We start from the raw sequence: 261,867 nt of genomic DNA, 5'->3' as shown, positions 1-261,867 counted from the left end.
TGATGATCATTCTATTTCTATAACAACGTCATGCTGTCGGGTGCTGCCGGGACCTTATTTACAGGTGAGCAGAGATGAAGTGTATGGGAGGAATATATGAGTGAGGAGACAACTTAATAATGGACTGTCTGTGGTGACTTTATGAGATAATGAACACAAAATGAACTTGTTATAACAAGCCCACCTCGATGTTAGGTCTATGAATTGGGAGGCCATCTTCAGCCTTACACATGCAAGCATGCACAGGTGCACACACACACTACTACCTCTGACTTGTTTTACTGCAACCTGACTCTTGGGATAAATCGCTCTCATAATTAATCTGTCCCAATTCCTGCATTTCACTCACGTAAATTATGCACCATATGGAAACCATCAAATCCCAGTACAGTGCAGTGAGAGATGTAAATCTTGTTTTCCGGCGTAGCCGCTCAGTGCTGGGGTGTGTCCCAAATAGCACCCAATTCCCTATAGTGCACTACCCTATGGGCCAGGGTCAAAAGTAGTGCACTATCTAGGGAATAGGGTGTCATTTGGACACAGATCAAGTGGTGTGAGATCATGGAAGGGGCACCACTCTGTTCCAGGCCAGCGCCTTCCTGCTTCCCTAAATACATTACTGACTGGGTTTATAAGACACATATTTAATGACTTCCATAAGAGCGCAGTGAGTGACACACCATCAAGCCCTACTGTACCTGCTACCTCTCGGCTGAAAGATGAAACTATAGGCCAGATAAAGTGCACTTTTAATCACTCTTCACTCCACAAAAGGAGTGATTTTATTTCACATTATGACTTTGCAATAATGAAATTATGTATCAGCTCTGAAACAATTTCATTAGAGTTGCCATTTGTCGTTCTCCTGTAGAATAAAACAATGCAATGATGCATGATGAGAAACTATTCCCTGACTCCAGGCTATTCACCTCTATCTGCTCTCCTTCTATCTGTTCCTCTCCTCTACCTCGCTGGGGAGACTGAGGCAGTATCTACTCGTTTCCCATGAAAGCTCAGCAGCCCTGTTTCCTGTGCTGGAGCTCAGGGGAAGGCAGGGGGAGGTGAGGGGATGGGGAGAACCCTGGGTCAAAGCCCTCCCTGGCTCAATGCTCAGAGGTTGTGGCTGGAGAGAGAGAGGGATGAAACGGTCCAGGGATGACAACACAGTGACAACACATCAAACTCATCTCTCTCTCTCTCTTTCCATCTCTTCTCCATCTCTCTATTTCCATATTTTCTCCATCTCCCTTGCTCTCTCTCTCCATCTATTCTCCATCCCTCTCTCTCTCTCTTGCTCTCTCTCTTTCTCTCTGTCAGAAACCTCTGTTTTCTCTGTCCTCACCGGTTTGCGGTACGCACCGACCACCGTCACAGAGAGAACACACTGGAACAAAATCTCTCATCACCACAAGCGACCCCTTCGGACCCTTTGGAGGAGATGGCTGATCTGTTCCGTCCTCATCCTCTGGCTTTATGAGTAGAAGAGCCACATGTTAGAAGAATTAGCTAGGAAGCATATCAAGACCGGACAAAATGTGTTTAACCAGTGTCCCAGCTGGTTCCATGGTTGCTTTTGTCCCATGTCCAATGCAAACTAACTTGCCTCAGATAAGATTTACCAGGCTGCAACAGACCCTAATTGATTATCTTGTGGTTTATCATTGGTAGACGTGTGAACGGGCCAGACCATGGGCGTTAGAAGTGTGAAACATGAAGTTTGGGTAGATGTATAGAGACAGGTTCTGTGCTGCTGCTGTTCTGCTTGTTGCCCAGGCTCAGCGTGTTTAATGTTCCCCCTGGAGAGATGACCTCTACTTCCCCTGCTGATGGCTGGCTTCAACGAAGCTTCGCTGAGCCTGTTTGCTGGGCCTCGGGGTGACTGAATGATTGCTCCATGTTTATTTTCCTCTGAGAGGTGGAAAAACCCCACCAACCCACTGGAATGGGTTGGAGCGGAGAGCTGTGGAGCGATGTAGAGCTGGCAGCCCTTCCACCATTTCTGGCGTCAGTGAGTTGTAACACCTTATAACCACAGTGTGGTTTTTATGAGGGGAACATTGAAGTTCACGGAAAACACACAATATAACTTTGAAAGTGTACGTCATTTGAAATAACCATTAGAAAAAATATTGGAATTTTGTTTTGTGATATAAGCTTTATAATTTCATTGGATAATAGTACAACTGAGAGAGTTTGGTTTTTATTTGTAGTAACGTTCCTAAATGAATTTGCTCAAACTGTGTGCAGCAGTCACAAACAAGACTGAAAAAGGTTGGTTCACACAATGAAAAAGTGTCAGGCTAAGTAACGTACACGGGGGGTCCCGTGTGGCCCCTATCCTATCTGTTTATGTGTTACACATAGTGGTTAGTTATACCCAGGAGCCCTCTATTAAAGTTAATGGCTTTTCTCCATCAAGTGCCTGACTTACATTCTCAATTAGAGCGCCTATAAAGTTACCCACAGGCTGTAACTTCACACTGGATTCCACTGAGGAAGAATAGAATAGCATTTTCAATCTTCATGTATTGCTTCCATCCCTCTCCTTGTCTCAAACCAGGGACCCTCTGAACACATCAACAATAGTCACCCACGAAGCATCGTTACCTATCTGTTCACAAAAGCCATGGCCTTTGCAGAGCAAAGGAAACAGCCACATTAAGGTCTCAGAGCGAGTGGCATCAGCGATTGAACGCTACATATCGCTAACTAGCTAGGCATTTCACACCGGCTACATTGAGAACAAAACAAGGACTTATTTATTTTATTTCACCTTTATTTAACCAGGTAGGCTAGTTGAGAACAAGTTCTCATTTACAACTGCGACCTGGCCAAGATAAAGCAAAGCAGTGCGACACAAACAACAGAGTTACACATGGAATAAACAAACATACAGTCAATAACACAATATAAAAAGTCTATATACAGTGTGAGAAAATGAGGTAAGATAAGGGAGGTAAGGCAATAAATAGTCCATAATGGCGAAATAATTACAATTTAGCAATTAAACACTGGAGTTATAGATGTGCAGAAGATGAATGTGCAAGTAGAGATACTGGGGTGCACAGGAGCAAAGAAAATAACAGTATGGGGATGAGGTAGTTGGATGGGCTATTTACAGATGGGCTATGTACAGGTGCAGTGATCTGTGAGCTGCTCTAACAGCCGGTGCTTAAAGTTAGTGAAGGAGATATGAGTCTCCAGCTTCAGTGATTTTTTCAATTCGTTCCAGTCATTGGCAGCAGAGAACTGGAAGGAAAGGCGGCCAAAGCAGGAATTGGCTTTGGGGTGACCAGTGAACTATACCTGCTGGAGCGCGTGCTACGGGTGAGTGCTGCTATGGTGACCAGTGAGCTGAGATATGGCGGGGCTTTACGTAGCCAAGACTTATAGATGACCTGGAGCCAGTGGGTTTGGCGACGAATATGAAGCGAGGGCCAGCCAATGAGAGCATACAGTTCGCAGTGGTGGGTAGTATATGGGGCTTTGGTGACAAAACGGGTGGCACTGTGATAGACTGCATCCAATTTGCTGAGTAGTGTTGGAGGCTATCGCCAAAGTTAAGTATTGGCAGGATCGTCAGTTTTACGAGGGAATGTTTGGCAGCATGAGTGAAGGATGCTTTGTTGTGAAATAGGAAGCCGGTTCTAGATTTAATTTTAGATTGGAGATGCTTAATGTGAGTCTGGAAGGAGAGTTTACAGTCTAACCAGACACCTAGGTATTTGTAGTTGTCCACATATTCTAAGTCAGAACCGTGCAGAGTAGTGATGCTAGACGGGCGGGCAGATGTGGGCAGCGATTGGTTGAAGAGCATGCATTTAGTTTTAATTGCATTTAAGAGCAGTTGGAGGCCACGGAAGGAGAGTTGTATTGAGGTTAGTTAACACAGTGTCCAAAGAAGGGCCAGAATTATACAGAATTCGTGTCGTCTGCGTAGAGGCGGATCGAGGAAAAATCACCAGCAGCAAGAGCAACATCATTGATGGATACAGAGAAAAGAGTCAGCCCGAGAAATGAACCCTGTAGCACCCCCATAGAGACTGCCAGAGGTCCGGACAAAAGGCCCTCCGATTTGACACACTGAACTCTGTCGGAGAAGTAGTTGGTGAACCAGGCGAGGCAGTCATTTGAGAAACCAAGGCTGTTGAGTTTGCCGATATGAATATGGTGATTGACAGAGTCGAAAGCTTTGGCCAGGTCGATGAATACAGCTGCACAGTATTGTCTCTTATCGATGACGGTTATGATATCGTTTAGGACCTTGAGCGTTACTGAGGTGCACCTATGACCAGCTCGGAAATCAGATTGCATAATGGAGAAGGTACGCTGGGATTCGAAATGGTCGGTGATCTGTTTGTTAACTTCGCTTTTGAAAACCTTAGAAAGGCAGGGTAGGATAGATATAGGTCTGTAGCAGTTTGGGTCTAGAGTGTCTCCCCTTTGAAGAGGGGGATGACTGCGGCAGCTTCCCAATCTTTGGGGATCTCAGACAATTCGAAAGAGAGGTTGAACAGGCTAGTAATAGTGGTTGCAAAACAATTTGTGGATAATTATAGAAAGAGAGGGTCCAGATTGTCTAGCCTGGCTGATTTGTAGGGGTCCAGATTTTGCAGCTCTTTCAGAACGTCAGCTATCTGGATTTGGGTGAAGAAGAAATGGGGGAGGCTTGGGCAAGTTGCTGTGGGGGGTGCAAGGCTGTTGACAGGGGTTGGGGTAGCCAGGTGGAAAGCATGGCCAGCTGTAGAAAAATGCTTATTGAAATTCTCAATTATCGCAGATTTAACGGTGGTGACAGTGTTTCCTAGCCTCAGTGCAGTGGACAGCTGGGAGGAGGTGCTCTTATTCTCCATGGACTTTACAGTGTCCCAGAACTTTTTGGAGTTTGTGCTACAGGATGCAAATTTCTGTTTGAAAAAGCTAGCCTTTGCTTTCCTAACTGCCTGTATATATTGGTTCCTACCTTCCCTGAAAAGTTGCATATCGCGTGGGCTTTTCGATGCTAGTGCAGTACGCCACAGGATGATTTTGTGCTGGTCAAGGGCAGTCAGGTCTGGAGTGAACCAAGAGCTATATCTGTTCCTGGTTCAACATTTTTTGAATGGGGCATGCTTATTTATGATGGCGAGGAAAGCACTTTTAAAGAATAACCAGGCATCCTCTGACGGAATGAGGTCAATATCCTTCCAGGGTACCCAGGCCAGGTCGATTAGAAAGGCCTGCTCGCTTGTAACGATTGTCGTGTGTGGAGGACCAAGACGCAACAGGGAAGTGTATACTCATCTTCTCTTTTTAATATATAAGAAGGCAAAACAAAATAAACACGTATACAATTAACAGAAACGACACTAACAGTTCTGTCAGGTGACAAGCACAAAACAGAATACAACTACCCACAATCCACAATACAAACACACCCCTAATTATAGGACCTTCAATCAGAGGGAACGATAGACAGCTGCCTCCAACTGAAGGCCCCAACACCAATTAACTAAACATAGAAATACAAATGACTAGACAGAACATAGAAATAAACTAACAGAATAACCAAAACCCTGGACTAATAAATCAAATACCCCTCTCTACATGGACACACACACAACCACCCTGAACCACAAAACAAATACCCCCTGCCACGTCCTGACGAAGCTAAACACTAACAAATAACACCTTTACAGGTCAGAAGGTGACAGTACCCCCCCCCCCCCAAAGGTGCAAACCCCGGATGCACCTAACAAAAAGAAAATACAAAAATAAACCCCAAAACCCAAAAATTCCCAGCTTATATGGGAGGGAAGGGAGGGCGGCCACCGTCACCGACGATGCCTCTGCAACGCTCCCCCCTTCCCGCATACTAGTCCCTACAGAGGTGGCTCTGGAGCGGGACGTATCCCTCGCTATGCCACTTGTTCACCCCTCTTCTTTGCAGTCTCTGGGGCGAGGTCCCTCTTTGTCGACCTCGGACTTGGGATCCTCGCTACGGGCAACTCTGGCTGCGTCGGACTGGAGGTCGACTCTGGCTGCGTCGGACTGTGGGACACTTCTCTCTCAGGCATAGGTGCCGGACACTCGAGCTGAGGCACTGTCGTCGGGCACTCTGGGTTAGGCGCTGTCGCTGGGCACTCTGGGCGAGACGCTGTCGCTGTGCCATCTGGACGAGGCGCGTGCACTGAAGGCCTGGTACGTGGGGCTGGCGTAAGGGATGCCGGACTAGGCCCACGTACCTCAGGGCTAGTGCTAGGGGCAAGAGTAGGAAGAGTTGGGCTGGGCTGCCGCACTGGGAGCCTGGTGCGTGGTGTTGGCTTCAGGGGAGTCAGACTAGAGACACGCACCTGTAGGCTTGTGCGGGGAGCAGGGATAGGTCCAGCTGGACTAGGCTGCCGCTCGGGAAGCCTGGTGCACGGTGCTGGCTTCAGAGGAGCCAGACTGGATACACGCACCTGTAGGCTTGTGCGTGGCGCAGGAATAGGTCGAGCTGGACTGAGCTGCTGCTCGGGAAGCCTGGTGCGCGGTGCTGGCTTCGGAGGAGACAGACTGGAGACACGCACCTGTGTGCTTCTATGAGGAGCAGGAGTAGGATACACTGGGCCTTGGGTGAGTACTGGAAGTCTCGAGCTCACCTCCTGCACAACCCGTCCTGGCTGGATGGCAGTAGTAGCCCTGTACGTTCGGGGTGCTGGTACAGGGCAGACTGGGCTATGCAGGGGCCTGATGGTCGCCGTGCGTAGAGGAGGTGTTCTGTAGCCTGGACTTCGGAGGCTTACCGGTGGGCTGGCATCCTCCTTCCAGACTGGATGCCCACTCTAGCACGGCCTTTGCTTGGGGCTGAGATCACACGCACCGGACTGTGCGTGCGCATGGGCGAGATCTTGTGTACCTCTTCGTACTTCGGCGCTCTCCACTCCATGTGCTCCCCATAATAAGCACGAGGTGTTGGTTTCAGAGGCATCCTTTGCCCAGCCACCCACCCCGTGTGCCCTTGGGGCTGCCTCTCAGGCTTCCTTGCTAGCCTCGTCCCAACGTACTTCTCCCGGTCCTCACCGTTCCTTCGCCATGGACCTTCTCCCGCCAGGATTTCCTCCCATGACCACGATTCCCTGTATTTCTCCTGCTTCCTTGGCTGCTCCCTCTTCTGTTGCTTGGTCCGGTTGTGGTGGGCAGTTCTGTAACGAGTGTCGTGTGTGTGGAGGACCAAGACGCAACAGGGAAGTGTATACTCATCTTCTCTTTTTAATATATAATAAGGAGTAACATATTAACCATGTATACCATTAACAGAAACGACACCAACAGTTCTGTCAGGTAACAAGCACAAAAGAGAATACAACTATCCACAATACAAACACACCCCTAATTATAGGACCTTCAATCAGAGGCAACGATAGACAGCTGCCTCCAACTGAAGGCCCCAACACCAATTAACTAAACATAGAAATACAAATGACTAGACAGAACATAGAAATAAACTAACAGAACAATAACCAAAACCCTGGACTAATAAATCAAATACCCCTCTCACATGGACACATACACACAACCACCCTGAACCACAAAACAAATACCCCTTGCCACGTCCTGACCAAACAAAACACTAACAAATAACACCTTTACAGGTTATAAGGTGACATCGCTGAAGTGTTTTAGGGAGTGTTTGACAGTGATGAGGGGTGGTCGTTTGACCGCAGACCCATTACGGATGCAGGCAATGAGGCAGTGATCGCTGAGATCCTGGTTGAAGACAGCAGAGGTGTATTTGGAGGGCAGGATGGTTAGGATGATATCTATGAGGGTGCCCGTGTTTACGGATTTGGGGTTGTACCTGGTGGGTTCATTGATAGTTTGTGTGAGATTGAGGGCATCAAGCTTAGATTGTGGTCAGTTTAGGTCACCTAACAGCATGAGCTCTGAAGATAGATGGGGGGCAATCAATTCACATATGGTGTCCAGGGCACAGCGGGGGGCAGAAGGTGGTCTATAGCAAGCGGCAACGGTGAGAGACTTGTTTCTGGAAAGGTGGAGTTTTAAAAGTAGAAGCTCAAATTGTTTGGGCACAGACCTGGATAGTAAAACAGAACTCTGCAGGCTATCTCTGCAGTAGATTGCAACTCTGCCCCCTTTGGCAGTTCTATCTTGTCGGAAAATTTTATAGTTAGGGATGGAAATGTCAGGGTTTTTGGTGGCCTTCCTAAGCTAGGATTCAGACAGGCTAGGACATCCGGGTTAGCAGAGTGTGCTAAAGCAGTGAATAAAACAAACTTAGGGAGGAGGCTTCTAATGTTAACATGCATGAAACCAAGGCTTTTACAGTTACAGAAGTCAACAAATGAGAGCGCCTGGGGAATGGGAGTGGCTAGGCACTGCAGGGCCTGGATTAACCTCTACATCACCAGAGGAACAGAGGAGTAGGATAAGGGTATGGCTAAAGGCTATAAAAACTGGTCATCTAGTATGTCCGAAACAGAGAGTAAGAGGAGCAGGTTTCTGGGCGCATAATGTACAGACAAAGGTATGGCAGGATGTCAATACAGTGTTGGTAAACAATAGGCATTGAGTGATGATGAGAGAGGTATTGTCTCTAGATACACCATTTAAACCAGGTGTCACCGCGTGTGTGGGAGGTGGAACAAAAGGGTTAGCTAAGGCAAATTGAGCAGGGCTGGAGGCTCTACAGTAAAATAAGACAATAATCACTAACCAAAACAGCAATGGACAAGGCATATTGACATTAGGGAGAGGAATGCGTAGCCGAGTGATCATAGGGTCCAGTGAGTAGCTAGGCGGGTTGGAGACACGGCGATTCAGACAACTAGCGGGCCGGGGCTAGCAGGCTAGCAGAAGGGCCTTAGAGGGACGTCGCGACGGAAGAAGTCTGTTGTAGCCCCCCTCGTGCGGTTACGTCTGCAGACCAGTCGTGATGGATCAGCAGGGTCCGTGTAGTAAAAGGGTCCAGGCCAATTGGCAAAATAGGTATAATAGCCCAAGAAATTGGCTGATGGACCTCTTCAGCTAACAGTCCGATATGCTCTAGACAGCTAGCGGGCCACGGCTAGCAGATGGGCATTCAGGGGACGTTGCGACGGAGGAGCCTGTTGAAAACCCCCCTCGGGCGGATTACGTCGGTAGTCCAGTCGTGATGAATCGGCGAGTCTCCGTATCGGCAGTAAAAGGGGTCCAGTCCAATTGGCAAAATAGGTATTGTAGCCCAAGGAGTGGCTGATGGACCTCTTCAGCTAGCCGGGAGATGGGCCTAGCATAGGCTAGTTCCTAGCTAACTGGTGCTTGCTTCGGGACAGAAACGTTAGCCAGGAGTAGCCACTCGTATAGCAGCTAGCTAGCTGCAATGATCCAGATGCTTGCGGTAGGAATCCAAAGATATGGAGAAGAATAAGTCCGATATGCTCTGTGTTGAATCATGCTGTGCAGACTGGCAGGAGTTGTCCGGGCTAAAGGTTAGCTGATGACCGCTAGCAGTGGCTAGCTGACTACTAGCTAATAGCTAGTTAGCTGGCTAGCCTCTGTCAGGGGTTCCGGTTCTAAAGTAAAGTAAATAGCAGATCCATACCACATTGGGTGAGGGGGGTTGCAGGAGAGTATGATGAAGTTGAGTTTAAGAAAAATATTTTAAAAATGTATGCGAAGAAAATGGATATGAACATATACAGGTGAAAGTACAGATGAAACCTAAGTGATGTAAAGTAATCCAGCTGTGAGGGGACCTTGTTGAGAGAGATACATGTCATTATTATCTATTAGCCTTTTCTCTAGCCCCCCAGGATACCACACACCACACCACCCCACCCCACCCCACACCACACCACACACCAAACCACCCCACACCACACCCCACCCCAAACCACCCCACCCCACCCCACACCACACACACACCGTGCCTGAGTCAGCCCTGTGTAAACAGCTGTGTTCCTGCTGTGTGCTAAAGGTCTAAGGCCTGGGGCTGGGTTTCTACTAAGCTAACATATATAATTGTTTTAAGATAGTCATACTAAGGATCATTTAGCTATTTTCAGTTTTAGGACTCCTATAAGTATAAAATGTTTAGAAGTGTCTGTCCTAAATCTGAGAGACCCATATTTAATCCCTTTTTTTGGCACTGAAGTACTTCCATATATACTTCGATAATTCTTTAAAACTGGTACCGGGCTACCTTCAGGCTAGTCTTGTGAGGCTTGTGGACATGTACTTGTTCGTGAGAGGCTCACCTTTCGATGGTGGAGTCATATAAGTGTGTAGCCCAAACTGTTCGGACGCTACAGTCAGAAGTTGGCAGATCAGCGGTACTGACTTCAGATGACTGCCGTGACGCTTGTGTTTCCGTGAGAAGACTGAGTCAAACACAGCTTTAGCTCTGCCATGCAAAAAAAACTGATATATCTAGCTTAAACAGGCAGATCTAATGTATTTCCGCCAGGGCGAGGATATTGACTCTAAGGAGTTAATTGGTGTTGTTACTCAACTGTGTTGAGTTAATTTCCGTTAACTCTCTCAGGGCTCCATTCAATCCGCATTGCGTCAATTCAGCTTTACAGCGTGATTGAAATTTAAAGGCAATGTTCCCGCTTTAGTTGAGCGGAAACTGTATTCACAGTAAATGTTACTTATGTCAACTCAGTTGGAAAGTACCTTAAAATGTATGTTGCAAAATCTGTAACGCTTCAGTTTTACAGATTGAATTGAGCCCTCAGAGTGAAAAATATATTGGAGGGGCCTCATTATCATATTTCCCAGAATGCTTTGCAGCAGGTTGCTTTTTAGAACGCTTTAATATTTACAGTATGTTTTTGCATGCACATTGACTGATTCATTTAGCTTATAATACACAAAGATAAATAGCATACATTTAATTATATTCTTTTGTAATATTATTATTGTACTTTTTTGTAGATTTTTAGTTTTTTACAATAGTTGTTTCCAATAGTTTCTTTTTTGTCTAATAAATTGTCAGTTGGATAGGCTCTCTGCAAACCTTTTTATATATTACCTATCACATCAATATATCTTTCTGGCAGAAAGGATTCCCTCAACATTGCTCTGATGTCCAAAAGCATTCAGTTCGAAATTTCGTGGTACAAAACTTTTAACCTGCATATATTTGAAAATGTCTACATTAATCAGTCCAAAATTGCATTTTAATTCTGTCATGAAAATACATGTATTTCCTATTACCAAGTCATTTATGGTTTTTATGCCTTTAGTTTTCCATGTGGGCCAATTTATCTGTGAATTCTGAAAAGCTATCCAAGGATTGTTCCACATGGGTGTGTTTTTAGGGAGTGATATTGGTTCTTGTAGAATCCGTTTCATTTTCTTCCATATTGTTATAGTGTTCTAAATGTAATAAAGTAATTAAAAATGTAATAAAATGTATGCACTCTACTGTAAGTTGCTCTGGATAAGAGCATCTGCTAAATGACTAAAATGTAAATGTAACTATGAAGTGTAAAGATTCTGGGGATGAGCATGCACATCTTCAATTGTACCCATTGTTCCTCTTTAGTGCATTTAACAACATGTCGCAAGTAAAAGCCTTGGGTGGTGAGTTGATACAATTCCAAGTCTGGAAGGTTAAAACCACCCTCTGATTACATTTTTCTAAACTAATCCAATCTGTAAATGTTCGGACTTATTTCATCCGTTATTGAGATGGTTGTTCCAGTTTAGATGGTTTAGGTAGTCTCATATATCAGTCTTCCCTACCTTGACAGTCATTCTAACTGCAGATTGCGGGTGATCAAAAGTTCCAATCATTAGATATCCTAATTCTGTCTGGATTCCAATAGGAATGATATAACGCTTTGAAAGCCAGCAAAATACAACTGCCGATATGTGCTGCAAACCATGAGTTTCACAGTGGAAACCTAGTCAGTTGTCCAACTGAATGTATTCAACTGAAATGTGTCTTCCGCATTTACAGTTGAAGTCGGAAGTTTACATACACCTTAGCCAAATACATTTAAACTCAGTTTTTCACAATTCCTGAGTAAAAATGCCCTGTCTTAGGTCAGTTAGGATCACCACTTTACTTTAAGAATGTGAAATGTCAGAATAATAGTAGAGATAATGATTTATTTCAGCTTATATTTCTTTCATCACATTCCCAGTGGGTCAGATGTTTACATACACTCAATTAGTATTTCGTAGCACTGCCTTCAAATTGTTTAACTTGGGTCAAACGTTTCAGGTAGCCTTCCACAAGCTTCCCACAATAAGTTGGGTGAATTTTGGCCCATTCCTCCTGACAGAGCTGGTATAACTGAGTCCGGTTTGTTGGCCTCCTTGCTCGCACATACTTTTTCAGTTCTGCCCAAAAAATATCTATGGGATTGAGGTCAGGGCTTTGTGATGGCCACTACAATACCTTGACTTTGTTGTCCTTAAGCCATTTTGCCACAACTTTGGAAGTATGCTTGGGGTCATTGTCCATTTGGAAGACCCATTTGCGACCAAGCTTTAACTTCCTGAATGATGTCTTGAGATGTTGCTTCAATATATCCACATAATTTTCCTGCCTCATGATGCCATCTATTTTGTGAAGTGCACCAGTCCCTCCTGCAGCAAAGCACCCCCACAACATGATGCTGCCACCTCCGTGCTTCACGGGTTGGGATGGTGTTCTTCCACTGCAAGTCTCCCCCTTTTTCCTCCAAACATAACGATGGTCATTATGGCCAAACAGTTCTATTTTTGTTTCATCAGACCAGAGGACATTTTTCCAAAAAGTACGATCTTTGTCCCCATGTGCAGTTGCAAATCGTAGTCTGGCTTTTTTATGGCGGCTTTGGAGCAGTGGCTTCTTCCTTGCTGAGCGGCCTTTCAGGTTATGTTGATATAGGACTCGTTTTACTGTGGATATAGATACTTTTGTACCTGTTTCCTCCAGCATCTTCACAAGGTCCTTTGCTGTTGTTCTGGGATTGATGTGCACTTTTCGCACCAAAGTACATTCATCTCTAGGAGACAGAATGCGTCTCCTTCCTGAGCGGTATGACGGCTGCGTGGTTCCATGGTGTTTATACTTGCGTACTATTGTTTGTACAGATGAACGTGGTACCTTCAGGCGTTTGGAAATTGCTCCCAAGGATGAACCAGACTTTTTTTTCTGAGGTCTTTCCCATGATGTCAAGCAAAGAGGCACTGAGTTTGAAGGTAGGCCTTGAAATACATCCACAGGTACACCTCCAATTGACTCAAATTATGTCAATTAGCCTATCAGAAGCTTCTAAAGCCATGATAACTGGCTTTCTGGGATTTTCCAAGCTGTTTAAAGGCACAGTCAACTTAGTGTATGTAAACTTCTGACCCACTGGAATTGTGATACAGTGAATTATAAGTGAAATAATATCTCTGTAAATATTTGTTGGAAATGTTACTTGTGTCATGCACAAAGTAGATGTCCTAACTGACTTACCAAAACTATAGTTTGTTAACAAGAATGTGGTTGAAAAACTAGTTGGTTGAGTGGTTGTGGTTGAAAAACTAGTGTGGTTGAAAAACTAGTTTTAATGACTCCAAATTAAGTGTACGTAAACTTCCAACTTCAACTGTAACCCAACCCTTCTGAATCAGAGAGGTGCGGGGAGCTGCCTTAATCAACATCCACATCTTCAGCACCCGGGAGAACAGTGGGTTAACTGCCTTGCTCAGGGGAAGAATGACTGATTTTTGACTGGTCAGCTCAGGGATTTGATCCAGCAACCTTCCGGTTACTGGCCCAGTCAGGTGAAAACTAGGCTGTCGAAGTATAGTATTGTCCAAAAAAGTAATGCATTGTATAACCTAAGCCTACAAGTTAGGGTTATGGCTGGCCGAATAGACACTTGGACGGGAGGTGGCCTGAATGGTAGCCTTGTCCAGCCAAGTTGTTCAAGGTCCACTGCGAAATTTGACATCTGTCCTGGTAAGCAGGACATCGGGATATGACTTCAAAACTGGCCACTAGGGGCAATGGTGAGCGCTATTACCATTAAATAGGCTTGGGGTTTGCTAGGCCATTGTGGACGGGGATGGTGAATGGGCATAAGCTGTGAGCTCTGGCTCTGAGTGTCACATGTTCAATTTGTTTTAACCCTATTCCAAACCTTAATCCTTACGTCAACCATTAAAGAATTAATGCTTAAACTTAACCTTCGAAATTTGACGTTTATGGACAAAAGTCGGATTCTGCAGTGAGACTGAGAGCTTGTTGGCATAGTCTCCCATGACTCTCCTAAGTCTTCAATCAATCATACTTCCTCAGCTCTTGAACATGACACATTACAGAGGTACTGACATGTAGCTACACCAGCTGACACCTGACAGACCACAGCAACCACTCCCCCCAACCCCACCGTACTAATGCCCAAGACAGCTAGTCAGGGCATACGTGCTCCAGCCTCTCTTAGTGCAATTATGGATATGAATGCCCTTACACATAGTAGGGTAGGCTACTCAGGAAAAGTCCACTTGGTTTTCACCTCATTAAAAGGGTATGTTGTTATTCTGTGGCAGACTGGGGGACTGGGCCATTACAGCAGGTACAGCTGTTTTAACACTCTGGCCTGGCAGCCTGTCAGAGTGAATACAGTACACATCTGTGAGATATTTCAGGTGGATTTGGAGCTCAACACACAAACACACACACACACACACCCCTCCTATTCTCAAGAGAGTGCACCTGCAGGGCCAGACAAGGAGGCAGACATGAGTTCTTCTCTCCCAGAACCCAGATCACGACTGCAATGGGCTCATCAGGGTTGAATTGACTGAATTGAAATGGAATTGACAGAAACCCTGGTTGAATCAAACACATATTTTCTCTACAGCCTACAGGTAACTGCAAAAATAAAGAAAACACCAACATAACGTGTATCCCTCATTTACTCAAGTGTTTCCTTTATTTTGTCAGTTACATGTATATTGTAAGTATTTTCAAAAGTGTGTGGAGATGATTTGTACACTACATTCAAAGGGATTTCTTTTGATGCTTGGTTTCTTTTGAGTCTCAGGGTTTGCCTAGTCTGCATTTTCCTTTTGTTCTTGTTGATGTCATGCTACAAGCCCTTGATGTTTAGTTCAAACTCTCACAATATGTCCATTGTGACCAGGGATAATCCTCCTGTCCAGCCCACTGGTACTGTAGGCGTGCATGTAGGCGTAATGCATGTCCAGGGACAGGGCATGCATTACGTCATACAGCTAGCACAGCTCTGGGCACATGTGAAAGTGCTTACAATTAGTTATCTGCTGTGGCATGGTGGAGTGAAGGTTTATGGTACTTTAAATCAAACCCTCCCACATCACCCACATGAGCTGTGGCTCTCTAGATCAGATCGAAGGGGGATTGCTTTGGTAGTGTGTGTGTGTGTGTGTGTGTGTGTGTGTGTGTGTGTGTGTGTGTGTGTGTGGCGCGTGTGCGCGCGCATGCATGTGGAGCATTACATTAGTCTCACAGAGGAAAAGGCCCTAACAAAATGGAGGAGAGGGGCCTGGATCTACCTCGGCAGTAGCACTGAAAACATTACACTCATGGCAGTGAACAATCAGCACCTGAGAAAACATTCACATGAAATTGTAGGAGAAATTAGCAAGCAAAATTGTCTACTGCTGGAATCACAGAAACGAAGGCCAGCCGTGGACTGAAAGCCAGATTAAATAACTACTGTAGCAGCCAGGGATGAAACATTGGTGGAGGAGCGATCTGAAGTTTTAAAAACGACATTGTGTTTAACAAAGACATTTCCTTATCGTGCAAATAATAGAGCTGAACAGTAATGATGTTTATGCTAACTCCTGTGTAACAGTTGCCATGTTGGAAACAGGGAGAGTTTTAACTCGCTGCAGCAAAAGGTTACTCTGCTTACTCATATGGGACTCTTGGCTTTACTTTGACTTTAAATAGCCTTTTGCGTGCTAACTTTAATTAACGTTTCTTGGAATATGTATACACCGATTAAGACAAGTTGAGAAACAGATTACCCATGTATCAAGGACAAAAACGTCTGTGTGTCTGCCAGAAAGGTAAAATAATGACTTTATGAAATTAGAACTGTGTTGAGTAAAGAGTTACAGGGAAATTCAAATTGACATCCTAAATTTACAAACAACAGCCTTATAATAATTAGGGCTGGATTCAATCTATTTCTGCGAAGTATTGCAGAAGATCCGCGTTAAAATGTAAAGGTAATTTCCGATTGAGTTGACCTATGCAGCATTCAGTGTTAATGCAGTGTTAACCACGGGAACATAGCTTCCAATTGTCAATCACACTATAAAGCGGATCTTCAGATGTATAGATTGAATAGTGCCCTAAGAGGGGATTTCCGCATAACACGATCATTTGGATAGCTATGGTAGCTTCACCCTCATGTGGGTGCTAGCAAGCAATGTAGGTAGTGCTAGGTATCAATAGGGGCTGGAAGCTGTAGTGAGCTTCAATTGGTCAATAGCATCACAATATCACAGAGTATTTGCATAAGGTTCAGCTTTCCCCAACTTTGGTCCTGCCCTGTTCACATGTCATGCTCACATCGCCCAACGATCCCCGCCCACTTCACTCCATTGAAAATGAATGGGACTCCGTTGTTTCGTCGCCCGGATGGTGTTATGTGGAAATGCACTGTTAGGCCTAGATTCAATCAGATCAAGCGTTAACAAGTGACAGCAGATGTTTTGGGGTGATGCATTGGAGCCCTCAAATCGGTCAGCAGTTGTTCTTGCGATCATTGTCAGAAAGCCACACCTGCCCCACTTGCATTAGAAGTTCAGAAGGAGAAAGTGTAGGCTGTATAGAAATAATTACATAATAGAAAATCATTAAAGGAAATAATGAGGGTTTCTATCATCCTAATGGGGGTGTAAATTACATCTCATGTTCCAGTGTTCCAACATGTAAATAAGGCTGCATGGGATTTCTGTTAACACTAATCAGTGTAACTTTTGGGTGATTTTGCGTAATGTATTGTGTGCTAACAAAGGCACACCTGAAACAATACCACCATGTACATTAGCCATCGATTTGTGCATCCCCCTACAGTAAAACTACAATTTCAATCATATTATATTTGAGTGTTGAAGGTTTTAGGACATGTGTTTCTGATAAGGGCCCATGATGTTCATGAAAGCCTACCCTACGGTGTCACAGGAAATGAAGAAGGGAAAAGAGACCCAGGAGGACAGTTTTTCTTGTCAGCAGTTCCTTAGCGTGTGAAATACTGGAGGTCAGTTATTCTTTCATGCACTTTCTCACCACTGTCTGGCAGAGAGAGGACTGTAGATGGAGCACAGACAGTCAGAGTCAGGGTTCTGGGAGCAGGCAACCTTTTGTTAGCAGAGATTTGATAACACTGCACAGATGACAGGCCACCTTCATTTGTCATCCAAGAGGAATAGAGAGAAGGATAGAGAGAGGGTGGGAGAAGAAGATCTCCTGGAAGCAACAGGACCATGGAGTGTGTAACGCAAACGTGAACGGACATGACACTGGTAACATTGTACTGTAATTCTGGCTTCTCTTCTATCAAAAGTGATACAATAACAGTCTATAATTTAAGCACAAAGTAATCTCCCCTGGAAGGGAAACTGGGTGTATTTAGATAAAAATATATATATTAACTCAACAGAAGATCATTTTGAGAGCCGATCTGATTGGTCAAAAGACCAATTACTGAAAAAAGATGATAATTGGGCTGCCTGTCTAAACTCAGCCCATGTGCCCTCTGAACCTGGAAATACCAACTTCTTGTTTCAAAACCAACTCAGTCAAAACATGGCTAGAATAAACTGCTCAAAGACATTATGGATGAATTCCTCATTTTGTAGCTAGTACTTTGACTTACACAGAAGTACAGTCAGCTTAAAATAGTTGGGATCCTATTTTTGAAATAGCTCAAATAGACAACATACAGAACATGTGTATCCCAAAGTACAAATGTATTCTCAAACTTTGTACCAACCACGGCTTGCAGAATCCTCTTACAATAAGCAAAAGATTGTTGGCATAAATAAGAACATATTCCTAATTATCCCAGTAATTGCATTGAAAGTAAAGGGGATACCTAGTCAGTTGTACAACAATGCATTCAACTGAAATGTGGCTTGGGCATTTAACCCAACCCCTCTGAATCAGAGATGGAATTAGCAAAAGACAGTCAGCAACTGTAGAAACATTTTATTAGACATCTTTTTTTTATTAAGCAAGTTTTTCTTACATTTTAACTCTGCATTGTTTGGAAATTGCTCATAAGTAAGCATTTCACGGTAAAGTCTACACAGGTTGTATTCGGTGCAAGTGACAAATAAAATAAAATAAAATGTAATCTGAGCTAAGCATGAGAAGACCAATACATTGTTTTGTTGCCATCTAGTGGATACTTTTGGAACTGATAAAGTTAAATGGCATTTAAATATGCAGTGCATTTGGAAAGTATTCAGACCCCCTCCCTTTTTCAGCATTTTGTTACATTACAGCATTATTCTAAAAACAGATTAAATACATTTTTTTCCTCATAAATCTACACACAATACCCCATAATGACAAATCAAAAACAGGTTGACATTTTTGCAAATGTATTAAAAATTAAAAACAGAAATACCTTATGTAAATAAGCATTCAGACCATTTGCTATGAGACTCGAAATTGAGCTCAGGTGCATCCTGTTTACATTGATCATCCTTGAGATGTTTCTACAACTTGATTGGAGTCCACCTGTGGTCAATTGAATTGATTGGACATGATTTGGGAAGGCACACACCTGTCTATATGAAAAGGTCCCACAGTTGACAGTGTGTGTCAGAGCAAAAACCAAGACATGAGGTCGAAGGAATTGTCCGTAGAGCTCCGAGACAAGCTTGTGCCGAGGCACAGATCTGGGGAAGGGTACCAAAACATTTCTGCAGCATTGAAGGTCCCCAAGAACACGGTGGCCTCATCATTCTTAAAATGGATGAAGTTTGGAACCACCAAGACTCTTCCTAGAGCTGGCCGCCCGGCCAAACTAAGCAATCGGAGGGGAAGGGCCTTGGTCAAGAACCTGATGGTCACTCTGACAGAGCTCCAGAGTCCCTCTGTGAAGATGGGAGAACTTAACAGAAGGACAACCATCTCTGCAGCATTCCACCAATCAGTTATTTAATGGTAGAGTGGCCAGACAGAAGCCACTCCTCAATAATAGGCACGACAGCTCACTTGGGAGTTTGCCAAAAGGCACCTAAAAGACTCTCAGACCATGAGAAACAAGATTCTCTGGTCTGATGAAACCAAGATCGAACTCTTTGGCCTGAATGCCAAGCGTCTGGAGGAAACTTGGCACCATCCCTACAGTGAAGCATGGTGGTGGCAGAATCATGCTGTGGAGATGTTTTTAGCAGCAGGGACTGGGAGACTAGTCAGGATCGAGGGAAAGATGAATGAAGCAAAGTACAGAGAGCTCCTTGATGAAAACCTGCTCCAGAGCGCTCAGGACCTCACACTGGGGTGAAGGTCCACCTTCCAACAGGACAACGACCCTAAGCACATGGCCAAGACAATGCAGGAGTGGCTTAGGGACAAGTCTCTGAATGTCCTTGAGTTGTCCAGCCAGAGCCCCGACTTTAACCCGATCGAACATCTCTGGAGAGACCTGAAAATAGCTGTGCAGCAATGCTCCCCATCCAACCTGACAGAGCTTGAGAGGATCTGCAGAGAAGAATGGAAGAAACTCCCCAAATACAGGTGTGCCAAACTTGTAGCGTCATACCCAAGAAGAAAAGGTTGTAAACGCTGCCAAAGTTGCTTCAACAAAGTACTGAGCAAAGGGTCTGAATACTTATGTAAATGTGATATTTCTAAAAACTTGTTTTTGCTGTCATTATGTGGCATTTTGTGTAGATTGACGAGGGGGGAAAAAATTATTTAATCAATTTTAGAATAAGGCTGTAACAACAAAATTTAGAAAAAGGGGTCTGAATACTTCCCAAATGCACTAATATATATATATATATATATATATATATATATATATTTTTTTTTTTTACGTGATATTTACTTAATACAAGAGTCCGTGCAAAACAACTTGAAAGGAAAAGAAGGATACCCCTTTGGAGTGTCTTAAAAAGGGACACTATTCAGCATTGTAGTTTTTCAATTTAAGACTACAAGTTCCCACATAAGTTACTATCAAACATCATCCAAAGATAGTATTGTATTTTGAGTTGAAAATACCAGATTACAAAGACATTATATAAAACCGTGCTAGATTTCCCACATTTCTGGTATGACAGAACTTTTGCAAGACTGCATCATCCCACAACTAATCAAACAATTTCCATTCACATTTCAGTGATGGCAAACAGTAACATATTCATGAATGATTTGGAGTGAATTGGTAATATATGTCCTGTTAATTGTTTTCAGTGTACAGGATGCCTTTTCTAAAGTGTGCTTGTTTGTGTTTTACTGTATACAGAGGTTGCATACTGAACCCTTAGGCTACTATCAGCAGATAAATAGATTGGTATCATCATAATAATACAACCAACACAGCCAGTACAGTGTGGTCACTTCACGGAATGAATAAAACACTGTTCGCTACACTCAAATGGTTCAAGTTGAATCAACACGAAGCATTGACATTGGCAGGCCCATTATCAACTGATAAACTGCCATTTTGTATCATAAATATAGGCATAAAATATCTTGTCCCCAACCTACATCAGACAGTACATTCAGATATCAGGCAGGTCGACACCTACCATATGGACACACTCCATCTATAGAACTAGTAAAACCTAAGACAGCGAGTCAGAGTCTTCCCTTATCGTTGAATCAGTTGAGAAACAGGTTTGTTTTGACAGTACGACAATACTGAGGTAACCTTTCAATAACGTCTTCTTTCCTTGGCAGTAATCCTCCTTGCAGAAACAAATCTCTTCTCAGAGTCTTTTTGTTTGTTAAAGTGTGTGTGTGTGTGTGTGTGTGTGTGTGTGTGTGTGTTTGACCATCCTTTATGTTACCATAAGGAAAACCATCTCAGTGGAATCGACCCCCTTGAACTCACAATTCATCCTGCAGAAAGAGAGAGAAAAACAAAAAGAGAGAGAGAATGTGATTGTGGTTTGATACACTGAGACAACACAATCCAAAGTCACTTCAACTACCTATTAGCAGTTGAGAAAGATATGGCACATGGAAATCATAAGAGAGCTGTTTATGGAGACAGGTGGGATGGACAGAGTAGCTGAGGGGTGGGTTTAAAAGTTAATATTCTATAATAGTTGTGAGTGAAAACATGTATAATGTGTAAGTACTATTTCGATGTAACGTATATCAAAATACTTTATTATTGCTATGTAACTACTGTAAAAAAAAATTAAAAGCCACATATGTAAAATGTGTGTAGAATGTAGAGTGCACTCGGAAAGTATTCAGACCCCTTCACTTTCTCCAAATTTTGTTACGTTATAGCCTTATTCTAAAATGAATGAAATATGGGTTTTTTTTCTCATCAATCTACACACAATGCCCCATAATGACAAAGAGGTAAAACAGGTATTTAGAAATACCTTATTTACATAAGTATTCAGACCCTTTGCTATGAGACTAGAAATTGAGCTCAGGTGCATCCTGTTTCCATTGATCATCCTTGAGATGTTTCTACAACTTGATTGGAGTCCACCTGTGGTAAATTCAATTGATTGGACATGATTTGAAAAGGCACACACCTGTCTATATAAGGTCCCACAGTTGACAGTGCATGTCAGAGCAAGAGCTCCGAAACAGGTTTGTGTCAAGGAACAGATCTGGGGAAGGGTACCAAAAATCTTTTGCAGCATTGAAGGTCTCCAAGAACAGTGGTCTCCATCATTCTTAAATGGAAAAAGTTTGGAACCACCAAGACTCTTCCTAGAGCTGGCCGCCCGGCCAAGATGAGCAATAGTGGGTAAAGGGTCTGAATACTTATTTTTTTTTATTTTGGTAAAAACCTGTTTTAGCTTTGTCATTATGGGGTATTGTGTGTAAATTGACGAGGGGGAAAAAACGATTTAATCAATTTTACAATAAGGCTGTAACATAACAAAATGTGGAAAAAGTCAAGGGCTCTGAATACGTAACAAAAAAGAAAGAAGTAAAAACATTTATTTTTGTCCTCCGAAGAGGGTCGTGGAAGTGGTGGATGGGCCTAATTTTTTAAAAATAATAATAATAATAATAATAATACATTGAAATAAAAACTGTTAGCAGTCATCTTGCCTGAATTAGGTAAGCCAAAGCCCAAAACACAAACTCTCACCTAAAAGTCTGTGCCAGAAAATAATATATTTCCGCTTGACTGCAAAGGTAAGCGATAGCTACTAAGATTAAAAAGCAAAACGGTGATTGCAGAGTTGCTGAATTGAGTAAGAAGCTTACCTTGAAGTTGTCCGCCTTGCCCTGTAACCATGGAGATAACTGCTGGAGCCTCTGGCGGAGGACGTCTGCGATGTTATTAGCATCCCGGCTGTTGACATGCTCCCCTCCCTGGTCGCGCTGGGGACAGAGGGATGAAAGGAGGAAGGGGTGGAAGGATGGATGGATGGAGGGACATGGAGTGGTAAAGGGATGGATGGAGGGACTAGTTAGGGCACAGTGCTCTGGGGGACTGACTCAATCTCTCTAATAATTTAAATGGTAAACAACTTTAGGCAAGAGGTCCTCAAAGAAAAATACTAAATCAAATATACAGTTAAACAAGTTTCAATAAGAATATCTAACTACTGGAACTTCTGATACATAGTATTCAAATGTATTTAACTTACAACTTGTAGCTTGTCCTCTAACAAGGACAGGAATAAGCAAGATAACGATAAGCTGCTATGATGAAAACAAACTATCATTGCCCCCTCTTTGTCAGGTCGTTAATATGAAAGATAATGTGTTGTCTTCTAAAAACCGTACCTGGATAAATAACTAACCCATTAAAAAAAGTTACCAATCAGCAGTCTCTTACCTTCTTAGTGCCCAGGTGTGGGTAGAATCGGACGCTGGGATAGGCTGTGATGCCAGCTGACTGACAGGTCTGGTAGTGGGCCTGACAGTCTACTTTCCCTGCCCTCACACTCCCTTTCACCATCTAGAAAAAGAAAGATTGCGTCAGAAAAAGTACCCTTTTCCCTATGTAGCGCACTCCTTTTGACCAGGGCCCATAGGGAGACCCATAGCACTCTGGTCAAAATCAGTGCACTACATAGTGAATAGGGTGCCATTCGGGAAGCAACCAAAGACATGGCCGCCCAGTGAATCAACACTTTAGAACCACTACATTATCCATAGGGCTCTGGTCAAAAGTAATGCACTACTGAATAGCGCACAACTAAGGGCTGTTCTTAGCTGCGAAGCGGAGTATTATTCATGATAAATCACTGGATCCAGTGCCGTATCTATTTTATGAAACGGTTCCCAACATATTACACAAAGATGAAGGACATGTTTTCAGTAAAAAGTTATTTTAAATGAGTAAATTTTATTTAATTTAATCCTTTCACGAGAGGTTATAGTCTGGACAAAAGCCAGTCGGTAGTTCCATTTCTGAGGTTGCTATAGGGCTGGACGGTATACCACATTTGATGATATACCGGTATTGATGCACGGACCGGTTTGGGTTTTTACTTTACCTTCTATAACGGTATTTGAATGTTTAGTTTGTTAAATGGGATACGCCGTGTTTAAAGTCAATTTTTATAGTTGACTTCACTACTTGAGTCATTTCTCTCTCCGCTCTCTCTCGCCATGCACTTTCCACACAGACCTAGCCCCAACCCGTGACTCAAGGAGCACCTTTGTTGTTCTTCAACCACCACGGGAAACTGGCGTTCAGTCTGCACGGTCAATGTAGGACATGCAACAATGTTCAAATCAAATGTTATTGGTCACATACACGTGTTCAGCAGATGTTATTGCAGGTGTAGCGAAGTGCTTGTGTTTCTAGCTACAACAGTGCAGTAATATCTAACAATTTCACAACAATACACACAAATCTAAATAAAGGAATGGAATTAAGAATATAGAAATACTTGTATGAGCAATGTCACAGCGGCATAGACTAAGATACAGTAGAATAGAATATATACATATGAGATGAGTAATGCAAAATATGTAAACATTATTAAAGTGACTAGTGTTCCATTATTAAAGCCAGTGACTTCAAGTCTATGTATATAGGGCAGCAGCCTCTAATGTGCTAGTGATGCTATTTAACAGTCTGATGGCCTTGAGATAGAAGTTGTTTTTCAGTCTCTCGGTCCCAGCTTTGATGCACCTTTATTGACCTCGCCTTCTGGATGATAGCGGGGTGAACAGGCTGTGGCTCGGGTGGTTGTTGTCCTTGATGATCTTTTTGGCCTTCGTGTGATATCGGGTGCTGCAGGTGTCCTGGAGGGCAGGTAGTTTGCCCCCGGTGGCGCATTGTGCAGACAGCACCAGCCTCTGGAGAGCCTTGCGGTTGTGGGCAGTGCAGTTGCCGTACCAGGCGGTGATACAGCCTGACAGAATGCTATCAAGTTTGTGAGGGTTTTAGGTGCCAAGACAAATTTCTACAGCCTCCTGAGGTTGAAGAGGCACTGTTGCGCCTTCTTCACCACACTGTCTGTGTGGGTGGACCATTTCAGTTTGTCAGTGATGTGTACGCCGAGGAACTTGAAGCTTTCCACCTTCTACACTGCGGCCCCATCTATGTGGATAGGGGGGGTTTCTGCTGTACTGTTGTGTCGTCTGCAAACTTGATGATTGAGTTGGAGGCGTGCGGGCCACGCAGTCATGGGTGAACAGGGAGGCCAGGAGGGGGCTGAGAACACACCCTTGTGGGGCCCCAGTGTTGAGGATCAGCGAAGTGTAGGTATTGTTTCCTACCTTCACCACCTGGGGGCTGCCATAAGGAAGTCTAGGACCCAGTTGCACAGGGCGGGGTTCAGACCCAGGGCCTCGAGCTTAATGATGAGCTTGGAGGGTACTATGGTGTTGAATGCTGAGCTATAGTCAATGAACAGCATTCTTACATACAGTGAGGGAAAAAAGTATTTGATCCCCTGCTGATTTTGTACGTTTGCCCACTGACAAAGAAATGATAGGTCTATAATTTTAATGGTAGATTTATTTGAACAGTGAGAGACAGAATAACAACAACAAAAATCCAGAAAAACACATGTCAAAATGTTATAAATTGATTTGCATTTTAATGAGGGATAATACCACCTAAATCAGTATATTGTTTGTGCAACAGTATCTTCTAAATCAACGAGGAAAAATGTAAAGCACTATTATGTTAGCTACATGAAGTACAGTTGAAGTCGGAAGTTTTCATACAGTTAGATTGGAGTCATTAAAACTTGTTTTTCAACCACTCCACAAATGTCTTGTTAACAAACTATAGTTTTGGCAAGTCGGTTAGGATATCTACTTTGTGCATGACACAAGTAATTTTCCCAACAATTGTTTACAGACAGATTATTTCACTGTATCACAATTCCAGTGGGTCAGAAGTTTACATACACTAAGTTGACTGTGCCTTTAAACAGCTTGAAAAATTCCAGAAAATTATGTCATGGCTTTAGAAGCTTCTGACAGGCTAATTGACATAATTAGAGTCATTTGGAGGTGTAACTGTGGATGTATTTCAAGGCCTACCTTCAAACTCAGTGCCTCTTTGCTTGACATCATGGGAAAATCTAAATAAATCAGCCAAGACCTCAGAAAAAAAAAAAAATGGTGACCTCCACAAGTCTGGTTCATCCTTGGGAGCAATTTCCAAATGCCTCAAGGTACCGATTTCACCTGTACAAACAATAGTACGCAAGTATAAACACCATGGGAACATGCAGCCGTCATACCGCTCAGGAAGGAGGCGCGTTCTGTCTCCTAGAGAAGAACGTACTTTGGTGCGAAAAGTGCAACTCAATCCCAGAACAGCAGCAAAAGACCTTGTGAAGATGCTGGAGGAAACAGGTACAAAAGTATCTATATCCACAGTAAAACGAGTCCTATATCGACATAACCTGAAAGGCCGCTCAGCAAGGAAGAAGCCACTGCTCCAAAACCGCCATAAAAAAGCCAGACTACGGTTTGCAACTGCACATGGGGACAAAGATCGTACTTTTTGGAGAAATGTCCTCTGGTCTGATGAAACAAAAATAGAACTGTTTGGCCATAATGACCCTCATTATGTTTGGAGGAAAAAGGGGGAGACTTGCAAGCCCGTAGAACACCATCCCAACCGTGAAGCACGGGGGTGGCAGCATCATGTTGTGGGGGTGCTTTGCTGCATCATGAGGAAGGGAAAATGATGTGGATATAATGAAGCAACATCTCCAGACATCAGTCAGGAAGTTAAAGCTTGGTCGCAAATGGGTCTTCCACATGGACAATGACCCCAGGCATACTTCCAAAGTTGTGGCAAAATGGCTTAAGGACAACAAAGTCAAGGTATTGGAGTGGCCGTCACAAAGCCCTGACCTCAATCCAATAGAAACTGAAAAAGCTTGTGCGAGCAAGGAGGCCAACAAACCTGACTCAGTTACACCAGCTCTGTCAGGAGGAATGGGCCAAAATTCATCCAACTTATTGTGGGAAGCTTGTGGAAGGCTACCTGAAATGTTTGACCCAAGTTAAACAATTTAAAGGCAATGCTACCAAATACTAATTCAGTGTATGTAAACTTCTGACCCACTGGGAATGTGATGAAAGAAATAAAAGCTGAAATAAATCATTCTCTCTACTATTATTCTGACATTTCGCATTCTTAAAATAAAGTCGTGATCCTAACTGACCTAAAACAGGGAAGATTTACTGGGATTAAATGTCAGGAATTGTGAAAAACTGAGTTTAATGTACTTGGCTAAAGCGTATGTAAACTTCCGACTTCAACTGTTGCTTAGAGAAAACATTAAATGTAGCCTAAGATTATAGGGTCCCCTAGGAAACAGTGTCGAAATTATCCAAAATTTGTGCAGAAAGCTGATGAAAATGCTGAAAATTATTTTGTGTTGAATTGAACAGTATAATACAATCAGAATGGAGAAAGACCTATTGAAATCACTAAGCATGTATGTGTTGCCACCCTTGGGTCACGCACTACTCATAAAACAAATGTAGAACTTTTATTATAAAAAAACACAAAATACCGACAAATCGTCTTTAACATTTTATACCGTGATATGATATTTTGGTCATAAGGCCCAGCTGTAGGTTGCTAGACAAAAGTGCAGGCTGACTAACGTTCTAATTTGGCAAAGGCTTTGCTTGCTAGTCAACTAAAGCTAACACAATCACATCAAACTCAACCAATCAGCAATCAAACGATGAATTTTATAATAGTAAATAGGGTGCCATTTGGGCACAGACAAAGAGGTGGCTGCCCAGTGGCTCAGACACTTCAGAACCATTACATTATTCAGAGCAGAGACACACAAGGCCCTCCATTGTTACTGTGATAATGTTACCAGCCTAGTGATCAAAGCACAGCACGTGTGTGGCGAGGGAGATACTTAAGTGATAATGCCCTCGAAGCCGGTGTTTGGAGGATATATTGGCACGGCTCGTCGAGGGCCAGTAAACCGTGCCAATATATCCTCCAAACAAAGGCTACGAGGGCATTATCACTTTTATACAACGGGTTATCAACATATTGAAATAACGATTTAACGTAACATATTTTCATAAATGTATTCCTACTATTACCACAAGATATATCCCGACACAAATCTAGGTTTGCTACCCAATGCGGCCTGTCGTTCCTTCTATCCGTTCGGTTGCCAGAGACGCGACCCAGTTGTTCGGTCTTTTTGATCTGTCTCTATGGACGTTTGTTCTAAATGTTCCATTGCCATACTGGCTGGCAAATTTCTTATCCCTTGCTTGCTAGTCAACTACGGTTAACTTAGTCACTTCAAACAGTGCAGCCCGAATAACAACAGTAGCAGCATTTGTTTAGACATCCATAACAATGAGTTGATGAGGCGCGATTTTGCCAGGCATAGAAAATATGCTCTCCGCTGTTGAAAACTAAATGTTAGTCTAAAAGAAATGTGAGAAGGTCTAGATGCTTTTTATAGTGGAGATCAAGTTTATAAATTGCCTGGATGGGTTGACAAGACAGTGGATTGCGCAGTCAGATGGAACAAGGTAAATAGGCATTTTAACTTCATAGATTCAGCCAGTGGTAACTTGTGGAATAGACAGAGGCTGGAATGCGGTTTTAACCAATCAGCATTCAGGATTAGATCCACCCGTTGTATAAAGTACAATAACTTCGCTCTAGTATGAAAATAACAATGTATTCATATTATAACCATGAATAGAGGCCATATTCATGAAGTGTCTCGGAGTAGATCAGTTGAGCCATTTATATCATAATAAATAAGATCAGCCTACATGGACAGGGGGTGCCTGATCCTAGAGCAGCGCTCCTACTCTGATGCTTTATGAAAACGGGTCAAGAAACATGGAGGAGTGGAGAAGATATCTTACCCGAGCGAGGACCTCGAACTCTGGGGCAAAGTGCTGGCATGGTCCACACCACGGAGCATAGAAGTCCACCACCCAGTGATCCGTCCCTCCTATTACCTTGTTCCTGAAGTCATCTGGAGTCAGATCCACTGATGCTCTTGGGAGAGTACTAAGACACAGACGGACAATGTATGAATTCCTTTCTGTTGACTACAAATCAGATACAAATGTTCCAATAATGGTGACTGTTAAAAGGCTAGGACAGAAACACAGGCGAGAACTTACCCCACAGCCCAGACTTTGAGAGAGTGAGCATCTCTGTGCCAGCCGTTGTAACTCCTGGTGAAAGAAATAAAAACAGCACTCTTATTTACAGACTTTACAACATAACTTAATGTAAACGTTACAATATAATTTAGTGTACATTTTACAACATAACTTACTGTAAACTTTACAAAATGTAAGCCATATGTACACTTTAAAACATGTAAACTTAGTGTAACCTGTAGAACACGTAAACAGTAACTATAGTAAGACTGAAAGAACAGTAAGGTACATACTGGTATATGTCTCGTCGGTTGGCGTTCTGAGGGTAGAGGCGTATCTCAGGGTAGGCTCTGACACCCTCTCCTTGGCAAAAGGAGTGGTGTTTCTGACAGTCTATCGTGCCCACCTTTATCATACCATTTACCGCCTGAGAAGAGACATCAGCAGACAGAAAACCAGGGAGAAAACTAAATTTTCGCTAGAGTGGATTAACATTTAGAAAATCTTCTTGACAAATGCATTAAGTTGGATTTGTTGATTACACCCACCCACCCTAGAATAAAATGAGATAATGCTAATATTTTATCTTGATAGATATCATGCATCTCTCTCCCTCTATGCTAGATTCAAGCCCCCCATATCCAGAGAACACGTCAGTGTTAGCTCTGTTGCTGTACCTACTGCCCTACCCGTGCCATCCTCCTCCACTCCGGCAGCAGGGCCGGGCAGGGCCCACACCACGGGGCAAAGAAGTCTACCATCCTACTGCCTATTACCTAGTAGGTATTCTATACAGCCTATAGCCTACCACCCTACAATCCACTACCTACCCGTGCCATCCTCCTCCACTCAGGCAGCAGGGCCTGACAGGGCCCACACCACGGGGCATAGAAGTCCACCATCCAGGTCTCGCTGTGTTTTCTCCTCTTCACCAGCTCTGCAAAGCTGTCTGGGTCCATGGTCACCACAGTGGGGTCAACCAAGTCCTGGAAGAGTGGGGAGAAAGAAGAGTCACTACAGTAGGGATGTACTGTATAACAGTAACAGACAATTCAGACTATTGGCAATGGGAGAGTGCTACATTTCCTCCACAAGGTACAGGAAGTAACTATGTTGAGTCTCTTAGTTTTAAACCTTTGTGGCACTATAAGCACTGGCTCGAAAGGAGATGGCCCGATACTGTGAACTAGGCCAATGGTAAGCTTCTCACCTGTATGAACTCCAGGATTCCGTCAGCAGAGTGATGTCCCTCGTACTCATGGATGGAGGACTTGTTAAAGATTACCGTGGTCGGGTAAGCATGGATATTATACTGAAAACACAAACACAACATTACTGGTAGCTAGTACTACTTTTGATTAAATATCACAGTGGTTGCGTAGGCGTGGACTGAAAACAGCCACATAGGACATACAGTACGTTACATAACTGTGGTAGCCACTGCCACTTTCAGTTAACCATCAAAACCACAAACACATTTCATTTGGTTCATCGTCAGGGATGTGATCAGGATATAAAATAGAACATCTTTATTTTGGCCAGGAAAAGTGGATACTGAGCTCACCACACAATCACAGGTGACAGGGCTGGAATGACGGCCCTACACCTAGCCTTGCTACAACACAGCCAGAGGAATGACGGCCCTACACCTAGCCTTGCTACAACACAGCCAGAGGAATGACGGCCCTACACCTAGCCTTGCTACAACACAGCCAGAGGAATGACGGCCCTACACCTAGCCTTGCTACAACACAGCCAGAGGAATGACGGCCCTACACCTAGCCTTGCTACAACACAGCCAGAGGAATGACGGCCCTACACCTAGCCTTGCTACAACACAGCCAGAGGAATGACGGCCCTACACCTAGCCTTGCTACAACACAGCCAGAGGAATGACGGCCCTACACCTAGCCTTGCTACAACACAGCCAGAGGAATGACGGCCCTACACCTAGCCTTGCTACAACACAGCCAGAGGAATGACGGCCCTACACCTAGCCTTGCTACAACACAGCCAGAGGAATGACGGCCCTACACCTAGCCTTGCTACAACACAGCCAGAGGAATGACGGCCCTACACCTAGCCTTGCTACAACACAGCCAGAGGAATGACGGCCCTACACCTAGCCTTGCTACAACACAGCCAGAGGAATGGCGGCCCTACACCTAGCCTTGCTACAACACAGCCAGAGGAATGACGGCCCTACACCTAGCCTTGCTACAACACAGCCAGAGGAATGACGGCCCTACACCTAGCCTTGCTACAACACAGCCAGAGGAATGACGGCCCTACACCTAGCCTTGCTACAACACAGCCAGAGGAATGACGGCCCTACACCTAGCCTTGCTACAACACAGCCAGAGGAATGACGGCCCTACACCTAGCCTTGCTACAACACAGCCAGAGGAATGACGGCCCTACACCTAGCCTTGCTACAACACAGCCAGAGGAATGACGGCCCTACACCTAGCCTTGCTACAACACAGCCAGAGGAATGACGGCCCTACACCTAGCCTTGCTACAACACAGCCAGAGGAATGACGGCCCTACACCTAGCCTTGCTACAACACAGCCAGAGGAATGACGGCCCTACACCTAGCCTTGCTACAACACAGCCAGAGGAATGACGGCCCTACACCTAGCCTTGCTACAACACAGCCAGAGGAATGACGGCCCTACACCTAGCCTTGCTACAACACAGCCAGAGGAATGACGGCCCTACACCTAGCCTTGCTACAACACAGCCAGAGGAATGACGGCCCTACACCTAGCCTTGCTACAACACAGCCAGAGGAATGACGGCCCTACACCTAGCCTTGCTACAACACAGCCAGAGGAATGACGGCCCTACACCTAGCCTTGCTACAACACAGCCAGAGGAATGACGGCCCTACACCTAGCCTTGCTACAACACAGCCAGAGGAATGACGGCCCTACACCTAGCCTTGCTACAACACAGCCAGAGGAATGACGGCCCTACACCTAGCCTTGCTACAACACAGCCAGAGGAATGACGGCCCTACACCTAGCCTTGCTACAACACAGCCAGAGGAATGACGGCCCTACACCTAGCCTTGCTACAACACAGCCAGAGGAATGACGGCCCTACACCTAGCCTTGCTACAACACAGCCAGAGGAATGACGGCCCTACACCTAGCCTTGCTACAACACAGCCAGAGGAATGACGGCCCTACACCTAGCCTTGCTACAACACAGCCAGAGGAATGACGGCCCTACACCTAGCCTTGCTACAACACAGCCAGAGGAATGACGGCCCTACACCTAGCCTTGCTACAACACAGCCAGAGGAATGACGGCCCTACACCTAGCCTTGCTACAACACAGCCAGAGGAATGACGGCCCTACACCTAGCCTTGCTACAACACAGCCAGAGGAATGACGGCCCTACACCTAGCCTTGCTACAACACAGCCAGAGGAATGACGGCCCTACACCTAGCCTTGCTACAACACAGCCAGAGGAATGACGGCCCTACACCTAGCCTTGCTACAACACAGCCAGAGGAATGACGGCCCTACACCTAGCCTTGCTACAACACAGCCAGAGGAATGACGGCCCTACACCTAGCCTTGCTACAACACAGCCAGAGGAATGACGGCCCTACACCTAGCCTTGCTACAACACAGCCAGAGGAATGACGGCCCTACACCTAGCCTTGCTACAACACAGCCAGAGGAATGACGGCCCTACACCTAGCCTTGCTACAACACAGCCAGAGGAATGACGGCCCTACACCTAGCCTTGCTACAACACAGCCAGAGGAATGACGGCCCTACACCTAGCCTTGCTACAACACAGCCAGAGGAATGACGGCCCTACACCTAGCCTTGCTACAACACAGCCAGAGGAATGACGGCCCTACACCTAGCCTTGCTACAACACAGCCAGAGGAATGACGGCCCTACACCTAGCCTTGCTACAACACAGCCAGAGGAATGACGGCCCTACACCTAGCCTTGCTACAACACAGCCAGAGGAATGACGGCCCTACACCTAGCCTTGCTACAACACAGCCAGAGGAATGACGGCCCTACACCTAGCCTTGCTACAACACAGCCAGAGGAATGACGGCCCTACACCTAGCCTTGCTACAACACAGCCAGAGGAATGACGGCCCTACACCTAGCCTTGCTACAACACAGCCAGAGGAATGACGGCCCTACACCTAGCCTTGCTACAACACAGCCAGAGGAATGACGGCCCTACACCTAGCCTTGCTACAACACAGCCAGAGGAATGACGGCCCTACACCTAGCCTTGCTACAACACAGCCAGAGGAATGACGGCCCTACACCTAGCCTTGCTACAACACAGCCAGAGGAATGACGGCCCTACACCTAGCCTTGCTACAACACAGCCAGAGGAATGACGGCCCTACACCTAGCCTTGCTACAACACAGCCAGAGGAATGACGGCCCTACACCTAGCCTTGCTACAACACAGCCAGAGGAATGACGGCCCTACACCTAGCCTTGCTACAACACAGCCAGAGGAATGACGGCCCTACACCTAGCCTTGCTACAACACAGCCAGAGGAATGACGGCCCTACACCTAGCCTTGCTACAACACAGCCAGAGGAATGACGGCCCTACACCTAGCCTTGCTACAACACAGCCAGAGGAATGACGGCCCTACACCTAGCCTTGCTACAACACAGCCAGAGGAATGACGGCCCTACACCTAGCCTTGCTACAACACAGCCAGAGGAATGACGGCCCTACACCTAGCCTTGCTACAACACAGCCAGAGGAATGACGGCCCTACACCTAGCCTTGCTACAACACAGCCAGAGGAATGACGGCCCTACACCTAGCCTTGCTACAACACAGCCAGAGGAATGACGGCCCTACACCTAGCCTTGCTACAACACAGCCAGAGGAATGACGGCCCTACACCTAGCCTTGCTACAACACAGCCAGAGGAATGACGGCCCTACACCTAGCCTTGCTACAACACAGCCAGAGGAATGACGGCCCTACACCTAGCCTTGCTACAACACAGCCAGAGGAATGACGGCCCTACACCTAGCCTTGCTACAACACAGCCAGAGGAATGACGGCCCTACACCTAGCCTTGCTACAACACAGCCAGAGGAATGACGGCCCTACACCTAGCCTTGCTACAACACAGCCAGAGGAATGACGGCCCTACACCTAGCCTTGCTACAACACAGCCAGAGGAATGACGGCCCTACACCTAGCCTTGCTACAACACAGCCAGAGGAATGACGGCCCTACACCTAGCCTTGCTACAACACAGCCAGAGGAATGACGGCCCTACACCTAGCCTTGCTACAACACAGCCAGAGGAATGACGGCCCTACACCTAGCCTTGCTACAACACAGCCAGAGGAATGACGGCCCTACACCTAGCCTTGCTACAACACAGCCAGAGGAATGATGGCCCTACACCTAGCCTTGCTACAACACAGCCAGAGGAATGATGGCTGTACTATGCCTGTATGCCATACAGCCCAGAGGAATGACAGCTCTACTATGCCTGTATGCCATACAGCCCAGAGGAATGACGGCTGTACTATGCCTGTATGCCATACAGCCCAGAAGAATGACAGCTCTACTATGCCTGTATGCCATACAGCCAGAGGAATGACAGCTCTACTATGCCTGTATGCCATACAGACCAGAGGAATGACGGCTCTACTATGCCTGTATGCCATACAGCCCAGAGGAATGACGGCTGTACTATGCCTGTATGCCATACAGCCCAGAGGAATGACGGCTGTACTATGCCTGTATGCCATACAGCCCAGAGGAATGACGGCTGTACTATGCCTGTATGCCATACAGCCCAGAGGAATGACGGCTGTACTATGCCTGTATGCCATACAGCCCAGAGGAATGACAGCTCTACTATGCCTGTATGCCATACAGCCCAGAGGAATGACAGCTCTACTATGCCTGTATGCCATACAGCCCAGAGGAATGACAGCTCTACTATGCCTGTATGCCATACAGCCCAGAGGAAAGCAGTGCTACCGGAATAAATAAAAACGGCTTTGTTGATATGTGTGAGTCATACTAAGTCCATTGGATGAAACGCATATTATTTACTTAAATCATAAATACCTTCATTATAGTGAGAAATGATGTCATACAAGCAGGGCCATGATTTGGGGACATAGTTAAACTCTGTCTTGCATGGCTGGCTCCTCAATACTAGCCTAGTTGGCAGTCTTCTTAGCTAACATTCCACTCATATTACACCGCATCATATGTACACGACATGGAATACAAGAAGTGGAATGCTAGCTAAACAGACTGGCAACCAGGCTCCCTCAATACATCTAGGCAGATATTGTGGAATACATAGAAGAATAGCACATCTAGGGGGTTTGGATTTACGTTTGGTATGTTCTCCCGACACTCACCATGCTGCAGAGTCTCTCGTGCACGGTGCAGTCCAGCGTTCCGAACTTCATCTGACCAAACAGCTGGATCGAGGCTTTCCTCAGCTCAGGGAGGAGAGCACGACAGGGCGGACACCACTACAAGGAAACAGTATATTAGTATTTGTTCATGGACCTCACCCAATGTCTCAGCCAGCTCAACAGGATCTAGTCCACTTTACACAACAATAATGTCTGTTTACTTTCAGGGATTAATGTTAGTCACCAACAGATTATTATTTTAATAGCCACACCTACCTTATGACTACCGACCCGTAGCACTCACATCTGTAGCCATGAAGTGCTTTGAAAGGCTGGTCATGGCTCACATCAAAATCATTATCCCAGACCCACTCCAATTTGCATATCGCCCCAACAGATCCACAGATGATGCAATCTCTATTGCACTCCACACGGCCCTTTCCCACCAGGACAAAAGGAACACCTATGTGAGAATTCTATTCATTGACTAGAGCTCAGCGTTCAACACCATAGTGCCCTCAAAGCTCATCAATAAGCTAAGGACCCTGGGACTGAACACCTCCCTCTGCATCTGGATCCTGGACTTCCTGACGGGCCGCCCCCAGGTGGTAAGGAATAACACATCCGTCACGCTGATACTCAACACGGGGGCCACTCAGGGGTGAGTGCTCCTGTAGTCCCCTCCTGTACTCTCTGTTCATTCATGACTGCATGGCCAGGCACGACTCAAACACCATCATCAAGTTTGCCGATGACACAACAGTGGTAGGCCTGATCACCGACAACGACGAGAGCCTATAGGGAGGAAGTCAGAGACCTGGTAGAGTGGTGCCAGGACAACAACCTCTCCCTCAACATGATCAAGACAAAGGAGATGATTGTGGACTACAGGAAATGTAGTGAAGCAGGTTGAGAGCTTCAAGTTCCTTGATGTCCACATCACCAACAAACTAACATGGTCCAAGCACACCAAGACAGTCGTGAAGAGGGCTCGACAAAATCTATTCCCCTCAGGAGACTGAAAAGATTTGGCATGGGTCCTCAGATCCTCAAAAGGTTCTACAGCTGCACCATCGAGAGCATCCTGACTGGTTGCATCACTGCTCGGCCTCCGACCGCAAGGCACTACAGATAGCCCAGTACATCACTGGGGCCAAGCTTCCTGCCATCCAGGACCTCTATACCAGGTGGTATCAGAGAAAGGGACAAAAAATTGTGAAAGACTCCAGGCACCCGAGTCATAGACTGTTCTCTCTGCTACCGCACGGCAAGCGGTACCGGAGTGCCACGTCTAGGTCAAAAAGGCTTCGTAGCAGCTTCTACCCCCAAGCCATAAGACTCCTGAACAGCTAATGAAATGGCTACCCAGACCCCTCTATTATGCTGCTGCTACTCTGTTTATTATCTATGCAAAGTCACTTTAACTCTACCTACATGTACATATTACCTCAATTACCTTGACTAACCGGTGCCCCTGCACATCGACTCTGTAACGGCACCCCCTGTATATAGCCTCGCTATTGTTATTTTACTGTTGCTTTTTAATTATTTGTTACTTTTATATTTTTTACTTAATACTTATTTTTTCATTGTTGGTTAAGGGCTTGTAAGCATTGTTGGTTAAGGACTTGTAAGTAAGCATTTCACTGTAAGGTCTACACCTGTTGTATTCGGCGCATGTGACAAACGCGTAGTCAACACGTAGTCAACTGTGAACATCGATAAGCAAGTAGAGTATTAGTCACTAACATTAGGCTGATACTTACAGGAGCAAAGAAGTCAACTAGCCAGGGCTCCTTTCCATCACTGGGGAAGTTCTCTGGTCTCAGAGTGGTGACATGGGCGCTGACACTCTCCTTAGCAAACGCTATGATGTTATACAGCACATCCTTCCCTGCGAGAACAGAAATAGTTTCCCATTTATAAGAAATATATTGGAAATCTTACTCACTCAAGCTCTCATGAAAAACAAAACAAGAATAACAAAATACATTTTATTTAACCTTTATTAAACTAGGAAAGTCAGTTACGAACAAATTCTTATTTGTAATGACAGCCTACCCCGGCCAAACCCGGACGACACTGGGCCAATTGTGCGTCGCCCTATGGGACTCCCAATCATGGCCGGATGTGATGCAGCCTGGATTCGAACCAGGTACCACTGAGATGCAGTGTCTTAGACCACTGCGCCACTCGGGAGCCCCCCCCCCCGAGTAAATATACAAAATGTGCATATGTATACAACAACCAGTGAAAAGGAATGCCAAGTGAAATACAGAGATAAAATACCAAAATCGATTGAGTTCGAATAAGACGTTGACTTACCATGGTGTATCTCAAAGTCATGAATCCCAAGGCCTTTGAAGACAGCGATGCAGGGCTTTTGAATGTAGAAGGAGGCGCATAGTTCTGAGTCAGTAAGGCAGTCCACCTTTCCCACCTGAGAAAAAGCACAGAGTACTGGCAGTATTAAACATCCAGACTGAATCAGTGACGTGAATGAACAGTGAATCAGAGCGATATTCATTGTGGATTTCAGACCTTACCAGTATGTTGGCTGCCTTCAGAAGAGCCTTGAGCTTCTTATACTCATGAGATGCCATGGTCTTCTGTCCGAAAGAAAAACTGACCAGCCACCGATGATGGGCCAGTTTACTCTACAGAGACCGATGGAGAATAGAATAGAACACAATAGAATAGGACAGAATAACTGTACTTTTCCTAAATATTTCAGCATCACCACTAAAGGTGTTTTCCTCAACTGAAATCATGTCAGACAACAGATTATTTCATGTCAACTATATGTGGTTATTTTTAGTAGGTAGGTATATTATTACTAGGAAGAGGAAAGAACATCCACAACATTCGAGCCAGCCTCCAACTGTGACAACTGAGTCTGCCTCTCACAGATTGGACAGCACAGAGGACGCTGCACTAAGACATAACCCCCAATGAGGCACAATAAACATATGGTTGTACGAGATGGCAATACAGATGATTTTTACTGTACCTTAGATTTGATTATTGGGTTATTATTACTGTACCTGGAAGGTTTCCTTAGTAAGAGGCTCTAGGTCAGGCAGATGCTGCATCACCTCTCCATAGATCTCTCTGGTATCCAAACTCTGCAGGAACTGTTGTTGTGATGAAACCAATGTTTGTTGTAAAACTGGGATTTCAGAACAGTCACGATTCTATCATCTCATGTCAATAAAATATAAAAGTGTTCTCTTAGCCATGTATGGTGCGGCTTCTTCATAAACCCATCCTGGGTTTCTCCTTCTCACTTACAAATACATTTCATGTTATCCTTTGGGCCTCTCTTACCAGCACGCTGCCCTTGTTCTTCAGTGAACTGCCAGGGGGGAAGAAGGCTGTGGTGCTGGTGGTCACCTCAAAGCTGTCACACAACTCAGCCTGTGTTGAGCAGTCCATCCAGCCCACGTTCACTAGACCTTCCTGAAGAGGACACAAGAGAAGAGACATATTTCAGTCACAGTAATAATGTATGCTCATGGGAAGGTAAACATACAGCATGGGATCAATGAGGACTTACCAACATTCCTGCTAATTTTTGCCTCGTCTGTGACTCTAGACAGTCTATGAAGAGATCAAACACAGAGCATATTTTAACTGTATAGAAAATAAAATTCATACCATATTGGTTTCACTAATTCTGACTAAAAGTCTCTATTTGTAAACATGACAAAGCATCTCAACATAACCCTTAACAGCCTGTCTTACCTCCTGAGTCAGCACAGAAGGTGATCAGCCATCCAACTCCAGATGAAAATGCTGCCTCAATCTCGGTGAAGACATTGCCTTGCCACAGCTCTGTAACTCTGCTCTTCACAAACTGCATGCCAAACTTAGTCAAACTCTTCTTGGCCCTATCTCCAAAGTATTTCTCTGGATTCTATTGGGACGACAGAAAGGGATGCGTTTTAGAGGGTTGTTCCTAACACCGTGATCAGTGAGTGATACGTAGCCTGTTTAAAACAGATTGAATGATGTGCTAAAACAAGGCTACGTGATGCATGACAGAGCTATCCTAAAAGACAGCTGTGACGTTTCTCCTACCATTCCAGCTTTGTAAATGTAGAGGCTGGGGTAGCTGTTGATGCCGTTGCTGCGACACAGTCTGTTGTTGTCTCCGCAGTTCACTGCTCCTATCCTGATCACTCCATCCATCTCCTTAGCAAACTCCCTCCACTGCAGACACACAGAGTAACATAGATAACAATTATCAAAAGATAAATAAAGACGACTTAAAAAAAAGGTACCATCTGCAATATCTACCACTGTTCAATGGACATTTTAATGAAGTATATGAAACAACCAATGAATAGCAGTAAATATTGCAGAATGCACTTTTACAGTGAGTGAGGAAAGTATTACCGTGGGAGCCAGCTCGTGACAGTGATGACAACGAGGGAAGTAGAAGTTGACAAACCAGAGTTCCCCAGAGTTCACTGCTGCATCTATGGTAGTAGAGCCAGTATCATAACAACAAACATACCCCAACAAGAAAAGATGGCTCTGAAGGTTCGGAATAGTGTGACATCACTTACCGAAGTCTCCCCTATCTAAAGTGACAATCTCTAGGTCATCATCGTAGATACCTGCAGAAAGAGTAAGATGACAAGTCACATCAACATCCTGAGGAAATGACTGAAATTGTTGCATGTTAGCAGTGGCTCATCAATCCACTTCATATTTCTTGTCAATGTTTACATTTCACATTCTTAGACTACCCTAAAAAAATGATTTACCAAATTCATTTCTATAGTAGTTCCAGCTCTCATATCGTCCTCCTCCCTGCTGCTCGTCCTGCAGACCCTTCTCTCCATACTTGTCATACTTCTTCCTCAGATCGTCATCCTTCAAAACTTCATAGGCTCGGGTTACCTTCAGGAACTTGTCGTGGGCAGTTTCATCATGCTGGACAATGAGAGCAACAAATCAAGTACTGGACTTTGTGGAAAATACCTAGCCTGCTACCAGACGTGGTTGTGCTATTTTGTTGTGACAATGACCATAGAATTAAGAAAAACAGCAAAAACAGAACTGGGACCAGACTAGGAAATCACCAGTATGTTGTGATAGGCTATAACATATGATAAAAATTACATTTTAACATGTTAAACACAGTCAAAAAGTTTGGACACACCTACTCATTCAAGGGTTTTTCTTTATTTTTTACCATTTTCTACATTGTAGAATTATAGTGAAGACATCAAAACTATGAAATAACCCCAAAAAAGTGTTAAACAATTCTTCAAAGTAACCACCCTTTGCCTTGATGACAGCTTTGCACACTCTTGGCATTCTTTCAACCAGCTTCATGGAGGTAGTCACCTGGGATGCAATTCAATTAACAGGTGTGCCTTGTTAAACAGTTAATTTGTGGAATTTCTTTCCTTCTTAATGCATTTGAGCCAATCAGTTGTGTTTTGACAAGGCAGGGTTGGTATGAGGAAGTAAGCTCTATTTGGTAAAAGACCAAGTCCATATTATGGCAAGAACAGCTCAAATAAGCAAAGAGAAACGACAGTCCATCTTTACTTTAAGACATGAAGGTTAGTCAATCTGGAAAATGTCAAGAACTTTGAAAGTTTCTTCAAGTGCAGTCGCAAAAACCATCAAGCGCTAGGAGGAAACTGGCTCTCATGAGGATCGCCACAGGAAAGGAAGACCCAGAGTTACCTCTGCTGCAGAGGATACGTCCATTAGAGTTACCAGCCTCGGAAATCTGCAATTAACTGCACCCAAGATTGCAGCCCAAATAAATGCTTCAGAGTTCAAGTAACAGATACATCTCAACATGAGGTCGACCAATTATGATTTTTCAATGCAGATACCTAGTTTTGGAGGACCAAAAAAAGCAGATACCGATGAAATCGGCATATATATATATGGCAAAGAAGGGGGTCGAGTGATAAATGGCAGATATGTGAGAACAGAACTAATAAATGGGATCTGCCCTATCACTAAAATGGCCACCCCGATCAGAACTACAGATCACAAAACGGCCGACTCACAAAACTACAATTCCCAGAAACAAGGGGAACCCTCAGAAGGTGGGGCCGATCCACAGATAAGGGGTCAAGACAAACCAGGAAGAGAGAGAGAGAGAGAAAGGGCTGGAAGGATCTGTGAACCATGGAGAAAAAGACGATATGTATCGGCTGGATTTACCGTGTAGGAGCTGGACTGTTTGGACTTACCTGTTGGCGTTTGGACCTGGACCTACCGAAATCCCGATTTGTGTACCGAACCCTGCTATCCTTGACCTTGCCTGTGGCCTGGGTAGACCAGGACGGAGAAACAAACACAGGTACTGTCCTGTTCGAAAGAATTCTCATTCTGGGGTGATTTTGGTGACAGTTTCCCACTTAATGTGTGACAAACGCTCCTAATCTTGAAGAGATTTGCCACGTGGTGCAGAAAGCGGGCAGATGGACTAACCATACCGCTGGTTAGGTAGAGAGAAAAAAAATGTTCACTTAGCACTCCAAATGGGAGTAAGGTTTTTTTGTGTGGATTTGTTTGGTTAGGACAGTTTTCCGGGGAAAATTAGTATGGAGGGAGCCATACAGGCCCTGTTACAAGCGGCGGCCGCCCAACAAGAGGCAATTAGAGCTCAACAAATAGCTCATCAGGACGCAATGCGAATGTATCAGGACACGTTACAGGTCCAGCACCGCACCAACAAGATGCTCAGAGAGGAGCAAGTGAGAAACACCCGGGAGTTAAGAGAAGGCCTGCAGGAGCTAGCAACCCAAATTGGGGCTCAGTTACCAGCTGCAAATACACAGAGGCGGGCCAATCATTTTCTTCAAGAAATGACAAAGCAGGATGATGTGGAAGCATATCTCACCAACTTCGAAAGTACGGCAGAGAGGGAGAAGTGGCCGAAAGAAGAATGGGCAGGGCTTCTGGCACCATACCTGGCAGGGGACGCTCAAAAAGCGTATTTCGACCTGGAGTTGAAAGATGCACAGGATTACGATAAACTAAAGCGAGAGATTCTGACTAGACTGGGAATGACCGATACCGTGAGGGCACACCGCTTCCACCAGTGGTCCTACCGACCTGGACAACCCCCCTGAATACAGATATTCGACTTGATTCACCTGGCACGGAAATGGTTGCGACCGGAGACCCGTTCATCCGCCGAGATCGTCGAGACCATCGTACTCGACCAGTTTCAGTGAGGTCTACCTCAAGAAGTTCGACGATGGGTTGGCCAGAACGAGGTACTTTCGGCCGACCATCTCGTGGGCCTGGTTGAACGGTATTGTACGGCAGGAACAGGAGGAAAGATCCCCATTCCCCAGGCGAACAGGGTAAGACTGTCCCAACATTTGGAGGGGAAAGAGAGCAGCTGTATGCTAACCCTGGTCGTTGCAAACCTAGTCCCGACTCAAACTGGATACAAGTCAGAATATCAGTGTTACGTGCATTCATGGGGATACCCGTCTGTACCCCACAGCTTTAGTGAGCATACAAACCCGAGGACGGTCTGCTGGATGAGGTCGGCGTGGTCCCAAAGATGCCATATGATGTAATACTGGGTAAATACTTTCCTAACGTTGCGAAGTTAGGCCAAAAGAACGGCATATTTGAGAAGCCAACAACCCTGACCAAGCAGGAAGTAGCATGTAGCCATCAACCAAAGCCAAGAAAAGAGGTCTCCCAGGGGCCAACCTCACAGGTGCTAGTAAGGGAGGATGCGGAAGAAGTGGCAGACCTAGTCGATAACAAGCAGCCCGGTACTAGTGGGGCTGGGGTTGATCTGAATCCAGAGGACGACTATCTAGAACCAGCAGACCTGGCAGGGTCCCTGACTAATTTCGTAATGACCCAAAACCAGGATCCAACCCTGCAGCAAGCCAGAGCAAATGTGCAGGTCGTAGATGGTACTCCCATAAATGATGGCATGATGCCTAATAGTTTTCCCCACTTAATCATGAAAAAGGTTTTGGTGTACAGTCTCTCAAAAATAGGGGTTGATGTGGTGGAACAGTTGTTGGTCCCCACCCGGTACCGGAGGACAGTACTGGATCTAGCTCATTGGCACATTCTGGGTGGACACCTTGGTATCGATAAAACCCAAGACCGGATTGTAAGGAGGTTTTACTGGCCAGGAATTCAGGCTGAAGTGGCTCGGCATTGGGGAGAGTGCCCAGAGTGCCAGTTAACAGCTCCCCGACCAGCTATTAGAAGCGCGTTAGTGCCACTCCCCATAATCGAAACGCCATTTGAGAGGATAGCAATGGATATAGTGGGCCCACTACCCAAATCAGCCAGAGGGCACCAATACATTCTGGTCATTCTAGATTATGCCACTCGCTACCCAAAAGTCAATCCCCTTGTGACGATGGCTTCCAAAAATATCGCCAAGGAATTAGTGCTCCTGTTCACCAGGATAGGGGTTCCGAAGGAGATCCTTACTGACCAGGGGTCCCCCTTTATGTCCCGCCTTATGGCAGACCTTTGTAAATTGTGGCAGGTGAAACAGTTGAGGACATCGGTTTACCATCCTCAGACAGATGGGCTGGTTGAGAGATTCAACCTTACCCTGAAGTCAATGCTCAGGAAGGTAATCGATAAGGATGAGAAAAACTGGGATTACATGTTGCCGTATCTGATGTTTGCCATTAGCGAGGTTCCTCATGCCTCGCTGGGGTTTTTCCCCTTTGAGCTGGTATATGGGAGGCACCCCCGGGGAGTCTTAGACATCGCCTGGGAAACCTAGGAGCACCAATCCACCCCGTATAAGAGTGTCATAGAGCACGTCACGGCAATGCAAGACAGGATAACCACAGTCATGCCAATCGTCAGAGAACACATGAGACAAGCACAAGAGCACCAGCGGCACACTTATAACCGGCAGGCTACCCCGAGGGAATTTCAACCGGGAGATAAGGTGTTAGTGCTGATCCCCACGGTAGAGTGCAAACTACCAGCCACATGGAAAGGACCATATGACATACTGGAGAGAATAGGAGAAGTTAATTATTGGATCCGACAGCCAGGTCGACGGCCCCAGGAACAGATCTATCACATAAACCTGTTAAAAGCATGGAAAGAGAGAGAAACACTAATGGTCACGTACCCCACACACACTCAGGAGACAGCCGAAGTAAATATTTCACCTACTCTGTCCCCAGTACAAGTACAGGAAGTAAAGACCCTGATCCAGAAAAACAGACTTGTGTTTGAGGTACCCGGCCGAACTGAGTTTACGGCTCATGATATCGTTTCCCTACCAGGGAGAAAAGTGAGCATGAGGCCATATCGGTTACCTGAGGCTCGACAGGCCACGATTAGAGCAGAGACGGAGAAAATGTTGGCAGCTGGAGTGATCGAAGAGTCAAATAGTGAGTGGTCTAGCCCAATTGTGATGGTCTCCAAGCCCGATGGGTCTTTGCGGTTCTGTAACGACTTTCAGAAGGTAAATTAAATCTCCAAGTTTGATGCCTACCCCATGCCCGAGTAGATGAACTACTGGAGAAAATTTGGTAAAGCTCGGTACATTACGACCCTGGACCTAGCCAAAGGGTACTGGCAAATTCCTCTGACCCCCAGAGCCAAAGAAAAGACAGCCTTTGCAACCCCTGACGGTTTGTTTCAATACACCGTCATGCCATTCGGCCTACACGGGGCCCCAGCCACCTTTCAACGGCTAATGGACAAGGTCCTAAAACCGCACCAGGCGTACGCCGCAGCTTAATTAGATGACATGGGGATCTACAGCCCAGATTGGGAATCCCACTTACCCCGGGTACAGGCAGTGTTAGTCGCCCTTAGAAAGGCAGGGCTCACGGCGAACCCTGCCAAGTGTTACGTGGGGTTAGAGGAAACAGAGTATCTGGGATACACCGTGGGAAGAGGGTTAATCAAACCACAACGTAAGGTGGAGGCAATTAGAGAATGGCCGAAACCAGTAAATAAGAAGCAGGTTCGAGCCTTCCTAGGGCTGACCGGTTACTACCAGAAATTCATCCCAAGTTATGCCACAGTGGGTTGCACTCACCAACATGACTAGAGCCAGAGGGCCAAACATGGTGAAATGGGATGAAAGGGCCACCAAAGCCTTTAGGACATTACAGGAGGCTCTCTGCTATAATCCAGTGCTGGTAGTACCAGACTTTGAGAGCGAGTTCGTGGTTCAGACGGATGCCTCAGAGGTGGGCTTGGGAGCAGTGCTATCCCAAGAGGTAGAAGGGGTGGAACACCCCATCCTGTTTTTAAGCAGGAAGCTGGAACCACGGGAGACAAACTACTCAGTTGTTGAGAAAGAGGCGCTGGCAGTAAAGTGGGCTCTAGAAAGCCTGAAATACTACCTGCTGGGGCGCCACTTCACCCTCATTAGTGACCATGCCCCACTCACCTGGATGCACTGGGCTAAAGAGAAGAATGCTGTTTCACTTTGACTTAAAACACAGAGCAGGGAAGGAAATGGGAAATGTGGATGGGTTATCCTGCATGCACGCATATTTTGCTGCGGTAGACCGACCTAGGGGGTCGGATCTAGAGGGGGAGATGTTTGGCAAAGAAGGTGGTCGAGTGATAAATGGCAGATATGTGAGAGCAGAACTAATAAATGGCCTCTGCCCTATCACTAAAATGGCCACCTCGATCAGAACTACAGATCACAAAATGGCCGACAGCCAAAACAATTCCCAGAAGCAAGGGGAACCCTCAGAAGGTGGGGCCGATCCACAGATAAGGGGTCAAGACAAACCAGGAAGAGAGAGAAAGAGCTGGAAGGATCTGTGAACCATAGAGAAAGAGACGAGATGTGTATGTATGGATGTATGTATGTATGTATGTATGTACATACATACATATACACTGCTCAAAAAAATAAAGGGAACACTTAAACAACACAATGTAACTCCAAGTCAATCACACTTCTGTGAAATCAAACTGTCCACTTAGGAAGCAACACTGATTGACAAATTTCACATGCTGTTGTGCAAATGGAATAGACAACAGGTGGAAATTATAGGCAATTAGCAAGACACCCCAATAAAGGAGTGGTTCTGCAGGTGGTGACCACAGACCACTTCTCAGTTCCTATGCTTCCTGGGTGATGTTTTGGTCACTTTTGAATGCTGGTGGTGCTTTCACTCTAGTGGTAGCATGAGACGAAGTCTACAACCCACACACTTGGCTCAGGTAGTGCAGCTCATCCAGGATGGCACATCAATGCGAGCTGTGGCAAGAAGGTTTGCTGTGTCTGTCAGCGTAGTGTCCAGAGCATGGAGGCGCTACCAGGAGACAGGCCAGTACATCAGGAGACGTGGAGGAGGCCGTAGGAGGGCAACAACCCAGCAGCAGGGCCTCTACCTCCGCCTTTGTGCAAGGAGGAGCAGGAGAAGCACTGCCAGAGCCCTGCAAAATGACCTCCAGCAGGCCACAAATGTGCATGTGTCTGCTCAAACGGTCAGAAACAGACTATGAGGGTGGTATGAGGGCCCGACGTCCACAGGTGGGGGTTGTGCTTACAGCCAAACACCGTGCAGGACGTTTGGCATTTGCCAGAGAACACCAAGATTGGCAAATTCGCCACTGGCGCCCTGTGCTCTTCACAGATGAAAGCAGGTTCACACTGAGCACGTGACAGAGTCTGGAGACGCCGTGGAGAACGTTCTGCTGCCTGAAACATCCTCCAGCATGACCGGTTTGGCGGTGGGTCAGTCATGGTGTGGGGAGGCATTTCTTTGGGGGGCCGCACAGCCCTCCATGTGCTCGCCAGAGGTAGCCTGACTGCCATTAGGTACTGAGATGAGATCCTCAGACCCCTTGTGAGACCATATGCTGGTGCGGTTGGCCCTGGGTTCCTCCTAATGCAAGACAATGCTAGACCTCATGTGGCTGGAGTGTGTCAGCAGTTCCTGCAAGAGGAAGGCATTGATGCTATGGACTGGCCCGCCCGTTCCCCAGACCTGAATCCAATTGAGCACATCTGGGATATCATGTCTCGCTCCATCCACCAACGCCACGTTGCACCACAGACTGTCCAGGAATTTGGCGGATGCTTTAGTCCAGGTCTGGGAGGAGATCCCTCAGGAGACCGCCTCATCAGGAGCATGCCCAGGCGTTGTAGGGAGGTCATACAGGCACGTGGAGGCCACACACGCTACTGAGCCTCATTTTGACTTGTTTTAAGGACATTACATCAAAGTTGGATCAGCCTGTAGTGTGGTTTTCCACTTTAATTTTGAGTGTGACTCCAAATCTAGACCTCCATGGGTTGATAAATTGGATTTCCATTGATTATTTTTGTGTGATTTTGTTGTCAGCACATTCAACTATGTAAAGAAAAAAGTATTTAATAAGATTATTTCATTCATTCAGATCTAGGATGTGTTATTTTAGTGTTCCCTTTATTTTTTTTAGCAGTATATATATATATATATATATATATATATATATGCTGGATTTACCGTGTATGAGCTGAACTGTTTGGACTTACCGGTTGGCGTTTGGACCTATCGAAAACCCGATTCGTGTACCGAACCCTGCTATCCTTGACCTTGCCTGGGTGGACCAGGACGGAGAAACAAACACACAGGTACTGTCCAGTTCGAAATAACTCTCATTCTGCAGTGATTTTGGTGACAGTTTCCCACTTAATTTGTGACAAACGCTCCTAATCTTGAAGAGATTTGCCACAATATATATTTGTAATAATGACAATTACAACAATACTGAATGAACACATTTTAACTAAAATCTATTTAGTCTCAAATAAATAATGAAACAAGTTCAATTTGGTTTAAATAATGCAAAAACACAGTGTTGGAGAAGTAAAAATGCAATATGTGCCATGTAAAAAAGCTAATGTTTAAGTTCCTTGCTCAGAACATATGAAAGCTGGTGGTTCAATATTCCCAGGTTTTCAATATTCCCAGTTAAGAAGATTTAGGTTGTAGTTATTATAGGAATTATGACACGTTGACTATTTCTCTCTATACCATTTGTATTTCATATACCTTTGACTATTGGATGTTGTTATAGGCACTTTAGTATTGCCAGCCTAAGCTCGGTAGTTGATAGGCTTGAAGTCATAAACAGCGCTGTATATCATGCATTGCTAAGAGCGGCTGGCAAATGCAGTAGTGCTGTTTGAATGAATGCTTATGAGCCTGCTGCTGCCTACCACTGCTCAGTTAGACTGCTCTATGAAATCATAGACTTAATTATAATAAACACAGAAATACGAGCCTTTGGTCATTAATATGGTGAAATCCGGAAACTATAATTTAGAAAACAAAACATTTATTCTTTCAGTGAAATACGGAACTGTTCCGTATTTTATCGAACGGGTGGCAACCCCAAGTCTAAATATTGCTGTTACATTGCACAACCTTCAATGTTTGTCATAATTACATAAAATTCTAGCAAATTAATTATGGTCTTTGTTAGGAAGAAATGGTTTTCACACAGTTCGCAATGAGCCAGGCAGCCCAAACTGTTGCATATACCCTGACTCTGCTTGCACTGAACGCAAGAGAAGTGAAACAATTTCCCGTTAACATTGCCTGCTAACAATTTATTTTAACTCAAAAATATATACTTCTGTGTATTTATTTTAAGAAAGGCATTGATGTTTACGGTTAGGTACATTTGTGCAACGGTTGTGCAATTTTGTTAAATCTTTACTCGTTTGGCAAAGTTGAAGTAGGCTGTGATTCGATAAATTAACAGGCGTACGGCATTGATTATATGCAACGCAGGACAAGCTAGTCAACCTAGTAATATCATCAACCATGTGTAGTTAACTAGTGATTATGTGAAGATGGATTGTTTTTTATAAGTTAAGTTTAATGCTAGCTAGCAACTTACCTTGGCTCCTTGTAGCCACAAGGTCCTTTTGACGCTGCACTTGCGTAACAGGTGGTCAGCCTGCCACGCAGTTTCCTCATGGATTGCAACGTAATCGGCGTCCAAAAAGGCCGATTACCAATTGTTATGAAACCGTGAAATCGGCCCCAATTAAATCGGCCATGCCGATTAATTGGTAAACCTCTAATTTTAACATCAACTGTTCAGAGGAGACTGTGTGAATCAGGCCTTCATGGTCGAATTGCTGCAAAGAAACCACTACTAAAATGACACCAGTACGAAGAAGAGACTTGCTTGAGCCAAGAAACACGAACAATGGACATTACACCGTAGGAAATGTGTGCGTTGGTCTGGAGTCCAAATTTGAGATTTTTGGTTCCAACTGCGCGGTGTGGGTGAACGGATGATCTCCGCACGTGTATTTCCCACCGTAAACCATGGAGGAAGAGGTGTGATTGTGTGGGGTGCTTTGCTGGTGCCACTGTCAGTGGCACACTTAACAAGCATGGCTACCACAGCATTCTGCAGCAATATGCCATCCCATCTGGTTTGTGCTTAGTAGGACTACCATTTGTTTTTCAACAGGACAATGACCCAACACACCTCCATGCTGTGTAAGGGCTATTTGATCAAGAAAGGAGAGTGATGAGTGCTGCATCGGACGACATGGCCACCACAATCACCCCGACCTCAACCAAATTGAGATAATTTGGGTTGAGTCGGACCGCAGAGTGAAGGAAAAGCAGCCAACAAGTGCTCAGCATATGTGGGAACTCCTTCAAGACTGTTGGAAAAGCATTCCAGGTGAAGCTGGTTGAGAGAATGCCAAGAGTGTGCAAAGCGGTCAAAGGCAGAGGGTGACTACTTTGAAGAATCTAAAACATTTTGATTTGTTTAATTTGTTTAACTTTTTGTTACATGATTCCATTTGTGTTATTTCTTAGTTTTGATGTCTTCACTATTATTATACAACATATAAATAGTAAAAATAAAGAAAAACACTTGAATGAGTAGGTGTTCTAAAACCTTTGACCGGTAGTGTATATCTATAGGGCAGGCTACTCACTGGGTTTTTATCCGGGTGCATGATCAGAGCTAGCTTTTTGAAGGCTTGTCGTATCTCTCTGGTTGTGGCTTCTCTGGACACCTTCAATAACTTATAGTAATCCTCATCAGAGGACACAGAAGCAACCAGACAACTGAAGAAAATCAGTGATCCCAGCAACATTCTGCTCCAAGGCATCTGCTGATTCTGAACTTGACAAGCTTGTCGTGATTTTGCTGGTGGTAGAGATTCCATTGCCACAGGTCTCAGTAAACACAGTGTTTCAGTGCTGAATCTCTGAAGTTGTTAGTGTCACACACACACCTCACGCCAGGTAGGATAAGGAACCCCAGTATGTTTTGCAGTCTGTCTATGGAGTGAAATATCAAAATAATTCCAAAGTGATTTTTCAGAAAGTTCTCAACTAGAGACATGATTACATGGTGACAAAATGTGCCAAGTTAGCAAGCTAAAACAAATGAAGCTAGCCAACTAGCTATGAACACAGATGTAACACTTATTTAAATCAGATTATTGTTTCTTTGCAGGAACGCCAGATCATAATCATAAAATCAATTACTTCTTTAAAAGCGGTTCTGTAAAGCTAGCTGAACTAGCTAGCTCTATCAGTACAGAGCCCACACTAGCTGCCTAACAAGTAACGTTAGCTAGCTAAGTTAACGTTATTGCAGCTACCTACCTCATCATTGAGATCAGATCTTTTCAATGCGCATTATCTATTAAATGCACATACTCTGAAATCTTGCAAATTAACGTTACCTTGACCGAGTGAATTGTTGGCCCACTTCTTATCCGGGTTTGGGTCCGGGAGTCGCCGGGTGGTAAGCGTTGAGTTGGCTAAACTAACAAGAATCTTCACGGTGGTTGAGTGACGTAATCACGTCCGGAAACAGAGCCCCTGCCCATAACGGTTGTCACTAGTTACCACCAATGGTTACCACAGCCACAAAAACGATATCGTAAAAATGTATTTGCTTTTTGATCTTAATTTAAGGTTAGGCTTGGTAGTGTGGTTAACGTTACGGTTAAAGTTAGGGTTAGGTTTAAAATCAACCCATCTCTCTCTCTCCATCTCTCTCTGCATGTCTCATTGTACCCTGATAGGCCTGTATCCCTCTGATTCCCTTGATCGACTTCATAAAGCAACCTTATCATTAAGTGTTTTTGAGCTGTAGGCTATACAGTGTTCCACAACAAGAAACATACTGTATAATGAGTTGCAGTCAAATGTTTGGACACACCTACTCATTCCAGGGTTTTTCTTTATTTTATTATTTTCTACATTGTAGAATTATAGTGAAGAAATCAAAAATATGAAATAACACATATGGAAAAATGTAGTAACCAAAAAAGTGTTAAACAAATCAAAATATATTTTATATTTGAGATTCTTCAAAGTCGCCACCCTTTGCCTTGATGACAGCTTTGCACACTCTTGGCATTCTCTCAACCAGCTTCATGAGGTAGTCACCTGGAATGCATTTCAATCAACAGGTGTCCCTTGCTAAAAGTTAATTTGTGGAATTCCTTTCTTTCTTAATGCGTTGTGACAAGTTAGGGGTGGTATACAGAAGATAGCTCTATTTGGTAAGTTACCAAGTAGATATTATGTCAAGAACACCTCAAATAAACAAAGAGAAATGACAGTCCATCATTACTTTAAGACATGAAGGTCAGAACTCTTAAATTGCAGTCGCAAAAACCATCAAGTGCTATGATGAAAATGGCTCTCATGAGGGCCACCACAGGAAAGGAAGACCCAGAGTTACCTCTGCTGCAGGGGATAAGTTCATTAGATTAACTATCCTCAGAAATTGCAGCATAAATAAATGCGTCAGAGTTCAAGTGACAGACACATCTCAAAATCAACTGTTCAGAGGAGACTGTGTGAATCAGGCCTTCATAGTGGAATTGCTGCAAAGAAACCACTACTAAAGGACACAAATAAGAAGAAGAGACTTGCGTGGGCAAAGAAACATGAGAAATGAACATTAGACCGGTGGAAATCTGTCCTTTGGTCTGATGAGTCCAAATTTGAGATTTTTGGTTCCAACCGCTGTGTCTTTGTGTGACGCAGAGTAGGTGAACGGATGATCTCTGCATGTGTGGTTCCCACCATGAAGCATGGAGGAGGAGCTGTGGTGGTGTTGGTATGCTTGGCTGGTGACACTTGTGATAGAAAAATTACATATTTACCTGATTTGTTTGATATTAATAGTTAGCAATTAATACTTAACAAATAGGAGGATATTTCTGTCCTGTTAGTGTCTGTGTTTGTCTCCACTCTAGTTCCCTGCAGCTAATCTGGGCGTATGGTCACCATGAGATGGCTTCAGATGTTAAATGAGTGAAAGACTGCATTACATAGACACGATGTGGTGGATATAATCGAGATAAGAGATATTCAGGAGGAGTTTAGAACAATTCCTTGTTGTCTCTAATACATCCTTGCATCTGGGAAACTAAGCCAGGATGGGGTTAAGATAACAACCAAATCAAATTAAAAAAATATGGTCACATACAGTTGAAGTTGGAAGTTTACATACACCTTAGCCAAATACATTTAAACTCAGTTTTTCACAATTCCTGACATTTAATCAGAGTAAAAATTCCCTGTCTTAGGTCAGTTAGGATCACCACTTTATTTTAAGAATGTGAAATGTCAGAATAATATTAGAGAGAATGATTTAGTTGAGCTGTTATTTCTTTCATCACATTCCCAGTGGGTCAGAAGTTTACATACACTCAATTAGTATTTGGTAGCATTGCCTTTACATTTTTTTAACTTGGGTCAAACATTTCAGGTAGTCTTCCACAAGCTTCCCACAATAAGTTGAGTGAATTTTGGCCCATTCCTCCTGACAGAGCTGGTGTAACTGAGTCAGGTTTGTAGGCCTCCTTGCTCGCACACGCTTTTTCAGTTTTGCCCACATATTTTCTATGGGATTGAGGTCAGGGCTTTGTGATGGTCACTCCAATACCTTGACTTTGTTGTCCTTAAGCCATTTTGCCACAACTTTGGAAGTATGCTTGGGGTCATTGTCTGTTTGGAAGACCCATTTGCGACCAAGCTTTAACTTCCTGACTGATGTCTTGAGATGTTGCTTCAATATATCCACATAATTTTCTTACCTCATGATGCCATCTATTTTGTGAAGTGCACCAGTCCCTCCTGCAGCAAAGCACCCCCACAACATGATGCTGCCACCCCCGTGCTTCACGATTGGGATGGTGTTCTTAGGATTGCAAGCCTGCCCCTTTTTCCAGTTCTATTTTTGTTTCATCAGACCAGAGGACATTTCTCCAAAAAGTACGATCTTTGTCCCCATGTGCAGTTGCAAACCGTAGTCTGGCTTTTTAATGGCGGTTTTGGAGCAGTGGCTTCTTCCTTGCTGAGCGGCCTTATAGGTTATGTCGATATAGGACTCGTTTTACTGTGGATATAGATACTTTTGTACCTGTTTCCTTCAGCATCTTCACAAGGTCGTTTGCTGTTGTTCTGGGATTGATTTGCACTTTTCGCACCAAAGTACGTTCATCTCTAGGAGACAGAACGCATCTCCTTCCTAAGCGGTATGACGGTTGCGTGGTCCCATGGTGTTTATACTTGCGTACTATTGTTTGTACAGATGAATATGGTACCTTCAGGTGTTGGACCAGAATTGTGGAGGTCTACAATTTTTTTTCTGAGGTCTTGGCTTTTTTCTTTTGATTTTCCCATGATGTCAAGCAAAGAGGCACTGAGTTTGAAGGTAGGCCTTGAAATACATCAACAGATACACCTTAAAATGACTCAAATTGTGTCAATTAGCCTATCAGAAGCTTCTTAAGCCATGACATAATTTTCTGGAATTTTCCAAGCTGTTTTAAGGCACAGTGAACTTAGTGTATGTAAACTTCTGACCCACTGGAATTGTGATACAGTGAATTATTGTCACGTCCTGACCAGTATAAGGGGTTATTGGTTATGTTGTTTTGTTTGTTACGTGTTCTAATAAAGTTAAGATGAGCACTCAACCCGCTGCGCCTTGGTCCATGACGTACGACGACCGTTACAGAACTTCCCACCACCAACGGACCAAGCAGCGGGCCTAGGAAGAGGAAGGATCCTGGGCCAAGGAGAGAAGGGAGTGGAGGACATTTTGGACATGGGAGGAGGTAATGGCAGGGGACAAGACCCTGCCATGGAAACAGGTAGAGACAGCGAGGGAGGAACGGCGAAAGTGGAGCGAAGAGCGGGCGCACCGTAGGATGCATGAGAGGCAGCCCCAAGACATTTTTTTGGGGGGGGGCACACGGGTAGTTTGGCTGGGCCAGGGTTAAGCCCCAAGCCAACTCCCCGTGCTTATCGGAGGCAGCTTGTTACTGGTCAGGCCCCGTGCTATGGGGTGATGCGCACGGCGTTGAGGCCGAGCATTCACAGGCCGGTGTGCGCGGTGCCAGCGCCCTGCATTTGTCAGGGGAAAGCGGGCATCTAGCCAGTAAGGGTGGTGCCAGTATTGCGCTCAAGACCGCCAGTGCGCCTTCACGGCCCAGTGTATCCTGTTCCCGCTCCTCGCACTAGCCCTGAGGTGCATGTTTCCAGTCTGGCACATCCAAAGCCAGCAACACGCACCAGGCCTCCAGTGCGTCAGCCCACTCCAACTCGTCCTGTTCCTGCTCCCCACACTAGCCTTGGGGTGCGTGTATCCAGTCTGGCATCTCTAGTACCAACCCCACGCACCAGGCCTCCAGTGCGCAGCCCAGTCCAACTCGTCTTGTTCCTGCTCCCCGCACTAGCCTTGGGGTGCGTGTATCCAGTCTGGCATCTCCAGTACCAGCCCCACGCACCAGGCCTCCAGTGCGTCAGCCCAGTCCAACTCGTCCTGTTCCTGCTCTCCGCACTAGCCTTGGGGTGTGTGTATCCAGTCTGACATCTCCAGTACCAGCCCCACGCACCAGGCCTCCAGTGCATAAGCCCAGTCCAACTCGTCCTGTTCCTGCTCCTCGCACTAGCCTTGGGGTGCGTGTCTCCAGTCTGGTACCTCCACTACCAGCCCCACGCATCAGGCTTTCAGTGCGCAGTCCCCGTCCAGAGCTTCCGACGACAGTACCCCGTCCAGAGCTTCCGGCGACAGTTCCCCGTCCAGAGCTTCCGACGACAGTGCCCCGTCTAGAGATGGCCCACAGTCTGGAACCGAGTGAGACGGCCCACAGTCCGGAACCGAGTGAGACGGCCCACAGTCCGGAACCGAGTGAGACGGCCCACAGTCCGGAACCGAGTGAGACGCCCTACAGTCCGGAGCTCCCAGAGTCACCCTACAGTCCGGAGCTCCCAGAATCGTCCTTCTGCCTGAAGTCTACAGCGAAGTGCGTCAGCCCGAGGTCTACAGCGACGTGCCTCAGCCAGAGGTATTCAGCGGGGGTGGACAGGTTAGGTGGTGGACTAAGGCCAGAGCCTGAGCCACCTCCACAGTAGGAGGATTGGGGAGGGGGGGTGTAGCACGGGAACTGTCGGTGACAGCTGCCACCCTCCCTTCCCTCCCTTTAGTTTGGGGGGTTTATTTTGTGTTTATTTTTGTGTGAGGTGCATCCGGGTATGCACCTTTGGGGGGGGGGGGGGTATAAGGGGTTATTGTAGTTTGGTCAGGAAGTGGCAGGGGGTATTTGTTTTATGTGGTTCTGGGTTTATGGGATATGTATTTATGTAAGAGGGGGGTTTGATTTATGTGTTCTGGGGTTTTTGGGTAATGTTCTTGTTTTGTATTTCTATGGTTTTCTATGTTGTGTATTTCTTTGTGTTGGCCTGGTATGGCTCTCAATCAGGAACAGCTGTACATCATTGTTACTAATTGAGAGTCATACTTAAGTAGCCCTGTTTTCACCTGTCCCTTTGTGGTAAGTTGTTGTTGTACTACTGTGTGTTAGCCTGCAACACTGTTCGTTCGATCGTTTTCTTGCTTTGTTTGTTACGTGTTATAATAAAGTTAAGATGAGCACTCAACCCGCTGCGCCTTGGTCCATGACGTACGACGACCGTTACAATTATAAGTGAAATAATCTGTCTGTAAACAATTGTTGGAAAAATGACTTGTGTCATGCACAAAGTAGATGTCCTAACCAACTTGCCAAAACTATAGTTTGTTAACAAGAAATTTGTGGAGTGGTTGAAAAACTAGTTTTAATGACTCCAACCTAAGTGTATGTATAAACTTCTGACTTCAACTGTACACATGGTTAGCAGATGTTAATGCGAGTGTAGCGAAATGCTTGTGCTTCTAGTTCCGACCATGCAGTAATAACCCACGTGCAGATAATGACAGGATGAACCCAGAGTGGCTTATGATGCTCCTTGGTCTGTATGAGGGTGGTTGAACCAACCACCAAATGTCTATGACACACTGTCAGTGATTTATTTAGAATTCAAAGGCACACTTAACCAGCTTTGCTACCACAGCATTCTGCAGCGATACGCCATCCCATCTGGAAGCGCTTAGCGGGAGTATCATTTGTTTTTCATCAGGACAATGACCCAGCACACCTACAGGCTGTGTAAGGGTTATTTGACCAAGAAGAAGAGGGATGGAGTTCTGCATCAGATGACTTGGCCTCCACAATCACCTGACCTCAACCCAATTGAGATGTTTTGGGATGAGTTGGACAGCAGAGTGAAGGAAAAGCAGCCAACAAGTGCTCAGCATATGTGGGAACTCTTTCAAAACTTTTGGAAAAGCATTCCAGGTGAAGCTGGTTGAGTTAATGCCAAGAGTGTGCAAAGCTGTCATCAAGGCAAAGGGTGGCTACTTTGAAGAATCTCAAATATATAATATTTTGATTTGTTTAATACTTTTTTTGTTACTACATGATTCCATATGTGTTATTTCATAGTTTTGATGTCGTCATTATTATTCTACAATGTAGAAAATGGTACAAATAAAGAAAAACCCTTGAATTAGTAGGTGTGTCCATACTTTTGACTGGTACTGTATGTGTATATATATATATATCGATCATACTCATTATGTTGATTGATGATCTTCTGTAGCAGCGGTTATCACTCATAATTAGTCTACCTGGCATCTGTATTGCTGACTGTTTCGATTGACAGGCATTTACCCCAGCCAGTTTATTCTGTGGCTTTCATATCTCCAGGACATCAGATAAGTCAAATTCACTCTGGAAATGTATATTTCCAACACACACACACACGGAATTGTTTTAAGATGGTCATGCCAGGAATCATTTAGATATTTGATTTTGAATTTTGGTACCGCTGTAGGCATATAAAAATGTTTTGATAAAAAATTGAATTTGGCCTTTACTACTATCAAATAAACATGAATAAATGGCAAAAAATACAGTAAAGAAAAATCATAAGGAATAAGGTTTTGAAATGTCTGTCCTATATCTAGGAGATATAAGAAACCTCTGGAAATATTTTTGTTTTTATAGACAAATATTTAACCTCTTATATTTGTAAGCACAAAACTACCTCTTTACTTCCATTCATTTGTATGGGTTGCCTTCAGATGAGTCGTGACACTTGTGGGGGTCCTAGAGCAAAACAGAGTACATCATCGTGCCCGTGAGTCTCATCTTTCCATAGAGTGGTCATATTGATAAGGCCAAACTGTTCAGACTCTACAGACATTTTTGTGAGAAGACTGATTTTCGAGACATCTCATGGTCTGAATAACACCGCTGTAGCCCGGTCACTTTCTTCCACAGATGTGGAAGGCCGACATTGGCGGATTGAGACACAGCTCATGCAAAACATCTCTAGCTTAATCCTTCCTAATGGCTACCTTCATGCTACATAAAAAGCCCAAGTGTACCAACAGTTTGCAGTAACAATTACAATACTTACATGAATCCATGTATCTTCTTAGAGATGATAAACCCAAGGTCCTCCTCTTCACTTTGTTTCACACTGTGGTTTCAGGCTCGAGGAAGTGTGATTTTTAAGGAAGATTCTTCAGTTTGACAAGCCAATGCTGGAGGTTGTTTTCTTGAGGTGTGAAACAACCTCAGCTGGATTTTTAACCATTTGATTTTAGAATCCCCAGTACTCCTAACCACACTTTCTTTGAAATGGCCTATGATCACATTGGATTAAGGTAAAGCAGGTTACCAGTCACAGACAGTCCTACCTGTATGTAAGTTAGACATAACAGAAGAGCTAGCACGCAATCAACTTCTGCAAACCGCCACACCCTTTCTGGGAAGTGTCTGGGAAGTTTCAGGACTGTGCTTTAATAAATCATATAAGGTATTTGTTAATAGTCAGCTCACCATTTATAAAACATTTAATATTAAATGTCGGTAAGCTGTTCATAAATACTTTGGCCTATTAATAAATAACTGCATTCATTAATATTAGTTTAAACACTTATAGCTTCTCTCAATGGATGATTAACAAATCTGAAAAACAATTCTTTCAACAATTTCTTAAAAGTAGACAAAGACAAATCAAATACATGGTATAAAATGTACTGGACACCCTTTATTAAAGCTCTCTCACAGATGTGGTGTGTATGTACATCATGGTGGTAAATTGTGTGTATGTGTGTGTCTGCATGCGTGTGTGTTTGAGTTGCTCTGCCAATATGGTCAGAATTAATACACTCTTAATTGTGCATTTTCCATCGGCAGAACGATCAATCATCATCCCGCCAAAAATAAATCTCACCCCAGAGGATCAATCTTCCAAAGTCTGATTCAATAAATGTTCATGAAAATGTGTTGTGAGAGGCAGATACAACATTTTATACTCTCCATGGTATCAGAAGTCCTTTCATTCAACATATTTCCTCCTTATGTCTATCACTGTCCTCTCCAAAGCCCATCAATCCCAGCACAAGTTCAACAGGCTGTTCTTCTCTGGGCACCTCGTCTTTCTGCACACGGGGGTACGCCACGTACGCATCATACAGCTTCCCATTAGAGTCTGTTGCATGCAGGACAGGGACAGGTAAAACAAAATAGGTGTGTTAGTGCTTGGCTGGAGCAAATGTCTCCACTAACCTGCCTAACAGAGGAGGCTTGGTTATTTATGACACCATAGTTGCTTGTGTTTCATGGTAACATGGCCTATTCAGTGCCTCGTATGAAACTTTCTCTCTCCGTTTCCTCTGTCATGGAAAATGCTGTGCTTGTATACTGCAGGTGTGGGATGTGCTACAGTACCTTGCTACATTTGCTACTGATTTTACTTGTGGTCAGGTGGGGAGTGGGAAACAAGCAATGCAACATTCATGTGTGTGTGTGGGTTTAACCTGTTGGGGATAGGGGGCAGTATTTGCACGGCCAGATAAAAAACGTACCCGATATAATCTGGTTACTACTCCTGCCCAGTAACTAGAATATGCATATAATTAGTAGATTTGGATAGAAAACACTAACGTTTCTAAAACTGTTTGAATGGTGTCTGTGAGTATAACAGAACTCATATGGCAGTCAAAACCCTGAGACAAATCCTAACAGGAAATGGAAATCTGATGTGTGGAATCACTTCAAACCTTTGTCATTGAAACACACAGGGACTTATTAATCATTTAGCACTTCCTAAGGCTTCCACTAGATGTCAACAGTCTTTACAAAGTGGTTTGAGTCTATGGTAGAAACTGACCCAAAGAGAGGCTTGGGAAGTTGGTCACAGGGGGAGGGCCATTACTACTATGACGTGGGCGCCCATGGGAACCATTTTGTTCCGAAACGTTTAGTAAGACAATGCAATCGTCCGCTTTGAATATTATTGAAGCTCTGGTTGAAAAAGGCCCTAAAGATTTGTTATACAATGTTTGACATGTTTGAACGAACGTAAATATATATTTTTTGCACATTCGTGACGACAAGTCCCGCGCGCTTCAGTGCATTATGAGTAGACTTCGGAACGCGCTAACAAGAAGGAACTATTGGGACATAAATTATTAACTTTTTCGAACAAAACTACATTTGTTGTGGACCTGGGATTCCTGGAAGTGCCTTCTGATGAAGATAATCAAAGGTAAGGGAATATTTACAATAGTATATTTGATTTTAGATGGTTCCAAGATGGCGCTAACATGTATCGCCTAGCCTATTTTTCTGAGCATACCACATGGTTTATTGCAAAGTGTGATTTCCCAGTAAAGTTATTTTTAAATCTGGCAATGCGGTTGCATTCACGAGATGTTAATCTATAATTCTTTGAATGACAATATAACATTTTAACAATGTTTTCGAATAGTAATTTTGTAAATTGTAGCGCTGATTCACCGGAAGCATTTGAGGGAAAATATTTTCTGCTGTTTTTATATAGAAATATGAACTTTATCGAACAAAAAATGCATGTATTGTGTAACATGATGTCCTAGGAGTGTCATCTGATGAAGATTGTCAAAGGTTAGTGCTGCATTTAGCTGTGTTTTGGGTATTTGTGATGCATGCTAGTTGCTTTGAAAATGGCAGTGTGATTTTTTTGGGGTACTCTCCTAACATAATCTAATGTTTTGCTTTTGCTGTAAAGCCTTTTTGAAATCGGACAACGTGGTTCGATTCAGGAGAGGTGTATCTATAAAATGGAGTAAAATAGTCATATGTTTGAGAAATTGAAGTTATAGCATTTATGAGGTTTTGTATTTCGCGCGACTCGATTCCACTGGCTGTTGACTAGGGTCCCACGTTCCCAGACAGGTTAAATGTGGGCCTGGGTGTTTGTGGGGAGACATGCTGTATGTGCATTACTGTCTGTATCTGGTGTAGGAATGTATGTTTATGTTATTGCGAGTTTCGATTTTGTGAATGCACAGTATGCAATGAGTCTGCAGATAGTGTGTGTGTGTGCATGTCTGTGTGTGCGTGCTCAGGCATGTTTCTATTAATGCTTCCGTGAGTGTTCTTGCAAAGTATATATGCGGTAAAGCGTCTCTCATTGCGTACCTGTGTTTGTGTGGAGAAGCGGAAACATCCTCCTTAGCGACAGCATGATGTTGATCTTAAAGCGATGGTAAATAACAATACTAACAGTAAACACCAATACCAGAGTGATCAGTAGTACCCCAATAGGGAACAGGTTGTTTGGATCTGTACAGGAAAAAAAGAGATAGCATTTATAATACATAATGTCAAGCTGACTGGCTTTATTCTTCAACCATTTTTGTTCAAAAGTGGTGAGGTTGCAGATGTTATAATACGCCATCAAAACAAGGGTAAAGAGAGGATAATATGTGTGTGATCTCTTTTGAAACACCTTTATGTTATCTTCCAGACAGTATTGTCTAACCTGTAGGCTGTAGTGTGAAGGAGGCTGAAGGACTGCCTCTGTCGCTGGAAACCTTACACGTGTAATTGATGTAAAAGTCTTCCTCTTCCACCATCAAGAACTTCAAACTACGCTCCAACCATACACCCTCCTTCTCTTCAGACAAGTTCCCCCTTGTGAACACACAATCAAACCATCATGGCCACAGTTAAGATAACATATACTGTTATTAGCGCCGGAGGGGACGGCTGCCATTTTACGGCCTCCTAACCAACTGTGCTACTTGTGTTTTTTTGCTACTTATTTTGTACATTGGTCTCTTATGACCAAAAAGAGCTTCTGGATAGCAGAAGAGCGATTACTCACCTCGAACTGGACGAAGATTTTTTCTTTAATGAGACCAGGCCCAAATCCCCGTCATTCGCGTGAAGAAAAGACGGCGGTACAGGGGGTGGAGATCGGGGTGCCTTGTGAGAATTAATTGGCGAGTGAGTAACCTGCCTCTACTATCCATTCTATTGGCCAACATGCAATCACTGGAGAATAATCTGGATGAGATCGGTTTGAGACTATCCTACCAAATGGACATTAAAAACTGGAATATCTTATTTTTCACCGAGTTGTGGCTGGACGACGACAAGGATAATATTCAGTTGGCTGGGTTTTCCATACATCCGCAGGACAGAACAGCTACGTCCGGTAAGACGAGGGTGGTGGTGTGTGTCTATTTGTCAATAACAGCTGGTGTGTGATGTCTAACATTAAGGAAGTCTTAAGGTATTGCTCGCCTGAGGTAGAGTACCTCATGATAAGCTGTAGACCACACTATCTACCAAGTGAGTTTATCTATATTTTTCGTAGCCATCTATTTACCACCACAAACTCATGCTGGCACTAAGACCGCACTCAACGAGCTGTATAAGGCCATAAACAAACTAGAAAATGCTAATCCAGAAACAGCTCTCCTAGTGGCCGGGGACTTTAATGCAGGCAAACTGAAATCCGTTTTGCCTAATTTCTACCATCATTCACTAACATTTTCAACATCTCCCCGACCGAGTCTGTAATACCTACATGTTTCAAGCAGACAACCACAGTCCCTGTGCCCAAGGAAGCGAAGGTAAACTGCCTAAATGATTACCGCCCCGTAGCACTCATGTCGGTAGCCATGAAGTGCTTTGAAAGGCTGGTCATGGCTCACATCAACAACATCATCCCGGAAACCCTAGACCCATTCCAATTCGCATACCGCCATCTCAATCGGACTCCACACTGCCCTTTCCCACCTGGACAAAAGGAACACCTATGTGAGAATGCTGATAATTGACTACAGCTCAGCGTTCAACACTATAGTGCCCACAAAGCGTATTACTAAGCTAAGGACCCTGGGACTAAACACCTCCCTCTACAACTGGATCCTGGACTTCCTGACAGGCCACCCCCAGGTGGTAAGGGTAGGCAACAACACATCTGCCATGCTGATCCTCAACACTGGGGCCCCTCAGGGGTGCGTGCTTAGTCCCCTCCTGTACTCCCTGTTCACCCACGACTCCATGGCCAAACACGATTCCAACAGGTCTGGGCGTTGACAAGTAAATTACAAATGTGATGCTTTTTAACCATTTTCAAGTAAACTTGATTAAGTGTTTTGCTGCATGACCCAGCTGCGCTTCAGCTTCAGCACAGACAGAGGGCCCGACATTCTCCTGTAGAACATAATGGGACCCATGGCGTCCAAAAATTATACTTTTGACTACATAGAACATTCTTAGAAGAATCTTCATGATCATCCAGGTGCTTCCAGGTGCTTTTTGGCAAACTTGAGTCAAAACTTTGGGACGACATGGGTCCCATTATGTCTGGCGAAAAAGCAGCAGACACTGCATTACACAGTAAGAACATCATAGCTGCACCATCGAGAGCATCCTGACTGGTTGCATCACCACCTGGTATGGGAACTGCTCAGCCTCCGACTGCAAGGCATTGCAGAGGGTAGTGCGTACAGCCCAGTACATCACTGGGGCCAAGCTTCCTGCCATCCAGGACCTATATACTAGGCAGTGTCAGAGGAAGGCCCAAAAAATTGTCAAAGACTCCAGTCACCCAAGTCATAGACTGTTCTCTCTGCTACCACACAGCAACGGTACTGGAGTGCCAAGTCTAGGTCCAAAAGACTCCTTAACAGCTTCTACCCCCAAGCCATAAGACTCCTGAACAGCTAATGAAATGGCTACCCGGGCTAATTGCATTATTTTCTTATTTTTCTATTTTCTTCTTAAAACAATATACATGTTTTATTTATTTTTTACATCAGTTTATTTTAGTAAATACTTTCTTAACACTTATTTTTCTTAAAACTACATTGTTGGTTAAGGGCTTGTAAGTAAGCATTTCACTGTAAGGTCTACAGCTGTTGTATTCGGTACGTGACAAATAACATTTGACTTCATTTGATACCAACGGGCAAGCATGTGGTGGTATTTAGATGTTTGGGTATGCCTCAGGACACACAATGAAGTCTACATGAAAATTGTTGAAAAGCAACACATTTGTAGAATTCTTACAGTGTGTATTGTGATGCTTTTGTGTTGTCTCAACCTACCTTTGTGATTCCTGAAAGATGCGCTCTGAGACAATTTTGGAAATTGAGTTCTCTCGCGCTATCCAATTCAAATTTGCACAATGTTTATTCCCCACACTCGGGAGAAACACCCGACACATCTTACTGAAGGAAGAACCTAGGGGGCAAACATTGAATTCTTTATTTGCATCATGAATTAAAGAACTGTACAAACGCACACATACACACGCACGAACATATGCACACACACATACAGTACATGTTCTATAGTGGCTTACTCACCCAAATCTGCTTTGATGATCTCATTGGCAGGTTCAACCACTTTGGGCTCCAGGCAATACTCCACTGAAATTATGACAATGATTCATAAACATCATAGACAGACACAGAAAAATGCAGTCACATGACCCTATTGAAAACTGCCCTTTCTAAGCTCTCACAGAGCAAAGTTTCAAAGCAGCCTCTATGAAATCATAACCTCTGATTCAGGGTCATATACAATGCCTTCAGAAAGTATTCACACCCCTTGACTTTGTCCACTTTTTGTTGTATTACAGCTTGAATTTAAAATTGAATCCATTTAGATTTTTGTATCACAGGCTTACACACAATACCCCATCATGTCAAAGTGGAATTATGTTTTTCGAAATGGTTACAAAAAATGAAAAGTGGAAATGTCTTTAGTATAAGTATTCAATGCCTTTGTTATGGCAAGCATAACTAAGTTCAGCAGTAAACGTTTTCTGAACAAGTCACGTAATAAGTTGCATGGACTCACTCCGTGTGCAATAATAATAATAATACATTTTAATAGATGTTTGAATGACTACCTCATGTCTGTACCCCACACATACATTACAGTACAATTATATGTAAGGTCCCTCAGTCAAGTAGTGCATTTCAAACACAGATTCAACCACAAAGACCAGGGAGGTTTTCCAATGCCTCGCAAAGAAGGACAACTACTGGTAGATGGGTAAAAAAAACTGAAAATTAAGCAGACAGTGAATATCCCTTTGAGCATGGTGAAATAAGTTCAGGAGTAAAATGAATTACACTTTGGATGGTTACAGTTTGGATGGTGTTTCAATACACCCATCCACTGCAAAGATACAGGTTGTCGGAGTGGAAGGAAACCGCTTAGGGATTTCGCCATGATGCCAATGGTGACTTTAAAACAGTTACGGAGTTTAATGGATGTGATAGGAAAAAACTGAGGATGGATCAACAACATTGTAGTTACTCCACAATACTAACCTAATTGACAGGGCTAATGAAGGAAGCCTATACAGAATAAAAATATTCCAAAACATGCATCCTGTTTGCGACAAGGCACTAAAGTAATACTGCGAAACATGTGGCAAAGCAATTCACTTCTTGTTCTGAATACAAAGTGTTATGTTTGTGGAAAATCCAATGAAACACATCACTGACTACCACTCTCCCTATTTTCAAACATAGTGGTCCATCATGTTATGGGTATGCCTGTAATCGTTAAGGACTGGGGAGTTTTTCATTATAAAAAAGAAATGGAATTGAGCTAAGAACAGGCAAAATCGTGGAGGAAAACCTGTTTCCGTCTGCTTTCCAACAGGCACTAGGTGTCACGCCCTGACCGTAGAGCCTTTTTTATTCTCTATTTTGTTAGGTCAGGGGGGATATCTAGGTTTCTATTTCTTTGTTGGCCTAGTATGGTTCCCAATCAATTCCCAATTAGAGGCAGCTGTTTATCGTTGTCTCTGATTGGGGATCATACTTAGGCAGCCCTTTTTCTCACCTGTGATTGTGGGATCTTGTTTTTGTGTAGCTGCCTGTGAGCAGCCCAGAACGTCACGTTTCGTTTTCTTCTGTATTGTTTTTGGTGAGTTTCATATTTATTAAACATGTGGAACTCTAAGTACGCTGCACCTTTGTCCATTCAGACGAAAGTGACACTAGGAGATGAATTCACCATTCAGCAGGTCAATAACCTTTAACACAAGGCCAAATCTACACTGAAGTTGCTAAGAAAGAAAACTGTGAATGTTCCTGAGTGACCGATTTACAGTTTAGATTTAAATCTGCTTGAAAATCTATGGCAAGACCAGAAAATGGTTGTCTAGCAATGATCAATAACCAATTTGACAGAGCTTAAAGCATTTTGAAAAGAATAATGGGGAAATGTTGCACAATCCAGGTGTGGAAAGCTCTTAGAGACTTACAACTTTTATGAGCTGTGACAGCAATACTCACCGTCCACCAAACCGTTGATGGTCTCTGAGATCCTGCCGCTGAGCCCTTCCAAGGTAAAGGTCATGGTGCAGGTGTAGAACGCATGGTCCTCAAGGGTGACCACTTCTACTCGGAGTAACTCCATAGCATTGTGACTGACATAGCTAAACCTGTTCCACAAGGGATCATCTTCCACAATGGGTTCACAGCCCTGACAGGGTTCAAATAGAAATGCACACTGAAAGATAGTGGTAATGGAATATGGCTAGTAGTACAAAATGAATACACAATTACAGATAAGTTCTGATAATGTCTTACCTTAGAAGACCAACTCTCAGAACAATTTAATGCAGTACAATGTGTGAGAGCAATGAACAATGTAAATGGTATGTGCAGTACTGTGTCTGATGGATCACTGTCTCAAATGTAGTCACAAGTTTTCACTAGTAGTAATAACCCTGCATTCCTATAGTTTTAAACACAAATTAAGCATACATAGAGACAGACTGAATGACTGAAAAGAAAGAGTTCAAACAGACTTTCCAGCATTGTCAGGAAGGGGCAGACTGGGACCAGAAATCCGCCCAGGCGTTTCTGACACACTGGACCATTTTTCCCTTGAGGCACGACATTGGCCCATTTTCTTTCCTTGAGGCCCCCAAAAGGCCCGTTTTTGTCATTGTGGCCCCAATTATTAGCCAGATAATGATATTTTTGTACAAAAAACGAGTTAGACAATTCCATTGGGCTAAAAAGGGACCAGCCCATCCGCCATTTTCTCAAAATGCCAGATGGCTACTCCGCCCCTGCTGTCAGGCGTCCCCTCTCAACACTCTCTTACTGCACTGCACTGTCTGTTTACCCCATTGGACTCACCTTGTACCACTGGATGGAGTAATTGTCCACTTCCCTGACATGGTCACTCAATGGGCAGTTCAGGAAAGATGTGGCTGTGTTGGTCAGGACCTGTTGGGCCTTTTCTGGTCGACCGCATTCTTCTGGGTTGGTGTGGTTCACAATCAGTAAGGCCACCTTCTTGTAGCACTCGGTGGGTAGTCTTATCAAAGGTAACAGGAAAGATTTACACCACACACTCATATACACACACATATATACACACACACAGCAGACAAAAGTATAGCCCCTACCTCACAACACACACGCACATATACACACACACACACAGCAGACAAAAGTATAGCCCCTACCTCACAACACACACACACATATACACACACACAGACAAAAACCTACCTCAAACACACACACATATACACACACACACACAGCAGACAAAAGTATAGCCCCTACCTCACAACACACACGCACATATACACACACACACACGCACATATACACACACACACACAGCAGACAAAAGTATAGCCCCTACCTCACAACACACACACACACACACACACACACACACACACACGCACACACATATGCACATATACACACACATATACACATATACACACACACACACACACACACACACACACACACACACACACACACACACACACACACACACAGCAGACAAAAGTATAGCCCCTACCTCACAACACACTCATAGTCTCCAGCATCCTCCATCGTGATGTTAAAAATCCAGAGTGTCTTCCCCCGCACCAGAGTCTTTCCTTTCACCCTGGACAGCTTTGTCCCAGTCCTTGGGTCATACCATGAGATGTTATAGGGGATGCTGCGTTAGTTGAACCCATTGAGGTCCACCAGGGTGGATGTCAACATGGCAGCATCACCGGAAACTGAAAAGACCTGCTCAGTCTCTCGTCCGTTGTCCACACAGAGCTCTGCACACAAAGAGTGTATAGAGTGAAGACAAACATGCAGTACAGGGACTGTTTGAGAACCACCATCTTATTTAATGAGGCCACCTCTTAAAGAACAAAATATGTTGGGGAAATGATGCACTGCAAAAACATTATGCAATTTTTACGCGTCATGTAGTATGCATAGACAAAGTTTTTATGGAGATGGTCCCTTCAAAATATATCTAATCTAAACAAATTCTCCAGTGTTAATAAAGTGATTAACATTGATGGTTTAAATCAATACTGAAAGTGTTGAGTCTGTGGACCCGTATAGACACCAAAACAGTGTTAAATTAACACACCATTTAGTGTAAAGCCTTATTCAAATATTTCCCACAGTGTCTTGCCTTTCAAGCAAATTGAAGAGTTACCACCCATGACTGTGTTTGTTAGTGATAGAGAAATTATTATTGTATTCATTCATTTTTGTTCCTTAGGATTTCAAAAAGTGAGATCCGAAGTGAATATGTTGTCATAAAAAAATAGTGTTTCATAAGGCCTTATTTTGCAGGCATAGTTTTAACCTAATACAGGGGCCTGAAACTCATACACGTCACTTTGAACTAAAACCATGTCCATCATCATATTTTCCAGCATGCTCTATTTCAGGATTACTCTTTTATTTAATTTTTTGTTTCAATATTGTTGTGACTTGACTATCATTAATGTGATGACTGTTATTTATCGAATCAACAAACTATGTTCAATTGTTCCTCGATTTAAATTAATCATGGAACAATTAACTCATTATGAATTTGGGACACCATGGAAGAAGTTGTTTAACAAGTTAGCATCTCCTGAAATAAACTCAAAGATATATAAATGATATATGGATAACAGTCACTTAGTAATCATTACCTCACATCAGTGTCATTCTGAATGTTGCAGACTCCTTGATATCTGAAAGAACCCTAACCTCACTTACGAATCAGCAATATGCAAATTGGCTTATTTATTTCTTTACTAACTAACTAAATAATAACACAGAATACATACACACTTACATGAGTCCCTAGTGGACTGACAAGATATGACAGCTTGTTACACATATGCAGAGGGAGGGGTAGATAAAGTGAGGGAGAGACAAAGAGAGTCAAACGTATCGTACATTTGGAAACTACCTTCAAAGTAATAATAATATTTTGCTCAAGAACCACTGCTCATTTGGGTAAGGAATGCAACGTATTTATGTGTAGATGTCTTTGTTCGTCGTCTCTCTGTTGGACTTGATTGATCATTCTATGGGAAAGGGGTTCGTTGTCTTTAGTGTGCCATTCGGTCTAAGGCTCGGCTTGTCCACAAGAGGTCACAATGTCCTTCTTCTTTGTAGAGCTTCTCTGGTAGTGAAGTGTTTGTTAGGCCAGATACTTTAGATGCACCAACGATTGTATGAGATGGGATGTTTTCCTTTCCACCTGGTGTCTTTGTAAAAGTTCTAGGTACACTTTTACATGCACAGCTGCAAACTGAATGTTTATGGTCTCGTAGTGGAGGTTATCTTCTCACTTCGTGTTGGTTTTCAGAGTTTCCAACCATTTCATAACGTACAGCTCGCGCTTCCCGTCGGCTGGTCTGGTAGTTTCAACCATTTGTAACGTCCATCTCACGCCGTTCGTCTGCTGGTCTCAATGATTGATTATTCAGGGTTCAGCTCCTGACCACTTTACACGCCAGTAGTAACCCAGCAATGTACTGGTCTCACCATTTTCAGCCGTGTAGCCACCGCTCCACACTTTCTGGTCTGAATATGTTCATTCTTAGTGAGTCCTTTTAAGCACTCTGATCGGAAAGGCGGTTCCATCACACTGACACGCTCTTCTGACCTCATTAGGGACGGGGTTTAGTTAATGTGAAGACTAAAATCATATTTCTATCTGTTCAAAAATTGTTTCATTGTTCTTCATGTTGTATTAACATCCTATGGGATGGAAACTATACAGATAAAATATGTACACTTTCCAAGTTACAGTTATTTCGTTATACCATCCTTAATGAGGTCACAAAATAATAAACATTATGACAGGATTATTCTTTAGATCCCCACGGACCATTCTTAACATTCCTATCTTATGAATATTGTTACAAAGTTCATTCTTTGGCCGTTGGAATTTTTGGGGCGCAAAATGTCTCTGTAACAAAGGAATTCCAATCTTGCTACTTCAAAAATAATATATATATATATATATATATATATATATATATATATATATATATATATATATATATATATTTCACCTTTATTTAACCAGGTAGGCCAGTTGAGAACAAGTTCTCATTTACAACTGCAACCTGGCCAAGATAAAGCAAAGCAGTGCGACACAAACAACAGAGTTACACATGCGATAAACAAACGTACAGTCAATAACCCAATAGAAAAATCTATATACAGTGTGTGCAAATGTAGTAAGATTAGGGAGGTAAGGCAATAAATAGGCCATAGTGGCGGAATAATTACAATTTAGCAATTAAACACTGGAGTGACAGATGTGCAGAAGATGAATGTGCAAGTAGGGATACTGAGGTGCAAAGGAGCAAAAAAATAAATAACAGTATGGGGATGAGGTAGTTGGGTGGGCTATTTAAGAGTTTTTAAATTTAAATTATTATATAGAATTCTTATCATGACACAAGGCGAGACCCAGATACAGACACAGGAGGCAGATGGTTGGAGTCTTACAATGTTTATAAATCCAAAAGGAGTAGGCAAGAGAATGGTCATGGACAGGCAAAAGGGCAAAGCCAGATCAGAGTCCAGGAGGTACAGAGTGGCAGACAGGCTCGTGGTCAAGGCAGGCAGAATGGTCAGGCAGGCGGGTACAGAGTCCAGAAACAGGCAAGGGTCAGTAGGTCATTTATTCTGGTATTGTCCCTATGTAGCTTGTTTCTAGTCACAGGTTCAGGAATGGTAAAACAAATCACAACATGCACTTAAAATTAACCTTACAAACAGCAGTAGGGCGATCTGGAAAGCCATAGCCAGTCAATAAATAATTGAATAATACTCATAGGAAAGGTTTTCATCTTCAGCTCACAACCTGTGGATAATATCCGATTAGAAAGATTCAAACATTTTGTAAAATATTAAAGCACAATTGAAAAATATATGGAACATGGAAACCAAACAAGGGTGGTCTATGGTGATAGGTGGGATAGGCTGAGAGTGGCTGAAGGTTGGGATTAAAGTTTTTGTTTGGTAATGTATTGTTGTTATACATAAAAGTACCATGTATGTTAAATGTATAGGTAAAATGTATGTGTTTGTAGCAAAAAAGTAGTAAAAAAACTAAGATATTTGTCCTCCGAAGAGACTTCCTTAGACCTCGAGACTTCCTTAGATATCGTGCACCAGCTGTTGTTCACAAATGCACATAGACCATCACCCCTTGTCTTTTTTATTTGATGGTCTATGTGTATTTGTGAACAACAGCTGGTGCACGACATCTAAGGAAGTCTCGAGGTTTGGCTCACCTGAGGTAGAGTATCTCATGATAAGCTGTAGACCACACTATCTACCTAGAGAGTTTTCATCTGTATTTTTTGCAGCTGTCTACATACCACCACAGACCGATGCTGGCACTAAGGCTGCACTCAATGAGCTGTATACCGCCATAAGCAAACAGGAAAATGCTCATCCAGAGGCGGCGTTCCTAGTGGCCGGGCACTTTAATGTAGGGAAACTTAAATACGTTTTACCAAATTTACACCGGCATGTGCAACCAGAAGGAAAAAAACTCTACACCACCTTTACTCCACACACGGAGACCCATACAAAGCTCCCCCTCACCCTCCATTTGTCAAATCTGACCATAATTCTATCCTCCTGATTCCTGCTTACAAGCAAAAATTAAAGCAGGATGCAACAGTGACTCGGTCAACAAAAAAGTGGTCAGATGAAGCAGATGCTAAACTACAGGACTGATTCTTCCGATGGCATTGAGGAGTGCACCACATCAGTCACTGGCTGCATTAATAAGTGCATCGATGACGTCGTCCCCACAGTGACTGTACGTACATACCCCAACCAGAAGCCATGGACTACAGGCAACAACTGCGCTGAGCTAAAGGGTAGAGCTGCCGCTTTCAAGGAGTGAGACTCTAACCCGGAAGCATATAAGAAATCCCGCAATGCCCTCCGACGAACCATCAAACAGGTAAAGGGTCAATACAGGACTAAGATCAAATAATACAACAATGGCTCCGACGCTCTTCGGATGTGGCAGGGCTTGCAAACTATTACAGACTACAAAGGGAAGGACAGCCGCGAGCTGCCCAGTGGCACGAGCCTACCAGATGAGCTAAATTACTTCTATGCTCACGAGGCAAGTAACACTGAAACATGCATGAGTGCATCAGCTGTTCCGGACGACTGTCTGATAATGCTCTCCGCAGCCGATGTAAGACCTTTAAACAGGTCCACATTCACAAGTCTGCAGGGCCAGATGGATTACCAGGACGTGTACTCCAAGCATGTGCTGACCAACTAAGAAGTGTCTTCACTGACATTTTCAACCTCTCCCTGTCTGAGTCTGTAATACCAACATGTTTCAATGCAGACCACTATAGTCCCTATGCCCAAGAACACTAAGGTAACCTGCCTAAATTAATACCGACCCGTGGCACTCATGTCTGTAGCCATGAAGTGCTTTGAAAAGCTGGTCATGGCCCTAGCCCCACTCCAATTTGCATACCACCCTAACAGATCCACAGATGATGCAATCTCTATTGCACTCCACACTGCCCTTTCCCACCTGGACAAAAGGAACACCTACAGTTGAAGTCATAAGTTTACAAACACTTAGGTTGGAGTCATTAAAACTCGTTTTTCCACCACTCCACAAATGTCATGTTAACAAACTATAGTTTTGGCAGGTCAGTTAGGACATCTACTTTGTGCATGACACAAGTCATTTTTCCCAAAAATGTTTACAGACAGATTATTTCACTTATAATTCACTGTATCACAATTCCAGTGGATCAGAAGTTTACATACACTAAGTTGACTGTGCCTTTAAACAGCTTGGAAAATTCCAGAAAATAATGTCATGGCTTTAGAAGCTTCTGATAGACTAATTGACATAATTTGAGTCAATTGGAGGTGCACCTGTTGATGTATTACAAGGCCTACCTTCAAACTCAGTGCCTCTTTGCTTGACATCATGGGAAAATCAAAAGAAATCAGCCAAAACCTTAAAAAAAGAATTGTAGACCTCCACAAGTCTGGTTCATTGGAGCAATCTCCAAACGCCTGAAGGTACTAAGTTCATCTGTACAAACAATAGTATGCAAGTATAAACACCATTGGACCACGCAGCCGTCATACCGCTCAGGAAGGAGACGCGTTCTGTCTCCTAGAGTTGATCGTGTTTTGTTGCGAAAAGTACAAATCAATCCCAGAACAACAGCAAAGGACCTTGTGAAGATGCTGGAGGAAACAGGTACAAAAGTATCTATATCCACATTAAAACGAGTCCTATATCGACAGAACCTGAAAGGCTGCTCAGCAAGGAAGAAGCCACTGCTCCAAAACCGCCATAAAAAAGACAGACTATGGTTTGCAACTGCACATGGAGACAAAGATCGTACTTTTTGGAGAAATGTCCTAATGACACAAAAATAGAACTGTTTGGCCATAATGACCATCGTTATGTTTGGAGGAAAAAAGGGGATGCTTGCAAGCCGAAGAACACCATCCCAACCGTGAAGCACGGGGCTGGCAACATCATGTTGTAGGGGTGCTTTGCAGCAGGAGGGACTGGTACACTTCATAAAATAGTTGTCATCATGAGAAAGGGAAAATTATGTGGATTTATTGAAGCAACATCTCAAGACATCAGTCAGGAAGGTAAATCTTGGTCACAAATGGGTTTTCCAAATGGACAATGACCTCAAGCATACTTGGGCTTAAGGACAACAAAGTCAAGGTATTGGAGTTGTCACGCTCGTTGTACGAACTGGAAGCATACTCGGACCAACGTGCAGCGTGATGTGGGTTCCACATATTTTATTTAAGTGAACCGCACAAAACAATAAAGAGTAAACTAAACGTGACTAAGTGGTGCACATGCACAAAACACAAAATAATATCCCACAAACACAGGTGGGAAAAACAGCTACATAAATATGATCCCCAATTAGAGACAATGATTACCAGCTGCCTCTAATTGGGAATCATACAAATAACCAACATAGAAATAATAACCTAGAACCCCACATAGAAATAATAAACTAGAATACCCCCCAGTCACGCCCTGACCTACTTCACCATAGAGAAACAATGGCTCTCTATGGTCAGGGAGTGACAGTCCGGCCACAAAACCTGAAACCAAATAGGGAGGGTGGGGGTGGGGGGTGATTAGTGTCGGTGGCGGCTCTGGTGCGGGACGAAGTACCCGCTCATCCCGTGGATCCACCATCTGTGGTGGTGGCTCTGGTGGGGCCGAAGAAACCGCTCATCCCGCGGATCCAGCCATGGACCCAGGCTGAACACTGTGCCTGGACTGGATCTCGATGCCGAGGAAGGCTCCTGCCATGGAGCGGGACTGGACACCGGCCCTGACCTGGATATCGGTGCAGAGGAGAGCTCCTGCCATGGAGCTGGACTGGATGCCGTGTTTGGAAGCTCCGGACCGTTGACCCTCGCTGAAGGTTCCGGACCGTTGACCGTCGCCGGAGGTTCCGGACCGTGGACCATCGCCGGAGGTTCCGTGCTGTGGACTGTCTCAGGAGGTTCCGGGCTGTGAACCGTCGTTGGAGGTTCCGGGCTGTGGACCGTCGTTGGAGGTTCCGGACTGTGGACCGTCGTTGGAGGTTCCGGACTGTGGACCGTCGTTGGAGGTTCCGGACTGTGGAACGTTGCCAGAAGCTCTGGACTGGGAACTGTCACCGGAAGCTCTGGACTGGGTACCATCTCTGGAAGCTCTGGACTGGGAACTGTCGCCAGGAGCTCTGAACTGGGAACTGTCGCCGGAAGCTCTGGACTGTGAAGGCGCACTGGAGGCCTGATGCGTGGGGCCGGGCACAGGACGTACCGGACTGAGGAGGCGCACTGGAGGCCTGGTGCGTGGAGCTGGCACAGGACGTAGTGGGTTGTGGAAGAGCACTCGAGACCTGGTGCTTAGAACCGGCACACATGGCTCCGGACAAATGACACACTCCTCAAGGCGAGTGTGGAGAGCTAGCACAGGTCGTACAGGGCTGGGAAGGTGTACTGGAGACCTGGTGCATGGAGCCGGTACAACTTTCACCAGACTGATAGCACGCTCTTCAGGACGAGTACGGAGAGCTGACTCAGGTGGCATTAAACCGATAACACGCTCCTTAGGGCAAATGTCGTGCATCCTCCACCAATTCAATAACTCTCATTTCTCTCTCCTCCAAATTCTCCCTCAACTCACTGACGGTCTCTGATTCTCTCCGTTCACTCTCCTCCAGTTTCTCCCTCTTCTCCCACACTGGCTCTGGTTCACTCCTCGGCTCTGCCGAGCACCCCTTGTGCCCCCCACCCCAAAAAAAAATGTGGGCTGTTTTTTGGGTTTTCTATGTAGTCGCGAACCCCGATGTCGTCGCTGACCTCCATTATAATCTTCCGTCCTCTGTGACTCCTGCCAAAGAAGGATCTCCTGTCCTTCCATTATTTCCTCCCAGGTCCAACTTATTTTCCCCATCGTAGCACGCTGCTTGGTCCTGTGTTGGTGGGATATTCTGTCATGCTCGTTGTACGAACTGGAAGCATGCTCGGACCAACGTGCAGCATGATCTGGGTTCCACATATTTTATTTAAGTGAACCGCACAAAACAATAAAGAATAAACGGAACGTGACTAAGTGGTGCACATGCACAAAACACAAAATACAAAATAATATCCCACAAACACAGGTGGGAAAAACAGCTACATAAATATGACCCCAATTAGAGACAATGATTACCAGCTGCCTCTAATTGGGAATCATAGAAATAATAACCTAGAACCCCACATAGAAATAATAAACTAGAATACCCCCCAGTCACGCCCTGACCTACTTCACCATAGAGAAACAATGGCTCTCTATGGTCAGGGTGTGACAGGAGTGGCCATCACAAAGCCCTGACCTCAATCCTATAGAAAACCTGTGGGCAGAACTGAAAAAGCGTGTGAGAGCAAGGAGGCCTACAAACCTGACTCAGTTACACCAGTTCTGGCAGGAGGAATGGGACAAAATCCACCCAACTTATTGTGGGAAGCTTGTGGAAGGCTACCTGAAACGTTTGACCCAAGTTAAACAATTTGAAGGCAATGCTACCAAATACTAATTGAGTGTATGTAAACTTCTGACCCACTGGGAATGAGATGAAAGAAATAAAAGCTGAAATAAATCATTCTCTCTACTATTATTCTGACATTTCACATTCTTAAAGTAAAGTGGTGATCCTAACTGACCTAAGACAGGGAAACTGAGTTGTATTTGGCTAAGGTGTATGTAAACTTCCGACTTCAAATGAATGTGAGAATGCTATTCATTGACTACAGCTCAGTGTTCAACACCATAGTTCCCTCATAGCTCATCACTAAGCTAAAGACCATGGGACTAAACACCTCCACCTGCAACTGGATCCTGGACTTACTGACGGGCCACCCCCAGGTGATAAGGGTAGGTAACAATACATCTGACATACTGATCTTCAACACGGGGGCCCCTCGGGGGTGCCTGCTCAGTCCCCTCCTGTACTCCCTGTTCACTCATGACTGCACGGCCAGGCACGACTACAACGCCATCATTAAGTCCGGCTAAGGTGGATGTAAACTTCTGACTTCAACTGTATATATACAGTGGGGGAAAAGAGGTATTTGATCCCCTGCTGAATTTGTACGTTTGCCCACTTACAAAGAAATGATCAGTCTATAATTTGAATAGTAGGTTTATTTGAACAGTGAGAGACAGAATAACAACAAAAAAATCCAGAAAAACGCATGTCAGAAATGTTATAAAATGATTTACATTTTAATGAGGGAAATAAGTATTTGACCCCTCTGCAAAACATGACTTAGTACTTGGTGGCAAAACCCTTGTTGGCAATCACAGAGGCCAGACGTTTCTTGTAGTTGCCCACCAGGTTTGCACACATCTCAGGAGGGATTTTATCCCACTCCTCTTTGCAGATCTTCTCCAAGTCATTAAGGTTTCGAGGCTGACGTTTGGCAACTCGAACCTTCAGCTCCCTCCACAGATTTTCTATGGGATTAAGGTCTGGAGACTGGCTAGGCCACTCCAGGACCTTAATGTGCTTCTTCTTGAGCCACTCCTTTGTTGCCTTGGCCGTGTGTTTTGGGTCATTGTCATGCTGAAATACCCATCCACGACCCATTTTCAATGCCCTGGCTGAGGGAAGGAGGTTCTCACCCAAGATTTGACGCTACATGGCCCCATCCATCGTCCCTTTGATGCGGTGAAGTTGTCCTGTCCCCTTAGCAGAAAAACACCCCCAAAGCATAAAGTTTCCACCTCCATGTTTGACGGTGGAGATGGTGTTCTTGGGGTTATAGGCAGCATTCCTCCTCCTCCAAACACGGCGAGTTGATGTCAAAGAGCTCCATTTTGGTCTCATCTGACCACAACACTTTCACCAGTTGTCCTCTGAGTCATTCAGATATTCATTGGCAAACTTCAGATGGGCATGTATATGCATTCTTGAGCAGGGGGACCTTGCGGGCGCTGCAGGATTTCAGTCCTTCACGGCGTAGTGTGTTACCAATTGTTTTCTTGGTGACTATGGTCCCAGCTGCCTTGAGATCATTGACAAGATCCTCCCGTGTAGTTCTGGGCTGATTCCTCACCGTTCTCATGATCATTGCAACTCCACGAGGTGAGATCTTGCATGGAACCCCAGGCCGAGGGAGATTGATAGTTATTTTGTGTTTCTTCCATCTGCGAATAATCGCACCAAATGTTGTGACCTTCTCACCAAGCTGATTGGTGATGGTCTTGTAGCCCATTCCAGCCTTGTGTAGGTCTACAATCTTGTCCCTGACATTCTTGGAGAGCTCTTTGGTCTTGGCCATGGTGGAGAGTTTGGAATGTGATTGATTGCTTCTGTGGACAGGTGACCTTTTTACAGGTAACAAGCTGCGGTTGTGAGCACTCCCTTTAAGAGTGTGCTCCTAACCTCAGCTCGTTACCTGTATAAAAGACACCTGGGAGCCAGAAATCTTTCTGATTGAGAGGGGGTCAAATACTTATTTCCCTCATTAAAATGCAAATCAATTTATAACATTTCTGACATGCGTTTTTCTGGATTTTTTTGTTGTTATTCTGTGTCTCACTGTTCAAATAAACCTACCATTAAAATTATAGACTGATCATTTCTTTGTCAGTGGGAAACGTACAAAATCAGCAGGGGATCAAATACTTTTCCCCCCCACTGTATATATATTTAAATGATATCATTGATGCAATTTCAGTGGTGTTTGAGTTGCTTTTTGTGTCACCAAATTTGCTTGAGAGGATTTTACTGTATCACTTTTCACTTCCTCCAAGTTACTTGACATAGGTGTTTCAAAGAGCTATCAGTCAAGGCGAATTAATTAATATAATCTCACCGCCCACTCAGCCTGTCTTTTTAAACTTCCTGTTAGTTAGCCATGAGATAAAAAGTACTTTTCAGAATGACTGTTCAGGAACTTTAAAACTGTGTTTTTTTAACACAGGAGAATTTGCTGTGTGCTATACCTTTGAGAACACAAGAAACAGTTACTCAAATATTTTCAGGGTTGCTGTATCAAAGGATATAATTCCATCAACACCCACCAGAGGGGAAGTCCCACCAGATGTTTGTCCTACTTACCTCCCACTGCCTTGGAGCTGCCAGTGAGACAGAGGAGTGAGAAGAGCAAGAGCTGCAACCTCTGACTCCAATCCATAGCTGAAACAAAGAGACACACAGAATCACTTGTGAGTTTTAGTCACGGATTGCCATAATAGACTCAAATAAACTATTAGAACCAAGGGTCACATCACACTGTCCAAAATCTTCAGCAAGCAAAATGATCAGACACACAAAAGTACCATGCTTCTTTCTGACCATCCACTTAATCCCTTACTTGTCAACTGAATGTCTGTCTCCCACACAAACACACCCCAGAGCTACATAGCAAATTATCCAGTGTTAAATTAACACTGAAAGTGTGGACCCCTATAGACATTGGAAAGTCTTAAATTAACACACTGCTTAGTGTAAAGAATATATATATATTTTAATTTAATTTCCCAAAGTGCCTATCGTGTCAAGTGAATTGTAGAGTTACAGCACTATCCATGACTGTATCTGTTAGTGACAAAGACATAGTTGTTGCATTCATCCATTTTCAGTCCTATAGCCTTCACCAAGTGAGATCCTTAGTGAATATGCCATCAAAAATGTTTTTTTTTACCTTTATTTAACTAGGCAAGTCAGTGAAGAACAAATTCTTATTTCAACTACAGCCTAGGAACAGTGGGTTAACTACCTTGTTCAGGGGTAGAACAACAGATTTTTACCTTGTCAGCTCTGGGATTCGATCTTTCAACCTTTGCGTTTATTAGTCCAACGTTCTAACCACTAGGCTACCTGCCGCCCATTTAATGTTAAAGGCCTACACTCTGAACATAACAATTAAATGTTGAATTAACACTCGTTGTTGTAAAACAACCCCAGTGTTGGTGTTAATAACCAGAGTTGAACCAAAACCACGCCCATCATAATCATATTTCACAGCATGCTCTATTTCAGGTTGATTTTAAGATTTTATTTCTCAAGATCTATGTTTTTTTAACGTACATTGATTCATTGATGTTATGCTTCTCAAATACAAATGTCATACACTTTCTAAACTAATCCGATATGTTACTGAAATGGTTGTTCCAATTTAGATGCTTTAGGTAGTCTCATATTTCAGTTTTCCCAACCCTGGCAGTCATTATGAATGCAGGTTGTGGGTGATATAAAATTCAGAAGGTTGGATATCCCCATTCCGGCTGGATTTTTACCAGAATTAGACATCATTTTGCAAGCCAGCATAATGTGACAGGTTGTGTGATTATCCAAACATGGGTTCATTTAATCATCAGATCGGTTTTTATTCACTTTCTTTCTTGGTTGACCAAGCAGCCTGGTCTTTTTATTGAAATCCATAGGTTATTTTCAGGAGGTGTGGCTTTTAGATAGTTATTTTTGGCTATCTGTGAGATTAAATGTAATTCCGCTTAGTCATGTTAATTCTGTACACAGCAATTTTACATTTTCATTTAATATTATTTCACATCACATATTCAAACACAAAAATATGAACATTATTATTTACATATTGCACTAAAGTGGTGACAAACCCATTGGGGATATAGCATTATGATTTGCATAGGCTTTTAAATAATTCATTAACTTCTGCAGGCATAATTAAAGCTACAGAAATGTCAGCATTCAGCTGTAACATGTCGCAACAATTCAACAGAACAGATGAACAGGAATTAGATTTACTCTCACGAGTGGCCCAAAATAACTTCCTTAAAGCCACGCCCCTACAACTCCAAGCCTCCATACTTCTGATTTGACCCTCTGGGTCATATCTCAACAACCCATCATCACCAAACCAACCTTGATCTTTTTAAAAAACAACCAAACTAAGTGACCCATTGCCTGCAACCCAGCAGTTGGGTCATCCAAACAACCCTGAGTGTAAGGGGAGCTTAAATTCATTGCTCAGTCTAAAGAGGATTTTCTTGGGAGGGGCTGTAAGAGGTGTGTGACTGGCTGCAGGGAAGTCAGGCGCAGGAGAGCAGAACTGGGTAATAACCGGAGCAGTTTAATATGCAAAACCAATGGCACCCAGAACAACAAAATATGGGTACAAAATAACCCATCGCGAACCAGTCAGAGTGCACAAATACTTTACAACAAACAATTCCACACACAGACATGGGGGTAACAGAGGGTTATATACACGACAAGTAATGAGGGAATGTAAACCAGGTGTGTGGGAAAACAAGACAAAACAAATGGAAAATGAAAGGTGGATCGGCGATGGCTAGAAGACCGGTTACGTCGACCGCCGAACGCCGCCCAAACAAGGAGAGGATCCGACTTTGGCGGAATTCGTGACAGGGGCTTTAATTCATAACAATAGAAAAGGTGGTTCTATGACGCCTGATCATGTCTGTGATCACGGGGGCGGGCCAATGACTTAGTTATGTGTGTCTCCTGTCCTTCGTGAGCTCACCAAATGAAACACACTCAACATAACTGTCCCTTAAGTGTCCACGGACATTTCCCACATTCTCACAAGTGGACAATTAGTTTAATTTTCCCATTTTTGGAGCTTTAGGAGTTCGGCCATGTGAAATCCCTTGTTCACTGTGTGGTCTCTCTCTCTGCATGAAAAGGGGGAATGGGTCTCCGCCAGGAATTTACAACCTGGGATAACAGAACCTGGGTGTAGGAGAGAGTGAGAAGCCATGATCTATACTCAGAAAGGGCCACATCATGACATAACTAAGTTATCAACTGTGTGGTGTCACACTACTTATGTCCACTTGTAATGAGAGTGATATCAAATGTACATTGTGCTTCTACATGGAGTTTGTCTGAAGTTTTGTATGATATATTTGCTTTATATCGTGTAACAACATAGTGTCTATTCTGGATAATGTGCCATTGGCAATATGCATTTACATTTTTGTTGTTTTTCAGATGCTCTTATCCAGAGCGACTTACAGGAGCAATTAGGGTTTAGTGCCTTGCTCAAGGGAACACACAGATTTTTCACCTAGTAAGCTTGGGGATTCAAACCAGCGATCTTTCAGTTACTGGCCCAGCGCTGTTAACTGCTAGGCTACAGTGATAAGGCTGTGCCTTGACAGAAGTACTACAAGATGTGGAGACAACGGTGCTAGTAGGCGTCAGAATCAAATCTACATCTGTGCTCCCATTTGCCCATGTTTCTTGGAGATCATTTGAATGGTAACATTTTGTGATACTCAACTCATCCGGTGGTTTAAGCACATTCATACAGTAACTGTTTCATAACACCTCAAATGAATGCCACTATACTGAAGGTGTCTGTGCACACACTATGAAGCCATATGACAAGGTTATGACGTCCGTCATTCCATTCAATTTAATAATGTGACACAGAGGTTGGTCAATTACATAACATGTTATAACATCTGGTATGTAGACTCTTAGGTAGCATGTAATAACATATAACATAAGTTGTTATGCAGACTGTGTAATAGCAGTTGTTACTAACAGTTGACATTAGAGAATATGACAACAGGATGAACAGTCATCTATAAAACCCATTATTAACTAGTTTTATAACATGTTATGCCGTTACTCATTACTATTTAAAAATACTTATGACAGCTTATGACATTTGGTATAATGTGTAATATAGCTGTTATAAAGGCTTCATCAATAAAGACACAGTAAAGACTACTGTAAAGTGTTGAGCGAAATGTCTGATTAACGGCTTTAGTCAACCAGCTACAGTAAGAATTTCTACCCATGCAAATGGATGGTGGAAAAGCTTTCTGGTGAGAGAAGAACAGTATTATGATGGTTATAGTAAGTCATTTCATTACTGGACGATCGCCAAAACCGGCATAGGGGAACATTTATGAAAATTACTTTCACACACGGTGTCAATGTAATTACTCATATCTGACATGATTGACCTCTCACAATGAATCTGATTACTGATGTTAGAGACTTTAATAACCAGAGCCAAAACAAAGAGAAGATTTGGAGTGAAAAACTCAGCAGAGTGTAAAACAAAATAATGCAACTCACAAAAGAACGCAACAGAGAAGAACATCAAGGAAGTACAAAATATACAATAATAAAAAATAAAAAAGTCAACTAACTGACTGAACCCAAGCCAACCACACACACCACTAAGACATACTCTTTAGCAGGCTACTCTTTAGTCCTCATGCAAGGCCACAGCTCTGCACGCTATCTCTGTAACACGTGCACGGTCCATGCTTTTTACTCCATCATCATACAGAGTACTAACCAGCAACAACTAACACGTTCCTAGCACTATAGCAACGCACATGGTAAGACAGATAAGGTTCATCTTTCTGTCACTTGAACACATAGCACAACTTCCTGACTGAGGAAAGGAGGAATTCAAGCCTTCAACACAATTATCTCCGAGCATATAAATGACATCATGAAGCGTGCCGTTTGTGATAAGAGTTATAAAACCAGGAGAGGGAGTTCCTCAAAATCCTGAAACTTCAAAAGGATGGATCTTACAAGAAACTAATGGTTAAAGCTGGAATCCTTAGACGCTACATCCATTTTTGGACATATAAATGAATGATATACTGTATACCCATTGACTCTTAAATGATATAACTTATTAATCCCTCATGAGCTTAGTTCAACTGTCGTACACCATCAGAACCAAAATACAAGCTTGTTTTACTCCAATGTTTGGAAACAATGTAAATGTAAACATCGTGGATGGTCAGTGCTTGCATCCATAGCTGTGTCTATGAATTTGAGCGTTTACATTTCTCCAGGCCCACCCCTCAGGTGGGGGGTCCACTTTGTTATTAACTAGTTATCACTGGTTAAAGGTGCTACACATAGGATTTCTTAGGATTTTTGGATTGTAATTTGAGAAAATGTCCATAATATATCTGCAGTAATAGTGGAACGATAGTGTTTCACAGTATTACTTACCCACCAGTGTTGTGATTGGCTGTGATATTTGCTTATTGTTTTCTCCCGCCGGAGTGACATCTGTTGTCAAAATGGGAAAGCTGTTCTGACTTGGTGGCTGTGTTATCTAGTAGAAATCCCTCTGTCAATTCCTGGTTGTAAAGATTCTACACTGCTTGCTCAATTTTTATTCATGTGAGAAAACAAACACGAAATAGTGTAGGGGATCTATAGATATCTACTAGCACAATAGCAGATACCCATAGACTTCCAGTAATTGCCTTAACGCAAGTTAGCATTGGCTTGTGAAACTACCTCTAACTTCCTTCATACTGGACACATAAAAATGGTATCCACGAGTTCATCTGACTCTGGGGAAGTAGATAAAGGACCTCATTGCCAAAATACTAAAGTATCCTTTTAAGGCCTGCAGTGTGAACAAGACTTTAGAGGGCCTCCAGGCAGAGCTGCATAGTGGGGACTAGCTAATGAGCCATTGCAATTGGGACACAACATGAGCCCCATGGTGGAGTTGCTTCTCCGTGAGGACCACAAACCTTACTGAAGACACTGTGTTGTGGTAGCCAGGTGGACCTCATGACATAGCTGCAGGACCATTCAAAAATCTATAAAGTTGTACTATTTTTATCAGAACTAACTTTAAACCAGCTGTAAATCCTTCCTAATGGCTACCTTCATGCTACATAATAAGCCCAAGTGTACCAACAGTTTGCAGTAACAATTACAATACTTACATGGATTCATGAATCTTCTTAGAGATGATAAACCCAAGGTCCTCTTTACTTTGTTTCACACTGAGTGGTTTCAGGCTTGCGGAAGTGTGATTTTAAGGAAGATTCTTCAGTTTGACAAGCCAATGCTGGAGAACGTTTTCTTGAGGTGTGAAACAACCTCAGCTGGATTTTCACCCATTGGATTTTAGAATCCCCAGTCCTCCTAACCACACTTTCTTTGAAATGGCCTATGATCACATTGGATTACAGTAAAGCAGGTTACCAGTCACAGCCAGTCCTACCTGTATGTAAGATAGACATAACAGAAGAGCTAACATGCAACCAAATTGTGCAAATCGCCACACCCTTTCTGGGAAGTGTCTGGGAAATTCCAGGACTGTCCTTCAATAAATCATATAAGGTATCTGTTAATAGTCAGCTCACCATTTAGGAAACATTTAATAGTAAATGTCAGTAAGCTGTTCATAAATACTTTGGCCTCATAACAAATAACTGCATCCATAAATATTAGCTTAAACACTTATAGCTTATCTCAATGGAGGATTAACAAATCTGAAAAAATTATTATTATAACAATCCTAAATAAATAAAGGAACATTTTGGTGGGAACATTTTTTAAGTAGACAAACAAAGACATCAAATACATTGTATAGAATGTACTGGGCTCTCTTTATTAAAGCTCTTAATGTGCATTTTACAACATTAATCAAATAAATCTCACCCCAGAGGATCAGTCCTGCAAAGTCTGATTCAAGAATATTTCATAAAAATGTGTTGTGAGAGTCAGGATCAACATTTTATACTCTCCATGGTATCAGAAGTCCTTTCATTCAACATATTTCCTCCTTATGTCTATCACTGTCCTCTCCAAAGCCCATCAATCCCATCACAAGTTCAACAGGCTGTTCTTCTCTGGGCACCTCGTCCTCATGCCCCTCACTGGCATATAATACCTCAGCTCCTTCCAGAAGCGTGAGGACAAGAAAAGAGAGGGTGAGGAGAGAGGGGGCGAAGCCAGCTCCCCTCTCTTCTCCTCCACCTCCTCTTTTCTCCACCTCCCACACCTCAACCCTTTGGTCCTCCTTGTCCTGCTACTCTTCCACCAGCAGACGGCGCCCTGGCGCTCCCGGAGGCGGCGCACCGACTCAGGGAAGAGGGCCAGCTGTGTAGGGGTGACCTCCTCCAGCTCCACCAGGACCACCTTAAGGGAGCCCTCCAGCAGGGCACGGTGCATGGCCGTCTGACTCTCGAAGCTCTGCCAGGCCTCCAGGACACCGCTGCTGCTGTCACTGTGGCCTCCACTGCAGAACGTAGAGCCAGAGTAGACCAGGAGGAGACGCCGGCTGGCCAGCATGCTCTTCTCCACAGCATCTACTACGGCTAGAGAGGGAGGAGGGAGGAGAAGAAGGCGATGGGGGGCAGGAAGGAGGGAGGAGAAGAGGGAGAGGGGGGCAGGGAGGAGGGAGGAGGGAGGAGAAGAGGGAGGGGGTAAAGGAAGAGGGAGGAGACAAGGGAGTGGGAGGATAAGAAGGAAATGGGGGCAGGAAGGTGGGAGGAGAAGAGGGAAAGGGGGAAGGGAGGACGGAGGAGAAGAGGGAGAGAGGGATAGGGAGGACGGAGGAGAAGAGAGAAATGGAGGAGAAGAAGGCGATGGGGGCAGGAAGGAGGGAGGAGAAGAGGGAGAGGGGGCCAGGGAGGACGGAGGAGAAGAGGGAGAGGGGGGAAGGGAGGAGGGAGGAGGGAGGAGAAGAGGGAGAGGGGGGTCAGGGAGGAGGGACAAGAAGAGGGAGAGGGGGGCAGGGAGAAGAACAGGGGAAGGGGGAAAGAGAGGAGGGAGGAGAAGAGGGAGAGGGGGAAAGGGAGCATGGAAAATGGTTATTAAAACATTGATTTACAATTAAGATGGTTTCAGAAGGTCTTTATGACTTCAGAAAGATTCCACATATTTCATCATCATGTTACATGTGTGCTAATGCCAATGTTAAGATAATCTTGTGGAACCTGGAGCCCCAGGGTCGAACCGAGATGTCTTACCTTCCCCTGGTAGGCTGTCCCGGCCCAGTATGAAGAGCCTGTAGCCACACTTCCCCTCCAGAACCTGGGGCAACGTGTGGAGGGCAAACATCTCTGCCTCCCCACAGGCCCTGCCCCCATCCCCATCCCCAAACAGACGGGGGTACGCCACGTACGCATCATATAGCTTCCCATCAGAGTCTGTTGCATGCAGGACAAGGACATGTAAAACAAAATAGGTGTGTTAGTGCTGGGCTGGAACAAAAGTCTCCACAAACCTGCCTAACAGAGGAGGCTTGGTTATTTATGACACCATAGTTGATTGTGTTTCATGGTAACATGGCCTATTCAGTGCCTCTTATGAAACTCTCTCTGTTTCCTCTGTCATGGAAATGCCGTGCTTACATACTGCAGCTGTGGGATGTGCTACAGTACCTTGCTACATTTGCTACTGATTTTACTTGTGGTCAGGTGGGGAGTGGGAAACAAGCAAAGCAACATTCGTGTGTGGGTTTAAATGTGGGCCTGGGGGTTTGTGGGGAGACATGCTGTATGTGCATTACTGTCTGTATCTGGTGTAGGAATGTATGTTTATGTTAGTGCAAGTTTCCATTCTGTAAATGCACACCATGCAATGAGTCTGCAGATAGTGTGTATGTGTGCGTGTGTGTGTGTGTGTGTGTGTGTGTGTGTGTGTGTGTGTGTGTGTGTGTGTGTGTGCATGTCTGCGTGTGCGAGCTCAGGTATGTTTCTATTCATGTTTCCTTGAGTGTGCTTGGGCAACATTTGTGTGGTAAAGTGTCTCTCATTGTGTACCTGTGTTTGTGTAGAGAAGCAGGAACACCCTCCTTAGCGACAGCACAATGTCAATCTTAAAGTGATGGTAAATAACAACACTAACAGTAAACACCAATACCAGACTAGTCAGTAGTACCCCAATAGGGAGCAGGTTGTTTGGATCTGTGCAGAAAAAGAGAGAAGATAGCATTTATAACAGCATTTATAACAGTTTTTACCCAAGGTCAAGCTGACTGGCTTCAATTCTTCAACCTGTTTTTTCAAAAGTGGTGAGGTGACAGATGTTATAATACACTATCAAAACAAGTAAATGGCCAGGATAATTGTGTGTGATCTCTTCTGAAACATAAAAATGTTATCTTCCAGGAAGTGTTGTCTAACCTGTAGGCTGTAGTGTGAAGGAGGCTGAAGGACTGCCTCTATCGCTGGAAACCTTACACGTGTAATTGATGTAAAAGTCTTCCTCTTCCACCATCAAGAAAGTCAAATTAAGCTCCAACCATACACCCTTCTCTTCTCTCCACTCCCTGGTTTAGGGGGAGGGGAAGAAGACAGACAAGTTCCCCCTTGTGAACGCACAATCAAACCATCATGGCCACAGTTCACAAAATAGCATTGTATGTTATGTTAAGTTCCATTCAAAGCAAACACTACTGTATGTATTCAGGTATATGGATCCAATTGTAATCTTAGCGCTATACCTGATATGGTTCCAACAGTTTAGATACTATACAGTAGAACATCTACCTGGATGACACAGAATACACGTAAAGACCAACGCCGGAGTAGAGAAGCAGGTACGGGGAGTAAACATTGAATAAGGAACAGACATGGACCAGCGGCAACACACAGGTAACATGGTGACATATGACAATTAATGCAGCAGAGGGGAAAAGAGCTGGGGAACTGACAGATATAGGGGAGGTAATACCACAGGTGATTGAATCCAGGTGAGTCCAATAATTTGCTGATGCGCGCGATGAGGTAAGCAGGTGTGCGTAATGATGGTGGCAGGAGTGCACAGTGCTGGGCAGCCTGGCGCGAGAGAGTGGTAGCAGGCGTGACAAGACAGGCATATTCAGTGCTATGAAAAAGTATTTCTGATTTTCTCTGCATATTTTTTATACTGAATATTATCAGATCTTCAAACAAAACCTAATATTAGATAAAGAGAACCTGAGTGTACAAAAATAATATATATATACTTATTTCATTTATTTAATTAAAGTTATGCAAGTGTGAAAAGTAATTGCTCCCTTACAGTCTACAACTCATTGTGCAAACTTTAGCTGCAATGACTGCAACCAAATGCTTCCTGTAGTTGTTGATCAGTCTCTCACATCGCTGTGGAGGAATTTTGGCCCACTCTTGCATGCAGAATTGCTTTAACTCAGCGACATTTGTGAGTTTTCAAGCATGAACTGCTCATTTCAAGTCCTGCCACAACATCTCAACTGGGATTAGGTTTGGACTTTGACTTGGCCATTACAAAACTTCACATTTGTTGTTTTTTAACCATTTTCATGTAGACTTGACTGTGTGTTTTGGATCATTGTCTTGCTGCATGACCAAGCTGCGCTTCAGCTTCAACTCACAGACAGATGGACAGAAAGTTGTTCAGGTTCTGAGGCACAGGGGAATTGGGTGGTGCATAACTTTGATACTTTTATTTGTAAACTCAGGTTCCCTTTATCTAATATTAGGTTTTGGTTGAAGATCTGATAACATTTAGTATCAAAAATATACAAAAAAAGAGCAAATCAGAAAGGGGGCAAATACTTCTTCACAGAACTGTAGAATTCTTCCATTGTGTATTGTGATGCTGTTGTGTTGTCTCAACCTACCTTTGTGATTCCTGAAAGACGCCGCGCTCTGAGACAATTTTGGAAATTGAGTTCTCTCGCGCTATCCAATTCAAATTTGCACAATGTTTATTCCCCACACTCGGGAGAAACACCCGACACATCTTACTGAAGGAAGAACCTAGGGGGCAAACATTGAATTCTTTATTTGCATCATGAATTAAAGAACTGTACAAACTCACGCACACACACACACACGCACACGCACACGCACACGCACACACATATACAGTACATGTTTTATAGTGGCTTACTCACCCAAATCTGCTTTGATGATCTCATTGGCAGGTTCAACCACTTTGGGCTCCAGGCAATACTCCACTGAAATTATGACAATGATTCATAAACATCATAGACAGACACAGAAAAATGCAGTCACATGACCCTATTGAACACAAGCATTTCTAAGCTCTCACAGAGCAAAGTTTCAAAGCAGCCTCTATGAAATCATAACCTCTGATTCAGGGGCATGTACTGTACACTGTCATCAGAAAGTATTCACACCCCTTTACCTTTTCCACATTTTGTTGTGTTACAGCTTGAATTTAAAATGTATTACATTTAAATATTTGTATCACTGGCCAACACACAGTATCCCATAATGTGAAAGTGGAATTATGTTTTTCAAAGTGTTTACAAATTAATAAAATATTTAAAGCTGAAATGTCTTGAGTCAATAAGTATTCAAGCCGTTTGTTATTGCAATCCTAAATACGTTCAGCAGTAAAAATGTGCCTAAAAAGTCCCATAATAAGTTGCATGGACTCACTCTGTGTGCAACAATAGTGTTTAACATGATGTTTTAATGACTACCTGATCTCTGTACCCCACACATACAGCACAACTACATGTAAGGTCCCTCAGTACAGCAGTGAATTTCAAACACAGTTTCTACCACAAAGACCAGAGAGGTTTTCCAATGCCTTGCAAAGAAGGGCAACTATTATTAGATGGGTCAAATAAAAATAAAGCAGACAGTGAATATCCCTTTGAGCATGGTGAAATAAGTTCAGGAGTAAAATTAATTACACTTTGGATGGTTACAGTTTGGATGGTGTTTCAATACACCCATCCACTGCAAAGATACAGGTGTCCTACTTAACTCTGTTGTCAGAGGAAGGAAACTGCTTAGGGATTTCACGATGAGGCCAATGGTGACTTTAAAACAGTTATGGACTTTAATGGATGTGATAGGAAAAAACAGAGGATAGATCAACAACACTGTAGTTACTCCACAATACTAACCTAATTGACAGAGTGAAAAGATGGAAGCCTATACAGAATATAAATATTCTACAACATGCATCCTGTTTGCGACAAGGCACTAAAATAAAACTAAAAAAAAAGTGGCAGAGCAATTCACTTTTTGTCCTGAATACAAAGTCTTATGTTTGTGGAAAATCCAATGCAACACACTACTGACTACCACTCTCTCTATTTTCAAGCATAGTGGTGGCTGCATCGCATTATGGGTATGCTTGTAATTGTTAAGGACTGGGGAGTTTTTCATTATAAAAAATACATGGAATTCAGCTAAACACAGGCAAAATCGTGGAGGAAAACCTAGTTCCGTCTGCTTTCCAACAGGTACTAGGAGATGAATTCACTGTTCAGCAAGTCAATAACATTAAACACAAGGCCAAATCTACACTGAAGTTGTTTACAAAGAAGACAGTGAATGTTCCTGAGGGGCCGATTTACAGTTTAGACTTAAATGTGCTTGAAAATCTATGGCAAGACCTGAAAATGGTTGTCTAGCAATGATCAGTAACCAGTTTGACTGAGCTTGAAGAATTTTAAAACAATAATGGGGAAATGTTGCACAATCCAGGTGTGGAAAGCTCTTAGAGACTTACCCAGAAAGACTCACAGCTATAATCACTACAAAGGTGATACTAACATATATTGACTCAGGGAGTTGAATACTTATGTAATCAGATATATTAGTCTCCTATTTTTTATATATTTTAAAAACATTTTAGAATTTCTGTTACACTTTGACATTACAAAGTATTTTGTGTAAATCGTTAACAAAAAAGGACAATTAAATAAATGTTAATCCCACTTTGAAACACAACAAGATGTGTGAAAACTTTCTGAAGGCACTGTATCTCTGTAATGGCTGTGGTAAGGATTGGGGGTATATGGTAATAATTTGATCTTAGATCTGTGGTTAGGGACAACTTTTATGAGCTGTACCAGCAATACTCACCGTCCACCAAACCGTTGATGGTCTCTGAGATCCTGCCGCTGAGCCCTTCCAAGGTAAAGGTCATGGTGCAGGTGTAGAACGCATGGTCCTCAAGGGTGACCACTTCTACTCGGAGTAACTCCATAGCATTGTGACTGACATAGCTAAACCTCTTCCACAAGGGATCATCTTCCACAATGGGTTCACAGCCCTGACAGGGTTCAAATAGAAATGCACACTGAAAGATAGTGGTAATGGAATATGGCTAGTAGTACTAAATGAATACACAATTACAGATAAGTTCTGATAATGTCTTACCCTAGAAGACCAACTCTCAGAACAATTCAATGCAGTACAATGTGTGAGAGCAACGAACAATGAAAGTGTATATACTGTGTCTGAAGTAACACTGTCTCAAATGTAGTCACTACATTTACATTTAAGTCATTTAGCAGACGCTCTTATCCAGAGCGACTTACAAAATGGTGCATTCACCTTATGATATCCAGTGGAACAACCACTTTACAATAGTGCATCTAAATCTTTTAGGGGGAGGGGGGGGGGGTTAGAAGGATTACTTTATCCTATCCTAGGTATTCCTTAAAGAGGTGGGGTTTCAGGTGTCTCCGGAAGGTGGTGATTGACTCCGCTGTCCTGGCGTCGTGAGGGAGCGAACAGTTTTGACTGGGCTGAGCGGGAACTGTGCTTCCTCAGAGGTAGGGGGGCCAGCAGGCCAGTGGTGGATGAACGCAGTGCCCTTGTTTGGGTGTAGGGCCTGATCAGAGCCTGAAGGTATGGAGGTGCCGTTCCCTTCACAGCTCCGTAGGCAATCACCATGGTCTTGTAGCGGATGCGAGCTTCAACTGGAAGCCAGTGGAGAGAGCGGAGGAGCGGGGTGACGTGAGAGAACTTGGGAAGGTTGAACACCAGACGGGCTGCGGCGTTCTGGATGAGTTGTAGGGGTTTAATGGCACAGGCAGGGAGCCCAGCCAACAGCGAGTTGCAGTAATCCAGACGGGAGATGACAAGTGCCTGGATTAGGACCTGCGCCGCTTCCTGTGTGAGGCAGGGTCGTACTCTGCGAATGTTGTAGAGCATGAACCTACAGGATCGGGTCACTGCCTTGATGTTAGTGGAGAACGACAGGGTGTTGTCCAGGATCACGCCAAGGTTCTTAGCACTCTGGGAGGAGGACACAAGGGAGTTGTCAACCGTGATGGCGAGATCATGGAACGGGCAGTCCTTCCCCGGGAGGAAGAGCAGCTCCGTCTTGCCGAGGTTCAGCTTGAGCTGGTGATCCGTCATCCACACTGATATGTCTGACAGACATGCAGAGATGCGATTCGCCGCCTGGTTATCAGAAGGGGGAAAGGAGAAGATTAATTGTGTGTCGTCTGCATAGCAATGATAGGAGAGACCATGTGAGGATATGACAGAGCCAAGTGACTTGGTGTATAGCGAGAATAGGAGAGGGCCTAGAACAGAGCCCTGGGGGACACCAGTGGTGAGAGCGCATGGTGCGGAGACAGATTCTCGCCACGCCACCTGGTAGGAGCGACCTGTCAGGTAGGACGCAATCCAAGCGTGGGCCGCGCCGGAGATGCCCAACTCGGAGAGGGTGGAGAGGAAGATCTGATGGTTCACAGTATCAAAGGCAGCAGATAGGTCTAGAAGGATGAGAGCAGTGGAGAGAGAGTTAGCTTTAGCAGTGCGGAGAGCCTCCATGACACAGAGAAGAGCAGTCTCAGTTGAATGCCCAGTCTTGAAACCTGACTAGTCACTAGTAGTAATAACCCTACATTCATATAGTTTTAAACACAAATTAAGCAGACATAGAAATGGACTGAATGACTGAAAATAAAGATTTCAAACAGGCTTTCCAGCAGTGTCAGGCATGGGACCAGAAATCCGCCTGGGCAATTCTGACACACCAGACCCTTTTTCCATTGAGGCCCTGACATTGGCCGATTTTCTTTCCTTGAAGCCCCCAAAAGGCCAGTTTTTGTCTCTGTGGCCCCCATTCTCAGCCAGATAATGATAATTCTGTACAAAAAAAAAAGTTAGACGTTCCCATTGGACCAGCCCATTCGGTATTTTCCCGAAATGCCATTTGGCCAGTCCGCCCCTGCTGTCAGGCGTCCCCTCTCAACACTCTCTTATTGCACTGCACTGTCTGTTTACCCCATTGGACTCACCTTGTACCACTGGATGGAGTAATTGTCCACTTCCCTGATATGGTCACTCAATGGGCAGTTCAGGAAAGATGTGGCTGTGTTGGTCAGGACCTGTTGGGCCTTTTCTGGTCGACCGCATTCTTCTGGGTTGGTGTGGTTCACAATCAGTAAGGCCACCTTCTTGTAGCACTCGGTGGGTAGTCTTATCAAAGGTAACAGGAAAGATTTACACCACACACTCATATACACACACATATATACACACACACAGCAGACAAAAGTATAGCCCCTACCTCACAACACACACGCACATATACACACACACACACAGCAGACAAAAGTATAGCCCCTACCTCACAACACACTCATAGTCTCCAGCATCCTCCATCGTGATGTTAAAAATCCAGAGTGTCTTCCCCCGCACCAGAGTCTTTCCTTTTTCCCTGGACAGCTCTATCCCAGTCCTTGGGTCATACCATGAGATGTTATAGGGGATGCTGCGGTTGTCAGACACGTTGAGGTCCACCAGGGTGGATGTCAACATGGCAGCATCACCAGAAACTGAAAAGACCCGCTCAGTCTCTCGTCCGTTGTCCACACAGAGCTCTGCACACAAAGAGTATATAGAGTAAAGACAAACATGCAGTACAGGGACTGTTTGAGAACCACCATCTTATTTAATGAGGCCACCTCTTAAAGAACAAAATATGTTGGGGAAATGATGCACACCAAAAAATAATGCAACTTTTACACGTGTCATGTAGTATGCATAGACAAAGTTTTTACAGAGATGGTCCCTTCAAAATATATCTCTTCACAACAAATTCTCCAGTGTTCATTTTTTTATTAACACTGATGGTGTTAAATCAATACTGAAAGTGTTGAGTCTGTGGACCCATAGACACCAGAACAGTGTTAAATGAACACACTGATTAGTGTAAAGCCTTATTCAAATATTTCCCACAGTGCCTTGCCTTTCGAGGAAATTGTAGAGTTACCACCCGTGAATGTTTTTTTTTTGTGACAGAGACATAATTGTTGCATTAATCCATTTTTTGTCACGTAGACTTAAAAAAGTAAGATCCTAAATGAATATGTTGTCATAAAAAAGTTATATTTAACACAATGCCAAATGTGTTTCATAAGGCCTTATTTTGCAGGCATAGTTTTAACCAAATACAGGGGTTCAAAGTGAATTGTTTGTTTCAATATCTGTTTGTGCAGGTACATTGGTACATTGATTGATTAAGTGTTTGTAGCCCATTAGCAACAAATGTAAACCTTTTTTTCTGAGAGTGTAATACAAGGGCCTGAAATCCATGTTTTACAAGCCACATCAGGCCTGCAAATCACATTATGCTGGCTTACAAGGTGATGTGTAATTCCTATTGAAATCCAATCAGTGGGTGGCGATCCAACAGTTTGAAAATGAATTCATCTGCAACCTGCATTCAGAATGACTGCCAGGGTTAGGAACATTCGGAACTAACTAATTTGAACTAAGTGATTGGATTAGTTTAGAAAAATATATGTAGTTTATCTTTGTGTAGTATACGATAAATCAGTCAATCAATGTACGTGCACAAACATAGATATTGAAACAAACAATTCTAAAATATTAACCTGCAAAACAGCATACGCCGGCCGTAGATTAGATTCAAAGTGATGTGTATGAGTTTCAGGCCCCTGTATTAGGGTAAAACTAGGCCCTCAAAATAAGGCCTTATGAAAGACATATGGTATTGTGTTAAATATATATATTTTATGATAACATTCACTGATGATCTCACATAATACTGGGTGAAGTCCATACGACTGAAAATGGATGAATGCAACAACCATGTCTCTGTTAATAACAAATATTGTCATGGGTGGTAACTCTACAATTTACTCAGAAGGCAAGACAATCTGGGAAATATTTGAATAAGGCTTTACACTAAGCAGAAAGTTAATTTAACACCGTTACGGTTTTTATATGGGGTCCATAGACAACACTTTCAGTGTTGATTTAAAGGTCATGAATAGTTAAAATTATGTTTTTCATGAAATTGGATGATATTTGAAGGAAACCAGATCAAATGATGATGATCAAGGTATGAAAAATGACTGTAGATTCTACATTGATAAAGTTATATCATAATGTTACTGGTGACAATGTGACGTCACGTTAACTCTTCTTTTAATACACCAATGGTACTGTACCATGATATTCTCTTACCTAATTTAAATAACTATCATCTTTTAACCAACATTGGAGAAGACATGTTTGCAGAGGGGCATGGTTTATATAGCTAGATAGCTACTCTACTGGTGCCAAAATGTGACTGAATGATGTCAGCAAATATAATTACAAGTTTACCCTATTAATCTATGGCAAATATTCTTATATGTTTCCCCTTTCATGTCTGTCTGGTGTTAGCTAGTTACTGGCTAGCCAGGTCTTCAGCCAGCGTGGAACAAAAGGGGGGGAAGGGTAGTTTAAAACTGCATGCAGATATTTGCAGCGTTGCTTTATAAAATTATATTATTCCATCAACACCCCCCAGAGGTCAGACTTAAGTCATGACAAAGTGAAGGACCATGTTTCTGGATATAGAGCTGTTAACTTGATCCAGTTTAATTCAATCAGTACTTCTAGCTGTCCTCGTAACATGGTTGATTGATTTGTTGATTGATTGATTGATGGCTGATGAATTCTGTGGGTAAAGTTCATCCTACTTACCTCCCACTGCCTTGGAGCTGCCAGTGAGACAGAGGAGTGAGAAGAGCAAGAGCTGCAACCTCTGACTCCAATCCATAGCTGAAACAAAGAGACACACAGAATCACTCGTGAGTTTTAGTCACGGATTGCCATAATAGACTCAAACAAACTATCAGAATCAAGGGTCACATCACACTGTCCAAAATCTTCAGCAAGCAAGATGATCTCACATACAATATTATCATGCCTCTTTCTAATCATCCACTGGATCCCTTACTTGTCAGCTGAATGTCTGTCTCCCACACAAACACACTCCACAGCTACACAAATTATCCAGTGTTAAATCAACACCGAGAGTGTTAAAATAACACTGAAAGTGTGTACCCCTATAGACACTGGAACATTTTAAATAAACACACTGCTTGGTGTAAAGCCTTATTTTTTATTTATTTGTACTTTTTCCTAGAGTGCATTGCCTTTCAAGTGAATTGTGGAGATACAGTACTATCCAAGACTGTATGTGTTAGTAACAGAGACAGTGTTGTTGCATTCAATAGCTGTCCGAGCAGCTAGCCGATCGCTGCAGCTGTACATAGCCCATCTGTAAATAGCCCATCCAATCTACCTACCTCATCCCCATATTGTTTTTATTTACTTTTCTGCTCTTTTGCACACCAGTATTTCTACTTGCACATCATCATCTGCACATCTATCACTCCAGTGTTAATTTTCTAAATTGTAATTACTAGCTACTGTGGCCTATTTATTGCCTTACCTCCTCACACCATTTTCACACACTGTATATAGACTTTCTTTTTTTTCTATTGTGTTATTGACTGTACGCTTGTTTATTCCATGTGTAACTCTGTGTTGTTGTTTGTGTTGTACTGTTTTGCTTTATCTTGGCCAGGTCACAGTTGTAAATGAGAACTTGTTCTCAACTTGCCTACCTGGTTAATTAAAGGTGAAATAAAATAAAAATATATATTTTCAGTCCAAGGTCCATAAATGGTTTATTATTTAACACAATACAATACATTTTTCATATGGCATAATGTTAAGGGCCTACTCTGAACATAACAATTAAATGTTGAATTAACACTCATTGTTGTAAAATAACCCCAGTGTTGGTGTTAATAACCAGAGTTGAACCAAAACCACACCCATCATAATCATATTTCACAGCGTGCTCTATTTCAGGTTGATTTAAAATTGCAAGTACAATGATTAATTAATGTTATGCATCTCAAATATAAATGTCATACGTTTTCCAAACTAAGCCGACGTGTTACTTGGATTTATTGCGCCAGTTACTGAAATGGTTGTTCCAGTTTAGATGTGTCACGTCCTGACCATGGTAAGCTGTTATTTTCTATGGTAGAGTAGGTCAGAGCATGACAGGTGGGTTTATTCTATGTTTTCTATGTCTATGTTGTTAGGTTCTAGTTTTGGTATTTCTATGTTGGTTTGTTTGGGATGATCTCCAATTAGAGGCAGTTGGTCCTCGTTGTCTCTAATTGGAGATCATAATTAAGTAGGGTTTTTTTCCACCTGGTTTTGTGGGATCTTGTTTTTGTATTGCTCTGTGAAGCCTACAGAACGTGACATTCGTTTTTCCTTTGTTTATTGTTTTGTCTAGTGTTCTGAGTTAAAATAAATATTTATTATGAGCACTCAACACGCTGCACCTTGGTCTACTCCTTACGACGAGCGTCACAAGATGCTTTAGGTCAGGTATTCCCAAACTGGGGTATGTACAATGCCGTCGGGGGTACGCCAAATATAAATGTGATTCACATTTTCAAACAGTCCATTTATATTTTCCAACGGGGCTATAGACTTGGGTGAGGTTTTTCGTTCTCACCTTAGTAGCCTCGTTTCACTGCCAAAAATAAAATTAAACCATCTAGTGTTCAGCGAAATAACAACACGATGTCAAATACAGGTAGCCTAGTCAAATAATTAACATCCAATCACATTAACCGTTACTCTCTCGCAGGAATTCCAATACCAGTCCGTATGTAGTCAAACGTAGCTGCTGCTCATTCCGTTTGCTCGAAAATGGATAAATGGTTAAAAAAAGTAAGGTCCGCATCCATAGAGACACATAGCAGCAGTACTACACCTGCACCTGTCGACAACACAAGCTGTTCTGCTTCCACAAGCACATCCAATGCTAGCATCAGAAATTCTACATTTGTTGTTAGCCCAGCTAGCATGGACACTGACAGTTGTGAATCTGATGCAGCCGAAGAGTTACTCCCCCCTTACCCGGGAAAGCACAGAACAACAGACAGGGACGTTGGACCATCCAAGAGGCGCAAATATGATGAACTACATTGATTTGGTGTTCACTTATATTGGGAGTAGTGCATTTCCTCAGCCACAGTGTGTTATATGTGCAAAAGTACTATCTCACAACTCGATGAAACCTTCACTCTTGCGCAGACATTTAGAAACAAAACATGCCAAACTTAAAAATAAGCCACGGGAGGTTTTGAGCGAGAATTAAGATGACTTTCGAGTAGTAAGACATGTATAAAACAATAGATACAATTAATAAGAATTTGTTCTAAACTGACATACCTAGTTAAATAAAGATAAAATAAAAAAAGAAGGAGCTAGAAGCATCTTATATGGTGAGCTACCAAGTGGCTAGGACAGGCAAGCCCCATACTATTGTGGAGGACTTAATTCTTCCTGCTGCCGCGGATATGGCTGGGACTATGCTGGGGGAAAAGGCCCCAAAAACTATACAGACAGTGTCTGCATCAAACAACACTGTTTCACAACGCATCAGTGACATGGCAGGAGATGTTTTGAAACAATTACTGCTTTGCATACCAGACAGTGAATTCTATGCGTTACAGCTGGATGAGTCAACAGATGTGGCGGGCCTGGCACAGCTCCTGGTATTTGTCCGTTACGTTTATGGGGGGTCAATTAAGGAAGACATCCTCTTCTGCAAACCACTGGAAACCAGGACAATAGGAGAGGATCTTTTTTAAGTACTGGACAGCTTTGTGACATCAAATGGACTTTGGTGGTCAAGAAGTGTTGGTATCTGTACTGATGGAGCAAAAGCCATGACAGGGAGACATAGTGGAGTGGAAACGGGAGAACAAGCAGTTTCTCCCGATGCCACTTGGGTACACTGCAGCATCCACCGAGAGGCTCTAGCTGCCAAGGGAATACCTGGCAGCTTGAAAGATGTTTTGGACACTACAGTGAAAATGGTTGACTTTGTTATAGCAAGGCCCCTGAACTCTTGTGTAGTTTCTGCATTATGCAGTGATATGGGAGGCGACCATTTAACGCTTTTACAACATACAGAATAGTGCTGCTTATCAAGGGCCAAAGTATTGACATGTTTTCTTGAATTGAGAGATGAGAATAAAGTGTTCTTTACTGATCATAATTTCCCCTTGTCTGACCGCTTGCATGATGACGAGTTTCTCACACAACTGGCCTATCTGGGTGATGTTTTTTCTCGCCTGAATGATCTGAATCTAGAATTACAGGGACTCTCTGCAACTATATTCAATGTGCAGGACAAAATTGAGGCTATGATTAGGAAGTTGGAGCTCTTTTCTGTCTGCATTAACAAGGACAACACACAGGTCTTTCCATCATTGTATGTTTTTTTGTGTGCAAATCAACTCAAGCTTACGGACAATGTCAAATGTGATATAGGAAAGCACCTGAGTGAGTTGGGTGTGAAATTACGCAGGTACTTTCCAAAACGGACAACACAGACAACTGGATTCATTATGCCTTTCATGCCCTGCCTCCAGTCCACTTACCAATATCTAAACAATAGAGTCTCATCGAAATTGCAACAAGCGGTTCTGTGAAAATTGAATTTAATCAGAAGCCACTACCAGATTTCTGGATTGGACTGCGTTCAGAGTATCCTGCCTTGGCAAATAGCACTGTTAAGACACTAATGCCCTTTGCAACCACGTACTTATGTGAGAGTAGATTCTCGGCCCTCACTAGCATGAAAACTAAATACAGGCACAGACTGTGTGTGGAAAATGATTTAACACTGAGACTCTCTCCAATACAACACAACATTGCAGAGTTATGTGCATCCTTTCAAGCACACCCTTCTCATTAACCTGTGGTGAGTTATTCACAATTTTCAATGAACAAATAAGGTTTTATATGTAAGATGGCTAAATAAAGAGCAAAATCATTGATTATTATATTATTATTTGTGCCCTGGTCCTATAAGAGCTCGTTGTCACTTCCCACGAGCCGGGTTGTGAGAAACTCTCACTCATTCTTGTGTTTCATAAATGTATCATATAGTGTGCATATGGCAGGCTTACAATGATGGCAAAAAACAACATTTGAGAGTGCGCTGACCCTGGTGCTAGAGGGGGTACGCAGCTGGAGGTTGAATGTTTTAAGGGGTACGGGACTATAAAAAGGTTGGGAACCACTGCTTTAGGTAGTCTCATATTGGACTGGGACCGCAGACCGCTGCCGGAAGCTCTGGACCGCAGGCCGTCGCCAAAGACTCTGGACTGCAGGCCATCGCCAAAGACTCTGGATCGCAGGCCATCGCCAAAGACTCTGGACCGCGGAACGTCGCTGGAGGGTCCTGACCGCGGACCGTCTCAGGAAGTTCCGGACCGTGGGCCGTCTCAGGAGGTTCCGGACTGGGAACTGTCGCCGGAAGCTCCGGACTGGGAACAGTCGCTGGAAGCTCCGGACTGGGAACTGTCGCCAGAAGCTCTGGACTGGGAACTGTCGCCGGAAGCTCTGGACTGGGAACTGTTGCCGGAAGCTCTGGACTGGGAACTGTTGCCGGAAGCTCTGGACTGGGAACTGTCGCCGGAAGCTCTGGACTGGGAATGCGCACTGGAGGCCTGATGCGTGGGGCCGACACATGTGGCGCCAGACTAGTAACACGCACCTCAGGGCAAATGCGGGGAGCAGAAACAGGACACCCCGGACTGGGCAGGCGTGCTGAAGGCCTGATGCGTGGGGCTGGCACAGGTGGCGCCAGACTGGTGACACGCACCTCAGGACAAGTGCGGGGAGCAGGAACAGGACACACCGGACTGGGAATGCGCACTGGAGGCCTGATGCGTGGGGCTGGCACAGGTGGTGCCAGACTGGTAACACACACCTCAGGGCGAGTGCAGGAAGCAGGAACAGGACTCCCCGGACTGGGCAGGCGCACTGGAGGCCTGATGCGTGGGGCTGGCACAGGTGGCGCCAGACTGGTAACATGCACTTCAGGGCAAGTGCGAGGAGCAGGCACTGGGTGTACCAGGCTGGATAGACTCACTGGAGGCCGGGTACGTGGAGCAGGCACAGGATATACTGGGCCTTGGAGGCGCACTGGAGGTCTCAAGCGTAGAGCTGGCACAACCCGTCCTGGCTGGATGCTTACTTTCGCCCGGCAAACGTGGAGCGCTGGCACAGGACGCACTGGGCTGTGAATGCGCACTGTGTCGCCAGTGCGCATTCACAGCCCAAGCACCGCATAACACGGTGCTTGCTTCGTCACTCGCTCCCCACGGTAAGCACGGGGAGTTGGCTCAGGTCTCCACCCTGACTCTGCCAATATCCCCGTGTGCCTCCCCCAATTTTTTTGGGGGGGGGCTGCCTCTCGCACTTGCCTCGTGGTTGGTATAATGCCTCGTAATATCTCCGCTCCGCTTTCGCTGCCTCAATCTCCTCTTTAGGATGTCGATACTCCCCAGCCTGCCTCCAGGGTCCTTTCCCGTCCATTACACGCTGCTTGGTCCTTTGGTGGTGGGAGATTCTGTCACAGCCGTCGTAGGAAGGAGAGGACCAAAGTGCAGTGTGTGTGTCGTTCCACATTTTATTTTCACTCTGAAACTATGCATGCATATAAATAAACTGAATAACAAAACAACAAACCGTGATGCAGAGGTGAAACATACACTAACTCAAAGACAATCTCCCACAAAGCCAGCTGGAAAAAACCCCTACTTAAGTATGATCTCCAATTAGAGACAACGAGGACCAGCTGCCTCTAATTGGAGATCATCCCAAACAAAACCCAACATATAAATACAAAACTAGAACCTGACAACATAGAAAAACTACACTAGAACACCCCCCTGTCACGCCCTGACCTACTCTATCATAGAAAATAACAGCTTTCTATGGTCAGGACGTGACAATTTGGTGAAAGACCAAGTCCATATTATGGCAAGAACAGCTCAAATAAGCAAAGAGAAATGACAGTCCATCATTACTTTAAGACATGAATGTCAGTCAATCTGGATCATTTCAAGAACTTTGAAAGTTTCTTAAAGTGCAGTCGCAAAAACCATCAAGCGGTATGATGAAACTGGCTCTCATGAGGACCGCCACAGGAAAGGAAGCCTCAGAGTTATCTCAGCTGCAGAGGATAAGTTCATTAGATTTACCAGACTACCAAATCAATGCTTCACAGAGTTCAAGTAACAGACACATCTCAACATCAACTGTTCAGAGGACACTGCGTGAATCAGGCATTCATGGTTGAATTGCTGCAAAGAAACCACTACTAAAGGACACCAATAATAAGAAGAGACTTGCTTGGGCAAAGAAACATGGGCAATGGACATTTGACCATTGGAAATCTGTCCTTTGGTCTGATGAGTCCAACTGTGAGATTTTTGGTCCCAACAGCCATGTCTTTGTGAGATGCAGAGTAGGTGTACGGATGATCTCTGCATGTGTGGTTCCCACCGTGATTCATGGAGGAGGTGTGATGATGTGGGGGTGCTTTGCTGGTGACACTGTCTGTGATTTATTTATTATTCAAGGCACACTTAACCAGCATGGCTACCACAGCATTCTGCAACTATACACCATCCCATCTGATTTCTGCTTAGTGGGACTATCATTTGTTTTTAAACAGGACAATAACCCAACACACCTCCAGGCTGTGTAAGGGCTATTTGACCAAAAAGAGAGTGATGGAGTGTTGCATCAGATCAACCGACCTCAACCCAATTACATTTTACATATTTTAGTCATTTAGCAGACGCTCTTTTCCAGAGCGACTTACAGTAGAGAATGCATACACTTCATGCATTTAAAAAAAAAAATTGTACTGGCCCCCCGTGGGAATTGAACCCACAACCCTGGCATTGCAAACACCATGCTCTACCAACTGAGCCACAGGGAAGCTATTGAGATAGTTTAGGATGAGATGGACCGCAGAGTGAAGGAAAAGCAGCCAAAAGTGCTCAGCATATGTGGGAACTCCTTCAAGATGGTTGGAAAAGCATTCCAGGTGAAGCTGGTTGAGAGAATGCCAAGAGTGTGCAAAGATGTCGAAAAAGGCAGAAGGGTGGCTTCACTACTTTAAATAATCTAAAGTCCTAAATATATTTTGATTTGTTTAACACTTTTTTGGATACTACATGATTCTATATGTGTTATTTCATAGTTTTGATGTCTTCACTATTATTATACAATGTAGAAAATAGTGAAAATAAAGAAAAACCCTTGAATGAGTAGGTGTGTCCAGACTTGACTGGTACTGTGTGTATATATATATATATATATATATATATATATAGTATATAAAAATGTAATCTATTGGCCAAATTCAGCTAGTGAGCCTCCAGTTTGGGAACCATGATATACACACACATTCACACGCATTACATACTCATACATAAATAACACACACACGCATACCGACAACACAAACACAGCTATACCGACACAACACAAACACACACACTTTTACACTCATCATAGCTTAATCGTAGGGACCACAAACCTTACTATAGTCAGTCTGTTGTGGTAGCAAGGTGGGCCTCATGACATAGCTGCTGGACCATTCTGGATAACACTTTACTCTATTATCAGAACTAATTTGAAACCTGCTGTTAATCCTTCCTAATGGCCACATACATAATAAGCCCAAGTCTACCAATAGTTTGTAGTAACAATTGCAGTATGTATATGAATACATTTACCTTCTTAGAGATGATAAACCCAAGGTGCTCCTCTTCACTTCGTTTCACACGGAGGGGTTTCAGGTTCGCCGAAGTGTGATTTTAAGTTAAACTCTTTAGGTTGACAAAACAATGCTGTGGGTTGTTTTCTTGAGGTGTGAAACCTCAGCTGGATTTTCCCCCATTGGATTTGAGAATCCCCAGTCCTAACCAATCAGAGGTACAGGAGTGAGACAGAAGATGTTTGATACCCACACCTTTTAGGGGCCCTGCCTTCTCTCTTAGAGCTAGGAAGTGACTTCTACCTCAGAGATTCACAGCAACATCATGTAGATGCACTTCTTGGAACCTATTGTGCAGTCACACAACCACGGGTGCACATGGACTCTCGCTCAAACACAGGTGTGGGGAAACTATGCAACCACCAACTTTCTCTTATCTTCGTCTCTCGTTTTGGTTTCATTTTAGTCTTGCTGATCTCAATGGAAGTAGGTCAACTTAAATGTATGAATCCAGCAATAGATAAAACACTACCCAAATAATGTTTGTATATGGGGCCTCCCGAGTGGTGCAGCAGTTTAAGGCACTGCATCGCTGTGCTACAGGCATCACTACAGATCCGGGTTTGATCCTGGGCTGTGTCGCAGCCGGCTGAGACCAGGAGACCCATGAGGCGCCACACAATTGCGCCAGAATCATCCGGGGTAAGGGAGGGTTTGGCTGGCTGGGATGTCCTTGTCCCATCGCGCTCTAGCGACGTCTCCGGGCGCATGCACGCTGACTTCAGTCGCCAGCTGTACAGTGTTTCCTCCAACACATTGGTGTGGCTGGCTTCCTGGTTAAGCAAGCAGTGTGTCAAGAAGCAGTGTGGCTTGGCGGGGTCGTGTTTCGGAGGATGCATTGCTTTCAACCCCTGCCTCTCCCGAGTTCGTAAAGGAGTTGCATATGGATACCATATGGATATCAAATCAAATTGTATTTGTCACATGCGCTGAATACAAACGGTGAAATGCTTACTTACAAGCCCTTAACCAACAATCCAGTTTTAAGAATAATACCTAGAAACAAATAAAAGTAACAAATAATTAAACAGCAGCAGTAAACAGCAGCAGTAAAATAACAATAGCAAGGCTATATACAGGGGGGTACCGGTACAGAGTCAATGTGCGGGGACACTGGTTACTCGAGGTAATGCAGGTAATATGGACATGTAGGGAGAGTTATTAAAGTGACTATGCATAGATAATAAACACAGTAGCAACAACATAAAAGAGGGTGGGGCAATGCAAATACTGTAGTCTGGGTAGCCATTTGATTTAATGTTCAGGAGTCTTATGGCTTGGGGGTAGAAGCTGTTTAGAAGCCTCTTGGATCTAGACTTTGTGCTCCGGTACACCTTGCCGTGCGGTAGCAGAGAAAACAGTCTATGACTATGGTGGCTGGAGTCTGACCATTTTTAGGGCCTTCCTCTGACACCACCTGGTATAGAGGTCCTCCTTTTCCTGTAGTCCACAATCATCTCCTTAATATTGTTCATGTTGAGGGAGAGGTTGTTGTCCTGGCACCACATGACCAGGTCTCTGACCTCCTCCTTGTAGGCTGTCTAGTCATTGTCGGTGATCAGGCCTACCACTGTTTTGTCATCGACAAACTTAATGATAGTGTTGGAGTCGTGCCTGGCCGTGCAGTCATGAGTGAACAGGGAGTATAGGAGGGGACTGAGCACGCACCCCTGAGGGGCCCCTGTGTTGAGGATCAACGTGGCGGATGTGTTGTTACCTACCCTTACCACCTGGGGGCAGCCCATCAGGAGGTCCAGGAACCAGTTGCAGAGGGAGGTATTTAGTCCCAGGGTCCTTAGCTTAGTGATGAGCTTTGAGGGCACTATGGTGTTGAATGCTGATCTGTAGTCAATGAATAGCATTCTCACATAGGTGTTCCTTTTGTCCAGGTGTGAAACGGCTGTGTGGAGTGCAATCAAGATTGCATCATCTGTGGATCTGTTGGGGCGGTATGCAAATTGAAGTGAGTCTAGGGTTTCTGGGATAATGGTTTTGATGTGAACCATGACAAGACTTTCAAAGCACTTCATGGCTACAGACGTGAGTGCTATGGGTCGGTTGTCATTTATGCAGGTAAAGGAAGACCCCCATGAAATGGACAAAAATGAATGGCAACTTATTGCAACTGGGTCAAACATATACACAATCGCAAATACCACTCAAATGGATGGCAGTTCATCCAAACCTTATGGCAAGTGACATATGGCAAATGCCAAATGTCATACAACAAAAATCCCAAAGATGGTGAGCGTGCTCCACCGTAGATTTTCATATTGCAAATGGACACAAAGTCAAGACCAAGGGTCAAATTGTGAACATTTTAAACAAAAATACAACCCCCTCTAAAAAGTGCTTTCTGGACCGTTTTTCGAAGAAAAAAAAAGATTATGTCAATTATACATATATAACAACCATATGAACATACCTATGTCTTATATTATTGAGTTTGTCCATAAGGCCTATGTTTTGTCCATTTGCAATATATGATCATAGGAAGTCAAAAGTCAGTGAACCATGGCCAAATGGCATAAGAAATGTCCAAATGCCATACATAAGTATTGAAAGTACCAAATCAGGATGTTATGTCCATTTGCCATATATGATCATAGGAAGTCGGCTTCCAAACCCAAAAGTCAGTGAACCATGTCCAAATGGCATAAGAAATGTCCAAATGGCCTTTATACTGACCAAATGATAAAAATCACTACGTTAAGCCCTGAATCAACCTAGAAGGACTATTTGTCATTTTTGATCATAGGAAGTGATAGGAAGTAATAATTTGGTGCAATGAGAGGGAAGTGGGACTCTGTCGTTGGCCATAGCCCACTCCAATGCCGGTCTGGTCAGCAGGGAAATAACCGTAGAAACCTTGGACCTCAAGGTGGTGGGAGCTCCATCTGATGGGCAAAATAGAGGAAGCACCGGAGTAAGAAGCCACAGCATTTAGACCGAGTCCCGTCATATTTGTCCGACAATCAGGCATCGCTGACCTGGCGGACTGCTGGATGGGCTGGGGTGCTAGCTCGTTGGGTCGACTCGTAGAGAATCCTTCACTAGTTTGAGGTGATGCCCCTTGGGTAATGTCGAGGCGTTGAAGAACGCTGAGGACCTCATCCATAGCTGTCCCCGGTTGGCCAGCTGGTCGTGGTGTTGGCGAAGTAGGTGTCCCTGTTCACCGACCATCAGGGAGATGTCTTGATTACCTGCTGCTTCCATTTGTAGAGGCAGTATTCTGTAACGGAAACACAGGGAGTTAGAAAGCAGGTGCAGTAGGTGAGTTTAATAATAACGAACATGGCGAGACACTAAACAAGCAACACATATAGACAAGAAAACAGAACCAATACTGCCTGATGAGTGAGGCTACAGAGTGCTCGATAAAGAGGGAATAATCAAGGTAGTGATGAAGTCCAGGTGTGCGTAATGATAGATTGCCAGGACCGGTGATTAGTAAACCTGTGACGTCGAGCGCCAGAGCGAGAAAGGGGGAGTAGGTGTGTCAATATTAACTCAGTTTTCTTCAGATGTCATTACCATCTCATCATAAAACATTACATTTTAGTTTAAAGCTGAATGAGAAACACAATGGTTTTTTTGACTATTTGTATATAGGATTTGGGACTACAACATTAAGAAATAATAATTGTAATTGCTTAATCCATAAATATATGCCTGTGCTGGCTGTGCTTGTATACATTCATGAAGGCTACCACCAACAATGCAATTTCTTGTTCAAATGCTTATCTATAAAAAAAATCTAATTTTATATTGGGAACAAGCGTTTAACTCTTGAAGTAGACAGAAGAGTGATATTTCATATGTAAATATATTTATAAAAATGGTTACTTTCTGATGGTAATAACCTGGAAATCATCATTACAAACACATTTTGTGGTTGTGATGACAGTGTCGGTAATAACAATTTGCACAATCTTGGGATTTAACTGCCAGGCCATAAGATTTACTTAGTTAACATGATCAGTTATCATTTCATGAATTCCAACCACAACATAATGAGACATATTAAAATAGTTATAGCCATTGCGGTAATGACACAGAATATTCTCTTATCTTGACATATTCAAAGTGACTTTTCTTGAAGGTGGTGATAAATCCAGCCTGGTCACCCGTCATACAAGTCAGTATTTGACGTCCATCCATGTCTGAGGACACCAGGAGATGACTTGGAAACCGGCCAATAGAGGCAACAGTGAGCGCTGTTACATTCAAGCAGGTTTTGGTTTTGCTACAGCATTGTGGACAGGGATGTTGGAAAGGTGTAAGCATCTGCCTCTGTTCCAAAGGTTGCAAGTTTGAATCCAGAAAAAGAAAGTTGTTTTTAATATTTTTGTTTTAAGCATATCCCAAAATGTATACCTTTCCTTAACATTTCAGAGTTATGCCTAAACCTAACCTTAAACACTTTGACATTTGATGTTTGGAACAACTTCAAAATGTGATGTTTGAGAAACATGGATGAACATCTAATTATGATGTGAGACTGTGAGAGCTGGTAGGATATATCATACACAAAATACACAATATCATACTTCAAATTAGTGTATTAGTGTATAAAATCGAACGTACAGGCATGCAATCTCCATAGACAAACATTGGCAGCAGAGTGCCCTTACTGAAGAGCTCAGTGACTTTCAATGTGGCACTGTCATAGAATGCCAGCTTTCCAGCAAGTCAGTTCGTCAAATACATTTCTGCCCTGCTAGAGCTGCCCCGGTCAACTGTCAGTGCTGTTACTGTGAAGTGGAAATGTCTAGGATCAACAATGGCTCAGCGGCAACGTGGTAGGCCACACAAGTTCACAGAACGAAACAGCCGAGTGCTGAAGCACATAGCGCGTAAAATAATCTGTTCGGTTGAAACACTCATTACCAAGTTCTAAACTTCCTCTGGAAGTAACGGCAGCACAAGAACTGTTAGTCAGAAGCTTCATGAAATGGGTTTCCATGGCTGAGCATGCTCACCATGCGCACCATGCGCAATGCCAACAGTCGGCTGGAGTGGTGTAAAGTTCGCCGCCATTGGATTCTGGAGCAGTGGAAACGTGTTCTCTGGAGGGATGAATCACGCTTCCCCATCTTGCAGTCCGATGGATGAACACTACCTAACCCAATGCATAGTGCCAACTGTAGAGTTTGGTGGAGGAGGAATAATGGTCTGGGACTGTTTTTTATGATTCGGGTAGGACCCTTAGTTCCAGTGAAGAGAAATCTTAACGCTACAGCATACAATGACATTCTTGACAATTCTGTCCTTTCAACTTTGTGGCAACAGTTTGGGGAAGACCCTTTTCTGTTTGATCATGACAATGCCCCCGTGCACAAAGCGAGGTCCATACAGAAATGGTTTGTCGAGATCGGTGTGGAAGAACTTGACTAGCCTGCACAGAGCCCTGACCTCAACCCCATCGAACAACTTTGGGATGAAATGGAACGCTGACTGTGAGCCAGGCCTTCTCTTGTGGCTGAATGGAATCAAGTCCTTGCAGCAATGTTCCAACATCTAGCGGAAAGCCTTCCCAGAAAAGTGTAGGCTGTTATAGCAGCAAAAGAGGGACCAACTCCTCATTAATGCCCAGGATTTTGGAATGAGATGTTCGACAAGCAGGTGTCCACATACTTTTGGTTATGTAGTGTATGTGTGTGAAACATTGTTGCATTTAAACTTAAAATCCCAGGTTACTTTGTGTGCTAAATGAGAAAGGTTTTTGCAATGGGAAGAAATAGTTGGACATTCAGATTGGAAAATGCCTAGCCTAATGGTTGTGTTTTTGTATTGTTATGATTGGGACCTACTGGCTTATTATGTCCAAGTGAATTGACTGCTGTCTTTCCATCGGCCCTATTCAGTGGTGTAGTTTTTCACTCTCAAGATCACACTTTAAAAAAATAAAAAGTCCACAACAATGCTTAAACCACATCAGGACACCATTATTGAGGTCTGGGGAAAAATCTAAAAAATATATACTTGTGTGGGTGTAGTTGCCCTTTAATTCACTTGAGAAAAACAAATGACCTCCCCATTGACACAACTCAGCATTATATAATTCTGTCAGGTAGGCCTACATTGCAGTCAACATTTAATTGGAAAGTTTTTGGGGGAAACCCTTTAGAAATGTTCATGCAAACAGTGCATGGTGAATGGATTGCACATCGCAAATAGCCTACTAACCAAGACTAAGGCCAAAACTTGTTCAATACCTGATTTGCATACCCATTGTTGCCATAGTTAGCATTTACTGGTAGATATCATACGTAGAAACGTATTTCCTACCTACCGGATACCGATGTCATTCTTCTGTGAGCTGCTCCATGCTACAACTAGTTAAGAGCTGAGCGCTCTTGCTGCCTGCAGATGATATTCCACTGAAACTAGTTTATCAACTATATTTCACATGCTTTGTGATTGTGTAGGCTACTTTGTGCATGATCCACTACACTACTTTCATACGCAACAGAAGGGATTATAACGTGAAATGCAAAACAAGATAATGTGACTCACAAAAGAACGTAACGGGGAAGAACATCAAGGCAGTACAAAATACAATTAAAAAAAACTCTAAATGTCACTACCTGACTGAACCCTAGTCAACACTTTACTCAGAAGTCAACCACACACACCACTAAACACCCTCGAATATTCCACTCCTGGGGTTGACACAGTTGACTTTAGCAGGTTACTCATGCAGAGCCACAACTCTGCACACTCTTTAATACGTGCATGGCCCATGCTTTTTACTCCATGATCATACAGAGTACTAACTGGCAGCAACAACTAACACATTCTTAGCATACATTCATGATATAGTCATAAATTAATGATATACTGTATACCCATTGACTCTTAAAGGATATAACTTATAAATCCCTCATGAGCTTAGTTCAACTGTCGTACACCATCAGAACCAAAATACAAGCTCGTTTTACTCCAATGTTTGTAACCAATGTAAATGTAAACAAACACTGTATAGCCTCAAAACACGGCTAAAACTCAAATGTTGATATCATGGATGGTCAGTGCTTGCATCGAAAGCTGTGTCCATGAATTTGAGCGCTTACATTTCTCCAGGCCCACCCCTCATTTCAATTAAGAATTCTAGCTTTAAAGTTACTTCTCTAGTTATCACTGGTTAAAGGTGCTACACATGGGATTTTTTTTGTATCGTAATTTCAGAAAATGTCCATAATATATCTGAAGTAATAGTGTATTGATACACCATCCAAAGTGTAATGAATAACTTCACCATGCTCAAAGGGATGTTCAGTGTCTGCTCTGCGGTCCCGTTCTGTGAGCTGGTGTGGCCTACTGTACCACTTCGCGGCTGAGACGTTGTTGCTTCTAGAATCTAGACGTTTCCACTTCACAATAACATAACTTACAGTTCAACGGGGCAACTCTAGCAGAGCAAAAATTATACAAACTGACTTTTTGGAAAGGTGGCATCCTATGACAGTGCCACATTGAAAGTCACTGCCAATGTTTGTCTATGGAGATTGCATGACTGTGTGCTCGATTTTATTATACCCGTCAGCAATGGGTGTGGCTGAAATAGCCAAATCCACTAATTTGAAGGGCTGCCCATATACTTTTGTATATAATGTATTTGTTGTAGAAAATATTTCTTACCATCAGGGACATACTATCGGATAATGCATGATGACATTCTCAATCTCTCCACTTCAAGAATTCAGTCAGTCAGAGAGGGGACAAGACAAAAGACTACAGTAAATCTTTAAATTACTTTAGAGTTTATTCAAAGAGAAAAGACCTTCAGGAAAATACAAGACTTCCTGTCATACACAGAGAGCACATAAGTTAGAGTAGCATGGCAGAAACACTGGAGAAAAACACCCAAGCCTGACTGACGTCCAAGCCTGCAAGGAACGGACTTTATGTCTCTACAATGTCCCCACAATGCTGGGAACGACGTTATGGGATCATCTGGAAAATCAAATGTTGCATGTGTATTCTTTATTGTGTTTTGAGTTGTTTGAGAAAAACAAAAACAAAAAAATGGCATAATTTAGGATTATTGACGAAAATAATGTTCAATATAAAACAAGCTAAAAAAACTAATATCATGATACACATTAGTGTAACAAAACATTGCCTCTGTAAACATTGCCATTTTCTCAACCTAACATGAGCGTTATAATATTCAACCACTGCAGAGTACATAAACTATTGTTAAGCTTCTTAACTAAGTCTAAAACTTAACGCTTCAAGTGAGATCTTAAAAAAGTATATATATCAACATAGTGGTTTCGTCATTCCTTTTACACTTTTAATGTTGCCATCTTGGCACTTTTATAAAACATAAAATCAGCAAGCGACTGCTTTTCAGATTGCGAAGAAATTGTTGTCCATTTTTCCATTAATAGAATATCAATAACCATAACCTTAATAAACTCACTTATGCCACTCATGAAGGCCTTGATGTAACCAGAAAGACATTGTGGAACAGTGCTGGGGGGGGGCTATTCAACAAACACACATACAGCATTGGGGTTCACTTTTCAAACTGGTTTCTTTTTCCATATATAAAAAAGGTTGGCTTGTGAAACAATTCTGTGATGTAGAATTTTCAGTGCCTTTCCCACAGCCCTACACACAATGAATGGCATGACAGTTAGTAGGAGAAAGACCCAACTCAGAGAGTGATTGACCCACCATGGAGTCTGACACACAGTTAGAGTAGAGAATCTGTCCCCTTGGGTGAAATAGCTTTGATCCATCATCACCATTAAAACACATTTGTGTTCCTTGGGAAAAGTCGGGTAATCCACCTCAGGAAAATAATATTATTAATGTTGTTTGTCACCATGGTTTAGGCAGGTGGGATACCCTGTCGTGAGAGAGCCGTGGCAGGGAATATTGCAGTGTTTTGAATAGTCTTCAGATGTACAGAATTACAGACTATACCCTTTAACAGTGAACAACAACAAAAAAGATTCTTCCCAAAGTGGGTTTCTGTGGTGAACACCTTCAGAGAGCTGTAGAATCACCCATCACCCATGTTCTGGCTCCTGATGACCAGTCTGCTCTCCTCTGATTTCAAACAGCGGTTTTGTTTTGCCTTCCATTAACAAGCTGACACATCACACGAGAAGGACAAGAAGTAGAGCTCAAGACTTCTTTATTGAGCCTGGCAATGTTGTTTACAGTTAAACACTGAGGTCTAAGCCCTGTTAGCGCATCAGGTTGATTAAGCTACTGTGAGCATACTTTCCCCACAGGAAACTACTGTAGCCTAGCAACTTCTCAACTCAGAGCTGTTAACGCTCAAGCCCCGATTCACTTTAAAACATTGAGTTTGTGAAAGGAGTCACAACCTAGTCTCAGAAACGATTCAGAATTGCCCCAAAAACCGACATCTTCCTTAGAGCCTCCATTGCTTAATATTCACTTGTGTCAACTTGAAATTGATCACTTGTGACAAGGAACAAAAATAAAATGATCATGCCTTTGACCACCAAACAGTATATTTCTTTCTACATTCTTGACACTTAGTGCATTGCATTCATAAAAAGATATTAATGAAAAACAAGAAAACACCACCGTTTTTTCCATCCACCGACTATGAGTCCATTGAGTTTTGCTGACCATGTGTAACTTTTCTGCTACAAAAACTTACATTGACACCCCTCCTCTCTCATCTATTGGCCCCTTTACAACCACACACATACTGTATATGACCTGAACCTTCTCCTCCACTCTCTTTTATTATATCTGTCTATTCACATCAGGACAATGTCCTCCATCCTGGACTCTGATGGTCCAAGCCGGATCACAGCGTCATGTTGGACTGAGGATTCCACTAACATGACCATTGAAACTATGAATGATATTAAATTAATATTTATTATACATAGATACTATTTCAATGTTTTACCCACCCACTCTCTGACTCCTAAAGCATTTGAATGTGTTGTGGGTTGGAATAAAAGCAAAGAAAACTGGAGGCTATGTGCATTGGGATTTTTAAAACCAAGGTAAAAGAAATATTAACTCCAAATAGTTAAACTTTTTTTTAGAGAATCATAATAAAATAAAAATCACTATTTCAAAGTCCATCTGGTTCAAATCCTTTTCCATGAACTTGCCCATTAAAATACGGTAGCTGTCCTAACTATCAACACACTCCAGCTGAGTCCTCTCAGATAACAGACTTACGGTAAAATGCATAGGCCCTTCCCACACACTGTGTCATGACAGCACTGAGCCTAGAACCAATTGGCTCCCTTGCTCAGCTTCTTTATTCCCGCCTCCTCCTTGACTGACAGCTTCAACCCCTGCCCCCCCCTGCAGTCAGCAATCATTGGACCAAACAGAAAGACATTGACACACACTACTGTAGCATTAACACTGTATGCTCCGCCCCCTGCCCCTCCTTCGCTAAGGAAAGGGGTGGAGGGGCTCCTGAAATAGGAGCAGAAGATGCACAGAGTAGTTAGTAGTAGACTTCAAGCCCATACCACAGTCAGGAACTAGGAATGACACACACACACACACACACACACACACAGCACAACAACACACACACACGCCTTCAGGGCAACGGCCCCGCACAGACGTGTGTCCACAATCTGTTGAGCACCAAAGTGGGGCAAACTGTTCACCACCTTTCTTCACATTTTTTTATTTGATTTATAATCAATTAACTTCATTTTTTACAATTCTCATATCTGGTATTCACGGCTGGGGCGACGTCATCTGGATGTTGTATATCCTCAATATAGCACGATGCTCCGGGTCGAAGGTCATGATTATGTCGGAGGTGGTTGGCTTTTGTCCGTTGGCATCGCTGAACGTCGGGTAAAACATGGTTGGTTGGTTTCCAGTGTAGAGGGGGCATAGTCTCTCTACCAGCTGAGCAGAGAGGTGCGCCCCAGGGTCATAAAGTACACCTGGCTGGCTCCTCCGGATCGCACTGAGGCAAAGAACACCTGCGGATGGGAACACATGCACACACGTCAGTCAATAATGAAACAAATCAGTGACATCAGTAATGACCTTAGTGATCACTGTTTTACAGCCTGTGTTCGTAATGGCTGCTCAGTTAAACGACCTGTCCTGATTTGTCAGATGCTTGCTAAAAAACTTTAATGAGCAAGCCTTCCTTCATGACCTGGCCTCTGTAAATTGGTATAGAATCAGCTTGATTCCCTCTGTCGAAGACGCTTGGACCTTCTTTTTTGATATTTTCAGTGGTATTGTTAACAAACACGCCCCCATAAAGAAAAAGAGAATTAAAAACAGGTTCAGACCCTGGTTAGACCGTGATCTGGCAGAGTTACTCCACCTCAAGAATTCCATTTGGCGAAAGGCTCAGCACACGCATACTCAGGCTGACTGGCTCTAGTTCAGGAAAATTAGAAATAAGTACACTCAGGCGAGCAGTTCTCTCTCTGTGGGTCTAATCCCCAAAAGTTCTGGAAAACGGTTAAAGACCTGGAGAATAAACCCTCCTCCTCACAGCTGCCCATGTCCCTTAATGTTGATGATGTGGCTGTTACTGACAAGGAGCACATGGCTGAGCTCTTTAATCACCACTTCATTAAGTCAGGATTCCTATTTGACTCAGCCATTGCCCGTCCAACATTTCCTCATCTCCCACCCCTTCCAATGCGACTAACCCCGATGCTCCTCCTTCTTTTTCCCCTGCCCCGCTACAAAGTTTCTCACTGCAAAGCTTTTGATAGAGTAGACCATTCCATTCTTGTGGGCCGACTAAGGAGTATTGGTGTCTCTGAGGGGTCTTTGGCCTGGTTTGCTAACTACCTCTATCAAAGAGTGCAGTGTATAAAGTCAGAACATCTGCTGTATCAGCCACTGCCTGTCACCAAGGGAGTACCTCAAGGCTCGATCCTAGTCCCCACGCGCTTCTCAATTTACATCAACAACATAGCTCAAGCAGTAGGAAGCTCTCTCATCCATTTATATGCAGACGATAGTCTTCTACTCAGCGGGCCCCTCCCCGGATTCTGTGTTAAACGCTCTACGACAAAGGTTTTTTAGTGTCAAACAAGCTTTCTCTGACCTTAACCATGTTCTGAACACCTCTAAAACAAAGGTCATGTGGTTTGGTAAGAAGAATGCCCCTCTCCCCACCGGTGTGATTACTACCTCTGAGGGTTTAGAGCTTGAGGTAGTCACCTCATACAAGTACTTGGGAGTATAGCCAGACGGTACACTATCCTTCTCTCAGCACATATCAAAGCTGCAGGCTAAGGTTCAATCTAGACTTGGTTTCCTCTATCGTAATCACTCCTTTCACCCCAGCTGCCAAACTAACCCTGATTCAGATGACCATCCTACCCATGCTAGATTATGGAGATATAATTTATAGATCGGCAGGTAAGGGTGCTCTCGAGCGGCTAGATTTTCTTTACCGTTTGGCCATCAGATTTCCCACATCACTTCATTCTATACTCCTCTGCAAACTGGTAATCTCTGTGTACCTGTCGCAAGACCCACTGGTTGATGCTTATGTATAAAACCCTCTTAGGCCTCACTCCCCCCTATCTGAGATACCTACTGCAGGCCTCATCCTCCACACGCAACACCAGTTCTGCCAGTCACATTCTGTTAAAGGTCCCCAAAGCACACACATCCCTGGGTCGCTCCTCTTTTCAGTTCGCTGCAGCTAGTGACTGGAACGAGCTGCAAAAAACACTCAAAATTGACAGTTTTATCTCCATCTCTTCATTCAAAAACTCAATCGCGGACACTCTTACTGACAGTGTGGCTGCTTTGCGTGATGTATTATTGTCTCTACCTTCTTGTGCTGTTGTCTGTGCCCAATAATGCTTGTACCATGTTGTGCTGCTGCAATGTTGTGTTGCTACCATGTTGTTGTCATGTGGTGTTGCTACAATGCTGTGTTGTCATGTGTTGCTGCCATACTATGTTGTTGTCTTAGGTCTCTCTTTACGTAGTGTTGTGGTGTCTTGTCCAATATTTGTATTTTTAATCCCAGCCCCCATCCCCGCAAGAGGCCTTTTGCCTTTTGGTAGGCCGTCATTGTAAATAAGAACTTAACTGACTTGCCTAGTTAAATAAAGGTTAAATAAAAATAAATAAGTAAATAAATAAAAACATAAATCGGTTAGTTACCACTGCCACAAAGTCACAACCTGTGGACCTGTCTCCATGCTGCTGTGCTGTTTGTTGCTACTTGGCTACCCACCAACCTTTTGGTTTTTACTTTTACTAACCGTTTAATCAAAATCTGCATTTAACACATTTACCAATGTCTTAGTTTTTACCTCGCTCTACTATTTTCATTCAACTTTTTCACCCCGGACGCTTTACCTGGACATGGTTCTACAGGACCTCCACCAGCCGAACCTAAGTAGTAACATTAACACTATGACATTTAATTGCAGTAGCTGTACTCATAATATACAGGAGAACTATCGCCTTATGGTGGGGATAGCTGTGTTGCAAGCACAGCTTCAGATGCAATCGTTAGGCAAGGGCAATTTAAGTGTAGGAAAGGATGAAACAACATCTGTGCCACCAGTAAGTACAGATAGTAGTATAAATATCCCCACACAGTACCCGCAGCCGGACAATTTTCTGGAAAGAAATGCTGTCGGCATACTCAACCGGTGTCGCTCATTCAGTCGACAGAAACTTTCAACCGGTTCTCCCCATTAAGCAGCAAGTCGGAGTCAGGGTCTCTCCTCCACCCGTTACGGGGTCTGAGCTGCCGAAGTCTCCCATTATTAGCTCTGACAAATTGAAAACCCTTGTCATTGGCGACTCCATTATCCGCAGTATTAGACTTAAAACGAATCATCCAGCGATCATACACTGTTTACCAGGGGGCAGGGCTACCGACGTTAAGGCTAATCTGAAGAGGGTGGCTAAAGCTAAAACTGGCAAGTGTAGAGAGTATAGAGATATTGTTATCAACGTCGGCACCAACGATGTTAGGATGAAACAGTCAGAGGTCACCAAGCGCAACATAGCTTCAGCGTGTAAATCAGCTAGAAAGATGTGTCGGCATCGAGTAATTGTCTCTGGCCCCCTCCCAGTTAGGGGGAGTGATGAGCTCTCACAACTCAATCGCTGGTTGAAAACTGTTTTCTGCCCTTCCCAAAAGATAGAATTTGTAGATAATTGCCCCCCTTTCTGGGACTCACCCACAAACAGCACCAAGCCTGGCCTGCTGACGAGTGACTGACTCCATCCTAGCTGGAGGGGTGCTCTCATCTTATCTATGAACATAGACAGGGCTCTAACTCCTCTAGCTCCACAATGAGATAGCCTGCTGCCTGGCCTGCAACCTGTTAGCCAGCCTGCCAGCTCAGTGGAGTCTGCCACTAGCACAGTCAGTGTAGTCAGCTCAGCTATCCCCATTGAGACAGTGTCTGTGCCTCGATCTAGGTTGAGGAAAACAGAAAATGGCGGTGTTCACTTTAGCAATCTCACTGGAATAAAGACCTCCTCCATTCCTGTCATTATTGAAAGAGATTGTGATATCTCGCATCTCAAAATAGGGTTACTTAATGTTAGATCCCTCACATCCAAGGTAGTCTTAGTCAATGAACTAATCACTGATCATAATCTTGATGTGTTTCAGCCTGACTGAAACATGGCTTAAGCCTGATGAATTTACTGTGTTAAATGAGGCCTCTCCTCCTGGTTACACTAGTGAGCGACCAGTTATCTATGCAGCCTAATCAATCACTTTTTATAGCTACTGTTTACAGGCCTCCTGGGCCGTATACAGCGTTCCTCATGGAGTTCCCTGAATTCCTATCGGACCTTGTAGTGATGGCAGATATTAACATTTTTGGTGACTTTAATATTCACATGGAAAAGGCTCCAAAAGGCTTTCGAAGCCATCATCGACTCAGTGGGTTTTGTCCAACATGTCTCCAGACCTACTCATTGCCACAGTCATACCCTGGATCTAGTTTCGTGCCATGAAATAAATATTGTGGATCTAAATGTTTTTCCTCATAATCCCAGACTATCGGACCACCATCTTATTACGTTTGCAATCGTTAACAAATCTGATCAGACCCCAACCGAGGATAATCTAAAGCCGTGCTATAAATTCTCGGACAACCCAGATTCCTAGATGCCCTTCCAGACTCCCTCCACCTACCCAAGGACGTCAGAGTACAAAAATTGGTTAACCACCTATCCGAGGATCTAAATTTAACAATGCGTAATACCCTAGATGCAGTCACACCCCTAAAAACAAAAACCATTTGTCACAAGAAATTAGCTCCCTGGTATACAGAAAATACCCGGGCCCTGAAGCAAGATTCCAGAAAATTGGAACGGAAATGGCGCTCCACCAAATTGGAAGTCATCCGACTAGCTTGGAAAGACAGTACTGTGCAATATCGGAAGAGTCCTCACTGCTGCTCAATCATCCAATTTGTCCAACCTAATTGCAACTTAAGTAAATTACAGACTCCTCTTTGAATCTGCGTATTTCTCCAAAGCTCAGTTGTCCTGAGTCTGCAAAGACTGTCAGAACCTTGGATCAATGGAGACAAGTTTTTTGACACATTCATGAAAATAGTCATGGCCTCTAAACCTTCAAGCTGCATGGACTCTATTCCAACTAAACTACTGAAAGAGCTACTTCCTATGCTTGACCCTCCTATGTTGAACATAATAAATGGCTCCCTATCCACTGGATGTGTACCAAACTCACTAAAAGCGGCAGTAATAAATTCTCTTGAAAAAGCTAAACCTTGACCCGGAAAATGTAAAAATCGGCCTATATCGAACCTCTTCATTATTATACGTCTTGGTGATGTCATTCGGAAACACAATGTCAACTTTCACTGCTATGAGGATGACACACAGCTGTATATTTTGATGAAACATTGTGAAGCCCCAAAATTGCCTACCTGGAAGCCTGTGTTTCAGACATAAGGAAGTGGATGGTGGCAAATGTGTTACTTTTAAACTCAGAAAAAACAGAGATGCTAGTTCTAGGTCCCAAGAAACAAAGAGATCTGCTGTTGGATCTGACAATACATCTTGAAGGTTGTACAGTCTCAAAACAGTGAAGGACCAATAATATTTCAAGGACAACTTTATTCCATCTTCGTAACATTTCAAAAATGATGTGGTAGAATTACAACATTATGTTAATCACATTACTTTTATATTAGAATGTATTCCTATATTAGTATTTTCACAATGTCTGTCCTGAGAGGAGTCGCTGAGGCTTAACGCTGACAGCTGATTTACGATGCCTTGGTGATAAAACCTAAAGACTGCATTCCATTCCATGATTTGTGTCTGTGTGCCTGTCTGCCAGTACCAGGCATACCCTCCCTCCAGTTTATTTCTCCCACATGGCAGATGAATACTGGACTTCATAAATTAAGCGAAGGACCTGGTGTTCTATGTTGTATTAGTATTTTTGTATAAACAAGTAGAAAATGACCTAGAGACAGAAACCTGGTGCAATGTAAATCTTGCTGTCTGTTGCATGAGAGCACAATCTACCTTTGTATAATTTCACAAATCTGTTGTTTGTCCCGTATTCAGGTTGATGTGTTTTAACTATAAAATGCTGTGGCTTAGTCCTGCTCGTAGAGTTCTCAGTGATTACCTTAAGGGTGGTTACCGACCAACTCCATTACTGCAGTAATTAAAAAATAAAGTTCAATTGTTTTGAAGAAATCTAAAAGTCTCTCTCCTTTGACTGGAATAATTCCACAACACCATGCTTTTGTCACATCTAGATTATTCTACCACAATGCTCTACTCGCCGGCTACCCGGATAAAGCAGTAAAAAGACATCAGTTAGTGCTAAACACGGCTGCTAGAATCTTGACTAGAACCAAAGAATTTGATCATATTACTCCTGTGATAGCCTCTCTACACTGGCTTCCTGTTAAGGCTAGGGCTGATTTCAAGGTTTTACTGCTAACCTCAAATATTACATGAGATTGCTCCTACCCATCTCTCCGATTTGGTCCTGCCGTACATACATTCATAAGGGTTTGGTCCTGCCATACATACCTTCATGGGTTATACTCAGCCTTGTCTCAGGGTAGTACATTGGGGTCTGATGATATCCCACTAGTGGTGTGGGGGGAATGCTTTGGCAAAGTGGGTGGGGGTTATATCCGGGCCTGGTTGGCCCTGTCCGGGGGTATCGTTGGATGGGGCCACAGTGTCCCCTGACACCCCCACAGTCTCAGCCTCCAGTATCTATGCTGCAATAGTCTATGTTCCGGGGGGCTAGGGACAGTCTGTTATATCTGGTGTAATTATCCTGTCTTATCTGGTGTCCTGTGTGAATTTAAGGTCTATGTCTCAGGACTACCTGGCCTGATTACTCTGATTTGACCCTGCTGATCATCTATGAACGTTTGAACATCTTGAAGAACAATCAGGCCTCAATGGCCTTGTACTGTTATAATCTCCACCCGGCACAGCCAGAAGAGGACTGGCCACCTCTGAGCCTGGTTCCTCTCTAGGTTTCTTCCTAGGTTCCTGCCTTTCTAGGCAGTTTTTGCTATGGTAAAGCTATATCAACCACCAGGAAGTCAAACCCAAGATAGACAATCCAGAGGCCAGAGAATTTCTAACAACTTCCCAGAAGTATACAGTACATTCAGAAAGTATTCAGACCCTGCAACATTTTCCACATCTTGTTGCATTACAGCCTTATTCTAAAATGGATTAAATAGTCCCCCCCTTATCTATCAACACATAATACCCCATAATTACAAAGCAAAAAGAGTTTTGGATTTTTGTGCATTTCATTTTTTTTAACTGAAATATGACATTAAGTATTCAAACCCTTTGTGTTATTTCATAGTTTTGATGTCTTCACTATTATTCTACAATGTAGAGAATAGTAAAAATGAAGAAAAACCCTTGAATGAGTATGTGTGTCCAAACCTTTGACTGGTATTATATATACTAGGCGGTGTCAGAGGAAGGTCCATATTTTTTAATTTTAAAGACTCCAGTCACCCAAGTCATAGACTGTTCTCTCTGCTACCGCAAGGCAAGTGGTACCGGAGCGCCAAGTCTTGCACCAAAAGGCTCCTTAACAGCTTCCACCCCGAAGCCATAAAACTGCTGAACAATGAATCAAATGGCCACCCGGACTATTTATATTGCCCCCCCCCCCTTTATTTTTACACTGCTGCTACTTGCTGTTTATTATCTATGCATAGTCACTTTACCCCGACCTACATGTACAAATTACCTCGACTAACCTGTACCCCCACACATTGACTTGGTACCGGTACCCCCTTTATATAGCTTATAAAATGTTTTACTTTAGTTTATTTAGTAAATATTTTCTTAACTCTATTTATTGAACTGCATTGTTGGTTAAGGGCTTGTAAGTAAGCATTTCACGGTAAGGTCTACACCTGTTGTATTCGGCGCATGTGACAAATAAAATTTGATTTTGACAGAGTTATTCATGTAAACAGACCTGGGGAGAGTACCTCCAAATGTGTGCGTACATGTCCAGGGGTCTCACCTTGTCGTTCCTCTCACACAGGAACTTGAGTCTCTGGGCTCTCTTGTGCATGAAGACTCCGTCCAGATGTCCAGTCTCCACAGATCTGATCTCTATGGCTTTCTCCCCCCAGCCCATTATCTGGTTAGAACGGATATAGGCTACAGAGAAAGACAAAGAGGGGGATAGGGCAGTGAGTCGGTGGGATGGCAACCGAGTTAACATGTTTAAATACTTCATTTAAGGACCTATTGTGTGTGAGTGTGTCTGTGTCCACTTACCCACAGAAGTGGGCATCTCGCCCCACTGCAGCACCACGTCCTTGGTGATGCGTCCGTAGGTGTTGACATAGACACCCTCGTCCTCGTAACACACCAGCAGCTCAATGCCATCTGTGTTGGGCAGGATGATGATGGCATGGGACTGGATACTGGTCTGGATCTACAGAGAGACAGACACAAAGACAGAGAGAAAGAGAGCACGAGAGGGAGAGAGAAAGAGAGAGGGGAAGAGAAGAGAAGAAGGATAAGAGAGAGAGCGAAAGAGGGGGGAGAGAGAGCAAAAGAGGGGGAGAGAGAGCAAAAGAGGGGGAGAGAGAGAAATTATTAATTCAATAATGAAGATATCCTTGAAAAAAAAGGAGGAAGAGAAGGGGATGAGAGGTTCCATAGACATGAGTGTGTTTCTTACATGGGTGGGCAGGTAGATGTCGTAGACGGCCCCTGAGTCCACGTCCACAGCATGAAATCCGTTACTGGAGCCATAGATTACCTTCAACCTCTGACCCTCCTCCACCGTCAGGTCAACCAGCAGGGGCTTGTGCACCAGGTCACCAAATGACTGCAGGGGTCAACCAGGAGGCAAAGGTTATTCACATACAGTACAGTAGTGTGTGCATGTGTGTCTGGGAGTCATTTTATCATTGTCATGACAATTCACAATAGCTGCATGACTAATTGAATAGATGGAAGTGAATATCTGTCATGCATAAGCAGGGGCATCGAAGGTTTCACCTTGAAAGCCATGAACTTGTGGTAGGGCTTCGGTGCCCATGCATAGACCTCCACCGAGTTCTTCAGCGCCAAAACCAAAAACTTGATCCTCTCGTATTTCACTGGGGAATAAACCAGTTGGGACACATGAGGATGTTGCCATAAGGAGGCACCAACTAACAGGGTCAATTCAGAGCATCCTCAAGACGTTTAATGACACAGTAGCCTTATTGTTTTTAAGTTCTCTGTCCCAGATACTATATGTAGTAGGAAATCAAATTCTACCAAAATGCTATTAGTTGACATATATTACAGTCTTATTATTTTACTCAGAGATGTGACAGTGCAGAATTGGGACATGGTGTTTGCTGGGTAGACAGAGGGTATTTCGTACGCTGCTGTAGATTTCATTACCAAACTCTGGACTTTATCCCTTCCAACATGTTCCAGTCATGACATGAAGTGCTGACTTATAAAACAGTGGTTCCTAAACATGGGTGCAGACTCATTTGACCATAACATCAATTTCTATGCAAAAACTGTCCTCAATTTTCTCCGCAAAAATGAACTTCCCATCCTTTCAACTCCATTGGCCAGATGCATGCTGGAGATGGGACATACCAACTTTGTAGTGAACAGCACCCTCCAGGTCTCCCACAGTGACCCAGCCCTGCTTCTTCTCCACCTCAGGGTCATTGTGCAGGATCTTGTTCCTCAACCAGGACAGATAGTACACACGCAACTTGTTCTTCTTGCCTTCACGGGACAGGGTCAGACAAGCGGGAGAGGTCAAGAGTCAGGGTACCTACGATATATAATCCATATGTAATGGCACAGGGGGTGAAGTTTCCCTAGGTACAGATCTAGGATCAGCTTCCCCTCCCCAATCCTAAACTTAACCATTAGTGGGGAAAATCCCAAACTGACCTAAGATCAGCATGTAGGGGCAACTTCACCCTACTCCTATGTAATGTGTGGAGGAAGCGTCTTTATTCATTGAATAAAGGTATTATTGGAGTTTTTACTATGTATTTAATTACTGGTATTATATTAGACATCATTATCAATACTAGTACAGAGGATATGCTGAGTCAATGACAGGGTCTGTATTGTTGTAGAACCTGTACTGAATATTTGACAACACATTGCAACATAACGGAATATTGTGTTTGTAAATTTAGGTCAAGGTCAAATTGAAAGACAACATTTTCTGTAAACTGACCAACAAGTCGGCACACACACAACTTTTATATTCATCTACTGAGAATGATAAAGTACAATGACTTGAAGAATAAAAAATATGTATTTCTATCTAAGCTAAAAACTGAAGAAGCAACATCAAATTGTCTCAACGTCTCTTTTGAGCATGGACCCTTTCTTCATTCATTGCAAAATGACATCAAAATGACAGATGACACTGCATCTATGTGTGTTTCTGTGCTTCCACCGTGGAAACCTTTGCGTGTGTGTCAGTGGACATGCAATACAAATATATGATGTGGTACACTCTAACTAGCCATTTACTCGATTTCCTCTGGCTGAATGTCTGTTGGGTGACACCAGAGCAACCAGCGTTGGTTGTTACAGTGAATGAATGACGTGACCACAGCACAGGAAAGAGAAGCAGGAACCTACAGTCAGACACCGCCCGACACCTTTGCACGAACGGTCTCATCAGAGAGATCACCTAGACATCTTAAAAGTGTGTGTGTGTGTGTGTGTGTGTGTGTGTGTGTGTATGTGTTGCGATAGAAAAATGATGTATTCACCTTATTTGTTGGATATGTAACAATTATTTACTTAACAAAACAGTAAGATATTTCTGTCCTTCTAATGCTGTGTTTTATGGTCTCCACTCTAGCACCTTGCAGCTAGTCTGGTTGTTGAGGACATGGGTTTTACTAGAGATAGCTTGAAGCTGACAATTGGTGATAAAAACCTAAAATCTGGCATTCCATAGACAAGATGTGGCGTGTGTGACCTGAGATAGAGATAGCCTGGAAGAGTTTAGAACAATCCCTCATTGCCTATTCTTCCTGGCATCTGGGAAACAAAGCCAGGTTGGGGGTAAAACACCATCCTGTGTAGATAACCAAGATGGCTTATGGGAGATGGAACCATTGTGACTAAGCATTTTTAGGTCCGATAAAATATTATTATTTTCATTTTCAGTTAGGCTCTCAGCCTAACAGTCAGAACAAGATTGTTGGGCTGATGGTTTCATTATTGTAATAATTAAATGATATTAAATAAAGATGATTGTTTGAATAAATGACCAAGTCTCTCTCAGTACTGAATTTCACACGACAGTGTTTGCATGTCTGTGTTTTCCCGTGTACAGTTGAAGTCGGAAGTTTACATACACCTTAGCCAAATACATTTAAACTCAGTTTTTCACAATTCCTGACATTTAATCATTGTAAAAATTCCCTGTCTTAGGTCAGTTAGGATCACCACTTTATTTTAAGAATGTGAAATGTCAGAATAATAGTAGAGAGAATGATGGATTTCAGCTTTTATTTCTTTAATCACATTCCCAGTGGGTCAGAAGTTTACATACACTCAATTAGTATTTGGTAGCATTGCCCTTAAATTGTTTAACTTGGGTCAAACGGTTCAGGTAGCCTTCCACAAGCTTCCCACAATAAGTTGGGTGAATTTTGGCCCATTCCTCCTAAAGGAGCTGGTGTAACAGAGTCAGGTTTGTAGGCCTCCTTGCACGCACATGCCTTTTCAGTTCTGCCCACAAATTTTCTACAGGTTGGGGTCAGGGCTTTGTGATGGCCACTCCAATACCTTGACTTTGTTGTCCTTAAGCTATTTTGCCACAACTTTGGAAGCATGCTTGGGGTCATTGTCCATTTGGAAGACCCATTTGCGACAAAGCTTTAACTTCCTGACTGATGTCTTGAGATGTTGCTTCAATATATCCACATAATTTTCCTCCCTCATGATGTCATCTATTTTGTGAAGTGCACCAGTCTCTCCTGCAGCAAAGCACCCCACAACATGATGCTGCCACCCACGTGCTTCACAGTTGGGATGGTGTTCTTCGGCTTGCAAGCCTCCCCCTTTTTCCTCCAAACATAACGATGGTCATTATGGCCAAACAGTTCTATTTTGTTTCATCAGACCAGAGGACATTTCTCCAAAAAGTACGATCTTTGTCCCCATGTGCATTTGCAAACCGTAGTCTGGCTTTTTTATGGCAGTTTTGGAGCAGTGGCTCCTTCCATGCTGAGCGGCCTTTCAGGTTATGTCAATATAGAACTCATTTTACAGTGGATATAGATACTTTTGTACCCGTTTCCTCCAGCATCTTCACAAGGCCATTTGCTGCTGTTCTGGGATTGAGTTGCACTTTTCGCACCAAAGTACGTTCATCTCTAGGAGACAGAATGCATCTCCTTCCTGAGCGGTATGACGGCTGCATGGTCCGTTGGTGTTTATACTTGCGTACTATTGTTTGTACAGATGAACGTGGTACCTTCAGGCGTTTGGAAATTGCTCCCAAGGATGAACCAGACTTGTGGAGGTCTACACATTTTTTTCTGAGGTCTTGGCTGATTTCTTTTGATTTTCCCATGATGCCAAGCAAAGAGGCACTGAGTTTGAAGGTAGGCCTTGAAATACATCCACAGCAGGGGCGGAAATCCCGGGGGTGACGGGGGGGACACGACCCCCCCCATCCTGGGAAAAATATGATTTGTCCCCCCCAATATATCACTGAAACATAACTATGTAATTTAAATAATATTAATAATACGCAATGAAAGCAATTGTGCTGATTATAGACACTTAATAGCGCGTTTTTAAGTTTTAAAAGATTGCGACCCCCCCACCCTTTGCCTCACAATGGTTTGATCCACTGCCAGTTCCTTAGTTGGGAAGGTAACAGAGGGGTCGTGTCTACTGTCTGAAAGGCACTCAATGAACGTAACTGACGTAAGGTTAATCCAGTCAATCGCGCACACACACTAGCTGAATATGCAGAGCTAGCGCGCAAATATTAACTATTAAGCTAGCTAGTACCTATTCCATTTATGTGGCGTCGTCAAAGATGGAATCTTTGCTATCGTCAATTTATTCCAAGATCAGCATGCAGATGATGTAAGTTAGTGCTTCAAAGTCCCTGTGATAAGGTTAGCGATAAACTGAAGTCCAAACTGAACAGAACTACACTCTCTTCTACCATTGTCTTAAATATATTTAATGGTCTCGTTGCAAAAGCTAAATTGTCGCAAGGGAACTTTTATTTATTTATTTATTTTATTTCACCTTTATTTAACCCGGGTAGCAAAGATTATAGCAAACTGAAACCACTGAAACTGAATTGTTGCTCGCTAGCTTTGCAAATTCAGCTATTGTTGGAAGCCAGCCAATATGAAACAAACTATTAAAATTACAAAAGGTTGCAGCATATGTTGTGTAAATGGTGAACTCATACAGCTGTCAACTCTTGTCATTTTAATCCGTTTCACATTTGCTAGCTACCTTTTAGATCGAAGCCCAAATAGAATGATAGAAGATGATAGAAGCCCATCTCCTACTGTAAATAACCTACACACTGTGTGTGTGTGTGGCCAGCCAGCCAGGTAGAAAAATGGCAGAAAAATAAAAGACGGACATCAGAGTATTTTTCAGTACACCAAAACGCAAAGTAAGAACCCTAGTAGCCTAATATCTCAGACTAGTTGATAAAATGTTCATAAGAAAGAAATTAAATTCTAATGGAAATGTTTCACAATGATGTCATTAGGCAGAGCAGGCAACAGATGGCACACAGACAGCAGAGTTGGGGACAGCTATGCAGGGACAGACTGGCAGAGACAGGGAGTCTCAGGTAAGTTTGTTGAGTCTTTGTTTGGCAACATTATGAAAGGTTCTCAATTTTTTTGACTTGTAAAATAGGAACATAATTGGAAAATGCCATGGATACCCCCACTCTCAACTTAAACTGGTGACTGAACTAAGATTTGTTAAAGGCAATGGTATTGCTGTTGTGATTAGTTGTGTAGTTTTGGGTACCGGTAGTTAGGAGTACGGGCAAACACCTTATTTCTTTGGTTCCTCAATATACATTTACCATATTACAATGTAGGCTATGTGTTACAGCACTACTTTTGGTGTCCCCCTCAGGAATTGCTCTTGAGAAAATGTCATGTAATTGTCCCCTCCAAAGTTGATATCAGATTTTCGCCCCTGATCCACAGGTAAACCTTCAATTCACTCAAATGATGTCAATTAGCCTATCAGAAGCTTCTAAAGCCATGACATCATTTTCTGGAATTTTCCAAGCTGTTTAAAGGCACAGTCAACTTAGTGTATGTAAACTTCTGACCTACTGGAATTGTGATACAGTAAATTATAAGTGAAATAATTGTTGGAAAAATTACTTGTGTCATGCACAATGTACATGTCCTAACCAACTTGCCAAAATTATAGTTTGTTAACAGGAAATTTGTGGAGAGGTTGAAAAACTAGTTTTAATGACGCCAACCTAAGTGTATGTAAACTTCCGACTTCAACTGTATGTGTAGTAACTGTGCATGTATAGTGTGTGTAGTAACTATATGTATAGCGTGCACAAACCTGATATAGTAACCAGGACGTTGAGTCCCTCCAGGACATCCATCTGTTGGAAGCGGCGTCGGCTGATGAGGGGATACACCTTCCCCTGACCGCTACGATCCAGCAGCATCAGACCACTCTCTGTCCCCACCAGCAGGTTCACTCCTACAAACACTTTCGCATTTAGTTTGCTGCCACCTGTGGCGAAGACTGATATGACTGAGATAACTACATAGCAGAGATAATTGTGACAACTCACCCCAGAGCGCAGCACACAGGATCTCAGAGTTGAACCTCTTCTTGTACTTGCGGATCTCTGGGGTGTCGCTCTGCGGCCGTGTGTTGACAGGGTTCACATTGACCACGGAGCCTTTACGTGACGGGTCCGCCCTCAGTGCCTCCGCCAGCCTGGCATCGTTCCCAAAAGCTACAGAGGACAAGGAAGGGATTGAGTGTAAATACAAGCAGATTATGTTTTACTATCATATAGATTCAGTTATATTTAGTATACATTTATATAACTTTTGTCAGTTATAAACAGGTGTTCTCTGGTGTTGCCTCAGAATCTAACACCAGGTTGATTGACACTGGAGGGAACCACTCGGATACTACTGAAGGGGACTTGTCATCCAATAAGGGGGCTGGGAGAATGGGTTTACCCAGGTTGTTGAGAGCGGCGCCGGATGTAGAGACCTGGAGGAGGCGTGGATCGATAAAAGGAGTGAAGGAGGAGGAGGACTTGTGTTTCTGCATTGTGTTGCTGACAGAATGACTCTAGAGGAGCAGGAGAATAGAACAACAATGAGGATACATAGAATCACATGTATTTCTACCATTATGACATTGACTTACCTGCCAACTCATAGACCAAGACAACAATGGCAGCAGTGTGTGCAATATGAAATATACAGTGCCTTCAGAAAGTACTCAGACTCCTTGACTTTTCCACATTGTGTTACATTACAGCCTTATTCTAAAATGTTTTAAATGTTTTTTTCCCCTCATCAATCTACACACAATACCCCATCATGATAAAGCAAAAACAGGTTTTTAGAAATGTTAACAAATGTATTAAAAAAAAAAACTTTGGCAGCGATTACAGCCTCGAGTCTTCTTGGGTATGACGCTACAAGCTTGGCACACCTGTATTTGGGGAGTTTCTCCCATTCTTCTCTGCAGATCCTCTCAAGCTCTCAGGTTGGATGAGGAGCATTGTTGCACAGCTATTTTCAGGTCTGTGCCTTGACACAATCCTGTCTCGGGGGCCCCATGGACAATTCCTTTGACCTTATGGCTTGGTTTTTGCTCTGACATTCACGGTCAACTGTGGGACCTTACACAGACAGGTGTGTGCCTTTCCAAATCATGTCCAATCAATTGAATTTACCACAGACAGACACGAATCAAGTTGTAGAAACATCTCAAGGATGATCAATGGAAACAGGATGCACCTGAGCTCAATTTTGCATCTCATAGCAAAGGGGCTGAATACTTATGTAAATAAATACAATTTCTAAAAACCTGTTTTCAGTTTGTCATGATTTTATTTAATACATTTTAGAATAAGGCTGTAACGTACAACAATTTGGAAAAAGTCAACGGGTCTGAATACTTTCCGAAGGCACTGTATAAGTTCAATATAAAGTTCAAAGACTACCAAAGAGAAATGTTGAAAGACGGAAGCAAGAAACTGAGGCAGATGTAAGGAGCATGCAGCTATCAGGCATAGGGAAAAATTCACAAAATCACACATTGAAGTAAAGTGAACAAGGCAAAAACAAGAGGTCTCTATGGTGGTGGGTAAATGGCTTTTTATGGTAAAGCAATTGCCAGTGCTTATTCATGAAATACGCTATGTTGTAGCCTAGTCTTGAGAGGGTTTCTGGAATGTCTTTAACGATCTGACTGATTAAAATAAACAAATAATAATCAGAGATAGAGATCTTAGGGCTAAAGGAATACCTGTAATGGGCCTCCAAGAACATGTAAGCCAGTGCAACCTAATATAGTCTCAAAAAGAAGAAATTATGTCAAATACCAGAAACTTGCTAAAAATTTTCAAAATAATATTGTTTCAGAGGGAACAACAAAAATGATCCATCACCACATCACCTTACCTACAGAGCTTGGAGGAAACTAGATTAGTCGTTGCACTCAGAAAAAGGAAACGATAAAGAGCACCACTAGGTGGCCAGAGAGAGAGAGCAGATGCAACCAGCAGAGGGTGCTCCTTGCAGACCCAGGCCTGAAGGAGGGCCAGGGGTCAGAGGGGGGCTGAGGGACATACCTCCAGGAGTATGCTGAGCTTGTCCAGTGGGCTCTGGGGGGACATGGACATGGTGGGGCTCGCCATGCTGGAGGAGGAGGGAGAGGAGGAGGCAGAGGAGGAGGGGGAGTGGTGGCTCTGCTGGATCAGGTCAGGCAGGAGGTGAATGCGGCCCACAAAGCCATTTTTCTCCTGGTTGCCTTGGAGACCAGGGTGGCCTTGAAGGCCGGGAAGGCCCTGGAGGGCAGGGTGAATCAGCCCGGGGCTGGTGTTAAACCCAGGGACAGGGCCATGACCAGGGCTGGGGGCAGGTCGCTTTTTGTTGTCACCTGTACTCTGGAAGTAAGAACAGGGGCACACTTTGGGTCTAGATGTCTTTCTCTGCGGTGGAGGGATTCTATTGGCTATTGTGTTAAGGGAAGACTAGTCTACTAAAGTAGTCTAGTAAAGTAGTCTATTGAAGCTACAGTCTACTACTGTAAGAGACTTCAGACACATTCAATTGAGGATTAAGTATAAGAAAATGGTCAACAGACACCAAAAGTGTAATAATTTAGTTTACATGTATTAATAAATAATTTCTATGACTTTAGTGGAGCCATTTTATGATGTTCAATCTGTTGCAGGACTACCATCTAGCCTTTATACTGTCATCTAATGGGGGAGCGGGTGGTTAATACTGGGAGTAGGTCAATTTCTCCAGGCTAACCGACCCCTTTCCACTCTAACCCAAACCCCTTCACCAGCAACACAAAGTAAACAATGACAGAACAAATAAGATGAGGTCCAACACAATATCAAACACAGTGGGTAAACTATAAGGGGACGAATTAGTAAATGAAATACCACAATAAAATAACTAAAAGGTTTACAGTGTGTGACTGATATGTTTTTATAAGAGAGGTGGACGGCATGGCCTGGGTGTTGGCCTTACCGGTCTGACGATCAGAGTGTCATCTTTACAGTCACTCTCGCCCTTGTCGTGAACGATCAAGATCTTCACCGATTCCATCTCTCCGTTGCTTAGTCTGGAGGAGCTGGTGGAGGAGGTCGAATAAACAGAGAACAAGGGAGATGGTTAGTGCTGGGGGAAAAAATCAATACAGTTACATATCGGGATATTATTTTTGATGATATATGGTATCGTTTTCACAATATGGCAATATTATTTTTGCAGTAGTTTTCTGTTCCTCCACCAAAACTCCAGTATTTTTCCTTCATAGCTTGTTCTCCATCTTCTTTTTAAATAGGGAGCCAATTTGTTTTCAGCACTTTTATTTCCATGACTGATCAAAGCTCGTTTTCTCAAGGCTCTCTCTCGTCTCTCTGCAGCAGACGTATGGTCTAGACCATCGAATCGCAATACATATAGAATCCTAATACACATCATATTGGCACCGAAGTATGGTGATATTATCGTATCTTGAGGTCCCTGGCAGTCCTAGTTATAATGACCGGACTTTTCCTTCATTGCAATCACAAGCTCAAATGGCATTGCAATATGATGTCATTGAGTACGTTTAAATGCACACCAATAATTGGATATTAAACAGATTATGGCACTAGGCTGAGTATGGCAATAGTCAAGTAAACACCTAACTGCTCATTTTAAATCAGTGTAAGGTCATAATCGAAGTAAGCATACAACGATTAAACACCTGGTTTTCTGAGCAGTCTTTCTAATTATTAGGACATGTAAATGCCTTAATCAGAGTTCCAGCTGTGCAGCTGATCTGTGCATGTGCTAGCACGAGCAGCGCAAGCTTCCTTCTTTTGCGCGAGTGAAGTGAGTTCGGAAAAACAAAGTATGCATCTTAGAAATAGTTTTCATATACACACTTTAATATGTCCGATCTAAGAATCAAATAGTTATCCCATAAATAACATGGTCACTAGTGTCCTCCTCTACATACACAGCATGAGAGTCCTCTGGTCCTGAGGTAGACTCCTCTCCTCCCTCCTGGTCCACCTCTTCATCATCCTCATCCTCATCCGTGGTCCCCGACTCCTCACTAGATGAGGAGTAGTCCGTCACCTTGTGGGGGCGTTGCACGTCCTCCACCACACGCAGCTCTTTGGCCAGCGCGGTCAGATCCTGGGGGAGGGGGGGGGGTCAGAGGTCAAACTATGCTTCCATCCCTTTCTCTCTCTTTCTTTCAGTCTTGATCTCCCTCTCTTTTTTTAGCTCTCTTTCCGGGTTGTGGATGTGTTGCCAGGTCACTCGCAGGGTTAAATGCAGGAGACAGGATGCAGGAAGCTGCTGGGGAAAGAAGTGAGGTCACAGGTGCGCCAGCCAATGAAGAGCCGGCCGGTGAGTAGCAAAGCCAATAGGATATGAGAAAAGAGATGAGTAAGTACATACACTGCTGCCATACTGCCAATGTGTCCACAAGGCTGGAAGAGGTTAGTGAGTCCATCAAGTGACCAGACCCGAGCACACAAGGAAGGAAGGGGCTGCAAGTATGTGAGTGATTGAATGATCCAATAAAAATAAATAACAAGTATGAGGGGAGGAGATTGAGGTTAAAAGGAACATGAGTAAAATAGCACCAATCAGGAGAGAGGCAAGCCATTAGTACAGAACCCTTCAGCCAATGAGATCGTCAGTACAAATACACACCCCATTTCATTCTAGCTTACCACTTCCCCCTACAGAATTCACAAGTACCGGTAATCCACAGCGCAGAGGGCGAAACAAACACACACACAAAGAACTATGTCAGATTATTGTAAAACCATCATTCCCACTCAAAACTTAATTCCACCGCTTTCTGAAGTGTCACAACACTTAGTGTAGTTCAACACTAGTTAGTACACTAGCTAGACCACTAGTTTCACGGGGGTAAGGTCTCACCGCCAGTCGGTTAGTTCTGACCGACTCCTTCCTCTCCTCAGGTTTTTTCCCAGCATGCTCTGGATGCTGGAGGGGAGAACCCTCAGACTTTGATGAGGCTGAGAGAGGGACAATGGGGGATACCAGTCAGTAAATTAAAGAGCTATGTGGAGAATTGTGCCAAGAATTTAATTGTAAATGTGAGTACTTTGTAAACATTAATTATGTGTGTGTGTGTGTGTGTGTGTGTGTGTGTGTGTGTGTGTGTGTGTGTCTTGAGAGTGTGCATGTAGGAAACTATGCGTGAGACTATGAATGCATGTGTGTATCAGGGGAATATCAGACTCACAGCGGGCTCTGAACCTCTCCCCTGAGCCACTGTGAGAGCTGGGCTGGGAGCTGGAGTTACTGGAGCCAGAGGAGCTGCAAGTACTACCACTGCCACTCGTTGGCCTGGGAACCAGTTTCTCCACCCGCTCCCACAGCAGACGCGGCTCCGCTGCAGCACTGTGGAGAGAAATACAGAGGGGTTGTTATTGTATAGACACACAACCTTTGCATACTGTATAGACACACAACCTTTGCATACTGTATAGACACACAACCTTTGCATACTGTATAGACACACAACCTTTACATACTGTATAGACAGACACACAACCTTTACATACTGTATAGACACATACTTTACATACACACAGTACTTTACATACACTCAGTGGTCAGTTTATTAGCTACACCATCCCGTTCACTCCTACAGACAGTGAGTCAGGTGGCCGTGGCTTGCTATATAAAGCAGGCTGAAAGGCCTCGAGGCATTCAGTTACTGTTCGATTCAATGTTAGAATGGGCAAAATGAGTGACCTAAGCGACTGAGTGTGGTATGACCGGTGACAGGCGCGCTGGTTCCAGTATCTCAGTAACCGCCGGCTTCCTGGGCTTTTCACGCACGACAGTGTCTAGGGTTTACAGAGAATGGTGTGACAAACAAAAAACATCCAGTCAGCGGCAGTCCTGTGGGTGAAACAGCTTGTTGACAGGTTGAAGGAGAATGGCAGTCGTGCAATATAACAGGCGGGCCACAAATAGGCAAATAACGGCGCAGTACAACAGTGGTGTGCAGAACATCATCTCGGAACGCACAACTCATCAGTCTTTGTCATGGATGGGCTATTGCAGATGATGACCATTCCGGGTTTCACTCCTATCAGCTAAAAACAAGAAGAAGTGGCTCCAGTGGGCACGAGATCACCAACACTGGACAATTGAGGAGTGGAAAAACATTGCCTGGTCCGACAAATCCCGGTTCCAATTGAGTCATGCTGATGATAGTCAGGAGTACATGGTCCCATCCTGACAGGTGTCAACAGTACTGGCTGGTGTCAGTGGTGTGGGCAATGTTTTCTTGGCACACGTTAGGTCCCTTGATACCAATTGAGCAATGTTGCCATGCCCCGAAGAATTCAGACTGTTCTGGGGGCAAAGGGGGGGTCCAACCCGGTACTAGATGGGTGTACCTAATAATACTTTACATACACAGATATTCTTTACATATAGACATGTATACACATACATACAGTACATATTAATAGACAGACCCATAAAGAAACACACATACATTTCCATAGACACAGACATGCACAGTCTCAAAGGAGATGAAGCTCAGCATTATAGAGACATGCTAAGAAGGGAAGAGTGTGTGTGACAGTGTGCACACACACATAGGAGACAAGGATATGTTAAGCATGGCAGAACAGTAAGTAATGTTACATAAATCCAACCCAGTATCCACACATTGAGAAGAGGGCTCTACAGAGAACAGATAGACACACAATGTAGAGGTTTTACATTAGGGAAAGGGGATACCTAGTCAGTTGCACATTGAATGCATTCAACCAAAATCTGTCTTCTGCATTTAACCCAACCTCCCTGAATAAGAGAGGTGTGGGGGGATGCCTTAATCGAGATCCACATCATCATCACCTGGGGAGCAGTTGTTGGGGGTTAACTGCCTTGCTCAAGGGCAGAACAGAAGGTTATCACACCGGGGCCCACTCAGGGTTTCCAACCAGCGACCTCTCGGTTACTGGCCTAAAGCTCTTAACCGCTAGACTACCTGCCTCCCAGTACTAACAACCCGAATAGAAGTGGAGATGGTGAACAGAGGGACAGACGGAGGGCGAGACAGACAGAGCGACAACAAAATAAAGCAAAAAGGATCGATCGAAAGAGAGAAATAAAGAAAACGAGACAGAGAAAAAGATAAATGGAGGGACGTGAAAAGGTACCTGCAGGTGTTCCTCTGGCCCGCCGGGTTGTTAGGCGTGGCATTGGAGTTGCCATGGAGAGGAGAGTCCCTGCGTGACAGTACTGGAGACCTGGACGTTGTCCTCACAGGAACCTTCCACACATACAGATGCCTGCTCACAAACACACTCTACGGGCACATACACACTCTCGGAGGGCGTATGTGTACAAGAGAGTGTGACATAGGGGTGCCAGAAGCACAAAAGCTAGACACACATTGTTAAGATGTCCTTAGAAAGTCCCCAAAACGTTTCTACAACGTCCAAACTATGTCCCTGCGTACTCACACTGCGTAAAGCCAAACCACTGAAAGTGAGATCGGTCTGACACAGCAAAAGACAGCATTGTATCCACACCAATCTTCCCTCAAATGTTTTTCATCACTGAGCAAATTTCAGGTCTGCTGAGCGCAGAAAATTCTGTGCGCGCTTTTACTGTGAACACTAAGGCTGTACCCGCTTTAAGTTAATTTTAACAGTGGTCAAGTAGGCTACTGTGGCTATTTGATCATAACGTAGGCCTACCACAGAGTGGCTTACCATTAAAAACAATGGAGAAAATGCATCCCATAACATTTTTACATGGAAATTGCTATTCTATCGTTCAGCCTACAGTAGCAGCCAATGTGTGGTGTTCAATGTAGTAGGCCTACATTCCATGAGACCTTTGAAAAAAAACATGCAGGGCTTGACATTATTGTCCTTCATTTACATTACATTACATGACATTACATTTAAGTCATTTAGCAGACGCTCTTATCCAGAGCGACTTACAAAATGGTGCATTCACCTTATGATATCCAGTGGAACAACCACTTTACAATAGTGCATCTAAATCTTTTAAGGGGGGGGGACTACACTACGTATGTGACAAGTTTTACCTGTAGGCTTACCATCACCACTTCAGTAATACTGGCAGGCTTCTCAGTTGGCTAATTAGTGTTGATTTACAGTAAGTAGCTCTACACCATTATAAAATGGGTGGGTCTAATCCTGAATGCTGATTGGTTAAAACCGCATTCCAGCCGGTGTCTATTTGTCCTCCTTCAGACAAGGAGGTGACTGAAAATGTTGTGTTGTTTGATGGAAGAAATCATTTTACTAAATAAAACGCATAATTAATCCCATACCATTATTGCAGAGAATCAGACAAATTATGCTACCCTCTGCCTATTGGCTACTTAGCTTATTCAAACCTGTCTCAAAATACAACACTGCCCCCTTTAACACAAGAAAATGCGCTTTAGCTAACTTGCTTTTCAAAGACGTCTAGAAATGCACACGTTTTGTGCTCTTGCAGGAAGTAATCACTCCCCCATTGCTGACTACAAATGATCTATAACTGGGCTAATAACTCACTAAGGATATGAACAAATGATCTATAACTGGGCTAATAACTCACTAAGGATATGAACAAATGATCTATAACTGGGCTAATAACTCACTAAGGATATGAACAAATGATCTATAACTGGGCTAATAACTCACTAAAGATATGAACAAATGATCTATAACTGGGCTAATAACTCACTAAGGATATGAACAAATGATCTATAACTGGGCTAATAACTCACTAAGGATATGAACAAATGATCTATAACTGGGCTAATAACTCACTAAGGATATGAACAAATGTATAAATGTGCACATGTCGCTACACATAGTTCTCGCTTTGATCTCAAAACAAGCACATCTACTCACAACCGCCCATGCTGTAAAAACAGTCCAGTTAAAAGTGAATGGCACAGATCCATATATGGCAATGGTATTTTTGCATATAGGTCTACTGCAGCTCTGATTGGTTATGGTGCACAGGTTTGTGTAGAGCCGTGCCTGTCAATGCAATAGAATCCTAGTCCGATGAGCTTCTCTGCGCACATGAATATTTATTCTGCGCGGCAGTTCCGGGGAGCTGCGCGCCCACACAGGGGTTGATAAGGCAAGCGTGTGGATATAACGCTGTCTTTTGCTGTGTCAGACCTAACTCTCTCTTTCAGTGGGGTGGCTTAACACAAAAACAGCTTTAAAGTTATATTATAGATTTCAGCATTTCTTGTTAGTAGTTTCCAGGGGACAGGAGGGAGAACAGCTTAAGAAGGAACAGGGGGCAGCATCCAAAGCAAAGCAGGGCGGAACAAAGCCACTCCATTCAGATGGAACGCTAACTAACACTGACATTGATATGAGACACTACCAAAGGCTTACACAGGAAGGAGGGGGCAGAACAGGAAATGGCATACTCATACCTCACCAAAGAAGAGGAAGTGATGTTTGATAGGTAGGCCCTATGTGAAGAGAGGACAACAATACCACCTCTAATTTGTGCAGATGGGGGGCAAAAAAAGGTCACGATTTCAACATGAGGAATATTTTCCTTGGAGAACGTTTCTAACAGTCTGAATCCTACCCTTTATTTGTGACAGCCTCCAGCGTCCCATTGATTTGGGAGCATCTCTAAAATGCTGAAATGCAAAAGCACTCAGCTGTCGAGTGATTGCTGCTGCAGCTTTCTTTTGTCTGGTATTTTTACATCAGTCTGCTATGGAGGTCTGGGAGGCTGAACGAGGGAGGGTTCTGAGAGGAGAGACAGAGGGGGAATAGAGAACGAGCATCTAATCCTTTCATAACGTTATGCTCTCTCTGAATCCTCTCAGCAGGCTAGGGTGAGGAGGAGGTCGCTCCGTCTTAGAAATGTTACTATGACAACTGTCACTCTGCTCACTCACTCCAATGTTGTCCTCTCCAGCATCTAGTGACTACTAGTATACCGGTCTACAGTTCAGACTTCCTAGCAAAGCCGTCTAATGACTACCAGTTTACCCGACTTTGCCAGAGGATGGGCCTATCTTACCCTGGGAGGGGTGTCGTCTGTGGGGGCCTGGTCAAGGGGCAGGGCCTTGGGCTGGGGGTTGGACTGCGGGTCAGTGCGTGCGGGTGATGATGGTGCAGGGTGATGGTGCTGCTCCTGAGAGCACAGGTGGAGGTGTGCAAAGCTAGGGACGATGGGCTCACTGAAGGAATGGGAGCATGAGACGACGGGGGAAGCGGCCAGGTGGGACCACTGGACCTTCCAGGGACAGAGACAGACGGGTGCTGTCAGAGGGGGAGGACACATTGGGAGGAGTGTGGAGGTTTGGGGGAGGTGGAGGGAGAAAAGAGAACAAGACCACAAACCCAAGCAGCAGACAGTGATTGGATACTGAAACTTCAGGAAGCATCAAAATGGGCAGAGTTGTCTTGAGACCAATGGGAAGTCTTAGGAAGCATTTGATTGTTTCACATCACAGACAGCCAATGACTGCTCCACCCGTTTTGATGCTCATGACGCTTCAGTCTCATCACCAGTTGTGAGAATGAGCATGGATCACATAAACAAGGCATACACAGATCAGCTACTGTAGCATCATGCATAGACAGTTAGACACAAACACTCACATAACGGCATGCACACATTCAAGAAAACTTTTTCTGGTACAAGTAACTAAGAGGAGTATAATCCAATAGGGACATATCCATACTAGGTTTATGACTGAATTTATTCCCTTTCCAATTGATTTCAAATATGTACTGAGAAGCGCTCAGACAGGAAACCCCAAAAAGATGAATCACTCAACAAATGAGTTTTCTGTAACAAGCCCAACACGCCTCATATCTGTCTCTAATGACGTGTCACTAACGAGAGAAAAGTGACTAATGCATTTAATGGCTCTGCTAAATCATTTAGCAATCAATTACATCATCATCATCACCCAATTCCACACTGTTACATCTAATTACCATGACATTACCCAAAAACACAATGTTTCCCTGAATGGTGCCCTGTGACATTAATGACTGTATTCACACTGGGTTGGTTGAGTCTCTGAGCAAATGATATTAGTAATATACTGAGTCACTGTGAAATCAGAAAGACAAATTATGGATGTGTTTGTGTTGTTTAGCACACAGTCAAGATGTACATGTAACAGCTCTACCTTTATAAAAGGAGTCACCAACCTGGCAATGTACACACACACTCACACAATAGAGAAAGCAGTCAGAGGTAGAGCGAGTGGGTAAAGCTGGTATTGAGCAATGAGTGGCCAGTATAGAAGCAAGCAGCTTGGACCTCCTAATAACACAGTGGTGGAGGATAGGCTGTCACCCAGGGAAGTATCAAAGACGATGGAGTTACCTATTAAGGGACTAGAAAAGGTCAACTATGTCATCAGTAAGGGACAGAGAACAACACCCACATTTCTCCACACTGTGAAAGAATTCAGCTAGAACAGAGGCTAGAAGAGAGTTAGCGAGGGGGAAGAGATAGTAAACACAAGAACAAAAATCTACTGTAGGTAGAAAGACACCACTACTGCAGATACACAACCCAGAGAGAGAGCGAGAGAGAGAGAGACCACCCTGTTAGAACTACCTGGAAGGAAGAAGGGATTGGAAAAAGTAGAGCTACGGAAAAGGGCAGAGTAACGAAAGGAGGAATAAGAAACTGGCGATCGGCCATCTTGGTTGTTGTGGTTACCTGGGGTTCCATGGGCCTTTGCATGGCAGGCTGGACAGCAATGGGGGCGTTTCCATTGGCCATGGTCTCGGCGGCGCGGGGAGGAACCGGGGGCTGAACCTTAACCTGGGCGGCCTGAGGAGAACCTTGGATGTTCTTACGGTACCTCTCATCAGCCTGGAGGGACAGAGAGAGGGGGACGGAGTCATTAACCATCATCAGGACAAAGAGGATCGAGCCACAGCAGCAGTAAGTAGTAAGACATTTCAGGTGGTCTTTTGAAATACCTGTTACACTAAAGGGGCATTATCATAATTTTCACAATTTCACAGTATTATTCCAACCTCAGTGTGGAAATATATAAAAACACAGGACAATCACGTTTTTGACTGCACTGGGCGTTTAATGTTTTATGTTCATAATAATTTAGTTTGGAGAAGAGACAAATAAATATAAAGAAGAGTTTTCATTTTTCCAAGGTGCTGTACTTCCATCTGACAACAGGGGTCTCCATTTGACAACAAAACCCAAACAGGACACTTCCATGTACACTTGATTGGACAGATTGGTGAAAAGCTAATATATTGCCATCTGAATGTAGAAAGGATATGGGTAGGTAGCTTGGACATGCATTTTCCCAGGGCTGTATCTGTAGTTTCTATAGAGGCCTCATCCTGAGCAGGAATAGTAACATGATCACTAAAGTGAAAGACCCTCACACCAGAAATCAAGCCACACACCCCACATAAAAATGCACACCTTACAGCAGTTTATGACTACAGCAGCAGCACAAGCAAAAGCAGCATTCGACAGTAGCGTCATGGCAATGAAGCTTGGGTTCACCTCTCCAATTGGCCCAGGCGTGGGGCCTTTGGGGTCAGGGGTCAGTTGCTGTGGGGACTTGGTCCTCTCCTGGATCAACAGCTGTGGGGACATGGTCCTCTCTTGGATCAATAGTTGTTATGGGGAATTTGTCCTCTCTTGGATCAATAGTTGTTGTAGGGACATGTTCCTCTCTTGGATCAATAGTTGTTGTGGGGACATGGTCCTCTCTTGGGTCAGTTGCTGTGGGGACTTGGTCCTCTCCTGGATCAACAGCTGTGGGGACTTGGTCCTCTCTTGGATCAATAGTAGTTGTGGATACTGAGACCTGTTGGTGGCTGGCTGCATGGGTTTTGGCTGCTGTTGGAGGAGCAGTAGATAGGTCTGCTCCTGCTATAGCTGCTTCAGGGCCTTACGCTGCTCCTCCAGCTCCCAACACTTGTTCTACTGGGTGCAAGGAGGTGTGGTGGTGCATCATCATCTAAACGTGGCCCCCCCACTGAAGCATGGTGTGTGCTGTTCTATTTGAAGTCGTTCTGTATAAACAAGCTGTATCCATGTAATGAGGGAAATGTTGAGTGGGTTTGTATTTTCACTGGGACCCAGTTAAGTGTTTAAATGCTTAGAAAATATTTACTATTACAATATAGGCCAAATATTGGTTTAAAATGTAAAAAGGAAAAATGACTGAGCTAAAAGCTGATGATGCGTAAGAAGACATGAGGGAGACATTAAGACATTGGTTGAGAGAGAGAAACGATGACAAGCAACGGTGGTGTGAAGTTGAAGGGATGTGGGTGATCATATCCTCACATTATCTAATGTCCTCATCAAACCCCTGGAGGAACAGAGGCCTTCAACAACATACACAGTGTTAACATGTTGCCACGCAGATCCGCTAACAACACACCATCTCAGCAGAGTTAGGAACATTGGTAGAGAAACAATGAAAACCTTCTCTTCCTGTTGGTAGGACACTCCCACATCCTGGTGACATCCTCAATTAAGGACTGTAATAAACATTCTGGCTTCCCCAACTTTGCCCAGAGAATGAATAACTCCAACCTCAATAGTTAGCTCCATTCAGATACACTGTGATATACTCTAACTGGATATTAAGAGTAGGGTGTGATAATAAATCCATTTTTCAACACCCTACTACAGAGCAAAACCCATAGACTGCAAACCACTGACTTAGAAGGCTAGAAGAACAGATGAATAATGGGGGGATATACAGTAACAGTCCAAAGTTTGGACACACCTACTCATTCAAGGGTTTTCTGCACTGTAGCATAATAGTGAAGACATCAGAACTATGAAATAACATATGGAATCATGTAGTAACCAAAAAAGTGGTAAAACAAATCTAAATATATTTTATATTTGAGATTCTTCAAAGTAGCCACCCTTTGCCTTGATGACAGCTTTGCACACTCTTGGCATTCTCTCAACCATCTTCATGAGGTAGTCACCTGGAATGCATTTCAATTAACATGTGTGCCTTGTTAATTAAAAGTTAATTTGTGGAATTTCTTTCCTTCTTGAGTCAATCAGTTGTGTTGTGACAAGGTAGGGGTGGTAAACAGAAGATAGTCTTTTACCAAATAGGGCCAAGTCCATATTATGGCAAGAACAGATCAAATAAGCAAAGAGAAACGACAGTCCATCATTACCTTAAGACATGAAGGTCAGTCAATCAGGAAAATTTCAAGAACTTTGAAAGTTTCTTCAAGTGCAGTCGCAAAATCCATCAAGCGTTATGATGAAAGTGGCTCTCATGAGGACCGCCACAGGAAAGGAAGACCAAGAGTTACCTCTGCTGCAGAGGATAAGTTCATTACAGAGTTCACGTAACAGACACATCTCAACATCAACTGTTCAGCGGAGACTGCGTGAATCAGGCCTTCATGGTTGAATTGCTGCAAAGAAACCACTCCTAAAGGACAGCAATAAGAAGAGACTTGCTTGGGCCAAGAAACACGAGCAATGGACAATAGACCGGTGGAAATCTGTCCTTTGGAGTGATCAGTCCAAATTTGAGATTTTTGGTTCCAACTGCCGTGTCTTTGTGAGATGCAGAGTAGGTGAACGGATTATCTCTGCATGTGTGGTTCCCACCGTGAAGCATGGAGGAGGAGGTGTGAGGGGGTGCTTTGCTGGTGACACTGATTTATTTAGAATTCAAGGCACACTTAACCAGCATGGCTACCACAGCATTCTACAGTGATACACCATCCCATCTGGTTTGCACTTAGTGGGACAATCATTTATTTTTCAACAGGACAATAACCCAACACACCTCCAGGCTGTGTAAGGACTATTTGACCAAGAAGGAGAGTGATGGAGTGCTGCATCAGATGACCTGGCCTCCACAATCACCCGACCTCAACCCAATTGAGATGGTTTGGGATAAGTTGGACCACAGAGTGAAGGAAAAGCAGGCAACAAGTGCTCAGCATATGTGGGAACTCCTTCAAGACTGTTGGGAAAGCATTCCAGGTGAAGCTGTTTGACAGAATGCCATGCGTGTGCAAAGCTGCCATCAAGGCAACTTTGAAGAATCTCAAATATAAATATATTTTGATTTGTTTAACACTTTTTTGGGGTTATTACATGATTCCATATGTGTTATTTCATAGTTGTGATGTGTTTACCATTATTCAACAATGTAGAAAATAGTCAAATTAAGAAAAACCCTTGAATGTGTAGGTGTATCCAAACTTTTGACTGGTACTGTATTAAAGGCTAGAAGAACAGATGGATAATGGGAGATATACAGATGGATAGAAGAAGATAGATAGGCTTACAGAGTTTGGTCTCACCAGTAGCATGGCCTGTTCATGGAGCAGCTGCTGCTGCAGGATCTCCAGGTGCCTCTGCTCCTCCTCCAGCTGGCGACGGATGTACTCCTGTCAATCAAACCACACACAAGCAAGTGTCAGGGGTAGACTACAAGTATGATGAAAGAAACTGTTGTCGATAGAGAGTTCTCCTACCTGCTCCCGGTCAGCCCTCCTTTTCTCCTCCTCAGCCCTCCTGCGCTCCTCCTCCTCTTTACGCCGGCGTTCAACCTCTTCCATGCGTCTCTTGTCATCCTGCTCCCGGCGACGCTGCTCTCGCTCCTGCTGCCTCCTCATCTCCCGCTCACGACGTTGTTGCTGTGGACGACCATAGGGGGCGACAGAGCAGGCGTCAGGAGCAGACATCACTATGCATTATCACTCTGAGCTAGCTAGCTCTCTTGTTTCTGGTCACCATATCTGGCTTTTATGAGACAAGCTAGCCATTTCTTATTGTGAGGATGTGAGATGCTAGTCTCACTTCCCAGGGTTCACGGTTGGTGGACTACACTACGTATGTGACAAGTTTTACCTGTAGGCTTACCATCACCACTTCAGTAATACTGGCAGGCTTCTCAGTTGGCTAATTAGTGTTGATTTACAGTAAGTAGCTCTACACCATTATAAAATGGGTGGGTCTAATCCTGAATGCTGATTGGTTAAAACCGCATTCCAGCCGGTGTCTATTCCACAAGTTGCCACCGGTTAAATCTATGACGTTAAAATGCCTATTTACTCTGTTCCATCTGACTGCGCAATCCACGGTCTCATCAACCCAGCCAGGCAATTTATAAACTTGATCTCCACTATAAAAAGCATCTAGACATTATCTCACATTTATTTTAGACTAACATTTAATTTTCAACTGCGGAGACTTGTATAAACCTTGCTGTCTGTCTCTCTGACATTTGCAACATTGTTTCAATATTCAAATTCGATCTCCTACTGTCCCATAGTAATTAGCTGTCGTGAGTCGGGACGAAACAGACAGGCAGGCAGCGTTTCTTAGCCAGTCAAAATTATGATTCAGCTGCCATCATTTTTATGGAAATATCCCCCAAAATGTTAATTGAGAAATGGTAAAATGAAACGCAGCTAATTTGCAGTCTTTCCAGCTTCAGTTTGAAGTGATTGTGTTACTGTAGCTATGTTGTGAGCTAGCTCCTCTGAACGACAGTGTCCTGACGAGTGAGCACATTTTCTATACCAGGCGAAGTCGCGCCTCATCAGCTTATTGTTATGGATGTATCCAAATGTCACTAGAAAACAGCTTAAACAAATGCAAATGCAGCTACTTTGCTGTTATTCTGGCTGCAATTTTTGACACGACTGTAAGTTAGCTGTCGTTGGCTAGCTAGCAAGCAAGGGATAAGAACGTTGCCAGCCAGTATGGCAATGGAACATTTGGAACGAACGACTGGGTTGCGTCCATAGATCGAGAACAAAAAGACGATGACTGGGACGCATCTCTAGCAACCCTAGATTTGTGTCGGGATTATATCTTCTGGAAGGATGAAAAAGTATGAATAAATTGATCAAACTAATGTTTTTAATGAAAATATGTCAATCATTATGTGAATTTGTTGGTAACCTGTTGTATAAAAGTGATAATGCCCTCGAAGCTGGTGTTTGGAGGATATATTGGCTCGGGCCTAACAACACCCATGCCAATATATCCTCCAAACTCCGGCTTCGAGGGCATTATCACTTAAGTAGAATAAGACCTGCACTAGATGTGGTCCCTAGTTCCATTAATTACCCTGTGGTGGTCCCTGGCTGCATCATGAAAAAGCATGTCTCCGTATTTAACCTTTAAACATGGACTATGCCATATAATTCTCATGCCCCTTGGTCAACTCGCCCAAGAGGATTCCCTGACCCTACAGTATATGATTGGTTAATGCACTTTCTCATGAATCAGAAAAAAGCCTGAAACTGTAGGAAAGTGTATGCAGAGGTTAATGCAACAACAACAAAACATGACTGAAACAAGTCGGTCACATTTTGGTTGTTGTGGGGCGAAGTTACACTCCCATTTCATGTAAAACATTCCTGACCTTCTTTTAGGGAAAGAGGATCCTTTTGTACATGTATTAAACTGTGAATTTGACCAATTAGAAATCCAACAAAAAAAATGTAACAAACAAAAAAGTTCAATAAATTATCCATATGACGGAAATCTGTCGAAGTGACGGAGAACTTTAACCCTTGTGTATGGGAAACTGTATGGAGAAACTATGGGAAAATGTGTGATTTTGAACTATTCTACACCGGAGGAGCACTCCGCTGTTATATTTTCTGACTCAATTGTACAGGTTATGTGTCTTTAAATAGGTTCCAAGCAGATAACTTAGACATGGTAATATCATGGGGACTACTGCATATAAGGCATGGGTCAGGGAATTGGCTGTGCCGTTTTCTGCAGACTAAAACACACTCCCACTCACACTCACTCACAGAGCCCTGTGGTCTTCCTCAGAGAGATAAAGGCCAATTAGGAAACACAGCCCAGAGGGCCAGAGGCTGCACACAAATACACTAATCACTACACATTACTATAAACACAACACAGAGGGGGGAGACGTCTGTGAGGAGTGTGTTGACTGCTTTAGCACACACACAAAACACACGTTATGCACACATACACAATTTATGGGTGCAGACTGCAGAGTAAAAGGAACAAACACACACCATTAGACAGGGAGAGGGAACACACACAAACAATCTTAGACACACACACTCTTTCATACCTCCTCCAGCCTCCTCCTCTGCTCCTTCTGCTGCTCGATGCGTTTCTGCCTCTCTGCCAGTAGTTGGCGCTTGTACTCCTCCTGCTCCCGGAGCTGCTGCTCCTGTAAGAGCTGCTGTCTGCGCAGGGCCTCTGAGCGCTCCTTGTTCTCTTGCTGCAGACGGATGAAATCCCTACGCAGGGTTGACTCCCCTGGTTGGTTCACTATGGAGCTACAGGAAAAAGACATACGTTAGTATGGAGCACGATGGAGCTATGGACCAAACAGACACTTTAGCTAACGCATTTGCTATTAGTATGTTGGCTAGTTTTTGCCACAGGTACATGTGGGTTAATTACCTGGGCTCCCCCTCCTGCTCCTGAGCTTCCTCCTCCTCTTCCTCACTCCCGCTGTACTCATACTCGGTCTCATCTAGAGAAGAGAGGAACGGTGAGAATGTTTAAGTAAAAAAAAGATCTTGTGAAGAAGAGGTTCTGGAGAAGTGTGTGCATTAGTATGTCTAAGACTCACCTTTCTCCCCCCTCTTCTTCTTGGTGCGGTCGATGTGGTCTTTGAGCTGGATGCGGACCTGCCTCTCGTTGGGCTGGTCCCTGATGAAGGGGTGTTTCAGCAGCTGGTCGGTGGGGGGCCGCTGGGTGTAGTTCTTCACCAGGGAGCCCTCGATGAAGCTGCAAAACTTCTTAGACCTGAGGAGAGGAGGCATTTGTTACTTTTATGAGCTTATGCTATATCTACCAGGGGATGTCAGCTTAGCTATTGTTTTTATTTAATCTTTATTTAACTAGGCAAGTCAGTTAAGAACAAATTCTTATTTTACAATGACGGCCTACCCCCTCCCCTAACCCAGACGATGCTGGGCCAATTGTGCGCCGCCCTATGGGACTCCCGACCGGTTGTGATACAGCCCAGGTTCAAACCAGGGTCTGTAGTGACGCCTCTAGCACTGAGATGCAGTGCCTTAGACTGCTCTGCTACTGGGGTATGAAGGAGTTTCACCAGTGTCATTGTTCACAGTGGGATTGTAAAATGGTGGCTTAAATGTCTGAAATCATAACGGCAGAGATTAGTCACACACCATTTCTTTGACTTGAGTCGAGGAGGAGGGTTTCTGGGAATGAGGAAGAGAGCTCTCATTGGATGCATATCGCACAGCGCTGGAAGACAAGACCAAACACAGGTCAGCCAGAGGAAAACAAACATAATTTCAACCAGGTTTGCCCTCTGGGACAAATTGTAGTGTAGAAGTCCAATAGTAAGAGTGGCTGTACTTACGAGGAGCTCCCTCAGCCATCTCTATAGCTGTGATTCCAGTGGACCACAAGTCACTCTGCAGGAGAAAACACACTATGAAAGATATGGACACAGCTACCATTGTGTGTGTGTGTGTGTGTGTGTGTGTGTGTGTGTGTGTGTGTGTGTGTGTGTGTGTGTGTGTGTGTGTGTGTGCGTAAATCTATGCATGCATACGTCTATAGGATGGTAATTACCACCCTCTCTGGTCCTGACAACATCAGCCCCAACCTGCTACTGTACTGTCCCATCAGCCTACACAGCCACATACAATGGCACAAACGCAAACAGCTATCAATCCACCAACTCGACACACCGCTGGACACTGACAGAAAGCAGCATGGTTTTATTGAGCGCATCTTACTCTGTAGTCATAGGTGGCGTCTGGGTTCTCGTCGCAGGCGATGACCTCGGGCGCCATCCAATAGGGCGTACCAATGAAGGTGTTCCTCCTACCCACTGTCCGGTCCAGCTGGGCGCTCACACCGAAGTCCACTGGAGGAGGGGGGAGTAAACCGGTCAGAACCAGTTCAAACTAGTTTAACCCCCACATATCAAACCAGCCCCATGCAGTTTAAGCCAGCTTAAACCAGTTCAAACCAGTAATAAAGCAGTCCCAGTTCCAATCAGGCCCATTTGAAACCAGTTTAAATCAGTGAACTCACCTAGTTTGACCTCTGCGTTCTCAGTCAGCAGCACGTTCTGGCCCTTGATGTCACGGTGGATCACATGGTGGGCGTGCAGGTGAGCCAACCCCTGAGGAGACACACATTCATAACAGTCATTTATTGTTTTTTAACCTTGTAGAATCTCCAAAGCTCAAAAATAGGAAGACTTGGGGCTTCTAGGGCAATTCAGGCAGCTGATTGAGTAACTTTTTACTGAAGAAAGTGTTTGTTTTATATAGTGTTTTGCTTTTCGTGTATATTGATGTGTATTATGTGTATTATGTGTATTAGTGTATTATGTATATTCATGTGTATGTCTGATAGAAGGTTCATCTGTAAAAGACCTTGGTCTCAGCATGACTCCCTTTCAAAATAAAGGCTACATAAACAAAGAAAAATAAGCTACAGATCCCAGCATGCAACAGCAGGGGAACTTGTAGGGCGTAAATGTGGACTCACCCTGAGGATCTCACGAGAGATGTAGGCGATCCAGTCCTCCTTCAGTGTGTTGCCCTTGGTGTTCTTCACAAGGTCTGTGATGGAGCCTGCACCACAGAACTCCATCACCAGCTAGAGACCCATAGAGAGAGAGAGAGAGAGAGAGAGAGAGAGAGAGAGAGAGAGAGAGAGAGAGAGAGAGAGAGAGAGAGAGAGAGAGAGAGAGAGAGAGAGAGTAACGTGCATACATACACAAGCACACACAAAACACACTATGCAGCCATTATTTTAACAGTGTAGATGTGAAAGATTAGAGTCACAGCTGTGAAAACACTAGACCGAGTACTTGAGTCTTTACTGGGAGAACCACTCACTCTCCTTCCTTCTCTCTCCCTCTCTCTTTCTAAGAAAACTATAGATGGTTGTCAATAAACCGGGCAAATTATAGCAAGATAAATCCCTCTCTCCCCTACTCCATCCCTCCTCCTCTCCCCCCTTTAGTCTCTTGATGCACCTCCACCTCTGAGAGACAAAAATCCACCGAGTTTGACAGGGGCCATCAAAGGTAGCACTTTCAGGCAAACACACAGGGACTGACTCCGAGAGAAGGGAGGTGAGGAAGGAGGAGTTCAAACTTCACCCAACCTTTAGAGGATTGGAGGAGAGAAGGAAGGGCCTTTTGTGGAGGGTATGCATCAGTGGAGGCTGCTAAGGGGAGGACAGTTCACAATAATGGCTGGAATGGAGCCTTTGGAATGGCATCAAACACATGGAAACCCTGCGTTTGATGTATTTGATACCATTCCACTTATTCCGCTCCAGCCATTGCCACGAGCCCATCCTCCCCAAATAAGGTGCCACCAACCTCCTGTGGTATACATGTACCCACTACCCACTCACTTGAGGAGGGATATGAGTGGGTTGGAGTTAGGTTGGAGGCAGCTATGGTATCCATCTTTGTCATAGTGATACTAACGTTTGTAGGTGGGGTAATTTAGGCTGTAGGGGATAAAGCAACCCAAAAAAATTCCATTACAAACTTAAGTCAATATCAGATCGGCGGGAAAGATTTATACCACAATTACGAAAGAAAGCAATACTAAAGCACACAATTACCATTAGAAATAACATTTTGATGATAAGATATTTTCATTTCATACTTTCTCATATTTTGGTTGCTAGAGACGTGACCCAGTCATTCGTTCGATTAGCTTGATATTTATGGATGCGACTCAATAGATTTTTCCACATGCTCGCTGGCAACATTCTTGTCCCTTGCTTGCAATCTAGCCAACTAGCTATGCCTAACACAGTCACAAACTCTGCAGCCAGAATAACAACAATGTAGCTGCATTTGTGTTTAAGTTTTTCTCTATTTACAATCATTTGCATACATCCATAACAATGAGCTGATGAGGCCTGCTTTTGCCTGGCATAGCTAGAAAAGTCTGCCTTCTCGTCAGGACACTCAGACACTGTTCATTACGAGGAGATCACATTGCATATCAAACACTAGGCTAGAAGCTAGCGAAATAGTTTGTTGCTAGCAAACCTGCCAATATGACAACCAAATTAAAAAAATACCAGTTGCTGAAAACAGCTGGTCAAACTAGAAACATGTAGGAGTATTTGATAGCATAGCGCCACTTGCGTCATGACTGCAACATAGGGACCAGAGAAATTCATGTTCATCAATCACCATGTTAGGTCATCAGATGGTCCAAAAAAAGATGTATCTGCAAAAACAAAGCAATGCTAGCAACACTATATATACACACAAAAGTATGTGGACAGCCCTTCAAATTAGTGGATTCGGCTATTTCAGCCACACCCGTTGCTGACAGGTGTATAAAATTAGAGCCCACAGCCATGCAATCTTCATAGACATACATTAGCAGTAGAATTGTGTTACTATAGAGCTCAGTGACTTTCAACGAGGCACCGTCATAGGATGCCACCTTTCCAACAAGTCAGTTTGTCAAATTTTTGCCCTGCTAGAGTTGCCCCGGTCAACTGTAAGTGGTGTTATTGTGAAGTGGAAATGTCTAAGAGCAACAACGGCTCAGCCGCGAAGTGGTAGGCCACACAAGCTCACAGAACGGGACTGCCGAGTGCTGAAGAGCGTAAATATTGTCTGTTCTCGGTTGCAACACTCACTATGGAGTTCCAAACTGCCTCTGGAAGCAATGTAAGCACAATAACTTGTTGGCAGGAGCTTCAGGAAATGGGTTTCCATGTCCGATCAGCCGCACACAAGCCTAAGATCACCTTGCACAATGCCAAGCGTCAGTGTAAAGCTCGCCGCCATTGGACTCTGGAGCAGTGGAAACGCGTTCTCTGTAGTGATGAATCACTCTTCACCATCTGCCAGCACGACGGACGAATCTGGGTTTGACGGATGCCAGGAGAGCGTTACCTGCCCAAATGCATAGTGCCAACTATAAAGTTTGGTGGAGGAGGAATAATGGTCTGGGGCTGTTTTTCATGGTTCGGGCTAGGCCCCGTAGTTACAGTGAAGGGAAATCTTAACGCTACAGCATACACTGACATTCTAGACAATTCTGTGCTTCCAACTTTGTGGCAACAGTTTGGGGAAGGCCCTTTCCTGCTTCAGCATGACAATGTCCCTGTGCACAAAGTGAGGTCCATACAGAAATTATTTGTTGATAATGGTGTGGAAGAACTCAACTGGCCTGCACAAAGCCCTGACCTCAACCCCATCGAACACCTCTGGGATGAATTGGAACGCCTACTGCGAGCCAGGCCTAATCACCCAACATCAGTGAACAACCTCACTAATGCTCTTGTGGTATACTTTTGGTTGTTTAGCGAGCTACCTTTTTTCCCTGTTGGACCTGCATTGATAAGATATCCAATTTCGGTTTGTGTGGTTGTTGATTTAGCATTCTGTAATTTTGTAGCAAGTACGGTCTGCATGTGTAGGCGCATATTGCGTCATGATTGCAAGTTGTCCCGATATCTTTTCCAACTGTCCCGTTATCTGGTGTTAATATCCATTCTAGAATGCCCGTCCATCCAATCAGAAATGAGTGTCAACAATGCTGTGGTAAAAACATACATTTCATTTCTAAATACTTTCTACCTAGTTTTAGTGTGGCCTGGAGTGTGTTTTTTACCTAAACCTCGAGTCATCCATATGATGTAAATCCGCCGCAGTGACGGAGAACTTTAACCCCTGGGGCTGAGGGAAAGCGGGAGGTAAACCAACTTACCCATAGCTGGTCGTCGTGTCCTGGGGGGCTCTTCTTGATGAAGGCTCCGTAGTAGGTGGCTATGTTTCTGTGGTGGGAGTACTTCTTCAGCATATTAATCTCCAGTTTAATCTCCTCCTCTTCATCCTATAAAGAGCGCAGGAGAGCGAATGAGGGAGACCATTAATTGAGTTAATGGCTCCCAGATGACCTGATAACAGTTTAATCTGGGAGCCCCCAAGACAAACAAACAACCAACCAACCAACCACAGTCATACACACACACACACACACTTCCTAACAAGCTATTTGTTTTGTTTATGATGACTTATGAGATGACATTCCATGGCTGTTTACCACTCTTGGCATTCTTCAGACCGTAAGTTTATTGTAATCATGACAACAACAATAACAGAACAGGCTGGTATTTATTCAACCACATTATGAGCCTAGTAAATACCACAATTTATTGATATTCAGTCAAACCGAGACTGTTGAAGAGCATGGCAGTGAAAACAGCACATTCTATATCGTACAAGATAATGGAGACTAATAAACCAATATCACACACACACAGTGTGTAGGATTCACTCATAAACCATGTCAGGCATCCATTCGATGAGAAAACATCAATTCAGTGTCATTTTTAACAATACTCCCTCAACATGTGGTCTTCCTGTTGGTAGAATGACGTGACATTTCCCATGCCTGGTTTTATCATTCAGAGAGGGGGGAGAGAGAGACAGAGACAGAGAGGAGCTGACAGACAGAAGCGGTTGGGTGTCTGGGTTACAGCTGCTCAGGCAAGGAAATATGACATCATCTCTCTCCTCTATCTCACCTTCACATCAGTCTGCACTCTCCATAACCTCATCTCTCATCACCCCATCTTCTCTCACTCTGTCCTTCGTATGCCCCACTTTCCTCATTGTCCTGATGCTATAATCACCATTCTAACTCATGAAATGGTGGGAGAAGGTGGAATCAGCCATCATACAGATAGTATCACACAATGGAACAAATAAGGGTGATGTGCAACCCTTTTTTTTTTACTGGGTGCAGAGAGTGATGCAACACCTCCGCCAACCATTTTCTCACCTTCTACACTGTAAAGATATTCAGCTGGGAGAGAGAGGAGAGAGAGAAAGCACGAGAAAGAGAGAGAGCACAAGAGAGAGTGGAAAGATGGAGAGACTGTGTCTGTATCAGGGCTTTTACTAAGAACTTCTGATTACCATTGAATCACAGTGAATGATAGCCACCAACATTAGCCTTTCTGCTAGGTTAGGGGAGCAGGCCTCTAGATAGTACAGCCAGCCCTCTGCTCTGCCGCAAGTAGACCTAATGTGATTAGAAGTTATACAGCGAGACACAGAGAGGCAGGGAGAGGAGTGGTAGGTAGAGAAAGAGCAAGAGAGGAAGAGAGAGAGGAGAGATGGGTAGTGATGGGAAAGAGAGCAAGACGGAGAGAGATGGAGCAAGACAGAGGGTGTGAGGGAAAGCAACCAAGAGAAAAAGGGCAGCGATAGGAAGAGAGGGAGAGAGAGAGGGACAGAAGAGCGAGACAGTGGTCAAGAGAGGTGAAGAGAGCCAAGCGGCTGTGCGCCTTAGACCCCTCCCATAATCCCACTGCACTTCAACTGAACCTTCTGAGAGGAGGAGGAAAGAAAAACAAACTCAACCTCCCTCCCCCTCTCTGTGCTGTATGTAGAACAGGATGTGGTATCTGGGTCAGGGCACATATGCTGAGATGAGCCTGTAGAGTAAAGTGAAGCTAGAACTATACTGGAGCTGTCTCTAGATCTACTGTAGTATGTTCTATACAGGAACACACGTACATGGTAGGGAGCTTGGCCAGAAGTACTAGGCTGACAATACATGTTTCCATCCTAGGCATGTTTCCATCCTAGGCATAGACCCTATAACTGGTGTGCACCACCGCTACACACCTCAATGATGCTACCTGACCCTGTTTCTTCAAGTAGTAGGCTACAACAACACAGTTCAACAAAATATACCGAAAATACCTCAAGTCATAGCTCACAAACAGATGTTTTCTGCTGACCAGGAGTTCCTGGATGGCACATATCATATGTCCTGTCGGTTCACTAGACTAGCTTATCTACCCCCCTGCAGGACAACCAGAGAATATTTTCAAAAATAAACAAGCTACTCCAACCCAACTAACTCTCGCTCCTGGCAAACACCCAAACCGCAACTGAATTGTTTATTTTACAAAACGGCTTTAAAAAACCCTCCTCTCAGAAAAGAGCTGATGTGTGTAAAATATCTCTAACATGTGTAGATCACCAGCAGGACTGTATAGCCACACGGCAATACTCTCATTCTCTGTGCTCCTACGGACTATCCATCCTTCTCCCTGTCCTAATCGCTATTCCATCTTTTCTTTAGTCTCTATTTTGCAACGTTCACATGAGAAGTGAAAGGGTTGTGCTCAGATGTCTTATCAAATCAATTATTAGAGACAGGGTAGGAAGATGCTTTGTCATGTAGACAAATACAGTCTAACATTTGCTTAGTGACAATAGCCTGGGTCTGTCTTTCTGTTCAGGCACCATAAGAGACACTGTTAAGGCAAATGGGTGGAGGCAGACACTTAGTACACACACACACCTCGAAGGCAGGCTGACTTCACAAGACATGACTGGGGGTCCATAGAGGCTGTGTGCAACCCTCCTCCAGAGCATCTGAACACCAGACCTCTCAGCACTGCCTAATGCTGCCCTGGGCTACATAAAACCACCTCCATACAGCTCCAAACACAAACTCAGCTTTGTGGCATGAAGAGGAAAAACACGGAGGTTGAAGCCCTAGATTCATATAAGCCTGATATTATGGCTATTTTAGGAGGGAAAATATTGACCAGGGGAATTGGGGAAAGGAGAGAGAGCAGGGGGTGGTGGAGGTTTATCTTGGCGACTGTTGCTATCCTGCTACAGTATTTGTGTTTTGGTTCAAATTAAAGACATACTGTATCTAGGGCCGCGGATGCAATAAAATTCAACTTGGGATATGTCCCAAATCTACATGGGCTAGAATGTGGCTATAAAGTATTTATTATTAAGCATAGCTGGATCATTGAGTCAAGTACTAAAGATCTATTCTGTGATCCAGATTTTTACTTGATTTGGTCTTGACATAACGTCTGACAAGGGATGTAATTTGTGTATCTAATGGTTTGGGTCTTAAAAAGGAAATGTCTCTCTGAGGAGTCTATTGGAGGGAATATAAAGTCTAGAATGAGTCCAAGGAAGGATTAGACCGTGATGTTATAAATCAACAGATTATTCAGGAAGTAGTCTAACAACACTGGGAACCAAAATGGAACTGTTAATGAATGGAAGTGAATGTGTGGGAGCAAATGGACAACCAAGTAAAGCTATGGCGACTACCAAGTAAATCTGTCAGTCAAACCAGCTCTCTGTTAAATCACACACAAACCTCTCCCAATCGAGCACCAGCTTACCTCTGTGACGTCCATGACCTTGATGGCCGCCAGTTGTCCTGTCTTGACATGTCGGCCCTGCAGAGAGAAAAAGGGATGAATTAATGACGTAATATCAACCCTGACATGCAAAGTATCCACGTGACGTAGTTTCAGTCAGAAAGACCTTGAATGCTTGATCCTAGACTAAGTACTGGTGATTCCTAACCATGAGTTATAACTCTACATGATGATCATGGAAACACCAGACATCAGATACCAAAGCAACAACCCAGTCCATATCATCAGCGCCATGCTTTTCTCTTTTCAGCTGAAACCAGTCTTTAGTTACCTCACAATGTGAATGACTCTAACCACTGCAGACTTCAAGGACATCATATTTTCTGTTAACAGAGGAAGCAGCAGAATAGAGGGGACCACTCTGCAGTGAAAGTGCCAGAGAGAGAGAGGGTCAGTGAAGGGTAGGGGAATAACACTGCTGCAGGATTGGGTTTCCTTTGTCTGAACCGGCGACACCTGAGCTGGACCTGACCCCCCCTGTCTAAAATGGGAGAGTCCGGGCGCTGAGTGATGAGGGATTAACCCACTTCGGCTCGGCGGGGGAGGGGGTAATGAGGGGTCACAGGCTTTGTTGGTCTGACTGGAAGCAGACTAGAAGGATGACTAGAACAAAGAAAGAAGTGGGTTCACAACCTTGCATTAAAACATTGCATTTTCTACGGCTTAAAAATCATAATCACAGTAAGCTAGTTGTAAGAGAGAGAGAGAGATGAGAAACAGAGAATCCCAGAGTCACGACAGCTCAGTTGTATGGGCCATATGTCAGTGCTGAGTTTGGGAGTCAGTCTCACAGTGCTAGTCTTTATCCCAGAATGCTTTAGTCTCCTCAGTGCCCTGCTTGGAGCAATCACCATGACAACCTGTCCTACCACAGCTTTTAACAGAGAGGGAGGAGAGAAGGCTGAAGTAGAGGAGTGACAGGTTTAGTGAGTGTGTGTGTGTGTGTGTGTGTGTGTGTCCATCCTCAGGGCTTGGCAACCCTGCCTGAGTCGCACTAGACAGGACACAGATTTAAAAGCTCTGCTGAGAGAGGACTCTAACAAAGACACCCCACCGAGGGCAGGGATCTCAGCCAGGCAGCAGCAACACAGGACCTCCCAGCACAGGACCCAACGAGGACCCTGCCAGCTACCATACAGACTGCACCACAACACCCTTGGGCTGCCCAGGGATACGCCAGACCAGAAAGGCCCTATAAATGAACCACACACTCCCTATCAAACAGAACTGGACTAACTATTTCCCTGTTTAATGACAGGCAGGGTGTAGGGCAGCTGTGGTCCTGGGGGGTCCTGTCTGGGAGAGGGGGTAATCTAATCTGGAGATCTGTCTAAGGACTGTGGGGATTAAAGAATGTCTCACCAGTCCACATTTACACAAACACACATAGGTACAACACAAAGAGCAGCCTGTTGTAAGCATAACAGAAAAAGTCCCATCACTGTTACATACCAACAACTACATAAAACTAAATTGCAGAGTTACAATTCCAAAACTGTTCATGTATTGAATTGGTCTTTCGATAATGGTGCAGAATGGTCATCTAACAGCGGTGTTATTACCCAGCGATGTTATTACCTTGACAAGACCTTTAGTATGAGAAGGCTTGGCTAAAGTCCAGTAAATGGCTTCTATCATTGAGGCCACTCCAGTCACGAGTCTCTCTAACTCCTATCGGTGTGCTGTGAGGCTTTCAGTGGACTCATTTGGCTCACGTGTGTTTGTGTGTGTGTGTGTGTGTGTGTGTGTGTGTGTGTGTGTGTGTGTGTGTGTGTGTGTGTGTGTGTGTAATGGATGACTCAGCTAAGCTGGTATAATGGCCACACATGCTTGAGGAAGATGGATGCTGCCGTTAAATGGAAGCTGATGGAAGTTGACCACTGGCGTCCTTCACTCTGAGTGACCACTATGTACACACACACACACACACACACACACACACACACACACACACACACAACAAGTCACATTTTGGACACACCTACTCATTCAAGGGTTTTCTTTATTTTTACATTTTCTACATTGTAGAATAATACAAAAAACATCAAAACTATTAAATAAAACATGTGGAATCATGTAGTAACCAGAAAAGTGTTAAACAAATCAAAATATAGTTTAGATTCTTCAAAGTAGCCACCCTTCGTCTTGATGACAGCTTGCACACTCTTGGCATTCTCTCAACCAGCTTCATGAGGTAGTCACCTGGAATGCATTTCAATTAACAGGTGTGCCTTGTTAAAAGTTAAATAGGGGAATTTCTTTCCTTCTTAATGTGTTTGAGCCAATCAGTTGTGCTGTGACAAAGTAGGGGTGGTATACAGAAGATAGATTTTGATTTGGGAAAAGACCAAGTTCATATTAAGGCAAGAACAGCTCAAATAAGCAAATAGAAATAAATGACAGTCCATTACTTTAAAGACATGAAGGTCAGTCAATCCGGAACATTTCAAGAGCTTTTAACGTTTCTTCAAGTGCAGTTGCAAAAACCATCAAGCGCTATGATGAAACTGGCTCTCCTGAGGACCGCCACAGGAAAGGAAGACCCAGAGTTACCTCTGTTGCAAAGGATAAGTTCATTAGAGTTACCAGCCTTAGAAATTTCAGCCCAAATAAATTCTTCACAGAGTTCAACAGACACATCTCAACATCAACTGTTCAGAGGACACTGTGTGAATCAGACCGTCATGGTCGATTTGCTGCAAAGAAACCACTACTAAAGGACACCAATAAGAAGAAGAGACTTGCTTGGGCCAAGAAAAACGAGCAATGGACAATAGACCGGTGGAAATCTGTCCTTTGGTCTGAGGAATCCATATTTGAGATTTTTGGTTCCAACTGCCGTGTCTTTGTGAGGCGCAGAGTAGGCGAACGGATGATCTCTGCATGTGTTGTTCCCACCGTGAAGCATGGAGGAAGAGGTATGATGGTGTTTTGCTGGTGACACTGTCAGTGATTTTTTTTAAATTCAAGGCACACTTAACCAGCACGACTACCACAGCATTCTGCAGCGATACGCCATCCCATCTGGTTTGCGCTTAGAGGGACTATTATTAGTTTTTCAACAGGACAATGACCCAACACACACTTCCAGGCTGTGTAAGGGCTATTTGACCAAGAAGGACAGTGATGGAGTGCTGCATCAGATGACCTGGCCTCTACAATCATCCGATCTCAACCCAATTGAGATGGTTTGGTATGAGTTGGACCGCAGAGTGAAGGAAAAGCAGCCAACAAGTGCTCAGCGGCATCTGGTAAGACAAGGGGTGGTGGTCTATGTGTTTTTGTAAACAACAACTGGTGCACGATATCAAAGGAAGTCTCGAGCTATTCCTTGCCTGAGGTAGAGTTTCTCATAATAAGCTGTAGACCACACTACCTACCGAGAGAGTTTTCACCTGTATTCTTTGTAGCTGTTTACATACCACCATAATCAGAGGCTGGCACTAAGAAAGCAATGAATGAGATGTATTTCGCCATTAGCAAACAAGAAAACGCTCACCCAGAGGAGGAGCTCCTAGTAGCCGGGGACTTTAATGCAGGGAAACTTAAATCAGTTTTACCAAATTTCTATCAGCATATTAAATGTTCAACCACCTATACTCCACACACAGAGATGCATACAAAGCTCTCCCTCCATTTGGCAAATCTGACCATAATTCTATCCTCCCGACTCCTGCACCAGTGACTAGATCAATAAAAAAAAAGTAGTCAGATGAAGCAGATGCTAAGCTACAGGACTGTTTCGCTAGTACAGACTGGAATATGTTCCGGGATTCCTCCAATGGCATTGAGGAGTACACCACGTCTGTCATTGGCTTCATCAAAAAGTGCATAGATGACGTCGTCCCCACAGTGACCGTACGTACATACACCAACCAGAAGCCATGGATTACAGGCAGCATCTGCACTGAGCTAAAGGCTAGAGCTGCCGCTTTCAAGGAGCGAGACTCGGAATCTCATAAGAAATCCCGCAATGCCCTCCGACGAACCATCAAACAGGCAAAGCATCAATACAGGACTAAGATCTAATTGTACTACACCGGCTCTGACGCTCGTCGGATGTGGCAGGGCCTGCAAACCATTACAGACTACAAAGGAAAGCACCGCTGACACGAGCCAGATGAGCTAAACTACTTCTATGCTCACTTCGAGGGAAAAAACACTGAAACATGCATGAGAGCACCAGCTGTACCGAAAGACTGTGTGATCACGCTCTCCGCAGCCAAAGTGAGTAAGACCTTTAGACAGGTCAACATTCACAAGGCCGCAGGGCCAAATGGATTACCAGGACGTGTACTGCGAGCATGCGCTGACCAACTGGCAAGTGTCTTCACTGACATTTTCAACCTCTCCCTGTCCGAGTCTGTAATACCAACATGTTTTAAGCCGACCACCATAGTGCCTGTGCCCAAGAACACTAAGGTAACCTGCCTAAATGACTACTGACCCGTAGCACTCACGTCTGTAGCCATGAAGTGCTTTGAAAGGCTGGTCATGGCTCACATCAACACTATCATGCCAGAAACCCTAGACCCACTCCAATTTGCATACCGCCCCAACAGATCCACAGATGATGTAGTCTCTATTGCACTCCACACTGCCCTTTCCCACCTGGATAAAAGGAACACCTATGTGAGAATGCCATTCATTGACTGCAGCTCAGCATTCAACACCATAGTGCCCTCAAAGCCCATCAATAAGCTAAGGACACTGGGACTAAACACCTCCCTCTGCAACTGGATCCTGGACATCCTGATGGGCCGCCCCCAGGTGGTAAGGGTAGGTAACAACACATCCGCCACACTGATCCTCAACACAGGGGCCCCTCAGGGGTGCGTGCTCAGCCCCCTCCTGTACTCCCTCTTCACTCATGACTGCATGGCCAGGCATGACTCCAACACCATCATTAAATTTGCAGATGACAACAGTGGTAGGCCTGATCACCAACAACAACGAGACAGCCTATAGGGAGGAGGTCAGAGGCCTGGCCATGTGGTGCCAGGACAAAACAACCTCTCCCTCAACGTGATCAAGACAAAGGAGATGATTGTGGACTACAGGAAAAAGAGGACTGAGCACGCCCCCATTCTTATCGATGGGGCTGCAGTGGAGCAGGTTGAGAGCTTCAAGTTCCTTGGTGTCCACATCACCAACAATCTAACATGGTCCAAGCACATCATTACAGTCGTGAAGCGGGCACGACAAAACCTTTTCCCCCTCAGGAGACCGAAAAGATTTGGCATGGGTCCTCAGATCCTCAAAAGGTTCTACAGCTGCACCAGCTTCCAAGCTTCCTGCCATCTAGGACCTCTATACCAGGCGGTGTCAGAGGAAGGCCCTAAAAATTGTCAAAGAATCCAGCCAACCTAGTCATAGACTGTTCTCTCTGCTACCGCATGGCAAGTGGTACCGGAGCGCCAAGTCTTCTTCCAAGAGGCTTCTAAACAGCTTCTACCCCCAAGCCATAAGACTCCTGAACATCTAGTCAAATGGCTACCCAGACTATTTGCAGTGCACCTTTAATTACTTGTTACTTTTCTCTCTTATTGTTATCCATATTTTTGAAACTGCACTGTTGGTTAGGGGCTCGTAAGTAAGCATTTCACTGTAAGGTGTATTCGGTGCATGTGACTAATACAATTTGACAAATTGATATGTGGGAACTCCTTTAAGACTGTTGGAAAAGCATTCAATGTGAAGCTGGTTGAGATAATGCCAAGAGTGTGCAAAGCTGTCATTAATGCAAAGGGTGGCTACTTTGAAGAACCACAAATATCAAATATATTTTGATTTGTTTAACACTTTTTTGGTTACTACATGATTCCATAGTTGTGATGTATTCACTATTATTATACCGTGTAGAAAATAGTAAAAATAAAGAAAAGCCCTGGAATGAGTAGGTGTCCAAACTTTTGATGGTACTGTATATACATACATAGACGCACATAACATGCACTCACATTCTCACACTATGAGCATGCACACACACCCATTACAAAGCAATATCCTGTGCTTATTGCCTATTCAGTCTAGCCTCTTTCCCTCACCTTGAGAATTTGTAGAACACATTATCTCTCTCCAAAGGCTTTTTTGCAATTTTAAGTGTATATGAGTTTGAGAGAGAGAGAGAGAGTGGGGTACAGAGGTGGTGGGGGAAGAGAGGTGGAGGAGAGGTGGCAGGGGAGGAGAGGGAAAGGGAAAAACAGAAGGAAGAAAAAGAGGCGGAAGGCCAAGTTTTTCTGCTGATCTAAGAGGTTTTCCGGCAGAATCTGGGAAAAGAGTGTGTCGACTGGACCTAATCACAGCCCCTCCCCACACACAAAAACATGCACAAACTCTCAGATACCGCCACAGACTGGGTGCATACGGTAGGCAGGGCTGATATAGGTGCTCTGACTGTCATGATGTCAGTGTCAGCCTTTGGCTGTGTCTCAATGAGCTGTCTCTCACTCGCTCACTCTTTCCCTCGCTCTCTGCTTCGAGGGGTTTGGTTTCAGGCCTCTTTGAAGTAAAATAACCCACAAATGATTGGCACCCAACCAGCTCACTTTCAGAGGTGTGCGTGCGTGCATGTGTGTGTGTGTGTGTTCTCTCTCAGACCAATCACCGGAGGCCAACTTCACTATGACATCATCCTCCTCTACTCTAGACAATCTTGAGTCTGCCCTCTGTCTGCCTAAAACAAACAGATGCACACACACAAACAGGAGCATGCTCACACACACACACACACACACACACACACACACACACACACACACACAAAAAGGACAATAACCCCCCCATCATGTGAGTGTTTCTATTTTCTGTGCATTAACTTCCCCATAACTTGCTCTATGACCAGTCTCTGTGCTGTATCATAATATATCTTCTCTACCCAACCCTACTGAAAAGTTTCCAGTCTGTACTCTCTGCCTCTAGTCAGTGAAATATAGGAAGTAGTGGTTAGTTTGTCTTACCTGAGGCTTGAATGAATAAAAACAAATTACATAAAATAGACTAAAGTCCACCGTCTCAGTTGACTGTGCAAAACTTACATCTTTGACCACAAGCAAACCATTTTGGAGTGACTTCCTCCATAATAGTAATTTCACAAAACTTTGGTCATGTTCCAATAGTCTTGAAAGGCCTGTTTTCCTTCAACCTTCTACTCCCAATCCAGTAATCACCAATGGAAGGAGATGTGGTAATTAAGCCTTCTAGGACTATGGGGACCAGACCCCTTCAGTTAATAAGATAATCATTCTGGGAGTCTGACCTCTGACCCCAGCACACAAGGGGTTAATCTAGAGTCCTCATTAAAAGGACCAGAGCACCATTTGGCTTCCTGTCTGGTCGACCTCCCCAAACCATAACCCAACACCCATTCCGAACTAACTAACCTCACCTCTTCTCTACAAATGTCAACAAATGGTGGAACATTAATTATTCTCCTATGCAGTAAATAATGGTGACAGTCAAAGACTGACTGGAACTAGTTAAGGTGAAAGAATGGAACAGATGCGTAGTCGTAATGGCAATGACAGTGCTGCTACTGATGATGTTAGGGACCATAAAAGTGATGAGACAATGATGTCAGTGACGATGACTAGCATTAATGTGTCAGTCTGTTGTTTACTGTTGCAGCCAATAGAACGTACCCATTAGACTTACTGTAGAACGGAACCACACACACACACACACACACACACACACACACACACACACACACACACACACACACACACACACACACACACACACACACACACACACACACACACTAGGGTGAAATCAATCAAAACAAAGAATGCAACAGAATGCAAAAGCAGTAGTATATCAAGTACAGAACAAACCAAAGCTGAAAACTGAAAAAGAGTGAAAAGTTAATAAAGCTGTAGAGTATAGGAAGTGTGTGAAGATAAAAGACAGATAAGACAGACACAAGAGAGCCACTTCCCTGAGGAAATACCAGGGGAGTAGAGTCATCCTGTTCCAGCACACACAAATGTGAAGCTTCTCACACACATTTTTATTTAACTAGGCAAGTTAGAACAAATTCTTATTTACAATGACGGCCTACCACGGCCAAACCCTCCCCTAACTCGGACGACGCTGGGCCAATTGTGCGCCGCCCTATGGGACTCCCAATCACGGCCTATTGTGATACAGCCCGGGGTCAAACCAGGGTCCGTAGTGATGCCTCTAGCACTGAGATACAGTGCCTTAGACCGCTGCGCCACTCAGGAGCCTATACACATTCCTGTTTTTCTGTGTCTATCAATACCCGAAATGCCACCATGCAAAAATAAATGTCTATGACTGGAAACTGGCCCTGAGCAGTGAAAGAGAGAGCACGAAAGAGAGCGAGAAAGAGCGAGAAAAAGCGAGACAAAGTGTGTGTGTGTGTGTGTGTCTGTAGTAGTAGTGCTCCATGCCCGCACCTGGCCCTCTTGTCCCGTTCCCCAAGCCTAGAGGGGTGCAATAAAGAACCCCTTGTCCCAAAAACTGGAGGTACACACACAACCAACACACACACACACACACACACACACACACACACACACACACACACACACACACACACACACACACACACACACACACACACACACACACACACACACACACAATACAGAGCAATCCAGCCCGCCCAAGCACACTGAGGAGGGGGACAAGAGACGAGAGAACCAGAGCAGAGGAATTAATGTTGAAGCACTGCATTCGAGATACCAGAACAGAATTAGCAAACCAGAATGCTTTTTTTTTTTTTGCTTTTCTGATATACGTTTCAATCTCATGTACACACACACTTACACGTGAACAGATGTACACTTACGAACAACAATGCAACCACACTGACACAGAAAACCACCAACACACCATGCAACCAAGCAATTTAGTGCAGCCCAACTCTGTAAAAGGCCTGTGATGTAGACTTATTTGCAAGAACACGCAGGGGAATACACCACTACAACTTTCCATCTCGAGCAAGAGAGGTGTGTCCTTTGTGTAAATAGGCCAAGAATGTAGTCGTGGCCAAAAGTTTGGAGAATGACACAAATATTAATTTTCACAAAGTCTGCTGCCTCAGTTTGGATGATGACAATTTGCATATACTCCAGAATGTTATGAAGAGTGATCAGATGAATTGCAATTAATTGCAAAGTCCCTCTTTGCCATGCAAATTAACTGAATCACCCAAAAACATTTCCACTGCAATTCAGCCCTGCCACAAAAGGACCAGCTGACATCATGTCAGTGATTATCTCGTTAACACAGGTGTGAGTGTTGACGAGGACAAGGCTGGAGATCACTCTGTCATGCTGATTGAGTTCGAATAACAGACTGGAAGCTTCAAAAGGAGGGTGGTGCTTGGAATCATTGCTCTTCCTCTGTCAATCATGGTTACCTGCAAGGAAACACGTGCCGTCATCATTGCTTTGCACAAAAAGGGCTTCACAGGCAAGGATATTTCTGCCAGTAAGATTGCACCTAAATCAACCATTTATCGGATCATCAAGAACTTCAAGGAGAGCGGTTCAATTGTTGTGAAGAAGGCTTCAGGGCGCCCAAGAAAGTCCAGCAAAAGCCAGGACCGTCTCCTAAAGTTTATTCAGCTGCGGGATCGGGGCACCACCAGTACAGAGCTTGCTCAGGAATGGCAGCAGGCAGGTGTGAGTGCATCTGCACGCACAGTTAGGCAAAGACTTTTGGAGGATGGCCTGGTGTCAAGAAGGGCAGCAAAGAAGCCACTTCTCTCCAGGAAAAACATCAGGGACAGACTGATATTCTGCAAAAGGTACAGGGATTGTACTGCTGAGGACTGGGGTAAAGTCATTTTCTCTGATGAATCCCTTTCCGATTGTTTGGGGCATCCGGAAAAAAGCTTTTCCGGAGAAGACAAGGTGAGCGCTACCATCAGTCCTGTGTCATGCCAACAGTAAAGCATCCTGAGACCATTCATGTGTGGGGTTGCTTCTCAGCCAAGGGAATGGGCTCACTCACAATTTTGCCTAAGAACACAGACATGAATAAAGAATGGTACCAACACATCCTCCGAGAGCAACTTCTCCCAACCATCCAGGAACAGTTTGGTGACGAACAATGCCTTTTCCAGCATGATGGAGCACCTTGCCATAAGGCAAAAGTGATAACTAAGTGGCTCCAGGAACAAAACATATTTTGGGTATTTGGATATTTTGGGTCCATGGCCAGGAAACTCCCCAGACCTTAATCCCATTGAGAATTTGTGGTCAATCCTCAAGAGGCGGGTGGACAAACAAAACCCCACAAATTCTGACAAACTCCAAGCATTGATTATGCAAGAATGGGCTGCCATCAGTCAGGATGTGGCCCAGAAGTTAATTGACAGCATGACAGGGTGGATTGCAGAGGTCTTGAAAAAGAAGGGTCAACACTGCAAATATTGACTCTGTATCAAATTCATGTAATTGTCAATAAAAGCCTTTGACACTCATTAAATGCTTGTAATTATACTTCAGTATTCCATAGTAACATCTGACAAAAATATCTAAAGACACTGAAGCAGCAAACTTTGTGGAAATTTATATTTGTGTCATTCTCAAAACTTTTGGCTATGACTGTACAGCCCTGCTCTGGAGGGAGAGATTGAGAAAGAGAGAGAAAGAGAAATCAAGAGAGAGAAAATGGAGGGGTGCTGCTGGTCCTGCTGGTCAATAATAAACATCTATTGATCGCTGCAGTACATCTGAAATAAGCCAGGAGTATCGGCTAGTGCTGAGCGATTAGTGCTTTTTGACGTTGTTAGGTTTAGGTTCGATTATAAAAAAAATAATCCGTTTTCAATCATTTATTTTAAACATTAAATGCATTATGAAATAATGAGATTAAAATGATTAGAGCTTTTTCATGGAAATTCTAAAGCCAAAAATGTTGAACATTCAACTGCCAAAACATTGAAAATATTCAATTGTCTCTGTCAGATCCACACTGGGTAGACAAAAGAAAAGAAATTACTATGAAATAACATATTTCAGTTGTGTATATTACTTACTTTTATTTGATGACTATATCATTTCTCATTCCTTAAAGTCATCAGCTCATCTCTGCTCAGGCAGTAGCAGCCAACCAGCCAACCATCTAACATGATCTCTGTTCTCTCCATACTGTACTGTCTTTAGTCATCCAATTTTGCTAGGCTAGCCTTCCTAAGTGTTGAAGAGCTGTCTAACAATCATTTAACTCGTTTTTGAAAGAAGATGAGGCATACTTTCACAAACTCTCTCTATCCCCCTTTCTCATCATTGTGTTGTGTACATATGCGGTATGTGTGTAATCTAACCTAACGTAGCATGCCTAAAAGTGTATCCATATCTGTCCGAGACGGAAAATAGCAGGCTCAATGGATTATGGTCGTTGTAGTTAAATACAACGTTACTATGCTGAACGAGGTTGAATATTGGCTTAATGAAACTACAACTTTCTTCAGCCCAGCATCCCATTTAGTTAATGACTTCATTTCTCTCATGAATTTTTTGATTTCTCTAGAGAAACAGCGTGTTAGGCTTAAAATAAAGTTTTTTAAATAAACTAAATAGAATTCAAGTAATTGAACCGACATCAGTCAATTAGTTGTTTAATAATGCATAAAACATTTTATCAAACTGCTGACTGAAGACGGGTTAGCCGAGCACCCGTGTGGTTGAATCCGTTTCTGCAGTAACATGGATTCTTAACGTGATGACACTGTTGCTCCTTGCTGAAACAAGCAAGGTGTTGTAGCAAACGAGCACACATAGAAAGGTTCAGCAGCAGGACACAGAAATAGAATCTATGGTAGCACATGCAGTCAGGAGCAGAGGAAAACACATATACAGCATCTTCAGAAAGTATTCAGACCCTTTGACTTTTTCCACATTTTGTTACGTTACAGCCTTATTCTAAAATTGATTAAATAAAAAATCCGAAGCAATCAACACACAATACCCCATAATGACAAAGCGAAAAACTTTTTTTATGTTTGCAAATGTATTAAAAATAAAAAACAAACACCGTATTTACATAAGTATTCAGACCCTTTGCTATGAGACTCGAAATTGAGCTCAGGTGCATCCTGTTTCCATTGATCATCCTTGAGATGTTTGTACAACTTGATTGGAGTCCACCTGTGGTAAATTCAATTGATTGGACATGATTTGGAAAGGCACACATCTGTCTATATAAGGTCCCACAGTTGACAGAGCATGTCAGAGCAAAAACCAAGCCATGAAGTCGATGGAATTGTCCGTAGAGCTCTGAGACAGGATTGTGTAGAGGCACAGATTTGGGTAAGGGTACCAAAAAAATGGCTGCAGAATTGAAGGTCCCCAAGAACGAAGTGGCCTCCAACATTCTTAAATGGGAGAAGTTTGAAACCACCAAGACTCTTCCTAGAGCGGGCTGCCTGGCCAAACTGAGCAATCGATGGAGAAGGACCTTGGTCAGGGAGGTGACCAAGAACCCGATGGTCACTGACAGAGATTCAGAGTTCTGAATACTTTCTGAAGGCACTGTGTGTGTGTGTGTGTGTGTGTGTGTGTGTGTGTGTGTGTGTGTGTGTGTGTGTGTGTGTGTGTGTGTGTGTATATATACACACACAGTTGAAATCGGAAGTTTACATACACCTTAGCCAAATAAATTTAAACTCAGTTTTTCACAATTCCTGACATTTAATCAGAGTAAAAATTCCCAGTTTTAGGATCACCACTTTATTTTAAGAATGTGAAATGTCAGAATAATAGTAGAGAGAATGATCTATTTCAGCTTTTATTTCTTTCATCACATTCCCAGTGGGTCAGAAGTTTACATACACTCAATTAGTATTTGGTAGCATTGCCTTTAAATTGTTTAACTTGGGTCAAACGTTTCGGGTAGCCTTCCACAAGCTTCCCACAATAAGTTGGGTGAATTTTGACCCATTCCTCCTGACAGAGCTAGTGTAACTGAGTCAGGTTTGTAGGCCTCTTTGGTCGCATACGCACTTTTCAGTTCTGCCCACAAATGTTCTATAGGGTTGAGGATCTACAGGATTGGCTTTGTGATGGCCACTCCAATACCTTGACTTTGTTGTCCTTAAGCCATTTTGCCACAACTTTGGAAGTATGCTTGGGGTCATTGTCCATTTGGAAGACCCATTTGCGACCAAGCTTTAACTTCCTGACTGATGTCTTGAGATGTTGCTTCAATATATCCACTTAATTTTCCTCCCTCATGATGTCATCTATTTTTTGAAGTGAACCAGTCAGCAAAGCACCCCCACAACATGATGCTGCCACCCCGTGCTTCACAGTTGGGATGGAGATCTTCGGCTTGCAAGCCTTCCCCTTTTTCCTCCAAACATAACGATGGTCATTATGGCCAAACGGTTCCATTTTTGTTTCGTCAGACCAGAGGACAATTCTCAAAAATGTACGATCTATGGCCCCATGTGCAGTTGCAAACTGTAGTCTGGCTTTTTTATGAAGGTTTTGGAGCAGTGGCTTCTTCCTTGCTGAGCGGCCTTTCCGGTTATGTCGATATAGGACTCATTTTACTGTGGATTTTGATACATTTGTACCCGTTTCCTCCAGCATCTTCACAAGGTCCTTTGCTGTTGTTCTGGGATTGATTTGCACTTTTCGCACCAAAGTACGTTCATCTCTAGGAGACAGAACTCCTTCCTGAGCGGTATGACGGCTGCATTGTCCCATGGTGTTTATACTTGCGTACTATTGTTCGTACAGATGCACGTGGTACCTTCAGGCGTTTGGAAATTGCGCCCAAGGATGAACCAGACTTGTGGAGGTCTACAATTTCTTTTCTGAGGTCTTGGCTGATTTATTTTGATTTCCCCATGATGTCAAGCACAGAGGCACTGAGTTTGAAGGTAGGCCTTGAAATACATCCACAGGTACACCTTCAATTGACTCAAATGATGTCAATTAGCCTATCAGAAGCTTCTAAAGCCATGACATCATTTTCTTGAATCCAAGCTGTTTAAAGGCACAGTAAACTTAGTGTATGTAAACTTCTGACCCACCGGAATTGTGATACAGTGAATTATAAGTGAAATAATCTGTCTGTAAACAATTGTTGGAAAAATTACTTGTGTCATGCACAAAGTAGAAAAAACAAAAAAAAACTATAGTTTGTTAACAAGAAATTTGTGGAGTGGTTGAAAAACGAGTTTTAATTATTTAAAAAAATGTATTTCACCTTTTTTTAACCAGGTAGGCTAGTTGAGAACAAGTTCTCATTTGCAACTGCGACCTGGCCAAGATAAAGCAAAGCAGTTTGACACATACAACAACACAGAGTTACACATGGAATAAGCAAACATACAGTCAATAATACAGTAAGAAAAAGTTGATATACAGTATGTGCAAATGAGGTAGGATAAGGGAGGTAAGGCAATAAATAGGCTATGGTGGCGAAGTAATTACAGTATAGCAATTAAACACTGGAATGGTAGATGTGCAGAAGATGAATGTGCAAGTCGAGATACTGGGGTGCAAAGGAGCAAGATAAATAAATAAATAAATAAATAAATACAGTATGGGGATGAGGTAGTTGGATGGGCTATTTACAGATGGGCTATGCACAGGTGCAGTGATCTGTGAGCTGCTCTGACAGCTGGTGCTTAAAGCTAGTGAGGGAGATATGAGTCTCCAGCTTCAGTGATTTTTGCAGTTCGTTCCAGTCATTGGCAGCTGAGAACTGGAAGGAAAGGCGGCCAAAGGAAGAATTGGCTTCGGGGGTTACCAGTGAGATATACCTGCTGGAGCACGTGTTATGGGTGGGTGCTGCTATGGTGACTAGTGAGCTGAGATAAGGCTGGGCTTTACATAGCAGAGACTTGTAGATGGCCTGGAGCCAGTGGGTTTGGCGACGAATATGAAGCGAGGGCCAGCCAACGAGAGCGTACAGGTCGCAGTGGTGGGTAGTATATGGGGCTTTGGTGACAAAACGGATGGCACTGTGATAGACTGCATCCGATTTGTTGAGTAGAGTGTTGGAGGCTATTTTGTAAATGACATCGCTGAAGTCGAGGATCGGTAGGATGGTCAGTTTTACAAGGGTATGTTTGGCAGCATGAGTGAAGGATGCTTTGTTGCGAAATAGGAAGCCAATTCTAGATTTAATTTTGGATTGGAGATGCTTGATTTGAGTCTGGAAGGAGAGTTTACAGTCTAACCAGACACCCAGGTATTTGTAGTTGTCCACATATTCTAAGTCAGAACCGTCCAGAGTAGTGATGCTGGACGGGTGGGCAGCGATCGGTTGAAGAGCATGCATTTAGTATTACTTCTGGAGGTTAGTGTCCAAAGAAGGGCCAGAAGTATACAGAATGGTGTCGTCTGCGTTGAGGTGGATCAGAGAATCACCAGCAGCAAGAGCGACATCATTGATGTATACAGAGAAAAGAGTCGCCCGAGAATTGAACCCTGTGGCACCCCCATAGAGACTGCCAGAGTTCCAGACAACAGGCCCTCGAACTTGACAGTCTGAACTATATCAGAGAAGTAGTTGGTGAACCAGGCGAGGCAATCATTTGAGAAACCAAGGCTGTTGAGTCTGTTGATAAGAATGTGGTGATTGACAGAGTCGAAAGCCCTGGCCAGGTCGATGAATATGGCTGCACAGTAATGTCTCTTATCGATGACGGTTATGATGTCATTTAGGACCTTGAGCGTGGTTGAGGTGCACCAATGACCAGCTCTGAAACCAGATTGCATAGCGGAGAAGGTACGGTGGGATTCAAAATGGTCGGATCTGTTTGTTAATGACTCCAACCTAAGTGTATGTAAACTTCTGACTTCAAGTGTGTGTGTATATATATATATATATTCAACTTTTTGTTGTTGTTGCCCTTTTGTTATTACGGAGACTGCGGTCTTTTGGACTGGCCAATTACAGTCATCCAAAATTCCATGACCTTCACAGCCGTAGGTGTAAGTGTGTCTTGCACATACCATCAGGTCAAGTACTAGTAAGTAAGAAGTTAAATTCTGCGCAGTGGCACAACTTTCCCACACCTAAGGGTGCTCAGCACATATTTAGATCCACTGGGGTTTGAGTTACACACACACAGGCATGGATACGGTTTATAAGTGGTGATAGACTACAATATGAAAGGTTCTCCAAAATCAGCACTCTGGATAGTGTGAAGTAAATCTCCACGCTTCCTCCAGACGTGCCGCAGAGAGACCTAAGCATAACACCTTCAAATCTAAACATAAGACCATTTGGAGACAGTAAAACAGGTTAAACCATTTTTAAATGTAACCTTTATTTAACTAGGCAAGTCAGTTAAGAACAAATTCTTATTTACAATGACAGCCTACCCCATCCAAACCCGGACGACACTGGGTCAATTTTGCATGGGCTTTAAACACAGTGAGTTCACAGACTGGCTGACAGTACATGACAAAGCAAAATGGATGCTTTGTTTTCTGAAGGCATGACTGGTATCTTCAAACCAGTGAATATATTGGTCCCATAGGCCCAGTTCGCTGCTTTGCTTAGCTGTTTGTCCTGCCTAGAATCTTATAGAGAAACATTGCTTCAACCATCTAGCATTCATCGGGAGCCAGAAGCTAGATAAATACTGCAGCTCCGCTATGCATTCCCTGCTTTATGGTGTTAGCTTACAGACAGACAGAGGATCCCCCCTCCCCTCTCCTCCATCATACACCCATCCCCCCCTCACATTCCTCATTTGAAGCAGAAGAATCACTAGTAAAAACAGCCAGGGGAGTGGAGCTGGAGGTGTTAGATAGGCAGGGGCAGTGTTGCTCTCACCCCCCCGGGCCAGAGAGCCAGGCCTGAGCCCCTGAATAAAGCCAAGTGAATCCCTGGGCACACAGGAGGATTACCGCGCTGTCCGACGCCATTATTCATGTTATTACGGAGCACTATCATCTGGAGCTCTGCCTCGCCCTGTCAGATCCATCTTGTCCAGAGGGAGAGAAGGGGAGCGTTGATGATTTTATTTCATAAACTCATTCAGAGCGTGTGGATCTGGGGTGAGTGAATTACAGAGAAACAAATCAAATAATCCACAAAACAAAGGGGCTCAAAGGAAAGCTTTCTTAGACTAACATTGGGGGGGGGAAACAATGAGGATTTGGAGCCTGAGGAAGTTACAAACTAAAGTGGCTAGCTAGATGCTAATCATATCCATCGTCCAGAATTAGGGCTCTCAAACAATTTAAATTCATTCAAAATCGAGTTAATGGCATTAGTTAATCACAATGTTAAAATTTGCCCCCCCAAAAAAGCTATAAATAATCTGTATCATAATGTTTTTAAATGGCATTTTCACCATAAATAACACAAAAATCCCTGTAACATTACAGCTACTAATAGTACCTGCAAAACTCCAGTCTCAACGTCAACAGTGAAGAGGTGACTCCGGGATGCTGGCCTTCTAGGCAGAGTTGCAAAGAAAAAGCCATATCTCAGACTGGTCAACAAAAAGAAAAGATTACGATGGGCAAAAGAACACAGACAGAGGAACTCTGCCGATAAGGCCAGCATCCCGGAGTCGCCTCTCTACTGTTGACGTTGATACTGGTGTTTTGCGGTACTATTTAATGAAGCTACTAGTTGAGGACTTGTGAGGCATCTGTTTCTCAAACTAGACACGCTAATGTACTTTGTTCTCAGAACAAAAATAGACTGACGAGTTTCAGAAGAAAGTCCTTTGTTTCTGGCCATTATGAGCCTGTAATCGAACCCACAAATGCTGATGCTCCAGATACACAACTAGTCTAAAGGCCAGTTTTATTGCTTCTTTAATCAGGACAACAGTTTTCAGCTGTGCTAACATAATTGCAAAAGGATTTTCTAATGATCAATTAGCCTTTAAAAATGATCAACTTGGATTAGCTAACACAACGTGCCATTGGAAAACAGGAGTGATGGTTGCTGATAATGGACCTCGGTACGCCTATGTAGATATTCCATTAAAAACCAGCTTTTTCCAGCTACAATGGTAATTTTCAACATTAACAATGTTTACACTGTATTGTTGATCAATATGGTGATATTTTAATAGTGACGACACTCCCACTCTGTCTGCCGTATTCTTTCTCTTTGCTCTCGTTTTCCTTATTAGGATGCCGGTGGGCGGAGCCGGGAGGGTCGTCAGCGACATGGGACACACCTGGGCCCGTGTGTGTCCCAGGATAAATACACCACTTCCCCATTCATGGAGGAGACTCTCTCCATGCAGACACATTTATAGATTTTGTTGTGGTATTTTTGGTGGCCTTTTGTTTATTTTGGCACCTTTCAACACCCCGCATTATCACATTTACGCATGCAAACACTCACTTACACTACTGATTACACACACCATTGTTAATTGTATTTAGTTTACTTTATTTAATAAATATATTTTGTTATTCCTTGTCTCCACGTTGTCTCCCTTTTGTTTCGAACTCCGAGCCGCTTCGTGACATAATGGACAAAAAATGTCCTTGTTTTTGAAAGAAAAGCACATTTCTAAGTGACCCCAAACTTTTGAACAGTAGTGTACGTACAGTTGATTACTATAGCATCCATCCTGGGCCAATCAGTGTCATTTTGTAAATGCCGGATCGCTATGTCAAGATGCATCATTCACCCAAGTTGTCAAAATCGGGCCAGTGGTGTCTGAGATATCGCGTGGGTTAGCTATACTCATATCCCTGGGCATGTGTGCCAAATCAAACAGGTCAAGAGATAAACGTGCCCGTTAGAGCGCCACCATGTAGTCGATATGAATGTTCTTGAATATGTTGAGTCCTGACAGTGTTTGCAACATGTATACCCACTTTTGTTACAATACGAATATCCATGACTGATTTATATACATTTATGTGCCAGCACGTCCACATTAATATTTTAGGTACTAGTCTGGAAAATATTGCGTTGAGACCTTTTGTCCACAGATGCCACAAATCAGGTATTGCACAAATCAGTAATTCGGTGCCAGAAGAGAAGCGCTTTAAGTGTTTTTCACAAAATTGTAAATGGCGGAAAATCCATCATGGCGTACCTTATGAGTCGCAAATTGGTTATTTGTGAGAGACCTATATAAACTCAGCAAAAAAAGAAACGTCCCCCCTTCAGGACCCTGTCTTTCAAAGAATTTGTAAAAATCCAAATAACTTCACAGATCTTCATTGTAAAGGGTTTAAACACTGTTTCCCATGCTTGTTCAAAGAACCATAAACAATTAATGAACATGCACCTGTGGAACGGTCGTTAAGACACTAACAGCTTACAGACAGTAGGCAATTAAAGTCACAGTTATGAAAACATAGGACACTAAAAGAGGCCTTTCTATTGACTCTGAAAAACACCAAAAGAAAGATGCCCAGGGTCCCTGCTCATCTGCGTGAATGTGCCTTAGGCATACTGCAAGGAGGCATGAGGACTGCAGATGTGGCCAGGGCAATAAATTGCAATGTCCGAACTGTGAGACGCCTAAGACAGCGCTACAAGGAGACAGGTCGGACAGCTGATCGTCCTCGCAGTGGCAGACCACGTGTAACAAACACCTGCACAGGATCGGTACATCCGAACAGCACACCTGCGGGAAAGGTACAGGATGGCAACAACTGCCCGAGTTACACCAGTAACGCACAATCCCTCCATCAGTGCTCAGACTGTCCGCAATAGGCTGAGAGAAGCTGGACTGAGGGCTTGTAGGCCTGTTGTAAGGCAGGTTCTCACCAGACATCACCGTCAACAACGTCGCCTATAGGCACAAACCCACCGTCGCTGGACCAGATAGGACTGGCAAAAAGTGCTCTTCACTGACAAGTCGCGGTTTTGTCTCACCAGGGGTGATGGTCGGATTCGCATTTATCATCAAAGGAATAAGCGTTACACCGAGGCCTGTACTCTGGAGCGGGATCGATTTGGAGGTGGAGGGTCCTTCGTGGTCTGGGGCGGTGTGTCAGCATCATCGGACTGAGCTTGTTGTCATTGCAGGCAATCTCAATGCTGTGCATTACAGGGAAGACATCCTCCTCCCTCATGTGGTACCCTTCCTGCAGGCTCATCCTGACATGACCCTCCAGCATGACAATGCCACCAGCCATACTGCTCGTTCTGTGCGTGATTTCCTGCAAGACAGGAATGCCAGTGTTTGCCATGGCCAGCGAAGAGCCCGGATCTCAATCCCATTGAGCACGTCTGGGACCTGTTGGATCGGAGGGTGAGGGCTAGGGCCATTCCCCCCAGAAATGTCCAGGAACTTGCAGGTGCCTTGGTGGAAGAGTGGGGTAACATCTCACAGCAAGAACTGGCAAATCTGATGCAGTCCATGAGGAGGTGCATTGCAGGACTTAATGCAGCTGGTGGCCACACCAGATACTGACTGTTAGCAGTGAGAGGATGTTTCTTTTTTTGCTGAGTTTACCTAATTTCATGACTTTTCAAAGTTGTAATTGTCAATCGCTTGTTATAGCGCCACCATCTGGCCAATCAGTGTAATAGTGTAAATGCAGGATCTTTATGGCAAGACACATCATTCACCCATGTTATTCAAAATTGGGCCAGTGCTGTCTGAGATATCACATGTGACTAATGTACTAACGGACCGAGACAAAACTACAGTCAACGTTCCCTCTAAGCTGCATGCAGCTCCCCTAGGACTGCAGCGCAGAAGAAATATCAGCCCGCGCAAGAAGCACGAGATTGAACTTCACTTTCCCTTTAGTTAACACTATCAACATTTCCCTCTACTGTAGGAATTGCCAATATTAGCAATTGCAATGCAACATAGCGAAACATAACTATGCAAGAGATTTTCTTGTAGGCAGAATGCACCGGATGGGGGATTCTATTGCATTGATAAGCACGACTCAGCTGTACTCTACAGACAGGTGCGACAACCAATCAGATGCAGTATCCCTTTATGCAAATAGATCATTGCCATATATGGATCTGTGCCATTCCTTTGAACTGGATTGCGTTTACAGCATGAGTGGTCATGAGTAGATGCTCTTGTTTTGAGATCCAAGCGAGAGCTGCATGTAGCCACGTGTGCACATTTTTTCCTTATATTTGCTAGTAAGTGAATTATTAGCCCAGCTATAGCTAATTTTAATTATCCTCTTAGGCGCCAGAACCTGATAAAACCAAACCAAACCAAACCTGGAACCAATGCTACGGTTAATCAGAGAGGGGACAGCAGGGGAAAGCGGTAACTGAATTAGCGGGAGCTGTCTGTGTTAGCTATTAGCCTATCTGCCCTCTTAAACGGATGGGGAGCGCTAATGGCTGAACTAGCCTAGCTCTTATTAGCGAATAAGATGAGCTGCTAGGTCTGGCTTCCAGTTATGATTTATACTCCAAGCTCTGATATTAGGATTCATTATTGCTATGGGGAGTGACAATTACCTTAGATAACATCCGGATGGGGGAACTCAATAAAACCAGACCATTATGAGACTATTATAACTATGCTTAGAAATGCAGGAAAACCCAGAAAAACATGACTACTGATGGATATTGTCAATGCCAACTAGCTACTTACCTACTGCACTGTTGAGCAACCCAAAATACAGCCCTACCAGTCAACTAACAGATCATCTCACAGCACCGTTAACACGAGCAGATAATGGAGTCTCAGAATCATTTTACACACCAACCATTTCAAGGACAGACAGTCCATCGAATACAGTGCAGCCAGCTAGTTATAGCTACAGGCAACCATTATGAAACAACACAGACGAATGTCTGTTGTCTGACTCGACTTCAATAGTGATCAGTTGTTCAGCCTGCCTGGTCTCATTTGCCTTCCTGTATGTGAAAAGTCAAAAGGCCTAGTTTCTCTGGCTGGGTAGTGATGCAAGAAGAGCACTTCTACAGAAATCTATTAGCCTCTGCTGCTTTCTAAATGCAGCATGCCTGAATACTGTACAAATGACGTATCTAAGAGAGCTACATAGTACATGAGCACTGGAGAGAGACACACACAGCAGTATTTTACTCCTTTTTTCTTTCCATTCCATTGGGTTACAGGGGTTAATACAGAAAGCATATGTATTCTTTATCAAGCCTCGGGGGGAAGTGTGTGTGTGTGTGTGTGTGTGTGTGTGTGTGTGTGTGTGTGTGTGTGTGTGTGATTGTGAATGTAGAGTAGGCCTATACGCAGCTCTTATGCAAATGCATAGTGTAAAGCATCAGTGCATTCTTGCATGAATGTGCACCCTTAGCGAGGACAGAAACAATCGGAATCGGATACATCCGGTTTTTAGGGGAGATGGAAGAGATCTTGTGGACGTTCACAAGGCGACAATCCATCTTAACTTCTCCTCCACAATTACTGGATTGGTTGAACAGAAGAGAATCTCCCGATAGTATTTGTTTTCTCTCGTCAGGACCAGGATGTGGGGAATCCCACTCAGGCGTTTATTTTACGCCTGCTACGTAAGGTTAATGAATGTGTGAATGGAGAAGTGTACATCTGGAAGAGTGTGTGAGGGAGGGAGGGAGGGAGGGAGGGAGGGTGCGGGTGTGTGTGTGTGTGTGTGTGTGTGTGTGTGTGTGTGTGTGTGTGTGTGTGTGTGTGTGTGTGTGTGTGTGTGAGAGAGTTGGTTTTTCTATCCTTGTGGGGACCTAAAATCCCCCAAAGGATAGTAAAACAAGGAGAATTCCCACGTCCCCATGAGGACAAAGGCTATTTTAAGCTTAGCGGTTAGGTTACCAATTAGGTTTAGAGTAAAGGGTTAGTGGTTAGGTTTAGGGTTTGGGTTACGAGTTAAGGTTAGGGTTAAGGGAAAAAATGATTTTCAACGGAAATAAATTGTAGGTCCCCATGAGGATAGAAGAACAAAACGTGTGTGTGTGTGTGTGTGTGTGTGTGTGTGTGTGTGTGTGTGTGTGTGTGTGTGTGTGTGTGTGTGTGTGTGTGTGTGTGTGTGTGTGTGTGTGTGTGTGTGTGTCATCTTCTTGACTGGACACACAACAGTGCAGGGGTGGCGTGGTGTGCATATTCTCATTCCCATAAGACATAAACTTCTGGTTGCACTACAGAGTGCAAGGATTGCATCACCATGGAAACAAGCCAACATCATAATCCTGATTTAGCTCTGTCATAAAGACCAATCTATAGAGGTCAAAGGTCAGAAAGGTCTCCAACCTACCCAAACATCCACACTATTTCTAATCATATGTATTGTATTCATGCATCATTGAGTGGCATTAATGTGATGGAAAGACAGAGGACAGGTAAAGATGGAGAGCGCTGCATGGTGGTCCTGGTGGTGTATATAGGCGCAGTTTGACAGAGACAGGGTTGCCCCGTCCACTCCACTCGGCCGGCTGGGTTTATAATCTGTTTCACTGGTTGGCCTGTATGACTACCAATTACACACAGCGAGAGGCTGCAGCACACACACACACACACACACAAACACATTTACATTTACATTTAAGTCATTTAGCAGACGCTCTTATCCAGAGCGACTTACAAAATGGTGCATTCACCTTATGATATCCAGTGGAACAACCACTTTACAATAGTGCATCTAAATCTTTTAAGGGGGGGGTTAGAAGGATTACTTTATCCTATCCTAGGTATTCCTTAAAGAGGTGGGGTTTCAGGTGTCTCCGGAAGGTGGTGATTGACTCCGCTGTCCTGGCGTCGTGAGGGAGCTTGTTCCACCATTGGGGTGCCAGAGCAGCGAACAGTTTTGACTGGGCTGAGCGGGAACTGTGCTTCCTCAGAGGTAGGGGGGCCAGCAGGCCAGTGGTGGATGAACGCAGTGCCCTTGTTTGGGTGTAGGGCCTGATCAGAGCCTGAAGGTATGGAGGTGCCGTTCCCTTCACAGCTCCGTAGGCAATCACCATGGTCTTGTAGCGGATGCGAGCTTCAACTGGAAGCCAGTGGAGAGAGCGGAGGAGCGGGGTGACGTGAGAGAACTTGGGAAGGTTGAACACCAGACGGGCTGCGGCGTTCTGGATGAGTTGTAGGGGTTTAATGGCACAGGCAGGGAGCCCAGCCAACAGCGAGTTGCAGTAATCCAGACGGGAGATGACAAGTGCCTGGATTAGGACCTGCGCCGCTTCCTGTGTGAGGCAGGGTCGTACTCTGCGAATGTTGTAGAGCATGAACCTACAGGATCGGGTCACCGCCTTGATGTTAGTGGAGAACGACAGGGTGTTGTCCAGGATCACGCCAAAGTTCTTAGCACTCTGGGAGGAGGACACAAGGGAGTTGTCAACCGTGATGACGAGATCATGGAAGGGGCAGTCCTTCCCCGGGAGGAAGAGCAGCTCCGTCTTGCCGAGGTTCAGCTTGAGCTGGTGATCCGTCATCCACACTGATATGTCTGACAGACATGCAGAGATGCGATTCGCCGCCTGGTTATCAGAAGGGGGAAAGGAGAAGATTAATTGTGTGTCGTCTGCATAGCAATGATAGGAGAGACCATGTGAGGATATGACAGAGCCAAGTGACTTGGTGTATAGCGAGAATAGGAGAGGGCCTAGAACAGAGCCCTGGGGGACACCAGTGGTGAGAGCGCATGGTGCGGAGACAGATTCTCGCCACGCCACCTGGTAGGAGCGACCTGTCAGGTAGGACGCAATCCAAGCGTGGGCCGCGCCGGAGATGCCCAAACACACACACACACACACACACACACACACACACACACACACACACACACACACACACACACACACACACACACACACACACACACACACACACACACACACACACACACACAAACCTTCCCAGGGCCAAGGGGAGACCCTCCCATACCAGCTCCTTTAAGTGCACTGAGCAGTAACATCACCACACACGCCAAGCTCCAATCACAGAGGATCGTATGGAGTATGATATCAAAGACACTCCAGCCAATGATAAACCAGGGATTCCTGCTTCCTTCCATTCCCCTTGACGACTCATCCATGTAAAGTCTTTGGACTCGTCATTCTCAAAGGAGTGGATAGGATCCTGGATAACTATGCGTCAGAAAGAAAGAGGAGCTATTCTGGATGTGTTTGTAGGTGGATGCTAAAGGAAAACTAGCAATGAGCTCCAATAGCCTAGTCCATGAAAGCATCTTGACAGGGAGAGTCAAATGCTTCTGAAAAACAAATTTAAAAAAACTCTCTAGGATCTATCCTGCTCGGTCATTTCTCCACGTCTCCCAGACAGGAAGCTGCTGTCGGGGCCTTTGAGTCCACCAGGCCTCCTCATGGCTCCATAACCGTCCATTTTGTGGGAACAAGTGGGGTGATATCTAAACCACTGGAACTTTTTACACAGTCTTTTTTATCACCTCCTCAAAGGGCCGGGGTTATGATAAATATATATCCTTGTGATGAGGAGGTTTCATATTCACAGTAATAAAAGACTGCCTCTTTGGTGCAGGGAAGGGCGAGGCTCAGTTAATTAAGAGAGAGTTGTTTTAACCGCCAGTAAAAACAAATGCCAGAAAAAGAGAACCGGGGAGTGAGAAACATTACACTGGAGATTGGATAACAGTTCTTGAGAAGAACACAGTGCCCGGTGTTGTTTCGTCAACATTTTCTTTCTCACGGCACGCAATGATGGCTAGCCTGACACAATGAGCCGCTTCAGAGAAGAGCTTCTTCCCCAAAGCTGAGCAGCTGCAGGACACAGAATTCTGCTCCGGCAACGCCATGGACAGCCCAAATGATTTAAGTTGACCTTCTTTGAAAGAACTGGACAAGCATTGACATGGTCAGCAAAAGTGCTGTGAAGTTGTGTGAACCATAGAAGTTTTAATAGAAGAGAGCATTCTGTTCGGGCAATGGCATTGGAAAGCCAAAAATGTATGGGTCCTCTTTTACAAAAAATCTTATCCACCCTCTCAGTTCCAAAACAACCCCACATACCAACATGTCAACAAGGAGACATTAATGCTTGTTGTCGCACCGGGTCTAACCCCAGCCCTCTTAGTGAGAGGGTGACACATTCAACACCCATCCACCTCCTGTTCCAGGGGAGTAGCCCAAAAACAAGGCCTCAGACTGGGTGTACCTCCGGGATCTGTACTGGTACCACTCATTAAGGTGGGGGTTTACAGAATAGGATACAGTCAAAGCACAAGGTCATACAACGAACATACAAAAGCTGACTATTGTGTGCTTTGTTAGCTATACACTCAGGAGGCTGAAACCTGTGTTTGTCTTAGATTAGGTCTCTGTGTGTATTTTAATACTAATCATATCACCAATCATAATAAACACACAATCCAAGGCTAATAATAGCAGACAGCATTTTGTCCGCTATTCAGACCCCTAATGCAGGAGCAGAGCTCCACCGGCTTCTTCCTTCTGTGAACATGTACGCAGTGCAAGGGTTCTTTCAGTGTGTGTGTGTGTGTGTGTGTGTGTGTGTGTGTGTGTGTGTGTGTGTGTGTGTGTGTGTGTGAGAGAGAGAGAGAGCTGGGTGATATGGACAGAAATCCATATTGCGGTAAATTGCTTGAATTGATGCGATAACGATAAATAGAACATTAATCTGCCCCACAGTTTTGTTTATTTATCCTTTAAACAACTAGTTAGATGGTTGGAGCCATCAATTGTCCCATTAACAATCTCCCAGATTGTCAACCTTATTTCATGTCAAACTTCACATTTCTTATGAACGATATCAGCAAAATGCCTGTAATAAGTGATCGTATGGTCACTTGTCGATACTTTTCAGTTTATCATACCAGCTCTAGTGGTGTGTGTGTGTGTGTGTGTGTGTGTGTGTGTGTGTGTGTGTGTGTGTACTAAAACAAAATATGCCTGTGTATTAATAGTGTGTATGCCTATGAAAGACCGTATGCGTGTTATCGTGGTTGGAGGACTCAGCAGGAAGATGGGTTTGAATGTTGAACGCTCTTAAACTGAGCAAACAGTTGGAGGCTGTGAAGGGCTGTTAGCGCAAAACTCTGATTCCTGGGCTAGCCTAGCGCCGTGGAGGCCTCACCCTGAACCACTAACCAGATCACATATGACTGCAGCCCCCTGCCTCTGCCTGAAACACATACTAACCCACAATGCAGCCCTGCTGAGCTACAAAAATAGCTGTTAATCCACAGCGAGAGGAGAGGCAGACAGAGAGAGCAGTTTAACCCTTCACGTGCCAGTCTGCCAGATACCAGCAGCGCTGGGGTTAATGAGCTCCCAGCCTCCTGCATCTGGTCTGACAAAACCTTCTGTCATTTAGGCTACACATTCAGGAAACAGGGGATCATTTATTTAGATGGCTAGGAGAACGAGAGTGGGGATTACAATAGAGGATAGAGAAGACAATAGAGAGATGGGAGAAGAAAAAGGGAGAGAGGGAAAAATAAAACATTTAACCATATGCCCATCCAGGCAACAGTCTGTAAACCCTGTCGTAGGGTTCTGTTAAGGTAAACTTGCCTCTCCCTTGCATCCTCATCAGCATCATCAGCCTCGGTCTGTCCTCAATTCCCACTCCTCCATCTATCTGTTCTCCATTATGATGCCCCCCTATGCTTTATCCTCCCAGAATGCTTTGCATGAGACGACAGAAGAAAATAACAAATCCTTCCTAAAAATAGGCCTGAGCTACAGTCCACAAGGAGAGAGAAGTTTGGCTGTGATTATAATGGTATGGAAGGGAAGAAAACTGCTGATGGTAAAACAGATTGGTGGTTGGAAGGTGTTTTTAAGGACAGCATTAGCCACTAGTCAGCAGGAGAGCAGACAGAATAGGAGCCAAATCAGCACGACATGATAAATAGCTTTATTTTACGCAATCTGTTACTGCCTCGCCAGAGTATTACATTATTGTGATTTTTAGGGGGGTAACCTGATTCTCAGCAATGGACCACTGCCGGTACAAAAACAAACAAACTCCCCTATAAAGCACTGTGGGCTTGTGAGGCCCAAGCTCATAAATTGTCCCAAAGCAACTGTGCACAACAGCACTCATAAGAGAGATAGAGCTCGGCAAGACTTTGCCATTAACACCACTGAAGCCATTAACACTTTCCTACTGGGCCTGACACAGATCAGCTGATTCACTAGCTCGGAGCGGCCTAATATAGCAGCTATACCTGTCTGCCTCACAAGTTGCCATGGGACCATGGTTGCCAAGGGCTTGTTTTAATCATATGGAGGGGATGGTGGGTGTTAGTCAGGAAGAAAAAGAGAGTGAGAAAGAGGGAGGGAGAGAGCAATTACAAAATGATTACAGTGCAGAGCGATGCCATGATAATAAAAGAAAGAATGAGGCCTTCACAGAGAGACTGAGATATTTACCAAGTAGGAAGAAGGGGAAGGGAGGTAGTAGTGATGGGGAAAACATTGATATAGTTACATATCGCAATATTTTTGGAGGATATTATATCGATATTTGACTCCAAGTATCGATTTGTTATATATATTTCATACATGTATCATATTTTTTACTACTGTAGGTAGCGTTAGCTAGGGCTAGTCGGCTGTACTGGCACCAAAACTCCAGTATTTTTCATCCTATACCTTGTTCTCTTTTTAAAGTGAGCCAACATGTTTTCAGCACTGTTATTTCCCTGACTTTTCTGTTGCTCTCTCTCCTCTCTGCAGAAGATATATAGTGAGCAAAATGTTTCGAACATCAAATTGCAATAATTGCAATCTCAGTACATATAAAATCGGGAGACGCAATGCATATCCGATATGCACAATACATATCGTCTCATCCCCAGCCCTAGGAGGGATGATGAAAGAGAGGGAATAAGGGAGAGCGAGAGAGGGAGAGTTTTATGAGTACACAGATCTTCCGTGCATCCAAGGCATTTATGTGTTGTGTACTGTTGTTGACTACCATTGATGCTTTTTCCACTTGACACACATACACTCATGCACACACGCCACAAACACACACACACACCACAGTGATGAACAGAATATTTTACTGTGATGCATTACTGTTGTTGAGTAACATCCCTGACCCACCCTTTAGTGTCACAATCTGGGGTCTGATTTTTCCTCATTCATAAGTGGGATTGTGTTTGTGTGTGTGTGTGTGTGTGTGTGTGTATGGAAAAAGTGAACCTGTGGAACTAATGAATAACATCAGCTAACACAGTTGGTCATCTGAAGAGTTTCTTCTAACACCTCAAGTCAATACCAACGAGATAAAGTCACCTTCTCACACGACATCACGTGAGCCACCTAATGTATGTGCACACACAATATGGTGGCTTGTATCATGTCATTCTGAAGACATGCACTGTCAGTCTGTCCGTATGTCTTCTTATCAGTCTGACCTACAAATATGTGTGTGCACGGCACACACGCAGATTAGGGATGAGATGCTACTTTTCGAACTGCTAATGCCATTTACAATTGGTTAGCCTAGGCTAGCTAGACGGGTTACACACTGAAAACATGCTAAAACATTAGTTTGACAAAGAGCGTATTTTCATCAGAATCATTAAGCATAGTCCTTCTCACCAAACAGATGTCCTGGCTGTGATTCATCACCATGCACTGTTCAATGTGGAGCTGTTCATCCACTCAGAACATAAAAAACAAGATGGCAGAATAATCTAGATCAAACCTCTGTATGGCGAAAAGACCGATTTTCATTTGTAACCCTGCAATGTTTTTATATTAACTTGCCCAATTGAGCCCAGTTTCAAATGATCACTCTTTGAGAATAACTGTTCCAGACGCGCGTCACTTCACACTTGCAACTTTTATCATTTGAAAAAATATTCTGTTCTATATTACATCATGTTTTTACAATAAAATAGGTTGGTCTGGCTGTGATAAGGGCTTGGGAAATAACAGTGTGTTGTCTGTTAAATTAACAAAACAAGGCTATGCCACTGCACAGCCATAGGCTTCTTCAAGCAAGCACCACTGCTGAGGTTACTGCCTTTCTGAAGATTGAGTTCCATAATATAATATAACCAGTTGATATTACGGGTTAGATAAATTCATCTTGAAAGGCATTGGCTTTTTCATTGACTGAATATACAGTACATACAGTTGAAGTCGGAAGTTTACATACAGCTTAGCCAAATGCATTTAAACTCAGTTTTTCACAATTCATGACATTTAATCCTAGAAAAAATTCCCTGTTTTAGGTCAGTTAGGATCACCACTTTATTTTAAGAATGTGAAATGTCAGAATAATAGTAGAGAGAATGATCTATTTCAGCTTGTATTTCTTTCATCACATTCCGTGGGTCAGAAGTTTACATACACTCAATTAGTATTTGGTAGCATTGCCTTTAAATTGTTTAATTTGGGTCAACTGTTTCGGGTAGCCTTCCACAAGCTTCCCACAATAAGTTGGGTGAATATTGGCCCATTCCTCCTGACAGAGCTAGTGTAACTGAGTGAGGTTTGTAGGCCTCCTTGTTCGCACACGCTTTTTTAGTTCTGCCCACAAATGTTCTATAGGATTGAGCTCAGGGCTTTCTGATGGCCACTCCAATACCTTGACTTTGTTGTCCTTAAGCCATTTTGCCTCAACTTTGGAAGTACGCTTGGGGTCATTGTCCATTTGGAAGACCCATTTGCGACCAAGCTTTAACTTCCTGACTGATGTCTTGAGATGTTGCTTCAATATATCTACATAATTTTCCTTCCTCATGAAGCCATCTATTTTGTGAAGTGCACCAGTCCCTCCTGCAGCAAAGCACCCCCACAACATGATGCTGCCACCCCCGTGCTTCACAGCTGGGATGGTGTTCTTCGGGCTTGCAAGCCTCCCCCTTTTTCCTCCAAACATAATGATGGTCATTATGGCCAAACAGTTCTATTTTTGTTTCATCAGATCAGAGGACATTTCTCCAAAAAGTACAATCTTTGTCCCCATGTGCAGTTGCAAACCGTAGTCTGGCTTTTTTTATGGTGGTTTTGGAGCAGTGGCTTCTTCCTTGCTGAGCGGCCTTTCAGGTTATGTTGATATAGGACTCGTTTTACTGTGGATATAGATACTTTTGTACCTGTTTCCTCCAGCATCTTCACAAGGTCCTTTGCTGTTGTTTTTGGATTGATTTGTACTTTTCGCACCAAAGTACATTCATCTCTAGGAGACAGTACGCGTCTCCTTCCTGAGTGGTATGACGGCTGCGTGGTCCCATGGTGTTTATACTTGCATACTATTGTTTGTACAGATGAACGTGATACCTTTAGGCATTTGGAAATTGCTCCCAAGGATGAACCAGACTTGTGGAGGTCTACAATTTCTTTTCTGAGGTCTTGGCTGATTTCTTTTGATTATTCCATGATGTCAAGCAAAGAGGCACTGAGTTTGAAGGTAGGCCTTGAAATACATCCACAGGTACACCTCCAATTTAATCAAATGGTCAATTAGCCTATCAGAAGCTTCTAAAGCCATTACATCATTTTCGGGAATTTTCCAAGTTGTTTAAAGGCACAGTCAACTTAGTGTATGTAACCTTCTGACCCACTGGAATTGTGATACAGTGAGTTATAAGTGAAATAATCTGTCTGTAAACAATTGTTGGAAAAATTACTTGTGTCATGCACACAGTAGATGTCCTAAGCGACTTACCAAAACTATAGTTTGTTAACAAGAAATTTGTGGAGTGGTTGAAAAACAAGTTTTAATGACTCCAACCTAAGTGTATGTAAACTTCTGACTTCAACTGTACATATATTGCAATTTAGCAATTAGGATTTGATATCTGTAATGGTTATGACAAATTAGGCATTGTTGTGCACTGTTGGCGTATAGACAAATGCACACATTTTTTTTCCTAGTGTGGGCCTTGTGTTTTAAAAATGTCAAATGCCCATCCCTAAAGCACACACCAGTCACAGCCCCTGAGCTGAGTGCAGTGCAAAAGTAGGCCAATTGATTTAAGGCAGGACGCTCACCCTCAGCCTTAACCCACCACTGTCTGGCACATAACTTACACATGTGGCACAGCTAACCCTATGTAGGGATGAGAGAAGAAAGGGAGGAGGGAAGGGAGAGAGAAATGGGGTTGGGGATTTAGAAAGAAAGAGTGCAAGAGACAGACGAGATCAGAGAGAGCCAGAGAGATAGGTGAAAACTAAAAGCCAGCAAGACAGAAGTCTTGGGGCACCTTCATGGCCATTCATTCAGTAGAGCTAGGGATTAACCACCAGTAACACACTTCTATCCAAAAATACCCTGGTCCATCTTCTCTCTATTACACCACCCAGGGCTCTCTCCTGCCCTCCCATCCCATCATCTGCCAGCTGGTCCTGAGCCCAGCTATTAAAGACCTGCCTAAACCCCTCTACCTCCCTGTTTCCTCAGGGTACGGCCCTGCTCCACATGAAACTGATATGGGCTAAGCATGACAGGCATCAGATGAGCTTACCTGCAGAAAGAGAGACGAGGGGAGCACGTGCTAGCCCTCCTCTTTGTCTGGACTTGCCCTACAGTATGTGGTGAAGGGTGAAAGTGTGCTTTTGTTTTTGGGGAAGAGGGGGTGGAGAGGTCACCAAGTCAGTTAAAGCCTGACTTTCACTACACTGAGAATCGCTGTGTGGAACTGGAAACAGATGACCCTTTACACACACACACACACACACACACACACACACACACACACACACACACACACACACACACACACACACACACACACACACACACACACACACACACACACACACACACACACACACACACACACACACACACACACACACACACACACACACACACACACACACCAGGGAACCAGAGTTTAAATGAAGTACCATACTGTCCAGAACCCTGAGACAAAACCATGGCAACTCATCGCCATGACAACTATACCGCACCCCCCCTAACCTACCACCCACTTCCCCTCAATGAATACACCTGTGCAACTGAGACAAACTTAGTCGGAACTGCAAGGCTTTTGTGGAGAGAGGGGGAAGGTCTTTGTGAAGTCAGTTCAATACCTTAGCAGTACACTTGGGAAGGGGGTCCCAGTGCTGTATATAAGCTCGCTGGCGGGAGAGGATTGCATCAGTTCTTTCCGTCTTGTTAAAGGCAGTGTTGGCATGTAGAACACCTTGCTAATGAGTCTTCCAGCTCAGAGCAAAGAGTTGGCACAGACAGGAGAGGAGGAGGAGAGAGAACGAGGCTGCCCTTCTCGTGCCTTTTGTCAAAATGCCCACGGCTGCATCCACAACTACAATGAGACAAGGCTTTCACTATTCACCTCCACTGTAGCAAACAGGGTGGTGAGTGTGTGTTGGTTGTGTATATGTGCATATACACACACTACCAATCAAATGTTTGGACACACCTACTCATCGAATCATGTAGTAACCAAAAAGGTGTTAAACAAATCAAAATATATTTAATATTTGAGATTCTTCAAAGTAGCCACCCTTTGCCTTGATGACAGCTTTGCACACGCTTGGCATTCTCTCAACCAGCGCTTCATGAGGTAGTCACTTGGAATGCATTTCAATAAACAGGTGTGCGTTGTTATAAGTGAATTTGTTTGAGCCAATCAGTTGTGTTGTGACACGGTAGGGGTGGTATACAGAAGATAGCGCTATTTGGCAAAAGACCAAGTCCATATTATGGCAAGAACAGCTCAAATAAGCAAAGAGAAATTATAATCCATCATTACTTTATGACATGAAGGTCAGTTAATGCGGAAAATGTCAAGAACTTTGAAAGTTTCTTCAAGTGCAGTCGCAAAAACCATCAAGTGCTATGATGAAACTGGCTCTGATTAGGACCGCCACAGGAAAGGAAGACCAAGAGTTACCTCTGCTGCAGAGGACAAGTTCATTAGAGTTAACTGCACCTCAGATTGCAACCCAAATAAATGCTTTACAGAGTTCAAGTAACAGACACATCTCAACATCAACTGTTTAGAGGAGACTGCGTGAATCAGGCCTTCATGATCGATTTGCTGCAAAGAAACCACTGCTAAAGGACACAAATATGAAGAGACTTGCTTGGGCCAAGAAACACTAGCAATGGACATTAGACCTGTGGAAATCTGTCCTTTAGTCTGATGAGTCCAAATTTGAGATTTTTGGTTCCAACCGCTGTGTCATTGTGAGGCACAGACTAGGTGAATACGGCGCTGTACAACGTGACGGTCAGGAGTACAGTACTGGGCTATTTAGCTAAAGAATCCTTGTTTCGTGTGGGCAGGGCCCGCAGGAGACCGGGGTTCAATTCCCCGATAGAGAGGAAGGAGTAGGCTGTCCTTGTAAATAAGAATTTGTTGTTAACTGACTTGTCTCGTTAAATAAAGTTTACACTAAGAGCATTACATTTCTGCACCCTATTTTTCAAATTCTAGTCTAACCAATACCCAAACGGAGATTAAGTGAAAATAAAATCTCATTGATTTATCAAGACCAGTCCCCATGCTCGTCTCAGAGCAGCGCTAAAATCCTAATGCTTCTAACTTCAATATGCTCTTTAAATAAATAAGACCTACACCACTTTTAACAGCACATTACTCAACACTAGTGAGACTCATGTCGCCTACGGTAGGTCTACAGTATATCGTAAAAAAATGACATGACTCTCCGCTAATAATTACATATAGAGGATTGGAGGATTCTAAATTCAAACCAAAAGCCACCTCATGGGTCAGGCCTTCATGGCCGGCACGGGTATCGTACCTGCATCTGTAGCAATGCCCATCCATTCCAGAGCAAAGTATCAAAATAGAGAGGTGTTGGTAAAGGTATATTGTCCTGCTAATAGCCCATAATTGGCTATTATAATACTATACATGGTGTCCAGGTCAGGATAACTAAGACATTTCTTTATTAACCTGTTGGGGATAGGGGGCAGTATTTGCACGGCTGGATAAAAAACGTACCCGATTTAATCTGGTTACTACTCCTGCCCAGAAACTAGAATATGCATATAATTATTAGCTTTGGATAGAAAACACCCTAAAGTTTCTAAAACTGTTTGAATGGTGTCTGTGAGTATAACAGAACTCATATGGCAGGCAAAAACCTGAGAAGATTCCAAACAGGAAGTACCCTCTCTGACCATTCCTTGGGCTTCTTGCCTCTGTTTATTGAACATTTAGGATCTTTGCTGTAACGTGACAGTTCCTACGGCTCCCATAGGCTCTCAGAACCCGGGAAAAAGCTGAATGATGTAATTCCAGCCCCAGGCTGAAACACATTAGCGCTTTTGGCAAGTGCTCTATCAGAGGGCCATCAGACTGAGGCTCGTGCATGAGGTGATCCATTGCTTTTACTTTCGCTCTCTTTGTTCTAAAAAACTATTTCCCGGTCGGAATATTATCGCTTTTTTATGAGAAAAATGGCATAAAAATTGATTTTAAACAGCGGTTGACATGCTTCGAAGTACGGTAATGGAATATTTAGAATTTTTTTGTCACGAAATGCATCGTGCTCGTCACCCTTATTTACCCTTTCGGATAGTGTCTTGAACGCACGAACAATTTGGATATAACAATGGATTATTTGGGACCAAACCAACATTTGTTATTGAAGTAGAAGTCCTGGGAGTGCATTCTGACGAAGAACAGCAAAGGTAATAACATTTTTCTTATAGTAAATCTGACTTTGGTGAGTGCTAAACTTGCTGGGTGTCTAAATAGCTAGCCCTGTGATGCCGGGCTATCTACTTAGAATATTGCAAAATGTGCTTTTACCGAAAAGCTATTTTAAAATCGGACATAGCGAGTGCATATAGGAGTTCTGTATCTATAATTCTTAAAATAATTGTTATGTTTTTTGTGAACGTTTATCATGAGTAATTTAGTAAATTCACCGGAAGTGTTCGGTGGGAATGCTAGTCACCTGCTAATGTAAAAAGCTGTTTTTGATATAAATATGAACTTGATTGAACAAACATGCATGTATTGTATAACATAATGTCCTAATATTGTCATCTGATGAAGATCATCAAAGGTTAGTGCTGCATTTAGCTGTGGTTTGGGTTTATGTGACATTATATGCTAGCTTGAAAAATGGGTGTCTGATTATTTCTGGCTGGGTACTCTGCTGACATAATCTAATGTTTTGCTTTCGTTGTAAAGCCTTTTTGAAATCGGACAGTGTGGTTAGATTAACGAGAGTCTTGTCTTTAAAATGGTGTAAAATAGTCATATGTTTGAGAAATTGAGGTAATAGCATTTCTAAGGTATTTGAATAACGCGCCACAGGATTCAACTGGCTGTTGAGTAGTCCCACCTAGCCCAGAGAGGTTAAAGACTATCAGAAAGAATGTTGGTATGTATTTATTTTGATCCAAAGCCATGAGTGAGTGAGTCACTCAGCTTTATGTAGGTGCTGACTATATGACTGTCATCAACTTGATAATATATAATGATATTTTGGAGGTTATTTCGTCTTCAAAAAAATGGAAGAGAGCAATTGCAATCTGAATAAATGCCAAAATAATATTTGTAGAGGAAAAAATATTTTTCTGTTTTTAGAGGGAGAGAAACGCTGGGCCAATTGTGCGTCTCCCATAAAGGCCAAAATATAGCTCTGCTAATAGCCATAATGGCACTGTACAACGTGACCGTGTGTTTGAAAGAGTATTTTCCAGTAAGCAACAATTTGTTTACCTTCATTAGACAACTTTGTTCCAATATTTCTGTAATTCACTGATATTTATTCCCATAGTAAATTTGTTATGGATCCATAACTAAATAAATATCAGCAGTTTGAAAGAGTATTTTTTATCATTATTTTATTAACGAAAGCATAAAGATGTTGATGAAGAAATACTCTACTGCTGTTTTGAGTTGGAAATGTAACACTTCAGAGTACTTAAGCATTGAATACATTGCAGGTAGGGGGATGTTCACACCTACAGTAGCCGGGTTATAAAGAGTCTATTGTCCTGCTAATCTGGCCACAAGTGTTTGAAAACCTGTTTTCAAAATGCCACCAGCTGTCCATCACTACCGTAAATAAAAACACAGCACCTTGTTTACATTCTTTATTGTAACCACAATGTCACAAATAATTTGTATCTACCTTTCCAATTACTTTTATAATTTTAGTTTGGGATTAATTTGATTAATATTATGGTGTTTCTTTTCCAAGGAAAACGAAAAACCCTCTGGGTTTCCATTAGGATGGAACGGAAAATATGGCGCTGTACAACGTGATGGTCGGGAGTAGAGTACTGGGCTATTTAGCTAAAGAATCCAGTGTCCTGCGGGAGACCGGGGTTCAATTCCCCGAAGGGGAGGAAGGAGTAGGCTGTCCTTGAAAATAAGAATTTGTTCTTTAAACCTCTCTAGGGTATGTGGGACGAAATCGTCCCACCTAGTCAACAGCCAGTGGAATCGAGTTGCGCGATATTCAAATACCTTAGAAATACTATTACTTCAATTTCTCAAACATATGACTATTTTACACCATTTTAAAGACAAGACTCTCGTTAATCTAACCACATTGTCCGATTTCAAAAAGGCTTTACAACGAAAGCAAAACATTAGATTATGTCAGGAGAGTACCCAGCCAGAAATAATCACACACCCATTTTTCAAGCTAGCATATAATGTCACAAAAACCAAAACCACAGCTAAATGCAGCACTAACCTTTGATGATCTTCATCAGATGACACTCCTAGGACATTATGTTATACAATACATGCATGTTTTGTTCAATCAAGTTCATATTTATATCAAAAAACAGCTTTTAACATTAGCATGTGACGTTCAGAACTAGCAAACATACCGAAAACTTCCGGTGAATTTACTAAATTACTCACGATAAACGTTCACAAAAAACATAACAATTATTTTAAGAATTATAGATACAGAACTCCTTTATGCAATCGTGGTGTCAGATTTTAAAATAGCTTTTCGGCAAAAGCACATTTTGCAATATTCTGAGTAGATAGCTCGCCATCATGGGCTAGCTATTTTGACACCCATCAAGTTTGGTACTCACCAAACTCAGATTTACTATAAGAAAAATTTGATTACCTTTGCTGTTCTTCGTCAGAATGCACTCCCAGGACTTCTACTTCATCCACAAATGTTGTTTGGTTCAAAATAATCCATAGTTATGTTCAAATATCCTCTGTTTTGTTCTTGCGTTCAAGACACTATCCGAACGGTGACGCGCGGACGCGTATCGTGACAAAACATTTCAAAATATTCCATTACCGTACTTCGAAGCATGTCAAACGCTGTTTAAAATCAATTTTTATGCAATTTTTCTCGTAAAATAGCGATAATATTCCGACCGGGAGACATCTTTTTCATTCAAAGACTGAAAATGTAAAATGGCCTCTTCACGTGCATGCGCACACCGTCTCATTGTTCTCAGATCTACCACTATCCAAATGCGCTACCGTTTTTCAGGCAGGGGCTGCAAAGTCATCATTCAATGTTCTGGCGCCTTCTGAGAGCCTATGGGAGCCTTAGAAAGTGTCACGTTACAGCAGAGATCCTCTGTTTTGGATAGAGATGACAAAGAAGGCCAAGAAATGGTCAGACAGTGTACTTCCTTTACAGAATCTTCTCAGGTTTTGGCCTGCCATATGAGTTCTGTTATACACACAGACACCATTCAAACAGTTTTAGAAACTTTAGGGTGTTTTCTATCCAAATCAAACAATTATATGCATATTCTAGTTTCTGGGCAGTAGTAATAACCAGAGTAAATCGGGTACGTTTTTTATCCGGATGTGAAAATACTGATACTGAACCAGAATCTGTAGCAACACAGCTTGCACTGCTATGAAGTGTCTTAGACCGACTCAGGCGCTGTACAACGTGACTGGTCAGGAGTGGGCTACAGTACTACAGTAAGAGCAAAATAATCCTAACAAAATAAAATTATAAAAACCTTAGTGTAACAACAGTTTTAGTAAGTAATACAGAAGTCATGCACAATTGTCAGTTTCTATTTAGGTTTATGTCGCCCATTCATTGTCAGAGACACAGTAGGCCCCAAAAGCATAATCAGTGCTCTAACTCCCCCTTGCGCTGGTCTGGCGCAATGAAGTGGTGACGCAGGGCACCGTACTAAACCACAAATTACCTCTAAGTCCTGCGGTGTAAGTTTGCAACTTTTAAAGGAGGAACCACTGTAAGGGCTATTTGACCAAGATGGAGAGTGATGGAGTGCTGCATCAGATGACCTGGCCTCCACAATCACCCGATGTCACGCTCGTCGTAAGGATTAGACCAAAATGCAGCGGGAATGTGGAAACTCATCTTCTTTATTAGAAGGAACGTGAACACAAAACAAAATAACAAACAATGACGACGAAGACAGTCCTGTCAGGCTAAATGCTAACCACGGAACAACTACCCACAAAAACCCATGAAAAAACACCCCTACTAAATAGGACCTTCAATTAGAGGCAACGAGGAACAGCTGCCTCCAATTGAAGGTCAACCCAATAAACTAAGCATAGAAATAGATAAACTAGACATACATAGAAATAGACTAACATAGAACATTGCCCAACAAAACCCGAAACACATTAAACAAACATCCCCTGCCACGTCCTGACCAAACTACAATAACAAATAACCTCTTTACTGGTCAGGACGTGACACCCGACCTCAACCCAATTGAGATGGTTTGGGATGAGTTTGACCGCAGAGTGAAGGAAAAGCAGTCAACAAGTGCTCAGCATATGTGGGGACTCCTTCAAGACTGTTGGAAAAGCATTCCTCATGAAGCTGGTTGAGAGAATGCCAAGAGTGTAAAGCTGTCATGAAGGCAAAGGGTGGCTACTTTAAAGAATCTCAAATATATTTTGATTTGTTTACCACTTTTTTGGTTACTACACAATTCCATATGTGTTATTTCATAGTTTTGACATATTCACTCTCATTCTACAATGTAGAAACTAGTAAAAATAAAGAAAACCCCTTGAATAAGTAGGTGTGTCCAAACTTTTGACTGGTACTGTATGTGTGTGTTCCTCAGGGTATTCAAATAATTTAAATGTGATACGGGAGAGAGAAAGTGAAAGTCAGTGTCTCAACACAAGCCTGTGTATGTGTACAGTCAGTGCATGCGAAAGTGTCAGTGTTCAAATCAAATGTATTTATAAAGCCCTTCTTACATCAGCTGATATCTCAAAGTGCTTTACAGAAACTCAGCCTAAAACCCCAAACAGCAAGCAATGCAGGTGTAGAAGCACGATGGCTAGGAAAAACTCCCTAGAAAGGCAGGAACCTAGGAAGAAACCTAGAGAGGAACCAGGCTATGAGGGGTGGCCAGTCCTCTTCTGGCTGTGCCGGGTGGAGATTATAACATGGCCAAGATGTTCAAATGTTCATAGATGACCAGCAGGGTCAAATAATAATAATCACAGTGGTTGTCGAGGGTGCAACAGGTCAGCACCTCAGGAGTAAATTTCAGTTGGCTTTTCATAGCTGATCGTTCAGTGTATCTCTACTGCTCCTGCTGTCTCTAGAGAGTTGAAAACAGCAGGTCTGGGAGAGGTAGCACGTCCGGGTTCAACTCTGAATCTCCATCAGTGTGTGGAAGTACGCATGTGTTAGATAGACTATGAGGACGTATCTTTGTGTGCATTTGTGCGTTTGAAGTACACATTCTCTCGGGAGTTTAGAGAGTCTGCCCAGCTACAGGAGGAAGTGCTCTGGTGCTCTGCTCCAATCACAGGCCTAGGTTCTAGTCAGGTGACCTGTGTTCTAGTCAGGTGACTTGGGCAGCACTCAAGCGTTGTGAATCAGATTAAAACAACCTTAATGAGGCCCACAGTCATTCAGTCAGCCAGTCATTCAGTTCAACCAGCCAGTCAGTCAGTCTAACCAGCTGCCTGGCCCTGAAAGTGGAGGGGAAGGGAGTGAAAGGAAAGAGGCAGCCCCCAATGAAGAAAAACAGCCATTATAAGAATCAGGGACATATGGAGATTGCATGGAAGTGTGTGTTAAGTGAGTGTGTGTGGGAAGTGGGGGGGGAGTTTAAGTGAAGAAAAACTTCAAAATAAGACAAATTAAACTTTGTATAAATAAACACACTGATACAAACTGATAGATACATTTAAGGTTAAATCGAAATGGAAGACAATAGGGCCATGGTCAGAAATGTGTTTGGAGGAGATACAACTTTTATGCAATACAAAAAGCCATTAAAACAAAGAAGAGTGAGGTACAACATTACAGCAGGGGTGTCAAACACATTTTGTCTCAGGGGCCGCATCTGGTCTTCAATGAGGGCCGGAAGGCCACACTGAAATTTCCTCGCCATCAAAATTTGCAAAAGATAGTCCTTTTTTATGATGTTCCCCGACTCTCTAGATGTCATTTAGATGATTATTAGCGAGCTGGACATAAACTGTATGACTGCAGGTCCATTAACATTTTTACACAGTTGAATTTGGTTTTTGTCATTTTAAAGTATAAAGTTATTTAATTACTCAAACCACTGGCCTGCAGGCCATATGTTTGATACCCCTAAACTAAAGTGAATACAGCCTGATATACCAACAGTCTCACTACTGAGAGTAAGCTATTCCATAAGCTATTCCAATGGACACCTGCTGTTTTTTGTATTCTTTTTATGCTACATTCCCCAATCTCTCCCTAAAACCTTGTGCCCACACAGATCAGACAGAGTGCCTCAGCCTGCCCCCCCCCATCCTTATATCCCCTATACCCAGTCCAGATGGCCTCCCATACAGTAGCATGCTAAACCCTAAAGGCTCAGACAAGCCACAACTGTCATTAAGAACAAACACAACACACCGAGTCAGACCTTTCAAGACACAGAACCTGAAGATATATACCTAAGAGCTAGTGAATGTCTTGCAGCCAGAAGCCACAAGACAATGTCTCTCATCCTAATCTGCTAGTACCACCATTCATCGGACCTTGCTTGATTGACTACACTAATAGACAGAATACTTAAGACAGTCATACTATCTCCTTGTGTCTAAACCCCTCTCAGGCAGAGTGTAGCATTGTGGGGTTTCTCCAGAGCCCGCCCGCTCACAGTTGCCCTTCTGTCTGTCCGGTACACACGGATCTGATGGCAGCTGGCCGTCCACAACGGACATTTTGGTGTGGAACAGAGAGGCCTTCTTCTCTAGGCCTTATCAGTCAGAAGGAGGTCAGAAATAGATAGCAGAATGAATGAGCTGTTGTCTGTGAGGCCAGTTAGCACCAGGCTCTCTGTTTAGAATCAATACAGCCAGGCGAGCGAGAGAGCAAGAAAGAGGAAGAAAGAGAGAGAGAGAGGGGGAGACGGAGAGCGACATCTGACTAAGCTAAACCTACTACCCCACACCACGGGACACCTATCAGGACACATCGAACACGCATGACTGATGAACTGACAGTGACATGACATGTGTGCCATTGGACGTGGGTGCGTTCCTGTGTAGATCTATGACTCATAGCCATCTACTGGTCTCCTTCTTGGTTTAGATAGAATAACTAAGAAAAGACTCCTGCATGTCTAGCTACATTTTTCTGCCAAAATTGTTGCAACCCCTATTACTTGCCTGTTCAACCTCTCTTTCGTATCGTCTGAGATTCCCAAAGATTGGAAAGCTGCCGCGGTCATCCCCCTCTTCAAAGGGGGTGACACTCTAGACCCAAACTGCTACAGGCCTATATCTATCCTACCCTGCCTTTCTAAGGTCTTCGAAAGTCAAGTTAACAAACAGATTACCGACCATTTCGAATCCCACCGTACCTTCTCCGCTATGCAATCTGGTTTCAGAGCTGGTCATGGGTGCACCTCAGCTACGCTCAAGGTCCTAAATGACATCATAACCGCCATCGATAAGAGACATTACTGTGCAGCCGTATTCATCGACCTGGCCAAGGCTTTCGACTCTGTCAATCACCACATCCTTATTGGCAGACTCGACAGCCTTGGTTTCTCAAATGATTGCCTCGCCTGATTCACCAACTACTTCTCTGATAGAGTTCAGTGTGTCAAATCAGAGGGCTTGTTGTCCGGACCTCTGGCAGTCTCTATGGGGGTGCCACAGGGTTCAATTCTCGGGCTTACTCTCTTCTCTGTATACATCAATGATGTTGCTCTTGCTGCTGGTGATTCTCTGATCCACCTCTACGCAGACGACACCATTCTGTATACTTCTGGCCCCTCTTTGGACACTGTGTTAACTAACCTCCAGACGAGCTTCAATGCCATACAACTCTCCTTCCGTGGCCTCCAACTGCTCTTAAACGCAGGTAAAACTAAATGCGTGCTTTTCAATCGATCACTGCCCGCACCTGCTCACCCGTCCACATCACTACTCTGGACGGTTCTGACTTAGAATATGTGGACAACTACAAATACCTGGGTGTCTGGTTAGACTGTAAACTCTCCTTCCAGACTCACATTAAGCATCTCCAATCCAAAATTAAATCTAGAATCGGCTTCCTATATCGCAACAAAGCATCCTTCACTCATGCTGCCAAACACACCCTCGTAAAACTGACCATCCTACCGATCCTCGACTTCGGTGATGTCATCTATAAAAAGCCTCCAACACTCTACTCAACAAACTGGATGCAGTCTATCACAGTGCCATCCGTTTTGTCACCAAAGCCCCATACACTACCCACCATTGCGACCTGTACGCTCTCGTTGGCTGGCCCTCGCTTCATACTCGTCGCCAAACCCACTGGCTACAGGTTATCTACAAATCTCTGCTAGGTAAAGCCCCGCCTTATCTCAGCTCACTGGTCACCATAGCAGCACCCACTCGTAGCACGCACTCCAGCAGGTATATCTCACTGGTCACCCCCAAAGCCAATTCTTCCTTTGGCCGCCTTTCCTTCCAGTTCTCTGCTGCCAATGACTGGAACGAACTGCAAAAATCTCTGAAGCTGGAGACTCATATCTCCCTCACTAGCTTTAAGCACCAGCTGTCAGAGCAGCTCACAGATCACTGCACCTGTACATAGCCCATCTGTAAACAGCCCATCTATCTACCTACCTCATTCCCATACAGTATTTATTTATTTATTTATCTTGCTCCTTTGCACCCCAGTATCTCTACTTGCACATTCATCTTCTGCACATCTACCATACCAGTGTTTAATTGCTATATTGTAATTACTTCGCCACCATGGCATATTTATTGCCTTAACTTACCTCATTTGCACTCACTGTATATAGACTTTTTGTTTTCTTTTGTTCTACTGTATTATTGACCGTATGTTTTGTTTATTCCATGTGTAACTCTGTTGTTTGTGTCGACTTGCTACGCTTTATCTTGGCCAGGTCGCAGTTGTAAATGAGAACTTGTTCTCAACTAGCCTACCTGGTTAAATAATGGTGAAATTAAAAAATAAAATAAAAATAACCCTCTTTAGGGATAGAGCTGCAGCCTCATTTTGAAAGACCTAAAAGCCAGCATAGCACACTTGTTCTCTACACACTACATAGACATAATACTGTAATGTCTTCTTCAGACCAATGAAACAATGCAAGCCTTGCAAAATAGCATTGTGGACTTCAAAGTTGTATCTGTGAAGAAAGTATCCAGTGAGCTGTCAAACCCACACAGAGGAAATAGTGTTTTCACAGAAATGCACTCAAAAAGATCAGTGCTGTCACTGTCTCTGGGAGCTAGAATGGCTGTCTATTTACCCCATTGTCTGAATGTTTTAGCCATTGGGCCGCCCTATAACAGAGCATGAACACATACTGAGTGCATTGTATAACAATCTGTCTCTTCACAGGGGACATAAAGATGCTTATGGTTTGGAAATTAATGAGTCTGAAGGCGATCAGGACAAACAAGCAGCTGGTGCTTGTGATGATTGTATTTTGTTTGAGGCACGCAAGCGAAGAACAACACTTAGCCCTTATTGATCAGGTCTCAACTCCCGTCACTGCGTCTTCATTTGGGTGGGCATGGCGCACTGGGGGCTAGCTGGGTAGATGGAAGGACTAAAGCTAGCTTAATAATCAGGGTGACAAGTTAAAAAGGGGGAGGAGGTAAATGGACAAGATCTAAATGAGGGGGTAAAGTTGCCGACCAGTCACATCATGGCCATAAGCTGCCAATTAGACATGGCTATGCATGGCTGGATAATGGGCCAGCCAGCCACCTGACCCTGAGGGCAGTCAGAGGGGTGTCAAGTCAATCTGGGGCCAAAAGCCAGGTCTCTCTCTCGCTCCCTCTTCACCCCCCCCCCTCTTAATTCTCATGGACACAGCCCAGGCCTTGCATTCCACAATGAGGGCTTATCCACTACTGCCAGAGCAGAGGGAGAGGAAAGAGGTGGACTGCTGTATGTTTTGCAGCTTTTTCCACCATTCACAGCAAGCTGCCAGGGGGCTAAGCATTAGGCCGAGCCCATGTGCTTGGGTGGCCGGGCTCTGGGAAGGAAAGGACAACTGCAGTCTCTCTATTAAACTCTTGTTTAGGGAGAGTCGAGCCAGCGTCTCAGTTCGCAGTAGCAGTGACTTCATCTGGGTAGAATGTCGGTATGTTCATGAAGGACCTACACCTGGAGCAGGTAATGAGGGGAAACTAGGTGTTAACCACAAACAGTGTTTTAATTAGGTGGTAGCTAATGCCATGGACTGGTGTGCCTGACATTACTGTGAGAAGGAGCAATCCAGTGTTAAATGTACACTTTCCTTCAGTTTTTTTAAAGACACCAGCAGGGATGATGGTTTGAATCAGCAGAGGGTGGAAATGAAAGTCAGGTGAAAAATCAGGCCATACTTCTTGCCAGGCTTCTAGTACGTTTAAGCTACTGTAAGTAAGTGTAGGTGCCCACTACAAACTACATGGACACTGCACCGCATCACACCTCCCACCATGGACCATAACCCTGTTCCTCACTCGCTCTCTCATCTTTATTCTCTCTCATCTCTTGTAAACCTAGGGCAGATGGAGGAGGAGGTGGTGGAGGGTCAGGGCAGGGGGAGATCTCTAAAGCAGCCAGCTCCTGCAGAGCCAAGCCAAAATTCCCCCTGGCCCATCTGTAAAGTGCTGCAACGCTGTCTCTCCGTCTTTGCCAGTATTTACTCTGATGTAAGGTATTGATGCCCAACCCAAACATCCACCTGATAAAAGCCCTCGGTCCCGGAGAGAGAAGGAGAAGAAGAAGCCAGAGTTCAAAAAGAAAGCTCAGCCAACCATGCCTAGGTGCTTCAAACGAATGGAAAAGATGGACTGACACAGAACCTTCCTTCCGCCATGATCCAAAGATGTCCCTTGTAAACTTAATGATAGCTACAGGAGCTGATTTTTAGGTGCAGCCATAAAGGAATGTGTTATGCATAGGTATGGGTGAGGCACATACAGTACCAGTCAAAAGTTTGGACACACCTACTCATTCAAGGATTTTTCTTTATTTTTACTATTTTCTACATTGTAGAATAATACTGAAGACATCAAAACTATGAAATAACACATATGGAATAATGTAGTAACCAAAAATTGTTAAACAAATCAATATATATTTTATATTTGAGATTCTTCAAAGTAGCCACCCTTTGCCTTGATGACAGCTTTGCACACTCTTGGCATTCTCTCAACCAGCTTAATGAGGTAGTCAGCTGGAATGCATTTCAATTAAACAGGTGTGCCTTGTTAAAAGTTAATTTGTGGAATTTCTTTCCTTCTTAATGCGTTTGAGCCAGCTCAAATAAGCAATCAGACTCATTCGACATCTTTCTCTGTGTCCAAAATGGAACTTCAGATTGACATTGCATCAAACAGTGTGGGGTTTGGTAGTATCCAGATTTTCATATCGTCATACCGTCCTTCTGTCACCCCGGGATTTACTGTTTTACCGACTTGGTACACAAGGGGGCGCCAAAAACGCTAAAAATACCACTGGGCATCTATTACCAGAATGCTAACAAAATTTGCACAAGTAATAGAACATTTCCATGGAGGCTGCTAGCTAAATAAGCACAAACAAAAATAAACTAATTGCAAAGACAGGCAATCCAGCTCATAAAGTTAGACATTTATAGGGAGGAGCTAACCGAAGACTTTGGTGAGTTTGGACATGCTCTGCTCGAAGAAGAGGGAGGAGCAGACGGCCGAGAAATATCTTGCTGCGTTTTGTAAACGCAGATCTAAAATGCTTCTTATTGTAATTTCTGCTCAGCATCAGACAATTTTTGTGCTTCAGTTTCACTTCTAAACTCAGATGAGAATTCACGAACGGCATTCTATCAGCTGACAGCACTCTGACTGATGTCTAGCTACTTTTCTCCTCTCGGTGAAGCCAGACCATTTTTCTCCAGTAAAATGCAAGATTAACTTTAAGAAAAACATTAGGAAATATATCTGGCTTTATATGACAGGTCTAAACATTAGAAGAAAGACCTTGCTTTTTCATTGTAAGCTCATTTACTTGTGTGGCTGGCAGTCAAATACACTTCTGTTGTCATCTGATGAAAATTCATCAATTTTCTGAACGTGTTGCACTAATGTATTTTCTGTTAAGGAAAACTATAGTTGCATGTCCCTAATCACTCTATAGAAGCAAAAAAACACTTGACTTTCAATATAAAACTAAAACCCTTCTCCCGTTGTGCTATTTACAATCACCTGACTGGTTCAGCTGTTCTGGGTAACTACGTAAGCTTCATAATGTGAAATAATGTGACAGGTGAAATGAAAAACACAATCTACTTTATCTCCTAACGCATTGCACAAGTTGAAAAAAAATATCTATAAATATCCAAATGTATTGAAAAACTTCAAAGAAATCATTTCAACGGTATAGACGGTAAGGAAAAACCATCCCGTGGCTATTTCCAAATACCCCGGTATACACCGTACACCGCTCAAGCCACCAACTTCTCATCAATACATGATGACTTCTGCCATTTTGATACTTCCTCACGTCTGACTAACATCCACCAGCTCTCTACAGCAAAGCTGATGACCAAGCAAACAATATCAAGTTCCTTGAAAATAACCATGTCAGACTAACTAGAATTAACTGAACCGTTGACCAGTTGTAGAGTGGACCAGACAGTTATTATCAGGGGTTATAATTGGGTTAAAATATTTACCCCCACGGGGGAAATGCTAGACTTACTCGTTGACTGACAGTGTGGGTAGGATGTTTTTAGGACTAGAGGGTGTGAGACATGCATGCAGAATGTCCCATTACAACTCCTGCTCTAAACAAAAACACCTTTGATTATGAGATTCTCTCTCTATGTTGACTCCAATGCTTCCCACAGTTGTGTCAAGTTGGCTGGATGTCCTTTGGGTGGTGGACCATTGTTGATACACACAAGAAACTATTCAGCATGAAAAACCCATCAGCGTTGCAGTTCTTGACACAAACTGGTGTGCCTGGCACCTACTTCCATACCCCTTTTAAAGGCACTTAAATCTTTTGTCTTGCCCATTCACCCTATGAATGGCACACACACAATCCATGTCTCAATTGTCTCAAGGCTTAAAAATCCTTATTTAACCTGTCTCCTCCCCTTCATCTACACTGATTGAAGTGAATTTAACAATTGACATCAATAAGGGATCATAGCTTTCACCTGGACTCACCTGGTCAGTCTGTCATTTTCGTAATGTGTTGCATACTAAGTGTAGTTTGTATTTACAATGGTGTTTGTGCTTCACTGGTTGCCCTTTTCTTGTGGCAACAGGTCACAAATATTCCTGCTGTGATTGCACACTGTGGTATTTCAACTAATAGACATGGGAATTTATCAAAACTGGATTTGGGAGTTTATCAAAATTGGATTTGTTTTCTTTGTGGGTCTGTGTAATCTGAGGGAAATCTCTCTCTCCACCACAACAGCTGCTGTCCACACAGCTACAAAAAAAGGCATTAGCACGTCTGAATATGATGACCAATCAAAAAGGGCTGTAGATCGAATATACACATGCAGATCCTAACACAAACACACACAGCTGTAGATCAAAACATATGCAAACCCCAAACACACACCAAGACTGAGGCACTAAATGAATGTGGGATATGGGAAACTCTCTATTTTAATGACCGAGTAGGCTTAATCCACCGGCAGCCTTCATAACGTTGGCAGTCCCTAAACAATATGATTTGATGCAACATTTCTTTATGCCTAGTTATTTATATATAGCAAATTGTTTATGTGCCAGTCCCCAGATCTAAGAAGACATTGTAGCTAGCTACTCATGGTGAAATTATTTCATATAAAACAAGTTGATTCAGTCAAGAATATCATCTGTTCAAGAGAAAATGGCTGCTACAGAATGTATGTTTTTAGATTTATGTACAGAGAATATCTGCAACAGTCCCTAAAAGGAAGACAATCTGTCAGCACACACCCAAATGCAGAGTGGATGGTTTTAGACAGAATCAAGATAATGACACACTACAGAAAAATCTTGGTTGTATCTTGATGTTGACATTCTGTAGATTCCTGGAGGGAGGAGGGGCCTGTATCTTCAGTAGCTGTGTGTGGGTAAAATCACCGGGGAAGCCAATGCAGAAGAAAAGGCATATATTACAACCTGTGTTGTGATAATTGGGTTGTTTGCTCTATAACCTGTTAGTTCATATGCCTGGACACCGTGATATATAGGCCTAAAGGCCGAGACAATAAGAAAACCGTGACAGAATAAATTCAACCACACATTTCTTTCATCACAAAACCGGAGAGCAACATCTGTCCGGTGAAGTCCACAAAACATATTGCATGTAACAAACAGTTACATGCCATAGGCATGGTCAAGCAAAGTAATGTTTTTGACAAATTTTCAGACTACTAATCAACTATTGATTTAGAACCATGGAGAGTTACCGCAAGTCACAAAGAAAACGGGAGCTGCTTCCACTATTCCGGCACCATTTCAACATCTAATCACCTATGCTTAGTCTAATACAATGGCAACTAAAAGATAGCAAAAACGATTTAGTCCCATCAATGTAAGCGAAATATGATGTGGCTGTCCATGGTACTGATTTCTGTGTGTGTGTAAGTAGAAAAAACATGTTGACTCACTCTACATGTAGAGATACGCCAATACCATTCCCCTCTTTCATGTTGCCTAAACGGTCTATCACTCGGTCATACAGTACACGCTTTTAGTTTTTTTTGTCCTAGACTACCTGGCTAAAATACTTGCTCACTAGACTAACTTCCTTTCATGGGCAACGATGTGCCAGGCCAGCTAGATAACATTAGCATACTATATCTAGCTACATGTTGATCTTCCATCCTCTCAGGCCAGGGGCACAATGTATGAATTTACGGTTGATCAGAATCGCCATTATAATCATTAGCCAGTACGGAGAATTAAGTAAAATCACAAATCCAAATCCCTATCTCCATCCATGGCTAATTTAGAAAAAGGGACGATTTTAGCCAGCTAGCCACCAGAGGACAACAACACATTGAAATGCAACAAATTAATTTTTGTTTTCCGCAATAATGACATTTGGCTTGTGATTGGTCTGAAGCCAAACCCAAACTGGCTTCCCTTGATCATTTTTTTGGGGTGCGCCAGGACCATTCACAGCTGAGCTCACTCAGTTTAGCTCAACGCTAATTGGCTATTATTTTAATCAAGGGATGCCAAATGCTCGCTGGCTTCCCATGCATTCAATGATACGGGTGGCAACAATGTCACACTCTTTCTGACCAGACATCAGATAGATATGCTACACAGCTAGCCTTCGCCAGCAGCATACCACCCTGCATCCCACTGATGGCTTGCTTCTGAAGCTAAGCAGGGTTGGTCCCTGGATGGGAGACCAGATTCTGCTGGAAGTGGTGTTGGAGGGCCAGTAGGAGGCACCCTTTCCTCTGGTCTAAATTAAATATCCCATTGCCCTGTGTAGGGGGATGTTAAACGGTGGACTGACTCTGTGGTTGTTAAAAATCCCATGGCATTTACTGTAAGAGTAGGGGTGTTAACCCTGGTGTCCTGGCTAAATTCCCAATCTGACCATCATGGTAACCTAATCATCCCCAGCTTACAATTGGCTCATTCATCCCTCTGTAACTGTTCCCCAAGTTGTTGCTGTAAATGACAATGTGTTCTCAGTCAACTTACCTGTTAAAAAAAAACATAGTGAGACAGAGGGATGCTTTCTCCAGTGAGATACATTCAGCCTCTTGAAAATGTATGAGAGACAAAAGATAGATATTTTTGGGACACCTGGCTTCCGTTGGCGTCCATGAATACACACCACTGTGTATCCTCACACTGAACCTCTGACTTGTCCTCTGATTATTACATGTTTCTATCATACCCTGCTGAACAGCTATGTAGAGCTGATGGAGGTCAGCTTGGATCACTGTATCACTGGATATCGACTGACTCAGTTCATCACTAGGCCCCTGTGTGATCTGCACTGATCCAGTCCTGGTCAGCCAGGTCATTGTATACAGTAGGGTGTAGTAGTGTACACTGTGAATCCATGTGTTTGTTGGAGTGTTTCCAGTCCTGGTCAGCCCGGTCATTGTATACAGTAGGGTGTAGTAGTGTACACTGTGAATCCATGTGTTTGTTGGAGTGTTTCTAGTCCTGGTCAGCCCGGTCATTGTATACAGTAGGGTGTAGTAGTGTACACTGTGAATCCATGTGTTTGTTGGAGTGTTTCTAGTCCTGGTCAGCCCGGTCATTGTATACAGTAGGGTGTAGTAGTGTACACTGTGAATCCATGTGTTTGTTGGAGTGTTTCCAGTCCTGGTCAGCCCGGTCATTGTATACAGTAGGGTGTAGTAGTGTACACTGTGAATCCATGTGTTTGTTGGAGTGTTTCCAGTCCTGGTCAGCCCGGTCATTGTATACAGTAGGGTGTAGTAGTGTACACTGTGAATCCATGTGTTTGTTGGAGTGTTTCCACCCACGGAGGACTCTTTTGTCCAAATGTTAGTTTTACAGATCGTTTTATGTGAAATAAGTTTATGTATTTGACATATGTAATTAATTACATAATCTATATAGCGCAATTTATTTGGCTTTGAGTTGGCACTTTTGAGACTATCCCATTGCATATGCTACCAGGCAAGCTAAATCATAATCAAATTGGCTATTTGAAAGTTTTCAAACAATATATTTGACCCAGGTCTAATAGTCTTCCATTGGAATCCATGTGACCAATAAAATCAGGCGACAACTGGGTGATGCAAGTCGTCTATTTTGAACAAGTCTGGACATATTCTCTCTTTCTACAAGGTAACAGCAGCTTCAAAACAACAGGATGTGATGTAGGTAGGCTGCTCTAACCATTCTCCAGTGACATGGGGAAGGGGTGACGGTAGCTGGATACTGTAGGCGCAATCTCCTCCACATCGAATCCCATGCTGAGCTAGTCGACTGTTATTACAGTGGCATGTCAATTTGCCTATCACGGCATCGGATCTGAGTATACAGTAGGCCTAACTAGAATGCGCAAACGTGCACACCCAGTAGCGCAACGGGAGAAGTTTGTCAGGCGCGTATGATAGCCTAAGCATTGGCAGGAAAATGAGGGTCTGGTTTGGCTTACATGTTGTTGACGGATAAATAAACGAACAGTTGGTAAGTCCTAACACAATAAAACACACGAAAAAATCGTTAAGAAAATAAAAGGAACAGTTATATAGGTTGGCCTTTACATCTCAGCGCATTACTAATCCAGTCCGCACTGGTCCAACGGTCTATAATTGCAGCTTCTCTTGAGCAGGGAGAAAAATACATGTTTGAGCTAGTTTCCGCCTATTTCGAGTATATAGCCTATATGGAATATGAAAATCCAAACAAACCTTGTATACTTGTCCATAGGTACCATTGCCGACCACTTCCACCAGTTCGAAAATACCAGCTGGGTCCTATAAAATTAAATGATCAAATGGTTAACATTTACCAAATAACTGTTTGTGAGAGAGGGATGGTTTAGTATGGGCCACGTTACAACCCGTTAAATCAGGTGGTTTCGACCGAATTGCCTCATATCCCAGAGCATTACAAACAAAAGAATGATAGGAACTCAGCCATCTAACGGTATCCACAACAAGAACAACACATACTATTTGTGACACATTTTACCAGGGTTTATCCCATGGTGGCGTCAATAAAATTGCAATACAAGGATTTGAACAGCAAATAACACAAATCCGCATAACATGCATTACACTCACCCGCAAAGCGGCAAGGTCTATGTCCACTAGACTTTTAGCTGGAGACTCGTTCGCCATTTTTCAATAATAAATAGAAATTGCAACGTCTATTTTAGTCTCTTCAAGTCAATTGTCTATATGCAATGCCGTAATCTCATAATTGAAATTGTTATCTTATTCCTTACTAATGTAATGTCGATCAAAAGCGGGTTTTTCTTTGTAAACTACTCCCGTCGTTGTCGAGCGGACGCGATTACTCCATATTGCGCTACCACGGTTGGCAGTGAGCTTGCTCCTCTCAATTCTCCGCCCTGCCCCTCTCTCGCTCTCAATTCAATTTAAGAGCTTTATCTCTCGTTCTCGCTCTCCCACTCACTCCACTCTAAAGCCTCACCAACACAGGAAGCAGAATCAGTCAGTGTTTGAGAGACAGATAGACCGAGAGAAAGACGCTGCAGGTGCAGGGGGGAGTGGATGGAGAGAATAATAGTGAAGAGCTCCCCATCAGAAATTAATCCAAACATGCTGAATTCGTGTACCCTGCTGCTAAACTCATAATAATGACTTTTTGAGCATTGTTGTTTTCCTGTAGTCTTCATAAAACCACATCCATGCAAGTACACAATCTTTATTTGACCCTGGGTCTGTTAATCAAATTGTATTGGTGGGAGAGGGATTGAAGTGGAGATCAGTGTCACCTTTTGGATTTATTCATGTTTATGATGGATAAATAAACTGTTTACTATATTACTGTAAGGTGTAGCCAAAATGTGTTTATGTGCTTGCAAGGGCTCTCTCTTCTTTCTGCTGTCTGTCAGTTTGTTAGATAAGGCTTTCGGTCAGTTAACTCATTAGTCTTTAACAATGACAAATAGCCTGTAATTCCTAAAAAGGACGTTTTGTAGCTTTAGTGCAGACAATGTTTACAGTGGTAGATCAGCTAAACGGCTGAATTGTACTGAATCAATACATCCTCTCAAAACATTGACTTAACCAACAAAAGCTGGACAAACCTTCTTTATAAATCTATGAAAACACCCTCCATCTTTCTCTGAGGCCTGTGCTGTAGGCAACACAGTAACGTGGTGAATGTCGCCAACCTCCAGCTCTCTATGTCAGATGAACAGTTAATTAGAGCATGTGAAATGGAAGCAGTGATAAATATTTCACCACTGCTGTCAACCCTGGTATTGTTGTTGGGTTCTATCCCATTGCTTCCAACACCACTGAATATCAGCAGACTTTTTTGCAAACTCTTTTCATGTCATACGCAATGACTGAAATGTCAGTGAGCAGGCTGTATGTCCAGGCTGTGTCCCAAAGCAAGGTGCTCTTTGTGGGGATCAGTTTCCTATCCATGCCCCATGACTCAACTAAGACAGGCCCATGAAGGCCCCAAATTATCCTGTATATAACAGCAGTCATTGCTGCTGAAGAACTAGGTTAGTCATGCTGTCCCACCATCAACATCACAGTACTAAAGTTTGTAAATGTGTTTATCTTGTTGCCATCATTAAAATGGTTCCCTATTTCTTCCGGCCACAGCTGTCTTTACAATGTGGCAATGTCACAGTTCTTCTAGCTGCCAGAAATAGGACATGTACATTATTTACTGCTATACGTACGTCTGACTGCTGGGTATTGTCTGAGCGGGCCGCTGAGGCCCTGGACTGTGGGAAGAAATATATGACAGTGGAAGTATGTACATGGAAGTATGTACAATGCATTCGGAAAGTATTCAGACCCCTTCCCTTTTTCCACATTTTGTTACATTACAGCCTTATTCTAAAATGGATTAAATAAAATAAAATCTTCATCAATCTACTCACAATAGCCCATAATAACAAGGTGAAAACTGTTTTTTAGAAATGTTAGCAAATTTATTACAAATAAAAATTGAGCTCAGGTGCATCCTGTTTCCATTGATCATTCTGTGGTAAATTTAATTGATTGGACATGATTTGGAAAGGCACACACCTCTCTATATAAGGTCCCACATTTGACAGTGCATGTCAGAGCAAAAACCATGAGGTCGAAGGAATTGTCCGTAGAGCTCCGAGACAGGATTGTGTCGAGGCACAGATCTGAGGAAGGGTACCAAAACATTTCTGCAGCATTTAAGGTCCCCAAGAACACAGTGACATTCTTAAATTGAAGCAGTTTGAAAACACCAAGTCTCTAGAGCTGGCCGCCCGGCCAAACTGAGCAATCGGGGGAGAAGGGCCTTGGTCAGGGAGGTGACCAAGAACCCGATAGTCACTCTGACAGAGCTCCAGAGTTCAGGTCTTCAGGTCTTTATGGTAGTGTGGCCAGACGGAAGCCACTCCTCAGTAAAAGGCACATAACAGCCCCCTATGAGTTTGCTAAAAGGCACCTAAAGGACTCTAACCATGAGAAACAAGATTCTCTGGTCTGATGAAACTGAAATTGAACTCTTTGGCCTGAATGCCAAGCATCACGTCTGGGGGAAATCTGGCACCATCCCTACTGTTAAGCAAGGTGGTGGCAGAATCATGCAGTTGGGATGTTTTTCAGCGGCAGGGACTGGGAGACTAGTCAGGATCAACGGAAAGATGAATGCAGTAAAGTACAGAGCGATCCTTGATTAAAACCTGCTCCAGAGCACTCAGGACCTCAGACTGGGGTGAAAGTTCACCTTCCAACAGGACAACAACCCAAAGCACACAGTCAAGACAATGCAGGAGTGGCTTCGGGACAAGTCTCTGAGTATATACACTACCGTTCAAAAGTTTGGGGTCACTTAGAAATGTCCTTGTTTTTGAAAGAAAGCACATTTTTGTCCATTAAATAACATCAAACTGATCAGAAATACAGTGTAGACATTGTTAATGCATCCCAGAGTCGCCTCTTCACTGTTGACGTTGAGACTGCTGTTTTGCAGGCACTATTTAATGAAGCTGCCAGTTGACTGTGCGGCGTCTGTTTCTCAAACTAGACACGCTAATGTACTTGTCCTCTTGCTCAGTTGTGCACCGGAGCCTCCCACTCCTCTTTCTATTCTGGTTAGAGACCATTTGCGCTGTTCTGTGAAGGGAGTAGTACACAGCGTTGTACGAGATCTTCAGTTTCTTGGCAATTTCTCACATGGAATTGCCTTCATTTCTCAGAACAAGAATAGACTGACGAGTTTCAGAAGAAAGTTCTTTGTTTCTTGCCATTTTGAGCCTGTAATTGAACCCACAAATGCTGATGCTCCAGCGTCTTTAATCAGGACAACAGTTTTCAGCTGTGCTAACATAATTGCAAAAGGGTTTTCTAATGATCAATTAGCCTTTTAAAACGATAAACTTGGATTAGCTAACACAACGTGCCATTGGAAAACAGGAGTGATGGTTGCTGATAATGGGCCTCTGTACTGTATGCCTATGTAGATATTCCATTTAAAAAAATCAGCCGTTTCCAGCTACAATAGTCATTTACAACATTAACAATGTCTACACTGTATTTCTGATCAATTTGATGTTATTTTAATGGACAAACAATGTGTTTTTCTTTAAAAAACAAGGACATTTCTAAGTGACCCCAAACTTTTGAACAGTTTTGTATATTTTCACAGTAATTCTATTCAATACATTTCCTTTTCACCATGTTCTATAGAGCATCTATCCCTGCTCTTTTGTTGAATGTGAATTATATTTCTCTGGCATCACATGGCCTTTATGATTAGTTCACCTCAGTCAAAAGGGCCTTATTGTAACATAAGAGCATTTTATTCTGCATCTGCACTGCACTGTAATACCACTCATATTGCAGTCAGTTGTTACTCTATCTCATATACACTGAGTGCACAAAACATTACAAACACCTTCCTAATATTGAGTTGCACACCCTTTTGCCCTGAGAACAGCCTAAAAACTTGTCTGGGCATGAACTCTACAAGGTGTCGAAAGCGTTCCAAGGGGGATGCTGGTCCATGTTGACTCCAACGCTCCCCACAGTTGTGTCAAGTTAGCTGGATGTGGGCCATTCTTGATACACACAGGAAACTGTTGAGTGTGAACAACCCAGCAGTGTTGCAGTTCTTGACACCAAACCAGTGTCCCTGGCACCTACTACCATACCCCGTTCAAAGGCACTTGAATCTTTTTTCTTGCCCATTCACCCTGTAAATGTCACACATCCACAATCCATGTCTCAAGGCTTGAAAACATTTCTTTAACCTGTCTCCTCCCCTTGATCTACACCAGCGGTAGGCAACCCTGTTCCTGGAGTGCCACAGATACTGCAGGATTGTGTTCCAACTAGGCAGCACACCTGACCAACTGAGCTAATTGATCAGTTCAGTGATTGCCTAAATTCAACACACCTGGTCTTCTAGGTCGGTTAAAAACTTGACTAGGGTTGCCTAACCCTGATCTACACTGATTGAAGTGGATTTAACTGGTGACATCAGTAAGGGATCATAGCATTTACCTGGATTCACCTGGTCTGTGTCATGGAAAGAGCAGGTGTTCTTAATGTTTTGTACACTCAGTGTATGTAATGTACGTTTCTTTAATGCCAACACCCTATACATTACAATGATATCACTTTCCAAATTGCATTCCCTCACAGAATCTAATTTGGCAATATGGGAAGTAAACAGTTCCTCGGTTCCTAAACATTTCCTCATCACTCAGTCTGTGTGATTTCTCTCATGTAAGCAGATCCAAATATGCCCAAAACAAAATCTCTCATTAACCATTGCAGTCTATAAAAGTAGAGTAAAGTTCAATATTTGAGCATCCAAACAGAATATTTAAATATTGTCTGTCCTAACAACCTCATACCTCCCCCTACACACTAGAGCTGGTTGGGTAAACAGAAGAGATTCACCTCAGGGTGTGTGTGTGTGTGTGTGTGTGTGTGTGTGTGTGTGTGTGTGTGTGTGTGTGTGTGTGTGTGTGTGTGTGTGTGTGTGTGTGTGTGTGAGTGCGTGCGTGTTTGCCTACTTGCCTCGGGCGCAAAAGTGGAAAACAAGAGCAGACACATTGAAGAGGGAGGTAAAGACTTGGAAGTGCAAAAGCAGAGCCATTCAATTCTTCCTGTTTATTCAGTATTACAGTTAACCACCTTTACAACCTGTGGTGTCTGATACCTGTCACACTGTGCTTGTACACACACAAACACTGCTTCCTCCTCCGGCCACAGAGAAAAGCAAAACCGTTTGCATACAATATATAGGCGGCAGGTGTGGGCAAAAAGACAATGTTTGTTCAGGACCCATCCAGCTACCACAGCACTCCAGACACAATCACACACTTTCACAGATGGTCTGCACTGAGGTGAGGAAGAGGGAGGGAGGGAGGGAGGGGTTTTATGGGCAGGTGAACGATATGAAGAGTTTTCCGTGGCCCTTTACCCCATAATATACACTAGAGACAAGGATAACATTTTGGACACCCTTCTAAACAAATGCAACCCATCTTATACTCCTGCTGAGTAGACAGTACCTCAGTTACTCTGGTCTAGAAAACAATGTTGTGACAATACTCAAATTACTATGCAAATACTCCTCGTGTCTGCGTTGTAATTCCGGTACAACCCAGTTACACAACTAGTTTCATATTTACAGATAAGATGTGTATGGTGTTTGAGGGGAGAATATACAGGAGGGGAGAATATACAGGATGTGTGTGTGTAACTCAAAAGCCTCAGCCAATTTCACGCACCTCCAGGGGATAGGTTTATTACAAAAAGATAATCTAAATGAAATGAGATGCCAACAAACATAATATCTCACGGGATCTGTTGGTTCAAGCATCATGTGATACGATGATACAGTTCCAGGCTTCTGTACTGTCATGCACCACAAGTGTGTGTGTGTGTGTGTGTGTGCGCACACCTGAGTGCTTGAGTGTGTTTTACAAACTCGTAAGGGCTGCGACAGGATCAGCAAAGACCTGGAGTTCCAGCTGGATGATGACTTAGTTAAGTCACCTACCATAACAAAAACAACTCTACGACATTACATGGCAAAAATTACTTTACAGAGACATCCTCAAACCTGTTCCTTCCGTCAGATATACCTTAAACCATGTATAAACATGTACAGATAAACCATACACGCAGATAGCTGTAGGCTATACATTCTCAAGCTGATTGATGTAAACACAGACTAACACAGCACATGAAATTTGGAAAAATATTAAATTACTTCGATCGATCTATTGGGAAATATATTACGGTTCTGAATCAACATATTCACCTCATGGATCAAGGCCTTATATTGACATCTGTGCTCAGCATCTAGGTGACCATCAAAGGCAGACAGGTGTGTTCTGTCTGTTGTTGTTGTCACAAAGGGAGAACATGAGGAGTCTGTCTGTCTGTCTGAGTGTCTGTGAACTCAGTGCCCCAACAATCACCACACTGAGTGACTCATCTACTGTAAGTCTCCACTACCACCCGGTGGTCAAACAACATTACTGCAGGCTACCAACAGCTAAGAGCTCAACGTCACTGCCCAGCAACAGCCACATTGCAGACTAACTATACACTGTGTACAAAACATTACGAACACCTGGGCTGTGACTGTCAGGTTGTGGTGCTGACCACAGTGCATGCTGGGTATACTGCAGCTGGTGGAGTTGCTGTCACAATGGGTCCAGTGGCAGTCTGGGCCAACTGCACGCACCAGGTAGGAAGACATTTTTTTATTAAATATTTTATTTAACTAGGTAAGTCAGTTAAGAACAAATTCTTAATTACAATGACGGCCTACCCCGGCCAAGCCCTAACCCGGGCGACGCCCTATGGGACTCCCAATCACGGCCGGTTGTGATACAGCCTGGAATCAAACCAGGTCTGTAGTGACGCCTCTTGCACCGATATGCAGTGTCTTAGACCGCTGCGCCACTCGGGAGCCGCCTGAGCTCTCATTGTTCCCATGCCACCAGGCCAGCATTGCTACCGCACTCCATCTGAGCACTGACTTTCTGGGCCTCACAGGATACTGCACACAGAGACACGGTTAGAGGTTAGAAAGGAGAAAACACACAGTTAAAGGAGAATATAGGGCTCTGGAAAGCCGGGGCACTTCAATTGGTATGATATGTTATGTTTCATATGGTATATATTCATTTGTTTATGACCATCATCCATTTCGTATGATATGTTACAGATTGCAATTCTTACAATATGTAACGAATTTCAATTTGTACAATCTGTTCTGAAATTTGCAAAAATGTATGATATGTAACAAATTCCAATTTGTTGTGGCTAAAGTTAACAAGGTGGCTAGGTGACTAACGCTACCGTTAGCTAGGCTAGGGGTTAAGTTTAGGGTTGGGAATTAGGTGAAAGGGTTAGGAGATGGGTTAGCTAACATGCTATGTAGTTGCATAGTAGCTAATTAGCTAAAATGCTAAAGTTGTTCATAATGACCTGCTCATATAATCTTTACCCAAAAACAGAAGTGTGACTGGAGCTAAATCTAAAAGACTTATGGAAAATAAATGATCCATCTCCCTTTACTGTAGTCTTCATATTCATGTAGGTGTACCTGAGCAGGAAAGCTCCTGGGCCGAATACAGTGCCATGCAAAAGTACTCATCCCCCTTGGCGTTTTCCCTATTTTGTTGCATTACAACCTGTAATTTAAATTGATTTTTATTTGAATTTCATGTAATGGACATACACAAAGTAGTCAAAATTGGTCAAGTGAAATGAAAAAAAATTACTTGTTTAAAAAAATTCTAAACAATTAAAAACGGAAAAGTGGTGCGTGTGTTACATGTATTCACCCCCTTTGTTATGAAGTCCCTAAAAAGATCTGGTGCAACCAATTACCTTCAGAAGTCACATAATTAGTTATATTGCACACAGGTGGACTTTATTTAAGTGTCACATGATCTCAGTATATATACACCTGTTCTGAAAGGCCCCAGGGTCTGCAACACCACTAAGCAAGGGGCACCACCAAGCAAGCGGCACCATGAAGACCAAGGAGCTCTCCAAACAGGTCAGGGACAAAGCTGTGGAGAAGTACAGATCAGGGTTGGGTTATAAAAAAATATACAAAACTTTGAACATCCCACAGAGCACCATTAAATCCATTATTAAAAAATGGAAGGAATATGGCACCACAACAAACCTGCCAAGAGAGGGCCTTCCACCAAAACTCACGGACCAGGCAAGGAGGGCATTAATCAGAGAGGCAACAAAGAGACCAACGATAACCCTGAAAGAGCTGAAAAGCTCCACAGTGGAGATTGGAGTATCTGTCCATAGGACCACTTTAAGCCGTACACTCCACAGAGCTGGGCTTTATGGAAGAATAGCCAGAAAAAAAGCCATTGCTTAAAGAAACAAATAAGCAAGCACGTTTGGTGTTCGGCCAAAAGGCATGTGGGAGACTCCCCAAACATATGGAAGAAGGTACTCTGGTCAGATGAAGGTACTTTGTCCATCAAGAAAAACGCTATGTCTGGCGCAAACCCAACACCTCTCATCATCCCGAGAACACCATCCCCACAGTGAAGCATGGTGATGGCAGCATCATGCTGTGGGAATGTTTTTCATCGGCAGGGACTGGGAAACTGGTCAGAATTGAAGGAATAATGGATGGTGCTAAATACAGGGAAATTCTTGAGGGAAACCTGTTTGTCTTCCAGAGATTTGAGACTGGGACAGAGGTTCACCTTCCAGCAGGACAATGACCCTAAGCATATTGCTGAAAGCAACACTCAAGTGATTTAAGGGGAAACATTTAAATGTCTTGGAATGGCCTAGTCAAAGCCCAGACCTCAATCCAATTGAGAATCTGTGGTATGACATGCTGTACACCAGCGGAACCTATCCAACTTGAAGGAGCTGGAGCAGTTTTGCCTTGAAGAATGGGCAAAAATCCCAGTGGCTAGATACCAAGGGGGGTCAATGCCAAGGGGGGTGAATACTTTCGCAAGCCACTGTACATCATTGGGAGTCAATCTATAGTTTTTATTATGTATTTTCTAACCAAGGTCTGAGCTTTGTATGGACTTACCAGTGGCGATTTTAGCATGTAAATCTTGGTGGAGCAAAAAAATAATAATGTGGGATGCATGCCAGCAAAGCCACAACACTAAATTAATTGCACTATAACGGTGGCAAACGATGCCCACAAACTGTTAGGGCCTACATACAGCTGTCCCAATAGCAGAGTCCCAACAGCAGTCCCAACATCTTACCACTGCTACACCTGGCTATCAGCGGAGCCTTGTCTGGCATCGAAACTGTTCATTCAGCCTCATTTAATGCCTTTTAAAAAAACATAACTGATATGGCTGACTTGCTTAAAAAAATGTGGTTTCTACTGACAATTGAGATGTACAAACTGGCATAAGGGGACGACAAGCGGATTAGAGGCAATCTGTAATTTCAATTAAGACATTAATGAGCGAGATAGGACGGACGTAGTCAATATAACTATTTGTTCATCACTTTTGAAATGTATAGCGATAGAATTCAGAACATGTGCCGTTCTTACAGTGTTATTCCTGTACTCCATGTCAGAATCATAGGATAAATAAAGGTGGCATATAAGCAGCCAATGAAAGCTCTTACAATATTAGATGATTACATTTCTCAAAAATAGGTTATAGGCTACGTGTGCACCACCAAGTCAGAACATTAGGCGAAATTAAGAGGTGAAAATATACCAAATAATTAAGGTGAGGCACATGGGCTACTAACAACTTAAAACACAACATACACTTAGTATTACTTTCTTAGCTACAGTACACATATCTCCCTGGCATAATACATAATTTATGCAGCAGAATACAATACATTTTTGGACTCACCTTGTTGTGCTGTGCCCACTTGAACAGGAAGGTGGCGTGGCGGTCGTTTGTGGGCAAACTTTGTCATCAAAGTCTAGCATTCTCTGGATTTATGGTGCTTTCAAGACAACTGGGAACTGGAAGAAAAAGGTTGAATCATGATTACGTCAGTGATCTTCAGGTCGTAGCTCTACAAAGAGGCCCGAGTTCACAATTCCGAGTTGGATAAAAGTTCAAAACATTCCCAGTTGTCTTGAACTCACTAAAGTCAGATTTTGCAGTTCAGAGTTAACAGTTGTTTCGAGCAATCATGCTTCATTGACAGCATGGCCAATGTTGAATGTTTATCATTTTAAACTTGGAAAAGAGAACCTTAATCTTGGGAACACACAGCCACTCTACTGAATAGCAGGCTAATGATTGCTTTGCAATGCTTACAGTTAGCCACTGATTCCTTCCAAACCACTCATTGTTGAATTTGCAATTTCCAACTTGGCCGATGAGCCAATGGCCAATGAGCACCGATACATCTATAATTTCTCTTCATTATTTCTCTTCATATGACAAGGATTAAAAAGGATTTGCCAGTAGATTGTCAACTTGATTGATGATGATGACTGCTAGCTAAGATTTTGAAAGTATGATGTTAACATGATCAGTCCAATCAAAGCTACTATACATATAACATGATTTGTTGTCATCTGTGGCCAATGACCTTGAGCCTTCTTGGATGGGCACTTCTAATATATCTCTATGGCAGCACTCAACGGGCTTGAATGTTCGAGCACTACCCTTAGACTTGGCAGTGATGTATTGTCTCCATGAGTGACAGAACACTGAGCCAATCACAGCACAATGCTCTGTATTTTCTTCTGGCTTGCCCCACCACCACAGAAAGCACTGAGCTAGGCTGAAACACCTGCATTTTGGAGCTGCCTTTTGGAGCTGCCTTGCAGCTTTATTAACTCAATGATATATATATATATATTTTACATTGTTTGCAAAGTGATTTGTGACACGTGTTAATGCCAAAATAACATGTAAAACAGGCAAGCCTTGCTAAAATATGTGAGGCTCAAAACAAGTGGGGCTCTGCCTACATAAAGCACAGCCCTTATTTGAAGAGTTTCTAAAAATCCCCTATGGGAAAAATGAATGGTGGAAAAACAATTTGGAACAATTTCCCTGTTTGACCACTAGGTTTTATGGGTATTATGACACCTCCACTGAGGGGCTGTATGGGAGTCGTTGGCAGGAAGGCAGGCAACAAGTTTAGACCCAAAATAAAACAATAGAGACGAATTGGGATTATCTTGGACAGATGTTGTAGAGAGAGAAACCTTTAGCCTCGCCTTTTCCTCTGACACGTAGCCGAGCCGGGGGAAATGGAGCAGTGGATTATGGTCATTGTAGTTAATTACCACATTTCTGTGCTGAACTAGGTTGAATATTTGTTTAATGAAAACTACAACTCCCTTCAGCCCAACGTCCCACATAGCTCTAGAGTTGATTTCTCTTTTGAATGATTTGATTTCTCTCTAGAGAAACGGCGCGTTGGGCTCACAAAACCCGACCTAAATGGAATTCAAGTAATTGAACCGATGTTGGTCAATTAGTTGTTTAATAACCCCCCAAAAATGTTGGTTAATCGCTCAGCACTATATTTGACTAAAACATAATCATTTCAAACCTTGCTTACATTTGTATACGATCACATAGCCTACTGTATGTCTCTCTGTGTGGGAATAATTTGGAACAGATTTCTCAAATTAAAATCACTTGGAGCTGATTTGCTGGTGCTTTTACACTCTTATGTCAACAGTGTGGTGCATTGGCACAGAAACCTTGGTGTAAAATTCTTTGCCTGTAAAAGCAGAGGGTCCACATCAAGGCCAGAAAATAACATTTCATAAACCCTTCCAGGATAAACAGACAACACCAAGCAAACATGTTATAAAAACAGATATTTAAGAGGGACAAGCCAAAGGTAGCAGCAGATTATGTCAGAAGATCAGAGTTTCAAAACAGAAGATTTTTTATTTAATCATTAAATCTAATTAACATAATACAAAATGTCTGTCACAACCGCCTATGTCGGCCTTGCGCATCTGCAGTGGAAAAAGGCAGAGCTACAGCATTGTTTGTCAGACTAAAAGACAATTTAAGCTTGATCTGTAAATGTGGTCGGAGCCCCCGGAGGCATCCAGAGGCCAAATTGACCTCCGTACCGCATCGCTGTGCGCCTCTCAAATTTTGTAACAATGCGGAGGGCTCCATACTGACATGATTGGTTGAAGGTAGGTGAGGGCAGGAGGCCCACTCACTTCCTTGAGAACTTCCTCCACAACAGCTCTAAGCACAATACGTATGAATGCCCTGACTCTTGCAGAGGCCATATCACCGTAAATACTGCACGGCCAACGCAGACGTCAGACCATGCAGCGCCTTTTAGAGACATCTCGAAAATCGGTCTTCTCACGAAAACGTCTGTAGCATCCAAACTACTATACCACTCTCACAAACAAGATGGTGTTCTCCGTTTTGCTCTATGACCCCCACAGGTGTCACGGGACTAGTATGAAGGTAACCCAGTACCAGTACCAAAAATGAATGGAAGTATTTTTGCACCCCCCACAAAAAAAGGGGTTAAATATATATATATATATATATATATAAAAAAATAAAGGGATAAATAAACACATCCTAGATCTGAATGAAAGAAATAATCTTATCAAATACTTTTTTCTTTACATAGTTGAATGTGCTGACAACAAAATTACACAAAAATAATCAATGGAAATCCAATTTATCAACCCATGGAGGTCTGGATTTGGAGTCACACTCAAAATTAAAGTGGAAAACCACACAACAGGCTGATCCAACTTTGATGTAATGTCCTTAAAACAAGTCAAAATGAGGCTCAGTATGTGTGTGGCCTCCACGTGCCTGTATGACCTCCCTACAACGCCTGGGCATGCTCCTGATGAGGTGGCGGATGGTCTCCTGAGGGATCTCCTCCCAGACCTGGACTAAAGCATCCGCCAACTCCTGGACAGTCTGTGGTGCAACTTGGCATTGGTGGATGGAGCGAGACATGATGTCCCAGATGTGCTCAATTGGATTCAGGTCTGGGGAACGGGCGGGCCAGTCCATAGCATCAATGCCTTCCTCTTGCAGGAACTGCTGACACACTCCAGCCACATGAGGTCTAGCATTGTCTTGCATTAGGAGGAACCCAGGGCCAACCGCACCAGCATATGGTCTCACAAGGGGTCTGAGGATCTCATCTCGGTACCTAATGACAGTCAGGCTACCTCTGGCGAGCACATGGAGGGCTGTGCGGCCCCCCCAAAGAAATGCCACCCTACACCATGACTGACCCACCCCCAAACCGGTCATGCTGGAGGATGTTGCAGGCAGCAGAACGTTTTCCACGGCGTCTCCAGACTCTGTCACGTCTGTCACGTGCTCAGTGTGAACCTGCTTTCATCTGTGAAGAGCACAGGGCGCCAGTGGCGAATTTGCCAATCTTGGTGTTCTCTTGCAAATGCCAAACGTCCTGCACAGTGTTGGGCTGTAAGCACAACCCCCACCTGTGGACGTCGGGCCCTCATATCACCCTCATGGAGTCTGTTTCTGACCGTTTGAGCAGACACATGCACATTTGTGGCCTGCTGGAGGTCATTTTGCAGGTCTCTGGCAGTGCTTCTCCTGCTCCTCCTTGCACAAAGGCGGAGGTAGCGGTCCTGCTGCTGGGTTGTTGCCCTCCTACGGCCTCCTCCACGTCTCCTGATGTACTGGCTTGTCTCCTGGTAGCGCCTCCATGCTCTGGACACTACGCTGACAGACACAGCAAACCTTCTTGCCACAGCTCACATTGATGTGTCATCCTGGATGAGCTGCACTACCTGAGCCACTTGTGTGGGTTGTAGACTCCGTCTCATGCTACCACTAGAGTGAAAGCACCGCCAGCATTCAAAAGTGACCAAAACATCAGCCAGGAAGCATAGGAACTGAGAAGTGGTCTGTGGTTCCCACCTGCAGAACCACTCCTTTATTGGGGGTGTCTTGCTAATTGCCTATAATTTCCACCTGTTGTCTATTCCATTTGCACAACAGCATGTGAAATGTATTGTCAATCAGTGTTGCTTCCTAAGTGGACAGTTTGATTTCACAGAAGTGTGATTGACTTGGAGTTACATTGTGTTGTTTAAGTGTTCCCTTTATTTTTTGGAGCAGTATATATATATATCCTGACCTTTCTTACATCTCCTAGATATAGTAAACACTTCGAAACCTTATTCCTTATCATTTATTTGACTTGTCTGTTTTGCCATTTATGAAAGTGTTATTCAACGTGTAAAATAGTAGTAAAGGCCAAATTCAATATTTTATCAAGTAATATAAAATACAATTATACCTACAGGTGCTAAAATTGGGGATATTCTACAAAGATCTGAATAAATATTATAGGAGACTTATTTTCCTCAATGAGAGTAATTTGCATGTAATGTGCTCTGTGTTTGTCTCTGCAAAACATGCTCTCAATCCATTATCTCTACTGTGACTTAGTTGGTTCAGCTTCCTGTGCAGATAACATCACAATGATATGCCGACAATTAATCTTTTGACCACTTCAAGCAAAACAATCAGAAACAAAATACACTTCAGACATATCTGAACATGAGTGTTTTATTATTCCAGATACAAAATTGATGCAGCTACTTTTACAAATATACATGGGGAATACAGCATGTCATATCACCACCCAAAAATGAGTTATGTTTCAAACAGATCAAGGTGAAACAAAATAATTATACACGTACAGTACATTATCGTTGCTTTGGACTATCATTTGGATTATCATAGTTTGATTACATTAAACTATGATACACTATATGACCAAAGGTATGTGTACACCTGCTCGAACATCTCATTCCAAAATCATGGGCATTAATATGAAGTTGGTCCCCCCCTTTGCTGCTAGAACAGCCTCCACTCTTCCGGGAAGGCTTTGTACTAGATGTTGGAACATTGCTGTGGGGACTTGCTTCCATTCAGCACAAGAGCGTTAGTGAGATCGGGCGATTAGGCCTGGCTCGCAGTCGGCGTTCCAATTCATCCCAAAGGTGTTCGATGGGGTTGAGGTCAGGGCTCTGTGCAGGCCAGTCAAGTTCTTCCACACTGATCTCATAACAACAAAAAATCCATATGGACCTCGCTTTGTGCACGGGGGCATTATCATGCTGAAACAGGAAAGGGCATTCCCCAAACTGTTGCCACAAAGTTAGAAGCACAGAATTGTCTAGAACAGGGGAGGCAATTCCAGTCCTCAACGGCCTGATTGGTGTCACAGTTTTGCCCCAGCCTCAGCTAACACACCTGACTCCAATAATCACCTAATCGTGATATTCAGTTTGGAATGCAATTTGATTCATCTTCTGTGTTTGTTTGGTGTCACACTTTTTCTCGACCCCTATCAGGCCTCTGAGGACTGGAGTAGCCCACCCCTGCTCTAGAATGTCATATGCCGTAGCGTTAAGATTTCCCTTCACTGGAACTAAGGGGGACTAGCCCGAACCATGAAAAACAGCCCCAGACTATTATTCTCCCTCCACCAAACATTACTGTTGGCACTAGGCAGTCGGGCAGGTAGTGTTCTCCTGGCATCCACCAAATCCAGATTCGTCCATCAGACTGCGATGGTGAAGCATCATACCAGAGAACGCGTTTCCACTGCTCCAGACTACAATGGCGGCGAGCTTTACGCCACTCCAGCCGACGCTTGGCATTGCGCATGGTGATCTTAGGCTTGTGTGCGGCTGCTCAGCCATGAAAACCCATTTCATTCAGCTCCCGACTAACAGTTATTGTGCTGACGTTGCTTCCAGAGGCAGTTTGGAACTCGGTAGTGAATGTTGCAACCGAGGACAGACTATTTGTACAGGCTTCAGCACTCAACGGTCTGGTTCTGTGAGCTTGTGTAGCCTACTACTTCACGGCTGAGCCGTTGTTGCTCCTATACTTTTCCACTTCACAATAACAGCACTTACAGTTGAATGGGGCAGCTCTAGCAGGGAAGACATTTGACGGACTTGTTAAAAAGGTGGTATCCTATGACGGTGCCATGTTGAAAGTCACAGAGATCTTCAGTAAGGCCATTCTACTACCAATGTTTGTCTATGGATATTGCATGGCTGTGTGCTTGATTTTATACACCCTCGCTAGCCCACTCCCATACATCCTCTGCAGGGTGGTCCCTCCACTAGCAACCTCAAGACCCCAGCGCTGCTCTCTACACCCCTGAAATAGCTTAATCCACTAATTTTAATAGGTCTCTACATACAAAAGTATGTTCATAAACAATGTCAAATTACAGTGGAGAAACACATGTCTATTTTACTGAAAGTTTCCAAAAATGTCAATATGAGTTTAACCCCAAATCTCTTCAATCTACATTTAAACCAATTTTAGGACTCTTTAGCATTTCTTTGACATGCGCGATTATTACTTTACCACTATTATTGAGGCACATACAGTTGAAGTCGGAAGTTTAAATACACTTAGGTTGGAGTCATTAAAACTCGTTTTTCAACCACTCCACAAATTTCTTGTTAACTAACTAGTTTTGGCAAGTCGGTTAGGACAATTGTTTACAGATTATTTCACAATTCCAGTGGGTCAGAAGTTTACATACACTAAATTGACTGTGCCTTTAAACAGCTTGGAAAATCCCAGAAAATGTCATGGCTTTAGAAGCTTCTGATAGGCTAATTGACATCATTTGAGTCAATTGGAGGTGTACCTGTGGATGTATTTCAGTGCCTACCTTCAAACTCAGTGCCTCTTTGCTTGACATCATGGGAAAATAAAAAGATATCAGCCAAGACCTCAGAAGAAAAATTGTATACCTCCACAAGTCAATAATCCTTGGGAGCAATTTCCAAACGCCTGAAGGTACAATGTTCATCCGTATAAACAATAGTACGCAAGTATAAACACCATGGAACCACGCAGCTGTCATACCGCTCAGGAAGGAGATGCGTTCTGTCTCCTAGAGATGAACATACTTTGGTGCAAAAAGTGCAAATCAATCCCAGAACAGCAGCAAAGGACCTTGTGAAGATGCTGGAGGAAACAGGTACAAAAGTATCTATAGCCACAGTAAAACAAGTCCTATAATCGACATAACCTGAAAGGCCGCTCAGCAAGGAAGAAGCCACTGCTCCAAAACCGCCATAAAAAAGCCAGACTACGGTTTGCAACTGCACATGGGGACAAAGATCGTACTTTTTGGAGAAATGTCCACTGGTCTGATGAAACAAATAGAACTGTTTGGCCATAATGACCATCGTTATGTTTGGAGGAAAAAGGGAGGCTTGCAAGCCGAAGAACACCATCCCAACCGGGTGGCAGCATCATGTTGTGGTGGGTGCTTTGCTGCAGGTGGGACTGGTGCACGTCACAAAATACATGGAGGAAGATTGTGAATATATTTAAGAAACATCAAGACATCAGTCGGGAAGTTAAAGCTTGGTCGCAAATGGGTTTTCCAAGTGGACAATGACCCCAAGCATACTTCCAAAGTTGTGGCAAAATGGCTTAAGGACAACAAAGTCAAGGTATTGGAGTGGCCATCACAAAGCCCTGACCTCACTCCTATAGAAAATGTGTGGGCAGAACTGAAAAAGTATGTGCGAGCAAGGAGGCCTACAAACCTGACTCAGTTACACCAGCTCTGTCAGGAGGAATGGGTCAAAATTCACCCAACTTATTGTGGGAAGCTTGTGGAAGGCTACCTGAAACATTTGACCCAAGTTAAACAATTTAAAGGCAATGCTACCAAATACTAATTGAGTGTATGTAATCTTCTGACCCACTGGGAATGTGATGAAAGAAATACATCATTCTATCATTCTGACATTTCACATTCTTAAAATAAAGTGGTGATCCTAACTGACCTAAGACAGGGAATTTTTACTAGGATTAAATGTCAAGAATTGTGAAAAACTGAGTTTAAATGTATTTGGCTAAGGTGTATGTAAACTTCCAACTGTACATATGACTGGGCTAGATGCAAAACTTCTGGTTTTGCATCCATTTCCCCAGCCATGTAGAAATGAAGAGGCCATTTAAGCAGGAGCAGATTCTCATATGTACACCTTCTACTCCATTTGGAGGTTTCTATCACTCTGGGTTTTATGAGTCTCACCATAGTCAGCAGGGATTAAACAGAAACATAACACCCAAACTGAAGACAACCCAATACATTCGCCATTGGTTACTTGACAGGTCTTTATTTTTCTTTAAAAAAAAGAAAAAAGTACACCAAGTCACATTGTGGACCCAACACCGTTAAAATGGTCAGCCAAGTTCTGGCACATCATGACAGTCACCAGTCTGATTTTTGCGCTCTCTTATTCCCTCCCTTGAGAGAGGGGACATAAGAAGTTGAGAGATAGCGTGACAGAAGTCCATAATTCCAGTGAGTTCTTGTGACAGAGGACAGGTGAACTGGACATTGATAGGTGGATGGATGGGTAACCAGAAACAATGACCTCCCTATCCCACCCTCTACAATCCAACCCAATGTCTTCAGATTCAGAGAGTGCCATTTGTAAAGGAGTCAAAGGCATTTCCCTCATATGAAAGCTGAGTGGGTTTACTGATTGAGTGAATGACCATGCATGGTCTAAGTGGTTGTGGTGGTGGCTGAGCGGTCATCGGGGTCTCTTGCGCGTGACGAAGATCAGGACCCTGCGGATGGCAATGAGGCGGTCCTTGAGGGAGGGCATGGCCAGGATGGTGAGCTGGGCACGGTTGTCAAGAGGCAGCACAGCCAACAGCCACCAAGCCCACGCTGGACCACTGGGATTACCCTGGAGGGAGAGGGAGGAAGTCAACTTGATAACAGCAACACACTCAATCACTATATGACATGAGTGCGTGAGTCTCACCAAGAGAGATGTGTGTGTGTGTGTGTGTGTGTGTGTGTGTGTGTGTGTGTGTAAGAGAGATGTTTAGGTTAGTGTCGTACCTGTGGGTCAGGGTCCTTCCCGGGTAGGTGTCCAAAGTGGCTGATTATCTGACTCTTCATGTTGTCTTTAAGGGAGGTGAACCAGCCGCTGGCCTGGTCATACACAGAGACATAAAGCTTCTGCAGCTCCACTAACTCCTGGCCCTCCACCTGACCACACACAATATAAAACAGTTAGCACACACACACTCTAATCACACCAAACTTACAAAACTGAGGATACGAATATCTATAACGCACTTTTTGTATCCACATACATGACCTTCCTCACACACAGCGTTTGCCAGTACACACCTTCTTATCCTCCAGGTACTCGATCTTGGCCGTGTTGTATCCGTCTCTCTGGCCGTGGCTCAGTACTTTGAAGCGGGACACACCGATGGTGTCGACCACAGACCTCCCGTCAGGAAAAAACTTGACGTCCCGGACCTCCAGCATGCAGCCGTAATCAGCAAAACCCTTCAACTCGTCAGCGATGCACATGCCAAACTGTTTGGTGCCGGTCTCCATGGAGCGGCGGATCATGAGGCGGTAGCGCGGTTCGAAGATGTGCAGTGGACAGGGGATGGTGGGGAAGGCCATGGTGCACACAAAGATCGGCACTTCCTGGTTCAAGCTAGGGTGTAAGGAGGGACACGAGATTGGTCAGTGATTAGCATAGAAAGCAGGACTACAGGATTAATTTACCATTAAGTCAATGGCTAAGTAAAATGATGAAATCTGTGACTCACTTTGCCAGTTCCTTCATCTCCTCCTCGTGGATCTTCTTCCTCTCCGCCAGCTCATCTCCCAGGTAACGCTGCAGCACTTCCTCCATCAGCAGGGTCTTGTTGAACCCTCTAGTGGCCAGATACTGGAATTACAGTGGAATAGGACATTTACATTTGATTGGATCATCCATGTCTTTTGTGCATTTTTCTTTACATTTTATATTGGTCCAATATCCTAGCTTAATACCTGTGTCAGAGGAAGCTTTGTGCCAACTTTGTTTTTGTCACACTAAATCTTTATCACACAAGACAGAAATTACAGCCATAATTTTCATAATCACCAGCTCTGCCCTAAGCCTTCCATACACATATAGAGCACAGCTACTTCCTCTGTGTGTGTGTGTGTGTGTATGTGTATATATATATATATATACACACACCTCGGAGAGGTTCTCTTTGCAGAGAGGGCAGTTGGGGTTGTGGTCCAGACAGCGCTCTAGACACTTGAGGCAGAAGGTGTGTCCACAGGGGGTGGAAACAGGCTCAAAGAACAGCCTGGAAGAATCAACACAATAACAGGAGCTTTATCAGTAGAGGTAATTATCACTATTGACTGAAAATCAAACATCCTGAGTAGCTAACCGTAAAGATATAATTGTGTGGTGGTTGGTTGATGGTCCTCTTACCTCATACAGAGGGAGCACTCCATATCTCTACTGTCGAGCAGGTCTGAGGACACCGTCCTTCCCCAGAGGGAAGCAACAGGAAGGTGAGTGGAGGAGCAGGCTTCATCTGGTCTGAGAAGTTTGGAGGGAGGGCTGAAGGCTAGGCCGTCCCCACTGTGTCGTCTCTTGAGGCTGCCTGGGGGGGCAGGCTGGGCAGCCAGGACACTGGCCAGGCTCTTGGCGTCTTCTAGCAAGGGCTTCTCAGCTTCACTGCTGGGGGACAGGGGATGTTTGGAGTCTGAGGGACCATCGCACAAAGAACTCTTACTCACTCTGAACTCTAAGTCCTGGAGAATGGAAAAGGAGAGGGGTTACTATGAGAAATAGGTGTGTGGGAGTGTAAATGTGTGTGTGCACGCGCATGTATGTATGAACGTACTGACCTGTAAGGTGCAGCCAGGCCTCTGTGGCGTGGTGAAGGGGTTTAGAGAGCCGTACAGGGCAGGGGGCTTGAGGAGGCGAGTGGAGGGACCACCCTGTAGAGGATGTATGGGAGTGGGCTGACCATCCTTCTCAAACACTGACGAGAACAGCTCACTAAGCACCTACAAAAACAGAGAACACACACTGTCAGTAAGTACGCTCATACAATGTCATAGCACTCATAAGTAGCTTATAACTCTTAATCACCCTCTGACGCTGGCTCGCTCTCCTTCCTGACTTGCCTCAATACTCTCTCTGTAAGAAAGGTGTTTTATTGTACTTGTGCAAGTGCCAATAAAAACTTGGAAGTTGAAATAGTATCCATAGTGTAAAGGGAATATGTGACAGTGGAAATAAAGGACATGGCTCACATACTGAACAGATGGTCTTGTCATAGTGACAGTACATATTGCAGTGAATATGTAACAGCAGTGGAGATACTAAAACAGGCCACAGTGACAGCAGTGGATAGGGTTGGCATAGCTCCCCAGCTAAGACAGCTGGAATGGGGGCATTGCGTCATCACCTATTGTGGAGCAGGATTTAAAACCAAACTAATCCTGTCTGGTAAGCATAGAGCCAGATTTACACTGTCATATCGTACATAGTGATACTGCATTAGTACCATAGCAATTGTACTGTGATTTTTTTATACTATTGTGATGTGACATTAAGGGCATTATGTTTGTGGTTGATCCTGTCTAATGGAAATAAAATGGACAAAAGAGTGAAACTTCTTACATTTTTGAACTAGCTTCAACAGGAATGCTGAATTGAAGGGGGGGTAAAATTGTGTATTACCTTCTGGGCTTCCAGCTTCACCATCATCCAATCAGGTTTCAGTGCCACACACATGAAGTACTCCTTTAAGGCCTCATCGTTGCGGTTGAGTTTACTCAGGGCTGAGGCCTTGATGTAGTGGGCCTGGGAAAACACAGCGAGAGGAAAAACATTTTGAGTAGGGACACACAAAAAGAGAATAGGAACTCCTCTATTGGCATTTCAATTATACCGCTGAAGTATATATTCAAAACACTGATAACGTATTGTTAGTGCCCTTCCTAAACAATTTAAAAAAACTTTTTAAAAACGGCAAAACATGGGAATTAAATCCCCAACTTGGTAATTATTGTCATAACATCCAGGAGCTCTTCAATCAGGTCAAGATAAGCTCTTCCCTATTCACAGTGCCTGGGTTTCTGTTCTCTCTGTCAGCAGTGGTAATTTGCATATTAACATGCACACAAGCGTGTAGCATCCTATATCACCTGTGAACACACACACAGCAGCCTCCAAATCATACTTTAACACATACATAGCTACACAGTCCTAAGCATGTATAATGTGTTGGGTGTTAGCTGGGTCAGCCTGTGGCTGTGGAGAGGTAGTTGGTGTTCATTACATAACCGCAGCAGGTAGCCTAGCGGTTAAGAGCGTTGTGTCAGTAACCAAAAGGTTGCTGGTTCGAATCCCCGAGTCGGCTAAGTACAAAATATGTTGATGTGCCCATGAGCAAGGCACTTATCCAGAGCGACTTACAGGAGCAATTAGGGTTAAGAGCCTCTGCTAAATGACTAAAATGTCAAATGTGAATAACTAGAGAGAGACATGAATATTTTAGGCCCACATATACAGAGACCATCTAGTGGTCTATACTCTGCTGAGTAGATTGAGTTGCATATCTATTTCTCTCACCTTTGGCCAGAGAGGGTTGAGTCTACACAGGCTCTCTGCATCCTGGATGGCCTGGCTGTAGTTCTTACTCTCTAAGTGCAGCTCAGCACGCTGTCCCAGTAGCCGACCTACAGATGGCGCTGCACAACAGAGAGAACAAGCAGAATGAGAAAATGTAGTTTACACCTTTTCAAACAGGTACATTGTTGTGACGTTGGATGTTAATCACAGTATGACATTTGCTACTGGGCAGGCAGCCAGCCTGTAAATGCACAGACAATCCTACAGTGAGTCAGAAAACCAAATGCTTTTATCATGTGCAAACAGAAGAAAACATTTTCCTTCAATTAGAATATTGCACTGTAATCTCCCATGCACAATCTGTGCTGGGAATTAGGCCTACAATAGCATGTATCGCCCTTCTGGCTAGTGGGGAGGGGAGAAAAGGTCAACATTCTGATTAATGATTGCCTATTTTTGGCTAATCTCTGTGGATGACATGACTCCGCTGTGCCCCAATTTACACAACCGGGTCAGTAGCTGACATTAAAGCAGAAAGAATGGAGTCAGTCAGAGCTGCTGTGTGGCCAGCCTCCACAGAAACGCCAAAGGACTTAATCACACTGATGCTGGCTCACTCTCACTCCTGACTGTGACTCAATGCTCTCTCTGTATTAAGGGTCAGGACACAAGTTTTTTTCTAAGGGGCTAATTAGGGGCCTGAGTTTTTCTTGGTCAAACTCGGGTCACACAGTTGGGGAAAACAACTCCTGTCCATATCTATGGGGAGTGAACTGCTCAACGCTGATCGGGTGTTTCAAAGGTAGAAAGGAGGAGGGAGTGACCTAAATCCTGGCAGCTTCCCTAAATAAGAAACACATGGAGTATGTTGGTAAAATGATAGCTGGTGAGGGAAAGACTGAATGGAGTTCAGTCAATTTTAATGTAACAGCACAACCATTATGTAATGAATATATCAATCCATGGGGTATGAGACTCGGAGTCGGAGTAGAAATGTGGGTTAGGTAATCGGGGAGTGGGGACTACTGGGTTTATGAAATAATTGCTTCGAAAGATGCAGTGCAGTGTCGCCCCCTATCGGTGACACGATGTGAAATAGTGAAGTAGGTCATCTGGTCTACCAGATCTATCTGGTTTTAAATCGGTAAAGGGGTTACATAAAATACATAATCTGTTCTAAAACATAAGAATCAGACAATTGCTTATCCCAACTGTAAATGTTACATTATCTTACCCAGTTCTAAGGCTTTGTTGTACTTCTCCAAAGCATCTGAGTAGTCGTTCTTCTTCTGTGAGACCTCACCTTCTATCCAATGCCTCCTGGCTTTACTTTCAGAGTCGAACCATTTATCCAACAAACTACTGAGGATGACATTTACTCTAAGCCCAATGGGTAGGATCTGTACGTCTTTTTTGTTCAGTTTATGTTTGCATTGTATGCAGTCTTTGACAGATTCTTTTTCTAAACAATGTTTGCAAAACGTATGGCCGCACTCCATGGTGGTTGGTTCGGACAGTAAACACCTACAAAGGCGGCACGAAAACAAGTCCAGGGGTTCGTCCTCAAATGCCTCTGTATCGCCCTCAACACCATCGTCTCCATTCCCACTTTTATGACAACTCGTTGCCTTCCCATGAATGTTTAGCTCCTTCTCGCGAAGAGTCCGTGCTATGTTTACAACCAAAAGCTGCAATTCGTCCGGCCGAAGTTTGCCAATGTTGGCCGCGGTGCAGTACGAGTCAAGCGCCTCCGCTATCCGCCCGGCCTGGGCAAGAGCGTCAGCTTTGAGCAAACAGATGCCCCGGTCTGGATGCTGGAGGTCCACCAGCTGAGAGCTATAGATTTCCGCGGCAAGGTCGTAGTCACCTGCCCGGGTTGCTTCCGCTGCCACCTCGAGCATTTCAGTGCATATACCCGCTGCTCTGGGGCTGGATAACGCGTGGACAAACTGATGAGCTTGGATTCCCGTCTCCATTTTCGTCTCGGACTATAAACGTATAGCTAGCTAGCTAGCAGTGTTGACAACTTAGCTGATAATCGGACAAAAACACTCCTTACTCATCAGAAAAATAATTCAGACTCTTTTACATGTGCCATTGTGAAAGACCCGTGTTGTTTTCCAAGAGAAGAGCTAGTAGGCCGTATTCCGCGAGAGCCGAATAGAACACGCACCAAGCTGGTGACTAACGTCAAAATAGCTCGTATGAAGACTTCCCATTTTGTCAACCTATATATACCGATTCTGCATTACAGCACCGTAATGCCCATTTCCCATGTGCCTAACGTTAGGTGGCTGACATAACCAAACCTCCAATCTGTGACATAACGTTAACTTCGCTAGCTACGCCTCCTCAAAACACAGCAAGAAGGCGGTCTGTAAAACATTGTTGGCAGCACAAATCCTTCATCGGAGGTTTGCAAATGTCCTACTCCGTTTAAATGGCCAAATGAACTTCTAACTGTTAGGAAAAATACAATTAAAAGGCAGGTATCTTGCTGTTCAGTTGATGAATTCAATTTCAGAGACGCATCGCCGCACACATAAGCACGTGTCGTTACTTGGTGAAACGTCATTGGTCCATTATATGGTTACGACACATTGTATATACCCCAATACCATCAACATTGTAAATCACCCCGCACTCAATTCATGTAACAACCGGTGGGATATATTGTTTTATGTAATCCTTTACATGAGAAGCAAAGCGAGAATAACACTTACAATTGTTTTGAGAACACTGTCAAAACATATTGCAGTGATTTAAAAGACACGGAAAACTGTAATCCTATCCTTTGAAAATGTGGTCAGAATTGCTGGTGGATGCCATTTTCAAAACAGAAACTTTAGGCATTATTCGATATGATAATAACAAGAATATGACCAACTCAGATAGCAGGCTAAGTAGCTACAAAATGTATAATTTTGTAATGGCTGTGGAAGCGTCTCCCTAACTCTTCCTCTCTCCATCTCTCAGCCAGGTAACAATAGCTTTTGTGTAATTTGAAAGTTGTAAAAGGCTCCGCTTTTATGATGATTTACATCTCCCAACGTTTCGCATTCGTACGATGATGCTGCCACTGGCAAAATGTTTAGAATAACAGGAAATTAGCTTTAAAACGGCAACATTTTCTATCAGCCTCATGGGATTTTTTTTATAGCATGAGATTAGTTATAAAACTCACAAAATGTTCAGTCTCCCCCATGTGTAGGAGTACAGGAAGTAATCTGGTGGGCGCTTGCTCGGCCCTTGTAAGGGGGGCCTCATGAATCGTAAACAACTGGCTGCTGCTCTACCCATCTCAATGGTCTAAACTAAACAAAGAAAATAGGAATAATCACATTACGAAAGTACAGGGAAGATACATCCTTTATCTTTCAGAGAGAATGTTTTGTTTTAAGATTATATCACACAGTTGTTGCACCCCTCAAGGTAAACTCTTTAAAAGTCTCTCATTTTGTTTGACCTGTCTAGTCTATGACACAATCCATCTGTCATAGTAACACTGTGTTGATTGCTCACATCACATATTGTGAAACAATCAGGGTTATTTTCCTGAATATGGAACTATACACACTTAATAAAAAACATTAAGAACACCTTCCTAATATTGTGTTGCTGGAAGTCCATTGAGTGGTGGACCATTCTTGATACACACGGGAAACTGTTTGTGCATGAAAAACCCACCAGCATTGCCATTCTTGACACAAACCGGTAGCCTGACAGATACTACCATATCCTGTTCAATGGTACTTAAATATTTTGTCTTGCCCATTCACCCTCTGAATGGCACACATCTTTTATTTTGATTTATTTCACCTTTATTTAACCAGGTAGGCAAGTTGAGAACAAGTTCTCATTTACAATTGCGACCTGTCCAAGATAATGCAAAGCAGTTCGACACATACAACAACACAGAGTTACACATGGAGTAAAACAAACATACAGTCAATAATACAGTAGAAAAATAAGTCTATATACAATGTGAGCAAATGAGGTGAGATAAGGGAGGTAAAGGCAAAAAAAGGCCATGGTGGCAAAGTAAATACAATATAGCAAGTAAAACACTGGAATGGTAGATTTGTAGTGGAAGAAAGTGCAAAGTAGAAATAGAAATAATGGGGTGCAAAGGAGCAAAATAAATACAGCAGGGGAAGAGGTAGTTGTTTGGGCTAAATTATAGATGGGCTATGTACAGGTGCAGTGATCTGTGAGCTGCTCTGACAGCTGGTAATTAAAGCTAGTGAGGGAGATAAGTGTTTTCAGTTTCAGAGATTTTTGTAGTTCGTTCCAGTCATTGGCAGCAGAGAACTGGAAGGAGAGATGGCCAAAGGAGGAATTGGCTTTGGGGGTGACCAGAGAGATATACCTGATGGAGCGCGTGCTACAGGTGTGTGCTGCTATGGTGACCAGTGAGCTGAGATATGGGGGGACTTTACCTAGCAGGGTCTTGTAGATGACCTGGAGCCAGTGGGTTTGGCAACGAGTATGAAGCGAGGGCAAGCCAACGAGAGTGTACAGGTCGCAATGGTGGGTAGTATATGGGGCTTTGGTGACAAAACGGATGGCACTGTGATAGACTGCATCCAGTTTATTGAGTAGGGTATTGGAGGCTATTTTGTAAATGACATCGCCGAAGTCGAGGATCGGTAGGATGGTCAGTTTTACGAGGGTATGTTTGGCAGCATGAGTGAAGGATGCTTTGTTGCGAAATAGGAAGCCAATTCTAGATTTAACTTTGGATTGGAGATGTTTGATGTGAGTCTGGAAGGAGAGATTACAGTCTAACCAGACACCTAGGTATTTGTAGTTGTCCACATATTCTAAGTCAGAACCGTCCAGAGTAGTGATGCTGGATGGGCGGGCAGGGGCAGGCTGCGAGCAGTTGAAGAGCATGCATTTAGTTTTACTTGTATTTAAGAGCAGTTGGAGGCCACGGAAGGAGAGTTGTATGGCATTGAAGCTCGTCTGGAGGGTTGTTAACACAGTGTCCAAAGAAGGGCCAGAAGTATACAGAATGGTATCGTCTGCGTAGAGGTGGATCAGAGACTCACCAGCAACAAGAGCGACATCATTGATGTATACAAAGAAAATAGTTAGCCCAAGAATTGAATCCTGTGGCACCTCCATAGAGACTGCCAGAGGCCCGGACAACAGGCCATCCGATTTGACACATTGAACTCTATCAGAGAAGTAGTTGGAGAACCAGGCGAGGGAATAATTTGAGAAACCAAGTTAAAAGTTCATCTGTGGAATTTCTTTCCTTCTTAATGCGTTTGATCCAATCAGTTGTGTTGTAGAACAGCTCAATTAAGCAAATAGAAATGACAGTCCATCATTACTTTTAGACATGAAGGTCAGTCAATCCGGAACATTTCAAGAACTTTGAAAGTTTCTTCAAGTGCAGTCGCAAAAATCATCAAGCGCTATGATGAATCAGACTCTCATGAGGACCGCCACAGGAAAGGAAGACCTGGAGTTACCGCTGCTGCAGAGGGTAAGTTCATTAGAGTTAACTGCACCTCAGATTGCAGCCCCAGTAAATGCTTCACAGAGTTCAAGTAACAGACTCATCTCAACATCAACTGTTTAGAGGAGACTGCGTGAATCAGGCCTTCATGGTCGAATTGCTGCAAATAAACCACTACTAAAGGACACCAATAAGAAGAAGAGACTTGCGTGGGACAAGAAACAGAAGGATTTGGACATTAGACTGGTGGAAATCTGTCTTTTGGTCTGATGAGTCCAAATTTGCGATTTTTGGTTCCAACAGTCGTGTCTTTGTGAGACGCAGAGTAGATGAATGGATGATCTCCACATGTGTGGTTCCCACCGTGAAGCATGGAGAAGGAGGTGTGATGGTGTGGGGGTGCTTTGCTGGTGACACTGTCTGTGATTTATTTAGAATTCAAGGCACACTTAACCAGCATGGCTACCACACCATTCTGCAGCGATACGCCATCCCATTTCGTTTAAGCTTAGTGGGACTATCATTTGCTTTTCAACAGGACAATGACCCATCACACCTTCAGACTGTGTAAGGGCTATTTGACCAAGAAGGAGAGTAATGGGGTGCTGCGTCAGATGACCTGGCCTCCACAATCACCCGACCTCAACCCAATTGAGATGGTTTGGGATGAGTTGGCCCGCAGAGTGAAGGATAGGCAGCCAACAAGTGCTCAGCATATGTGGGAACTCCTTCAAGACTGTTGGAAAAGCATTCCAGGTGAAGCTGGTTGAGAGAATGCCAAGAGTGTGCAAAGCTGTCATCAAGGCAAATGGTGGCTACTTGAATGAGTAGGTGTTTTCCAAACTTTTTTTTACTGGACTGATGGCCTGCATCTGATGGTCCGTCTGAGGGGAGGGAGGGAACAGCAGCGAGGCTGCCTCTCACCGTACTCACCATCCCTCCTCTCTCCCTCCCTCCCACTAGCGGTTCTGGGGAGGGGGGCCAGGGGGTGCCCCTGTGACAACAATTTTGGACCCCCTTTTGGCCCCCCTAAATGTGGAGTATGAAATCATTTTTACATAACTAATTTTTGGTATCGTTCTTTTTTTACATCCATTATTAGACAGTGGCAACGCGGAACACTAATTTAACCCACACATTTTCTAGAGGGACGGCTTTAGGCGGAACACAACAGTATCGTACCACATGCAAAACGATATGACAACAATAACATCTATTGTAACTGGCCCCTCTAACAGTACAACTGGCCCCAGCTTGGCCCCCCCATTTGAAATGGTCTAGAACCACCACTGCTCCCTCCCTCCCTCCACTGAGAAAATGGGACAGTCTTCCAGCTGATGGCAAACTTAAGTCGCACTGCAATTCTTCTGCATCATGCACCAATTCATTTTGTTACTCCTATGACCAGAGAAAGTGAAATATTCGATATTAAAAAATACACAAGCCGCCAATAATAACGATGCAAGATTTTTTGAAACACACACATTTTATGGCTTATAAAACTGTTGAAGTGTTGACAGTGCTGAATAACAACTTAAACATGAACTTACTCATACAAATAGCAGCTCGTTGCTGTATTTGTTGAGTCACTCTGTAGTCAGGGTTTTTAAAAGTTTTGAAATCTCACATTATCAACTTTGATGTGCGTTCCAGGCTTCATTTCCCAGTCTATTGCATGAGGAAACTGTGTAGACATGATGATCTGAGCTATCTAATTGGCCAGAGATAGGCGAATAGGTACACTTGATTTGTTCTATGGGCCTTCCGGGTAGGTAGAATTCTACCTTCAGACACATTAAATGGTTAAAATTGGAAACATAGCCTTCCTGGCACTAGGGCTGCTGAATCAAGTGCACCTACTGTCAACAGATACAGTCTGTTACCTAAAGGCAGGTAATATGGCTTCAGGTTCATCTGGCTCACCTAAAGCCCATTCTGGTGATAAACTGCTATAGATCACCAAGTGCAAGTATCTGGATAACAGGTGTGAAATGCTTGATAATGTACAGTTGAAGTCGGAAGTTTACATACACCTTAGCCAAATACATTTAAACTCAGTTTTTCACAAATTCCTGGCATTTAATCCTAGCAAACATTCCCTGTCTTAGGTCAGTTAGGATCGCCACTTTATTTTAAGAATGTGAAATGTCAGAATAATAGTAGAGAGAATGATTTATTTCAGCTTTTATTTCTTTCATCACATTCCCAGTGGGTTAGAAGTTTACATACACTCATTTAGTATTTGGTAGCATTGCCTTTAAATTGTTTAACTTGGGTCAAACGTTTTGGGTAGCCTTCCACAAGCTTCCCACATGTTGGGTGATTTTTTGCCCATTCCTCCTGACAGAGCTGGTGTAACTGAGTCAGGTTTCTAGGCCTCCTTACTCGCACACGCTTTTTCAGTTCTGCCCACAAATTTTCTATAGGATTGAGGTCAAGGCTTTGTGATGGCCACTCCAATACCTTGACTTTGTTGTCCTTAAGCCATTTTGCCACAACTTTGGAAGTATGCTTGGGGTCATTGTCCATTTGAAAGACCCATTTGCGACCAAGCTTTAACTTCCTGACTGATGTCTTGAGATGTTGCTTCAATATATCCACATAATTTCCCTTCCTCATGATGCCATCTATTTTGTGAAGTGCACCAGTCCCTCCTGCAGCAAAGCACCCCCACAACATGATGCTGCCACCCCCGTGCTTCACGGTTGGGAGGGTGTTCTTTAGCTTGCAAGCCTCCCCTTTTTCCTCCAAACATAACGATGGTCATTATGGCCAAACAGTTCTATTTTGTTCCATCAGACTAGAGGACATTTCTCCAAATCTTTGTCCCCATGTGCAGTTGCAAACCGTAGTCTGGCTCTTTTATGGTGGTTTTGGAGCAGTGGCTTCTTCCATGCTGAGCGGCTTTTCGGGTTATGTCGATATAGGACTCGTTTTACTGTGGATATAGATACTTTTGTACCTGTTTCCTCCAGCATCTTCACAAGGTCCTTTGCTGTTGTTCTGGGATTGATTTGCACTTTTCGCACCAAAGTACGTTCATCTCTAGGAGACAGAACGTGTCTCCTTCCTGAGCGGTATGATGGCTGCGTGGTCCCATGGTGTTTATACTTGCGTACTATTGTTTGTACAGATGAACGTGGTACCTTCAGGCATTTGGAAATTGCTCCCAAGAATGAACCAGACTTGTGGAGGTCTACAACTTCTTTTCTGAGGTCTTGGCTGATTTCTTTTGATTTTCTCATGATGTCAAGCAAAGAGGTTCTGAGTTTGAAGGTAGGCCTTGAAATACATCCACAGGTACACCTCCAATTGACTCAAATTATGTCAATTAGCCTATCAGAAGCTTCTAAAGCCATGACATCATTTTCTGGAATTTTCCAAGCTGTTTAAAGGTTCAGTCAACTTAGTGTATGTAAACTTCTGACCCACTGGATTTGTCATACACTGAATTATAAGTGAAATAATCTGTCGGTAAACAATTGTTGGAAAAATCACTTGTGTCATGCACAAAGTAGATGTCCTAACCGACTTGCCAAAACTATAGTTTGTTAACAAGAAATTTGTGGAGTGGTTGAAAAACGAGTTTTGATGACTCCAACCTAAGAGTATGTAAACTTATGACTTCTACTGTATGTGAGATCTGGGTGATTTTAATTATTACTGGCTTTCATCAAGCTGCCCACTCAAGAAAAAGCTTCAAACTGTAACCAGTGCGTGCAACCTGGTTCAGGTTATCAGTCAACCTACCAGGGTAGTTTGCACAGGAATGAAATCATCAACATGTATTGCTCACATCTTTACTAATGCTGCAGAAATTTACTTGAAAGCAGTATCCAGATCCATCAGATGTAGTGATCACAATATAGCAGCCATATCTAGGAAAACCAAAGTTCCAAAGGCTGAGCTTAATATATTGTATAAGACGTCAGACAATAAGTTTTGTAGTGATTCCTATGTAATTGATGTATTGAATATCTGTTGGTCCGTGGTGTGTAATGAGGAGCAAACAGTCACCGCACTTGACACATTTATGAAATTGCTTATTCCAGTTGCTAATAAGCATGCACCCATTTAAGAAAATGACTGTAAAAACTGTTAAATCCCCGTGGATTGGTGAGGAATTGAAAACTTGTATGATTGAGAGGGATGAGGCAAAAGGAATGGCACCTTAATTTACATTTTGGGAAAAAGGCAAACTCAGCTCTATCACTCATTGAATCAGATTGCTCATTCATCACAAAACCAACTGATATTGCCAACTACTTTAATGATTTTTTTCATTGGCAAGGTTAGCAAATGTATGCATGATATGCCAACAACAAATGCTGACACTACACATCCCAGTATATCTGACCAAATTATGAAAGACAAGCATTGTAACTTTAAATTCCGTAAAGTTAGAGTGGAAGAGGTGAATTTTTGTTGTTGTTGTCTATCGACAATGACAAGCCTCCAGGGTCTGACAACTTGGATGGAAAATTACTGAGGATAATAGCGGACGATATTGCCACTCCTATTTGCCATATTTGAAATTTAAGCCTACTAGAATGTGTGTGCCCCCAGGCTTGGAGGGAAGCAAAAGTCATTACGCTACCTAAGAATAGAAAAGCCCCCTTTACTGGCCCAAATAGCTGACCAATCAGCCTGTTACCAACCCTTAGTAAACTTTTGGAAAAAATGGTGTTGGACCAGATACAATGTTGTCAATTTGTTTACTGTAAAATAGCAAACTTTCAGCATGCTTATAGAGAATTACATTCAACAAGCACAGCACTTACCCAAATGACTGATGATTGGCTGAGAGAAATTGATGATAAAAAGGTTGTGGGGGCTGTTATGTTAGACTTCAGTGCAGTTTTTGACATTATCGATCAAAGTCTGCTGCTGGCAAAACTTATGTGTTATGGCTTTACACTCCCTGCTATATTGTGGATAAAGAGTTACCTGTCTAACAGAACACAGAGGGTGTTCTTTAATGGAAGCCTCTCCAACACAATCCAGGTAGAACCAGGAATTCCCCATGGCAGCTGTCTAGGCCCATTACTTTTTTCAATCTTTACTAATGAATTGCCACTGGCTTTGAGTAAAGCCAGAGTGTCTATGTATGCGGATGACTCAACACTATACATGCCAACTACTACAGCGACTGAAATGACTGCAACACTTACATTTACATTTACATTTAAGTCATTTAGCAGACGCTCTTATCCAGAGCGACTTACAAATTGGTGCATTCACCTTATAATATCCAGTGGAACAACCACTTTACAATAGTGCATCTAAATCTTTTAAGGGGGGGTTAGAAGAGAGTTGCAGTTAGTTTCAGAGTGGGTGGCAAGGAATAAGTTAATCCTAAATATTTCTAAAACTAAAAGCATTGTATTTGGGACAAATCATTCACTAAACCCTAAACCTCAAATAAATCTTGTAATATCATGTGGAAATTGAGCAAGTTGAGGTGACTAAACTGCTTAGATTTACCCTTGATTGTAAACTGTCATGGTCAAAACATATTGATACAACAGTAGCTAAAATGGTGAGAAGTCTGTCCTTAATAAAGCGCTGCTCTACCTTCTTAACAGCACTAGTTTTGTCTAATTTTGATTATTGTCCAGTGCTGCAAGTAAAGACCTAGTTAAACTGCAGCTGGCCCAGAACAGAGTGGCACGTTTTTCTCTTAATTGTAATCAGAGGACTAATATTAACACTATGCATTCCAGTCTCTCTTGGCTAAGAGTTGATTAGAGACTGACTGCATCACTTCTTTTTATAAGAAACATTAATGTGTTGAAAATCCCAAATTGTTTGCATAGTCAACTTACACACAGCTCTGACACACACACTTATCCCACCAGACATGCCACCAGGGGTCTTTTCATAGTCCCCAAATCCAGAGAAAATTCAAGAAAATGTACAGTATTATATAGAGCCCTTATCTCATGGAACTTCCTTCCATCTCATACTGCTAAAATAAACAGCAAACCTGGTTTCAAAAAACAGATAAAGCAACACCTCGCGGCACAACGCCTCTCCCCTATTTGACCTAGATAGTTTGTGTGTGTGCATTGATATGTAGGCTACGTGTGCCCTTTTAAAAATGTATGTAGTTCTGTCCTTGAGCTGTTCTTGTCTAATGATGTTCTGTATTATGTCATTTTGTATTATGTTTCATGTTTTGTATGGACCCCAGGAAGAGTAGCTGCTGCTTTTGCAACAGCTAATGGGGATCCTAATTAAATACCAAATACCACTACTTGTATTTATGAGAGGCATTGACATGTTGAATGCCCCGAGCTGTCTGTTTAAACTACTGGTGCACAGCTCGGACACCCATGCATACCCCACAAGACATGCTACCAGAGGTCTCTTCACAATCCCCAAGAACAGAACAGACTCTATTCCACATCAAGTAACTCATGCAAGCAGTAAAATTATATTTAAAAAACAGATTAAAAAGCACCTTATGGAACAGCAGGGACTGTGAAGCAACACAAACATAGGCACAGACACATGCATACACACACACACGATAACATATGCACTATTCACACACGTACACATGGATTTTGTACTGTAGATATGTGGTAGTTGTGGAGTAGGGGCCTAAGGGCACACAGTGTGTTGTGAAATCTGTGAATGCATCGCTATGTTTTTAAAATTGTCCGTGGCTAATCTGAGATTCTGGTTAAGAAGAGTAATCTATAGGATTCCCGCTCAGGAAGAAACTCACTGTTATGAAACTCACTGACAGAGTGGAAAGGCCTCCCAGTACGCTATGCACGTTTTACCACCATGTATCTCATGAGTCACTATGACTAGTGATGTTATAGAATGTTGACATATGAGTTATATTTCATAAGAGTGATGTTAGCATAAGAGTTGGGATAAGATCATGCCAAGAGTTGCTGAACGTGTCTGAGCAAAGTGATATATTTGGGCCATTAAATTGTACAAAAAAGTCCAGTAAAACAGTTAGGGTTATTGATCATATCATATACTTGTATTTGGGGAGCAGAAACACAGAACAGGCCGTTGACATTATCAGGATTATGTTGGATGTTTATGCCTAGGATCTGGGCCACCTTGGATTAGGATTTGCCAGAGCTAAATTACATTCATGATATCACAGTATTTGGGAAAAGTTCCAGGTGCCACTTATCTACAATAAAAAAAACAGAACATACCTGTTGGTTGAAACAGTCATTATACAATACTAACTAATTTGCCCTCATGCAAGATTCATGACATACTTCTTTGAACATTTTTTACATTTTCGCCATTTAGCAGACCCTCTTATCCAGAGCAACACTAGTGTTATGTGCCTTGGGCAAGGGTACATCAACAGATTTTTCACCTAGTCGGCTCGGGGATTCAAACCAGCAACCTTTCAGTTGTGTGGATGACGTATTATATATGCATGCAAACCTTCCACTCTCGCTATTGATTCAAAACAGCCCCAAGAGACTTTGTTTCTATTTTCAATGCGCAATTGTCAATTCAAAGAAACAGTCTTCTCCATGGTATCAATAAATTAAATAATCTAAAATAAGGAGTCCTCTTCTACTCTAACACAAGAGAAAGCGCTTCCCATACAACCTCTCATTTGCTTAGTTCTGTGAGAGATGCAATAACCATCTCCCCCTGAAGGAAAACAACATAACTTGGGGCTTGTTGTTAAGCTTAAGATGCAAACAGGGCTACTTGATAACAACAGTCATGCTGGTTTTGCGCCTCTTTGGCCTCAAATTGCCGGGTGTGACCACTTGATGAGGTGATTAGCCAGGGTTGGAGTATACGCCCTGAGTGGCCACACATAACGGTCAGCTCTGCTGGCTGGGCTGATAGATGGCTTGAGTCTGAAGACAGCTATACTTCCTTTAAGGGCATTAGTTATGTTTCCCATGTTCAAATAAAATGACAGGTTTTACGTTAAAAACATACTACCACCACTACCAGCCCGGGTAGAGACCCTCACAGGTAGATACTTCCAGAATACAGAGTGTGCATGGGTAGTAGTAGGTAAACAGAGACACTGTTTAAACATTGTTATGGTTGGTTGGATTGAATCCCAGAGGTCAGGCCTCTCTCTCTCTCAGGGAGGAAGTGAAGGCTTAGCTACCTGGGTTGGACTGGCCCCATGTAATCCCCTCTAATCAAGGCCGCTATGTCTATTTGTTTGCATAATTTGTTCAGAAAGATTTAGTTGGATTTGCGTAATGCCATTGACATAGTTATTATTTTTATTGTCAGTGATCGCAATGTAATTGAATTAACAGTTTGATATATGACATTTATATTTCATTTTAAAAATGATTTCTCAACACTTTAACTGAGAACCAAAGCCATCCCTGTTCTAACAATGATTTAATTTAAGAACCAAAGACAAACTTTCATATATACAGTGGAGTTTGAAATTATTGACATCCTTGATAAAGATTAGCAAAAATGACTATATAAAATAAATTATTCAAATAGTGAGCTAAGTATGCAAAATAAAGGGGAATGATATTTTATACTAATACAATTGCTCAGAGAAATATTTTGTTTAACAAGTAATAATATTTTTTCTCAAAAGTAAGGGGTAAATTTTTTGACACCCCTGTTTTCAGTACTTTTCAATACCTCACCTTGTGAGGATAACGGCACTGACCCTTTTTCTAATGTTTTATGAGTTGGAGAACACATTGGGAAGGATGTTAGACCATTTCTTCAAACAGAATCCTTCTAGATCTTTGATATCCTTCATCTGCGCTTATGAACTGCCCTCTTCAGTTCAAACCACAGGTTTCAATGAGTTAAGTCCAGAGACTGGGACGGCCATTGCAAAATGTGGATTTTTGTGCCCAATTAAAAATTTTTTTTAAGGACTTTGATGTGTGCTTGTGTGCTGGGTCGTTCCATGTAATTTCAGCAAGCCATGACACCCACCAATCACACATTGTTCTGAAATTGTTTCGGTCATTAGAAACAGATAATATTATCATTCCTGAAACATTATTTTGTTGAAATATAATTAGATCTGAGAAATTAAGCTAATTGATTGTACCCAAATTGGCCATTTTAATTTATAGGATTATTATAATGTTCAATAAATATAGTACCTAACATCTGATTTGGACCAAACTTTTTTCTAACAATGAGTAAGACATGAGAAATCCAAATAAATTGTCAAAAGCCACCCACGGACCGCATGCCAGTCCCAACAACGAGTATACAGTATTGTAACGTAGACGTTGGGAGTCGAGAAGCAGGTGGTAAGTTTAATATAACAAACATGAAACGATACAACGTAGGAGTAGGGTCTAGACATGAACAACAGAAACAATACTGCCTGGGGAAAGAACCTAAGGGAGTGCCAAATAAAGGGGAGGTAATGGAGCCCAGGTGTGCCTAATGATGAAGCGCAGGTGCGTGTAATGATGAATGCCAGGTGTGCGTAATGATGGTTTTGAGGACCGGTTGTTAGCAAACCGGCAACGTCGAATGCTGGAGGGCAGGATTGGGATTAGACGTGACAGTAACCCCCCCCCCGGCTCCAGCCATAGGATGACGCCGCGCAGAGAGACGGCCCCGAGGACGAGTATCGGGCCGGTCTGGTTGGCAAAGATGGAAATCACAGATGATATTGGGATCCAGAAAGTCCTCCACCGGAACCCAACACTGTTGCTCTGGGCCATAGCCCTCCTAGTCTAGCAGGTACTGGAGCCGACCCCCACGACGTCGGGAGTCCAGTAGGGATCTGACGGCACAGGGGCTCAGCTTCTTGCAGGTCAGGCGGATTGGAAGGTTCCTGGTAGAGAGCCAGACACAATCCCCAGGATGGAACACAGGAGTCTCACTGCGGTGGCGGTCTGTCTGCTCCTTCTGACGGTGGACGGCGTGCTGGAGTCTCACGTGATCCTTGCTCCACACTTCTTCTGTGCGCCTGAACCACTCATCAACCGCAGGAGCTTCGGTGGAGGAGTGATGTAACGAATTCTGCACGTACTCCACCCATGGAAGGAATCGGGCCCACTCTCCATACCGGTCCTTGCAGTGATTCCTCATGACCCTCCCCAGTTCCTGGTTCATCCTCTCCACCTACACGTTGGACTGAGGCCTGTACCCTGAAGTGAGGCTGACCGTGACCCTTAGCTTCTCCATAAAGGCTCTCCATACCCGTGTGGTGAATTTAGGGCCACGGTCTGAGACGATGTCCTCCACAAGGCAATAATGCCAGAAGACCTGCTGGAATAGTGCCTCAGACCTGGAGAGCGGTAGGGAGACCAGAGAGAGCGATGAAACGACAGGATTTAGAAAATATATCCACAACCACCAAAATGGTAGTGAAACCTTCAGAGGGGAGATCAGTGACAAAGTCAATGGATAGATGAGACCAGGGACGCTGAGGCACGGGAAGGGGAAGGAGTTTCCCTGCTGGAGTGTGCCAGGGGGATTTGGTTTGAGCATATACAGAACAGGAGTTGATGTAGCGACTAACGTCCTGAGCCAAGTTAGGCCACCAATACTTCTCAGAGATAGATTGGGGGATGCAAGAAATACCTGGATGTCCAGAAACGACAACTGTGTGCGCCCAGGTCAGCAGTCAATCCCTTATCCCCATGGGAACATAGATATGCTCAGGAGGACAGGTAGTGGGCGCGGGCTCCCTCTACAGAGCCTGGCGGGTGTCCACATCTACGTCCCAGAACTCAGTGGCTATGACTCGAGAGGAAGAGATTATGGGTGCATTCTGGATAGGACACTCTCCCAAATCGTACAGACGGGACATCGGCTTTGGTGTTATTTGAACCTGGGCAATAGGTCAGCATGAAGTCAACTCTTGTAAAGAAAAGGGCCCAGCTTGCTTGTTGTGGATTCAGTCTCCTCGCTGTCCATATGTATTCCAGGTTCCGATGGTCGTGAGGATGACGAATGGGTCCTTGGCGCCCTCCAACCAGTATCTCCACTCCTCTAATGCCAACTTCACTGTCAGGAGCTCCCGATCACCGTCGTTGTAATTCCTCTCTGCAGGGGACAGTTTCTTAGAGTAATATGCACACGGATACAATTTTTGTGGATTACTTTGTCGTTGAGACAGAACTGCCCCCACGCCCACCTCTGAAACGTCCACCTCCACCACAAAGGATATCGTGGGATCTGGGTGTTTGAGCAATGGGGCAGAGGAGAAATGTCCCTTATGTAGTCGTAAGGCTTCGTCAGCTGCTGGACTCCACACCCACCCTTGAGGAGAGGTGAGAGGAGCGGCGATGGAGCTGAAGTTCATGATGAAACTGCAGTAGAAGTTGACAAACTACAAAAACCACTGTAACCCCTTTATGGTGGTTGGGACTGCCCCTGACTTTATGGTGGTTGGGACTGGCCCTACCTTCTTGAACATCTTCACTCCTTGCGGGCTGATTTGGTAGCCAGAGAAGGAGACAGTCTCCTGATGAAACTGGCACTTCTCAGCCTTGACAAACAGGTGGTTAGCCAGGAGGTGTTCCAGGACTACTCAGATGTGAGCGATGTGATCCTCCAGGTAGCCGAGTAGACCAGGATGTTGTCGATATACACGATCATCTGGCTTCCGAGCATGTCCTGGAACACGTCATTGACGTATGCCTGGAACACTGACGGAGCATTGGCTAAGCCAAATGGCATCACCAAGTACTTGTAGTGACCAGACATTGTGCTAAAAGCTGTCTTTCATTCATCCCCCTCCCAGATGCGGATGAGATTGTATGCATTCCGCAGGTCCAATTTAATAAAGAACCGGGCTCCGCGGAGCTGTTGGATGGCTGCCGGCACCAACGGGAGAGGGTTACGGTACCTGGTGGTGTTTTCATTGAGTCCTCTGTAATCAATACATGGGTGTAACCCTCCATCCTTCTTGGCCACATAGAAGAAACCTGCCGACGCAGGAGAAGTGGACGTGCCGATGAAACATTGAACTGCCTCATGCATGTAATCCTCCATGGCCTGGGTTTCAGCCACCGACAGAGGGTAGATGCGTCTGCACGGGGCACAGAGCCTGCAAGCAGGTCGATGGCAGTCCAAGGGGCGATGAGGGAGACAGGTCAAATCAAAGTTTATTTGTCACGTGCACCGAATACAACAGGTGTAGACCTTACAGTGAAATGCTTACTTACAGGCTCTAACCAATAGTGCAAAAAAGTTATTAGGCGAACAATAGGTAGGTAAAGAAATAAAACAACAGTAAAAAGACAGGCTATATACAGTAGCGAGGCTATAAAAGTAGCGAGGCTACATACAGACACCGGTTAGTCAGGCTGATTGAGGTAGTATGTACATGTAGATATGGTGGCGTGGGTTTTGGAAAATACCTCCCGCAGGTCCTGGTACACCTCCGGGATGTTTGGCTGAAGGGCAACCACAGGACTCTCAACCGACGTGGAACCACAGGGGATGGGGAAGCAGGTCCTCTGGCATTCGGGTGCCCAGTCTGTGATTTTCATCCTCGACCATGAGATTGATCGGGTTGTGTCGTTGAGGCCGAGGATGATCTTGTGAGCTGGTGCACTGGTGATGAAGAAGGGGATGTTCTCCTGATGGATGGACTCCACAGTGAGGGTGTGTGGAACCTAATGGCCGAGTATCGAGGGCTTGAACCGGGAAAGGAGAGGAGAGCGAGTATGAGGTGATGTTGAGAGAGGAGGCAAGGGCCAGATAAATAAAGTTCCCCGTGGCACCGGACTCCACCAGTGCTGTCGAAACAGTACATGAGGGACAGTCAACTGGTGCGATCGACACCAAAAAGGGTTTGGCTGAAAGTGATGAAGAGGGGATACTCACACCTACCCCAGGAGGTGGAAGATCACGTGACCGTCTCTCTGCTCTCGTGGGTCCTGAGTTGGGATGTACCGGACACTGCTGGAACTGGTGCCCTCCTTGACCACAATAGAGACAGAGCCCCAGCTGTCTCTGTCTGCGTTGCTGCGGGGGAGGCGTGTGACCCCTACCTCCATGGGTTCCGGGCTCTGATCCACGGTGTTCACTGAGCGATGAGTGCCGACGTGCCCGAAGAAGTTAATCCAGACGGATGGCCATCGCGATGAGTGCGTCCAAGGAGAGGTTGTTGTCTCGACAGGCCAGTTCCGTCTGAACCTCCTCGCACAGTCCTCTTCTTCTAGCGTACGAAGTGCCGTCTTTCTGGGTAAGTCTCTAAGAGCTTTGCACACCTGGATTGTACAATATTTGCACATTATTATTTGAACACCAGAGGGCGTAGTGGGAGCAGATGTGACACAAACTTTTACAGACGCACAACTGTCATCCTGTCAGCATCCTGTCAGGCTGTATCACCGTCTAGTATGGCAACTGCACTGCCCACAACCGCAGGGCTCTCCAGAGGGTGGTGTGGTCTGCACAACGCATCACCAGGGGCAAGCTGCTTGCCCTCCAGGACACCTACAGCACCCGAAGTCACATACTGTATTTTATACCATCTATTGCATCTTGCCTATGCCGCTCGGTCATTGCTCATCCACATATTTATATGTATATATTCTTATTCCATTCCTTTACTTAGATTTGTGTGTATTAGGTAGTTGTTGTGGAATTGTTAGATTACTTGTTAGATATTGCTGCACTGTCGGAACTAGAAGCACAAGCATTTTACTACACTCGCAATAACATCTGCTAACCATGTGTATGTGACCAATAAAATTCGATTTGATTTGATGTGTGGTTCCCACCGTGAAGCATGGAGGAGGAGGTGTGATGGTGTGGGCGGGCTTTGCTGGTGACACTGTCTGTGATTTATTTAGAATTCAAGGCACACTTAACCAGCATGGCTACCACACCATTCTGCAGCAATACGCCATCCCATCTGGTTTGTGCTTAGTTGGACTATCTTTTGTTTTTCAACAGGACAATGACCCAGCACACCTCCAGGCTGTGTAAGGTCAATTTGACCAATAAGGAGAGTGATGGAGTGCTGCATCAGATGACCTGGCCTCCACAATCAACCGACCTCATCCCAATTGAGATGCTTTGGGATAAGTTGGACCGGAAAGTGAAGGAAAAGCAGCCAACAAGTGCTCAGCATATGTGGGAACTCCTTCAAGATTGCTGGAAAAGCATTCCAGGTGAAGCTGGTTGAGAGAATGCCAAGAGTGTGCAAAGCTGTCATCAAGGCAAATGGTGGCTACTTTGAAGATTTTCAAATATATCATATTTTGATTTGTTTAACACTTTTTCTGTTACTACATGAATCCATATGTGTAATTTCATAGTTTTAATGTCTTCACTATTATTCTGCGACGTAGAAAATAGTAAGAACAAAGAAAAACCCTTGAATGAGTATGTGTGTCCAAACTTTTGACTGGTACTGTATGTGATCATATACAAATGTAAGCAAGGTTTGAAATGATTATGTTTTAGTGAAATATTATACTGTTGAAGTCGGAAGTTTTTTACACTTAGGTTGGAGTCATTAAAACTCGTTTTTCAACCACTCCACAAATTTCTTGTTAACAAACTATAGTTTTGGCAAGTCGGTTAGGACATCTACTTTGTGCATGACACAAGTAATTTTTCCAACAATTGTTTACAGACAGATTATTTCACTTTTAATACACTGGATCAATGAATTCCAGTGGGTCAGAAGTTTACATACAGTAAGTTGACTGTGCCTTTAAAAAGCTTGGAAAATTCCAGAAAATGATGGCATGTCTTTAGAAGCTTCTGATAGGATAATTGACATCCTTTGAGTCAATTGGAGGTGTACCTGTGGATGTATTTCAAGGCCTACCTTCAAACTCAGTGCCTCTGTGCTTGACATCATGAGAAAACCAAAAGAAATCAGCCAAGACCTCAGAAAACAAATTGTAGACCTGCACAAGTCTGGTTCATTCTTGGGAGCAATTTCCAAACACCTGAAGGTACCACGTTCATCTGTATAAACAATAGTATGCAAGTATAAACACCATGGGTCCACGCAGCCGTCATACCGCTCAGGAAGGACACGCATTCTGACTCCTAGAGATGAATGTACTTTGGTGCGAAAAGTGCAAATCAATCCCAGAACAACAGCAAAGGACCTTGCGAACAAAACCAAAGCATTGGTTGCAGTCATACCTTGTCCATAGAGTCCATAGAGAAACCAAGCCTTTAGATCAGGGTTCATCAACTAGATTCAGCCACGGCCGATCATTTTTTTTGCAGATGGTCAAGGGGCCAGAACATAATTACAAATCATTTGAAGACTGCAAGTTGACTGCAAGAAAACCAAACAAATACAGTTGAAGTCGGAAGTTTACACACACCTTAGCCAAATACATTTAAACTCAGTTTTTCACAATTCCTGATATTTAATCCTAGTAAAAATTCCCTGTCTTAGGTCAGTTAGGATCACCACTTTATTTTAAGAATGTGAAATGTCAGAATAATAGCTGAGAGAATGATATATTTCAGCTTTTATTTCTTTCATCACATTCCCAGTGTGTCAGAAGTTTACATACACTCAATTACTATTTGGTAGCATTGCCTTTAAATTGTTTAACTTGGGTCAAACATTTCAGGAAGCCTTCCACAAGCTTCCCACAATAAGTTGGGTGAATTTTGTCCCATTTCTCCTGACAGAGCTGGTGTAACTAAGTCAGGTTTGTAGGCCTCCTTGCTTGCACACACACTTTTCAGTTCTGCCCAAAAATGTTCTATAGGATTGAGGTCAAGGCTTTGTGATGGCCACTCCAATACCTTGACTTTGGTGTCCTTAAGCCATTTTGCCACAACTTTGGAAGAATGCCTAGGGTCATTGTCCATTTCGAAGACCCATTTACGACCAAGCTTTAACTTCCTGACTGATATCTTGAGATGTTGCTTCAATATATCCACATAATTTTCTTACCTCATGATGTCATCTATTTTGTGAAGTGCACCAGTCCCTCCTGCAGCAAAGCACCCCCACAACATGAGGCTGCCACCCGTGCTTCACGGTTCTTCGGCTTGCAAGCCTCCCCCTTTTGCCTCCAAACATAACAATCGGCATTATGGCCAAACAGTTCTATTTTTGTTTCATCAGACTAGAGGACATTTCTCCAAAAAGTACGATCTTTGTCCCCATGTGCAGTTGCAAACCGTAGTCTGGCTTTTTTTCTGGCGGTTTTGGAGCAGTGGCTTCTTCCTTGCTGAGCGGTTGATATAGGACTCGTTTTACTGTGGATATAGATACTTTTGTACCTGTTTCGTCCAGCATCTTCTCACCTTGCCACTGTTTCAAATGTTACAATTTTTTGCATTTGTGCTTGAAATTGAATGAAAGTCAATGGTACCTACATTCGCATATTCACGCTTCATTTCCAAATCATCGATAAGTAAAATTGAGTTACAGAATACATTTTTAGATGCCTTAGGATGATTTGAACATGACATTTTGAAAATGCTAATATACATTGCATTCAGAAAGTATTCACACCCCTTGACTTTTTCCAAATGTTACGTTACTGCCTTATTCTAAAATTGATAAAATATTTTTTTCCCTCATCAATCTACGCACAATACCCCATAATGACAAAGCAATATTACATTTACATAAGTATTCAGACCCTTTATTCAGTACTTTGTTGAAGCACCTTTGGCAGTGATTACAGCCTTGAGTCTTCTTGGGTATTACGTTGCACTGAGGATAGGAAACACTGTCACCACCGATAAATCCACTATAATTGAGAATTTCAATAAGCATTTTTATACGGCTGGCCTTGCTTTCCACCTGTCTACCCCTACCGCGGTCAACAGCACTGCACCCCCCACAGCTACTCGCCCAAGCCTTCCCCATTTCTCCTTCTCCCAAATCCAGTCAACTGATGTTCTGAAAGAGCTGCAAAATCTGGCCCCCTACAAATCAGCTGGGCTAGACAATCTGGACCCTTTCTTTCTAAAATTATCTGCCGAAATTGTTGCAACCCCTATTACTAGCCTGTTCAACTTCTCTTTCGTGTCGTCTGAGATTCCCAAAGATTGGAAAGCAGCTGCGGTCATCCCCCTCTTCAAAGGGGGGGACACTCTTGACCCAAACTGCTACAGACCTACATCTATCCTACCCTGCCTTTCTAAGGTCTTCGAAAGCCAAGTCAACAAACAGATTACCGACCATTTCGAATCCCACCGCACCTTCTCCGCAATGCAATCTGGTTTCAGAGCTGGTCATGGGTGCACCTCAGCTACGCTCAAGGTCCTAAACGATATCGTAACCGCCATCAATAAGAAACAATACTGTGCTGCCTTATTCATTGACCTGGCCAAGGCTTTCGACTCTGTCAATCACCACATTCTTATTGGCAGACTCAACAGCCTTGGTTTCTCAAATGATTGCCTCGCCTGTTTTACCAACTACTTCTCTGATAGAGTTCAGTGTGTCAAATCGGAGGGCCTGTTGTCCGGACCTCTGGCAGTCTCTATTGGGGTGTCACAGGGTTCAATTCTCGGGCCGACTCTCTTCTCTGTATACATCAATGATGTCGCTCTTGCTGCTGGTTATTCTCTGATCCACCTCTACGCAGACGACACCATTCTGTATACTTCTGGCCACTCTTTGGACACTGTGTTAACAACCCTCCAGACGAGCTTCAATGCCGTACAACTCTCCTTCCGTGGCCTCCAACTGCTCTTAAATGCAAGTAAAACTAAATGCATGCTATTCAATCGATCACTGCCCGCACCTGCCCGTCCGTCCAGCATCACTACTCTGGACGGCTCTGACTTAGAATATGTGGACAACTACAAATACCTAGGTGTCTGGTTAGACTGTAAACTCTCCTTCCAGACTCACATCAGGCATCTCCAATCCAAAATTAAATCTAGAATCGGCTTCCTATATCACAACAAAGCATCCTTCACTCATGCTGCCAAACATACCCTCGTAAAACTGACCATTCTACCGATCCTCGACTTCGGCGATGTCATCTATAAAATAGCCTCCAATACTCTACTCAACAAATTGGATGCAGTCTATCACAGTGCCATCTGTTTTGTCACCAAAGCCCCATACACTACCCACCACTGCGACCTGTACGCTCTCATTGGTTGGCCCTCGCTTCATACTCGTCGCCAAACCCACTGGCTACAGGTTATCTACAAGTCTCTGCTTGGTAAAGCCCCGCCTTATCTCAGCTCACTGGTCACCATAGTAGCACCCACTCGTAGCACGCTCTCCAGCAGGTATATGTCACTGGTCACCCCCAAAGCCAATTCCTCCTTTGGTCGCCTTTCCTTCCAGTTCTCTGCTGCCAATGACTGGAACGAACTGCAAAAATCACTGAAGCTTGAGACTCATATCTCCCTCACTAGCTTTAAGCACCAGCTGTCACAGCAGCTCACAGATCACTGCACCTGTACATAGCCCATCTGTAAACAGCCCATTGTATGTGTCAAATTGCTATGCTTTATCTTGGCCAGGTCGCAGTTGCAAATGAGAACTTGTTCTCAACTAGCCTACCTGGTTAAATAAAGGTGAAATGAAATAAACAAGCTTGGCACAGCTATATTTGGGGAGTTTCTCCCATTCTTCTCATCTCAAGCTCTGTCAGGATGGATGGGGAGCATCGCTGCACAGCCATTTTCAGGTCTCTCCAGAGATGTTAGATTGGATTCAAGGCCGGGCTCTAGCTGGGCCACTCAAGGACATTCAGAGACTTGTCCCTAAGCCACTCCTGAGTTGTCTTGACTGTGTGCTTAGTGTCATTGTCCTGTTAGAAGGTGAACTTTTGCCCCAGTCTGAGGTCCTGAGCACACTGGAGCAGGTTTTCATCAAGGATCTCTCTGTACTTTGCTCCGTTCATTTTTCCCTTGATCCTGACTAGTCTCCCAGTCCCTGCCGCTGAAAACCATCCCGACAGCATGATGCTGGCCTTCCCTGTGGCTCAGTTGGTAGAGCATGGTGTTTGCAACGCTAGCATGGTGTGTGCAACGCCAGGGTTGTGGGTTCGATTCCCACGGGGGGCCAGTACAAAAAAATAAAAAATAAAAAATAAAAATAAGCATGAAATGTATGCATTCACTACTGTAAGTCGCTCTGGATAAGAGCATCTGCTAAATTACTAAAATGTAAATGTAATGCTGCCACTGTAGGGATGGTGCCAGGTTCCTCCATACATGACACTTGACATTCTGGCCAAACTTGGTTTCATCAGACCAGAGAATCTTGTTTCTCATGGTCAGAGAGTCCTCTAGGTGCCTTTTGGAAAACTCCAAGCGGCTGTCATGTGCTTTTACCATCTGGCTACTCTACCATAAAGGCTTGATTGGTGGAGTGCTGCAGAGATGGTTGTCCTTCTGGAAGGTTCTAGCATCTCCGCAGAGAAACTCTGGAGCTCTGTCAGAGTGACTATCGGGTTCTTGGTCATCTCCCTGACCAAGGCCCTTCTCCACCGATTGCTCAGTTTGGCCGGGCAGCCGCCTCTAGTCTGAATGGTTCCAAACTTCTTCCATTGAAGAATGATGGAGGCCACTGTGTTCTTGGGGACCTTCAATGCTGCAGACATTTTTGGTTAACCTTCCCCAGATCTGTTCCTCGACACAATCCTGTCTCAGAGATCTACGGACAATTCCTTCGACCTCATGGCTTGGTTTATTTCTCTAACATGAACCGTCAACTGTGGGACCTTATATAGGAAGGTGTGTGCCTTTCCAAATCATGTCCAGTCAATTCAATTGACCACAGGTGGACTCCAATCAAGTTGTAGAAACATCTCACGGATGATCAAGGGAAACTATGCACCTGAGCTCAATTTCGAGTGTCAAAGCAAAGGGTCTCAATACTTACATAAATTAGGTAGTTCTGCTTTTATTTGTAATAAATTTGCCAAAATGTCTACAAATCTGGGGTCGCTGTGTCATTATGGGGTATTGTGTGTAGATTGAGAAAACAAATATTTTATCCATTTTAGATTAAGGCTGTAACGTAACAAAAAATGAAAAAGGGAAGGGGTCTGAATACTTTCCGAATGCACTGTAGGTACCATTCACTTGCATTGGATTTGTGCCACAAATGCTAAACATTGGAAACAGTTGCCAACAAAACCAAAGCATGAGTTGTTGTAATATCCTGGCAATAGACTGCTTACAGGGTAAGGAAACAAATGTAATTTTGTAATTTGGGTGAACTATCCCTTTAACTTTGAAGGGGGATCTTCAAACTGTTTTCATCTAATAGCAGGAACAGCACTATCTAGTGGTCAGAACCTGGTAATATCAGGATGTAGAATGGGACATAAGCTTATCAACTTCATTGACTCATTTGACAGGGGGAAAAAACATCACCAAATTCACTGGAAATACATTGCATAGGATGAAGAAACAATACTTTGAGGCTCAGCTCCAAACTACTTGTCAGACACAGAGAACTGATACTATATACTTGTTGTTTGGGTGGGATTGGTGTGGGATTGGTGTGGGTTGTGGAGGTTTTGTGGGTGGCTTTTGGCCATTCCTTTGGATTCTAACTCATTGTTAGAAAACAGTTTGGTCCAAATCGGATGTAAGGTACTATATTTATTGAATATTATATGAATCCTATAAATAAAGATCGCCAATTTGGATGCAATCAATTAGCTAAATTTCTCAAAGATCATATTAAATTTATACAAAATAATGTTGCAGGAATGCTAATCTTATCTATTTCTAACAACATAAATGTTTTCAGAACCATCTGAGATAGAGGGTGTCGAGGTCCTCTTTCTTGTGCCTTTTGAGGTGGAACGACCCAGCTGAAACTTGGTAGGTGGATCGCAGGTGGATCTTACAGCAAGACAATAACCGCGAGCACACATCAAAATCCACAAATAAATTGTTAATTAGCCACAAGATCAACATTTTGCAATGGCTATCTCAGTCTCCGGACATGAAACCCATTGAAAACCTGTGGTTTGAATTGAAGAGGGCAGTCCATAAGCGCAGACAAAGAATATCAAGGATCTGGAAGGAATCTGTATAGAGGATCCCTCCTAATGTGTTCTCTTACTCATGGAACATTTTAGAAAAAGGGGCAGTGCCGTTATCCTGGCACGGTAAGGTTTTGAAAGGTATTCACAACAGGGGTGTCAGTAATCTTGACACCTACCTTTTTGGGAAAAACAAAATCTCTTTCTTTGAGCAATTGTATTAGTATAAACATAAAATTTCTCCCCTTTATTTTGGTCATAAAATATAGCTCAGTATTTTCATTATTTATTTTATACAGTCATTTTTTCTCAACTTTATCAAGGGTATAAATAATGTCGGACCACACTGTATATATCAAATCCAATTCGTCACATGCGCCTAATGCAACAGGTGTAGACCTTGCAGTAAAATTCTTACTTACGAGCCCCTATCCAACAATGCAGTTAAAAAAAATATGGATAAGAATAAGAAATAAAAGTAACAAGTAATTTAATTAAGAGCTGCAGTAAAATAACAATAGCGAGACAAAATACAGGGGGGTACCGGTACAGAGTCAATATGTACATGTAGGTAGAGTTATTAAAGTCCTCTATTGTGTTACTGACTGTATGTTTGTTTATTCCATGTGTAACTCTGTGTTGTTATTTGTGTCGCACTGCTTTTTCTTGGCCAGGTCGCAGTTGTAAATGAGAACTTCTTCTCAACTAGCCTACCTGGTTAAATAAAGGTTAAATAAAAAAAATTTAAAAAGTGACTATGCATAGATGATAACAACTGAGAGTAGCAGCGGTGTAAAAGAGGGTGGGGGGGGGATGCAAATAGTCTGGGTAGCCATTTGATTAGGTGTTGGTTAGTCTTATGGCTTGGGGGTAGAAGCTGTTTAGAAGCCTCTTGGACCTAGACTTGGCGCTCCGGTACCGTTTGCCGTGCGGTAGCAGGGAGAACAGTCTATGACTAGGGTGGCTGGAGTCTTTGACAATTTTTAGGACCTTCCTCTGACACTGCTTGATATAAAGGTCCTGGATGGTTGGCCCCAGTGATGTACTGGGCCATTCGCACTACACTCTGTAGTGCCTTGCGGTCGGAGGCCGAGCAGTTGCCATACCAGGCAGTGATGCAACCAGTCAGGATGCTCTCGATGGTGCAGCTGTAGAACCATTTGAGAATCTAAGGACCCATGCCAAATCTTTTCAGTCTCCTGAGGGGGAATAGGTTTGTCGTGCCCTCTTCACGACTGTATTGTTGTGCTTGGACCATGTTGTTTGTTGGTGATGTGGACACCAAGGAACTTGAAGCTCTCAACCTGCTCCACGCAGCCCCACGATGAGAATGAGGGTGTGCTCGGTCCTCTTTTTCCTGTAGTCCACAATCATCTCCTTTGTCTTGATTACGTTGAGGGAGAGGTTGTTGTCCTAGCACCACACGGCCAGGTCTCTGACCTCCTCCCTATAGGCTGTCTCGTTGTTGTCGGTGATCAGGCCTACCACTGTTGTGTCATCGGCAAACTTAATGATGGTGTTGGAGTCGTGCCTGGCCGTGCAGTCATGAGTGAACAGAAGGGCACTAAGCATGCACCCCTGAGGGGCCCCGTGTTGATCTTCAGCGTGGCGAATGTGTTGTTACCTACCCTTACCACCTGGGGGCGGCCCGTCAGGAAGTCCAGGATCCAGTTGCAGAGGGAGGTGTTTAGTCCCAGGGTCCTTAGCTTATTGATGAGCTTTGAGGGCACTATGGTGTTGAACGCTGAGCTGTAGTCAATGAATAGCATTCTCACGTAGGTGTTCCTTTTGTCCAGGTGGGAAAGGGCATTGTGGAGTGCAATAGAGATTGCATCATGTGTGGATCTGTTGGGGTGGTATGCAAATTGGAGTGGGTCTAGGGTTTCTGGGATAATGGTGTTGATGTGAGCCATGACCAGCCTTTCAAAGCACTTCATGACTACAGACTGGAGTGCTACGGGTCGGTAGTCATTTAGGCAGGTTACCTTAGTGTTCTTGGGCACAGGCACTATGGTGGTCGGCTTAAAACATGTTGGTATTACAGACTCGGACAGGGAGAGGTTGAAAATGTCAGTGAAGACACTTGCCAGTTGGTCAGTGCATGCTTGCAGTACACGTCCTGGTAATCCGTCTGGCCCTGCGGCCTTGTGAATGTTGACCTGTTTAAAGGTCTTACTCGCATCGGCTGCATAGAGCGTGATCACACAGTCTTCCAGAACAGCTGGTGCTCTCATGCATGTTTCAGTGTTATTTGCCTCGAAGTGAGTAGTAGTTTAGCTCATCTGGTAGGCTTGCGTACATGTAGTCTGTAATAGGCTCATTAATGATTCACACTGTGTAGTGCCTAGTCTCTGCTCATGTAGTGCCCCTCTTTAAGGCATGGAAGATGGATCAACAGCTGCTTTTACACAGTCAACCCAATTCAGATATTTTTCCCAGTAATTGGTCTTTTGACCAATCAAATCAGCTCTAGAAAAGATCTGACGTGAAAAGATTTGATTTGATTGATCAAAACAAAAGAACAACTGGTGGAACACAGCAGGGTAATAATACTGAGTTAATTTATTAGCATTCTCTGTCCCTCAAATTAATGAACGTGCACTTATTCTGCTTTAGTGAGACAGATGGCAAGTCTGACCATAGCTCAAGCAGACACTAGTGCTCGTTCAGGATTTTCATCTTGTTCATTATCTGATTCTATACAGATGTTTGTCTGCTACCATTATACACCACAAGATGGCACCCTGTCCTTTACAGCCTTATTCCAGTTTCGTTCTCATAAAACAATGTAAACCCTTTTTTGCCGTTGGTTGTCAGACAATCTACTGAGTCATCAACAGACATGTAGGTTCCATCCTAGCGAGTCATCCAGCATTAACTGAGAATATGACCTTTGTTGAAGAGAGAAGTGTTCAGTCTGTCATTGATTGAGCTAGGATGACAAACCTAGTCAATCTATTACAGACTCACGACCATAGCATCACAGTGTTAAATTCCTGGAAGGAAGATCTATGACCGTCAATAAACTAAATCATAAAATCTAGATTTGTCCCATCCCTGTCCAGCCTGACCAGTACTGTCAATAATGAAAGTTTAACTACAGCTGAATAGATAAACATTAAACGCTACCTAATTTGCTCATAGACACATTTCAGTGAGAATACACAGCATTGTGTGTGCAAGACGGCGCTTTGTTGTCCCCTAACTTTTAAAAGACGAAAGACCAAATAAGTTAAGGTAGGACAACTTAAATGTTCAGCTGTGATATAGTGTGTTTATAGTAGAGTCATTTAGTCAATAAAACAATATTCACTGTCTGAAAGAAAAACATTCTGAAGGATATTAATTCAAACATTAAACTACAGCAGTGGGTTGTTTTAACCGTATTACCATCGACACTCACATTTACCACTTTTCATTGGGGGAAAAAACAGTCAAAGGGGGATCAGAGTTGTTTTTTTTAATCCTGAGCAGGATATGTGGGTTTACTGGGCCCTACTGTTAGGCATTGATAGCCCCCGTCACGCTGCCCCCTATAATGCCCGTATAATGAAGTTTACGTCCCACTAATTCCCATAAAACCGTCTAATCTAGGGACAGGTGATTTGACACCTTCTAGGGTGTCCCCTGACATTTGACTGT

At 43.6% G+C, this 261,867-nt stretch overlaps 5 protein-coding genes and 1 pseudogene across 18 annotated transcripts; all 6 read right to left on the bottom strand.

Moving 5' to 3' along the window:
* Positions 1 to 20,909: 20,909 nt before the first annotated feature.
* LOC106582260 (dnaJ homolog subfamily C member 10) lies at positions 20,910 to 50,908 on the bottom strand. 2 transcript variants are annotated; one of them, XM_014165151.2, is made up of 22 exons: positions 50,810 to 50,908; positions 50,051 to 50,399; positions 39,894 to 40,062; positions 39,693 to 39,743; positions 39,520 to 39,602; positions 39,202 to 39,333; positions 38,866 to 39,037; positions 38,678 to 38,721; positions 38,449 to 38,580; positions 38,166 to 38,255; positions 37,668 to 37,778; positions 37,447 to 37,561; positions 36,888 to 37,015; positions 35,122 to 35,238; positions 29,922 to 30,023; positions 29,542 to 29,697; positions 29,005 to 29,138; positions 28,730 to 28,783; positions 28,466 to 28,613; positions 22,956 to 23,078; positions 22,379 to 22,495; positions 20,910 to 21,034 (listed from the first exon to the last, which is right to left on the bottom strand). In XM_014165151.2, exons 2-22 carry the CDS (start codon positions 50,282 to 50,284, stop codon positions 21,023 to 21,025), a joined length of 2,424 nt encoding a protein of 807 aa, XP_014020626.1. In that variant the 5' UTR covers positions 50,285 to 50,399; positions 50,810 to 50,908; the 3' UTR covers positions 20,910 to 21,022. The 2 variants fall into 2 exon arrangements, with proteins under 2 accessions (XP_014020626.1, XP_045560674.1); XM_045704718.1 differs by having other exon boundaries at positions 50,730 to 50,893.
* Positions 50,909 to 58,505: 7,597 nt separating this feature from the next.
* LOC123723840 (interleukin-1 receptor-like 2) lies at positions 58,506 to 62,433 on the bottom strand. Its single transcript, XM_045704717.1, has 3 exons — positions 61,293 to 62,433; positions 60,950 to 61,093; positions 58,506 to 58,976 (listed from the first exon to the last, which is right to left on the bottom strand). Exons 1-3 carry the CDS (start codon positions 61,384 to 61,386, stop codon positions 58,828 to 58,830), a joined length of 387 nt encoding a protein of 128 aa, XP_045560673.1. The 5' UTR covers positions 61,387 to 62,433; the 3' UTR covers positions 58,506 to 58,827.
* A 1,171-nt stretch (positions 62,434 to 63,604) lies between these two features.
* On the bottom strand, positions 63,605 to 84,871 carry LOC106582259 (interleukin-1 receptor type 2-like; annotated as a pseudogene).
* A 110-nt stretch (positions 84,872 to 84,981) lies between these two features.
* Positions 84,982 to 104,569, bottom strand: LOC106582258 (interleukin-1 receptor type 1). Its single transcript, XM_014165149.2, has 11 exons — positions 104,035 to 104,569; positions 96,092 to 96,169; positions 93,723 to 93,975; positions 93,391 to 93,571; positions 91,217 to 91,406; positions 89,263 to 89,325; positions 88,987 to 89,125; positions 87,524 to 87,669; positions 87,161 to 87,304; positions 86,366 to 86,545; positions 84,982 to 85,711 (listed from the first exon to the last, which is right to left on the bottom strand). The coding sequence occupies exons 2-11, from the start codon at positions 96,165 to 96,167 to the stop codon at positions 85,218 to 85,220; spliced, it is 1,866 nt and encodes a 621-aa protein (XP_014020624.2). The 5' UTR covers positions 96,168 to 96,169; positions 104,035 to 104,569; the 3' UTR covers positions 84,982 to 85,217.
* Positions 104,570 to 111,824: 7,255 nt separating this feature from the next.
* LOC106582256 (mitogen-activated protein kinase kinase kinase kinase 4) lies at positions 111,825 to 209,903 on the bottom strand. Of its 13 annotated transcripts, none has more exons than XM_014165140.2 (32): positions 209,538 to 209,903; positions 209,163 to 209,228; positions 156,533 to 156,589; positions 153,067 to 153,192; positions 149,855 to 149,965; positions 149,393 to 149,483; positions 149,092 to 149,222; positions 148,710 to 148,764; positions 148,513 to 148,591; positions 147,948 to 148,123; positions 147,776 to 147,848; positions 147,438 to 147,648; positions 144,844 to 145,005; positions 144,655 to 144,756; positions 141,047 to 141,202; positions 139,382 to 139,597; positions 136,513 to 136,625; positions 134,574 to 134,731; positions 134,246 to 134,343; positions 134,032 to 134,040; positions 133,305 to 133,486; positions 132,326 to 132,428; positions 131,413 to 131,727; positions 129,785 to 129,899; positions 129,385 to 129,552; positions 129,147 to 129,290; positions 124,176 to 124,310; positions 123,576 to 123,676; positions 123,253 to 123,402; positions 122,844 to 123,003; positions 122,584 to 122,723; positions 111,825 to 115,039 (listed from the first exon to the last, which is right to left on the bottom strand). In XM_014165140.2, exons 1-32 carry the CDS (start codon positions 209,592 to 209,594, stop codon positions 114,956 to 114,958), a joined length of 4,044 nt encoding a protein of 1,347 aa, XP_014020615.2. In that variant the 5' UTR covers positions 209,595 to 209,903; the 3' UTR covers positions 111,825 to 114,955. The 13 variants fall into 13 exon arrangements, with proteins under 13 accessions (XP_014020615.2, XP_014020617.2, XP_045560669.1 ...); XM_014165142.2 differs by having other exon boundaries at positions 144,670 to 144,756; XM_045704713.1 differs by lacking the exon at positions 124,176 to 124,310.
* Positions 209,904 to 227,555: 17,652 nt separating this feature from the next.
* On the bottom strand, positions 227,556 to 234,427 carry LOC106582255 (LON peptidase N-terminal domain and RING finger protein 2). Its single transcript, XM_014165139.2, has 10 exons — positions 233,105 to 234,427; positions 231,871 to 231,989; positions 230,977 to 231,099; positions 230,136 to 230,297; positions 229,714 to 230,039; positions 229,468 to 229,582; positions 229,049 to 229,170; positions 228,612 to 228,933; positions 228,318 to 228,467; positions 227,556 to 228,159 (listed from the first exon to the last, which is right to left on the bottom strand). Exons 1-10 carry the CDS (start codon positions 233,844 to 233,846, stop codon positions 228,001 to 228,003), a joined length of 2,340 nt encoding a protein of 779 aa, XP_014020614.1. The 5' UTR covers positions 233,847 to 234,427; the 3' UTR covers positions 227,556 to 228,000.
* Between the last annotated feature and the right edge of the window lie 27,440 nt (positions 234,428 to 261,867).

Source organism: Salmo salar, chromosome ssa21 (assembly GCF_905237065.1).
Source record: "Salmo salar chromosome ssa21, Ssal_v3.1, whole genome shotgun sequence".
In the NCBI taxonomy this organism is placed as follows: domain Eukaryota; kingdom Metazoa; phylum Chordata; class Actinopteri; order Salmoniformes; family Salmonidae; genus Salmo; species Salmo salar.
Note: the sequence above shows the minus strand (reverse complement) of the source record. Positions and strands in the feature narration are given on the sequence as shown.

Excerpts from the sequence above, each read along its gene's own strand:
- LOC106582260 (XM_014165151.2), bottom strand. The coding sequence starts at position 50,284 with ATGGAATCTCTACCACCAGCAAAATCACGACAAGCTTGTCAAGTTCAG. Across the intron at positions 37,562-37,667 it reads TGAAGGCAGCCAACATACTG|GTGGGAAAGGTGGACTGCCT; the intron begins GTAAGGTCTGAA and ends GCTTTTTCTCAG. Across the intron at positions 37,016-37,446 it reads TGACTTTGAGATACACCATG|GGAAGGATGTGCTGTATAAC; the intron begins GTAAGTCAACGT and ends CTGTTCTCGCAG.
- LOC106582256 (XM_014165140.2), bottom strand. The coding sequence starts at position 209,594 with ATGGCGAACGAGTCTCCAGCTAAAAGTCTAGTGGACATAGACCTTGCC. Across the intron at positions 129,900-131,412 it reads AGCTCAGCATACTCCTGGAG|AGTCATTCTGTCAGCAACAC; the intron begins GTATGTCCCTCA and ends CTGCTCCTCTAG. Across the intron at positions 123,004-123,252 it reads ACATCTACCTGCCCACCCAT|ATCCAGACCAGTATCCAGTC; the intron begins GTAAGAAACACA and ends GTCTCTCTGTAG.
- LOC123723840 (XM_045704717.1), bottom strand. The coding sequence starts at position 61,386 with ATGGTGGAAGAGGAAGACTTTTACATCAATTACACGTGTAAGGTTTCC. Across the intron at positions 61,094-61,292 it reads CTTCACACTACAGCCTACAG|ATCCAAACAACCTGTTCCCT; the intron begins GTTAGACAATAC and ends TTTCCTGTACAG. Across the intron at positions 58,977-60,949 it reads GCTTCTCCACACAAACACAG|ACTCTAATGGGAAGCTGTAT; the intron begins GTACGCAATGAG and ends TGCATGCAACAG.
- LOC106582258 (XM_014165149.2), bottom strand. The coding sequence starts at position 96,167 with ATGGATTGGAGTCAGAGGTTGCAGCTCTTGCTCTTCTCACTCCTCTGT. Across the intron at positions 93,976-96,091 it reads CAGCTCCAAGGCAGTGGGAG|AGCTCTGTGTGGACAACGGA; the intron begins GTAAGTAGGATG and ends CTTTGTGTGCAG. Across the intron at positions 87,305-87,523 it reads CTTCACACTACAGCCTACAG|ATCCAAACAACCTGCTCCCT; the intron begins GTTAGACAACAC and ends TTTTCTGCACAG.
- LOC106582255 (XM_014165139.2), bottom strand. The coding sequence starts at position 233,846 with ATGGAGACGGGAATCCAAGCTCATCAGTTTGTCCACGCGTTATCCAGC. Across the intron at positions 230,298-230,976 it reads TGAAGCTGGAAGCCCAGAAG|GTGCTTAGTGAGCTGTTCTC; the intron begins GTAATACACAAT and ends CTGTTTTTGTAG. Across the intron at positions 228,934-229,048 it reads GAGATGAAGGAACTGGCAAA|CTTGAACCAGGAAGTGCCGA; the intron begins GTGAGTCACAGA and ends CTTACACCCTAG.